This window comes from Electrona antarctica (assembly GCF_951216825.1).
Source record: "Electrona antarctica genome assembly, chromosome: 21".
Taxonomy (NCBI): Eukaryota; Metazoa; Chordata; class Actinopteri; order Myctophiformes; family Myctophidae; genus Electrona; species Electrona antarctica.
In genome coordinates this window covers 13,691,385-13,979,742 of record NC_136802.1, presented here as the reverse complement: position 1 = coordinate 13,979,742, position 288,358 = coordinate 13,691,385, and the positions used below count along the sequence as shown (strand labels likewise).

Sequence of the window (288,358 nt, the reverse complement as noted above, 5' to 3'; positions counted from 1 at the left end):
GAATAGCGGTATGCCCTCTGCCCTCTTGTATTTTTTCCTCCCCATCTACCTCTCTCTTTTCTTTTTCTCTCTCTGTCTCTCTGTCTGTCTGCCCCCCCTTCTCTCTCTCTCTCTCTCTCTCTCTCTCACCCACAGATTCTATCCTTGGGGACGCCTGTAGACTGTAAAAAAAAAAAAATAGGCCCCCACGCCCTCTGTCTCGTAGCAACCAACGCGCAGAGAGCTTATCCCATCCTCTTCTTTCACACTCATCCCTGATTATGGTCTGTTCTATGCTTCAGGAGGAGTTCAGTGAACCTCTCACTGGCATCGCTTTACGCAAGAAATCATTTGATCAATCAATGACGTGAACTCTACTGAAAAGACCACCTGCATGACGTCTTCAGCACAGACACCTTATGAGGACTTCACTGTACTGTGTGTGTGCGTGTGCGTGTGCGTGTGCGTGTGCGCGTGTGTGTGTGTGTGTGTGTGTGTGCGTGTGTGTCAGAAGAGGATTAGTCTCTGTGATCATTCCTTTGGGAGGCTCTTCCAAATTTCCTTTATCAGACACTACGGAGCTCCACATTACCGCCTACTGGTCAGTGGACTTACTGCCACTTGGACCTGTATTTGCTATAAAACTTCTCTGCTAGTGAATTGTGACCTCACTTCATCCTGTATCCTGTATTATCTCTCTCTCCTGTTGGATGAAATTGGTATTCCGACCTGAAAATTTATTTTCTGTTTACCAAGAGTTGGAGAGAGACAGGAAGACCCCTGTTACATGCAACTCACTCTATATAGCAATGCAATGATTACTTTGGGAATATAGAGATATTTAGCGCCTATTTGTATATTTGACAAAACAAAATAATATCATTTAATGGTCACTTAATGGTCATTGTAGATGGTCATTTTGTAGTTCCACATCATTTCTTAAGTCCTGCACTAGCAAACTAGAAGAGTGAAGTACTAATTTTCGCCATCAAGTGTTCCACAGTACGTTACCATTACCACCAACTTAATAGGCTACTTCTTATGCATTTCTTCACAGGTACATACTTAATAATAACTATTAATCTACTTTCCCATTAGGTTTGCATGTACTTACTAGGCGTCCACAGTTCATTTGTTTCCATCAGTGTTTCTTGTAGGCTACCTACTGTGGATGGCGTATCTGGCAAATAAATAGTGCATTTTATATAGTGCTTTTCAAAAAGAATTACATTCACCCATTCACTCACAAACTGGCAGAGGAAATCATGCAAGGCAAAGGCACCAATCTGCTGGGAGCAGTTAGGGGCCGGGGTTTAGTGTCTTGCTCAAGGACTTTGACACCATCCAGACCAGGAGGACTCGGGGATTGAGCCGGGAACCTTCAGATTCCAAGACTACAATCCATATCTCATTGATACTTTCCTTTAATTGATTATATGTACTTGGTTAGGGGCACTTTATATGTAATATTGCAGATCTACAGTATAAGCTTCTAGATCAGTCATTTTCGGCTAAGAGATTTTGTGTAAAGGGAAAATAGGAGGGGAATCAGGGGATCAAGTAGTAGACCCCTGGGGGACCCTGGTGGTCAACACAGTAAATGAAGCGTTTAAGTAAAAACTTTTCAAGAGCATTATGGAAGACATCATTCTAATAATTTATCAGTGTTTTCATTCATCATTTAATCACTTACCATGAATAATTTATGATAATTTATCAGCGCCAAAATTAAATACCAAAGACAACAAGCATAGTGTTCCAGATTTGGTGGGGACGTAACAACTACAAAGAAAGGTAAGAAAGCCTTTTAATATGGAGGAATTCTTTAAGATGACCCCATGTTATTCTCCATGGAGAAATTACTTCCGTGAACCAGGCAGAACCAGGGGATGAGTGAGTGACGTCAGGACTTCGGCGCTCTATAAGAAGTAGGCCTAGTGAAAATAATATTTTCACTAGTTTGGGTCCCAACTCCCGGGCAATGAACGTCACTCTTTGGTCTCGACGTGAACGCGGCCATCTTTCCATTAAGTTAATGGCAGGGTGGCAACTAACCACAATTTACCATTGACAGCCAATAGAGCGTCGCAGTCCCGCCCCCTACCATGGACCAGGAAATGAATCCCAATGCATTTTTCCCATAGACATTTAGAAAAGTATTTATTTAAAGACGGTTACGCCGCGGACAAAGCCAACTCGAGTCGTGACAACTCATGACAACACAAACAATATTTTGGACCAAACAAATAATTACAAAGAAGAAAAACAACAAAAAAAGTGTTGTAACCTGCCGTTTTTTTCTTCTTTCTAAAAAATGTTGTTTGTTGTCATGATTTGTCACGACTCGAGTTGGCTTTGTCCGCGGCGTAAACGTCTTTAAATAAATACTTTCTGAAATGTCTATGAGGAAAATGAACGGAGAATCATTTCCTGGTCCATGGTAGGGGGCGGGACTGCGACACTCTATACATCCAAACAGAAAACTCCTATCTGATTGTATTAAACAAGTCAAACTCACCAACATTGCAGATGTACGAAAAGCTTGATTTATCCTCTTTCTATCTGCAATGTTGTTGTTTCATAAAAATCCACCATAGACATGAGCTACTTTCTGTCAAGAAATTCCTTGCAGTAGTCAGGGGATAGTCTATTAATACAATCTGGGAATACATTTCTTACCAAGAATTGTCTTCACCGATGTGTTTGTAAGGGTGTCTACTAACATATCCCATGTGTGGTGTGTGTGTGGTGTGGTGTGGTGTGTTTTGTTTTTTGTTTGTTTTTCCTTGTCTTTTGTGTAAGTCATGTGTATTTTGTATGCTTAATTGAAAAATCATTAAAAAACCTAGGGGAATTTTTGACAGCTGCTGAAAGTTGGGGCACCATCAACAACCAATATAAGGCAAAATGTTCTAAATTTCATTATGCTTTAAGTAGCATGTGACATGTCAAACTAGGGGATTTTCATGATTCTGAATTCATTCCAAACCCCCTAGTTTGGCCATAGCCACACATTTGTGATGACGGCTATGGCCGTTTTTAGCCCAAGGAGTGTTTATCGTGCAAAACTAATGCTTGGAATGGATTCAGAATTATGAAAAAACCCTAGTTTGACATGTCACATGCTAAAGCATAATGACATTTAGAACATTTTGCCTTATATTGGTTGTTGTTGTTGATATGGTTGATGGTACCCCAACTTTCAGCAGCTGTCAAAAATTCCCCTAGTGGTTGAATATATAGAAACCAATGTGGGATATGTTAGTAGACACCTTTACAAACACATTGGTGAAGAAATGTCTTCCAAGATTTGATATTATTCTGATAATATTCTCTGACTACAGGCGATTCTTTTTCAGTGTCATTTCAGAAAAGCAACGTCATTATGTGCAAATTCAAAACAGGTGCAGGGCCGTTGAGTGATAGCACTTCCAAACTCCAGCTCCAAATAATCACCTGCAAGGAATATCTTGACAGAAATTTAAGTAGCTCAAAACATGGATTTTTATGAAACAAACACTTGCAGATAGAGGATAATTCAAGATTTTCGTACAGCTGCAATGTTGGTGAGTTTGACATCATTTAATACAATCTGTTTGGATGTAGTCCTATGAAAATTAATTTAATCCTTTGCAGTTTGTTGAACTCACCCTTTCGTTGACATTAAGGAAGTATTTAGACAGGTGGTGACACAGCTATAACCGTGACACAGCTATAACCGGGCATAAAAAAGGTCGAAAATCTACTTTTGTCTAGCATTTTTATCCAACTATAGCGTTGGATCAAGACTATTAGATGTATTTTATCAGACTCGATAAAAATGCATATGAAGATAGGTATCCAACTATGTCAAAGAGCACAGCCACAGATTATTTACCAGGCAACTTTAAGCAATGTAATGAATTCACAAATCTATGCAGAAGTCGTAAGTGAGGCCAGGTCGGCCTCTTGTGGCGAGTGACCAAAGGTGCATGTTGATTATTCATATTCCTTCACTGGTATTAAAACACAGGGGCGTGTACTGTATACATACACAGTATTCTACAAATGAATGAATAGCATATTGTCTGACAATTTCATAACTTCATCGTGTGTGTGTGTGTGTGTGTGTGTGTGTGTGTGGTGTGTGTGTGTGTGTGTGTGTGTGTGTGTGTGTGTGTGTGTGTGTGTGTGTCAAGTTCACTGCTTTGGGTGCTGTAACCCACGGCAGGCACATGATCACAACACAAGACTGTCTGAGGCTGTCATGGTCATCATGTGATTGGAGCCAGCTGATTATAACTATAAAAAACTATTAATAAATAGTAGGCATAAATAGTAGGCTACCTCATCTAAGTAGGCTAGATGTCAGCAAGAGGATGTTGCAAGGGTAAGGTTCCTATAATCTACAACTTCATGAAAATAAATCCAATCATGCACAATAATTGTACTTTGGAATGTTCCCAGACTGCCCAGAGTACTGTTAAGAACACACTTTCCTCAGGAGACAGCAAGGTACTAGTTACAAATGAGTTACAAATGATGAATTCCTGTTCTGTTCTTTGACTATATAGAAGTGTCTATTTGTACGTCTCTAAATGTTTTGATGAATTGAACATGGTGGACCCTCTTGTAAACAAGTGTAATGCTTAATTGGGTAGTCCACTCACAGTTAACAGTCTTTGTATTGAGTTTGTGCTTGAAATGTACTGTAATTCTGCAAACTGTTAATACATATTTCAATCAATCAATCAAAAAATAGTTTAATAAAAGAGAACTCACTTCTCTGTGTGACACCCATGAGTTCCTACTTCTGCCAATTATTGCATTGGGTTATGGCGCCCTCTTTTGGTTGAAATTGTGCCTGGGCTCGTTTAAATTTCTGGTTTGAATGGTGTTTGCATGTGCAGTATGTAGCCTATGTTGTGTTTCATGGCGCTACAGCATGTAACCGATAAGCATTTGTTTTGTATAATGTACCCGTGTTATAACCTGCAAAACATATATTTCATTTAAATAGGTTTCACAAAAAGAAATGCAGTTATTCTGTATTTTGTGGACCCTGTCGATAAATGTATATCACATGATAAATTATATTGTATTATGATATAATATATCACAAATACATTTTGGCCAGTAAGAAATGTTTTCTCCCATGTGAGAGTGTAAAAATGTATTTTTGGCCATGAAGTGTACACTAAAAGCTCAAAATGTGTCTACAAACAAATGAATACATAATAATTGGCACACAAAATACTTTTTTTTATTGTGAAATACCACCACATATATCAAAACCTTTAGTACAAAATGACTTCCAATATTTGTGACACCCTGGACCGGATTGTTGCACAACAGGGGGAAAATTAGGTTTCTAGAGCAGGTTTAAAGTTGCTGCCAAGCGACCTCCTCTGGGGTCCAGTTTCCCAGACAGGCATTAACCTTAGCCCCAGACTAAAACACAATGTATCCATCATTCATCTCTGTTGTTAGATTGATTTAATTTAGATCCGACCTTGGTCCATGGTGTGGAAACAGTTTAGCCAGCATAGTAATGAACTGAAAGGCCCAGCGAACGCGCTGTGTCATGCACTTGAAATCAGTGGTCCTAATTCAGTACTTCTCCCAAACATTTTTCAAAGTTTGTCTATAAGGGGTTGAGGTATGTCAGAAATACACTTGATCTAGTCTAATTATTAGAAAAACCTAAAGACCTAAATGTGAAATATCCCTGGACTTTATTGCTTCTTGAAAATCCTCTTGGCATCCACTCCCTCGTAGTTGTATGTCTGCGAGGAAAAGAGGAATGTTTGTGAACAAAAACTACAAGACTGTTGTTAATTGCACTCAGAAGAAATCTCCCAAATATAGATCAATAGCAAAATAAAAAAAACTCCACCAAAACAGGGTGAACATGTGAAAAATAAAAATTTGAATAGAACAAATCCGAACCTGTACAAGCTCTCCTCCAACCAGAGATCGAGTGGTGGTCAAAACTTTACTGTTGTCTTTTCTGGTGAATTTTCCGTTCAGCATGTCCCCATCCATCTCCCACAAACCCTGGCAGAGATATAATGGATACATAATTATGTAGACACATAACATGACAGTAGGGGAAACTAAGATGCTTGAATTGAGTTTATTCCAGTGTGTATGGTGTGTTGAGCTGCACTAGGTTGTTGTGTGCACTGTGCATACATATTCGAGTACACAGTGACATAAGAGTGTAAAGGCCTATTCATAGTCTTGATTTTCGGTGGTGAGGTGACCACCGCTCTGGTGGTGAGCTGACCACCGGAGCTGAAATAACGTTGAGCGGTGGTGAGTAAAAACAGAGAGAAGGGCTGGAGCGGTGGCGGTGGTTTGCTCTTCACCGCGGCTCGTGACGTCATGTTGTAGTTCGGTGGTCACCTCACCACCGAAAATCCAGACTATGTATGAGCCTTAAGTGTCTGTGAAAGTGTACAAATAGATCCTTGTGGATCTTTCAAAGGGTCATTGTCACTCTGGATTTAGCTGTTTAGGCACTTTCATACTGCTCAGTTTTGGACAAATAGGCTTCTAGCATCAAGATGGAAGTGAATCTAAACTTCTCAATATAGTTTTTTTCAGCAGTTATAGTAGGCTTATCTACTTTTTTCCGAGTTTGATGGCAGAAACTGTTGTGCTTTTTTGTCTCAATTCCACCTACAGTACCTCTAGTGGCAATGGCCTTGAGCAAAGCACTGACTTGCATGCGTAAACACCAACGATACTCACTGAGACTTCGGTGCCATCTGCCAAGGCATAGTCAAACTGGACACCCAGGGTGAAATCGATGTCTTTGGTGCGAAAGGTGCTTGACTCCTTGAGGTGGAACTTGTCCCCTGTCTGTTCAATGATGATTTTCAGGTTGTCATGTTCCGCAAGCTTCCTCTTCATTACATTAACACCTGGTTGAACAACAGGCAAGCATGGAAACATTTCAGGGAATGTCTGACAATATACTTGGCTGCAACAAACTATGCACTGCTATTTTGAAGACATGCTTTGAAAGTACGGTAGGCCTATAGTAGGTCTGCTGTCTGCATGTTTACACAACGCCTCCCGAGCTTGCCTTAAGGCTTGTGGCCACAAGTTATACAGTACAGAAACCAGTTGTAAATGTCATATACTCTAGTGTTGCCTGGCCTGTAGGCTATATTGGCCTAGTAATCAAATGTCTAGTATTATTTTGTCCCCACTATGCTATCAAGGTTCAAGGTTCTTTATTATTTGTCTCCCGAGGAAGAAATTTGTCTTAGACAAAGGGCCCCGTATAGGCGTAGCCCTTATGCCCATGTCGCCGCAGAGCAGCGCCAATATGCCTTCCAAGTACTAAACCAGATTATCAACATGCCTTCCTGTTTTACTATTAGACATTAATCATGTTTCAAACTAGTCCACACTTGCAGTTAGCTCTGGTCCATACTGTACATAGCCCTAATGCCGTTGCTGCCGTTGCATTAGATTAGAGCTATGGGACTTTCAATGAATTTCCCTCGCATGAAAGACTTTTAGTTACTCCACTGCACCATCTACCGATATTGCCAAGAGAAAATCCCATTGGCAAGATTTTTCATTTTGGTGAAAAGAAAATCGCTTTCTGGACAAAAAGTTAATTTTATACGTGTGGTGTGGGGCTCAGAGTGCATCCACCGGGGAAAGTAGTCTTTCTAATGACCAAAACCGTCTTTGTATTGGTGAAAACGTTCTTTTTATTTTAGCAGAAGTCGAGAGGCTGGTCTGCATTTCATGCGAGGGCAATTAATTGAAAGTCCCATAGCTCTAATGCATTATGATGACAGACACACACACACACACACACACACACACACACACACACACACACACACACACACACACACACACACACACACACACACACACACACACGTTGAACCAACAAGATGGCCTCATAAATAAGAGATGCCACCATTAAAATTCCAAACAGTAGGTAAAACTATTGAACCAGGGAATAGAGTTACATAATACTGATATAGAGTTGCATAATGTGCACTGTGGGGCATGTGAAAGACACGCAGACATACTCTGTACACGTACACACATGCTATGAGTCACTTAACTCACCCATCTCCTCCATGAACTTGTCATAGTTCTCGCTGCGCTCAACTTTCCAGGTTCCGTTAAACGCCATGGCTGCAGGGTCGAAGCGTTGTAGCAGGTGCTGAGATGCTGACAGACCGTGGGATTCCAAATGCCCAATGACCTTCCTTTATATATAAACTCCTCCCCTCTCCTCCTCTTCTTCAACCCCCACACCTCCCCTTCCCTCCTCCAATTGACACACACATACCCACAATTCCCATCCCCACCCTGTCCGTCCCAGCTAGGGTTGGCATGGGAGATGCTCTCCTTTTTATTGTCCTGATTATCTGTCTGCCGTTTAAAGCTTGTGTGTAATGTAGGCCGATTGTCGCACGGCCTCAAGGATCCACTGATAAATAAGGCAAAGGGCAGCTCCCCTCAGTCGACCTCGTATACGGGCATAACACTGAGCCACTGTTCCGTAAGGGAGGAGGGGGGGTGGGGGGGAGCAAGTGGGTCTACTGCATTGTTTGTTGCCCATGGCATTCGCTCACCCAGGCCCCTCTCTCTCTCTCTCTCCCTCTCGTTCTGTTACACTCTCACTCATTCAATGTCCCACCCCAGCCCCTCTCCATTCTCATTCCAACCCCTCTCTCCCCACACCGTGCCTTGCATGACAATGAGTTATAATGGGACTTCCCCATTGACAGTGGTGACGAGTTCTTCTTGGCTAGTTTATACAGCAAAAACATACATATGTGACATTGAATTGTATGTGTCCTTCTACCAGGTCTGAGGCTGACCTGGTAGAATTTGGTGCTACACATTATCACTTTCACTACATGTCCATGACAATGGTGTACTATAGCCTAACTGCATTCTCTGGAGGACATTTTAGTCATTGGAATTATTGGCATGGTGTGTGGGACACAGAATACTGAATACATTGTTCACACCTCATGAAGCCAAGGCTGTTACTTAAATGCCTCTAAATCTATATAAAATTAAATAACATCACCAGCTACAGATGTCCTCGAGTGGAGTGAGAGAGAGAGAGACCGACCATGTCTATAATGTAGGGGGTCTAATGGGCTTGCCTTTAGGTATAGCCTGTTTGTAAATAGATTGCAAGGATGGATGCTGTTCTAGCCTTATAATCTACCATACAGTCTGCATCAGTGGGAGCATGGAGACTTGCCATATCTGATAATGCTATCTAATGTGGACAGGTGTGGTAGTAATAACCGATTTGGAACTGATTTGGAAATCTGGTTGCATCACCCACTGGCTGATAAAAGTATTTAACATAAAATAGTGATCAGCACTGTGTGAACTCTAAGAAAGTTGATGCAGGTCAGGAAGTGCAGTCGTTGTATTGTGCTACACATGTAGAACACATGGGTGTTCCAGGTTCATGAGTTGTAAATAAAAACACCAAGGTATTTAGAGTATATGATGAGGAGACCCACCTGTGAGATCGTTTCATGGCCCGTGGTCACCAACTCCCCTATAGGACTCAAACACCATCTCTGTCTTCTTAACATTCAAGACGAGGTGGTTGTCATCCAGTGTGTTGTTTTAGTTTTAGTCACATTTTAGTCACCTGGAATGTGTTAGTCTAGTTTTAGTCTAGACTAAATATCATAAGATTTTAGTCGACTAAATCTACAGTTGATTTAGTTGATGCCGTCGTAATGACGGCATCAAGGCATCACGTTTTTTTTTACTTGCTGAAAATAGCGCTGCGACGCGTTGTGAGCTTGTAGATCATCTATTTTCAGCATGCAACTACCGGTAATTGTAAAATGACTTATACTGATCTCTTGTCCACTAGTCCCTTCCTAACATTTGTAATGATGTAATGATGCTGGAGTGAGTTGTTAAGTGAAGGGGGGGGGGGGGGGGGGGGGGTTCATGTAAGTTCGCAGGATTGACGTTCCTGTTTATAGAATATTTTTTTGACTAGATTTACATCAGACACCCAATGTCAGGGTTCAGTTGAACTGATTAGGATTCAGTGAAGGATGTTGCAATCTCAAATATGACCTAGATTTAAGAAGTAGAGGAAGTAATGGAATTTTATATTTCACCACTAAAGGTAGATTCCTGCTTGTCCTAGCTCCCTGCGTCTTGCATAACCCAAAGCTATAGTGCTCGCACTCATTTTGTTGTTTTTCATTTTCTCAGTTCCCCCTGTGTACTATATGGCCCCCTGTGTCTGCCGACCCCCACTGTTGTCCTGGGCAGGGGTTTTCACACATTCTGTGCCCAAGGCACACCAATGGGCAAAAAAAGCTTACAATGGCTTGCGCTGCAACACATTGTAAGCTTGTAGAGCTGCTGCTACACAGTGGCAGAGGTTCGGGCTGCAATGAGGCCCTCACACCAATGCAGTGTTGTTTTTGGCAGAACATTTTGATCTTAGTTTTAGTTGTAGTCTCTTGAATAGTTTTCATTTAGTTTTAGTCACATTTTAGTCACCTGGAATGTTTTAGTGTTAGTCAACTAAATGTCATAAAATGTGTTTTGGCGAGCCTTGATGCTGTCGCAATGACTGATTTTGCACTTGCTGAAAATAGCCGATCTACAAAGATTGGCTATTTTCAGCATGCAACCAAGTGTAAAATTGTCCACTAGTCCCTTCCTAACATTTTAGTCTAGTTTTTATTTGTCGACGAAATTGTCAATATATTTAGTCTTAGTTTTAGTCATCGTAGCTTAGTTTTCATTCAGTTTCCGTTTAGTTTTCATCAGTGGAAAAAGGTAGTCGACGAACATTTTTCGTCTTAGTTTTAGTCGACGAAATCAACACTGCACCAATGTCTCACCCCAGGCCGATCCGACGGAGCCAGAGACTTGTCTACCAGTGTCCCTTGACTCCCGTGTCCATATAGGAGCATAATATTGTTTGGATCGGCGGTTATGGACAACTAGATATGCTTATATGCCGGGCAATCTGGAGCTGTCGCATCTGTGGCTCTGGACAACCGGATCTCCATAAATGCATATGGGCGTATAGGGTCTGTTTATGATTTAAGTTATAGTGATGTGACCGTGGTCCTGCCTATGGATGGGCGTATCGTATTTGTTTATGGTTATGTCTGAGTCATTGTTGGAAAGGCCAAACCATAATTAGGCTGCCTTGCCAACAGGCATGCGCAGAGGGTTTTTGATTGGCCTAATTGTTAAGACTGCATTACAGACACCTGTGCTGTTAGTGTTAATTATAATTTAGTATGGTCAGCTTGCTCTGCAGAGAGAGTTCAGTTTTCAGTTTATCATTGACAGAACAACACCTCCTTTTGACTGTGTGTCAATGACGATGTAAGGAGTGTATTTTTGTCCATGTTATCACAGTACATGTTTCAGTTTTATGGTCAGTCATCATAGTGACATGGCCGTGATCTGTTCGTCTCCCCCAGCCGGCCGTCCACCCGCCCGGCCTCCCAAGCCAATTTTAATATATTTGCAGTGGGGGAGGGGTTACTAAAAAAATGTAACAAATTGAAATGTTTTGCCCCTAATGACATGCTTAAAATAGGGATGTAGGTTTGTGCCACTGCACACCATTTTGGAACAGCTATACATGCCTCGATCCTTCGATTCACATGGTACCTCATCAGCCACTTTCCTTTCTCCAGACTTTTGGAGGACATATAATGAACATGGAGGTTCATTCTATCTCCCTCAGACCACTAGAAACCAACCAGTTAGGAATCACTGGTGCAGCAACACAATGCCAGCCTACCCACGAACACTGCCAAATGTGTTTGTTAGAGCACTTGTTTCCACAACAATAGGTCTGGGTTGCAGAGCCATTTTTATGGGTCACGGGTAAATACCCCTTAATTATTTAACCCTTGTTTCCTACAAAGCATTATTATTTCAAAAGAATTAAAAAAAAACTCCATAAAAATATATTTCTTACGCTTTGATACCCAGCGAAACTGGGTATTACATTTCTCTGCCGCTTCTCGAGCTAAAAGGTTTGGGAACCACTGTGTTAGAAACTTAGAGCCACAGCAATGAGCAGTGTTGTTTTTGGCAGCAAAATTTTGATTTTAGTTTTAGTCATAGTCTCTTGAATAGTTTTCATTTAGTTTTAGTCACATTTTTGTCCCCTGGAATGTTTTAGTGTGTTTTAGTCGACTAAATGTCATGAGATCTTAGTCGACTGAATCTACGGTTGATTTAGTTGAAAATGTATTTTGGCCATCCTTGATGCCGTCGTAATGACTGATTTTACACATGCTGAAAATATATACATGCTATTTTCAGCATGCAACCAAGTGTAAAATGACTGATCTCTTGTCCACTAGTCCCTTCCTAACATTTTAGTCTAGTTTGTATTTATTAGTTAGTAGTTAGTAGTTAGTTTTAGTCATCATAGCTTAGTTTTCATTTAGTTTCCATTTAGTTTTCGTCTTAGTTTTAGTCGACGAAATCAACACTGGTTAGAGCACCCAGCTCCACAGCCATGAGGCAAACCCGGGCCTCAGCGGTGGTGGGCCAGGCGAGTGTTTATAAACCCGGGCCTCAGCGGTGGTGGGCCAGGCGAGTGTTTATAAACCCGGGCCTCAGCGGTGGTGGGCCAGGCGAGTGTTTATAAACCCGGGCCTCAGCGGTGGTGGGCCAGGCGAGTGTTTATAAACCCGGGCCTCAGCGGTGGTGGGCCAGGCGAGTGTTTATCTCCATGCAACCCAGACGCCCGTTGCTCATTGTTTACTTCCATCCATTCATCCATCTTCATCCACTTATCCTGTAGCAGCTCCAGCAGGAGGAGAATCACAGACTTTCGTTTCCCTGCTGGCCACATTAACCAGCTCTAACTGGGGCATCCCAAGGCGTTCCTCCTAGGCCAGCGTGGAGATATAATCCCCCCACCTGGTCCTTGCTCTGCCCTGTGGTGGTGGCCTGCCCCCCCCAGAGCGACAGGCTGGTAAAGAGGATTAATTGCACCCTGGCTATCCAGCTCGCCATCCTCATGGACTGATGCCCACAGGCATAGTGGAGGCTGGGACCTCCACTATAGCCCTGTGGGCATTGCAGGATTCTACACGTTGCGCGCCAGTTGATCTCCTATTCGGAAGAGATCTACGGACCCCAGTGTACATCGTGTTCGGGCCAGTGCCTGAGCCTGAATTAAGCTTAATTGCAGCTATAAAAGAGAGGCCCGCGTGTATAGGTGTTTGACCTCTCCACCAAAGCTTTGTGCCAAATGGACACGACCATGTAATGTGCCACCAGCTGCATTTATTCAGGGGGCCGTAAGACAGTAAGTTGGGGATGGCAACTCACCAGCCCCTCGCAGGCACAGAAGAGGACCGGGTGGAGGCAAAGAGTGTCCCTTCGTCGGGAACACCAGAGCCTCATTGCATGGGAGAAGAAGCAGGTGTCCACCTCGTCATCTCCAGGACTTCGTGCTGGGGTATAAGGGGCACTGAGTCAGTGAAAACCCTCAGGTGGGTGCTACAGTATGTAGCATCCCAGGGTTGTTAGCCACTTTGAACCCTCGTAAAGTAACTATGTACATTTACTTAAGTACTGTACTTAAGTACAATTTTGAGGTATTTGTACTTTACTTGAGTATTTCCAATTTCCAATACTTTTACTACACTTTCTACTCTACTACATCTCGGATCCAAATATTGTACTTTTAGTACATTTATTTGAAAATTTGATTTACTAGTTACTTTGTAGATTTGGATTATTATTAGAAAACATAGCCTACACAGCCTTATTTCAGCCATTTGAAAATAACTCTTCATGTAACCACCGCGCTCTGACTTAAGGTGTGTTACCCGTTCATATCATATAAATAACGGTAATGGGTCACACACACCAAGACTGCATTTCAATAATTTATTCTTGCATGTTGAACAGGAGACAAACCTTTCGGCTATGCAGCCTTCATCAAAGTCAAAGTCATACGATTTGTCACACACGTTACCGCAGTGAAATTTGTTCTCCGCATTTGACCCATCTCTTGGAGCGGTGAGCCGCAGCCAAGGAGCGGTGAGCTGCAGCGTGCGCCGCGCTCGGGAATCATTTGATTTGTAGATTTGACCCCCAATCCAACCCTTTGATGCTGAGTTCCAAGCAGGGAGGCATTGGGTCCCATTTTTACAGTCTTTGGTATGACCCGGCCGGGGATCGAACCCCGACCTCCCAGTTTCAGGGCGGACACTCTAACCACAAGGCCACTGTCTGGTATCAGACACTGATGAAGGCTGGATAGCTTTATTAGTTACCACCACCATGACCACCACCACCACCACATAAACCTTCTATAATGTGTTTGACCTGCAGGGTCCCTGCAGGGCTCTACACTTTAGTTCAGGTGTACACAAGATTTTGGTGTAGACTGAAAAAAGGAGGGAACAGATCCTTGGAATAAATGTTTGCAGTGTGGTTATCTGTCTGAAAAAAAATAATGCCTTGTCCCAGCATTTCTGTGTTCGTTATTGATCTACAGTATTATTGTGTTATTTGCCTTGGGGAAAGCATTGGGGGGGATTTATGTGTATTGTGATAAATTATTGGTGTATGTAATGTAACCATTTACCTCCTCTTCCTGTTATTGGAGTTGAGTTGGTCGGAGACACAATTGCATGCTGTTGTAAATAAGATATTCTTATTGAGAGTTGTCAGTGCCTGATTCAATCCACTGTTCTTTACATCATGTTCAAATATATAGCTAGATGCATCGACTGAAAGGCCCTGGTACATAAGCACCTTTCGAGAACCAATCTTTGTACAAAACGACTTGATCATACAGTAGATAAGGCTAATCTTATCAGATAAGTGGGGAAAGTCCCACCATACTTCATGTAGCACGTTAATAGCATGTTAAAGCATGTTAAAATGAAATGTTAACATCATTAAACACATATCATCTTGGTGTATTGGCAGCCAAGCCACAATTGCATAACACACAGTATGAGCAATAAAATGCAATTAAGGTTGTAATTGGTCATTAAAAGTAACGACTGTGATGTCATTTAAGGGAGAGGAGACTCACTCAGACCCATGTCTCCTCTCCGTTAATCCCTTGGTTTTACTGCAGTCCATAAAGGCAGCATTTTGTACTTTGAATCTTTCTTGATGCAGATTTATTATATTGGTACTTTGACGAACGACCATGTCGTCTGACAAAAACAACACGGTTTCAATTGAAAAAGCATAGACACTTTTCTCAGTTGAAAGTATATTTATCTTACTAATAGTAATTCGATGAAGTATGAATTAGCCTTTCTCCAGTGGTGGAAAGTAACTTAAATACATTTACTCAAGTACTGTCCCCAATTTGATGCCAATACTTTTGTACTCTTACTCAAGTACATTTTGAATTATGGACTTTTACTTGTAACAGAGTATTTCTGTATTGCAGTATTGATACTTTTACTTAAGTAAAAATTGCGTACTTTTTCCACCACTGCCTTTCCCTCAGCTGACACCAGTCGACAGACATCACATCCTACAGTATGTTTAGAGATTGAGAGTTTTAGAATGATTGCATCAACAACCTGGACATTTCATCAAAAGGAGATATGATAACAATAGCCCTTGATGTAAGTCTTTTTCTCTGATCAACTCCCACAATCCCCTCATCCTGTACCCACCCCACACGCACACATGCACACTCGCATGCACGCACGCAGGCAAGCGTGCATGCATTCCTCTCTCACCATGTTTGTAACATGGGTACCAACACTGGAAACACCGCCCATAGAGACGGCTGTCAGCTGTGAACAGTAATAACTCTCTCAGGATGATGGCACACTCTAGGAGATGACAATACACTGAAATGATTTTGTATAATCTAGCTAATGACTCCCGAACACCATCACCATCTCTCGAGTCAGTGTAGCTGTTTGTAATACATAATAATTAGTACAATAGTTGTTTCTCTACATTATTTCCTCCCAATGGTCTCAATTATTAACAGGAAGGCTTGAGTCACACCTGGTTTCCCTCTCTCTCTCTAATACACAGTAGGCCTTAGAATTACATGGTACAACAAGCCATTTAGACCCCACAAGACTATGCGATATAAATGACAGTAGATTAAATTGAGCCTACTGTAAATGCTACATTAATTGACAATTTGGTGTTGTTTAGGAGGAAACCCTTTCGGTACACACAGTGTACGATACCTCAACAACAACAAAATATAAATCATTGTTGAGCTTGTGGAATTCTGTACAGGACGGTAGAGCAAGCAGGATGGCCAATAAGGTTCCCAATTAAGGGCTATACAAAATGTGAGCTGTGTTTTGGAATATATGTCATGCGGGTTATTAACCGCATGGGATTCTCCAACAACAATGCATAGCCTACATTCAACATACAATGGGATGTGTTACGGCGAGGAGACAAACAAAAACTAAACTTGATTCACACGGCGTGGCCTGGTACCAATAAACATGAATACCAGGCTACAGTGCTGTAGTAGTGTACTTTACTGGTTAACGCCCCCCCCCCCCCCAGAATTAACGACAGAAATGTCAAAACGACTCAACTCTCATCTTCAAAAGAAACTTATCTTCAACTTGAGGCTCACAACATTACACTCACTGGGCATGCCTGAAAGGCCCTTTCTTCTCCCCTAATCTCCCCCATAACCGTAACCACACCAAATCCACATCCAAACCTAACCAGACAGTGCCTTAATGTATACTGCCTAACAGGTGCATTTATCATTTTCCCTTAATCCTTTCAGAGATGAAAGGAGTTGACCACCATCGTTGACCGTTGACCACCATCACAACAGAATAAGTAGGCTACAACACTGATGCTATAGTCTTTAATAACTTAACTTTTCTGCCAGGATACAGCAGCACATATGGATTTCTATTACCATCATACCCATGCACTAATTGACACATTTCATTTCACATTTATGTGGGCTGGTGTATGTAGCTAATATGGGTACGCTAAAGCCCCAAATCACCGTCTTACTCTCATTCCCATTAGGGTAGGGCGCCACCTAGTGGCCTGATGACACATCTACTCTGCACATGATTCCAGCAGCATTGCACAAGGCTCACTCTTCCACCCATGGGCCAGTACCAGGGCCCCCTGGTGGACATGCATTATTATATTAAATACACAGTATATTAAATATAGTTTAACACTCATGGGCCCCTCAGCCAACCAACAGCACAAGTCTCCTCCTATAAATCCAAATAAGTGTGTGTGTGTGTGTGTGTGTGTGTGTGTGTGTGTGTGTGTGTGTGTGTGTGTGTGTGTGTGTGTGTGTGTGTGTGTGTGTGTGTGTGTGTGTGTGTGTGTGTGTGTGTGTGTGTGTGTGTGTGTGTGTGTGTGTGTGTGTGTGTGCGCGTGCTGTGTGTGCGCGTGCCATAAAAGATAAATGGCCCAGAGGCCTCCTTGTGTCTTAATCTGTCAATGTTTACACATTTAAGTGTCTAGCAGTTTAGAGACAAGGAGCCCTATTAAGCAAGACGAAAAACCCATGCGGTAATACAGATTTCGCCCTCGCTCTGCGCCTTTTCGTATTATGGAAGCCGTGGTGAGCGCTCACTCATATGGAATACCACGTTCCTGCATAATTTAGCATTGGGGGAGTGTCCATATGTTAATTATTTTCGCTTTGCGCTAATTTGCTATTAAGCCCCTTGACCTAAAAACACTCAGCGCATACCGATTCCGCCTGGGTCTGACCACGTCTTAAAAGCAAAAAGCACTGTTTGATTTGACACTTGAGCGGCTCTGGAGTGCTGCTGGAGTGTTGCCATGTCTGTTTATTATAAGCGGCTTCTTTTTCTGCAAAGTTGCTTGTAAATATTGGTAGTTGTGGTTGCTTTTCTTGTTTCTAAAGTGCTTATTTGGGCTTTTCTCCTAATGTTGTTTAAACCAGTGATCCTCACACAGCGACATTCCCATGTCAAGGACCCCCAGATGAATGCATTTGCCCAACTAAGCCAGTGACCCCCATGACAGATTTGTGTTTTTAAATGTTTCAATAACATTTTTCAAAAATATTCTTATTGTCACTTTTTTCAAAGATTACTTTTGAAAATAGCAGATCTACCAGCTCACAATGCATCACATTCATTCATTAAAACAATGAACTCTGACTGCAGGGGGATATATATTTATAATGATCATTATAACAATGTGCAAGAAAATATGTAAAAAGAAGGAAGAACTTTATATTTGTGGAAAATCAAAATATGCTGGAAATTTTAATGTGGTGTCATTAAAAGGAATCTTGATATGGCAGACTCACTATCTAGAAAATAAAAACATGGCACTTCATTTAAAATAGGTTGTAGACCCCTGTTATATGCGATTCTTTTGGGAGTATGTTTATAGACCTATTTACTTGTTTCTATGAGACATGGCAACAGCTCGTCTCCTGTTGCAACAGAGGGACGGCTTTCTGTTCAAACGTTTAGATTGTAAAGGGTCATATATCGCTCATTTCTCAACCTTTTTAAAACATTAAAACATCTCCATAATCACTGGGAAGTTAGCTTTCATACGCTGTACCACACCCGACTCAATTCTTCTTCAATAAAATGCTACGAGCGAAGACCATAACATTGGGGCCGCAGCAATACGCATGGCGCACGTATGGCATTTCAACTCATTCCTTCGTCGTGATTCGAATGAAATAAAATAAAATAAACGTTATTTTACTGGTGTTTTTCAATAGAAACAAATAAAGAGCGTGTGTGCAACAGTCAGTGCATATACGTGCATGCACTATAGGCTATATTTCCTCCTTGTCGGGATGGTGAGCTGAGCCCGTTTGTCTTTCATATTATTCTTATAATATTTGATATTATAAACACTCATGGTTCTCTCATTTCTCAACCGTTTTTTAAAATGTAAAAATCCCCATATTCCTTAGGAATCTTGCTTTCATTCGCTGTATGGTACATGGTTCTATTTTTATCGCAATTAAACAATATCAAACGAACTTGTATGTTCGGGGGTTAGACGATTCTGGGAACATTACGCATGGATTGCCAATTTGCCAGCCAATGCTGCGTATCTACTCGCAGTTCCATTCCGATCTGAAAGGTATAGGTAGGTGCCATTTCAAAGGCTTAGTTATTCATTTATGAACACAAATGAACTAGAATAAAGATTTTTACAGCTGTTTTTCATGCTTAGAACAGAAACAAATGAAGTGATGATGTGCGTATATCTCCCTCCCTTAGCATATGGCTGCGCCGCTGTAATGACTTTCCAATGAACACTGCAAGTTACTTAACAAAATAGAGACATAGGCCTACAAGCTATGCACATCATGGCTGTGACAGCTTGTGGATCTGTTCTTTTGAGGCATAAAGGTGACAGCATGCAGTGCAATAGGAATAATTAACCCAAATGTGACAAAGTCGTCATGTCTATGGTGCCAGTCTGCAGAAATGTAATACCACTTGCCGAAAAGGGCGCATCATCAGCTGGTGTCGTAAAGAGAATAGTACGGACATGTTCATTGGGTAAGCCTCAAAACTCCCTTAAACACTCCCATGACTAATTCAAGGCCGTTTTGCTCACACCACGGGGTGTCGAAAGCGCTTCTTACCTGGCCCATAATTGTAATATGACATTGCACCCGCCCCCACGTCTTAAAAACTGTAAAATTATATGTAATTAGATTCCACTTGCTTAATAGGGCCCCATAAGTTTAATATTGAAATGAAAACATGAAATAATATGCTTTTAATTTGAAGAAAGTAATGTTATATAGTGTTTAGCTTTATTATAGTCAGTCAAGTCAAGCTGTTTCTTCGGCCTACATAGTTTAATATACAGTACAGTAACCTATCTGCATATCGATGTACAACCCTTACATTTGTACGTCAGCAAACAAAACAATCTCACTCTAAATATATCTGCAGTGCGTCTGGAGCATAAGTGAAAGTCAATATTGTTGAGGCACAGCAATGAGATAATATTTGAATTTCAAATGAGCCTCAGATAGCACAGAATGCTAGCATTCACTCACCCTGACGTGTGCGAACACGGGGAGCGAAGAGGCGTACGGATGACGAATAGCGGGTGAATTAACGCTGAATGAGAAACACTGTTTCTCAGAGGGGGAAATGGGATAATTGATCCAAATTAGGAAAGTGTGACCCAAAGCAGCTGCAGGTGCAGAATGTGAGCAGTGTTAAATGCACCGTCTCAGCTCAAGTAGCAATTCACTAACCTGCGACTGTATAAATGCAGTGATTTATGAGTCAAGTGAAGGAGTTTGTTCAGGTCCATTTTTGGTACAGTGGGTCTTATTGGCCTCTGGGAGACCACCAGAATGGTGAAATGATTGTGACTTGTCTGGGAATGTGAAATCTTTTTTTGAATGACTGCAAAAGAACTGTCATGTTCTTTTGCATTTTCACTGTCACACAAAAATCAAGCCAGAGAGAAATATAGCAAAATCTCTGTCGTGGGTTCTGAGGCTGGGGTGGCCATGCACCACCACCACCAGCAGCCTCTTTAGCAGTGTACCCTTCCATATTTATTTTCCTGTGTCAACGGTGCGTTCCAACTCTGAGAGAGGGATTACACGCATGGCTTGGTCTACATCCTACAGGCCCTGCAAGGACTGGTGCTGCCACCCACCCACAGGCCCTTGGGGCTCAGGGACTACCAGCATGGCCCGGGTGTGCGGCTCCAAATGATCCGGGACCAGGCGCCATGCAGTACCACCCTAAGTGCCGACCCCCAAAACGCCCCATATGTAACTCATGGGGAACCCATCGACGCCTCTCTCGGGCCTGGATAACAAACACACACACACATGCACACACACACACGCACACGCGCACGCACGCATGCACACACCTCTTTTCAAATGTTCCTCTACTCATCTGGGCTGTGACAACACCTTATAATACACTGTTCATCACTGTACGCTTAATAAATAGCCTACAATTTCATTTTAGTCTAATTCATCTAACACACACACACACACACACTCCTGGAATTCATTTTATCAAATGTTCACTTAAATGTTTTAATGCTGGTAAATGAGGCTCAGATTGGGCTAATACCTTGGGAAATTTGGAGTCATACAGTATGTCAAAAAACTAGCTAGAATATCCAACCGAAAATCCTGGCTGGGGCTCTTGTCACGTTATGCCTATAAATCTTTATGGGCTACTGGCATTTCTTCTAGCCTCAAGAAAGAAACTTTGAATTCATTTTCAAGTGCTCAATCAAAAGATGACAGACCGACGGTCCATATGGGAACCACGCTGTTCATGTGGAAGATCCATGATCTTTTTCCTCCGCATTTTAATCCTAGCCCCAGTGTATTTCTCCAAACGCATTAAAGGTTGTTTACTGGAACAGATGTCCAAGTATTAATTACTTAGTCCGTCCAGCATATGGGCTAACAATCAAAGTCTTGTGAGATGATTATGTGACCGAAGTGCACACCTCCAACCTCAGACCTTCAAGTGCTTAATTAACATTAATGGCAGGTAGTTATCAAAATACTTCACAATGGCATGTACTGCGGGTGTAAGGTGACTGTCTTTTGGCATCCTGTAAGTAATATTCTGTGACAAATGTCTTCATTCTCTCAAGTCGGTCTAATACCCCTGTGGTCCTTCCTACTTAATCTTGATGTTTCCTCTCCCATCCTCGGCTCTATTCGCAGAGGGTTTTGTTCTGAGGGGACGATCTCTAAGCTCTTAATTGCAGACAGTGTGAGTGTGTGTGTGTGCATGCTTTTCCCAATCCCAACACCCTTTGTTCCCCGTGTGGAGGGAGAGACAAAGGTTCTTTTCTGCTGCCTGCGTTGACTCTCAGAGGTAGTGCGGAGATTGAGGAAAAGATTAAGTTAACATTTCTCATGACCTCCGAGGCCTGGGGTTACAGGGGGAGCCAGATCAGTGCTGACAATAGGTAACCTGGCAGAGGTGAATATATGTTTTTGAGTGTTTGTACCGTATGTGTTGGTAATCCAGCATATACCAGCAGGGAGGGGGAGGGGGGGGTGCGTGCGTGCGTGCGTGCGTGCGTGCGTGCGTGTGATAAGGCTTTCCAATGTAAAAGTAGTTTAATTGAGAGAAAATCACCTCCAAGTACAAGGATAATTTACTACTGTTCAGAATTTTAAATTTCATAGTTAATGTTCCAACCTTCCTTTCACAAGTCTGCACAAAAGACTATTCAGAATATTTTCTTCAGTTTAAAGACTCTATTAGCAAGCTGTAGTCTAAAGTGCAGACAGTCTCTCAAAACAATAATCAAGTGCTAATGTAATTCTGCACGGATCCCACTCCAAAAACCTATCCCACTGAGATTGAATGACTCATAAAGCAACAGAACAGGCTGCTACATTTAACTGTTGTTGTTCATTTGTCTCCCATAGCAGAAGCTCCATTTTGGCTAATTAGTCTTGACAGTAACTTGTCCCAATGGTGTTGATTAGACCTAATTAATGACTGCAGGCAAGATGGAGCTTTTGTGCCCAGAAGGAGCCATATTCCATATATCCCAGGGTAGTTGAAACCATCCCTTTTGTCACACAAGCTCAATTTTCTCCTCTTTTGTTTTTAGTCTTGTTTTATTGTCGTCATGTGGATGTTTTGTGTAATGCCAACTCTTTTCGCGAGTTTTTGTTAACATTATACCACGGATGTTGTTGAGATAACATTATTGTTGCATAATTATGAGCTCCGTAATATGTCATCCAGACCAAGGTCTATTGTTTTTATGTGGGGTGGTGTGTCCTGTTCCTGAACCTGAAGGCAGGTTAAGGACATTAACCACATGACTCCTATAGCATCACTGTTCTGGGCATGTCATAATGGACAACCATTCAGAAAAAATAGCATATCTAAGCTCATAACGTGTCACAACGCGTTTATGAGGGGGCAAAATACAGACCCCTTAGGGACACTGGTCAAGGAAGTAGGTTTAAGTGGTTGACCTCCAACTCGTGGTATAGGAGGCAACACACAGGTGTGAGTAGAGCTAAATGATATAGTACAGACAAGTTTAACCAGTGGCCAATCTTCAAAAATATGACACTGATTTACAACGGCACTATGGCACATTAGGAGTCCACAGACGAAATTAAAGCCTGGGTATCGAGGCTAGGAGTCCACCAATACTAGTGGTGCTCAATTGTTTTATTTGCAAGGACCACATCACTCTGAGAGTGTGCAGAATACGAGTCCATTTGGTTCCATTTGTACACTCAGAGTTACAGTCCTGTTATGGTCATTAATCTCTTTGTGTTTATAGTAATATTATTGTCCGCTCATATTATATCGGTGACAAAAATGAAATTTTGACCCAAAAAAATATTTTTTTACAAGAATGTCGACCACAAGCCAATTCCTGTTGACCCCTGGCACTGCTGCACATACAGTACATATCAGTTTACTAACCTTCAACATACAGATTATGGTATATTTGACCATGCAGCTGATCCTAATTAATAGATGACCAATAGTTTCAGGTATTTTGGTGTTAATGACAGACTTCCTCTCCACTCCACATAAATGAACATTTCTGTTCTTTGTATAATGAAAGAAATATTTAGATTTCATTTTTGTTCATTGATCTTAATCCATTTTAAAGGCCGTTTAAAAAAAAATGCCTCTACATGTAGGTACAGAATTTAGTATCACCTGGATAGTTCATTCTATTATAATGTAAACTGCATGCTGACAAAATTATTTTATGCCAATGTCCAATAATAATTGAACACAGCTAAATCAAATTATAATTCCAACAAGGGTAGCCTCCCTTTAACCTTGTCCATTGCACAACCCTTAATTGCATCCTACAAGAGAAATATTTTCACTACTAATCAACGGTTACCTACACAGTACCAGATCACGTCTAGCTCAGTCCTGCACACTGGAGAGTTCAATGTGATTACATCTGAGGTGAATTTCTCAGAGGCAAACACCATGCTAAGCTATGCATGTTGCAGGCCAGCAGATCGCATGGAGAATCTGATTAACAGTGTGAAAAAACTTCCCTTATCTGAGATGACTTGAAACCTCCATACAAAGAAAGAGAAGGGAGAGATGTATGATTAAGAGGGGGCAACGTATTTATCACGTAGTATTTGTCTGCCAACAAGTCCAAGCATAATGCATTTAAATCTACAGATTATCTCATGTCACATACAGTTTTGAAGGTTGGGTACAGCATGTCGATAAAAGACACAAACTGGGATTTTACCTGACTGAACATTTTTGATTAACAAAATAAACACACACAATGTGCAAATTCTTAGATCTCTATTCAACCTTAAATGTTTTTTTAAAGAGATTATATTATAGTCTATAGTCTATACCAACTATACTGCAGACATCATTTCAACCGTACTTTCTCCTGGACCCCTGAGCAATGGGGTGGTCCCTGTTTTAGAAACATCACTTTATACCTATGCTGGTACTGCCATAACCCGGAGCAGGCTATATTGTAGTTTCACTACTCCCTCCCTATTATTGCATATCGTATATCTCCTATAACACGTCATACGGTGTGTTATGAATGCGAGGTGGGTTGAGGCTTGGGGCACCGTGGAGCTATATGGGGGCTCCCGGCGAACATGGCAGGGGCCTTGGTGATGTCTCAGAATCCCTGATGTTTATCAGGGGGGATACGCTGGAGTCTGATCATGGATACATCTGCTCCCATCACCACCTGCTCGCTGAAATCCAAATAATTACCCGGGCGCTGATGTGGGTGGTGGGTGCTTATCTGTATCTAATCACAATGAGACATAATGGAATCACTGCTGGTGGTGGCATTGCTCATTTTTTCCAGGTAGGCCCAACCAAGTATGGGAGATTCATTAAGATGATGAGGAAATTGAATAAAGCAAAGGCGAGTGAAACCGACAAAATGTTGATTCGGTTACAGTATTTATAGTGCCATGCATGGCATCAGATCACAATTATCATACTACTGGGGAGAGTAGAAATCTTAGATTTTTTATGTGTTCATTTCACTGTTTCCTTTCTCCTAAACTCCTTTCTGTCAGAGAAATCCAGCCATTTCCAACAATGGGAGGATATCCATCATTCAACGCAACAGTACGAGCCTGCCACAACAAGTCCACTAGTCATTGGTGTCAAAGACTAAATAAACAAGTGATTGATGTGGACAAATTGGCTTCCTTTGTCTGAGAAAGTTGAGATACATCATCGCACACAGGAGACCTGTTTGACAGAGCAGGCGTAGTGGTGAAATGGGCTGTGATTGTGAATGTTTCAGTCTCAGGGAAGTAGCAACTGGCAAACACTTATTTCAGAGACGCTATGTAGTGGATAGTAGAAGAGCTCATGAAAGGAATGTTTTAGGTTGTAAATGTGTTTATTGGACACACTAGTAGTCGCACAAATGAACCAATATAGTGACTTGATCTGAATCCAGCCCATAACCTTTGGAGGTTGTGTGGTTCTTACTTTGACAGATTGACAGAAGGTTGGGCTGGCGCTTGCAGATGTTGTGTGCCTGGGTATCTTTATGCCTGTTTAAATCCTGCTCCTCCCACGGCTCTTAATGCTCAGCATGACAGGCATACAACCAGGCAGGACTCCCCAGGTTCTCAGCTATTTCAGCCCTTTCTAAAACACAGGGGAAACATTTTGGGGATTATGCGTTTGTTTTTCAGAGTCAGTCACCTAGAAAATGGAGCACCTCAATGGATGCTCAAACCAGTATATTGGTTCTTGGGTATAGAGGGAGCCCAGGCCAAAGAGTACACTCAGGTGGAAGGAATATAGACATGCTGGGAGCTGAGCAAGGGAATTAAAACTCAACCACGGAGAAAATATGTGGGGGAACCTTTCTCACATTTCCATGTCCACTCACAATGGCTGTCACATTTGGGGATGAGGGATCGCTGCCTGTGTGTGTAGGAGTGAACTAGCAAATGAAGGGAGGGATTAGCCTGTTATTCTTCTCGTGGCATGGCCACATGTTTTCACCACAATTTAAGAAATACAATTTACTGGACATTTCCCCGCATGCAGAATTCAGACAAACTGCTAAATGTGACTAATAAGGCTTCTAAAATGAAGAAAAGCAATGGAGATACATTCAGGATGGACATTAAAGAAATGTACTATCATTCTTTTTTCTTTTTTTTTTGCCATAGGCCTATGTTAATTTTTAAACATAAATTTCCCTGCCTCCTCAAATGTGACAACTCAATTTGAGAGTTTGTGTTTTGGAACACAAACACTTTTTTGATCATTTATACGCTCAGAAAATTATACAAAACAAAAACAAAATGCTTTTGCAAAAATGCTGTTGCATTTGGGTTATTTATAAGCAATGTAGGGGAGGACTCAGGACTAACATATTTGGACAACACTATATGTATTTTTAGTTGAGGAAAGCTTTTTTATATATTTCACACACGTTATAATGACATTATGCTCAGATCTAGTCTAATCCAGGATTGAATTGTTTTACTGTTCTTATCACATCCTTCTGCTTAATCCCCCATACGCCACTTAAATTGGGGAATGTTCTGCATTCTGTCTCCTGCTGTACACCTCGCTGCAGTCCGTTCAATAAACATGCATGTGCATATCAAAATCTGATTGTGCGGTGCAATTTACCAATGGAATTTCACAATGAGATCATGAACTTGGCATATTGGAATTCTGCAGTTGGGTGTCCCTCCTTTTCCGTTTGCAATGATGTTCCTTATGGGAGGTAGGGTTGTTTGGAAATAAAAACATGAAGTTGTTGAAAAAACGTTTTTGGAAGTGTTCTAAATATTTAGCTATTTTTTTTTATTTACTCACAACTTGAGTTATACTGTAGACTCAGAGTGAATCAGAGTGAATAAAGTTTATAAACTTGAATCCTTCACTGGAATGAGAAACCTTAATTGCAATGAATGATTGAATGCAATCATACAGGTAATTGACAAAGCTCAATCAGTGATTTCAATACATTAGTTGATTAACCGTATCTCTTTAGAAATATATTTAATAAAATTCATGTTTACAAATGCTTTTCTGTTTTTTTTATTTTTTATTTTGAAATAGGAATTAAGATAAGTGAAAATCCAATAGTAGAGGATGACTTCAAGAGCTGCAAATATTTGCCTTCAGATTAAGGGGGAAAAAACAAGGTATCATTGGGTGGACCGCACAGCTAAACTGTAACACTTACCAACGTACGCATTACCTGAACCCTCACCTGCACTTTACACAGTAGGGGCCTTCCAACAAATTGGTGTTGCTTCACGTAAAATAACACTTTGATGTTTTTTCCTCACGTTGTGTTCTGCTTTTGTTGCAAGTGAACAGCCCATCTTTTAGTGTGCTGGCAGGGAAGCACAGCTTTGGAAGCCTTTGAAATCACCAATTCATCTCATTTACTTGTTTCGGGGAAGTGTCTCGCTGTTTGGGAGTGCATGTGTGTGTGTTGTCCTGTTGTAAGGGGCAATCTCAGCTTGATTCCCTCATTGACGGGTTAAAGCACCCTGCCTGCCAATAACAACAGGGACTATATAGGTTGTCCTTAATAAGACATTGGGCATTGATTCAACAAAAGCGACTAGACTCTCATGCTGGCAACACAAGCGAAACACAGCTGGGGTAAAAACAATTCTCCCTTCAGGAGACAGACATTCCTTTAGGGATTTTTGTACCCCCTGCCTACCTGAGAGGATCAAACTGATGTTTCAAGAGAAAAAGAGACAAATTTGCTAAGTTTCAGAATGAACACTAAATCCTGTCAAACAGCAGGAAAATGTACATTAGGTCAAAGGGGTATTTACTACAATTGTGCCCAATAACATTAGACATGGCAACTGTGAGCTTATTATGAGTCAGCATTATACGAGTCATTTTTATTTAATTGATTCATTGGTTTCATGTACTGTATAAGCTGTGATTCTGTTGTCTGTCTTATCAAGGTTATTTAAAAGATAGTAAAGGTTGATTCTGTACACATTTGTAATTCGAAGCATCTGTTGCCAGAACCTTACAGTACCCAAAATGAAGAAATAACTATTTATTCAATCTTGGTCTGGGAGCTCTGATTATTATGGCATACAGAAACAATAGAATACTAACATTATTACCAGTAAGACGCCCTGACGTCGCGTGCACTCATCCGCCTGGGTGGCGGCAGACTGCTGGGCGAGTGCTGGCGCTTTGGCATGGGGGGGTCAGATCAACATATGGAATGAATTATATACTGGCCATATATGGAGTGTGTCTTGAGTGTACAGGGTTTGATGAGGTCAGATCAAATGTCAGAACAGGTCAGCTCCATATATGGAGATCTAAGGGTGAAAGCCCAAATAACTTTGGGGCAGGCCCGTCTAGAGTTTGACAGGTATCAGTCAAAAGGGAGACATCGAAGAAGGACTGGTGGGGAGGTATCAACATATGTCATAACAGGTCAGCTCCATATATGGAGATCTAAGGGTTTGAGGTTTGAGGTCAGATGTAGAGTTGCTGGCCGGCTCCATATATGCAGATCTAGGTGATGATCCAGTCTCCATATATGGCTATCCAGGGTTTGATGAGGTCAGTGTCGTGATCTTCATATATGGAGACAGCCATATATGGAACGTGTCACGAGGTGTGCTGGACTGACGGCCATATATGGTAGTGTGACGTGTCACAAGGCGTGATGTCACAAGGCGTGATGTCACGATTCACGAGGCGTGATGGAATGAGAACCATATATAATTATGGAGGCATGACCTGACTGACGGACGGGTTTTGCAAGTTTTCATAGTAATCTGCGGCCTACTGTATATGGTCGCTATTGTTATTGTTAGTGTTATTATTATTATTATTATTATTATTATATCAAATATAAAAAATCATAATTCTTTTTCATTCTGGATGAATCTCAGCCTCCCCTCAGGTGTTCACAGATAGTTACTTAAAACGCAATGAATTGCACGTCATTTGCACCAAAGCTGGTGATTAAAACAAACACATGTTAAAAAAAGAAAGGGCATCTGTGAGGTTAATCACTCGTGAAAGAGTTTATTATTATAGAACAAGGCAGGGTCTGTCAAGAATCGCACAATAGAAACACAACGGAGGCTCTTCAAGGCTCAACGAGCCACTCCAATTGTACATGGGGGACATCAGAGGACTTAAAGCTCCCCTTTGTTTCCTTTCCTTGTATACCTTGTTCCTGGGTCCGTCCCCCTCGTTCTCACCAGCAGGTTTTCTTGTCCCCTCATTAAGCGCTGATCCCAAAATTAGAAACCCCCTCCGATATCCCACCTGACCCTGGGGTGACCCAGGAACAGGTGACACTTGGCCAATGATGTTTTGTTGATGCCCAAAGCTATGTACTGTAACTTTTGATTTTTGCCAAGATCTGTTAATGGTACAGAGTACAGTATGTTAATGCAATATAACTTATACAATTGGGGTGGGTGTATTTGGTCTCCCTGCTCTTCTGTTGAGACATTTAGCCAGCAAGGGCGAAATCCAATAGACCCGACCGCCGCGTCTGTCGGTAGTCCGACGGTCTGTCCGTGTCGGTAAGTCCGACGATCGGTCGTTAGTAGGACCTTCAGCGAGGTTGACACGACTGGTTGCCAGTGGAAGGTCACAATTGTATTTTTCCCCAGAGCAAGCATACAGGCGCTATTAGCTCTGTGGTTAAACTTTCAGCACTTGCGCAGGGAACCAGTGTTTGAATCTGCCTGGGGTACAACAGACAAAGGGTAGCTTTCATCCACTATGTACAACAAATCTGGATTTACTAAAGCCATAGAAAATGGCTTGTAATCTAACTCGGAAGAACATTCTCTTAAAAAAGCAAGGGAGTGCTTTTTTGCAAAGAGAAGGTTTTTCCTAATCGTTTTCTTACTGCTCTTATATCCGACCTGTCACCACTTAGAATGTTGTTGGTTTACTCTTACTCTGACCTTGCAGAATACTTTATTGATTCTGAAGGAATTTATTGTTCCGTCAAATGTTTGCAGAACAGCAAACAACAGTGACGCCAGTCCAGCCTCTTAGTATCGTGAACCTTTTAAACCAACTGAGATGGTTCAGAAAGGGAGTCAAGATCAAGCTTAAATAAGCATGTAACCTGTTTGTCATTAACACAAAGGCTACTTGAGCTACTTGCCGGAGGCTAGCTTGTAAGGAAACACTCTCGGCTTTAATCCTGCCTTCAAGACACTGCTGAACTGTGACAACCTCAACACACGCTTCTTTTCCATCATTTCCTCTCCCATTAACCAATATAGTGCTCTGGTTGATTTTCAGCCTTGAACATAACCAGGCAGGTTCTTGGTATAAAGGTATAAATGTGCAACAGATGCCTTTAAAAAAAAACACATTTTAATCCACTTCTTTTTCCCGGTGTGAGGGCCCTCTAGTATTCTATATTTGCTATATTGCTACAAAACCTGTGGCTATTATGGACATAAAACAAGAAGTTGAATGTTAGATTTAGGTCTGTTAATGATGTGCTGCGCATGTTCAAATCCTGTATACATGACATTACTATGTAATGTTTTTTTTTACATTTTGGGCCAATAGCCAATTTAACATTGAGGTTAGTTCCCACAATGTTTAGGTGCCCAGTCTTCCTGAGTCTTCACTTCCTGACTCTCTCGTCCTGTGTCCTGCTGTCTCTCTACACTATATCTGACTATAAGAAAAGCCTGAAAAAATAATTTAAATAATCCCAAAAGTAAAAAATAGATGGATTGATTTCACAGATGTCATGTTCCAAAGGGCTCAACGATCTCTATTATTATCTAGATTTGTGGATTTTGTAAACAGTATAACTTCAAACAATGTGAAGTAGTCTCTTTCTCTCTAAAGCATCATGAAGTGGTCCCCAGCTGTCAAAGAAAGTCCACCGATAAGAAATGTTTGCAATTCAGTCTTCTTGATCAGATAAATTCACTAAAGCCTGGGAACTTAAGGTTGCAGTTTTTGAAATCTAACACCCGCATAGATGTTGGGACTTCAGTTGCACAATTATACAACATCAAAACTGATAAAAGATCGACCTTGTTTATCTTGGGGTGTTCATAGAAAAAGAACGTTCAGATCTTCAAAAAGTTCCCCCAAAAGATTCATGGCTCCCTTATTTTTCCTTGCTTTGTTCACACCTGTGGTCAATGCTTTATTTTGTGTTATTCCATTATCTGAGTTGGATCTGCATGCAACCAGCATTTTGCAGTCCATAGTTCTGAATAGACTGCAGTGTGGACTGTTATCTGTACCTCTTGTCTCTGTAAACCTGACTGAGTATGGTTCCCTATCTGCTTTGAACCATGTCCAGGTGTCAGCCTCTGTAGATGATGTTGGATGTTTGGTTCCAACAGAACCAATATCTAGGGAAACAAATCTGACTTCAATTGCACAACTTCAACTGAAGTCCTGCCATAAAGCGCCAAGAGTGCACACATTTTGTCCATCACAGCTTTAAATTTAAATCTGTTTGTTAAAGAGCTGGAAAAATGGGGAGACCCCCATGTACAAACATCAATGAATACTATCAGAATATAGTGCTCCAACCTTTTAACATTTTCTTTTGGTTTTGACCTATTTTAGTTATCTAAACATTTATAGAGTTTGGCATGCTGGTTTATATAATGTTTCCCTGTTCACAGAATTACCAAATGATTGTTTCGTCAAAGCCAGCCAAGTGGAACTCCTCAGACTCATGGGCACCTCCACTGACTTAACTATCAAAACATCTGATGAAGCAAGGATAAATATGACTACAGTGCACACTGCACAGAGGGAACACCTACCTAAAGGTGAAAATAACTGTGTCCTTTTACTTCCAACTGTAACAGATTTGTCACGGCTCAGTGGCTGCCGCTGTGAGAAATTGACAGTTATGGTACGCAATGTGCAGACCTGCTTGATGACTTTCCTGGAATGATACGGGTAAAAACGAATGAAACATGGGGAGATGAGATGCTGCAGGCGACCAGGTCTTTTAAGGCTAACAAACTTTGTCTATGAAGAATTCAGATCGTTTCTAAATTTGGAAGTCACTAATTTCATCGGTCTAATTTCTCACACACACACACACACACACACACACACACACACACACACACACACACACACACACACACACACACACACACACACACACACACACACACACACACACACACACACACACACACACACACACACACACACACACACACACACACACACACACACACACACACACTCTCTCTCTCTCTCTCTCTCTCTCTTAGACAGTGTTTAGTTTCCTCTAATCTCTGTAGCAGCTCATGTCTGATTTGTTTGCAGATAGAGCTCACTATCAGAGACAATGTTTAACAATTTCTAACCTGTTATTGTCTGTAACTGTAGGTTTGCTGTATTTTCCCATAACACACACAGAGATGTGCAACACTGATGTCTCTTGCTCTTCTCCAAGCACATCTGATAGCACCTTTACCTTTCCTCTCCGTCACCTCCCCCCCATTCCAAGTTTTCATGGCTGTCTGTTCTTTGAAGCACTTTAAACCTGGCGTCCCATCATTTGCGGTAATAATAAAACATTTAAACCATAGGGCAGGGGTGGGCAACTTTGACGATGGAGAGGGCCACTATATTTCAACACTCACTCCCTAGGGCCATATATTACTGTCGTAGCAAAAATAGCCGATCTACAAGCTCAAAACGCTGCGACGCGTTTTGAGCTTGTAGATCGGCTATTTTTGCTATATTCCAAATTAAATCTTGAATTAATCTTTGATATTTTTGAATTGGAATCCTGAAAATTAACATTTTTATGTAATTTCAAATGACTTTAATTATACTTGTGTTGAGCATTGAGCTATACTAATTTAGACTGAAGTAATTAAAAGCGGGCCATGTTTGCATGTTGTGGAATTATAACAGTTGAAACCAATGTTATATCAGTATTCTGACATTAACCTGAGGGCCGCATTAAGTGAAGGTGGGGGCCGCATGTGGCCCCCGGGCCGCCAGTTGCCCACCCCTGCCATAGGGCAACCTGATAGTCAGGTTGTTAGCATGCATGTCACATGACCCTTGGTAGAGGAGGCTGAACAAACAGCACATCTATATACAGTACCTATAGGCTGGGTGATGGATCAAAATAAAGACACAAATCAAGAAATGAAAAAAAGTCCGCACACCATTTTATGCTCCCAAATATATCTTTACTGAAGTGGTAACGTTCCGGGTCGCAGCCCTTCCTCAGACCTTCCAAATGGCACATCACACCTCAGTGAATTCCCATACTCTCGGGAGCCTATCTCCATCTTCTGTGAGGCATGCTTGAAGTACAAGTACTTTCCCCTGCAGCCATGATGTACAAGTACCTGAACATTGCTAGTATGCCGCAGGGAGCTTACCCCTACTCCAAACCTTGATGCTGAGTGGCAAGCAGGGAGGCATCAGATCCCATTATTATAGTCTTTGGTATGACCCGAGGGAATGAACCTCAACTTCACAATCTCAGGGTGTACAAGACTGAAGGTAAGTCTTCACCATCAATCAGTCTTCTTCACTTCTACCACTGAAATGTGGTAGCTGGAAAGGTACTAACACAATAGGCTAACATGTTCCAGTTTCCCCCGTGCTTTAAAATGTATAAACCTGTGTCTGAATAGCATATTATATTCTGTGCACAGAGGACCATCCTCTTATATTATCTCCAGTCACTTCCAGGAATGCTTCAAGGCATTTGAAGACCATCCTAGCTTGAGGAAATCTCTTAAGCAAATAGAAACTGAACGGCCCATTGAAATGATGCTAAATCCTTTCACAAAGGTAGCAGTAAACAATCCTTTGGAGGTCTTCTCATGCCTTTCCATCTATGGGAAAGGTGAAGCGAGAGAGTCTTATGGTTCATTCGGGCCAAGTGGGAACTGGGACATTTCCTGCTAACCTGCTTATTAGCGGTTGACCTAAAAACGTTTTTGTCCCAAGGAGTTGCGACTGGTGTGGTTTGGGCTTTAGGGGTTTGCACAGGGAGACTTCAACATGTCTTCTGGGCAGCCGTCAACATTTACAGTATACATATTTTGTGGGCTTCTGATGACCAGACGATCACTCTACTAAACTACGGACGTCCATAAAACACCATGGTGCTTCTTCTGTTCGTGACATCACAGCATTACATCTCTGAGTTCTGTGGAATCCCTGAGTTTCCAACCAGGAATTGCACATTGCAGAGATGTTCATGTGGATTTCAAGTCTGAAACATCCCATGTTACGTGAAATAAATAAATCAGTAATCAATTTGAATAAAATTGCTTTGTCGCTGAACATTTGAACTCCAAAAGAAAACACACTATAGCAGTCAATCACGTTTGAAGAAGCAGCATATATAAGACATCTCCATGTATACCTGGCTGTCACCTGTGACATGTGCACACAAACCTTTGTGGATACTGAACGCAGGGAGAGATTTTAAAGTGCTTGTTCATATATACAAAGTGCTAAAAGAGGATACTTACCACACATTCCGCCTGTCAATGGGACGTCCATTTCCTAGTTAATGCCTCCTTTAGTGCTCCGTCAAGTGACACATTTTATGATTAAAACATACTTAGAAACCTGACCCTTGAAATCCCTCACAGGGGTTTTTGCTCATCTGCCACTAAGTTATGCATCGTTAAGCTGTAAACCTTTCCTTGTTGTAAGTGTATCGTTAAACAAAGAGACTTCTTTGACAAGGGGACAAATAGAGAGTCTGGCCACAGGAGTGCAGAATGAGAGATGCTTGGGCTCCTGCCGAACCTGTTTCAACAGTGAAGTTTGCATTCACTGGCACCTAAACAGAACATTTCAAAGATACTAGTGTTCTCTATCCCTGCACAGACACAGGGACAAAATTAGAAAGTAAATTAGCACACACGCATGTACACGTGCACACACACACACGGTCACACGTGCAAACGAACACACACAGCACGCACGCACGCACGCACGCACATGCACACACTCGCACTCACACTCGCACACACACACATGCTCACTCAAACACAGTCCTCAACAGCAGCAAACTTTACTGGCTTTGGCCATTGTTCACTTGCACCGAGGCATTGCCAAGCTAAGTAAGGGGCCCTGATGGATACCTACCATGCTCAGACCACCAGTAAAGGTGTGAGAGGAGGAGAAAAAGACAGAGATAGTGAATGGAGAAATACTGAATAGGGGAGAGAGGAAGATGACAAGAGATAACAGGCCAGGGAAGTAGAGAGAGGCATAGAATTGGAACAAAATCTATTGTCCCACACATTCAAATGCACAGGTGTGTGGATGAGTGGCAATATGGATGCGTGAAATACCATGTCCATGCTTCTCTTCCTCTCGTAGTACAATCAATTCCGATTCCAAACATGGTACCACCTGAACCCAAATGTACCGTTCATTATCAAACCCGTATCCAGTAAATGTGCCTCTTAAACTCTACTTTGTTTACTGGGCTGGGGTCACCCCTAGGGTCTATACTTGGCCCCCTCCTTTTATCCTTCTACAATCTCTTCACCTAAAAAATACCCCATCTGAAAGCTTACATACTGTATATGTTTTCAATGCGTTCACCTGTTTTTGTCTATTGCCCAGAAGGATGCTAGGATTCATGTGCGTTCATCATTAAGTTATTCTATAATAATAATAACAATAATAATAATAATAATAATGTTGTGCTAACTTTTCGGGGACATTTCAGACATTATGTCTCACTACCAAACTCACTTCCAAGCCAATTAACAGCCTTAAACTGTCCGGAGAGTGCCAATAGATTTCGAAAGATTTCTGTGAACAGGCGATTTAAAACATTGTAAATTCTAAAATAGAGACATCCACTCAAATAACACCCATCAACTTTTAGTCTGCAACAGTCACACGTGCATGGAACAGTGGCATGTGCACAGACCTAATAGCACTTTCAACCTGGTGTCCCTAACTAGACTAAACTGGTGCGATCATTTTAAACCATTTTCCAAATGTGACATACATTTTCAGAAGCGACAATCACAGATCTACAAGCTCACAATGCACTGCAATGTGACACGTTGTGAGCTTGTAGATCTATTATTTCCACTGTGTGACTCCATATGATGAAGTATAAATAAGTAGTACAATAGTACAATGACTGGGAAACTCTCACATGTATAGCATGTGTCAAAGTGTTAACACTTTTAATCACACATCCAGTTACTGCAAGGACCCGGTGAGCATCTTGGTGTCCATTATATCTGTCAGTAGGCTGAAGTGTATGCTATGTGTGTGGCACTTGAATGACAAGGGTGTGCAGTGTGCACATGAAGCAACCGACAGGTAAGCAAACAGCCAAAGGCCAGGACCCTTGACGTGTTGAAAGAGAAGGTAATTTGTGGTAACTCGAGTGTTGCTCCAGAACAATATGGAAGTCTTTGAAAAGCATGTATTGCTGGGAGCACTGAAATATTACCGTGTCATTGTCATATCGTGACAATTTCGCCACGTTTTCTGGAAGAAGAAGAAGAAGTAGTGATGATCTTGTAATTGAAGTTTATCTGGATAACAGTCTCACCTAAATTCCCAAATGAAAATGACAACTCCAATCTCACGATTTTGTGAGACTATGTCAATGATGTCACCTCCTCGACCTCGCTGGCATCTACAACTTCCACTCCAAAAGTCGGGGACATATAATCAGGTTTTGTGAGATCTGGGAGTAGATTAGTGGTCACCTCGTTTCAGATAAGGAGCTCTACTGATAGCTTTGGTCCTGAGAGACACACTGCCATGCCATATCTCAGATATCTGGCATAGGCAATTATGTCCCTTTTCTGGCCATATCTACTCCATCTACTGAACCAATCTCCTCAGTCTCCTCAATATTTTGGATCGATGGGGACAAAGGTACAGCATTAGTTGAAACAGTCATGTACAGTACAGGCTTATGTAGAACATAAGACTATTAAAGCCTTCTTTAATTTTTCCACGTCTTGCACCTATGCTGTTGCAATGGACTAAAACAATATTTACATAATTGATGAAGATCTACTACTGACTGAAAACCTTTTCTTTAATGAAGATGGTTGCAGGACGTTTTCATCATTAGCAATTCTTCTATAATTCATGTTTGTGTTGTATGCTATGTGAGAAATTGTATGTTGAATATCCTGTACAATAGTATCAAAACAGAGATTTCCTCGCATTTCTTTGTGTTTTTCCATAATCTCATGAATGAATTGAGAATTGTGATTTTTTCCAACACCCAGTACAGTGACAGATGCATATATTGCCTAATTGGGTAAACCCATATAATTAAGCACGGGTCTTTTAATGAATCTTTTAACAACATCTCCCTCTAACCAATGTTCTATCCAGAGCAGAATTCCACTTCGCAATGGATGAAAGTGAGAAATGTGATAAATCTGGGCACATCTGCATCCATGCAACACTACTACATATCTCCTTCATTTCTCAGGGAATGCTGCCAACGTTAAAGGTTGCATCTCACATTATCTTCATATCAGAGCCGTACTTTGGTTCTCTACGATGCATCTATATACACCGCCTCCTACAGAGGCCCAATCCTCCTGTACATCTTTCTGCAAATAGCGGATCTGCTCTTTCTCAAGGGTTACAAAGCCCCTCTGTACCGGTGATTATCTCCATGTTTTTGTTATGACAAATGGCTAGTACCCATCTGCCTATAGATTGTGTGTGAGTGAGAGAGTGTCTTTTACGTGTGTGTACTGTGCATGTTTATGTTAGTACTGTAAATCCATGCATGCATATGCATGTGTGTAAAAGCACACAAGTGAATTTATTCTATGCATACTAATGTGTATTTGTATGTGCGTCCGTGCGTGTGTGCGCGTGTGTGCGTGCGTGCGTGTGTGCGTGCATGTATACCTACTGTAGAGATGCCCACAGTATCTGGTAGGTATGTTGCTGATAAGATTGGTGGCTGATGGAGTGGGAAGTCATGCAAGGAAGAGATGCAGATGGAGGGAGTGTGATAGAGGGATGGAGGGAGCAAAGGTATGAGTTTGCCAAATTGACCTATAATACTGAGGAAGACAATAATTATCTACACTGGAACCCCCTGGAAGCTTCATATTCTGGGGGGGATCATTAACCAAAGGTAGCCGATTTACAAGCTCAAAATGCATTGCAACGCTTTGTGATAGATCAGCTGTTTTTGGCAAGAAGATGTGGTGTAGATGGGGAAAGAAGTAGGCCTCTACTGTAGGAGGTTTAAGTGGTTAAGAATCAAGTACTGTATCAAGAGGAATCAAGTGGTACAAGCAGTAAAATACAAAAAGTAAAATGTTCCACAAGACTGTGCTGACACAACAATATACAATTTAATAAGATGAAATAATAATACCTGGTGTAATGAAGTAAAACATATAAATAAATACATATATGTAAGATTTAAAAAAAGTTAAAGGTATAGGTATAGGTAGAATGGCAGGTATGATAAACCTCTTATTGCAGGTAAGGTATATCTTTCGGTTCAGTTTCACTTTTATAGAAGTAGTAGTTTTGAGCACTAGCATTGATGCATTTCAACAATACATAAATACAGTTTCAACATTGAGGTATTCAAATATCAATCGGTTTATCCTAATAGTTTTTTTTAAGATATAAAACACAACCCCTTTGAATCATCAAGTGTTAACAGAGAAGCACCAGTCTAAGCAAATGTAATACGTATTAGTTAAACTCTTCAAAGGTTTTCAACATGCGTTTCTAGTTTGTAGCAACATATAATCATTACTGATGTCTGCTAATATTCAAAAACAAAATAAAAAAACATGTGTCTTTTAAAACGTCATCATGTGGTAGTGTGGTATCACCCATTAATTAATAATGGGTGTGGTATCACCCATTATTGTGAATCACACCACCATGAGCATATATAAGAAATGTTCTCTTCCTCACTCAGCAGTCTTTCCATGGAGATAGATAACGTATCTCAGGGGATCAGTCACAGGGGGGTTACTGTAGCCTACTGCCGTCATACATTATTCATACATCGTCTGGTAGAATCAGCACCATAAGAGTAGTGCATGGTTGATTATGAAAGACTATCATCATTATTAACCACCACTTAAACCCTATTTGTCCAGCGTCCCCCATGGAGGGCTCTATACTTTCACTGTTTTCTCCCCCTGTTACACCAACTCTGCCGAAAACAGTTAGCTACACATGCTCAATGTGTTTGTTCGTAGATGTGATATTGTCATGTTTGCCAAAGAATAGGAATGCTACAGGTACAGGATAAGTGGGCACCTTGGACATGTGAGCCAGTTGCACCACCTCACACTAAGTTCAAACTTAGCCTATAGGCCTAGTTATAACTTAAATGACTTAAGTCAAGACTTATGCATTACTAAAAGCCATTTGAGCTATAACTAGGCTAAGTTTGAAAGTAGTGAGAGGTGGTGCAACTGGCTCCCTGGGCACCTCAATATGAAATTGGCAAATTTTCTTTGCCCACTGCCTACTGTGTTTTTGCGTGCTGGGCAGGTTGTGTTATTGTTGTTCTGTGTTGTTGTTTCTCTGTGAATGTTGTGTGTCCGCTGTCCGTGTATATAGTTTTAAGGTAGTAGGAAAGCCTACAACCTTAAAACTATATAATCGTGTCCTGGGCCGTGGCTCAGTGGTCCAGGCACCCTGGCTGGTAATCAAGTCTGGCAGTGTGCCGCGGGTTACCCCCCAATCTCTCTCCCCCATTTCCTGTCAGCCTACATGTCTATCCCTCTATAAAACATATAAAATAAAGGCGAAAGCTACAAAAAAACATTTGCCCAACTGAACTGCGCACTTGTTAACTTCTCAATTGTAATAATATTTTTTCTAATATTTTCTTTTTTAACATTTTGGACAAATTAGCCAATTTTACATCGAGGTGCCCAAGGTGTCTAATCATGCTGTTACCATGCTAGGGTTCAAGTTTAATTTGATTTGATTTACAATCCATGGGTCTGATTTTCCATTATCTACACTACACTTACACTTGCACTATAGAGTTACCAAACAGACATGAGCAGCATGCTTGTATGATCCTGCACACATGCAAAGAAAACATTTTCATTGACATAACTATTAATTGATATTAATTGACATTAATAATTGCTGCAGCTTGTCTGTATGTTAAAATTCCAATATGGCTCTGTGCACGTGTGTAAGGGCTAACATTGTTTTAGCAATGTGTTTCATTATTAATTTTCTTATTTCCATCGGACAGCTGTGTAAAAACGGTTGTGTCATGCACTTGTGTATAACTAGAACCCGTTTGATAATGTGACAAGATATGGTTACTTATCTGTTGATGCCAGTTGGTGTCTGTTAACAGATGGGTTCTTTGTCAGGGTAATTTGTTCAACAGAATAACCAGGTAGATAATTACCTGTTTCTTTGTCGCCCTTAAGGGCCATTATTGTGTCTTTAAGTAAGGCTATTCATTGCTCAACAGGGCAACCATGGGGATGCTTATTGTATGCAGATTACCTGAGGCAACAAGCCTATGACTTTACCTTTCAGAAATAGTTGTAGTTCAGTTTCTTGGGCTCAAATGTTGCCTAATTACACAGTTGGAGTATAGGGATGGTGATGGAAACATATGTCAGCCTATCTATGCAACTGCATTAAGTGACCAAAACAAATCTGTTGCAATGTTATCAAATACAATGATATGACTGACTGACAGACACAACTATTGTAAATAATAATACAATAATAATAATCGCGAGATTCAGTCAGCCATAGGCCAGAAACAGCACAATGCTATATAACAAGCATGTTGGCCAAGTAAATTATTGTATAGCATACAGGCTACTGCATGGTATACAGCCTGTGGGCTACAGTTAACTACTATTCTCCCATGGCACAAAATCAACATGATAAGCCTTCAGGGAATTAAGAGGTTGGAGCGGAAAGGGGTGTGACTGTAGTGTAGTATTTCACGTCAAGCCACCTGGAGAGCACACTCTTAAGTGCACGAGTTCACGGCTCCCTGCGTCAGTTGAGCATTAGAGCCTATAAAGAAAGCTGACTAAAACTATAGGCTACTAGCCTACACTTGAATATTTGCACTGGACAGACCGGAGATCTCGTATTCCTCCCCAAGAGCGATGATGGACAGCCGTATCAGACCGCTCGGCTTGGTAGGACACCCCTCATCTATCACCGTGGGGGGCTTGCAGGTGCCACACTCTCTCCTCCGACCTCCACCACTCTTTCTGCGGGCTGTCTCATCGTGTAACCCCGGTCTAGAGAGGGGCTACCCCCGCACCCCGAAGTGCGCCAGGTGCAGGAACCACGGCGTGGTCTCCGCGCTGAAAGGCCACAAACGATTTTGTCGCTGGCGAGACTGCGTGTGCGCAAAGTGCACACTGATCGCGGAGAGGCAACGGGTGATGGCCGCGCAGGTTGCGCTGCGCAGGCAACAGGCGCAGGAGGAGAGCGAGGCCAGAGACCTCCAGTTCATGTACACCGCAGGTCCCTCCGCGTCCGGAGGGGAGACCGCGCTGTCTGTGGCATCTCCGAGCGGCATGGCGGCAGTTACGAGCAATGGCACAAGACGTTTTGATGATTTTGCAGCAGAAAACAGAATAAAGGACGGTGAGTTTGTGAGATGGCGAATATCACACATATTATTTGCATTGGTGTAGCATAAACGAAACTAATTTGTATTGGCGTATATATAGCTAATTGGCCTATATTATTTAATTTTGGCCTATAGGCCTACTGTATACAAACAAATGTAGTCTGACTGTACCACAGAAAGGGCCTACCAGTGGTTCCCAAACTTTTTAGCTCGAGACCCAAAAGAGAAATTAGACTTTTGCCCTGAACCCAAACTATAGGAAAAATAGCAAATCTATAAAGCTTTCACAATTTCACTAAACTTAAACATTTGTTTTGGAATTTCTTTTTTTTGTAACATTTTTATTCAGGAAATTCATTGTTTTCAATTCATGAAAAGAAATGCATTTTTTAACAATGATTTGTATTTATTTATGTATTGTTTTGAATTAATAGTAAAACCAAAATGTACGAAACAAAAAGTAAAGGGACATTTACTTGTGTCCCAATGGGAAACAGTGGGCTATAGCTATACAAGATACACATGGAGCTTATGACAAATGAACTCAGATAACATGTTAACAAAGACTTATTTTCTTTCTCATTTATTATTTCAGATGATAAATTGAGCAGATACAACTTTTATAACGGATTCATGGGTCGAACTCTTTTTGCACCTGCACACGCTTCAACAACACTGTCCTCTCCAAATGGCAAGAACGAGACGTCTCCAAGCCAAGAGAAAATCCACGCGACCTTCGACAATGACAGTGGCAGTCAATCCCCAAACTTTGATCAGCGGTCTGACCAAACGGAGAGCCCCAGCAGGTCAGTGTCCTCTTCTGATCTGGAGTCGGGGAGCGAGTCGGAGAGACCCAAGGAGTTTCCAAACCTGGAGGCCTCTGCTCCGAAAGACCGGGACACCACCGATGTTATGGCCAAGATATTCCCCCACCAGAAACGAGACGTCCTGGAGTCGGTGGTCAACACGTGCAAAGGTGATATCGTGAAAGCCATCGAACTTGTCCTTAGCTCCAAAGAAAACAAAATGGACTCGGAGAGTCTGCAGGCACTCTCCTTGTCTGCGCACTCGAACGCGCTTAGGCCAACTTTGGGCTTGCCTGGCGCACTCGGCACTGCAGGGAACAAGTCGGCCTTCTCCCCTCTCCATGCGCCACCGCTGCCAGCCGGAGGGGACAGCCTTTACGGACTCAACCCCCGCTTTGGCATCAATTCTCTGCGTCTGGCCTATTCTTCAGCAGGCAGCATAACCGGGTTCATGTCACCGTATATGACATCCGGACTGATGCCAGCGTTTCCAATGCGCCCGCCGTTGGATTACTCGTTCCCGGGCATGATGCGAGACCTTTCTTACCTCCAGCAGAAGGATACGGGTCTATACACTCGTCTTAACCTGCATGAAAAATAACTATTTTATTATCAAGTAGCCATATTAAATTAGACATAGGCCTTAAGAGTGCCTCCAACATGTTTTAAGTGTATTACGAGGTAACAGATTTTAGCCATTGAGATCTTTTTATACGTGTTCCAGTAGAGCAGAGATGCAGAGATGCAATAGTTTTTGAAAATGTACATTTGTAAAAAAAAAAAAAAAAAAAAAAAAGAAAAAAAAAATGTTTATTGTTAATAAAGCTATCAAAAAGTGTTCTTGTTCAATCTTCATTTCACATCATTCTATTTGTCGAAAAGGAAAGAAGCATGAAAAGAAGCAACATAACAAAACAGAAGAACTTCTTGTCTAGTCTGTTTAGCTTCTGTACAAAGTGTGAAATTCAGAAGCATTCCTGAGTCCTGACCATCAAAAGAAAACCAAATTCAAATAGCCTTCAATGCATTATGCATGTGACTGGAAAATGAAATGAAATCCGGTAGGCCTAATTATAAGTAAGACACAAAAGAGGATGAAGCATATATATATAACTGAAACAAGTGTGATTGGGTTTTTGAATCTGAGCTGATTGATAATCCATCCTTTAGGTTAGATATCATCTATTTGCAAAGTTGATGTATTGACTTCCACAACTGCTTCAGTCTTTCATCAGCAAGTGAAACGTTTTGCTCATTTGTGCAAAATACATACTCTCCATGGTTACATGGTTTGTATTCACATAACTGCAGACCATCAATTAACTGTCTGTGATGCTTTTCCTAACCGTTTCATGTTGTCTAAGACCAAATAGAGCATAAGTTAATAGACTGTCTAGCATGGAATCATATTGATTGATTGATTGATTGGAAACTATATTAACAGTTTGCAGAGAAAGAAAGCGCAGGAAAGTACAGTTCAATACAAGGACTGCTGAGGATTTAAAGCCCAAGAAAGCCTATGGTTTGTTTCCATTGGGGTCCTTCATATTCAATTCTTCAGAAAAAAACTCAGAGTAGAATCAGTTTAGACTAAAGGTTTAAAACAGTGGGTGAAATGGTGAGGATCATTTTCTGCAGGTCGGTCATAATCTGTTTTATTCCCCTTGTGTCCTTCATATCAGTAAAGAATACCAGATATACAAACAAACAAGTAACAATGCGCACATTTGTTAATTTTTTATACCTTGCTTATACCACCATGCTGAGCCAGTGTAATCTAGTTAATTAATTGTGTGTTAATAGGAGAACTGCACACTGCATAAAATGGTTGTTTTTCTTTGAATAACCGTTTAGGTTTTTGTTCTTTTTCCCCCCCGATTGGTTTTCGCTTGCTTTTTAATTGGTAACTATTTTTGGGGTGAAATGCCATTATTTGGGGAGAATTGGGCATGGGGGAAATGGGCACATTCCTTGTTTTTAGAACCCACCTCTAATGATTCACATTCATCCATTTCTAACTATGAGGTGAACTATGAACTATGAGGTGCATTGTTAGCATGACAGTGTACACAACAGTGACATTTACAGCAGATGCGTGTTTGCCCTAATAGAGCATAGCAGTGGGCATGGTTTTCCATCCATTCATTTTTCCCCATAGAGATTTACAAAAATATTTATATCAATTATTCTAAGCCTAGAATCCAGCCATCCAGGATGCTGGTGAATCATGACCATAAAAACTTTGATCCTGTGAAGAAAGAAAAATGAAAACCGCGAAACAAATGGGTATCTATTAAAAGTAGTATATCATATAATGAATTATTCAAACATTTTCTTCTTCACAGAATCAAAGATTTTATGGTCGTGATTCAGCAGCAATGTCCAGCATCTTGGATGGATTGATTCTTGGCTTAAAAATATTCATATCAATGTTTTTATAAATCTCTGTGGGAAAATTGAATGGCTGATTTTTCCAAAACCACGCACACTGCTATGCTCTATGCCTGGTCTCCAAAACAAGATGCTATGTCAAGAATAGGCAGGCAGGCAGGCAGGCAGGCTGGCAGGCAGGCAGGCAGGCAGGCAGGCAGGCAGGCAGGCTGCAGGCAGGCAGGCAGGCAGGCAGGCAGGCAGGCAGGCAGGCAGGCAGGCAGGCTGGCAGGCTGGCTGGCAGGCTGGCAGGCAGGCAGGCAGGCATGCAGGCGGGGCGTTACCATGTCTATGCTCGGACGTAGAATAGATATATGCTGGTCGCGTATGGCTTATACCCAATGATGACATATCTATAAAGTAAGCTCCATTTGCAAAGTAGGCTATAAAATCGCATGATCAAAACCAATTTTTCATGCAAACTGCTACTCAACATACAGTAACTATACAGTAGGCTATTATGTCAACTAAACCCACACCTTGGTTTGCTTGTTACATTCCAGATATGGCTTGGATGTGTGATTTATTGTGTCTTTATTTAATTTGAACTACTGTGGTTCCATCCTGTGTTATAGAATTGAGGACCTATGCTACACAACATGAAATGTAAGCCTACCATATCACGCATCATTATGAAGATCCTGTGTGTGTTCTACAGCCCAATGTTCAATTATGAAGTTTAGACCCTGCTTTAAATAAAACCGTTTTTAAATAGAACTGTGGGAACGTGGCACAAGTGTTATACATCAACATATGGCATATAGAACATTGTTGAGTTTTTAACCATAGATAACTTTAACTTAATTTGAAGTTATTTATGTGGCAGTGGCACCACAAAGCATTTTTTAATGATGAAATTGTAAATGATTGCAATCCAATTTAAATGAGATTTGCGTTTAGTTACTGTATATTTAGTTGTATTATGGTTAAACATTGAGAGCTGCCTGCTGTGTTGTAACTTGTGGGGAAGCTGTGGAAAGCCTGATCCGGTCTAAAGCCTGCCTACTGTCTGTGTCCTTTTTCCGCACGCACGCACGCACGCACGCACGCACGCACGCACGCACGCACCACTTCTGCATCATAAGCAGTTCATATTTAGATTCATGTTCAAACTTCATGTACAGTAAACTGTTTGTATTGCATTTGAAAGAAACAAAAAAATCCAACTTTTATATTGCATACTTCTTTATTGCTCATCTCTGTTGCTGTGATTTCATTATCAAAGCACATTGTGAAAAAGGTATTTTGCTGTAAAACACCTAGTGGCTGCATTCATTCAGCACCATGGACAGCGAGTAGTCAATTCAATTTTCCATTTTCAATTCAATTCAAAGGAGCTTTATTGGCATGAGAAAACATATGTTTACACTGCCAAAGCAAGTGTCAATATATAATAAAAACAGTTGAAAATGGGTAAAGTATATATACAGTTGGAGGGGATACAGCATGTCACACAATGTGACATATAGCTCTGCTATGTCACAGTGTGTCGTTGCATGTTATACAGGGTAAAGCTTTTCTTTCCTGCAGTCACTTTGGGACAAATAGCAACATTTGTCAAGACTATTTAAATAGCATACACACAAACTCAGTTTTAACATCTCAGTAAAGGGGGCAAACCTTTATAACTCCTTGCCTATACGGGTCTAAAACTAGAGACAGATGGTAATGTGTTCTATACAGAGGACTCAAATCAACTGTGTCCACATGTATAGTGTCGGACCGGTAACCTGAGTGATTATGTTTACCTTTGCTGTGTAGGTCAATGTAACGGGTATTGTAATTTTGCTGTAAATATTATTAGTATATATTCAATTTCTGCACTTTTTAGAAAGGTCTCCTGTGGACAGGTGGTGAAAATTAGCCTTGTGCTAACACATTGTAAGCAATATCATACGAATTGTATACTTGTGCAGTTCACAAATCTTGCTGCTGTGTTTGCACATTGTTGTATTTCTCCCAATAGTTATATGGGAGGTTTTTGTCATTGGTCATAGTTTCAAACTCACTTTGGGTGTGTGTAATATGTGGGAAGTATATGTGTCTCTCATGTCTTGGTTGGCAGGTGGTTAGAAAGTGAAGCTCTGTCTCCACCACATTTTGTGTGCAGTGGGTGCATAATCTGTCTTCCCTTGGGAGCGGGGACTGTCTGTGTCTGTCTGTCTGTCTGTCTGTCTGTCTGTCTGTCTGTCTGTCTGTCTGTCTGTCTGTCTGTCTGTCTGTCTGTCTCTCTCTCTCTCTCTCTCTCTCTTTTGGGGGGTGGGGGAGGGGGGGGCTTTGTACCCCAAAATTAAACCAAAACCCAATTTTTTCGCTGCAGCCCGGGGACACTAACTACTGTAAATCCGGCACTGCGTATACTCGAGTAGAGACCTCTAGACCTACTGCACATGTAAACAGAGCTGCTAAGACATTTTAAATCTGAGGCTTTTTTGTATACTATTTCAATAGTTTTGAGAAAAAAAATGCTATTTGTCCCAAAATGACTGCAAGGGATTGCTGCTATTATATTTGTTTAAAAAAGCTTTATACCCTGTATAATGTGTAGGCTATGTAACAACGCAATGTGACAGTTTGTTTACTCAATAATGCTGTACCCCCTCCAACTGTATATACTTAACTCTCCCCATTTTCAACAGTTTTTATTATATTTTGACAGTTGCTTTGGCAGGTGCTTTTCACAGCACCTCAAAGGCCCTTAAAACCAGGCTCCAGACTTCCCAAAACAAACTGGTCAGGCTCCTACTTGATCTAGCCCCCCGAACCCACCTCACCCCTGCCCACTTCGACAGGCTGGAATGGCTTAGGGTCGACGACAGAGTACAGCATCTTGCAATGGGTCTGGTCCACAAGATTCGATACACCACCAAGATACCCATGTACCTGTCTAGATACTTCCTTAATGTTAACGAAGTCCACACCCACAACACCAGAGGGAGTGCAACGAACCATGTACAACCCAGATTCGGCACAAACAAGGGACTAAATTCTTTTCGCTCCTATGCCACCAAAATGTGGAACGCCCTACCAACTGTCATTAAGACATGCGAATCCCTTGACTCCTTCAAAACCGCTCTCAAAGGGCACCTACGGATGGCTGCAATTCGAAACTGGCCCCCGTAAAATCTGAATCCCCCCCCCCCCGCCCCCCCCCTTTTTTCCCCTCACTGTATATATTTCTTTTCCCTTTTTACCTCCTTTTTGATGAATTCTTTTTTGATGAATTCCTGTTCTGTCTATAGAAGTGTCTATTTGTACGTCTCTAAATGTTTTGATGATTTGAACATGGTGGACCCTGTTGGAAACAAGTGTAATGCTTAATTGGGTCGTCCACTCACAGTTAACAGCCTTTGTATTGAGTTTGTGCTTGAAATGTACTGTAATTCTGCAAACTGTTAATAAATTCTTCAATCAATCAATCAATGTAAACGTATGCTTTCTCATGCCAATAAAGCTCATTTGATTTGAATTGATAGGTAGCAGACGTCACCGTACGGCGACAAATAGAAAGCCTCCGATTGCGTCACGTGACCGCATGTTTCAGGAAGTCTTTGTCGTTCACGTGAATGTGAAAACAAACACAACAAGCTCTACTGTAACAGGAGGAGTAAATTAATGTTCACAAAGCCTGCATTATAACATGCGTGGTCATATTGTAATTGCTGTTTCCCTGTGGTTCGTTTGCGCAGACTCGCGGAAAATTAAAGGAATATCTCTGTCTTGTAAGTGCAGTGTGCTTAGGCTAATGTAGTCAATGACAACATAAACATGCTACAGTGCACAGCTCAGGGTGTTGTACAGCTCACACAGACGAGCTTGTGCAGGTGTTTTTAATTAACTATAAATTACATATTACATGACACATGCTACACTAGCCGCAATTTGCAAATGTAATGCTACACGTGCCTGTTGCACAGTTGCATCAACATTTCCATTCAATAAACACCCCAGTTTAGTTGCTAAAGGTAAATATATATTTATGCTGGCGCTGCCGTTGCCAACTTATTAGTTAATATACTACTATAACCTAGTACCTTAGTTTATGTGAGGTTGTTATCTACCCGCATATTACCTCTAGTTTAAGGTTGCATTGTACAATACTGTAGATCATCAAATACCAATCTAATAATCTTTTTCCATACAGACAAGCGGTTCTACAAAGAGAGGCAGAGCTTCGTGTGCATTGATGGATCTAAAATGATCCCGTTTGAGCTGGTGAATGACGACTACTGTGACTGCGAAGACGGTTCTGATGAACCAGGTAAAGTTTGTTGTGTTGCTGACTGGTGGTTGTTGGGATCCAATGATTTCATTCAGCTGGGAAAGTTTTCATAGCAGCTTATTTTATTCTATCACACGCTGATCATCATGTGGGAAGAGACAGCTCTGATATAGCCTCGATACCCAGGCTTTCATTTCGTCTGCAGCTCTGATATGTATTTGTGGAATAAAATGAATTTATTCTGTCTTGAGAACACCCATATAACTAGTAGTTATAACTAAACCCACAGTGGGTGTTCTTCTCACATTAGTCCATTTCAGTGTAGTTATTATTAATCCAGTTTATTTTTTTTCCCTCCACGCCTACAATATATGACAAACTCTGTGATGACTGTGGAACAGACTAATAGATCTATTTGGGGGATTGTTAGCTCGTCTGGTCCATAGCCGGCTTAAAGCTATATATGGACCAGAGCTATAGGGGATTGTCTGAGTTAGGCTGAGTTTCTTTTGAGTTCAGTTCATCTTTTAGCAGTGATGGAAGCAGAATGTCCCATTTTACAGGTTACAAATGTACACAAATCTTTTGAAAATAACAGATCTACAAGCAGCTAGCCCTGAAACATGACTGCCATGATAATCATCATGACAGTCATGACGCAACTGCAGCCTGTTTTACGCGATCGCTACATTTACAGTCCAAACGTGTATATAAACATTCCGTTTTCAAATATAAAGTACTCACAATTTGTCCCACGGGTGTTAGAAATGTGCTGGTACAGCAATTAGCATTGCTGCATCCTGCGTTGTTTAATAAAAAGCATTTTTATCCGAGCTCCCCGGCTACTTTTCTCAAACGGGGTTCGTTTGGGAAATACAAAGTTGCACACCGGGAGCGCACTCGCCTATTAGTCTGTATTGGCAGTGCTGTCAGCGTGCCTATATTGAACACACCCAGTGTTTCAGACTGCCACACTCCTCCCGACCGACAGGGGCGCGTAGTTGAAAGCCAATGGCAAAAAAACAGCTCGGATAAAAATGCTTTTTATTAAACAACGCGGGATGCAGCAATGCTAATCGCTGTACCAACAAATCTCTAACACCCGTGGGACAAATTGTGAGTACTTTATATTTGAAAACGGAATGTTTATATACTCGTTTGGACTGTAAATGTAGCGATCGCGTAAAACAGGCTGCAGTTGCGTCATGACTGTCATGATGATTATCATGGCAGTCATGTTTCAGGGCTAACAAGCAGCAAGCTCACAATGCGTTGTGAGATCATGCAACACACTGTGAGCTTGTAGATCAGCTATTTTCAAATAGCCAAAGTTTAAATAGGGCTGAAGAGGGTAATGTAGGCCTATGTTTTGTAATAATAATCCAAATCTACAATGTAACTAGTAGTAATTAAAGTGTTCTAATAATTGTAGTGGAGTAAAAACTACAATTTCTCACTCAGTGGTGGTGGAGTAAAAGTATAACAAATTGTAAATACTCAGTAAAGTAAAAGTACCTAAAAAAATACCCCCATTTACCCCAAAAGTAAATGTACTTAGTTACTTTCCACCATTGCTTTTGAGTTCAGTTCAGTGACCTTTCAGTGTACTTGTGGTGTTTCAGTGTACTTGGTAGCCTCGGAAACCCAGATGTTTTTATTTCCAGGGAGAAAAATAAAAGTACTTGGTGTAGTCCAAGAACCACTGGTGGTGTACATCATAGGGGTTTTCAAATTCAAATTCAGGTGTCAATATCAAAACAGGTACAGGTAGCAATGGGGAGGTGCAGCTAAAATTAATAACAATCAACAATCTGATCAAGCTATCTGCACTTTTACAGTTTGGGATAATATCAATCATCCGTTTTTATGTCTGGAGACTCCTGTCCAGGACAGGCTTCAGACGTGCCTCCTCTGGAGACTTGGCTCAGATCTGAACAGATTTGGTGTTAGGAACCCGTTGCGACCGTGTGCTCTTGCTGACATCGACCCCAGGCAGGGTTTGAACCCATGACCATCCGCTCTAACCACTACACTAGGGCGGCCCAAACTAATATCCTACTATAAAATGTGCGAAATCTGTGTGTGCGGGCGTACGTTCATGTGTGTGCAGGGTTTGACACTATTAAGACCTCAGAGGCACTTGCCTGTCGGCCAAGTACAGGTCATGTTGCCAAAAGGTCGTGCCCACTTGCCCAAAATGCAATTTTCCATTCTAAAATGATAGGTAACATTTGCGCTTGTAAAAATAATAATAGTGGTAAATCCAATCGATAACTGCCGTGTGGCGACTGTCAGTTTGTCAACTGTCAACTGCTAGTTGTAAAAAGGGAGCATTGTTCTACGTGATTAGCCTATAATATTTAATGAAGACGGAATGCACTTGCTCGACGGGCAACCTTAAAGCAAACTCCACTTGTCCGAATGTTTGATCTACTTGCCACTGGCAGTCGGGCAACCGTTTGTGTCAACCCTTAGGCCTCACTCAGACCTTTACTGCATTGCTGTATGCTTGTTGGATGAATGTTGTGTAGTGTCATGGCCGCCCCAATGCATTTCCAATGGGAGTCACATGGTTTGACACAACATTTGTGTTGTATGAGGGGGAGGGGCGCAGTCGAAACACAGCCGAAAGCCATACAACAGCGTGTAGTCCAAAATGTGGACTACAAACCATGTGACTTCCATTGGAAATGCATTGGGGCGGCCATGACACTACACAACATTCATCCAACAAGCATACAGCAATGCAGTAAAGGTCTGAGTGAGGCCCTAGTGTGCGCGTAGTCACGTATCTCGAGAACCGCCTGACCCTCCGACTTCAAACTGGGCATTCACGTCCCATATTCAATTAATGGATACATGTACAGACAATAGTGGATATGACAATAGTGGATATATATACAGTACACAGTGTCAGGCATCTTAAACTGTTTGTATATATAGATAATATATAATAATATATTATGTACCATTCAACAGCTACATTGTATCATTAGCTATGTATATATCATCTATCAGCAATACAACATTTACAGCAGGCAACAGTCCTGGTGCTTTTGTCTATCCCAGTAGTCCATGTGCAAAAGTGCCAGAGTAACGCAGGAGTCATTAATCCTGAGTCATTAATTCAGCCATTAATCCAAGAATAGAACAGAATGTGTGGGAGCTTGGTTGATGACTATACTGGCACAGAGGACTGACCAAGTCGCACTGTCTGTCTTGTACCAGGGGCGATGAGTCTGTGGCTGAAGGTGCTCTCATCCCCGCTAGCTCATCATAGAGGGAGTGGGAGGTGTTAATCAGGAAGCCTTCCCCTGGTTCCTCCCCATCCTCTCTTTGGCAACCACCTCCAGATTGTCCACTTTAACTCCTTAACTACAGAGCTAGCCTTCCTCGCCATCGGTTTCAGCTTATTAGTGGTCCTGGAGTTGATGTTACCCCTCAACAGACCACGGCAAAGAAAGAGGACACTGGCTACTGCAGTGCAGACATTTTAGAACACGCTGAAGGACCTGACCCTCCTCAGGAAGAACAGCTTGCTCTGTCCCTTCCTTTAGAGGGCCTTTGAGTTCTTTGTCTCGTCCAGTTTGTTGTTCATGTGTACTGTATGAATAACAGGCTTCAAAGGGTGTCAAATGAGAGCAGATTGGTACTTAACATTATTTATTTGGCAGTCATAAGGAACCTACCATTTAGCTTTACAAATTATTAAATTCTTTTTTCCCTTATTATTAAAATGTCCTCTTCACATTATCAATGAACTGAACCTGGAAAATAGTTTGGTATTTTTTTAACTAAGAGGACAGAGAGAATGCAGTTCATGAGGTCGTCTGTTTGTCCTCTTAAAAAGGGATGAGCATAGTTAAAAAAGGAAGAGACAACAAGCTATGTGAAAACTGTGAGCCCACAGGAGCGCACTGCATCCACCCTCCTTGTTGAAAACCATTGAGTTTAGATGACTTATAAAGCTTGCAGACCGGCTATTACACATTTTATTTTTCCATTTCTAACAATCTACGCCTGTAACAACAAAATACAGACGCCAGTGGTAAATCCTTCATGTGTACTAAACCTTTTACGTTTGTTATGGGAGTTTAAATCATAGAGTATATAAAAGGATAGAGACTGAACTGGCGCGAAGCTCCGCCCCCCCAGCTATTCATGTCAGTGGAAGTTGCTCAGTGGCGTTTTGAAGCACCCGGAAGACTGCCGGAAGTACCGTCTCAGAACGTCTACTTCCGCATTTGACCACCAAATTTTGGCGGAAGTGCAACCGAGCGCTCAATGTTAAAGCCCAGCTGCACGGGGTTTCCCGGTCATGAATCCACGGGTCCGCCTGTAGTCCCTCCTCCTACCACTAGGGCCCAGAGCTTCAACGTTGAATAGCCTCACTGGCCCCTTGGTTTAAATGTGTCTTTGGGCGTCGACCGTGATGTGATACTAACCTCTGCCATTTGACCTTTTGTAGGCACTGCAGCATGTCCTAATGGCCGTTTCTACTGCACTAACCTGGGCTTCCGTCCGCATTACATCCCGTCATCGCGAGTCAACGATGGGGTCTGTGGTAAGGCTAAACCAAGCCAAGAATAGGGTGCTGAAGATACAGAATACACCAGTGGTTCCCAAAGTGGGGTCCGGGGACCCCCAGGGGTACCTGAGGGTCCCCAGCTAAATTATATTTTTAGCTATTATGATATTTTGGTTTGGAACCAAATGGACCATTATGGGTCCATTTGGTTCCATTTGTACACTCTCAGAGTTAAAATAATATTGATTTTACAATATAAATTGGGGTCCCAGAGATAGAAATGCCATTCAATGGGGGGTCCGTAGACTAATGCATGTCAAACTGGGGGTCCTTGAAATTAAACACGTTGAGAATCACTGCTAGAGCCGGTAAAGATCTTCTCTTATGGGGGTCCCTGGCATATCCTTTCAAATGGGGGTCCGCGGGCTAATTCATGTCAATTTGGGGGTCCTTGACATGAAAAAGTTTGGGAACCACTGATATACACAGTAGAGTTATAGGAACATCATGTCTTTTATCAACATAAACTCCATTATATGGGTCGTCTAATAATGCAGTGGTTCTCAACCTTTTCAGGTCGTGACCTCCCAAAATAATCATATTTGAACTGGGGACCCCCCACCCTGACAAGTACTTGGAATTGTAGGAGTTGAGGCATTACATTTATTTTGACTCGGTTCCATAGCTAAATATAGTGAAAATAGCAGATCTACAAGCTCCGGCGCTGTGAGCTTGTAGATCGGCATTATTATATATTTTTTGCCTATTTCATATATTATTTGACAATTTGGCCAATATTCTACCCCTTTTTTATAGTATAGTTTGTTGATTACTTTTGATGCAGTAATGGTTTTAGGTATTAAAAAGGTGTGAAAAGTCCTTAAATTGTCACTTGACCATGCTCACAATGCGTCGCATATCAGGACGGATTGTGATCTTGTAGATACTGCACAATAAGTATTTTAACTTTTGGTACTATATTTTGATGCCGATACTTTTGTACTTTTACTCAAGTCCATTTTGAATACGGGACTTCCACTTTGCAGTATTGATTATTTTACTTGAGTAAAAATGTGAGTACTTTTTCTCACCACTGATGTAAGGTTCCCCAGTCAACAACATAAACAGCGTGCTGCGTGCTGAGTAATCCTTTTAGAAGTGATCAGAGCTGTCATGCAGGGAACTGCTGCGTGAAACAGGGCTGCACCCGTCGCATGACATAGAGGAATAATAATAGGCTGAATGATCAAAAACAATTCCACAGAAGCGCTGCCTCCAACTGCACCGTGTAAACCATGAAGTATGAAGAACGCTTAGGAAGTTTGGCCTGCTTACATTGTGTGTGTGTGTGAGAGAGAGAGAGAGGAAACTTGTTTTGTTTGCTTCTTCTTCATCTCTGTTTGTTTCTGCAACAACAAGGGTGTGACGGCAACCTGCAACCTGTCAATCCCCCCCCCCCCCACACACACACACACATCCACCCACCCACGCACACACCTCTGTCAGTCTGTTTCCTTTGAACAACCTTCTGTTTGCAATCTCAACTCCTTCCTCCACTGAATCTTACGACTGAGTGCTCGTCAAGAAATACCAGATTTTCTAGTGCTAAACGCACCGCATGACGTTTTGTTCCACTGCGTTATTACCAGGGAGCGACACCATTGTACGAGAAACTATTCAATTAGGGCCGAGGCTCCCACCTCGTCCTCCACCTCAGTGCTATTCTAGATACGAGAGGCTCCCACTTTGGTCAAAATCCAACCCATTCTGTCATCGACACCCCCTGCCGGTCAGCAGCATTCCCGGAAGCTTTTAATGACAGAGCGACAGCGGGTGGCATCACATGAGAGGAAAGAATGAAGGCGTGGGGGTGTAGAGATGGAGAGGGTCCCCTTCTTTCAGTGTCTTATCCACCCCCCCCCCCCCCCCGCCTTTATCTGTTCTCTATTATCTTTCTCCCACTCACCTTCACATGCCCACTTAGGACAGACAAACACTGCAGCGCCTTTTCCCTCTTGTCGACGGCTTGCACAGGCGCAGGGTTCTGATGTTGTAGCCTTACTGGTTACCAATGGGGTTCTGGGTAATTGAGGAGCTTCCCACTGTGACCACTCTCTCGGCTTAAACATCAGAACATGGGAGACATCTGAGCACTTACAAAGCTCTGTGTAGCTGATCGTATAGCATGCTGATTGATCTCCACTCAATTGGAGAGCAGGCGTACAGGGTGAAATCTATTCCAAATGAAAATAGCCAGGCAAGTTGGGAAAACTGTACTTTTCTTTTTTTTAATTTTATGATTTGTACTTTATTAATTTTCTTTTGTATATGAAACATTGACAGACATAGACAAAACACAACCAAAGAAATGCATAACAAAACAAACTCATAACAAAACAAAACAAAACAATATAACAGAAATGCACAGAAATATCCCGCAGTCCACCCCAGCCCCAAATTCCAGACATATTCCTTCAGTGTATTTTTCTAAAGTTGCAGCCCGTTCAGAGCTCACTCAGAGCCAGAAACTAATCAGAGTCCTGATACGTGCATATGGTAAAAGCCCCATTTTAAGTCATAGTCGTCCATCCTATTGAGCAGCCTGTATGACAGTCGCTCGTAAGCGGCCGGAAAACTGTACTTTTCAAGTTGTAGAGAAAGTTTGCAGAAGTTAGAATAGCCCTACTGTATGTTGGTGAGAAACAGCAGTGAGGACACTGATGGATGCCCTCAATGTTTGATTAGAAAATAAAATCCCTCGTGTGAAGTGAGGGGCGCTCTTATCGTCATACATCATCATACATAATAAGCCAATCAAGTCATCACATTCTGTGATACAAACACCTGCTACAAACACTTAACACATGCTCAAACACACCTACACACAAAGCTGCATAGGAGGGCCCCTCACAAAGCTGCATAGGAGGGCCCCTCACAGAGCTGCATAGGAGGGCCCCTCACAAAGCTGCATAGGAGGGCCCCTCACAAAGCTGCATAGGAGGGCCCCTCACAAAGCTGCATAGGAGGGCCCCTCACAAAGCTGCATAGGAGGGCCCCTCACAAAGGATGGGGGACAAATGGCGAAAATAGGCCCTGCGAGCATGTAGATCTGCTATGTTGTTCTTTCTGTTTTGTTTAAGAAAGACTTTTGACATATTTTGAAAATCTGCCCAAAATAGGGACGCAATTTTATATTAACCAACATATATAGCAAACATATCAGACCAAAAAAAAGTGCATGTACTGCATTTTATTCAGTCTGACCAGAAATGGGGAGGGATAAAGCATATCTATATAAAATGAACGACCAAGACGGAGGCTTGGATCGCCCCCACCCCCGCCAGCAAATCCATCACTTTTCCTGATTTTGGACCATGCTAATGTTGACTTACAAGATTAATTGCATTTTGCATATTAATTTTATTATGATTGTATATGTCTAAAAACCAGTTAAACCAACTCACTAAATGAAAAAAAATCTAATCTTAGGATTCTAAAATAAATAAATAAATATATATATATATATATATATATATATATATATATGCACGCACGCATGCACGCACGCACGCACGCACACACACACAAATTGCATTAAAAATAGCTCTTTCTCACAGGTGCGGCAGAGAGATATTGTCAGTAATAATCACGTACAAGATAATTTCATGTATTAGATATTAACTTTAATCGCCCAATTATGTCGGCATGACTCAGAATTAGAATGATGTCTGGCGGTGATTCTGTGGCTCCTGTGTCTCGCGTCTCAGCACGCCTAATGGATTAATTCCTCCTCTTCCTCCTGACAGATTGCTGCGATGCGTCAGATGAATACAACAGTCATATCCGTTGCCAGAACTCCTGCAGGTCAGTTGGATCAACAACGAGAGGATGCATGCGTGGACAACGAGAGACATAAAGCAGAACCTCAATTTAGTATTCGCTCAGGCTAAACAATTCATACTTTTCCATTATTCTGGACTATATATATAACACTGCATATCCATTACACATAAGTTGTGCATCTTATGTACCCATTATTATCACCATCAGAAATGCTACCGCTGTGTCTTTCCATTGGGGGCCGCATGTGGCAGTGATGGATTCACTGCTGCCACCAGGGGGCATGATGTCACTGTAATAGAGACCTAGTTCTGCTCATAGGTTCCTGTTTCTCCCCCTGGCGCACAGAGCCTCTTTCCTAATGTAAATACATTAGGGATGTGTCTTAAAGAGCTTAGTCTGGATAAGGGGACTGACTCATCACCCCATTACCCTTTGCCTTTCTCATCCTGTAGTATTTACAGGCCCAAGCTCTTTGTCTGTAAATTGCACGTGTGCGCCAGTGGCTCATTAGAACTCTTGCTATGGTAGTTTTCATGAGCAGAGGCGCTTTTTTCCTTGGACGACAGTGACGGGCCTCGCTCCAAATATACACACTGTCATGCAAATGGTAAATCTGTTGACAAATCCTGTGAGAGGTTGTGTTTTTTTGTGTTCAGCCGCATGCTTTTCTCTCATTGAAACCGCTCCCTGGTCATATACTCCTATAATATTTGCTCCAGTAAACCCTCCCGGTCATCTTCGCATAGCAAACATTGCACTGATTATACACTTAGTAGTCTGATGCTGAAATGTAGACCAGTACTAGCATCTCTGTCCCCGGAGTAAACCCAGACTCTTAATACACTAACCCACTTACATTGTTGACGGTTGACTTTTGTTATGTTCAAGGCCCATATCTATGCCTAAAAAAAAGAAAACAGAAATAAAAACCCACAACCCACATACAGAGTCTGTCTCATTATGATTTCACAATGTCTACACTCTCATAGTGCCAGACTAGGAACACAATTTAGTTCAACCACACGGTGTCCACCCACATCTTATTTACTCCCCCCCCCCCCCCCCTCCGCCCCTCCCCTTTTAGATTCCCAGTCTATTGAGGGGCCTTCAGAAATTGGATTGTGCCATCTGACAGACAGAAACACGAGTGGGCATTGGGTCGTTCTGTGTGTGTTTTATTTTTTTCCCCCCTCACTAATGATTGGAGCGCATGTCTCTGCTGTCTTCCAGGAATCTGGGGCAGAGGGAGCGGGCAGACGTACAGGGCCAGATGAAGACCTTGGACGACGGCCTTCGTCTGAAACAGCAACTCATTGAGGAGGGAGTCCTACTCTGGAGGGAGAAGCAGGTATGTACACGTCCAAAATGTGCAGTGTCTTTTTGCTGAGTTGACCTCAGTTATGCAATTGAGCAATGTAGAACCTTAGTCTTATCCTGTATGTCATTAATGTAAAGGGGTATTTCACTTTAAAACACTTCTGGGGTCATTTTAACGTCTACTCTGGCTTCATAGACAGTTTTTAAGTTGCTTGGTTCAATAGATTCGATTTTCATTTGATCAGATATGGCCCCTTCCTATATAAACCCATTGAACTTCAAGCTACATTTTAACCATCAACACGCACACAACACACATCCTTGGTTCTTTTGACTCTGTTGAAGAAGAAGAAGAAGTAGGTCGGGAGTGGCTTAATGTTCGGTATCAGCCGGTAACGCGCGGGAGTCTATCCCTGTTACAATGCGCTATAGACCCCTGGGAGATGGAGTCTATCCCCGTTACAATGCGCTATAGACCCCTGGGAGATGGAGTCTATCCCCGTTACAATGCGCTATAGACCCCTGGGAGATGGATTGCTGAGGTGGAGCGCCACACCTACCATCAGCTCCCAGTACTTCCCGCACGACTTGCTGCACCAAGCCGTGCTACTCATTCGCTGAGTTGGATCGAACCCATGAACTTTTGGTCCAAAGGCGAGAGCTCTACGACTGAAGTACCCGGACACTGCTAGTGTCCCTCTAATAATTAGAGGGACACTAACAGTAAAAAACACAAAAAACACATCTCCCTCACGAATTAGAGTCTAATTCGTGAGGGAGGTGTGTTTTTTTTAAATTACTTTTTCAATTATGATTTTTTTTAATGCAGCTTTTTGAAAATAGAAAAAAAGTAATTGAAAAATCATGGCCCTCTCATGCATCACATGGACATTATTCAGCCACCACCAGAACCAGGGACACGTAGTTTGAATGAGTCACGTAGTTTGAATTGAACATAGTTAAAAATAGAATTTCAGGGGGTTTATATAGGATACAATGAAATGTCTAAATACTGAATCAAACTCTCTGGTGGACAGATTTTGAGTGACATACATAACGACAATGAGACAGACCGACTACAGAAACGGGTTAACCCATTCTGGGCGGGAACCCCTTTTGTTGTTTTAACCATTTTTTTAAACTCATCTATTGAAAAATAGCAGATATACAAGCTCTATCCGCGCTCTGTCCCTGGAACAACATATTTTCAGATGGGGGTCCGCGGCCAAATATATATAAAATCTGGGGGTCCTTGACATTTAGAAGGATATTTGTAGAATTGATGGTAGTTCTAAATGGGTTAAAGCGGAAGTATGGGAGCATTAGAGGTGATGATAGGCACTCTGGCATCTGGCTTGGAGAGCGTCAACAAAATTGCCTGCCATTGGGGGGATGGAAGCTGGGCAGGAAGGGCGATCCAGTTTGTAGCTGCACTATCTCATTCTATGGCTGGCCTGTCAGCGGGGTGGGTGCGTGTTGAACGAGTCAAGTAGGACGGTGGTACTACGTCCTTCCGGTGATGGCTCCTCATTGGCAGGTGAGCAAGTACAACAGCCCTAGTGTGGTATGTTAGTTTTAGTATAAACATTAACAGTATGTTGCTGAGGTTACAAGGGTAAATGCACTAGAACAGATTTGTTGTGCCGGTGTTATTATATCTTCTTTGCGCTCTAGATTGTCTAAATACCACAGCGTTTGCAGTGAACTGACTGAGCATGTGGAGGTGTGTTGATATTAAAAATGAGGCGTAGGCTGGGTGCAAAGCTATCTTCCCCCACAGACTGTGCGCTCCAACTTAAGACCAACTTGGTTGGAGCTTGTCTTATCTGTTGTGCTGGCGCAAATTGACAGCAGTGCAAGAAGACTGCAGGGGACTTTTCTTATTTTGGGAGTGCAGTGCAATCTACACACCTAATCCAAACAAACGATGCAACACAATGGTTGTAATCAAAATCCATTCGATCTGTATACAACACTCCCGTTCAACAATTGAAGTGGCATTTCAAGTACTTAATCCTTCATTAATCCTATGAAATAAAAGAAAAGGTTTCTGCTGTTTTTTTTATGCCTGTTAGACGAGCGGTTATGGAAAGATACGAAATGCCGAAAATATTATTTACAATCACTTTTTGCACGTTGCACTCGGTGCAACAGCCATAGCGTAGTCGTACTGTAAATAGCAACATTGCACTGGCCACACCCCACTGCATGAATTAAGACCTAGCGCCATGGTGCAAAGTTGCGTTATCCTTATCAAAATTGGGCCAAATACTTATACTGGAAAGTTTCGGATGCTGACTGTCTTAAAATCCAAAGCAGAGGCGTAAAATAAAACGTGACCTCAGTTGATCTTTAGAATAACAATACACAATCAACTATTGCTGGATCTGTGCTGTTATTGTACTACCAGCCAAAACCCTCTAAGAAATGTCTCCCTTTATCATAATGACATACAGTACCCTTTCATCTTCACGCTGTTTGGTGTCTTTTCAGCTGTTTAACCCATTTAGACCTGAGGACGATTCTACAAATGCCTTCTAAATCCTGACAGTTTACTGAAAGACCCATGTTTCTACGTCAGTGGTTCTCAAACATTTGAATGTCAAGGACCTCCAAAAATACATGTAATTGGCCGCCGACCCCCATCTGAAAATATGTTGTTCCAGGGACCCCCCAGAAGCAAAGATTTGAGTTAAAAACGTACGCTCTGAAAGAATATATTCAAACATTTGGGCCACGTTTTCACGATTTTTCAAAAATAGCAGACCTACAAGCTCGTAGCGCGACACTCTGTGCCACGCTATGAGCTTGTAGATCTGCTATTTTTCAATAGCTAAAGTACAACATGATAATGCTTAAAACACCAAAAGGGGTTCCCGCCCAGAATGGGTATATTAATATCAGTATTTATTTATCTAAAGTAATTATGCTAAAGGCTTAGGGGTAAGTTACTTTTGCCTATGTTGGTGCACTGGAAATTGCAGATGTTGAGTAGCAGCTTGTGCCCTATGGTTTTGTTTGGTCCACACAGGCAAATGGCAGACTGCCTGCTGTTAAAGGCATCTGCTGTGATGTTGCTATCATTGCATTAACCTGCTGTGCAGTCGGTTTTTGGCATGTCAACACGAGATGTTCCCTTCTTTACGGCTGTAAGAGCAGTTCATTTTCATTGTTTTCCCATTCCCTGCTGATCTCACTCATCTCTCGTGTTGCCCGCATCATCAGTGATCCTTTTACAATGTTGCTACAGTACAGTTTAGCTCAGTTCACCAAGTGTATATTGATTGCTTGTGAAAGGACACATAGTTCAAATTGTCAATCTGCTATTTTTGGTATTTTTAAATTATTTGTAAAAAAACAAGGTTGATTTTTCACCACAAATAAAGGCATTAACCTGTATGAATGAGGCTTCAACTAGGCCTACCTACATATGAATATTTATGTCCGTATTGTTTATTCACCACCCCATGGGTGTGTAATGACCTTTATCGTTATTAAATTAGACCATCCTGTCATCACACACACTTCAACTTCACAGAACTGTTTCTCTTTGCCATTATGCAGGCTGCATTAGTTTGAGGAGAGTTTGTCGATTTCGTTGACTAAAACTATGACGAAAAATGTTCGTCGACTACCTTTTTTCACTGACGAAAACTAAATGGAAACAAAATGAAAATAGCATGCTGAAAATAACAGATCTACAAGCTGCGACACGTTGTGAGCTTGTAGATCGGCTTTTTTCAGCAAGTGTAAAATCAGTCATTGCGTCAAGGCCCGCCAAAATACATTTTAGTCGACTAAATCAACTGTCGACTAAAATCTCATGACATTTAGTCCACTAAAACACTAACACATTCCAGGTGACTAAAATGTGACTAAAACTAAATGAAGTTTTATTCCAAAGACTATGACTGAACTAAAATAGGAATTTGCTGCCAAAAACAACACTGGTTTGGGAGAAGACTAGTATTAGTACCCACCGAGTGAAACTGGTGCCGTGCTGCTACTTTCTGTGTTGCAAAGGTAAAAGACGGTGAATGGTCACCATAACATCTTCACGGACTATTGTGGAGCTATTTTGACACCCTGCTTGGACTTCTTGTTAGCATCGTGAGGCTAGAAACGGGAGCTCGCCATCTAAATTGACAGCTGAGTCTGGAGCTAAAATTCTCTGCAGGTCCATGTACTACATAACCTGACTCCGCCAGATGGGGCAGCAGAGAGTACACTGGGTTCCCCCCCCTCCTGCTCCCATCTGGGAACTCTCAGGCAGACTTGATGCTCCGGCCACCAAACGGCCTGGCCAATCAGCGGCAGCTAGAGGCGGGATCAAGACATACACAGTGCTGCCTTGATCCCGCCTCTAGCTGCCGCTGATTGGCCAGGCCGTTTGGTGGCCGGAGCATCAAGTCTGCCTGTCAGTGTTTCCACACCTAAGCGGAAAACGTCCGACAGCCGCGGACAGAAGAAGCTGTACGCAGCTTCTTTTCCGAGTTTTTAGACAGCTGGTGGATGGAAATTAAGCTCCGTTTCCGGGAATCTGTCCGTCACGGCAGTCATCTGCGGAAGTGGAGCTTCTTTTCCATCCACCAGCTGTCTAAAAACCCGGAAAAGAAGCTGCGGACAGCCGAGAACGTCCGCGGCTCTTTAGTAAGTCTGGCAGCACCTTGAGAGTTCCCAGATGGGAGCAGGAGGGGGGGAACCCAGTGTACTCTCTGCTGCCCCATCTGGCGGAGTCAGGTTATGTACTACAGGTACTAAGAGGCAGTTTATACACTATAGGTCTGAAAACATGTATAGACCTAATGATTAAAGGGCAGTCCACCCCAAACGCTCTAGACAAATCCACATAGGGGTGCCCTGGGCGCGGCCATAGCTGAGGTGTACCATTATGTTGAAAGAATGGATGGAAGGATGGAAGGATTTTTATCATTTTGAAAAAGTCATTTTTCTCGTGTAGTCTTCCTGTGCAATAATCTTCTTCAATGCACAGAATGTCACCCCGGAGTGTCTCATTTTCAGCTTCAAATGTGTACAAATAGAACCAATTGCTCATGGTTAAATGAACACTGGTAATTTTACTGTGCACAAATAAACAAGCGCCGCCCATGGTTATTAAGCCAGTTCTGGATCAGTTCTGCTGCAGTGCTTCAAGATAAGAAACTACTAATGAACTATTTTCGCCGTTCATTTCCCCTGCTCTCCATTATCCAATAGAATCCACTAAGTAGTACCATTCCAAATTGGACAATGGCACTCTAGTCTGCACCGCTGCTTGTTAAAATGATAATATATGCAAGCTTATGTGTAGAGTTTTACAAGTTGTTATTGTTTATTGGCGTCATCATGGACATTAATTTGTGTCAAGAATCAGTGCTGCTAATGCTAAGTACTATTTCTGTGCAGGAAAGGAAATGTGAGTTGATGCTGCAGTAACATGAAAGAGATGGAAGTATATATTGTCTATAATCTACATATCATAAAACCAGAGGTTAAAATAGGTTGCATTTTGCATCCCAAAAGTTTATAGTTAAGGGATGCAATAAAACAACGACCTCTGTCGTATACTGTGCTGTTTTTTATTCTAGTTTATTTTGCTAGCTTTAGTTATAATAATAATTTCTTCTTCTGTTTTCTACATGAATATAACCACATTATAACCATATAAAATGTAATGGGAGTTAAATGCTGCAATTTGTAAAAATGGCAAAATATGACTGCTAACATCGTTGAAGTGGGACTCATAAAATGTCCCTGGGACTCATCTAAAAGACCATCCCTGCATCCCGGGACTCATTACATTGAAAACCTATTTACATCACTGTAAAACATTTATGCCATTAAACCTTTGTGTAATATGATGCATTAATCATAAGGAAACTAGTATTTCAAAGCATTTAAAAAAATTTGTATTGAATTTCAACACAATACATTGTATACTGTACTGGATGATACAATGTACTGTACCAGAAAATGCACCTTATCCCCCCGGCCCCTACATTAATATTGTAATTTGTATCACATGTGTCGCATGGTAACAGTTGAAAACTGCTCCGACAACAGAGAACATTTTTGGCGTCTTTGTCGCAGACATTTGCAATCACAAACAAAATGATGACATGCACATGCCAATATTGTATATACGCAACACACACTTGATCACCAGTTGATCTTTCAGTGCCTCCTTTTCATCAGATATTTCTGTTCCATGTTCCCTTGTGTGAACACTGATTGGCAGATCGAGGCTGAGGTGTCACCCAAAATGCTCCCCTCCCCCGGGCGCTGCTGCATGTGGTGATCCTCTGTTCTCAATGTGTCTGATTATGTCCTAGTCTGTTCGCGTTCAAGTCTCTGTTCATTGTCGTGTTCACTGTTGATAGAGTGTATGTTATTGTTTATTTATTTATAGAATGTATATTATTAACGTATTCTTTTATCTTGTTTGGTTCTTGACTCTACTCTTTTAGTCTCTTACCTGTACCTCTCCTGTGTTTCAATCTTAATGTGGAACTCGCTTCTACCAGAATTTCCACTCGGATCAATAAAGGTCAAGATCAATAAAATCATATCATAAATCATATCTTATATGGCAGGGACACATCGTCGTGGGAAACAATGACAATGACTCAGAAAGTGAACTTATTGTGAATATTCAATTCATATGTTTTTATTTATAAGCATTGCAGGTACATTTACATGGTATCCTAATCAACATGCTTTCACCTTTCTCTTTTTAAAACAAACAAACAGAAAACGAGTTTCAAAGATACAATAACCACAACAACAGACAAATCACACTCAAAACAAAACCAAAACCATAGATGGGGTAACCTCGCGTCACTAGGCTTTCCACATCGGAGGAAAACCAGGTTTTCAAACATAAACATCAAATCGGACAACACTCTCATCACTGACAACCTTGATGTGGCCAACTACTTGAATATCTTCTTTACAAACATAGCAACAACTCTGGTTAACAAACTGCCCTCCCACTCTGGGCTCTTTGGTGTAGAGCACATTACAACCTTCTACAGAAACCTAGGTGTTTGTAAAGACGATTTTAAACTAGTTATGGTAACAACTGATGAGGTAATTAAGAAACTGAGTGCCCTCCAACCCCACAAGGCCACAGGCCATGACAACATTCCCTCCAAATTTCTCAGAGACTCAGCCATCTCTATAGCTCCAATCATCACCCACATAGTAAACCTCTCCATCAAACAGGGACAGGTCCCCCAAGATTTCAAACTGGCCAAAGTAACCCCCTTGCACAAGAAAGGGAGTAAATTAGACCCCGGCAACTACCGCCCTATTTCTATTCTTAGTTCCATCTCGAAAGTGATGGAAAAAATAGTCTATGAACAGGTTGAAAAGTATCTTGCCACTAATAAATTATTGTACGAGTTCCAATCTGGCTTCAGAACATCCCACTCCACTGACACATGCCTTCTCTATTTGAGCGACCACATCAAACAAGAGGTGGACGCTGGCAAATACTGCGGCATGGTCATGCTGGACCTCCAAAAGGCTTTTGACACCGTGAACCACTCCATACTGGTTAACAAGCTAAAAGCAATTGGTTTCGATAGCACATCAGTGAGCTGGATGCAATCCTACCTGGAGGGGAGAGAACAGATGGTGGAAGTGAACGGAACACTGTCCCCCCCCCTCCCAGTGAGCTGTGGCGTTCCACAAGGAAGCATACTAGGGCCTCTACTGTTCCTAATATATGTTAACGACATGACTTCAGCTTGTGACTGCAACTTGTTCCTGTTCGCAGATGACTCAGCACTGCTGGTCTCGGACAGGGACAAACTGCAGGTTGAAAATGCCCTCAGCTCTGAACTCGGTAGAATCTGCACCTGGCTCGCTGATAACAAACTATCTTTACACCTGGGAAAAACTGAATCCATTCTCTTTGGCTCTAATAGTAATCTCAGCAAGGCAAATGGCTTCTTGGTTAAAGTGGGCGACAATGTTATCACACGTAAAGATGAAATTACCTACCTAGGTTCCATCCTGGAGGCTAATCTTTCCGGTGATAAAATGGCCACCAACGTAATCAAAAAGGTCAACCATAGAACAAGATTCCTTTACAGGATCTCCTCACTGGTCAACAAAAACACCTTGAAGACCTTAACAGGAGCCCTTGTACAGGGTTTCTTTGACTATGCATGCACCTCCTGGTACCACAGCACCTCAAAGGCCCTTAAAACCAGGCTCCAGACTTCCCAAAACAAACTGGTCAGGCTCCTACTTGACCTAGCCCCCCGAACCCACCTCACCCCTGCCCACTTCGACAGGCTGGAATGGCTTAGGGTCGACGACAGAGTACAGCATCTTGCAATGGGTCTGGTCCACAAGATTCGATACACCACCAAGATACCCATGTACCTGTCTAGATACTTCCTTAATGTTAACGAAGTCCACACCCACAACACCAGAGGGAGTGCAACGAACCATGTACAACCCAGATTCGGCACAAACAAGGGACTAAATTCTTTTCGCTCCTATGCCACCAAAATGTGGAACGCCCTACCAACTGTCATTAAGACATGCGAATCCCTTGACTCTTTCAAAACCGCTCTCAAAGGGCACCTACGGACGGCTGCAATTCGAAACTGGCCCCTGTAAAATCGGAATCCCTCAAACACGAACGCAAGGACAACACAAGAGACGGTCGCGGCCACACAGCCAACTCAAGGTATGGCCACTGAGCCAACTTGGGGACCCAACGCAGCTCCTCCAAGGAAAAAAAAAACAAATTAACGGAGCTGAACGTGAATCCCCCCCACCGCCCACCCCTTTTTTTCCCCACTCACTGTATATGTTTCTTTTCCCTTTTTACCTCCTTTATGATGAATTCCTGTTCTGTCTATAGAAGTGTCTATTTGTACGTCTCTAAATGTTTTGATGATTTGAACATGGTGGACCCTATTGGAAACAAGTGTAATGCTTAATTGGGTCGTCCACTCACAGTTAACAGCCTTTGTATTGAGTTTGTGCTTGAAATGTACTGTAATTCTGCAAACTGTTAATACATTCTTCAATCAATCAATCAATCAATGTGTTTCTAAATCGCCTTGTGATCCAGTCTAGACCGGATGGTAAATAAATAAATAAATCGTATTCCCGTTTGTGGTTTCGCCGTCGCTTTGTTATGGTCCCCCACGTTTGTTTTTTGTCTGTCCAGTCGAGTTGGAATAAAATATGGATATACCAAACAAACTATTCCAAGACGTACTTGAAGAAGCATGTCGGATTCATACACCGTATCAAAGCTTTTATTGGGTAGGCCCTAAAATTACAGTACGTTGCAATTGCCTTACCGCATACTTTAAATGCTTAGTATGAGGTATAAAGTACAGCAGCCTTGTGTGCATACAACAGAAAGATTGGGTATTGGTTAAGACTGACGTTATGTATCTTTCAGGACCTTTCACTGCTTCGTCTCAACCATTACTCTATGGCTCTGGTCTCAGCCACCGCGGTGTATTTTTTGACATTCCGTTTCTCTCCAAAGTTGAATGTTGCCACTACTGTTGGAGCTGCCATAAACTACACCAGGTTCATCCCGATGTTCTGGGCATCTTTGTAAAGTTAGTGTTAGTAAAAAGCAGGTAAAAGAGTAACGTTTGAGCAGACTAACATCAGTCACTTTCCCATTCAATGTAGTAGAAGAGCCGTCTCCGCCTACAGGAAATACGTTGCCTGCGACCATGAGACCCGTTTCTGTCTATAGATGGGGTGGCATATGGTTTTGAGGCACATACCATATATATAGCCTGGCTAATAAGCCAGACTCAAATCACACTGTCGTGTGGTATTTGAGTCTGGAGATGCGGTGTATGGATCTTGTTTCCCGGGGGGTGGGTTCAAACATTTTCTCTTTGACGCAATTGGTTAGAGGTACTGTCAGTCAAGGGTCTCAAGCATTGAATGTCACTGTACCAAAGCCCGCCCATATTGCATACCGTGTCCCGATTGGCCACACCAGTTCTCTGGTGTAGGAAATGGGCGTACAATTGAGCCTCTCCAGACCGTAATCCGCCGGCAGGCAATTTTTTTTTTGCCAACGGCTGATTCGGTCTGGCTTATTAGCCAGGCTACCATATATAGGCTCTGACACAGCCTGACAGCGAGTCGAGGGTTCAATTCTCCAGCCGGCTGCGTGTCACTCACTCACTCAATCACTACAAATAATTACAGGGACTCAAAAACACAATTGCAAATACGATAGAAAATAAAAATAACACAGACAGACATGGTCAAATGAAAACCAAACACAACAACTCCCACCCCATCTTAATCTTAACTTCCTAACTAATCCCTACTGTAGCTTTACATTCATTTATTTATAATTGCAACAAAACCAGCTCCCATCATAAATCAAATTATGTGTCTGTCACATCACAAACAGTTCGCAAAAGATATAATGAATCCCCACTCTGATGCATAACCCCCGGGCAACTAAACATAAATCCATGGCCTCTCTTTATTCATCAGCGGTAACAGAGGGCCTGCCATCACTCATTTCCCTTACCAAAATCAATGTCTACTCAAATTACAAAATAAAAAAACATTCTAGTTGGGAGGGATTAAAACAATAATATAACTACACTGACAGCACATTCACAAATATTTCCCCAAACAGATGAGCCTTCTTGTGATTTTTCTTATTTTGTGTATTAGTCAAATATAGTTTCCAAGAGCAGAAAAAAACAAGTTGCTTGCAATGCATAATCTAATTTCTTGAATTTCACCCTCAGGGATAAATAAAGTAGAATCTATCCTTCTGTCTGTGAGTCACCAACTTTAGTGTTGCAGTGTGTTTCCTCTGTTATTAGTCTGGGGGCCAATACAGAAAAGTGCTTCAGAAATGACTTTTGCTAACATGTTTGTGTAGAAGCTGACAACCTATTTTTTTTGGTTAGAAGGGACCCATAGAAGAAGTTTTAGGGTGGTTGTTATGTTGAATTTCTTTTCTGGTGACTTTTAGAAGCCCTTTTTGAATGCTCATTTCATGCTATAGTCAAAATCTGATTATTATTCTTTACTTTAAATGCATTTTTTTGTGCATTTAAAGCAGTACTATACCATTACATTTACAAATTTGCTAAACATTAGAGTAGCAAAATCCGATTTGACCAGTTTTAAGTATACAATGATAAAATGACCTAAAAATCTTTTTCAGAGATGACAACCAGACTAGAACACATGGCAAGGGGTTTAAGATTAATACTGGATAGGTTGTTTGCTTCTACCCAGTGGTGTTACCAAATGTCAGCTTTGGCCCCCAGACTATATTAGTGATTACACTGACATTCTACATTTTATCAGGATGTTAAATGAAGGCTTTTTCTTCTTAGAGAGAGAGAGAGAGACTAAATAAACAAACTCAAAACATGTTTTCAGTGTTTGCGCCGCGAATGTGCGTGGGTTGCAGAGTTCAACAAAACGAAAACTGGCATTAGAAAAGGTTTCTGCACACAACACGTACGGATGCCCAAAATAGTCTTGCTCAAATGAAGAACCCCCTGGGAAAACTGTGTGTGTGTGTGTGTGTGTGTGTGTGTGTGTGTGTGTGTGTGTGTGTGTGTGTGTGTGTGTGTGTGTGTGTGTGTGTGTGTGTGTGTGTGTGCGTGTGCGTGTGCGTGTGTGTTCAGAAACACACTGCATTTTAATAAATGACTACCGATGTTGCATCACTTGATAACAAAATCTCTAAAACACGTCTTTGTCTAGTATGTAATTAGCTCCTAGCGGAAGAATACACTGATAGGGATGCACTTCTTTTGTTTGAACGCTTGTATCCAATGTGCTGATTAACTAGAAACACTAACGCTGTGTGTACAGTATTAATTGTTACGAGACAAAGGGTTGAATATCAACACGGCTTAGGAACTTTTTAAGTGTGCTCTCACGCACTCAAAATGGTCCCCATAAATCACTGCAGCGACTGAATGTGGCTAAGCAAGCGGAGTGCCCCCGAAAGGTAGCCATCCCTATCGGAACCGACCAGAATCCATCACTGCATTATGAGAAAGTCTTAGGGGAGATTGGGAGGTAATATTGATACGCACGCACACATGTCGCACGTACACACACACACACACACACACACACACACACACACACACACACACACACACACACACACACACACACACACACACACACACACACACACACACACAGCTGTTTTCTTATTAATTGGTCCATTATAGAGAGTGATGATAGGTTATGCTTGGCTGTCTCATGCTGTCATTTGTGGATGTGACAACAACACCTGCTGACACAAGTCATTGAAATAGTCCATTGTGGACGAAGGAAGAAGGAGAAATGTATAGAAAAAGAGGGAGAGATTGAGGGAGAGAGAGAGGGGAGACTACCTGAAATCTGAAGTCTGTGGTTCTCAAAGTGGGGTCCACAGAGAAATGAGTATCGGTCTAATTTCATTATTATTTCACCAGCTGCAGTGATGTAAATAGGTTTTCAATGTAATGAGTCCCGGGATGCAGGGATGGTCTTTTAGATGAGTCCCAAGGACGTTTGATGAGTCCCATTTCAGCGACGTTACGAGTCATATTTTGTCATTTTTACAAATGAAGAAATGATTATAACTAAAGCTAGTGTGTGTATTTTTACTGTACATGCTGAGTACAGTAGTGCATCGCGTGGATGCAGTGGTCCTTGTTTTATTGCGTCCCTTAACTATAAACTGCGTTTTGGGATGCAAAATGCACCCTATTGGCATCTCTGTAGCTGGGAGATAATGTATAATATTGACTATTCAAGGTTTCACTCTCTGCACCACCATTCAATGCGGGTGCATGTATCTCCCCACCTACAGTATTCCGTATACATAGTTGCAGCATTCTGTACTAAATCTCATCTAACAACAAAAGTATTCTCCTATGGGGTCCCTGGTAGAACATATGTTCAAATGGGGGTCTGTGGCCTGATGTGTATACATTTTGGGGAAACAAAAACATGTTGAGAACCACTGCAGAGAGGTGGAGAAACAAGAACTCACTGTACATTCAGTGTGCAGTCAAAACAAAATGCCGCCCTCAGAGCACATTCAAATTTAAAACACCAAATCCCTGGAATAAAGTACCATGCCTCTGTGGATGTACTGTAAACTCCTGTGCTGGTGTGTCTGTAGGCTCACTGCCGATCTAAACTAGTGTTTCCCAAACCCAACTTTCAAACCGTCCATCCGTTCAATAGTTAGCGTCCATTTCAGAAGAGCTACGGGTGTTTTCCCCCGGAGAAACAAACGGGAAGCCAACGGCAGAGGAAAACTAGCGATCATGCGATCTCCTGGATCTTTGTGTCACAAAGACCCCTTTTTCACCGGGGTTGAACCAGTTCTGAGTGTTTCCACAAAAAGTTAATTGGTTCGGAACTGGAACCAAAAAATGGCTGCCGGTTCCATGAAAGCACCACGGTTCCAATAATCTAAAACGAACCAGTTCTAGATCAAAGTTATTTTGGTAGAAAAGGGGCCAGAGAGACAAACGGTAGAAAATGGGCCAGAGAGACAAACGGTGACTCATAAGTCAGCGAAGAGCACCATCTAGTGTCAAAACACATGATTGGCAGAGAATGAGTTAAGTAAAAAAATTTTTTGGAAATGAAAAAAATAGGGGGTTGTAATAATGTACACATCTGTCCGTGAGTACAGCCGCCATGACCCACAAATGGGGCCCGAACCAGTGTTTGGGAAACGGTGATCTAAGCTCCTGTGCTTTTGTGTGTTTCTGTAGTCTCAACTCAGAGACCTGGAACAGGTAGCAGAGGACCTCCAGGTCCAACTGGAAGAACATAGGAGGAGGAAACAAGAGACTGACCGTATCATGGAGTCAGCAGTGGAGGCTAATGGTAAGTGACTCACATACGCTCTCTGACAAAATGAACCATGATGTGGCTAGAATGTCAATTCAGTGCCATTTACTCAACAGCCCGGATCCTGCAATTACAGATATAGTAAGCTAACCATTTGTAGTTGCTATAGGCCAGGCGCAACGGCTTCCATTTCATTTTGGCCTAGACCCATTTGATGGCGGGGTAGTGAATTGACCCCCAGCCCCCGCAGGATAAGTGTTCAAGATGACAAATGGCATGGCTGTGGAATAGAAAGAATCGCAAGGGTTAACGTTGCCAAAGTCATAAATGTAGTATAGGTGTATGGTGGCGAACAGCAGCGCATTGCAGTCCCACAGCCCTCCTTTTCACATTCTCCACTCCTTGAGTGACCAGTTGCTTATGAGTCATAAGAAAATTCACTCATTGTGCTGAACATGAGCGGGCCAGTATTTAACTGGCACTCAGACTTAAGAATGCACAGAACTTGGTGGGTCCTGAGTGGTGGATTCTCATACGTTAAATATCATTCTTATATTTACAATATGATTACTCATCCCCAAACACTAAGTAATTGTTTGGTTTGTGTGTGTGTGTGTGCGTGTGCATGTGTGCGTGCGTGTGCGTGTGTGTGTTGCGCGTGCACGTGCACGGACCACATTTATTTGTAATGTGATTTGCCAAATATTGCTATTCTTAATCTTAATTCACAGTCACACAGTTTCCCGTTCACTGTGGCTTTCTTGGAAACCTATTCTCCTGGGAAACCATCACACAAACCTGGTATTTTGCGTATTTCAAACAGTTATAACATTTGTTTGGCAGTAGAGAAAAAAGCAAACAATACCAAATGAATGTTCGTTCGTCAGTCAGTGTCCTCTCAGCTGTCTCATGTCCTTCTGCAGCGCCCTTAAGCATTCCCAATTGAATCTGTGTGGTGGAACCCCCCGACTCCCCCGTAAAAGTTTCTGAAAGAAAGGTCACTTGACTTTGGCAGATCCACCGAGCGTCCATCCATCACGCTTCTCCACAGTGCCAGCTGACCTTTGCAGCAGGGTGCTTTTTAATGATACGTTAATGACACGTGTGCGTCACTCATCCGCCATGTTCCGGGCATGCCTTCCCACTCTCCCCTTTTTTCCCTTTACAACTCATCTTCGGGGCGTAGCAGCCATCAATTTTCATCTGCCTAAGACAACGTTGGCGTGTCTCTCCTATGTTAGCTATCCATCAAAGATTCTGTCTTGCTTTCTGCATTGCTAGCAGTGGCTAATTGTGCGTGCTGCTTGTGTGTGTGTGTGTATATGTATGAGGAGGAATGTTGAATATTCATTTTGGCATGTATTTTGCATGCTGGACAGTGAGTGGAAGCTTGTTTGTTTATACTAGGAATGCCAAGGCAGGTTTAGCTGACTTTGGGGCTTAGTGCCAGGCTTTTCCCACTGCCTGCAAGCGGGACGTTACATGTTGATTAATACCCGAATCAAAGTGAATAAGCATCGTTAATCTGCCAACACTAGTATAAATCAAAAACACTGTATTGATCCCCTGTGAGCCTTTAGTGTTATTGTTTGGTGTGGCAAGCTGATATGGCTGCCACATGCATTTTGAATTAATTCTCACAATTAAGATGCACAGAGTGATAGAGGGGGTTTGAGCAAGGGAACCGCCAGGAAGTATACATTCTCAACATATAGCTTTAACTTGACTGAATAGCTAATGTGCTCTGGTTAATCCATGAGGTTTAAGTGTAAAAGAGGAGAAAGCTATGGAGTTCTGAATATGTGGCATGTGGTTTCTTTGCTAGGTACAGTACGGCTACCGACGAACAATATGATAATTAGAACATGATGTCTGAAAAGTGCCATCTAGGCCACTAACCACTAATATCTCCCTCTATAGAGCCTTTCTGAGAGACATACAAGATTGCATTAATGTAAAGTCAAATGTAAGGTAAAATGCATTAGTCCTAGCCTGATTGTCAGACTCTGAGAGCCTCCAACCAGTGCGCTCAGTCGAGTGGGCGGGGTCTATGGGCTGGAAACCAGGCTACATAAGTCCAGTATTTTACAGTTATTACAGTTACACCTTTCTATGCCAATGCATATACATTATTTTCCGCCATAGCGTGAAAGCCTTGAGGAAAGGTAGATTTCTACCTTAACTACGCTACATAATAATCAAATTGAATCCATGGCAATGCTCCGCAAAGACCATGAAGATCATTACAACTATGTGGGCATTTTCCTTTAACCCATTTTGACCTGAGATCAGATTCTAAAAATGTCTTCTACATCCTGACAGTTTTCTGAAAAAGCTATGTTTCTATGTCAGTCGTTCTTCGATTTTCAAAAATAGCAGACCTACAAGCTCGTAGCGCGCCACTCGGTGGCGCGCTATGAGCTTGTAGATCTGCTATTTTTCAATAGCTAAAGCATAACATAATGCTAACACCAAAAGGGGTTCACGCCCAGAATGGGTTAAGTGGATGGCAACGTATTAATTAACCTTTTAATTTTACCTTCATGACCTGTAAGTTTAACACCAAATTTGAACACAATAGGATTGCATACTGCTCTCAGATCAGTGGGTGTATCCACCCCACTCACTCTGCTCTCAGATCAGTGGGTGTATCCACCCCACTCACTCATAGGATTGCATACTGCTCTCAGATCAGTGGGTGTATCCACCCCACTCACTCATGTAGGGGACGTCACCATGGCTGCTTTTGCATGCATGCACACAGAGCTGAATGAGACCCGTTTGCGGAACCGCTAATGCAAATACCGGCTCCAGTTCTTCAATCTCGGAACCGGGTCTGAAACAGAACCGGTTCCCGGGTCCCGACCCTACTCAGAACACAGCGGAGAACACGGGCGTCACCAAATTTGGAGCAACGCCCCTCTGCTCTCTTATTGGTTGACTCCCACTCCTATGCCACATTTCCTGGGTACTTCACCCAGGCTTTTTTTTCTTTTCTTTTGAAACCAAAACGCCTGGGTTTCCAAGGCTAATCTTCACTTAACCACTTATACCCACACATGCACAACAGGAACAGCACATCCACAGCGATGGTTTCGGCTTACAATACTTGCTGATGAGAGATTTTGGTAACACTTAGTTTCTATGAAGCCCATGTCTATAATTCTATTATATACATACTTATAGTAATGTATTACAATCTACTTATACCACTGTAATTATACGTATTTTGTATTTATTTATATAATTATAGGCACAAAATCACAATACATATTCATAACGCTATAAAACAGATCATAAAGCATTTTAAATGATCATAGTGTTTATAATGCATTATTGATAGGCTTCATAGAGAGTGTTAACGATATTGCATTAGTGCCTGCATGGAACTAGAAAACACTGCCTAGTGAACCATTGACCACCCTATTAGTATTTAACTTGGACATTAGTTCCTGAATACAGGCCTGTCAATGACATAGTGCAGGGGTTCTCAACCCGTGGGTCGCGACCCCTCGGGGGGTCGCCAAATTATTTTAGGGGGAACCCAATTTATTTAAAAAAAAAAGAAAAAAAAAAAGATTTTGTTTTTTAATTTGTTTTCACGATTTTTCAAAAATAGCAGACCTACAAGCTCGTAGCGCGCCACTCGGTGGCGCGCTATGAGCTTGTAGATCTGCTATTTTTAAATAGCTAAATTATAACATAATGCTTAAAACACCAAAAGGGGTTCCCGCCCAAAATGGGTTAAGGTTATTGTAGCAGTCAATTTATATTGGGGGTACGGGAGGGGGCGGGGCGGGGGTCCCGAGACATTGCCAAAGCATTTCCGGGGGTCCCCGGCCAAAAAGGTTGAGAACCCCTGTCATAGTGGACATTTCACAGTATGCTTGTTCTCCTGCACACACTATGTAATATACCAGAACAGCTTTCTTCAAAAGAAATGTGCAACAAACAAGGAGCTATCGCAATAACTTTGAAATAGGCATGTCTTAAAAAAAAGAGACAAACTACCCTTTGTCTTTCCTTTTTACAACAAGTCAATAGCGTATGGCATTATAGGAGAGGAAAGCCAGCGGATCTAGCAGCTGTGCCTTCTAAGGACATATACAGAGTCTTCCCCTTTGATTACTGCTGCTGTTGATCAAGCTCGTCCCCAGGGCTTTCTACACAGTTATTGGGGATTTCTTTAAGAGCCATGTTATTGTTGCCCTCTGAGGAAATCGCAGAACAACAGTTCATCATGCAGAAGTGCCTTTGGGAGTTGACTGTAAAAAGAAAAAAAGACTTCAGTAATTAGAGATAGACATGAAATGTATGGTAAAATAAAATAAATGGTAAATGGTGCATTTATATAGCGCCTTTATCCAAGGCGCTTTACATAGATTGTGCATTACATTCACCCATTCACACACACATTCATACACTGATGGCAGCGGAAACCATGCAAGGTACCAACCAGCACATCAGGAGCAATTAGGGGTTCAGTGTCTTGCTCAAGGACACTTCGACACTAACTCTGGGGGAGCCCGGGTTCGAACTGGCGACCTTGCGGTTACCATCCGGAAACTCTACCCCTGAGCCACCGCCGCCGTATGGTTCGCACGTTCTCATTTGGAGGAATAAGACTGAATGTTTGTTCACCTAGGTTAGTGGTTTTCAACCAGTGGTCCAGGGACCACCAGTGGTCCTTGAGGGGGTTCCAGGTAGTCCCCAGCTAAATGATGGAGATTTTGTTAACCAAATGGACCCTTATTAGAACTCTTGGTTTCATTTTACACTCTCGAGAGTTCATTATTGTTAAACATCTCCATTTATAAGAAGTCTTCACAATTAGAGAATATAGAAGAATGGTTATTTTGATCAACAACAAAATAGTCTTGGGTCTGAGAGGCTAAATCTCATCAAATGGTGCTCCGTGGCTCAAATGTCGAATAAATGATGGACCTTGAGGTTTAAAATGTTTGAAAAACCCCTTCTTTTCTTCTCTTTTTTACAAGCATGCCTCGTTCTCAATCTCAATCCACTTCATTTTAATCGCTCATGGCCACAGTGTCCGTAAAGAAGCAGGTTTCTGAAAATCTTTCCCTGGGCTGGTGGCTCACATGATATGATGATACTTCAGCACAAAGCAGCCCATAACATGCGGCAGATGCTCATAGTGTGAGATGGTATCTGGCAGATTAATGTGCAGTGGCGCTAACTTCTGCAGGCCCATTACCATTCCCTAGATTGGTATCTCCAACAGCTCCTCCAGCGCTAATTTAGCTCTTAACCCATTCAGGCCTGACGTCGAAATTTAAAAAAAAAAGTTTTCTAAATCATGACAATTTTCGGAAAGATTTGAGGCACATTTTAACGATTTTTCAAAAATAGCAGATCTACAAGTTCATAGCGCGCCACTCGGTGGCGCGCTATGAGCTTGTAGATCTGCTATTTTTCAATAGCTAAATTATAACAATGTTTAAAACACCAAAAGGGGTTCCCGCCCCAAAAATGGGTTAATGGTTAATGTGGTTAAACGCTAACGTGACATGGATGCGTTCCAGGTCTCAATGGATTAATGCAAAAATGTCACGTTGTTTTTACAGACTGAGGCGACTGCATTACTGAGCTGTATCTGCCTTTCCTCCTAGCCATTTCATTTGACAGACTGCGTATTCATGAGTCCTTAGGTTTGGCTGGGAGATATGCAGTAAATCCTCTTTGAATAATAAAGGCTGTCCCCTGTTCATGGGAGAAAGGCACTGATCCTGTGGTTTTGTTTTCAAGTAGACCTCCTTAATATACCAACCGTGATAAGCTATGGGTTCACATGGAGGTTGTTTCCCCCGTTTCTAATGATGTTTGTTTGATTTGATCCCTTCATATAGACATATTTGACTTTCATTATACCTCCCTCCCTCAGATAATTGAACGTTAATGGTGCGTCTTAATATGCAAAGCAATGTGGGACCGGGGTTCAGGCTTAGTTCGCAGGGTTTCCTCAAGTTCGCCAGTAATCCAGCGGTTGACCTGATTCCACTGGTGAGCTGCCTGCTACCCAAAGGTTCATTAGAGCACGCAGGAGCCCCGTGCTATGACTTAATAATAGTATTGAGAGGCCAAGATGCCTCTATAATCTAATTTACAGTTGGGTGCCACATGCGGAAGCACAACTTCCTTTTTTTTCATGGAGGACGTACAGTAAGAGAGTTAGTTCAAATGTTTTGTCATGGATTTTCTTTTCACCTACTTATGCCATTCATGGAGGGTTAACCTTACACATAGATAGGACAATACTACAGTGTCAGAAATGTTAGACCATCTCACGAAGGTAGTATAGTGTACATCTCCGTGATTGACGCTTGATTACGTTATGCTACTGTAAAAGCATCCAGACATGTTTATTTTTATTTTTATGGAGGGACAGACAGTAGGCTGACAGGAAATGGGGAGAGAGATGGGGGAGTGACATGCAGTGAAGGCCGTCGGGATCGGGAATCGAACCCGCGGCACACTGCCAGACTGGATCACCAGCCAAGGTGCCTGGACCGCTGAGCCACGGCCCAGGCCAACATCCAGACATGTTGATTGAACATAATACAGTATGTTTCAGATTCTGTATTCAAATGGACCAGATCTCCAACATTGTACCTAGTGCAATACTCGAAGACAGAATTAGCTCCCTCTATCAGCCTTTCCTTCTTAGAACATTGCTCATAGCCACAGTAATTTGAAGGGCAAGGGGAATTGTTCAATGCCAGTAGTTGTGGCTGTCTTTTGTTAGCAACAAAAATAAACTTCTGTACAGCATGGTCTGCAGCCAAGGCACAGTTCTCCATTACCCTGCTGATGCGGCCTATTTTCTCTGCTCTTTTTCTCACTGTATTATTGCCAGGGCAACGCAGGGTGGATGAGTGATGGTGTCCATTAGTAACCATAGCCAGCTACAGACATTATATGTGCCATCGGCCAGGAGACCCGGCGTCTTCAACGCTACTCTCTGCCATGCCCTCCTGCTTGTGTCAGGTTCTTACCTTGAAAATCAGTCCTAATCTGCAAGAGACACGGTCATGCATGCATGTATAAGCTCATTCTTTGGGGTTCATTGCGCACACTGTAGTGTAGAACCTTCAGACATTAATGTATTTTGTACTCGTCGTGGAAAGACCACAATGATAATTATTTATAACTATATATAATTGTTATTTATTAATTTCACAGAATGGTGTTCTAAGTAATTTATTCCTGCCCTATTGTCTCTGTGGTCACGTGCTGTGACCCACTACCATATAAGGGAGGTGTGTCACTAATAATGTCACCTGATGAAGGCCAAGGATGGCCGAAACGTCGTGAACCTGTAAAATGCCAGTGTTTCTACAATAAACGAAACACTGTGGAGAAGAGCTGTGTGCGGACTTCTAAAGCAATAAGCCACGAGAGGTCTCAGGTTACCGTGTATTTTACAATGGCTGGGGGCGTAGCCATTGTAAAATACCCGGTAAACTGGGGCCTCGAGTGGCTTATTGCTTTTCTAAAACGGTTACAAACATATAGCAATATTAACCTAATAGAACTATTACATTCACAAAAGTAGCTACGCTTTGTGCCACCAGAGCGAGCCACATCACTTCCTTGTTTTGCTGCAAGTAGGCTATGTGACGGGAGAATAGCGCTTGATGTCTTTACGGGGCCGCCTGGAGCCACACATTCACATTCATATGAGCCGGGCGGCGCTTAGACGCCCGCACGGCATGGGTTTGCAAGGCAATCAAGCACTCCCCTTCCCCAGTACAGCTACAGAGATGCGGAATCAGCTGCGAATGATATAAAGTGATTGAAGGTGTGGGTTATCGGTGAAATTTACACCGGTCACGTGACGGTAACCAGCCAATCAGAATCAAGTATTGGGACTACCCGTTTTAGAATCATCTTTTTATACTGCTCCTCTTACCATGCCATGGGGGGAAAAAAATAGTGAAAGGTAACAGATCCATGGATCGGTAAGGAGAAATATTGTAAACAAGACGTTGGCGTAGTGATACTTATACGGTCCAGGACTCCAGGTGTGTATTTATTGAGTATTTTACAATGCCAATCACAATCAAGCAACAGAACTATCCATTTTATGACATTTAACCTCAATAGGATTAAACTGGTACAATGTTACAATAAACTTTAAATAATTCAAGGTTCATTTTGATTTGGTTGAATTCATAAACGGCTTTTAATTTTTTGCTGCACGGTCTAAGCTCAGCACAGCAACAAAGACAAGTAGAAATATTCACAATTAGCTTTTCCATAATTACCCAAATCATATACAGAAAGGTAATTGCAGTGGATGTGCAATTAGCATTATGTAAAGTGATTTTCCCCAGTCTTAGGGGCTAATCATTTTGCCCCTTTAGAATCTCTTCTCTGCTGATGATGTACTGGAGAGTGGAGACGCTTACTGTAGCAATGAACACAAGAGAACTTCCTCCACTCAGCTAAATGTTGAATCGGAAAATTAGTTGGTGTGTGGGGTGGGGGGGGGGGGGGGTGTCACATGCACGTCGGAAAAGAGGTTTTGAGGGAGGTTTTGCGGCTCCTTTTCAACCCGCATATGAATGGAGGAGAAGGAAATCACTGTCGTGCCAGCCGGTACAGCACAAAGCTGCCTGATTGCATTCTGGACTCTTGACATGCTTTTTTTTCCCTGCAGGGGGAACCAAATGTTCTCGCACAGCATGACTGACTCATCGCCTGATTGCCCAAGCACCGGGTGAACCCCCCCCCCCCCCACCCCCCCTCCTCACATCCTTCTGCTCAACTCCACTCTACCTTTCTTCCCTCTTCTCTCTGTGTCTCTCATGGATTAAGGATTGATAGAAAGACTGATTGTGGTCACAGGGAAAATTCAACCACAAATTTGTGATGGCCGTATAGATGTTGCCGCGACTCATGACTTATGTGTGTTACGTTTGTGATGTGGGAACTGTTGGATGGGTACCGCTTTAAACAGTCTGCTGACCCAAATTATCATTTTCTTTTCTTTACAAAGGTGTCAGACGGCCGAACACAACAGTAACCAGCATTTTCCATGAGTTGGACAGCAATAGAGATGGCAGGTAAATAAAACTGTTCACTAGACAGTTCCCCTGTCGTGACTGAAACAGTAATTTTGGGGCACTTTTCCAGCTTTTACTTGGAAGTGAAAATGTCAAATAGTCTTTTGTACACAGGGCAATCCGTGAAACCCCTCTGAAACCCATTGTGAAAATGCAAGGTAGTTTTAAAGGATAGCTGTTTGAAGATACAATGTATATATGCTGTATTATGTAGCTAGCTAGGATACTTCCACTCACTAACTACAAAGCACACCTGGTACAGGTTATGAAAAGATAAAGTGTACTTGCATAAACAGAGGCAGCTTAAAAGATGAAAAGCTGTCTTAATCCATTAAAACTGGGAAAGCATCTGTGTGACTTTTAGATTTTTTCGTTAGCAGATGTACGAGCTCACAGCGTGTCACTTAGTGCCTCACTGTGAGCTTGTACATCTGCTATTTTTGAACATTTTTGAAAAATGTGAGAAGTACTGATTTAGGCATTCGTAGAATCTGTCCCATGTCCTAACGGGTTTAGGGTTTGACTATGAGATGGTGCCCCACACAGATATATATATTTTTTTGCTACACGATGTACACATTTCAAAAAGATAAATGTTCAACTTGTCCAGATGTGATGTCTACACTAAATTCTGCTGCAGTAAAGTGTCATCTGTCTTAGCTGAACATGCTCCATTCCCTCAGCCCCTGAAACTACTCCGCCTTGGATCTTTATTCTTCCTCCAACATCAAAAAGCAATTCATTGCCTTGTTTGCGTTGCATAATCTCCTGCCTCAGAGTACCGCCAGGGGCCGGCTGTCATTGCTCGCAACACCTCTCCTCCTCCCTGCCCCCAGAGTCGACTAACTTGCTGCCGTGAGCAGTGTTTAACCTCTGCCAGCTTCATGGAGAATGGCACCCATTTTGCTTTCCAGCAAGATATTTAAATTTCCTTGTGGCTTGCAGAAAAACAGAGCCCTTGATATCCAATGAGCCTCCCGCTCCCTCCTCCCCTGTGTAGCCCCCACACTCCCTCCTCCCTCACTTCCCCATGCCGCCTCTGAAAGGAATCAATACTGCTCGAGCTAACAGGGCATATTCTGCCGGATAGAATGCGGAGTCCGGGTGTAGTAAACCAAAATTGCTATAAAACATATGGCCGCATCCAGGAGGAAGTGCTTGTGTAGCGCTTTTCCGGGGCGCTGTGTGCCCGCTAATGCATTCCCGAGCCTGGATGTGTACCATTATTCAGCCTTGCGGCCGCCGGTCCCTTCCCTCCCCGCCTCCATCCATCCCCTCCACATCCCAAGCGGTATCTATCCAGGGCCTGAGCTTAAACAAACACATTACTAAGCTAAAATATCTGCAAGTGCCGCTTGTTTTTATACCGCCGTTTGTTTCAGTCAATCCGTCATTGGGATTCGGGCAGGCTGGCTAGCTCGAGGCAGGACACGTATTGATGTTCATTTGAATAAGGCAGGAGAAGCAAGGTTCTGTGTATGCATGCTACATCACCGTTTTCTCCTGTAAGCAAGGCAGCTGGCATACCCAAATGTCAAGCTCAGTTTAGTCAGCTTTATGATAAATGCAAAGTCCTAAGTCACGTGTATACCTGATTCTTGCACATTCTCAAGTGCCGCACTGAGTCAGAATTGGATTAACGTGATTAACAGGCATGTCGTGGGTGCTTAAATGTGTGATACAAGGCTCCTGTCGCTGTCCGTAATGACAAAACAGCGCCCTATGCTTAATCCATTGGATAGGAAGTGTTAATTATCTTTAATGCAGATTCACTGATAATTGTTCTCTAGTTTATAACATAATCCCATTTTGTTGTCCGTTTACCAGTCCTCATTAGTAATTGCTCAAAAATTTGTAATTTTCACAAAAAACTTTTGAGTCCCCTCTGAAATAGATAAATATATTTAAAACCTCTGAAGCATGCCACACTGATGATTCTTATGATAATTTTACCTTTATTTTTATGCAAATATTCTTTCAGCGCAAAGCCCACATGGTTTAAGGGATTTTGAGGGGTAGAATAATGTATTTCTTTTCTTCTTTTGTGGAAGTGGAAGGGTTGATCATACACCTTGGTTGATACACCAAGGTTTGGCAGTTAAAAGTTAATTTGAGAAAGTCATTTTGGACCTCCAAGATTTAAGATTTAAGACACATCCCAACACAAACACAGCCTACACTTTGTTCAGTAGTGTATTTAGCTCCTGACTTCCCTGCATCGCTGTGTCCTAAATCCTCCAAAGCAACCACACACGAGCATCTCCCCTGTGCCAACTGGCAGGCAGTTGGTAGCCCAGTGTAGGATTAACTGGTACCAGTATGCTGGGCCTATAAATAGAGTCTACCAACTGTTTCAGGAAATGAACCATGATGGAGCCCCCAAAGGCCCACTAACAGGTTGTGGTTTTTATCCTCTCTCTCTCTGCCAGGTTTTGTGTCGGTGTGTGTACGTGTCTCTCATGTTTATTGCGGTCTGTTTCAGAGCAAGCTAGTTACACAATGCACAGCACGTTGTGTTTGTGTGGCATGGTGGATATATTGTGCATACATGGATGTCTTGTCTGTCGATTTATCCATGTAAAATGTACCATGTACCATCATGTACCATCCATGTACTTGGAAGTATCTCTGGAGGGGGCCCTCACGTCACGGCTAAAATACTGAATATGGATGTCTTGTCTGTCGATTTATCCATGTAAAAAGTTTCTGTACTGTGTTTGCACATGCTTGTTGTTTATACCTGTGGGACTTCCTGTAGTTTTGTCTGTTTGTTCCCCCCACCTCTGATTAAAATCAGCAGTGTGTACCCCTTCACCCACACACCTGTGATTAGCAGTTATCTTCAGAGGAGATTGCCTGAGAACACTGGCTGTGTCCAAAATCACTCCCTAGTACCATAGTTTCCGGACTATAAGCCGCTACTTTTTTTCCCATGCTTTGAACCCTGCAGCCTATACAACGGTGCGGCTAATCTATGGATTTTTACAGCTAACGGCCACTAGGGGGACCTTCTAAATCTATCTCTATGGCCACCTGCGGCTTATAGTCCAGTGCGGCTTGTATATGTACACATTTATTTTTTTCCCTAAATTTAGCTGGTGCGGCTTATATTCAGGTGCGGCTTATAGTCCGGAAATTATGGTACTTGCTATAATATGCTGCAATATTATATTTTATTTTTAATATTATATTTAAGTGTCCATGACAAATAAAAAATATGACTATTATTATCATTATTATTGAAGGTGGTAACAGTCCATTTGCTCAGTACAATATTTCGGGGGCATATTTAGAATGTGTGCAGGGTTGAGTATGTTGAATCTAGTTTGCATTAATGAGGATTTAGTTGACACAATGAAATAAAATGGCGATAGTATTCAGTGTGGGGCAGACGGCCTGTCACAGCCAGATTTGGGAGACCAGTAGCTTTGTTGTTGCAAGGAAAGCTGTAAAATGAGACTTTCGTGGTTGTTTTCGTCTCAGATTTAGTCCGACGGAGCGACACAGTATAACTCTATGGGGACACAAAAGCGACACAAAATAGGACCCGGAAGTATCTCTGGAGGGGGCGCTCACGTCACGGCTAAAATACTGAATAGTCCTCTACATAGAACTCCGTGTATAGGGAGTAGGGAGGGAGCAGTGGATTAGTGAGTGATTTCGGACATAGCTATAGATAGCCTACATGGTACATATAGCCACACACAGGGGTCAAGTATAGCAGTTATCTGGGTATCAGAAGGTTCCAGTTCGATCCTGTTCCTTCTGATATCATGACGACGTCACTGAACAAGTGCTCTTGGGCCTAGAAATTGAATTGCAGGCCGCCGTCTCTGTGGTACATGTCCCGTGGACCTGCACCGGTCTGCATACCGGTGGTTGAGAACCCCTGCTCTAAGGAGGTTGGTGGTGCCTTGCATGGCTGCCTCTGCTGTCGCTGGTTGAATGGAAAGTTATTTGGAAAGAGGCGCTATGTAAATGCAGACCATTGGTTTCACCCGCTCATTGATTTTTGTCACAGCTCACCTTGGACGTTTGCTTTCCCATCTGTCTGATAGGCTCTAGGACCGAAACATTATCGGAACCAGGCAGCGTTGGGCTAAATTAACTTTTAAAGACGACAAGCAGAAAACACTAGCCATTGTAGTCAATACAATAGTGCTTAGAGCTGTATTGTGTGTGTGTGTGTGTGTGTGTGTGCGCGTGCCTGTGTGCGCGTGCTTGCGTGTTTTGTCAGTATGCGGCTTTTTACTGCCAGTGAGGAAGTCCTATAGTAGAATGACTAAAGGCTCATACATAGTCTAGATTTTCGGTGGTTAGGTGACCACCGAACTACAACATGACGTCACGAGCCGCGGTGAAGAGCAAACCACCGCCACTGCTCCAGCCCTTCTCACCACCGCTCAACGTTATTTCAGCTCCGGTGGTCAGCTCACCACCGGAGCGGTGGTCACCTCACCACCGAAAATCCAGACTATGAATAGGCCTTAAGGAGTACATCACACATTTACTATGTTGACATGGGCTCAAGTATGTTTTGGACCTTACAGCTACTGCATTTGTTTTTTGTAAATTATGATTTTAGTCTCTCTCTCTACGTCGTCCTCAGACAAGCCCTCCAGCGGTGTCTCCAGCTCATTTGTGCTTTCTGCACCAGCATCTTTCTTTAGTACGTCCATGTAGGTAGGTGTGGGACGTCCTCTCGATCGATGCCCGTGTGTTTGGTTCCCACAGTACAAGCTTTTTGGCCGGGAGTTCTTGGTGTCGGTGGCAGTGGCCAGCTAGTCTCATCCTCCTTAAGGCTCATACATAGTCTGGATTTTCGGTGGTTAGGTGACCACCGAACTGCAACATGACGTCACGAGCCGCGGTGAAGCGCAAACCACCGCCACCGCTCCAGCCCTTCTCTCTGTTTTTACTCACCACCGCTCAACGTTATTTCAGCTCCGGTGGTCAGCTCACCACCGGAGCGGTGGTCACCTCACCACCGAAAAACCAGACTATGAATAGGCCTTTACTGCTATCTTCTCTGATACACTTGGTAATGCCCCGTACAGACGCTTGTTGGTGATGTGCTCGTCCTGGTTGATGTTCAGTACCATACGTAACATTCTGGTGTAGCAGGACCCGTCCAGGGATTTCTGTAGGGCTTGTCTTAGTGTCCAGCATTCACAGCCATAGAGGAGAACGGACTCCACGGTCGCAGAGAAGAAACTGATCTGATTACAAAACTGTTCAAAGAAAAACCTACAGTATAAAACAATAAAAAAGTAAATAAAGAACAATGTGTTGCATATAGCTTAAGAAAGGAATTTCAAAGTCTTCCTCTCTTACTCTATTGATACTCAACTTAGGCTACGTCTTTAAAAACCACATCCTGGGAAAAAAAAATAACGTCTTTGAAATAGTGAAGATTGGCTGTGATGAACAGACCTCTTTTCTGTGAGACCGGGCTGAATCTCACTGAGTGGATGCAGTAGGCCTTTGCTTGCTAGCATGAAGGACACCTTTAATGTGTAGTGCGCGTGCTCGTGTTTGACTGTGTAATCCCTTAGAGTGGAGACACGGCATTAGCAGCAGCTGTGAAATTGACAAAGAAAAGTCCAGGCCGCGTGATATCTCTTTCATTTGAACATGAAGCTACCTACCTTCACATCAACACCAAACTGCTTGTGGAGGTGGAATCCATTCAATAAACTGCTTGTGGAGGTGGAATCCATTCAATAGCCGTTGTCGTCGGGTTGTATTACTTCCTTGGCTTGTTTTGCTCAGTTCTCCACATTCCTACTTACTCCAATTATCAATACCAGTTTTGACTTGCCACCTTTCTACCTTTCTTTCTTGTCTTCAATATCCCCTATACTTACTTCCTTCATTCCGTCCTTCGTTCGTTCGTTCCTTCCTTCCTTCCTTCCTTCCTTCCTTCCTTCCTTCCTTCCTTCCTTCCTTCCTAGGATCCTTCCTTCCTTCCTTCCTTCATTGCCATTTGCCACCCTGATGTCCTGTTCACCCTCGTCACCGGTCATGTTCTTCCCAGAGTAATGTAATAAGAGAGTGGTGACACGCTTTGATCTCGCCGCAAAGCGGGTGCCTATGGCCGATAGTTCCAAACATTGCTCCTATGGCTGGAACTATTCCATTGAGATAGAATGAGCACTTCCGCATTCCATTGTTACAATGAGAGTCAACGGGAGTGTCATTACTCTCTTTTATACTACTCTGGTTCTTCCGTCCCATGTTTCTTCCTCCAGAATATCTAGGGATGTTATTGTAGCTACTGAGTCACTTTAACACGGTTGTCCGTTGCCATCTGTGTCTCTGAATGTCGCAGCATTACGGTCGATGAAGTCCAGGCCAACGTGGTGTTTGCCTTGGATGAGGAGCGGGTTCTGTCTGAGGATGAAGCGCTGGTGAGTTATATTACCCCGTGTTCATGCATCCCACCGCACTCCACTATCCTCCATCTGGTACCTCTGTCTGAACCTATAGAACAGTGCATTTTTTAAAAATATATATAGAACTTTCCCAAATCCCCCAAAATAGCATAGTGGCTATTTTCACTGTTTTTGTGAAACACAATTGTATATGAGTATAAAATATAAAATAGGGCTTTTCATGGTTTATCTGAATAATCGAATAAACAATCGATTAGAATTATTTCTGTTGGCCTAGGCCGTGGCTCAGCGGTTCAGGCACCTTGGCTGGTAATCCAGTCTGGCAGTGTGCCGCGGGTTCGACCTTTTTAAATGATTTTTTTGTGGCTTTCGCCTTTATTTTATATTTGTATGGAGGGACAGACAGTAGGCTGACAGGAAATGGGGAGAGAGATGGAGGGAAGACATGCAGTAAAGGCCGTCGGGATCGGGAGTCGAACCCGCGGCACACTGCCAGACTGGATTACCAGCCAAGGTTCGACCTTTACTGCTTGTCACCCCCCCATCTCTCTCGCCATTTTCCTGTCAGCCTACTGTCTATCCCTCTATAAAATATATATAGGCGAAAGCCACAAAAAACATTAAAAAAAAAAAGTCTTTCTGTTGATTCGTTGATATGTAAAAACGGTAGAAAACACTCACCTCAATCATTCGATTGAACGTAAGAGTAATCAATAATATAACCACTAAGAAGATAATCGATAGTTATAGCCCTCAAAAGATTTTACTTGCAATATGCAAGCTATTCATTGGACTCAGTTGTGCAAACCCACCCCCATGTTGCAACACTCACCATAGATCTATAAGACTTCTAGAGCAATTCTTTAGTATGCCAGGCTACTCAAGTTATCTTGTCCTTCAGTTTAAGGCTGCCAAATACTGATCCAACACGTATTCCTTACAGTATGTCTTTATCTGCCTTGCTTTCTCTGAGATCTTGTGTTGCTCAGCTCTCTATTGTCGTTTTCTCTATTTGACAGGCACTCTCACAACAGGATTCTGTCCACATTCATTTGAATTCAGAACAATGTTCGCACAGTTTCCCCAACAATGATTTTCCTTGAGAATGTGGATGTCTGTGAGCGTACCTCCTACTAAGCAGCACGCACCTCCTACTAAGCAGCACGCATTCAAATGTCGGTCTGTAAACAAAATGGATGGGGCAAAAATGTTCATGTAATTCAATTTCTTTTTACCACTTAAAAGCTACATACTTTGTTGAAAGGGGTCCCCCAGGTGTCCATTGTTGGCCGCCTCCTTTTTGCCCTCTACACTAAATCCCTTTGCTGAAAGTAGCCGATCTACAAATTCAAAACGTGTTGTGCATGTCGCACTGCGGACCAATATGTCAAGTCATAGTGTCGGGGGCTTTGTCAGAGTGCCCGTTGTACCCGCCTGTCTTTATCTCGTCCTTGTCCCTTTTATGTCCATATATGGAGATTTCTCATGTCATCAGTATATACCTTGACTGTTTGCGCCTGACGCCATGACGTGTGAGAGGTCAGAGGTCAGCCCCCTCCTGTCTGTCCTCCCTTAAGCCAAATTTAATATAGGATGACATGCCCACAATAGGCGGAGTGCCTATTCTGGGCATGTCATCCTATATTAAATTTGGCTTAACCTTAAGTGTTCAAACCCAAAACCAAAATATTATGTCAAAGAGAGAATCAACTAGAAAAAGTGCCCTTCTGGGCACAGGTCTCCACCAGGAGGATAGGACTGTGTGAGATGTTTGGCAAAATGTTTAGGAGTAATATAAACATGTTTGCATTTGAAGACAATTGGATGATTTGAGGCATTTTGTTCCAAAAATGTGTTTTGCAAAAATCAACCTGTTGGTGGCGCTATAACAGGCCAATGTGAAAAGGGTGGGATATATTCCTCAGCCTAGTAAGAAAATGTGTGAAAGATTTCACGTAAATTGCATGCTGCGTTCATGATTTGAGGCTTTTGTTCAAAACGGGGCAATCTTGGCTGTGAAAGCCAATTATAGCCAATTAGGATGGAATATGAAATATCGGACAGATCCGACTTGAGCACATGCCCATAGAGATACTGTGTAACGATTTGTGAGATTTTTGGACAGAATCTGGAGGAGTAATATCAAAAAATGTGTTTTACAAAAGTCGGCCTCCTGGTGGCGCTATAAAAGGCAGATGCAGAAAATGCAGGTCAAAGGTTTGTCCTTGGCCTCTAGGGAGTGTGCATGCAACGTTTCACGCAGATCGGTGCAGTTTTAGGTAAAAATGTGAAAAGCTGCCTCATGGTGGCGCTATAACAGGCCGTTCTGGAAAATGCGGGGCAGAGGTTCATCGTTGGCATCCAGGGAGTGTGTGTGCAAAGTTTGGCATCGACCGGGTTAACGGTGCCGGAGATTAGCTGGTAACAGACGGACGGAAGGACGGACGGACGGACACACACACACACACACGGACGGAGTGCAAAACATACTCTCTCCCCATGCCTTCGGCCTGGTGGAGACAACCAGGTGCTCGATGGAGGTGCAATACAAGTTTAAAAGTAAAGTAGACTGGTGCTTCAAAGATGAGTGGGACTGGAATACTAGAGAAAAGGCTGCGATCTGAGCACTCACAAATGAGGAGAGGGTGGATAAAAATCAAGGTACTTTATTCAGAAATGTAAAAAAGCCAACATGTTTCGACTCACAAAGGAGTAGGCTGACAAGTCACAGAGTTGGTTTGTTGACATGTTTGTATGTTTTTGTTTTTGACAATAACTATGTGTTGAGTCGACATATCCCTCATATCCGGTCAGGGGTGAAATTGTACCACTGAAGTGAGGCTTTACGTGTCTATCACATTGGCTTAGTGCTATAAACTGATCTGGAAAGACTTAAACGGTGTTAGTATAAGCTGGAAAACACCAAAGCTTCTGCAGCAGTGGCCCATGAAAAGGCTTATGAAAGAGAAAATCAGTGCTCGTTTGTCAGATGGCTAACAGGAACGTGTTCCTAATGAATTCAAATGCATCTGAAGAGAGTGAAGGAATATGAATATGCATGCATATGGAAATGGTTACTTATCTGTAATCAAAACAAAGGCTCATCAAGCTGAACAAATTAAACAGGTTGCCATTGACAGCAGTTAACAGGCAATTTATATTAGCAGATGATAGCAGTCCCACGCCGGCAGCTTAAGGAGTGGTAGGACGAGACAATTGGATGCTTGTGTGCGACTGTTTTTGAATTCTCGTATTGTCTGTCCATGGACAGACGATGTAACGTTTCTTCAGTATTAGTACAAAGACATTTGCTTGGCTGCTTGACATTGCAGTGTTGTTGCTGTGAACTGTAGCCAGTACATATACCTACACTGTCAATAGATAAATATCACCTTTGCTTGGCGATAACACTGGCTCTTTGTGCCACATGCAATTTGTGTGGAGAAAAGGAAGGAACAAGGAGTTATTTCCTCTTTGGTGGACTGGTACAGTAATGTCTGAAGACCTTGATTACCATTCTCCCACCGGCACCAGGAATGGAGCCGTAGTTTTCGATTCTGTTTCTCCACGATGTGTTTTTGCACCTTTTTTATTAGTTTCCCACCCCCATCTCCCTTCATTCTCTTAAGATGCTTTGGACTCCACAGAAAATTCAGTTTCCACTTGGGCGGTCCAGATAATTCAACAACGGAGAGGATTCTCAGCAAAACAGCTTGATGATAAGAGGAGGCACACCCCTCCATAGGCGAGGGCAGGCACACACTGAAGCTCTTCTCTCTCCGTGTTATGTCCTCATGCTATAATCCTCCCGTATAATCCACACTTCTTTATAGACTTATACAGCCACATTCAAAAGGTAATCTTCCAATGTGGGCAATTAAAAGAATGGCACTGAGTTCCATTTCCTTACAGGCTAAACAAAACAGATGACCTGAACCGATCTTCACATTCTCTGCACATCAGCACATATACAGTATAGCACACATCATGCTACTGGTATACCAATTATCTGAATGTTTGCCCTCTCTTTCCCATCACTGCATGTTGTCTTCATTGGGGCATCGGATATGGAATAGACATTCTCAGGGCCACTGATGTGTGACCAAGCTTGGACACTATGCTATGGGTTTGGCAAATAGAGCAGCGCTGGGGAAGATTGCTTTCTCCTTTTGCAATAGGCATTGGTGCAGAGGTGAATTTAACCTATCCATCAGTTACCCAGCCGCCACACCTCTGATGATGACCCTCCCTCGCCCAACCACAAATAGGAAAAGGACTGAATATGAATTAGTTTTTTCTCCATTGAAGATTAGTCCATTGAGACCTGGAACACATCCATGTCACGTTAGCGGTTAACCACATTAACCATTAACCCATTTTGGGGCGGGAACCCCTTTTGGTGTTTTAAACATTGTTATAATTTAGCTATTGAAAAATAGCAGATCTACAAGCTCATAGCGCGCCACCGAGTGGCGCGCTATGAACTTGTAGGTCTGCTATTTTTGAAAAATCGTTAAAATGTGCCTCAAATCTTTCCGAAAATTGTCATGATTTAGAAAACTTTTTTTTTTAAATTTCGACGTCAGGCCTGAATGGGTTAGAGGGAGAGGGGTGAAGGGGGGGATGCTCAACTGCTCACAGGAGGTCATGTGCTGGGATGTAACTTGACTGGCTGGGGGTTCTCCCACCTTAAGTGCTGAGCAGATGGGAAATATCAGATGCAAGAAGAAGGCATGGGGGAAACACTTGGCTGTTGGCTGCCAGTGGGCATGGCAGTCGCTGTTGCTGTTTTCACTCCTTAACTCCTTGGACGCCCGTTTCCATAGGGGGCAGTAGGTGCCGAGTGCCAGCTAAATGTGCAACATGAGCAAAGAAGAGCGGCTCTTGTTGTTCTGTATGAAACGAAAGTACTCATACCCCCTGGTATACTGAGGCCCACAGAGGCCTACTTTTGTTTAGTGGGAGCACACATTAATATTTGATTAGGCTCTGCTGCCCCATCTGGCGGAGTCAGGTTAATGAGCCACGGCGCAGTTGGGAAATTAAAATAATTTTGAGTGTTCACAATTACATTGCAACCTTCAAAAATCACATTCTGACAATATAAATGTCCTTTACCAAAATCTATTGATTAATGATAATAGGGTACAGTAAATCATGCAGTATGTGTACAGCTAACGAGTGATCCAATTAGTTAGGATCACTCGTTCAGTTAGTCAGTTCATGTTCATGTGTGTCCATTTTATCTGTTTCCTAGTTAATAAAGCGTTGACATCCCTGACCCCTTGTAAAGTATCGCACTAGTTTGTCTCCTCCTGGAGACTGCCCATATATGGATAGAAGCATAACATTCTGATGATACCCTCATACACTGTGTTCTCTCGAATCTGTCATAGCAGGGGGCGGACTCATAAGACATCACCAAGATTTGGCTTTTGGTGACTAGTTTATGCATTTTGGCATGGTGTTCGGTATGGGTATAAGGTTTTCAAAAAGCTGTGCAAACGCATTGGGCGCACCCCCTAGTGGTTTGCACAGACTCAAATATTAGATACAGGATATGGTTGAAAACATAATTGATAAAATAGATTTTTCAATGGATTATGTTACTATTGGGTGTGCTAAATAACAGAATGAATACACAGTGAATGGATACACAGTGTTTTTAGTTGGGTCTACCGGGGCCTAACTATTCATTGAAAATGTTCAAATGTCTTTTAATTAACCTCTTGTTTATTCGTAGAATGAATAGTGTCATTTTGAGTATCCTTCAACATTTATCGCGATGAATGGATCGGTACAATAATCTTGAAAACAATGCCTTTCTGGTTGTTCGTTTTTCCTAACATTTTAGTATGTTATTTAGCACACCCAATAGTAACAGAATCCATTGAAAAATCTCTTAACAATTATGTTGGTTTTCAACCATACCTATATGAATCTGATATTTGAGTCTGTGCAAACAGACCACTAGGGGGCGAGCCCAACATTTTTGCACAGCTTTTTGAAAACCTTACCTATACCATACCTATTACCTAACACCACGCCAAAATTCTAAAACTAGTCACCAAAAGCCAAATCTTTACAAGTCCGCCCCCTGCTATCAAACAGCATCTGATAATAGGATGTAGTCTCACCATGGCTGGAAACGTTATTGTACCGATCCATTCATCGCGATAAATGTTGAAGGATACTCAAAATGACATTCATTCTACGAATAAACAAAGAGGTTAATTAAAAGACATTTGAACATTTTCAATGAATAGTTAGGCCCCGGTAGACCCAACTAAAAACACTGTGCATTCATTCACTGTGTATTCATTCTTTTTCCCAGGGTCTAACCTGAACAGACACAAATTCAGCTGTGAACAATTGAAATAAGGAATACTTTTATATCTTGTTTTAAAAAGTTCAAGGTGTGGGTGGCAGGGTGGTGTTTGTTTGTCTGAGTGCTAGGTTTATACTCAAATATGGACATGGACGTGCCCATATTTGGTGGACGTGGTTGATGTCAGTGTAAATTGCCGTTGTATGGCAACAGGTTCTGTTGTGTGTGACATCAGACCAGAGCTCAACCAGTAAAGGGTACAGGGAGAGAGGGAGGTTGTGTGTGTGTGTGTGTGACATCGGAGACAGACAGAGAGACAGACAGATATTAGGCAAAGGGAGTTGGAGAGTGAGAGTGGAGGGAGGGAGAGGGATAGAGCGGGAGAGAGTTAAGGCTCATACATAGTCTGGATTTTCGGTGGTGAGGTGACCCGGTACCGCTCTGGTGGTGAGCTGACCACCGGAGCTGAAATAACGTTGAGCGGTGGTGAGTAAAAACAGAGAGAGGGGCTGGAGCGGTGGCGGTGGTTTGCTCTTCACCGCGGCTTGTGAGGTCATGTTGTAGTTCGGTGGTCACCTAACCACCGAAAATCCAGACTATGTATGAGCCTTTAGCTTATTTAACCCATGCAATAAGCTGATCGACGTATCACCTCGTGACACATCATCTGCACAATAACCCCAGCTAAAATGGGCAAGTTGATAATATGACACAAAGTCGCAGTATATGTTTCAGTGTAATACTCAGTGTTATCTGTGAAATCTACATCTGGCCTCAACGCAAACGCATTCTGAAACATTATGTTCCATCTAAGCTGCCATTTTGTTTGTACTTGCAACTGGAAAACAAACTTTCAGGCTTCCTGACTGTAGCTGTTTCTGCAAACCGTTCCTCCACTTTAGTCTGGAAGTCTGACGCTCTGATGAATGAGGCTCGACTGTACTATTTAAAGTCACTGTAAAAATACAACGACCGCTGGGCGCTTGCTCGTCTCTGTGAGTACTGCTTGTCAGTTTCCCGGTTCACAAATTAGATGCTGAACTCGTGATGTTCTTATCAAACCGAGATCACCGGCATGGGTTTCCCCTCGCTGTCATTCCATTTCCAACACCTGTCTGTCACAGCAGTTGATTATATTGGCCCACTGAGCAAACCCAAGCCTGCAAAAAAAACCTCTCTCTGCCTCCGGGCCGGTGTCTAATACTGTACCGGGCCTCAAGCATCACCTTTTCCCATCTCCAGCACCTAAGCTCGCACGCGCATGCATGCATGGATGCACGCACAGACACCTCCCATGCATTACATTGCCCTCACTCCCTATCTGCTACCAACCAAGGCCAGCCACTCAGCCGGGCTCTTCACACCATCTGTTTGAGCTGGTTGACATTTGGCCCTAGCCAAGACTGTGGATATTCCCTTCATAGGGGGGTCGTGGCAGGACATTTGCATTTGGTTCGAGTGTATTTGAACCACAAAGCGAGTATAGTCCAACATCAGTATTATGCAGAAATGATTTGATAGCAGATCTACAAGCTCACAATTTGTTGCAACATGACCTGTAGATCGGCTATTTTAGAACATTTTTGAATTTCAGTTTTGAATTTATCCTATAACCATTATTTACTTATTTGCCTGTTCATTGTATATAATCTCTTAATATACTAGCCTACTCTGGAACGATGCAAGTTGTAAATGCAGGCCCCATTTGGGTATGCAAACCCATTGTGCCCATTGTCAGAGTATCCATTGTCAGAGTATCCACCTTCAATATTCACCTTCAAGCGAATAAACACCTTATCAGACATACCAGAGGAAATGCAACTCAACTACTATGCACACTTTTGTTGTTTTATATCAAATGAGTGAATATGTATCCTGCCTTGACTGAATGTGAAAGCCATTTGGATGTGCAAGAGGGGCATTTGATGATGCAAATAGTATTCAAGCTTTATAAAATATATTGATTACTCTAATCAAAGTAGCAAACTGCCCCATGACTACATGAGAGTCCAACCACATTTTATCTGGCCAGTGAGGCACATGTTTTGGAGTGATTCAAATTCCAGCAGCAACAGAAAGACGTCCCGCCAGGCTCCAGAAGGGGGCAGCAGGCCCCTAAGTTGAATGAGAGCTAATGGAAAAAAATGGAATGTCACATTCACAGGTCATTTCATCTCTTTGCTGTCATGGGGTGGGCCTGGGGGGCTGCCTTTCTCTCTTGCAGAGAGAGAGAGAGAGAGAGAGAGAGATTTCTTTCCTGTTCAGAAATAAACAATCCTTATCTGCCTCCAAGAAATCTATTTTCTTGTGACTTCCAGGTTTTAATATTTGTATGTTTTTTATGGATTTTCAAGCACTGGATGTGGGGTATATAGGAGCAGAGTTTTTATAGTCTGCATTAAATTAAATAGCATAGCAGTTCTGCAGTTGGAAGAGCTAAGCTGTACAATGGCTTCTACGCCTGCTTAACAACACATGTACATGTATAGATGTAAGTCTCAGTGGTGCTTAGTATACTGTAGCCTGATAGCATGTGCAACTGTGTCCAGTGTGCTGTACTGGCTACATGTATAGATGTAACTCTCAGTGGTGCTTAGTATACTGTAGCCTGATAGCATGTGCAACTGTGTCCAGTGTGCTGTACTGGCTAGAGATGACGCACTGTGGCTTGTTCCTTGCTTGTTTTAGTTCCACTCGTCATGGATTATACTTTAGTTGAGGAACAGCATGTTCATAGACGTGCACAGGTCGGCAGTGCCCCTCCTAGTAGACCACAGCATCATAGTGGCACTCATATGACCACATATTATACCTCATATACAGTATATCTCTGTTTCCAAGCAACATTATCATTATAGTTTTGCTGAAAGAAATCACACCCGTGTGAAGTGAGGGGCACTCTTATCATCTTACAGTGATGTAATGATGATGTAAAACAAACGGTGACAAATCATTGTCAATGGCGTTTTTAAAACTAAAAACAAACATTAAACCTGTATATAGGACACACACACACACACACACACACACACACACACACACACACACACACACACACACACACACACACACGCACGCCTCATGTTTTTTCATGGCCAGCTAGAGTGTTTTCAAGTTATATAATGCGAAATGACAGGCTGAAAGCCGAGGTGGGGTGATATGTGGTTTGTAGTGTCAGGGTAAATATATAATAATATCTGACCGGCTAAAAAAGCTGTATTTGTCATGTTGTACTGAGGTAGGAGGAGGGCAGTAGAGGAGGACAGTGAGTGGGGAGGTGGGGAGGGGTGGGGGGGGTGGGTGGGGGCTAAGATCTGGGTGGGAAGTAGGGGAAAGGGAGCTGTGAATATATCGTAGACGTGGCGATTCTGTCCTCTTCAATATTGCTCTGTCCTCTTTGCTGCTGCTAATCTCCTCCGCATGCATCCTTTATGTTATGTGAGCGCAAGATTGGATGCGCTGGAGGTCGTGCTGGGGGGGTGCTTGTAATGGAGTCAGCAGGCGGTCAACGGCGAGAGGGAGAGAGGGATGAGGCGAGGTGAAGGTTGGCTCTTTCACCACGTCCTGATAGAGGGCTGTGAGAGTCATTTCACCCCAGTGCCTTAGTTATGGTGCGCTGAATGAAAAGCATTTGGCCTTGGACATGAAATGCTGAAATGTCCTCATGTAGAATCTCTCTTGAACTATTCGTCAAGATGTGAAGATGTTCACTCAGGCACACAAATACCAGCAACTGATCTCAGGTCTGTGCATGGACAGACAGAAACACATCCCCTTTACACCGAGCCATTTTGAGGAATTGTTCAGAAGCCAGTGCCAATCTTGAACCAGTTCTTCGCATTTCGACGGAAAAAGAACTGGCCAGTAGGACTCTGCCAGAAAGAGTGGTTCAACTCTCTCACAAAGTCTTTGCTGGTCTGGAACGAAGAACTGGGGATGGGATTATCAGACTTTTTTGGAGATGCGAAGCCCCAAGATAATCGATTAATCATTACTACTATTGATGTTATTTACATCAGGGGTTCTCAACCCGTGGGTCGCGACCCCTCGGGGGGGTCGCCAAAATATTTTAGGGGGTCCCCAAATTATTCAAAAAAAAAGAAAAAAAAAAGATTTAAATAAATAAAATAAATCACGATTTTTCAAAAATAGCAGACCTACAAGCTCGTAGCGCGCCACTCGGTGGCGCGATATGAGCTTGTAGTTCTGCTATTTTTAAATAGCTAAATTATAACAATGCTTAAAACACCAAAAGGGGTTCCCGCCCCAAAATGGTTTAAGGGGGCGGGGGGTCCCGAGACGTTGCCAAAGCATTTTCGGGGGTCTCCGGCCAAAAACGTTGAGAACCCCTGATTTACATTACATGAAAAAGCAACAGAGTCATGTTCTAGGGCTATGTCGTCTGCTGATATCCAGTGCATTTTTCAAGCAAATATCCAAATATTCAAGAGCCAATCATATCGACAAAACACAAAGCTGCACTGGTATATTGTGTGTGTGAATCCAGGAAATGCGAGCTTGTAAAAACAAAAACAAAAACAGAATGCAGAAAATCTTTTAGTTAAATCAACAGTTTGCTTTTTGAGCATGTTTGTTCAGTTGTTACAGTATGTCCATTTAGAGACAAGGCAGTGCTTTGCATTGCTTCACAGGCAAATGGAAATTGTGATCTATAAATACTAAATCTCTGAACAAAACTGCTTCACAGCTGGTCCACAATAACACAATTCAAGGAAACTGCTCTGTACAAGGACAAGGTTCTCTAGCCTGTGGAAACCCAAATCAGTTCTTAGAAGGTTTGCACTAGCACGCCAGAGGTCCACCTACAGCAGTAATTCTTCTGGGGTCAGATTTTCACACTATCCTCATCCTGTGCTGTGCAAGGTATTCCAGGCAAGTGCCTTCTGAATCTTCAGACCCTGTTCCGTCCAGGCAGCCCATGGAGCGAGATTTTAAGTCCTTGACTAAGTCCTTGATCACCGTCCCGCTGGCAATAGCAATGGTTCTGTCCTCCTGTGATGAATGCCATTACTTTTGTTTTCTTGGCATTGAGCTTGACGCTGATCTTCCTGCACTCCATCTCTACTGCCAGTTATAGTGACACCAGCCCCTGCACCAGCACTAGGGTTGTGTTGGTGGAAATTAGGTACAGTGTACAAAAATGCTAACGCACACCAAAGTCCTTGTAGCGGTGCCGGCACACGGGAGAAAACTGTAGAGTAAATCTTGAAAAAACAAGAAGGTGGCCGCACACGCCAATAGCCAGAGTGCCAATATTTTATTAGGACAGCAGGTAAGACAAAAATGAATCCAACGTTTCGGCGGTACACACACACACACACACACACACACACACACACACACACACACACACACACACACACACACACACACACACACACACACACACACACACACACACACACACACACACATATACATACACAGAAGAGAGCCAACTTGAGCTTGACACAACCTTTCTGTTGCACCATTGTCCCTCTTGTCCTCATACATACTGTATCCATTTCAGCTTAGCCGTGTAACTATCCCTGCAGCGATAGCCCTCCTGACGGCCCCTCTGTTGCTTTGAGACGGCTGTGTTGGCTTCATGACTTTATAAATATACAGATCATAATGCTGGGACTTCGGAAACATAGCAATGTAATCACTATTGTTGTGGCACCCCTGTGGAAGACGATGGGCAACAGTGCTGCTTGCATTTGATAGAATATTCATGGTATTTCACATTGAGCGGTATACAGAATACGGTCCATTCTTGTTGTGGTCAGAGTTCAACTGAATGGAACAGATGGGTGGAATTATGAACTATTACAGTACGATAACCTACTGTATGGTGTGAATACAATTATGTAACATAGAACATATTCCAGAGGCATGAAACAATATTATCGTTCCATTAAAATGTGAACAATACTTGTAAGTTTGCGTAATACAGTAGCCAAAGGAAGAAGTTATGGCACACAGCCCCAACAACTTTTCTTTTGAGAGAAAACATAATGCCAAAAGCGCTGACCGAGAAATACAGTCAAATCTTCAGCAGCGTATTCATATAATGTTTTATTGTTCGACATGCTATTGATGGCACATGCAAGACATCTCAGCCTTGGGAACAGGGTACAGCGTTGGGGTAATCCATCATGCTTTTGTTCCTCTGATTGCATTATCCTGAATGTCACTGCAATGTCATGGATGTTTAACCCATTTTGGGCGGGAACCCCTTTTGGTGTTTTAACCATTAAGTTATACTTTAGCTATTGAAAAATAGCAGATCTACAAGCTCATAGCGCGCCACCGAGTGGCGTGCTACGAGCTTGTAGGTCTGCTATTTTTGAAAAATCGTGAAAATGTGGCGCAAATCTTTGAATATATATTCTTTCAGAGTGAACGTTTCAAACTCAAATCTTTGCTTCTGGGGGGGGGGGGGCCTGGAACAACATGTTTTGAGATTGGGGTCGGGGGCCAATTACATATTATTTTGGGGGTCCTTGACATGAAAATGTTTGAGCACCACTGACATAGAAACATGATGATTTAGAAGATGATTTAGAAGAAATTTTTTAAAATTTCGATGTCAGGCCTAAATGGGTTAACCATTGTCATACCACTGCACATTCACGTATTTTCAATTGTTAATCACATTTGTATTATGTAAAACCTCAAAACACCCAGTCTTAATGGTTGCACCCTGAACTCAAATGTTGAATGGTGCTTTCCTCCAGCACCCTCCTATGTCAAGATAGATATGGGCTGTTTTCGTAGTGATACACAACATCATCTTCATGCTGTGCATCATGCACTTTGCTTGCCTTGGGTTTGTATACAGTTGGGTGCCACCGATATTGTCCCTTATCATTTGACCCATTTAGGCCTGACCTCAAAATTTAAAAAAATCCTTCTAAATCCTCCAGTTTTCTGAAATAAATATTTTCACGATTTTTCAAAAATAGCAGACCTACAAGCTCGTAGCGCGCCACTCGGTGGCGCGCTATGAGCTTGTAGATCTGCTATTTTTCAATAGCTAAATTATAACAATGTTTAAAACACCAAAAGGGGTTCCTGCCCAAAATGGGTTAACTGTCCTTTTGCGCAGATCACGCAAACCTCAGCAAAAAGAAAAGGACAATATCGATGGCCTCCAACTGTACATGTTTCTTCCTTCCTTTCATTTTATTGTTCACTATGTTGCACAGCACGTAATCAACAAAACCTCTGTCTGAATTAGTCAAACGAAGAGCTGATGTGTTCTTGCTTCTCAACAATTTATTATCTCAAGTCAAATCACATCCTCCAGTCCAGTGTGGGTGTGGCGTGGTCGGGTGGGAAGGAGGGAGGAACGAGCATGGCCGACTGTCACACACGCGGCTCTCACAGAGGAAGAACTCAGTGTCCTTTGTTGGGAGAACGCAGGAGATGCATTTTGTCTTTTTGTGATGTCTCCATGGCGACCCCACTGTACTGCAGATAATGACAACCTCTCTGGGTCCACGGGGGAACCAGAGGAGTGCACATCCTCCAGGGTTTGGGGTATTGTGGCGCTCGCACAAGAGTTACAAAACCTGACGTTTGCGCTAAGAATGTCTCTCTCCCTCCCACATGATCTCTGGGCTTTTCAGTCCAGCAAAGATTGGGCTCGCAAGCAAAAGGATGACACACAGAATGACAAAACTCCTGCATCTGTCTGTCTGTCCGTCTGTCTGTCAGGCTTGCTCTTTATCAGAATAACATTTGCTGGATCAGGCTCATCCAGGCTCTGTAGAAGGCAAGGATAAGAGCGGATGGATTTTCCTATCTCACTATTCAGACTAGCTGGAGATACAGACGCAGATGGATTTTTCTATCTCACTATTCAGACTAGCTGGAGATCTAGAGGAAGTGGGATGGATTCGGTATCGTTAGCAATGTGAATGTGGCAATGTGATTAGTCACAGTGAAATGTAGTAACTGTAACCCTGCAGCATTGTATTCCTAGCTGGCGTTGCTTTGTCTGTGACCTTTTTATTTTGCGTTATTAGCCTCATGCTACCATACATATTTTAGCTGATCTATTGGTGAGCAAGGCTGCCACTTCAGGACTGACCTTTTCAGCTTCCTTGTCTTCTGAGTGAGTGAACAACAAAACTGCAACAAAAATGCCTTGCACTATTTCAGACCAATGAGGCAATGCCAACATGGAGAAGGAGGAGATGGGAGGTATAGATGTAAGTTCATTGAGAGAGAGAAATCATCTGTTTTGCACAAGCTTAATAGTCGCCTCAGATGCTTGCCATCGTTTCAGAACGACAATACCCCCCACTGTATGTGCCGGGAAGTGTTGCCTACTTAATACATCTACGCAAGGAAGGAAAGAAGTTGTTACATAACGGACATTTAGAACCATCTTCTTTTTATAGCTTTCTGGGACCTTGATCTATTTCCTCTTTCATACAGTACGACTTGACTCCTTTCTGCTCTCTGAGTTTACTCGTGGGCAGAGCATAAAAGCCGGGTATGCCTGGGTTAGAGTCGTCGGCTAATCCGGTGACAGAAATGGAACAAAGGTGAGAGGGGTCTCAGGTGGGGCCCCCGTTTCAAGCACCACTCAGTGATACACACTTGCGGGTCCATTGCTATTCTCTTGGAGTTACATTAACACTGGGGTAAGGACCAGAGAGAAGCGAGGGGGTCGTCATGGGGGGTAAGGACCAGAGAGAAGCCAGGGGGTCGTCATGGGGCATTGGGGGGTAAGGACCAGAGAGAAGCGAGGGGGTCGTCATAAGGACCAGGGAGAAGCGAGGGGGTCGTCATAAGGACCAGAGAGAAGCGAGGGGGTCGTCATGGGAGATTGCGTCCTGCCTGACAGCCAGCCGGCTGTCTGTGTACTTCCTGACAGCGAGCAAAGTAAAGAGACAGGACACCTGAACCCTTTCAACCTTCGCTGTAGCAAAACAGGACCCAGGCTCCTGTTAAGGGACAGTGTTGGCGTGAGAGAGTTTTGCCTTTGCATTTGGTTCAACGAAAGACATTTGGGATCATTAAGAGGTCAACGGACTTGTTCTGATGCAATCCAAAAGTTTTGCCTCTCGAGGAACTTCAGCTGACTGGGAAGGGCCTGAAAGGCCCTACTGCAATGGGCCATTTTTCTCTCAGTAGTGAATTGGACTCATATGACCTTGTGATAACACACCTTTTTTTTCTTTTTTTCCTCTTTTTGTTTTTTATTGTCATTGCCGGGGTAGACAATACATTTTATACATATGCATCATATATCATCATTCAGTTCTTCAATACAAAATTGTCTCCCCAAGGAGACAGCAGCAACATAGAAAGTAACACATTTGAAAAATAATAATCATAAATAATACTAACAACAATAACAATGAAGAAATGTAAACATGAAAGACAACATCTTGATCGAGTAATTCAACAGACATGAAAGAAAATAAATAAATAAATAAAATAGAGGGGGAAGGGGGGGGGGGGGGGGGGTGTCCATCAATCTTTGTAATGTTAAATCTCGATGCGCGCGAAGGGCGTCCATTTCTTAACAAATTGCTCATTTTGTAGCCTCACCAAATAAGTAATTTCTTCCATGTCTCTAATTTCTTTTACTTTATTTAGCCATTGTTCGTGGGTTGGAGGGTGTTTTCCTAGCCAATTTATTGTGATAGTCTTTTTGGCCGCTAACACACCTTTTTTTTTAAGTCCTTTCAGACGGAAGAGCTCATTTACTGGCACCGCTGAAATTCTATCTGTAAAATTGCAACACTGAGGCTGTTAGGTGTTCTGCATTGATGTCTCTGCATCAAAAAGGCCTTTTCACACGGGAAGCGAATGGCGTGCCTAGTCATTTATTTGCAACGTCGAGGTGGGTATTCAGTAGCCTGGGTTCCAGCCCGATGTCCCTGTGACATTTCAGACCCACGGAACGCAGCAAATCAGGCTGGAACCCAGGCTAGGTATTCAGGTAGGGGGTGCGGGCAATCCTATAGCCGTAGCAACAAGTGTACTTGATCCCATAAATATGTCACGTTATTATAATAATAATAATAATAATAAAAAAATACACATTTAAGAGGAAGTTATAGAGTCCAAAACAATTACATCTGGTAAGAAAGCATTGCCAATTTGTTTGCTATTCACCAAGGCTAAAGGTTTGCTTTGGCAGATGGGCTTGGTGTAATCATAGTGTAATAAATAACTGCCTAGACTCAAAACATAAGAGTCTCTCTGATTTACAATCAAACTATTGGGTAATTACAGAAAAGATCAAACAAAGCTGCTTCTAAAGAAAAACATTGTAGTGGGAGTGTGAACAAGTTTACCGGAAGTTCACTTCAGCTCCACAATTGGAGTGCTTTTTGAGGTGGGGAAAAGAGTGAGGAGGACCTGTGATAAGTCCTTTCAAGTGGTCATATACCATCAAGCAGTGTACCAGGACATTTCAACAGTGTTGTCTTGGCATGCACGGTCAGCAACAGGGTCCTGCTGTTCATTCTTCAAAGCCCCTTTTTGAATTTGTACGTACAAGCAGAAAGGTCACGAGGTTATGACCTGCCATTGGAGTCATGCGGTCGATTCTGGCATCATGTAAAAGCTCACACGGCGCCCTTTGTGTCATAAGAACAGCGGCAGAATCCCATACCGCCATCTCTGCTGCTCTTACGTTGTCCTGCCTCTCTGCTCTCGCATGTTTCATGTTGAGGGTCACAGATCTTTGCTGTTTCTTGTGTGATCTCAGTCTCCTTGTGCTTTTCTTAAAGGTCCTCTCTGGATTTCTACCTCCCTCTGGCCTCAGGGCTTGTGTTCCCCAATTTACAATGGATTTAAGCGAGGATCGGTACTCTATTCACTCAGTCACTCTCTTACACGAGTGCAAGCACATGTGCACGCACGCACGCACTCTGCTCCCTCTACAGGGTGACATTTATTAATTAAATATGGTATACTACTGCCGCGGGACGCACTTCCCTTTCCACTAGTATCCCCAGACACTAATAATTACATTGACATTTAGCTTCATGATAAGCCGACCCTATAGCCTTTATGAAATGTTCCCTGGACCTGGATACTGAGCAAAATATAGACTGATTCAATGCTGTACATTGATCCTCTTGTCAGCCATCTCACTCTGGTGTTAAAGAAAAGGGGGGACAGTTTGTCTGTTCACCCAGTCAATTCATTCATAGTTGCCTAATAATGGAGGTCCTGACCTTTTCCTTCTTTGCAGCATGGCTTGAGCTTCGCTGTGAACATGTCTGCTGTATTTATTTATGTGTTTAAGTGGTCTGTGTGCATGAAATCAGAACAAAGGTAATGGCAAGATATAAATAGGTACTGTAACCATCCACAACATTAAGTCTGATCGCATCCTCTGATTTGCTCGTGCAAATCTTAGTAGCCAAATGTAGCCAATGTCAATGGAATGTGAAAAATCTCACAGAATTTGAAATCGGTCAGTCGAACGGTTCTCTATATCAGGGGTTCTCAACGTTTTTGGCCGGGGACCCCCGGAAATGCTTTGGCAATGTCTCTGGACCCCCGCCCCGCCCCCTCCCGACCCCCAATATAAATTGATTGCTACAATAACCTTAAACCATTTTGGGCGGGAACCCCTTTTGGTGTTTTAAGCATTGTTATAATTTAGCTATTGAAAAATAGCAGATCTACAAGCTCATAGCGCGCCACCGAGTGGCGCGCTACGAGCTTGTAGGTCTGCTATTTTTGAAAAATCGTGAAAAAAAATTTAAAAATTTTTTTTTGGGGACCCCCTAAAATAATTTGGCGACCCCCCGAGGGGTCGCGCCCCACGGGTTGAGAACCCCTGCTCTATATATGTGGATTACAGACCTACATAGTACATACAGTAAGTACATATACAGTACGTACGTACAGAGATTCCCTGCATTTATTGTAAGATGTTGTGATTTGATTTGTGAATGAAATAACTTGGAACGTCACAGTGAATGGTCTCTGGAATCATTTTATATCACTTTGATCTGCATACCTGAAGTAGAACACCGATCTTGAACAAAAGCTTGGTTATGTGTGTTTCCCTATAAGATCAAGCCTCAGTGCATCTATCTTAAGCTTAAGTTAATTTGGAGTTCTGTATTTTGATTAATTTTTTCTCATTAGTTTGCCTCAGTTTTACCCCATTATTGTACATTTCAAGATTAGAATGTGGTTTGTCAAGTATGAATTGATAGCAGGCTCACAATTATTATACACTTTCTACAATTCTCTACCATCCTTTTGCAGCAATTTCCCTTTATAAGCTTGCATCACTTACTTGTGTTTTTCCTTGACAAAACAGAAAGTACTGAGACCTTATCGAGTTTTAATGAGGAATTGTAATTTGCATTAATCTTGGCACATGTCACATGGCTAATGTTATTTTCAGGATAGCTACACAATAACCTTGCTTTCTCACAGCTTGGGATTTAGTTTGTCACTGCCTCGAGTAGAATAATAATTCCACAATCCACAGCAAGGCAATCACCCGCCCAGCTTTGGTTTGCCCGAATAATCTACGATCACAAAATTAAACTGGGGACACAGATTGGATCCTAGGCTAGTGTCAGAGTGGCACTTGCTGATATTTGCCAGGGAAGGTAAGGGTAGAAATCTTCTGGGCTTCAAATTGGGCCTTTGTATGTGCAACTGTGTATCAGTTAAGATGATCAACATTGCACCCTGGGAAATACCCAGATACGTTCTATTATTATGGCCAAAGTTTCCCCCCTCTTCTGTCGCGGGTGCTGAGAGATCACTGGTTGCTACTTCACTAGCCTCTATACTAGCCTTTACTACTTCTGGACAGCATGCTGCTCAGCTGTACGTGGTACGAGACATTGAACAAAACAGGGATTACTCTTCTGAAAATACAAATTGGCCTGGGTCGTTGGGGACACTCAGATGAGGACGGCTCAGATGAAGACGATCTCTACCAAAGATTAAGTGCAGCTGGCAGATCTATTGCATATTCCACTATATGAGTATGGCAGTATGTGCCATACTGTACTGCGTGTGTTTTAATACTGTGTGGGAGTTTTAATAATTCTTCTTGTGTGGGTTTATGGTAATACATACCTCCTCATTTCATCTGCGCTGTTGCTACATATGTTTAAGGTGATGTGTTTCATAACTATAGCTAGAAACCTAATATTGTGCCGTCCAGGTGGATATGTGCAGTATGTGTAGACGTGGCGCTGCTTTATGTCTCGGTTCTATCAAATAACATAGCCTAGTATGTGCTGTAACTGTGTTATTTCACCTCTCCTCTAGTTCCTTAATCCATTGAGACCTGGAATGCATCCATGTCACGTTAGCGTTAGCGTTTTAAACATTATGTTATAATTTAGCTATTGAAAAATAGCAGATCTACAAGCTCATAGCGCGCCACCGAGTGGCGCGCTATGAACTTGTAGATCTGCTATTTTTGAAAAAAAGTTAAAATGTGCCTCAAATCTTTCCGAAAATTGTCATGATTTAGAAATCTTTTTTTTTTAAATTTCGACGTCAGGCCTGAATGGGTTAATAGTTTTTGCGTGCTGCTATATCAGCCACGCCATTAGTCTGACAAAATCTCATGTAAAGCTTACACATTCAAAATAGTGTTTGAATCACCACCAGGAGTATTAACATCCCAGAGGAATTGCAGTTTAGAGGCATGAGGCGTACTCTGTTCATACTGCATGCTACATCAAAGTCAACAAGCTGGCTCTATAATTCGACCATGTAAATTCCCTTCGTCAATGTTTTATTAAAACCATATTACATGGCAGTAGTGATGAGGGCGGGTGTAGATTGTGGGGGGTGGGCTTATTGCAGTAATTTCGTCATTTTATGCCTCCGCTCTGAACTGGAGCATTTTAGCCTGCAATGTTCACCTTATTCCCCTTTTAGATGAGACTGCACATTATTTCCAACCAAAGCAGAGCGGCCAATTTAGAGATACAGAGATTAAGGTCATTCTCTATTATAAGATGGCTGATTACATTTATTTTCATGTGCCCCTCTCAGGCTGATCTCCCTCTGCTGTGGCTCAATACTGCTAGTTGAAAACAGTGTTGTTTTTGTCAGACATTTTAGTTTTAGTCTTAGTCTTTTGGATGAAAAAAATGCTTATTAGTTTTAGTCACATTTTACGTTTTAGACCAACAAATAAAATAATGTATTTAAACTAATTTAATTAGGTTAATACAGGTATTGGATTTAAGATATGACTGCTAACAGTGTCATCATAAAAATATATCCCATTTTGAAGATTCACATTAGGGGATAACAGATTAGGCTAAAACCTGTGTTACAACACATAGCCTACTGTAATTCACATACAGTACTGCATGTTCAGAATAGCCTATCAGACAATCCTGTGTATCTGTGTGCCGTAAAAACAAACAAGTCATACAGTCTTACGCCGGCCGTCGCTCACCGGAAACAACCAACCCCATACGTCACTGACGTACCCTTTGGGAACAGCAACCATTCTCCACGTTACTTTTTCACTTCTTGCTTCCCCAGTCCAGCTTGAATGCTTTACTCATATCAATAAACAATTCAATGAATTTACGTTATCTTATACAAGGCAACTTTAGCCTGAAGCTTGCGCCAGATGTTATGGAAACCGTTGAGGTAGTCGGACAATACCGGGAGTCCGGTACTGCTGTTAGCTTACCGTTGAAAAAATAGCAGTGTGCCGTGGTAAGCCTCATAGTAGGCATGTAACGATTCACTCAACTCGCGATACGATTCGTATCACGATATGAGGTTCACGATACGATTTTTCACGATATTAAAAACAATATATATTTTAAAGAAAAATTACAGTTTTTTTAATTTTATATAATTTATCTTCCCCCCTGAGATTTTTTATTTAACTACATTGCAAAAAAGTAGCATTACTTTTGACAGTGCAGAAACATAATTGCCTTCCTTGATGAGTATCAACGACCATCATCACCTGGGCACAGTCACAGACACACACTGCTCCCCTCTACAGTGCTCAACTACTGAAAGTGACTATCATTTCTCTCCAAAAGCACTTGAATATGATGGAATATGACTAAAGCTCACCTTTCACATCAAATCGATTTTTTTAATTTCAATTAATCGATTCATATCGTCGGGATTAATATCGATATATATCGATATATGACATATCGTTACATGCCTACCTCATAGTGTTAAAGGCTTTTGGGTGTCTCTTATCTCCCTCTCCCGTTACGTACATTGTTTCCCATTCAGATGGATTCATTGTAAAGTAGTATGTCCATATATCGTTTCCTCTTTTCCGACCACCGACATTAGTTGATGTTGATGCTGCTGCCGTTAATCGAGGGCAGAGACGTCTTTCCTCAATCAGATGATTAGCTTTTATTTCCCAACAGAAACTTAATTACATCCCCAGTAGTATTGTCAACTTTCTTCACAACAAAAACACGCATGTACCCATGCTGGCATCCCAGCCAATCACAGAGATGGATGTTGCTTTTGCATTGAACCCTCCCTATGATTGGCCACTACTCTCCCATTGAAATAATATCGCTATATTTACCTTAGCTTTTCATGCATTTTGAACATCCGACAGACCACACAATAACATTTTCGTCTCGTCTCGTCAACGAAAACACACTCATATTTTAGTCAACAAAGAGAGCTGTTTAGCTTGTCAATGTCACGTCTGGAAAAAAGGGGCGCTAACGAAATCATTTAGTCATCGTCAGCGTCACGAAAACAACACTGGTTGAAAACAGACATCAGTAGCTTACTTACCAGCCTAGGTAAGCTACTGGGGACTCTAGCTGTCGCCTCACAGCTAGAAGGTTCTGGGTTCGATTCCTGCTGGGGAAGCTGGGGGCGTGTTCCCTCCTCCGCTTCATCAGTGCCCATACCCGAGGCGGGGTTGGCGAAAGGGCCTTTCTGTGTGGAGTTTGCATGTTCTCCCCGTGTCTCCTAGGGTACACAAAAACATGCAGTAATCCTGGTCTCTAAAACTACCTCCCCCTGGCCAGCCGGGGCGCCTGATGTAGGGGAAAGGAACTGGTCGGAATAACGTGTTCCTTCCACGGGATATGTCCGGCCGGAGAAATTCCCCCCTGTCAGGTGAAAAGAAGCAGCTTGGATTCCTCATGCATAGAAGGAAGTATGAGGTCAGTCCGCTACCCCCCCAGGTTGTCAGAGGAAATGTAGTTCCCAGGATTATATTAGATAATTGACACTGGGTGGGAAAAAAAGGGTTGCAAAATCGTGGGAAAAAAATTAAGAAAAAAAAAAAAAGTGGTCTACTACAGGTGTTTATTATGTGTTGGGCAGCTGCTCATGAAAGCTCCCTGCACTTGCATGCTGCGCTGTCTGCCAGTCCCAACTACTTATAGGCCATCCCAGTATGACATGAGTACCCAGGCGGTTCAGCAGGGTCCATTGCTGGTGTGAAATTGAAAATAATGGAAGGTGTGTCCTTGAGCAATAAAAGCTGGGGAGCCCTGCGGTAGTTGTTAATCTTGATCTGTGTGTGTGTGTGTGTGTGTGTGTGTGTGTGTGTGTGGGTGTGGGTGGGTGTGGGTGTGTTGAAATACAGTACATTCTTTGACAGACATGAATACATAAAGATAATGAGAACTGGAGTGATATGATCCCCTTTATTCCCATTAATGCAGCAGCATTCTGAATTTGATAATATTCTTGTAATATTAGTCAGATACACTGAAGATAAATGCATGAACAAGTTTTTGAGTCCATAACTACACCAAGATTCCTTGCTTGGATTGTGGTTTATAACATTACATTATTTTTGGCTTCAAAGCAATTTCAACAGTTTTGTCTTTGTTTAATTGACAACATTCTAGCACATTCAATCGTTTATTTGCTCAATGCACGTATTCAGTGCTTATATTGGACCACAGTCCCCTGTGATAATGGTTATGTAGATGTGTGTGTTCTGTTGTCTGCATAATTTTAGTAACATTTTCTTTCCTCCATAATCTGAGCGAATGGGAGCATGTAGAATTGTAGATGTTGAACAGATTCAGAAGGAGCCCCAAAATTGAGCCTTGGGGAACTCTGTGTGTCATTTTTTGTCTGCTCAGATGTGTAATTACCTATAGACACAAAGTAGTCTGGTCTTGAGCAGGTGCATTTCGCCTGGTTGCCTCATTGGCTGTGGGTGCTGAGCTACAGTCAGTACCAAGTATAAAAGAATAAATCACAGAAGAAAGTGGAAATAGTGGCACTCCAGACACAAAGTTGTCCCTGTCCTTTAAATAGGATACAAACCAGTTTACCACTGTGCCAGAAAGTCTCACCCAGTTTTCCAATCCGCCTAGCAGTATGTTGTGGTCGACCATGCCGAATGCACCACTGAGATTCAGTAACACTAAAGGAAACTGCCTTTGTTAGGTGGATGGATGCCATTGAAGACCTTTGCAAAGATAGTCTGCCGCTGCTGAATTAATTTTAAGTGGACACATTTCAAACAAATACATACTGTTTCTGTGGCCTTTGAAAATACTGTATCAAAGGACAAAACAAGTGACTCAGACTGATTTACAGTATCCATATCCATGTGTGTTGAAGCTTGAACTTACAGTAGCTTAATTTTGCACAGTGTCTAAAAGGTCAGTGCCTGGCTGCCTGCTACAATGCATCACTCCCAGAATTGCTTCCAGGCGACTCTAGCTTCACATAACTAACCCATTTAGACCTGTCACCTGAGAACGATTCTACAAATGTCTTCTAAATCCTGACAGTTTTCTGAAAAACCCATGTTTCTATGTCAGTGGTTCTCAACCATTTTCATGTCAAGGACCCCCAACAATATATGTAATTGGCCGCCGACCCCCGATCTGAAAATATGTTGTTCCAGGGAGCAAGCGAGTTAAAAACGTTCGCTCTGAAAGAATATATATTCAAAGATTTGCGCCACATTTTCAAGATTTTTCAAAAATAGCAGATCTACAAGCTCGTAGCGCGGCACTCGGTGTCGCGCTACGAGCTTGTAGATCTGCTATTTTTCAACAGCTAAAGTATAACATAATGCTTAAAACACCACAAGGGGTTCCCGCCCAGAATGGGCTAAACAAGGTGAGCCGCACCACCTTATACCCCTCCATCACTGTCCTGCTTCACCCCGGTGCAGTGGCATCATATTCAGCATTACAAGCACAAGGGTGTGATTGGACACTATAGTACACTGGTTTCCACATCACATTTGTGGGTCACATGTGGCACATTGTTATGGGTCCCTTTTATTTTTTATAATAATAATATTATTAAAAAAAAACTACTTCAAAAAGCATTCCCCCCAAAAAAGAAAAAAACATTTCATGAATTATAAACAAATGAAATGATTTTTTTCAGTAATTTCATGAAGAAATCAAAGAAAAATCATAAATTAGAATTGTTTAAGAAGTAGTGAAAATAGCTGATCTACAAGCTCACAACGTGGCTCAAAGCGACACGTTGTGAGCTTGTAGATCGGCTATTTTCACTAGTTTGGGGCAAACATATTTTCTCTTTGGGGTCACAGGCTAAAATGTTTGGGAACCACTGCACTAGTAGACAATGCCTTGTTGGCTCCCATTCCAGGTGCAAACGGCAGGTAGAAGATTCACTAGTCTGTCAATTACATCCTCTCTCTTTCCCTTGCATATATCCTACGTGTTATTCAAATCTCAGCTGAATTAAAACATGCAGTATATCTGTATAACGAAAGCCTTCTGTATGATGAATGGTATTTGACTTCTATACACAGTGAAGTTATGCGTTTGGCCATAAAAGCTGATTTAATGAGAGAGTGACTGGAATAGATAAGCAGGTATAGCATGGGGGCTATTAGGTGAGGGAGCTGAATGGGAGATGGATGGTGTGTGCTTTACTATCGGTTACTACTGTACTGTATGTACCGTAAGGTGGTTTTTATGAACACTGTAACCTTGCAGGCACTGTGCAAGCCGTGTGAGGATGAACACTGTAACCTTGCAGGCACTGTGCAAGCCGTGTGAGGATGCCAACGTGTGCAGTGCACAAGTTGGCATTCGAGGAGGTGTGTCAAGGACTCAAGGAGTGTGTCTTTTTTTAAGTGGTGCAACCACTTCCTTAAGTGACTATGTGTGTGGCTGGCTGGCTGGGTGGGTGGGTGGGTGGCTGCATGGCTGGCTGGCTGGGTGGGTGCGTCTGAGCACGAAAACAGCATGGTTGGACGCGGCTCGGACGCGGCTCCCCGGAATCGGGCCGGCTCCCTGGGTGCGTTCCTGTGGGTCAGGTGGTTCCTCAACCCTGTAGCAGAAGCCATAACAACAATAGCATAATAATAAATAAAAGCAACAATAGTACGAAACATTGCCAAGTGTGTACAAGACATTAGTCACAGCACACTTTGAGGTGTTTGAAGGTGCTGTGTACATGGTTCCTACTTAAATAAATATTATCCATATGTATATGTGCAGACTGCAGTGTGTGTGTGTGTGTGTGTGTGTGTGTGGTTGTGTGTGTGTGTTTACATATTTACATGCATATATACTGTACAGTATGTGTGTGTGTGTGTGTGTGTGTGTGTGTGTGTGTGTGTGTGTGTGTGTGTGTGTGTGTGTGCGTGTGCGTGTAGACATTTCCACAGTGTGCATAATGTTTGTATGCAACGTGCCATGTGCCAGTGTGCGTGGTATGTGTTTAAAGGTTGAGGTAGGTGTCTGAGGGGGCTACAGTATGTCTGATCGTGCTGAATGTCATAAGTATGTATGTATTTATTTTATGAGAGTGTACAATGCACACTTTGTTTACGCGTCGAAGTACAGATGGCTATACTGTGTGTGTGTGTGTGTGTGTGTGTGTGTGTGTGTGTGTGTGTGTGTGTGTGTGTGTGTGTGTGTGTGTGTGTGTGTGTGTGTGTGTGTGTGTGTGTGTGTGTGTGTGTGTGTGTGTGTGTGTGTGTGTGTGTGCATAAAAAAAGAAAACCCTGATACGGTGTGAGAGTGTGATTGCCACACCTAGCTCCAGTTTAGTAACCTGACTCCGCCAGATGGGGCAGCAGAGAGTACACTGGGTTCCCCCCTCCTGCTCCCATCTGGGAACTCTCAGGCAGACTTGATGCTCCGGCCACCAAACGGCCTGGCCAATCAGCGGCAGCTAGAGGCGGGATCAAGGCATACACAGTGCTGCCTAACTAAAATGTTAATGTTACAGGGAATGAATAGGGACAGAGCCCTGACGCCAATCTATACTTCATATATCATGCTCATTATGCTGAATACATATATATTCTATATCTAGGTCGTCCTCAGACGAGCCCTCCATCGTTGCTTCCAGTCATCCCGGTTCTCCATACATCTGGCCAGCTCGTTGGTGCTTTGCGCTCCTGCGTCGTTCTTGAGTACATCCACGTATGTTAGTATGGGACGTCCTCGTGACCGTTGCCCGTGTGTTGGTTCCCACAGCACTAGCTTGCTGGCTGGCAGCTCTTGGTGTCTTTGGCAGAGTCCTGCTAGTCTCATTCTCCTGGCTGCTATTTTCTGGCTCACCCTTGGCATTCCATCATACAGATTTGTGTTGGTAACATGTGTGCTCTTACTGATGTTGAGTGCTGCACGCAGCATTCTGGTGTAGCACCCATCGAGAGACTTCTGCAGGGTATTCTAAATTAATTCTAAGAGTTGTCTGACTGAAATATATTTGTGTCCTCGGTTTTCAAACACCAGCCACCTGGTCCTCCAAATGGATTAAAGGGATGCATGATATCATCGGTTGTATTATATAGAAATTTCACGAAATACCTTTCGTTTATGGGTAGGTTTCCTTCAAAACCTAGCTGCAGAACATTATTTTATGTACTCCCAGGACAGAAAATTCTAGAATTTTCGCTGTCCTGGGCTCTAAGGGTGACGTAGGAAGCCACGCCTATCCCGTATAGATACCTGCGTGGCTACGTCAGCCCTCATTCAACTTTTCTTCTGCTAAGCTGCGAGAACGAACTTTAACATTCCAGTGTGTGCAGGGTAATATATCTCGCAAACTCGGCCGAGAGATTAATTCTTTAGGACCGTGAGATCTCTGGCACACTCTCGAAGCAAACAGAAGGATACTTCTCGAGAAAAAAAGCCGAACTTCGACACAAGTGAGTTCTAGGCAACTTGTTGCTACGCTAGCTTGTCGAAAAAACAGCTCGCGCCTCTTTTTCTCTCTCGCTAAAGCTAGCGTTTGTTAGCTTAAAGCTATCGATAGTTAGCTTAGCGCTACTAGGCAGATACGCCTGTGGTCTACTATTACACGCCACGAGGAAGATAAACCTGTGGCTGTTAAGCACTCGGACTCCTCTCTCTACAAGCAACCATGTCGCTGACGAGGGAGACCCAGCCCGGGGAAAGACGCCATCGAGGACAGCCGGTGCCCGCCGACTGTCAAGAAGGCCCCAAACAAAAGACGTGCTCCACCTGGGGATGCGGGAACACGATGTCGGGCAAAGACGGGCATGACGAGTGCATGTATTGTCTCGGCCTCACCCACACCCGTGAGTCCATGGAGGAAATCGGTCCCGTTTGCCTCCATTGTGAGAAAATGGACGACGACGTCCTAAACAACAGGCTCGGACGTGTCCAAAGGTATTATGACAACTTTGCCGCCCACGGACTCCGAGAGAGGAGCCCCACTCCTCCCCCGCGACGAGCTCGCATACAAGTCCCTCCAAAGGGGCTTTGGCCCCGCGTCACCACCGGAGAGGGACAACGAGCTACCCCGAGACAGAGGCTCGACTACTCGGGCAACAGAGCCCCAACCGGAGCCTCTTCTTCAAGAGCAGCACCTGCCGGCGCTAGCCGAGACAGGTACGCTACTTCAGCCTCTGCAACCAGGGCTCACGAGGCCACTGATTACGAGGCTCATGGCGCGAGGCCAAGGGATACCTTCGCACCGCGCCGCTCTTCCCCAGCTCCACGTGCTCGACAACACGTCGTGCAGGCCACCATTGAGTGCCCGCCCAGACATACAGCTAGACGCAGACAGCCTGCCGTTGCACCCAGCTATATGGTGGACCGCCTGGACCTTTCCCCAGACCGCGCAATGTCTCCCGGTGGGGAGCATTGGACTACCAGGGAGGAAGGGGAGCTTCGTGATGACGAGCTCCCTTCCTTCCAGGAGCAACTCCAGGACTACCACGTCCTGGACGAGGCCTACGCGGACGAGCGAGATGGCCATGATGACCTCTCCCCCGGGGACTACGTCAGCACCACTCGTCGCCCCTTCGACGACCTGGATGCCATGGACATACAGGAGCACCAGCAAGCCAGGGCTCCTGTCCCCCCGCCTCCTGTACCCCCCATGGATGACTCCAATATTTACGAGATATACAGGAAGGCTAGTGCACGTTGTAACCACACATGGCCTAAGTCAACTGTCAAGGTACTACCATGGGAAGGCAGGACTGATGAGTCCGCCCCCCCCCCTGCACCTAGAAGACAGAAGCTCCCTATGGCACAGGGCTTCGAGGAGGCCATGATGCACGCCTGGGACGAACCCCTCCTGAAGGTGGATTTTCCCAAGGCCAGCGCCAAGGGGCCCAACGACATACCAGATAAACAAACCCTCGCCATAGACTTCATGCCAGCTATGGACAAGGCTATAGCGGCCTACCTGGCCAACCCTGCAGCTCCTAGAGTGGATCACCACGTAAAGGAACCGCAGCTCCTGTCCAGCAGCGTGAGGGAAGCCTCAAAACTGAACAAGTGGCAGTATGCACACATGTCCTTCGTGGCGAAGGCCCTCAATGCAGGAGCACTTCTCCAGGGTTCCATGAAGAGCCTCCTCATTGAGATGGGACAGAAGTCCATTAAAGTCCAGCTAGCGGAACTGCCAGAAGACCTGGCCGAGTTATGCCGCCTGAATCACGAGATGGCCACCCTCCAGAGGGACTCCACTCTCCACAACGCCAAGGCAATGGCATGTTCCATCCTCCAGGAGAGATGGCGTTGGGTCGATCAGACCAGCGCCATCTCCCTGGAGACAAAGAAAGAGTTTGTGGCTGGAAATATCCACCCAGACAGTATGTTTAAGGACGCTCTGGCCAAGATGTCAGAGACCATCCAACAGCTCGAGTCCTCCACCAAGACGATGAAGGCGCTCGAACCGCTGGCCAACCAGGCCGCCCCGGTAGGCCGCCCCAAGGCTAAGAAGGCACCCTGGAAGGCCAAGACCGATGACAAACCCAGGTCCCAGGACCGGAGCGGAGATAGACAGCGACAGCCTGCAGGCCGAGGCAGAGCAGACCGCCGCACCTCTCCGCCGCCCTACAAGGCCAGGAGCGCTCCCAGAGGCCGAGGCCAGGGGAAGCGCAAATGACCTGCCCGGGCCGGGTCATCTTCCCCACCACACTCAGAGTTCAAGGCCAGAGGTGGGGATCACAGATCTCACCTCAGAGCCTGCGCTGAAGCGCTTAAGGGGGCCTGTACACAGTGCTGTGAGCACCGTTGTACAGACCCCGAAAATTGTTATGTGCAATTCACATGTGTATGTTTGTCCACGTTGTTCAATAAAGAAAACAAAAAAACAAAAAACACAAAAAACAATAAAACCAACTCTGAAGGGCATAGGCCCAGTGGGAAAGATAACCCACACTGTGACAGCTTTAGCTGTCACAGGCCAAAAACTCCACGCCAATTTTTTCCAAACTCAATACCGAAAAAATTCACTAGAGGGAGACATTTCACACAAAGTAAGTCTTCCCCTAGGCAGGCCATGCACCACGCTGACAAGCGCAGGGAACCCTTTGTCACGTCATCTGTCACAATGGCGGATATCCGGGGCTTCCCCGTGGATAATCCGTACAATTCAGACAGGATACAGGCTACAGTTCGCCTCGAAACCGCCCACTTCCAGGAAAATTATTTTCTCAGAAGCGAGCGGGCAAAAGGCCGCCATTCTGCAAGAGGAAATCAATTCATTAATGCAGAAAGGCGCCATCACAGAGGTGGCCCTCGACCAATCAATGAACGGTTTTTACTCCCGCTATTTCTTGGTAAAGAAAAAGGGGGGCGGACTCCGTCCCATTCTAGACCTGAGGGCATTGAATCGTCACTTAAAAAAGCTGCGATTCAAAATGCTTACTCCACCAGTCCTCCTACGCCTAATTCGCGAAGGGGACTGGTTTACGTCAATAGACCTGCAAGACGCATATTTCCACATTCCGATTTACCCGCCGCACAGAAAATTTCTGCGCTTCGGGTTCAGAGGAAAAGTGTACGAGTACACAGTCCTTCCCTTCGGAATGTCACTGAGTCCCAGAGTCTTCATAAAGTGCACCGCGGCAGCTATCGCTCCGCTCCGACAGCAAGGGATCCGTCTCGCTACATACGTAGACGACTGGATCCTACTTGCAGACTCTCCACGAGAAGCACTGTCGCACACACATCGTGTGCTCAGCCACCTCGACTCGCTTGGGTTTATAATAAACCACGAGAAGAGCATGCTTATGCCAACACAGTCAATAGACTTTATAGGCATAACACTGAACTCAATCTCTTACACGGCCCGCCTGAGCCAAGAGAGAATAGACGCAACACTGCAGTGCGTGGCGTCATTCAAAAGGGGACGCTCGATTCCTTTTCATGCATGCCTCCGGATGGCGGGGTTAATGGCCTCTGCGGTCTATTTAATCCGCCTAGCAAGGCTACATATGAGACCTTTCCAACGATGGGTAGGCTCTCTACATGTACCAATGCACCGTCGGCACCAGAAGGTAACAGTAACATCACAATGCATACTAGCCCTTCAATGGTGGTCAGACAGGAAAACCCTCTCAGAGGGCGTCCCCATGGGAAAGCCTCTGATCAGGAAAGTCATCACTACAGACGCCAGCATGACAGGCTGGGGAGCCACGATGGAAGGACTCACAGCCAGAGGTTTATGGTTGGGGCCACTACGTGCCCTTCACATAAATTACTTAGAGCTCATGGCAGTCTTCCTCGCCCTGAAACACTTCGAGCAGCGCATCCTGGGTTGCCATGTCCTAGTCAGGACAGACAACACCACGGCCATGTGCTACATCAACAGACAAGGTGGACTCAGGTCCCCTCGTCTTCATCAACTGGCTCAGAAACTGATCCTGTGGTGCAACACACGCGTCCTCTCAATAGTAGCGTGTCACGTCCCAGGTCTTCTGAACACAGGGGCAGACCTGCTGTCCAGAGGACCTCTCCGCTACTCAGACTGGTCACTACACCCTCATGCAGTGGCCCAGGTCTGGAGCAGGTTTGGGAAATCCAAGGTGGATCTCTTTGCCACAGAGGAGAACACGAAGTGTCCCCTCTTCTTCGCAATCAGGGGACCATCAACGTTGGGGCTAGACGCTCTGTCACACCAATGGCCCAAAACCCTTCTCTACGCCTTTCCCCCGCTATCCCTCATCAGCCCCACTCTGGACAGAGTGAGGACTCAGGGTCTGAAGGTGCTCCTAATAGCCCCGTCGTGGGGGGTCTGGAGGTCGGAAATAACCCCTCTCCTCTACGACCAGCCGTGGAGAATTCCCCTTCGAGCGGATCTCCTCTCTCAAGCGAGGGGGGAGATCTTCCACCCTCACCCCCAGGACCTAGACCTATGGGTCTGGCCCGTCAAAGGGTGATGTTGACTGCCGTGGGTCTACCTCCGAACGTAATCGAAACGATTCAGAAAGGCAGAGCCCAGTCAACAAGGGACCGTTACGACACAGCCTGGCGCGTCTTCGAGCATTGGTGCTCACGAAGACCAGACCAAACAGTCCCCTACCAGGCCTCAGTGATCGACGTCCTGTCATTCCTGCAGGAGCTCTTAGACAGCGGTCTAGGCCTCTCCTCAGTCAAGGTCCATTTGGCGGCAATCTCTGCCTGCCACCCAGGCTTTGATAACCAGACGGTGTGGAAGCACCCGCTGGTAAAACAATTCATGAAGGGTGTACGCAGGGAACATAGGACATGCAGATCCCTCGTTCCCTCGTGGGATTTGTCCCTGGTTCTAAAGGCTCTGGCTACAGCACCCTTTGAACCACTACAAACCGTGAGCCTCAAGCTCCTAACCCTGAAGGTGGCTCTCCTGATCGCACTCACGACAGCAAAAAGGGTCAGCGACCTACATGCGCTCTCGATCTCTCCAGACTGCATGAGGTTCGATGAGGGGTCGACCAAGGTCACCCTAAAGGCAAACCCCGCCTTCATTCCCAAAAATGCTCTCTCAGTGTGTGTGCCAGTGAACCTACAGGCTTTCCATCCCCCGCCGTTCTCCTCTGACGAAGACAGCAGGCTTAATTGCCTCTGCCCAGTCAGAGCTTTACGCATATACGCGGATAGACTGGCTCCCTTCAGACAAGGAAGCCAACTCTTTGTGTCCTGGGGTGCCAGGACCAAAGGAAAGCCCGTCACGAAGGTCACTATCTCTAACTGGATAGTGGAAGCCATCCGTCTGGCCTACACTAGCCAAGGCGTGGATTCCCCTCAAGCCCTGAGGGCCCACTCCACAAGAGGTGTGGCAGCTTCCTGGGCACTCTACAAGGGTGTCTCCATTCAGGAAGTCTGCACAGCAGCAAGCTGGTCTACACCCTCGACTTTCGCCACATACTATAACCTAGATGTGGCAGCGCCTTCGCTAGCGCACGCGGTCTTGGGGGCCGCTGCTCAGTAAAGCATCAGGGCAGCATAGCGCTGCCTCCTGCTCTCCACAAGGACTAGGTTCTGGACCCAAAAGGGTCCGAGCCCCTCCCAAAAGGTTTACCTGGGACCCACTGGAAGTTCAGGTCACGGGAGTTCATAAAGTCCCATAAACGAAAGGTATTTCGTGAAATTTCTATATAATACAACGTTAAAGGTTACTTTAGTAACCACGGTTGTATATATAAATTGAACGAAATACCTTTCGTGGAACGCCCTTCTGTTCTCTAAAGCAGAAGAAAAGTTCCGAATGAGGGCTGACGTAGCCACGCAGGTATCTATACGGGATAGGCGTGGCTTCCTACGTCACCCTTAGAGCCCAGGACAGCGAAAATTCTAGAATTTTCTGTCCTGGGAGTACATAAAATAATGTTCTGCAGCTAGGTTTTGAAGGAAACCTACCCATAAACGAAAGGTATTTCGTTCAATTTATATATACAACCGTGGTTACTAAAGTAACCTTTAACGTTGATAATTGCTTAAAAATTATCTCGAAATCTTGCACCAATAATGAAACATTGATTACGTGTTGAATGTGTTGGTAATATTGCAAGGCATTGACTCTGCTTAATCCTTTTTGAACTAATTAATGCTCATCTCCTTTAGCAGTGAAAGCAAAGCAGACACTGATATAGAGGTGGACAAGAACACACACACACACACACACACACACACACACACACACACACACACACACACACACACACACACACACACACACACACACACACACACACACACACACACACACACACACACACACACAATTCAAGTCTAGTGTATGATTCTGGTTGGTATTGTCTACCCCCCCCACCAGGCTTTGCTGGCAGGAGAACACCAGATGGACATCTCCAGGTTCCAGCACACGCTCTGGAACGTTCTCAGGACCGGAGACAGTGTCAAGGTGAGCCACATAATCCTTCATTTCCTCCTCTCTTTTCCACAAGGCCTACCCAGGCCACTTCTCTTCAGTGGTGGAAAAAAGTACTCAAATGTTTTACTTAAGAAAAAAGTATTAATACTGCAATATAGAAATACAAGTAAAAAGTATTGGCATCAAAATGTACTTTAACCAAAAGTACCAAAAGTAAAAGTACTCATTATGGAGAATGTATAACTTCAAGTTTTCAAATGTATAAAAATATATATACAAGCTCACAATGCGTCGCATCACAACGCATTGTGAGTTTGTAGACGGGCTCCTGTACTTACTTACTTTGCACCACTGGTTCTCTTGCCAACTACAGTACTTTCCGCTTACACAAGTACACCTCACCAACTTTCCAGCTTTCCTTTTATTCTTACAGCATTTATATATCCTTTGAATTAATATTATATTCTTAACCCATTAAAACCAGGAAAGAATCTGTGTCATTTTAGATTTTATACATTGAGAAGTAGAGCAAAAGAATCCCGCACACTGTCTTCACTTGAGTTTAGATTTTATTGAGCAACGTTTCGGTCATGCCTGATGAAGGTCTGACGAACGAAACGTTGCTCAATAAAATCTAAACTCAAGTGAAGACAGTGTGCAGGATTCTTTTTCTCTACTTCTCAGTTCCAGTTATCCGACGCACCTGTCCATTGTAGGTGTGCAGAAGGACTTTTTCTTATAGATTTTATACATAGCAGATAAAATAGCAGATATAGTACATGCTTTCCCATGTGTCTGTGATGCTACCATAATCCACATCCCTCACCTGTGAAAGAGAAGCAAAGAGGTCCATCTGGTCATTGGTGCATCTTAAATAAGCAGATATGACAGATATTGCAGTTATCTCACGGGCCTGTCCACCTATTCATCACCTCACTCCACCTCCCGCTACAAGAGCCAGCATTACTGCATCCCTGAACTGCATGGCAGCATATTGGGTTTTCTCTCGGGTGGAGCGTGATAAATCTCGTTGTCATACGATGGGGGCACAAAAAAGGACCATACGTGGCATAGCTCACTCACTGGTCTCCTGAAGCGAAGACGCCATGTGTACCAGATACTATCCTTTCATTTCCTCTCATCCAGATAAAAAGATGAGAGTGTACGCATGAGAGAGAGAGAGAGGGTACCAAATGTGCCTTTCTGTGGGCTGTGGTGATTGAGTCCCCTCACTAAGCCACTGGAAGAATCGGCAACAAATAACCAGCTACTGTACCTCAGATCTTCTTCTTGTCGTGTCCACAAGACAGTCAGTTACAACACTTGGCTAGATGTGGTTCAGTCACAGCTGAACACATTGCTGTCTCTTCTCATTAAACTCTGCCAAGTCTGATGCTGTGCAGGGATGTTCCAGCAGGGGGCATGTGAGGAGGTGCTGCATGGTCTGCGGCTCAGTGCCACAGTCACACACAATGTCCTCGTCATTTGAAAATCCCCATTTTGCGAGAGTGGCTTTTGCTCGCCCAACACCAGATCTTAATCTATTTAAGCATTTCCACACTGCGTAGGTTGAGTCTGCTCCAGGGAGTAGTGCCTCGCTAGCCTTTAACTCCATCTTTAACTCCACTCCATCTATGCCGAGATCGTCTGCATAGATGTAGCGCCGAGTGTCTACACTTTTTGGTTGGTCATTGGTGTAGATCTTAAAGAGAAGTGGTGCAAGCACACTTCCCTGTGGAAGGCCATTCTTGAGTCTTTGCCACCTGCTTTTCTTTCCTCCTAGTTCAACAAAAAAGTGCCTGTTTTCAAGCATGCTTTCAATCAGCTCTGTCAGACAGATGTCTCTTGTGGTCTTCAGGATCTTGCTGAGGAGGCGTCTGTGGTTGACTGTATCATAGGCAGCTGAGAGGTCGACAAACACCACACCAGTTACCATCCCTTCCTCATAACCGTCTTCGATGTACTGGGTAAGGGTTGAGTACTTGGCTAGTTGTCGACTTGCCAGGGATGAGGTGTTTGTCAATAAAGGAGCTAATTCTGTTGAGGATTAGACGTTCAAAGAGCTTGTAGGTGTGGCTCAAAAGTGAGATTGGTCTGAAGTTCTTGGGAGCGGATGGATCTTTCCCCGGTTTCAGCAGTGCTATAATGTGGGCTTTTTTCCAGATGTTAGGGAGCTGGGGCTCCATTTTTGTCTCATCTTTCTAAAGCCACTATTTGGGGATTTAGGAGTGGGGAAAGGGTGTTCCCCCACTAAAGTTGGTATTTTGGTTACCTGTCTAAATCCCTTAAACACCTCCGTTACCCGTTATATTATGCATAGGTGTGGTTTGGGCGTTACAATCATTAAATCATATTTAACCAATCACCAGTCCACGTGCCATTGCCTTTAATAGATCCCTTATCCTTATCCCCCCCCCCCCCCCTCGTTTCGTTCTTTTTTTTTCTCCACCCCGCACAGAGCCAAGAACACTCGTCTTTTCATTGAGTCACAACTCGCTCAAATCTTGCTCATTTTTAAAAAGTGTAAACTACGAAATTCGGGCTTTCATTTGGTATATAGATCGAGCGTGTAGGCCGTCTCTACGAAACGGTATCAAGCGGAAAGGAAAGGTCGGTCAATTGGATTAAACACCATTTGCTGCGCTATGGGACGATGAAACTGAACGAACAAATGCATGCATGGAATCGCGCATAGTCTTTGACTATACAATTATAAACACAATGGACACAAGGAAGGCACTCACTTCTGCTGATTATAGGAAAATTACAAAGAGAATAAGGAGAGATGACGCATGCCTTACTCCAAGGACATCTCCATGCAGGCGCGCAGCCCGCGCTCTACCAAACTTTTACGGGTATAAGTTACGGGTGGTTTTAAACTCCACTGTCGCTTTCCCAAATGTGTGTGACCAAAATAGCAATTTAGGGGAAAGCGTGCCAACACGCCCATGACCACACCTCTAGGCGCAAATACCGGTGTCGGCAATAGCGGGTGACGCAGGACCATTAAGGGACAGAGAAAGCTCCTATATTCGTAATTTTCGGGCAGCGGCTGAATTGCGGGCCGCGCTGCGGGTAAAGGCTGCGACAAAATTGGAGCCCCTTGTGTGTTGATAAGCACTCATTGTAGAGCTGTAGAAGCCACATCTTTGCCTTGAGACCGAAGTGCTTGATCTGTTCTGTTGCGATGTTATCCAGTCCAATTGCCTTTCCTGGTTTGAGGATAGAGATTCCCCCTTCCAGCTCTTCCGTGGTGAGCTGTCTTGTAAAAGCAGGGTCCTCGGTGTATTGCTTGCGGTTCAGCTTGGTCTTTTTCCCTCTCTTTCTACTCTTTCCATTTTCGAGCAATTGGTTGGCAACTTGGTTGGCAGTGACTTTTGGGTGCTGCCTGAGGAGCTGCTTTAGGATCACCCCGTAGCTTGTGAATAAGTGTCTAGATAAGAGACTGTAAAAAAAAAAATCAATAAATCAATAAATCAATAAAATAAAAATAAATAAAATAAAATAAAATAAAATAAAATAAAATAAAATAAAATAAAATAAAATAAAATAAAATAAAATAAAATATCATGCTCTATCATGGAATGTGTATGACTGAGCTCTTGTACCCACCTTTTCATGAAAACTCCATTCAAATACAGCGTTTTTGTCTTGCTTTCTTCACTTGGCTGCCCATGAACAATTGAGTTTAACCATGCATGACATTGTATGGTAAAGTAGAGAGGCATCTGCAGACATTCCTGTGGAAAAAGTAAACAATGACGATAAAGAATTCACCCAGGCTTCTTAAAGGCAGGGTCCCTTCAACGTCTTCGTATGCCACTGAAAAATGCAACCCTTAGGTTTATCCTTGACTAGCTTTGGTGGCCTCTTTGACATGCAAATGTTTCCACACCTCTGTGTCTGCAAACTGAGTTGCTTTGTGTGTGTGTGAATACCTGATGCGTCATCGCTGTCGCATCCTGATAATACAGTATTTATACTGTTTTTTAATCTAATATTTATAACACTGACTGTGGCCTCACTTCCTCTATGTTCTGCTTACCACCACCCTCCTCCTCTTTTTTTCTTAGATGCATGAATCAAAACATCCTGAATGGGGAATGGAATGTATTATATTAATACTGTAGGCAAGAGATCTGACCTTTTCACACACATACAAAGAGACTGTGTGGACCCCCAGCTCTAATTGTGCTGTTTGAAGCCCGGTGCGGTAGCCGTGGCAGCTAATGACACGTTTTCACTCCGCACCGTGTTACAGCCCCTTGCGTAACTGTCAGCGCAGCGACAAGGGCTGCAGCCGATGCAACAATGGCCATGACAGCAGGCCCCTGTTTTCAAACCAAATACTGGCCATGACTCAACATGTCTCTCCATCCATCCCAATTAGAAGCTAATTATCATCCATCCAGCATCCGTCTCTCTCCAAAGTGTTGGTGATGGGAGAGTACAGATCTACTGGCATTTCACAGGACTCGAACACATGACATGACATCGAGGCTAGCTAGAAGCTATTGCATCCCACACACTCGGACACAACCACTGACCACCTTGACCCCAGCCCCAACTGATATTTTACAATTCTTTGAATTATACTGTATGCAGTATAAACACACATTAAAAACACTCCCAACGCCCAGGACGAAGTTCTTTGTCCTTTCTATTAGTAACGCCCGACGCCCAGGACGAAGTATTGTCCAAAAGACGAAGTTTATTGATATGAGAACGGATCGCATGGCTCCATAGCCCAGGAGCGCCTGTTGGGCAATCCTCGGTGTTGCGCAAGAGTGAGACGTCAATGAAAAACTCCCTCCCCTGTTTAGCTGATGAAAACGGAAATCTTAAAACGTTCATAACTCGCAATCTAAATCATCCCGTCTAATTATGAAAAAAGATCCTGTGTTAGACGGCGCTCCGCGGTCCAGTTGCTAGTCGCGATAGATTTATTCTTACCTCCCGTTGTTGTCGATCGACTCTAGAGTGGTGTGGCTATTGTTAGCTGCTACACACACATTCACAACAACATCCGGTCCGTCCGGAAAAGGGGTCCGTGTTTATAAATGGGCGCTATAATGTAATGGATTAAATAACCCCGGGCAATTCAAGTGTTAAACTGATCTCAGCTGATCTCAAGTCTTTATCTGAATGTCTCACTGCCTCAATATACAAATTACTTTGAATGTATTATCCATTAATACTAATGGATATCAGCAGTTAGTATAATAGCAAGAAAATTAATTACAACGGTCCATTGTCATATTTAATATTGAATTGTCAATGAAATGCTTTGCTGTCATTGCAGTGTCAACGTCAGCCTCAAGTATTATGACAACCAAAAAAGCATGTGTCTGCAGACGGTTCATACTGTGCTCTATTTCGTCTGGGACTTGCAGGCTTCTACAAGGAAAATATGTGCCCGCATCTCTAGCTAACTGCCTCCATATTTGGAAAAGAAGAGCTTATGTGAGGGTAATTGGCTCTGCCTTTAACCCTGTGTCATTCTCTAATTGTCATCTTTATTGCCACTAAACATAGAGATAGTGCTCATAAATGGGCCCAAATACGTGAAGAGATACCTTGGAGGATGCTCATGTTGACAGCTTGACCAAATGAGTATCTCCTTCTCCTGATAAAGCAGTCTTGAAGAGGTATTGTGACAGTGTGGATGATGTTAATAGACGGACGACGTGGACAACGAGAAAGGACAATGAACTAGAAAAGTGTGCCGGTCTCCGCCAGGTCGGGGGGGCCTATAAACGGACTCCGCCAGATGGAACAGATGCTTGCTTCACAATCACATTTTGTTTCACAACGTACTTCCATCTGGGATCTCTGTAGCCCAGGGGTGCCCAAAAGGTAGATCGCGATCTACCAGTAGATCACAAAGGCTGTGCAGGTACAGTAGATCACATGCCATGCCCCTAAAGAGTATTTCATTTAAATATATTGAAGAAAAAAAACTATAAAAAATAAACATTTCTCCCCCTCTATTTCCCATTCCAAGTGCATTTGTCTTATACTGTACAGAATGTAACACGAACTCTACTATTCCGAAGCCCCCTCAGGTACATATTTAAACTATTTTCAGCAATGGTACACTTATTTTTTCAGTGGGTAGATCTTGTTGAGCTGGTCATTTTGAAAGTAGATCTCACGTCATAAATGTGTGGGCACCCCTGCATCGCTGAAGAAAGCCGTCCCTTTTTTCAAGCTACTTGGCAGGTGATTGGATGGGACCGTCTGTCAGTCATATTGACGTGTACATGACGCATGGTAGCTGCGCTAGCAGGAAAGTATAAACAACCCCCACGAATGACAAAAGTGTTAACGAACGCCTGATAGCATTAGGTTCCAACACTTTTTGAGTGGTGCAAACCACTCCAACAACTGGCTTTGTTAGTACCCGTGTGTGTGTGTTTGTGTACCTGTCCCTCAAAAGAATGAGCATGGTTACTATGGTCACTGACATTACGTCAGACCACAGCTGATCAGGCTATATAAGACCTTGCACCACTCAGTTCACACGGGTGTGATTTTTTAGAAACCCCTCACTATCGTGTCGGATGTGTAGGTCATGTCTTCGCTTGCTGTCAAGAATAGAAGATGATTTTCCAATTTTAAGGCGTGTGTGTGTGTGTGTGTGTGTGTGTGTGTGTGTGTGTGTGTGTGTGTGTGTGTGTGTGTGTGTGTGTGTGTGTGTGTGTGTGTGTGTGTGTGTGTGTGTGTGTGTGTGTGTCACAAACTTTGTATGGACGGTGCCATTAGGCCACAGAAGTATACCTCCACTACTATTTTTCACATTTTATTCTTTTTAAATTATTAACTTTAATTTCATAATGGAAGTCATGTGATTGCTGACATTTTGTAGCCTTCAGTCCACTCAGAGAGTGGGCGGGGTCTTTGGGCTGGATCCAGGCTAGACATTTTGCCCATTACGTCATACATCATAGATATACTTGGATGTGGTCAATTGGTCAGAAGTACTGCCACTATTGTATTTGTTTACTGGCATCCTTCTCTCTTTATGCCGTGGCTCTGCAAGAGGTCATCCACTGACGTCATGGATGACCCTCATCCCAGGATGGTCATTTTGGAGCTAAGAGAAAGATTCACATTGGAGATTTGGAGCCATGGCCATAACTTCCTAGTTTTAAGTGGTCTGGTAGTCTTTCCAATAAGCCTATCTCACAGAATTTCCCCGCCCCCCTTAATACGCCCCCTTTCGGGGTTAGTGGTGATAGCGTGACGTCACTCCATAGACGCTACATGTTAACAGAGGTAATTTAAGAAGTCTACAACTTTTGTTTTCTCAAGGTAAGGTTTGTTCTATCTGTTCGAGCTGATTTACCATCTTGTTTGCTTCATAATAATATTGGTCACATTTTTACATTAGAAAATTTACTTAGATTCTCCAGAGAAAAAAACGTGTAAATGCTAATGTTAAAAACACCACTATTTACCGGAAGTGGGCGTGGAAAGCGGGCTGTGAGATAGGCCTATGTAGGCCAAGTCACGCGGGCATTTGAGCATTATATATATCTGTTACATATTATGGAAGGTTTTTCCTGTATGTCACTAAAAATAGTGGCTTGCCGTGTGTAAAACGGCATCGTGTGCAGTGACCACATCTGTATAGTTCCCCTGAGGGACATGCTGTAAAAATGGGACTGGGTCAGTGGTGGAAGGTCGCTTCTCACCAGAAGGTGTCTCAGCTTGGATGGTCTCTTGCAGACAATACAGGGTGATGCAGCTATAACCACTTAAACCCTTTTTACGTAGTTGACCCGGGTCCCCCAGGGCTCTATACTAGGTGTGCTAGTGTTTCCCTATTTACTACACAAATGTGACCGGGTCTGGCAAATAGGCCCTCATCTCGACCAGAGTCATTTTTCAGTTTTTTACAGATTATTAAAGTACAGAATGTAAGCTTTCATATGATGTATCATTCAATAAAATTGGAAAATATTTGAAGGAGATATGACCATTTTAAAATGATTGTGCCGTTTTACCCAAAGCTGAGAAAATCCCCTTTGAATGTTCACAACATTTCAACACCTACTTTGATTTATAAATGTATACATTTAATCTGTTGGAATGAAAACTTTCTTCAACATTCAAGCTGTGTTAATATGAAGAAAAAAAACGAAAATCACAAAAAAAAGAATCAAGTTTATTTTAGATTTTCTGCCTTTTCATTATAGGCGAGATGAGGACCATTTTGCTAGACCTGGTCACAAATGCAGATCTATGATCTCACAAAAGCGTTTGCAACTCAGAACAGGTACGCTAGGATTGATGTGGTTAAATCCAAGAGTGCTGGCTTGGGTCAGAATCTACAGTGTGCCAGTTCTTTCCAATGATGGATTCAAATTCCCTGCTAAGGGGTGAACACTGGATCGTACAATTAACTCTAGACTCAGCTACTCTGGCTCTGGTACGGTTCAGACAATCAATCTATGACACGTTTTCAAAGCAGCTATGTGCATGTGCAAATGATTCCCTTTACAGTTTATACTGTATTTATTCAACTTTGAACATTTGTTCACTTAAACCCTACTGTATATACTCACCGGAGTCCGCTAGGGCTCTATACTATACTGTAGGTCTGCTCCCCCCCCCCCCCCCCCCCCTTCTCCAAATCTCAGCATAACAGGTATTTTCTCTGAATGTTTGCTACAAATTCAGGACGCTATATAATTCAACTGAATTACTGTAGGTATGAATCACCCTCATGCATGACCCCCACCCCACCCCTCCCCCCACCCCACCCACACACACAAACACCAACATTTCACAAATCATGTTTTTAGGGGGGCTCATGCATTATTAAGAGGAGCCAGCTTCCGCTGTAGCTCGCACCCGCTGAGGCAGATGAAGGGTGTGTACGGGGTATTTTTTTTTGTTCTTTTTTGGGGGGGAAGCGGAGGTCCCCTCTGCCCTTCTTGTTTTTTTAAGCAAAGAGAACTTTTGTGAATATTTCATGGGGTACATTGCCTCAGTTTCACTCTGCTGAGCAGGCCAGAGTGGCACGCGATGACTGCTGACAGCTCGATACGCCAGTGTCCACTAGGAGACTGCCTTCCTTTATGGTCTGTCGTTCTGACACTCCTAGCCTCTTTTTCCCCCCCATTCTCTTTCCTGGGGGACTGCTGTCACAGACAGCAGTTCTTTCAACTTAACGTCTGGCTGACTGATCATTTAGCCATCTCTCTTTGGGGTCTTTCACTCCATCCTCGTCTGGTACTCAACAACAGTTGCCTGTCCATCTAGTTCACATGCCATGCAGCCAACACATTTTTTTTTTTTACAGATTGCGACATGCACAGGGTTAAGGAGGGCGTACTTTGGCTTGTTGAAAAAACAAGCTGCAGTTTGATTGTGATTTTGAGAAGATATTTATGCAAATGCGTCTTTATAAAGGGCTCTTTTTTGCATTGTACAGTACAGGGACAATCACTTTTCACTCTGGTTCATGTTCCAATCAACTCCCCAGCTTATGTTTTTGTATTACACTGACAATAGCAGATCTACTAGCTCACAGCACGTTGCAGCTCACAACACCTAGTATGCAACTAAATAATATAACTCAGACTTTTAATACAGTACAACCAACTCAGCTCTTATTGGAAGGCACCCTTAATTTCCTCCCAAATTGCGTGTGCACGTTCAAGGATTCAGCAATGCTGGTGCACCCCCCCCCCCACCTCTCCTTCCCATTCACTTCAATTCAAACGGCATGCTTTGCTTGACATACTGTACACTACAGCAGGGGTTCTCAACGTTTTTGGCCGGGGACCCCCGGAAATGCTTTGGCAATGTCTCGGGACCCCCGCCCCGCCCCCTCCCGACCCCCAATATAAATTGACTGTTACAATAACCTTAAACCATTTTGGGCGGGAACCCCTTTTGGTGTTTTAAGCATTGTTATAATTTAGCTATTGAAAAATAGCAGATCTACAAGCTTGTAGGTCTGCTATTTTTGAAAAATCGTGAAAATAAAATGAAAAAAAATCTTTTTTTTCCCCCTTTTTTTTTGGAAAATAATTTGGGGACCCCCTAAAATAATTTGGCGACCCCGAGGGGTCGCGACCCACAGGTTGAGAACCCCTGCACTACAGTACTGCCCACCTTTAGCGTTGTCCTGCAACGAACGGATGTAACGTCACTGATTTGATGTGGAAGGGAGGGCCTGCGTCGTCCGCATGCTTATCTTTCTTCCTGTTTGTTCCAGCTCTCTCTCCGTGCGGTAGTACCAGTCAGCGTCACATGTAGCGGGGGGAAGCCAAGTTGGCATGAGCGCACCTGAGATGGATGAGAGAGAGAGAGAGATACGCTTGCAGCGTTTGCCCCTTCAATACATAAAGACATATTTTTATATATCCGGTGAGCACCTGGTTATTCCACACACAAACACACACGTTATTGATTTTCCATTAAAGTGATCACATTAAGATCTTAGATATAAATATCTCACACATTTCCACCACTGTAGTTTCCAAAGCCAAGTTCTCTCTCTCTCCAAAAGAACACCCTGTTCTTCCCTCTCTGAAATAGCACTATTATCAATTCAATTATACGCACAATTGCATATAATTGTGTATAATTGTGGTATTCAATTATATCACAATGATTCATCTCCATGTCCCTATATTCACCTGATGGATTACCATTTATAGTCGTGACCTTTTCTCAACCAATATGACTCATAGATTAAAAATGTGGCAAATTGCATGCAGCGCTTTAACACTCTTGTAATGAAATAAAACATCACAGTTTCTCCTCGCGGGAAAACGAGGCGATGATTCCTTCTGTCTAGGTGAGGTTATTTCCTTTTTATTTCCTCTTTTTTTTATTCTTTAGGAGTGTGATTGAAAATATTGCTAGATAAAGATGTTCTGAATCGCAACGCTGACTCATTCGACCTCCTTCGCTGTGAGGCCCGAGAGACGGAATGATAAAATGGCAGCAGCCTTGTATGGGTATCGGAGGGGGGAAAAAAAACAACACTCAGGGCGACTTTGTCCTCTGTTTGAACAGTGTCGCTGAGGGAGGGTGGAGGAGGAGGAGGAGGAGGAGGAGGAAATAAGGGGGAGAGAGAGAGAGAAGTTTCTCACAGCTGCCTAGCCTGAGGCCCAAGATCTGTGGCGCTTCCCCTGTCACGGCATCACCAGTCATTCTCTCTTGCCTGTCATTATTCTACCTCTCACGAAGCATGCATTGTACACCATATCACACATACATGCACACATGCACGTGCGCGCATGCACACACGCACGCACACACACACACACACACACACGCACACCCACACCAAACCCACCCACCACTTCCTTGATCCACTTCCTACTGCTGCTGCTGCTGCTGGCATCATCTCCTCAAACATGGCACAATCTAAGTGGGTTGGCCAGTGGCACAGAAAAACACATGCACTTTTGTGCAGTAGTTTGTTGACATTCCTATCCTCACGGTAAAGTATCAGCAATGCAAGGCTAGGTATTATAGCATAGCCTCATGAATGCTTACATCCCTATTCTGGGACGAACATTTGGCGAAAATAGCACAACTTCATAGTTTCGGGATTTGTAGTTTCATCCAGTTATTATTCTGGCCCGGAGCACAGTCTGAAGAAAAAGAAAAGAAAGGGTCACAAGTAGGGCTGTGAATCTTTGGGTGTTTAACGATTCGATTCCGATTCCTGGGGTCACGATTTTTCCGATTCAACTCAATTCTCAATCCAAAAACGATTCAATACATAGGATTTCATCACAATCTACTCCAGTCTTGAACTGAAGTGACTACAGTAACTTGAAAATGACTGAAGATACGATGTTTACTGTGATCAGGGTAAGCTTACATTTCATATCACAAACACCATGTAGTGAAAACTCCTGTAACTGTAACCAGAAAAATAAATCTAAAAATAATAATAATAATAATAATAAAAAATAAAATAAAACGATTTTTGGAAATTATGAATCGATTTTGAATCGTTCATAACGGGAATCGCGATTCTAATTCGAATCGCTTTTTTTTGACACCCCTAGTCACAAGACTAGACTAGGACAACAGGAACACAGTCCCAACAGGATGGATTAAGCCCCATTCAGATATAAAGCTGGAAAAGTAAAGCATGCTAAAATAATTTTGAAGCAGCTTTTTCTCAGAAAGTGGGCGTGTCCAAGGCACCTGTCACTCAACTCGCAGCTGAAGTGCTCTTGAGACGAGACAGAATATAGTCAGTCTGAACAGGCGCACATTTTAAAGTCTAACATCTGAAATAGCGGCTGCAGATGAGAAATAAGTCTATATTTAGTTATTACATAACCTATTTATGGATAAAACATATTATAATGTTTGTAAACATGCTGCTAAATAACCAAACGAGCTGTCTGTAGCCCGATGGTCTTCCCCCCTCGTCTACACATTGCTCATCATGCTGTTCTCATCTCGGGGGAGAGGAGAGACTGAGAGCCTCTGCTCCTCTCCGCTCTCCTCTCCACCACGGCACCACCGCAGTGACCTGATCTCACTGCCAGAAATGACCAAACGCCAGTGGCGTATCTACAATAAGGCGAGGACAGGCGTCCGCCTGTCCAAATCCATTTTCTGCCTGGCCAAAATCCATACACTGAGGACAAAAACAAGACCTGAGAACTATTAGTGGACAGCGGACTGGCCGTTGCGGTAGAGCTCGACCCTCAATCACCCATTCAAATGCAAATGCATGCCTTTCAGCCTTTGTATCCTACTGTCTGGCAGGTATATCTCTTTGAAAAACTTTAGTGCTACTGATTGTGCGCGGGGGGGAACGACAATTAACACATCTTGCCTGCCCAAAATTTAATTCTTGCCTGCCCAAAATGTAATTCCTGGAAACGCCACTGCCAAATGCAAACTTAATGTATGCTGATGTGAAACTTGGATAACATACTTTCATTACTTAATTCATAAATAATCAAAATCACCGCGGCAGTACGGGTGGCGGCCCGGCTCTTTTTCTCCCCTGCTTATAGTCACCATGACTTCCTTCTTCACCAAAACCTTTCCACAAGCCAGGGGGTTGTGTTCACTGATCAGTGGTCACAAGTGACGGAACACAACCGGTTTTCACCGCTTCGATGACTTGTTGCTCATATAAACTTTTATTTCTTTCCATAAATATGCTATGCCCTTGCCAAATCATCATTAATAATACATATACACCGTTATTTAAATAATAATATGATATGATAATAATGAGCATGCTCCAAGGTTGAGTCAGAGGGAGAAATAAAGCAAGCAAGCTATTGTCGAAAGTGAGCTTTTGAAGCTTCAAAGCTGGTATGCATAGAGATAACATGGAAGCTAGAAGTAAGAAGCTGCTTCTATAGCTTCCTCGGTGTGTATGGGGCATTAAATACTAAACACACACAACCCACAAAATAACACAAAACTAAAACTACAGTGAAAAGGCGAGTCACAGGTGATCTACAAGCTCACAATAGGCCTATCTCACAGCCCGCTTTCCACGCCCACTTCCGGTAAATAGTGGTGTCTTTAACATGAGCATTTACACGTTTTTTTCTCTGGAGAATCTAAGTACATTTTCTAATGTGACAGACCAATATTATTATGAAGCAAACAAGATGGTAAATCAGGTCGAACAGATAGAACAAACCATACCTTGAGAAAACAAAAGTTGTAGACTTCTTAAATTACCTCTGTTAACATGTAGCGTCTATGGAGTGACGTCACGCTATCACCACTAACCCCGAAAGGGGGCGTATTTAGGGGGGCGGGGAAATTCTGTGAGATAGGCTTATCACAATGCGTTGTGACCTCGTACGTAGTTCAGCTAATTTTTTGTTTAGAGAGAAAGCGGAGCGGACCAAGCTTAGACCCCTGGGGGACTCCGGTCGAAGTATATGGTGTGTAGCTGGGGCACTACCTGAAGATGTGTGGTCAAATATTACTATTAGTCATGCTTGACATAGCTAAAAAGATGTTATATTACTGACAATTAAACATTTCTAATTTATATTTGCATTGAACATAACTTTCTTATCCTGCACACTGTAGCCTACACTTTCCTTTGTACTATTGTACATGGGGTGGCTGTGGCTCAGGAGGTAGAGGTCCAATGATCCATAGGTTGGCGGTTCGAATCCCGGCTCCGCCTGTCCTCATGTCAAAGTGTCCTTGGGCAAGACACTGAAGGCCACATTGGCCCCAATGAGTCACCTCTCAATGTGTGAATGAATAAAACAGTGTTTGGGCAATTAAAAAGGTGCTATAAAAATGCAATCCATTGTAAGTACTTTATACCTTTGACCGCATGCTTGCTTACAGTCTAAAAACACTCGTCTCACAACTTGTCACAAGGGTTCCATTGCTTGACTGAAACTTAAATTGCAGCCGTAGTTTACATTGTGGGTTCCGACACAGTAGGACAGCTTCTCTTCAAATCACATCTTCCAACATGAAGTTATGTCAGTACTTCCGTCTCTGTCCAGAGGGATTTGCGGCTTCGAGTTCAGCGCAATTCCTCAGAGTGGCATGGGCTGTGCGGCGGTTACAGATCCATCACAACCTTTTACCCCGGCTCCACATCACTGACCTGCCACAAAAGTGCCCCCGGAGCAACCGACTACTGAATTAGATGTCCCATTTTCAACGGAAACAGCTAGCTAGCGCGCCGACAGTGGATGCAGTGTGGCTGTAGCAGACGTCCATGCAGCGCACAGACGTAGCCCCTCTCTACGCCACCGAGTGTTAAAACAAAATTACCCTTACAGTCCATTTGGTTACATTTGAGCGCTCTCAGAGTTACGGAGGATTTTACTGTATACGTTCTAGCAGGGCCTGCAGATGCCAACGTACAGTGACAGAAAACAAAACACATGGCAAGCAATGAATAATTAAAATATGTGCAAAAAAATATGCATTTAGAAAGACACACACACACACACACACACACACACACACACACACACACACACACACACACACACACACACACACACACACACACACACACAGACACGCGTGCATCAAGTCTACAGGATACTGCTGGGGGAATTGAGTCAAGTGCATGCACGCACAGAAGGAGGCCATGTCTCTCCTCCTTGGCTGTCACGAATGTAGGTCTGCCAAACTGAACAACAGAATAGGAAAAATAATAGGGATCCATGCATGAAAAGTGTTACGTAAGGTTTAGGTTCCTCATAAGTCGGTCCACAGGCGCCAATTTAAATTGCATCAGTTCTTCTGATGTAAATGTGTATAGCCTTCAACTCCCTGAGAGCTTTTAGCCATTTATTTTGATTAGGGCTGTATTTATAAGATAAGTCCCATAAGTAAGTCGCCCGGGAAGTTGTGTTGGCGAGGATTGTGTTGGGGGTAAGTCAAACAGACTGTGTTCGGGGAAGTAAAAGAAAAATACTTCACAAAATTAAGTCTGTTTCATGGTTATAAACTCAGACGATATCTGCTTGTCAATTAATTAAGCACATTCAGGGTATACGTGCTCTCTCTTTTCATTGGTCGTGTTCGTCTCTCCGCGGACAAATACCCCCAGGTCCCTGCAGTGCTCAGTGGATGCCTAATCCGTAAAACGCATCGGCAGCTGCTGGATAGAAGAGAGACCCAATCAAATGCAGGTTTTCTCGGGGCCCGGCTCTGCTTTCATGTGCCGCCTAATTTTTAACCCATTTAGGCCTGACGTAGAAATTAAAAAAAAATGTCTTCTAAATCCTGACAGTTTTCTGAAACACCTATGTTTCTGTATCAGTGGTGCTCAATATTTCATGCCTGAAGAAGGTCCGGAGGGACCGAAACGTTGCATTAAAAAAAGAAATACTCTTGTACTGAGCAAATATACAGCATTCTATTCCTTTCATTTATGTTAAGGACCCCAAAAATTATATGTAATTGGCCCATCTGAAAATATGTTATTCCAGGAACCCCTCAGAAGCAAAGATTTGAGTTAAAAACGTTCGCTCTGTAAGAATATATACAAAGATTTGTGCCGCATTTTCACGATTAAAAAAATAAATAGCAGACCTACAAGCTCATAGCGCGGCACTCGGTGCCGCGCTATGAGCTTGTAGATCTGCTATTTTTCAATCGCTAAAGTATAACATAATGCTTTAAAACACAAAGGGGTTCCCGTTCTGAATTGGTTAAGGAGCACTACAACAGGCTGCTCGAAGGCTTTCACCGTGTTGGCACACCACTCTTGGACACAGAGAATTATGTGAGAATGAAAAGGCAGGTAGACTGAACAGGGAGTGCAGCCTCAATTGTCATGCCCTCATAGCCCTACACTCTCAAAAAAAACCATTGGTGCTTCAGCGGTTCTTCAGTTGTCCTTTGTTTCGGTTGTGGTGCTACTGTATAGCACCTCACCTCAGTAGTTCTTTGGGATGGTTGTGGTGCCTCAGCAGTTCTTGAATGTTTTTTTTGGGGGGAGGTGGTTGAGGTGCTATTTACTTTTGGACTGTACTGTACATACCACCATGCAATACAAGAATTGTGAGAAAAATCTTGGGATCCACATGGGAATGGTGTGGCTCCAATGTGGCAGTGTTGTTTTTGGCAGCACATTTTGATTTTAGTTTTAATCATAGTCTCTTGAATAGTTTTTTATTTAGTTTTAGTCACCTGGAATGTCTTTGTGTTAGTCTAGTTTTAGTCGACTACGATTTTAGTCGACTAAATCTACGGTTGATTTAGTCGAACAAAATGTTTTGGCGGGCCTTGATGGCCTTCATGGCGTCGTAATGACTGATTTTACACTCGCTGAAAATAGCTGATCTACAAGTCCACAATGGGCCGCAGCACGAAGCGTTGTGACTTTGTAGATCTGCTATTTTCAGCATGCAACTAATTGTAAAATGACTTATACTGGATCTCTTCCACGGGAGGCATACTATGATCCGACGGAGCATTGGTTCGAAGGAGCATTGGTCCGAGGTGCGCTGGGGGTCGGGAGAGGGTTGGGGTTAGGTTTAGGTGTGCTGCCCCGGGGGAGGTTAGGGTTAGGGTGAGGGTTTGAGGTAGGTTGTCGTTCGGACCAATGCTCCGTCGGACCAAACACATGAACCCCTCTTCCACTAGCGCCTTCCTAACATTTTAGTCTAGTTTTTATTTGTTGACGAAATTGTCAATGTATTTAGTCTTAGTTTTAGTCATCATAGCTTAGTTTTAATTTCGCTTTTAGTTTCCATTTTGTTTTCGTCAGTGGAAGAAGGTAGTCTACGAACATTTTTCGTCTTAGTTTTAGTCAACGAAATCAACACTGCAATGTGGACTTCACATGGCCAGTCTGTGATGTCAGTCATCTATCACCTAAATGATATTGACTTATATAATGTAAGATTAAATAACATAATAAAAGTGTAGCAAGTTTTAGTGGGTGTAAGCAGCATAGATACAACATTTGGCACTGATTTGTCCAGTTGTGTGCGAGATCAGATCCAGACACATGGCAGCGGTGGCCGAACGGATTGCGGAGCGGTCTTGATACCGGAAGGTCGCCAGTTCGAATCAGCGGTCCGACACGTTAAAATTACCACCGCTGAAGTGCCCTTGAACAAGGCATTGAACCACTACGATGAAATGTTCTATGAGCAGGGCCTGGCTGGAAACAAGTTCTTGAGCTTAGCCCAGATACCCTGGGTAAATATAGTAATCATTTCATTTAATTTCATTTAATTTCATTTAATTTCATGCACAGACACAGTCAGAGACACATCCAGACCCTTTCATAGACAGTCAGAGAGAGACACACCCAGACCCTTTCATACACAGTCAGAGACACACCCAGACCCTTTCAAAGACGTATAGCCGCTTGCAGAGATATGCCGTAACATGTTCTGTTGTCTAAGGAAGAAGTACATGTGCTGTTGGTCTTCCTTAAAAATAGCATCACATTGGTCCCAGGATAGTTTCTGATCTATAATAAGACCACGGTATTTATACTCCGTCATGCATCTCCTCTCCTATGATCCTAGATGGAGTGGGTGGTGGAGCATTGTGTCTAAAATCAGCTCTTTGGTCTTTGTTGATACTGTGGATGTGGGTGCGTTGTGCACTGAAAGCGCTGGTGTGCTTCCTGGCATTGCCATTCGAACATTGTGTGTGCTGCACCCTAGGTGCACTGAGTGCACTGCATTGACCAACCGTACTTAGAAGCAGAGTCGTCCAGTGCGTTGACTCCTTAGAGTATATATGAAACTATTTGTGCTGAGTTTATATATATTATATACGGTACACACATGTATATAAATGGCGTCGCACCAGCTGACAAAGTAATTTTACTGGCCCATGTTTGACTGCATCCCACTCTGACCACAGCGCTGTCATCTGCAAACCTAATTATACGATGTCAGGCTATCTGCTATGACAACAGTCTGTATAAAATACAGTATATAACAAAGGTGACATCACACTGCTCTGTGGTTCATTTTTCTTTTAGGTTTTATGACCTCAATTACACCCAAAAAACCTGAACTTTGAACATTAACCCATTTTGACCTGGGAGCGATTCTACAAATGCCTTCTAAGTCCTAACAGTTTTCTGAAAAAGCTATGTTTCTATGTCAGTCGTTCTTCGATTTTTCAAAAATAGCAGACCTACAAGCTCGTAGATTTGCTATTTTTCAATAGCTAAAGCATAACATAATGCTAACACCAAAAGGGGTTCCCGCCCAAAATGGGTTAAGTGGATTTTCTGTGGTGTGGAGTTTTCTCTGGGGGTTGGAAGCCTTTTGAGCTGCAATGAAAACAGGCAAAACAGTGAAAACAGTGACATCTGCTGGCCAAGCCCATTGACATATTTGGGATTTGCAGGTTGTGACATCACAAACAGCACGGAAATCAGAGCACGTTTTTGAGCCAGAAAACCCCAGACCACAGAAGATCTACTGAATGTTAAATGTTCAGGTTTTTTGGGTGCAATTGCAGGTTTCAGAAAACCTAAAAGAATTAAGAAAAATTACAAAAACGTATTTTTGAATGTCACAATCCCTTTAATGCATCGATCTCCGACATGATGTTGCCTACTCTTTGAGATCTGCCTATAAGGACATACAAATCCATGGGATCAGCTTTGAGTACAATCCAACCTGTTATTTCAGTCTATCAGACAGAATTAGGGGGTGGATTGTATTAAAAGCAATCCGCAAAGGGAACTTGTCCATGTGTTTCAATCAGCTGTCGCTCTTGCTGAGCGATAAGCAAATTGTAGTGGGTCCTGGACCTTCTTATGTACATGAGTTGATAATGCAGGTTTTGACAATCCCCTCAAGTGATTTAACGGTCGATTAGGTAGGGCTTGTACTATTGTTAGGAGAGGATGGATTAGGGACTATGGGCAGTGGGACTACGGTTGATGCTTTCCACAATCGGGACCACCTGGGTATCTATCCTGTGAGTGTTAAGAAAGACAATTCCACTCAGTTGGGTTGAGTAGTGATTTAGTGAAGTAAACTAAGCTACTTGCCATCAACCGACTATTTACAGACTATTTACAGATTTTCCATATATGGCATATGCCGTATGTTCTCAAATATGTCGAAGTATTGGAATGTTTAACCCATTTTTACCTGAGATCAGATTCTAAAAATGTCTTCTACATCCTGACAGTTTTCTGAAAAAGCTATGTTTCTATGTCAGTGGTTCTTCAATTTTTCAAAAATAGCAGACCTACAAGCTCGTAGCGCGCCACTCGGTGGCGCGCTATGAGCTTGTAGATCTGCTATTTTTCAATAGCTAAAGCATAACATAATGCTAACACCAAAAGGGGTTCCCGCCCAAAATGTTTTCTTCTTTAAATGTCGTTCCAAATCCCAGCAGTGACCATCTCTTGCCACAGAGGGATGTTGTCTCCATCCCCTCTCTCTCGTAGTCATTCATTCAGTTTGCCAGGTAGAAGACAGGCACACCCTTTAATCTGAATAGAGGTCCAATTTTCTCGCTCCCTTTACCACATAAATCCCTTTTCTGGTCATGTCATAATATGCCGCTGTGAACTTATGCAAACATTCAATGTAAATAGCAAATCTAAATGTGCATAACGCATCACTGTGCGAGCTTGTAGATCGGCTATTTTTGGCAAAGAGATTTGGTGTAGACTAGAGGAAAAAAAGACAGGGCTAAGTACAGACCCCTGGGGGACCATGGCCTATATAGTAAATACTTTTTTTAGTGGTTTTTTAAGTTTTTTTTTGCCATTGTCTTTATGCCAGCTCATCCAGCCCTAGCATTACACTGATTCTGCATATTGTCCTTCTACTGGCATTTGGCCTTGTACATCTCCTTGTTTACCATCCTCTGTATCTCTTTCCTAGCCCGCAGACTTCCGGAAGCAAACCACATAATGTTTTCCTCATTTAGTACCTCCTTTACCCCTCGTAGTCAACCGCAGCTCGTTATTTGGGTACTCTTCTGATCTTTGTTGGAATAACTGCACCCACACATAAGTCTACTGTACTGTATAGTATATAACCTGATACAACTTCTGTCATCTCGTTTATACGGGCAGAAGAATCCACAAAGACATGACTTTGCTTTGCTTTGCTTACTCCCCATGATGTGCACTGAAGTACCCTTTCAGAGTGTCAACAATATCCCACTCCTGGATCCTCTTTCTCATAGGCTTCTCCCTCTTCAGAACATAGAGATGATGTAGTCTACAGATGGTCTGAGAAGGACTGTACTGTATACTGTGGTCTGAGTCACCCAGTGGGGCCTTGTGAATGGATGAAGCCATAATCTAAGTTAATGGGTTTGTACTAGGGATGCCGCCGATTAATCGATTTTCCGATGAATCATCGGAGTCTCCGAAATCGATATATATAATATATAATATTTCATAATCTTCATAAAACAAATGTTTTAGCCAAAGTATAGGCTAATAAGTAAGGCTGCATAATATATCGAACATGTACCTTCATCAGAGTGGAGAATATAAGTATAAATCAAGTTGAGCAAAGCCACTCTTCTCTGCCCCTCTCTCTAACAGACACAGTTAACGATCACTTGTTAAGTGCCTGCCAGACAGACAATCAGATGAAATGAAGGCAGTTGTAGAGTAGAGTGTAGACTAGTGAACTGAACGTTTTCTGTTTATATCAAGTACTTCATACCAGCCCCTTATGAAACTACTTCTCCCCAAATCCAAATGGATTTCATTTTCCATCCTGAATGGCAGTAACTAGCATACAATGAGAACTGAGAAGTTTTATCTGATATTGATAAAAAAAAAAAATCGATTATTAATCGGCACAGCTGTCGATTATTCGATTTGGCTGATGGTCACTTTCTGGCATCCCTAGTTTGTACTGAGAATAGTAACAGTAGACCATGTCTTTTTGATATGGTATATCATCGTTAAACCATCATCATCTGGGAAGACTTCATCAAATTCTTGGGTAATATGTTTGGCTGCCAGTATCAGTATTTGTTTTTGGATTGATACATATAGGCCTAAACAATAGTGTGAAATATTTGTGGGAACAGTGCACATGGGGAACATACTTTAGGAGGGGTGTAGGGACATTGATAATGATTAAATATCAGGGGTACAGTACAGTACAGATCTTCTTCCTCACCACTATTGTTATTTGCACCACCTGTCATTTATCATGACGCACACCTCCTTTGCCTGTAGATTCAGGCAAGGAGGGGGTCCATGTGTGTGAGTCAGAGTCTGGCAGTCTTGTTAAGCCAGGTTTCAGAATAGGCGAGAACACAAACTTCCCTGTATATTTAATAAAGTGTATATTTACAATACATGGCTCTTTAGCAAAAGAAAAGACAATAAGCAAAGTTGAATGTCAAACCTGAACTAAGCAAACCTAACTAATAAAGCAAACCTTTCCAAAGGGAGACTTAACAGAACGGTTTTCAAACAGTATCATGAAGTTTCACAGTTAGTAAGTAAGTCACATAGTAGCGGCGGGTCGGAGGAAGACCATAGTGATGTTCCTCGACCAGCTGTCAGACACAGACTGACAGAATATGTAGGACTCTGTGCATCCATGGCCACTGGGTGTCACATGACCGGCAGCCAATAAGGAAGACAGGGGTTGATCAGACCCCTGGCCAAAGCCGGCCCCCCGCTGATGTCACTGACAAGGCAATTATACACAGTCAATCCGACCTGGAGTGGAACAAGAACACATACACAATAGAAGGTGCTCTCTATTCTAGTACATGGTTCATAGCAAGTCTACTTAGATGTGTGTGTATATATATACAGTATATATTAAGAGATATCAAAGATAGGTCTATATATATACTATAACAATACCAACCTCATATAAATATATAATATTAACCAATAAATATATTTATATTACATCATATCACTCATAATAACTAATACTCAAAACTAATCACTAACACACGCACGACCACAGTCGTCGTGACACCCCCTAAGCTTTTGTCGCACCCCCTCCCTTCTTTCTTCTTTTCCTCTTGTGTCCGTCATGAAAAGATTTCCTTGTAATCTCCGCAGGCACATTTGCGTCATGCTGATTCCAATCACTTGCGTAGGTGCTACAGTATATTGCTGGAGGAAGTCTCTGCTATAGCATATGTGTGAATACAATTTGCCAATTTGCCTGGTTCACTTGCAACGTTGATTGCAAACCAGTGTTGTTTTTGGCAGCAAATTTCTATTCTAGCTTTAGTCATTAGTCTCTTGAATAGTTTTCATTTAGTTTTAGTCACATTTTAGTCCCCGGAATGTTTTAGAGTTACTCTAGTCGACTGAATTTACAGTTGATTTAGTCGATTACATTTTATTTTGGCGGGCCTTGATGCTGTCGTAATGACTGTATTTTTCACTTGCTGAAAATCGCCGATCTACAAGCCCGCAAAGCGACGCGTTGTGTGCTTGTAGATCGGCTATTTCCAGCATGCAACCAAGTGTAAAATGACTTCTGGATCTCTTGTCCATTAGTCCCTAACATTTTTGTCTAGTTTGTATTTGTTGACGAAATTGTCAGTATATTTAGTCTTAGTTTTAGTTATCATAGCTTAGTTTTCATTTAGTTTCCATTTAGTTTTCGTCAGTGGAAAAAGGTAGTCGACGAACATTTTTCGCCTTAGTTTTAGTCAACAAAATCAACACTGTTGCGAACAGAATGCACATCTTCTGCAGAGTAGCTTCCACAACCCTGGATGCCAGGAAATAGTTAATAGTTGCTGTAAACCCTTCAATGTCAAAATTGCATTTGTTATTTTGTCCTGTGAATTTGTCAGAATAAATGGAATTAAATCAAAGTTAGACTTTGGTTACATCATCATTTCAAAAGCTTCTACACATACAGTGTGCATTTCATGAATGTTTTATTTGTTACTTAAGTGCTTTTGGTTATTTTAGCAAGTTCTCTTCACACGACACCAGGCTGTAGGCCTGGATATCAAATGGAGGGAATAAGCACATCCATGAGCAGTACACCCAGCTTGGGGATAAACTTGCTCATCTTCAGATTCTTCTCCTTCATCTTGAATGTACTGTCAACGATCATACAAACAACATTTGTCATTCCTATCTTAGGGGTGTATTTGTTTTTGTTTATTTATTTATTATGAAACTGTTGTCTAAATCAGTGATGCTTTGCTTGTGGATTATATGTTTTCAGTGTGTCTTTCACACTTTCACTTCTTGTTACTCCCCCCCCCCCCACACACACACCCCACACCCCCCAAACTTAAAACATATTGTTTTTAAAGAATTGTATAGGACAAGGATAGGCAAAAAATAAGCATTATGCTTCCAGTTCGGTCATGAATTTGTGTCTGATTTTGATGGACATTTACATTTCTGTTTCATGTTCTTGTTGTAAGTCCACACAAGTGTATTTTATTATTATTATTATTTTGATTTGTAAACAAGGACCAAAATAAACCATTCATTCATTCATTCATTCAAAAAAAGAAGAAAGAGAGAGAGAAAGAAAGAAAGAAAGAGAAAGAAAGAAACTTGTGACATGCGATGTCACCGTTTATCTTGAACTCATATCTATAATCTTTTTTTCTTTCTCTCTTCGGAGATGGTGAGTCACATTTCCATTTGTTAATGCCTTTCGCTCAAATAATCAAGATTTGAGTCTGGCTCCCAGTGGAAGAGAACACAACGGCATGCAATGTGCACTAAATCATCAAACAAGACCTATATTCCCCTTTCTCCCCACACGTGTGGAAATCATGTCCTCTATCTATAGCATTATGTATGCCCCAGAAAGAATTCATACTTTCCACTAATATACACATTACACTATACACTGTATAGTGTAATGTGTACAGTACAGTACAGTATACAGTATACTGCATACACACTATGCTGCTAAAACAAATTAAGGGAACACTTCAATCATACTGTACATTAGATTTTGATGAAATAATTATTCAAGTTGAAAATGTTTACTGATTACACACTAACACATTAAAATACGTGGATGTACAGTACTCAAGAAAGACACAGGAGCGCAAAGCACCAAATAGCAGGCCAAATGTATTAGAGAATCAGGATAACTGGTGACGATGGAGTGCTCGTCTGAGGATGCCTTAAAACCTACATTTATGTTATTCAATATATTACTTTAGTGCAAAATATAGGCTTTTCTAAACCAAGCCCTGTTTAAAAAATGGTGCCATGTGCCATGTTATTGTATTTTGTGAATTAACTATAGTCTACAGTTTAACCCATTGATTCTCAGACATTTTAATTTCAAGGACCCTCAAATTAAATGGATAGAAATAAGCTTAGGCCATTTCATTATGATTTTCATCTCTGGACTGGGACCCCAGTCTCCATCCATCCATCTTCAACCGCTTATCCGTAGTCGGGTCGCGGGGGCAACAGCTCCACCAGAGTGTTCCAGACTTCTCTCTCCAGAGCAACATTAGTGACTTCCTCCTGGGGGACCCCAGTCTACATGGCCAAAAGCCAGTATTAATTTAACTCAAAGTGTAGGCTAGGCCTACAAATGCTCACATCACATCATATACTAAATGCATTAGAAAACAAAAAACATTAAAAAAAAAATGTATATCTGCTTTCTGTCATTCTGTCCATTTCCACAACAATATACAGGAAAACATGGCATATTTTGGACATAGTTCGAATGGTGATGAATCATGATTAATTCATTTTGAAGCTGTGATTAATCTGATTAAATGTTTTAATCATTTGACAGCCCTAATACAGTACCGTAATTTCCGGACTATAAGCCGCACCTGAATATAAGCCGCACCAGCTAAATTTAGGGGAAAAAAACTAATGTGTACATATACAAGCCGCACTGGACTATAAGCCGCAGGTGTTTTAGTGTTTTAAGGTCCCCTAGTGGCCGTTAGCTGTAAAATTCCATAGATTAGCTGCACCGTTGTATAGGCCGCAGGGTTCAAAGCATGGGAAAAAAGTAGCGGCTTATAGTCCGGAAATTACGGTATATATATATATCTAGCAGGCCTTGGTCCGTAAAGAGTCTCCTACAGTACAACGCCGATCATCAAATTATTGGCTCAGGAGCAGGAATGTGACAAAAACAAAACTCCATGAACTCAAGGCTTCAGGGGGTGTGTGATCGATAGGAAATAGGTATTTTTCGGGGTGAACCAGTCCTTTAAACCAGAACACTGGTGTACAGCAGCATCCACCAGGGTTGTCTTTCATCTGTAAACTGTCTAACACTGAAACAAATGGGCTCCCCATACCCCCTGACAGCATGAAAGCCACATGTACTGTATGTTGTAACATCAGGTGTGCATTTTCTTTACTGTCCACTGAGACTTGCACATGAGGACTATTCCCTGCAGCCCCCCTGCCCATCTCTCGCACGCACGCACGCACGCACGCACGCACGCACGCACGCACGTGCACACACGCGCACGCACGCACACACAGAGGTATGCATTAATGTAGGAGATAGCCAAGGTCTTTCAGCGTATGGATCTTTGACCTTGTTTTCTCTCCCTCTCTCTTTCCATTACATGTCCGTAGATCAAAGGCATACACGGGGAATCACACAGACTCATAGATGAAGACCACATCAATGCAGCCAAGAGCGGTAAGATATTATACCTCGTCCCCGCCGCACGCTGAGCCCCTAGGCACCCCCTCACTGTTCCTCCTCCTACTCATCATGCTTCACCTGTGTGGCTACTATAATGCCTGACGTGCAATTTTTGAATTCCAGGATCACACTTGATTCAAAATGCATCTCTGCTGTTGTGAGCCAGGCTGTCCAGCGTTGTGTGGCTGTGGCTCAAATGTATTACGATTCAAGTGTGATTATTTATTTCACAAAATAGGTTGGAACAGACAAAATGAAAGCCTGGGTATCGAGGCTAGTTGGAACATTGTCTGCCATTGACATCCCTGGACATCATACCAAATCCAACACTTGCCTGCATGGCGTGTTTTCAGTGATTACGCTAGAGGGCGCTCTTTGCCAACTTTATGAATGAGGCTAGTTTGCTAGGATACGGAACTGGAAATGAACCGTAAGTGAAAACTCTGTCTCCGTCTGCCTCCGTATTATCAGATTTAGGTGGCGCTATTATGCCAGCAAAGATATTATTGGACATGTATTATTTTTTTGATGTTCTTTTTTAGACTATACAAAAATATTGTACATACTGTAGACTGCTTGGTAGGCTATTGGACTGCAAGTCTTCTTGTGCAGAGGCTCAATCAGACTGTCTGGTAATGGTACTAGGCCAATTCATGGACAAGAATGACATTAAGTTGCAGACATGCTTGAATTGGATAGGACTTGGTATTCACTGCCAGTTCTGCCATCATTTGCCCACTGGAGCACCCAATGTAATACTTCTGTGAGTGTCCCCATTATGCAAGTAAATAAAATAACATTCAATATATATTGTGGGTTAATAGGCCTACATTATATGTATACATATACGCGCACATGAGCGTGCGCGTATATGCGCGAGTGTATGCATGTTTGTGTGGCGTAGCGCTCCACTAGTCAAAAGGAATCCCCTTATCCCCACTGCTTAAGTGTGGGGATAACGCGGACACTGGGCGCAATGTCACAGCGCTTGTTACCATTGGTCCTTGACTGAAATGATCTTTATTTGGACGACCCGATCAAAGTTGTACTTGGATACAGTTAACTGCTACATATGATGACAGAAACCATCACAGACATTAATTCATTGCGTCTGCGCTCACCACCGGTACAATACCAATTCTTGCCATCCTGAGCAGCACCCAAGCACTGTGCGCAGAGATATCCACAGCGCTTTTGACTTGCCCACAGTTAGTTTACCTGGGCTTGGTGCTTGTCTCTTTGACTGAAAATAAACCCAAAATTATGATGAAAATAGCTGATCGACAAGCTCACAACGCACCATAGCGCTGGGGTTTGTTTAAGTGGTTAATCTCATGTCTGGGAAGTTAAACAATGATTAATAATAACAACATCAAAACAGATGCGATTCTGAATGGCTTGTAAAACAGGAAGGACATTTTGTGATGCTGAACTGGAAACAGAAAATCATAGTCATCCTGTGTAACTTTTTCAATGAAGAAAATAATCTTTCACTGGTATATTTTGAACAATAACCATTCCAATGTTGGCAGAGAAGAGAATAATATTCTCTTCTCTTATAGCGCCCAGATTACATTAGACTTATTGACACTGGGTGAAAAAATGTGTTTGGTCCCCAACACTCGGCGACAAAACCACACATGAATGGAAATCTATATGTATGGATTTTAAAGTTAATCCATAGTGTTTCTGACAAAGTAATCTCCCAAGAACAGATTCTGTGCTGCGCTACCCAATCCGTCAGCAAGGCCATTCAGAATGTGTATGCACTGTTGATAGTGGGAATGAAAACACAGGCACACCACAGGAAGTGGAGGGCTGAGGGCGGGCCAAATGGGCCAACATCCTGTTATACACATTCTACTGGGGCCTGCCCATAGAGTATAAAGAAGGATAGAGACCCCCCCCGCTATTCATGTCAGTGGAAGTTGCTCAGTGGCGTTTTCAAGCACCCGGAAGAACCGTCTCAGAACGTCTACTTCCGCATTTGACCACCACATTTTGGTGGTCAAATGCGGAAGTGCAACAGAGCGCTCAATGTTAAAGCCCAGCTGCATAGGGTTTCCTCGTGATGAATCCACGGGTCCACCTGTAGTCCCTCCTCTTACCACTAGGGCCCAGTGCTTCAACGTTGAAGAGCCTCACTGGCCCCTTGGGCCTGCCCCCATCTGCAAATTAAAAGGAAACAAACAGCAGAGGGTGCTGTTTTTTCTTTTTTTTGCCGATGGGTTCCCAGATTGCTCACAAAGAGGTTGTTGATTTCTAAATGATCCTTGGCGCGAGCAGGACCCTGAAGAAGCAATTCCGTTTTGTTTTGAACTGAATTCTGGGAATCAGTGTTGTTTTTGGCAGCAGTTTTAGTCACATTTTAGTCACTTGGAATGTCTTAGCGTTAGTCTAGTTTTAGTCGACTAAAACTACAGTTGATTTAGTCGAACAAAATGTATTTTGGCGGGCCTTGATGCCGTCGTAATGACTGATTTTTTCACTTGCTGAAAATAGCCGATCTACAAGCTCACAACGTGTCGCGCTGCGACGTATAGTTTTTATTTGTTGACTAAATTGTCAGCATATTTAGTCTTAGTTTTAGTCACCATAGCTTAGTTTTCATGTAGTTTCCATTTAGTTTTCGTCAGTGGAAAAAGGTAGTCAACGAACATTTTTCGTCTTAGTCGACGAAATCAACTGACAATGGCAGTTACCAGTGATGGCAGTTACCAGTGGTGGCAGTTACCAGTGATGGCAGTTACCAGTGGTGGCAGTTACCAGTGATGGCAGTTACCAGTGGTGGCAGTTACCAGTGATGGCAGTTACCAGTGATGGCAGTTACCAGTGATGGCAGTTACCAGTGGTGGCAGTTACCAGTGATGGCAGTTACCAGTGGTGGCAGTTACCAGTGATGGCAGTTACCAGTGGTGGCAGTTACCAGTGGTGGCAGTTACCAGTGATGGCAGTTACCAGTGGTGGCAGTTACCAGTGGTGGCAGTTACCAGTGGTGGCAGTTACCAGTGGTGGCAGTTACCAGTGGTGGCAGTTACCAGTGATGGCAGTTACCAGTGGTGGCAGTTACCAGTGGTGACGTCAAAATATGTGTACCATAATGAATGTTACACAAACATAGTGTGACTTTAATGGGACACTTCACCCCTTTTGCAGCCAGATCTTATTTTAACTCATCCATCGCCACTAGGGGGCGCCAAAAGGCCCTGACCGCCACCATATATCTTTTATTTTATTTTATATATTTTTATTTTTTTCAAAAAAGTTTTTTTTACCATGTTATAAAACACGAAAAACACGTCCTTGGCGCTCCAGGACACAAAAAGAAGTTAAATAAGTCCTTGGCGATGGATGAGTTCATTATGTTTGGGAGACAAGAAACACTTTCCTGGGGTTTTTATGTGGGTAATGTGTGCTTTTAGATATTTTAAAGTGTCCATGATGTCATGGACACTGGGCTCACTTACTTCCTGGACTACATTGTCTCAGTAAGATAGCCCTTTGGAGCAGTGCATCAAAGCATTATGGGAATTGTAGTCCAGGAAGGAAGTGAGTGTCCATGACATCATGGACACTTTGAAATACTAAAATATCTAAAAAACACATATTACCCACATAAAAACCCCAGGAAAGTGTTTCTTGTCTCCCGGCCAAACATCATTAAAATAAGATCTGGTTGCAAAAAGGATGAAGTGTCCTTTTAAGACTTTAGAACATATTTTAATGTGACTCGTTACTAAAGATGTTTAGTAACGAACTAGTCGGAGGAGGTCAATATTGTTATGAATCAGTTCCTCACCAGACATTGTTGCATCGGGTACACACTATAATTTGCCTTATACTGTACTTTAGCATTTATAAAGCACAATATTTGTGCCAATGTTCATTTTAAGAACACACTAACACAGTCATGACATACAGTACATGCAAACTTTTTCATAATCATATACTCCGTTTGTATCTACGATACAACCACAAAGCGAATTATCCCGACCCTGATGCCTCATGTGGTATAAAAGGTTGCAAAAGAATGAAGCAGCTCCAACTCTGGCTGCAACACAACAAACTAGACGAATGCAAGATCGCAGTTGTTATAGTGCAGTCGCAGTTGTTCTAGTGGGCCTGGGGAGCTGCCTGCCTCGGTCATAGTAATTCAAAACTAAATCTAAGAGAGAACACACTAACTCTAGACGTGTTGTGTGCCTCTAAGAGAGAACACACTAACTCTAGACGTGTTGTGTGCCTCTAAGAGAGAACACACTAACTCTAGACGTGTTGTGTGCCTGGCACTGTTTTGTTTTCAAGGTGATCCCGGTTAGTTTACTCCCCACCCCACCAACATATCGCTGCTGTCGGCCACAAACCTTGCAGACAGCAGGTCCCCATATTTCAAAATGTTATGTTTTTCGTAAGTTAACCAATTTTGACCTGAAATCAGATTCTAAAAATGTCTTCTACATCCTGACAGTTTTCTGAAAAAGCTATGTTTCTATGTCAGTCGTTCTTCGATTTTTCAAAAATAGCAGACCTACAAGCTCGTAGCGCGCCACTTGGTGGCGCGCTATGAGCTTGTAGATCTGCTATTTTTCAATAGCTAAAGCATAACATAATGCAAAAGGGGTTCCCGCCCAAAATGGGTTAATGCCCTACCTTATCATACAGTGTGAGTGTCGCACCGAACTAGTGAACATATAGCCCATCTACAAGCTCACAATGCGTCATGATGCAACGCATTGTGAGCTCTTATAGATCGGCTATTTTCACTAGTTTTATAGGCTTTTAAAATAATAATATAAAAGGAAGGGTTTTTGACATACAAGGTTTCCACCCGACAGCAACGGTATGCTCCTTGCTCAGCCGCCGTTAGAAGCCAGGCCCCCGGTATTTATGGCCAACATAAAAATGTGTATATTCCCCGTCAGCCCGTTTCCTGGATTTACGACACATCTGACAAACACACTGAATTAAAAAAAAAAACAGCGTGCAATTTGTATAGGAGTTTAGAGCCTGTCTGTTGTGCCTGCTCCCCGGCGGATTCTGCTATTTGTACACGTGTGCATGTGCGCACGGGTTTGGCTTTGTGAATGATGTGTGTGTGCTGTGCTCGCACGCACATGTGTCTCCCCATCTACGCCTGCCTCTCGTTGCACGCCACGGCTATGTCTGTCTATCTATGTGTGTGTTCGTGTATGTCAGTATGTCTAACTGCGTGCGTGTATCTCGGAGTGTGTGTGTGTGTGTGTGTGTGTGTGTACGTGTGAGCAGAAGTGTGCATGCTGAGCCCGCCTGCTCTGCAACACCAGCAACAGATAACAGATGGTCCCCCTGCATTAGAAGTGTTTTATTTCCCCGCGGAAGCCAGATATGTCAAAAATAAGCATGTGCAACATTAGTCATTTGGAATATTCATGCCCCTGCCGTCCGCGCCGGCTGCCTTTTTGCAGCCAAAATATACCACCAGCCCAATTCTCCTAAGGAAGTGAGGGGAATGAAGGGAAAAAAGAGCCTTCCTCAGCTGAACTTATGGAGGTAGAGGCTCTACGCTTACAGCACATGTGACTGTAATGGAAAGATCCTTTTTTTGTCCTTTATCGGACACTTAAGCATGGCAAGGCTCATTATTGAAAAGGAGGGATGCACCTCACAAATTAATCTGGAATGTTTATGTTTCTGAAACGCACACACTCATCCATACTGACCTCATCCACTGGACAAGTGGACATAACAAGCCACTATACACACACACAGCTACTCAAAACTGGTGGTCTCATATCAGCTCTCATCTCTAGTACCTCCTCTTCTTCTCCTCTCACATCCCCCCCACCCCCCCACCCCTCATCTCTTAACCCATTCTAGGCGGGAACCCCTTTTGGTGTTTTAACTAAGCATTATGTTATACTTTAGCTATTGAAAAATAGCAGATCTACAAGCTCATAGCCCGCCACCGAGTGGCGCGCTATGAACTTGTAGGTCTGCTATTTTTTTTAAATCGTAAAAATGCGGCACAAATCTTTGAATATATATTCTTTCAGAGCGAACGTTTTTTTTTTATTTCGACGTCAGGCCAAAATGGGTTAAACCATCAGCTCCTTGCAGTCCCCCCCGCACCCCCCCCCCACCATTGTCCCTCCTGTTGCGCGCGGCTGTCATCCTTGTCCTTGGCGGCGGACATGAGCATGCATCATTATCAGCCCTGAATTAACCATCCGACAGAGACTGCGAGTCCAGGCCCCTGCCGGGGGGCCAACACTGATGGGTTGTTGCTGCTTTTTTTCGTCCTCCATCCCTGAAAACGTATGCATTCTGAGCGGCACTTTCACGCTTTGCTACAGTCCCCCGATAATCAGGGTTAATGCGAAGCAGCATGTGTGAATGTTGTGGAAAGAAAATAAAAGGCCAAAGAAAAAAAAGATGAAAACATTGTGGTTGGAAAAAATAACATGCCGGCATCAGCGCGCACTGCTTATCACACAAATGCAATATAATTTATACGGGAATATGCAAATCCAAGAATCACTCTCACCTTGTTTACCGAAGGGACCTGCTGATTCAGGGTGTGAAAGAAGGGGGAAAGAGAGGCTGTGAGGAACCGTGCAGAGCAAACAAGCCTACATGCACATGCCAAACCCACTGTGGTGCTTTCCTTTATGTGACAGAAAAGGACGGCGTCTATGGTAGAGCAATGCCTTGACCATTTCAACACTACAGCAACAGCCTTATTCATTCTCGCAAGACTGCATTGTTGTCATAAATGGCGTGGACTCAGTAAGTATAGGTTGCCTACGTGTATTAGTCTGGGGGCCAATACAGAACAGTGCTTCAGAAATGACTTTTGCGTAGATGTTTGTGTAGAAGCTGACAACCTATTTTTTTGGTTAGAAGGGACCCATAGAAGAAGTTTTAGGGTGGTTGTTATGTTGAATTTCTTTTCTGGTGACCTTTAGAAGCCCTTTTTGAATGCTCATTTCATGCTATAGTCAAAATCCAATTATTATTCTTTACTTTGAAATGCATTTTTTTTGTATTTTATATTAAGGACATAAAAATAACAATGTGGACAGTTATTTTGAATGTTATTGCAATAGATTTGCAAATATTATGGTAAAAGTTACATTTCAGGCATCTTTAGAGGCGTTTTTGTCGATATGTTTTGAGTATACAAATTGCACAATGCAAAACATACATCTCACTAAAATGGATAACATACAGCAGGTCTAACACAAGACTGAAGATAATAACATTCACATCCATCTACAGTAGATAAACAATAAAACAATACACTGAATATAACATGGCAACACTCAATAATAATGTGTCTAACTGTACCTGGGTAATATTGTAACAGTAATGGGAATATTATATGTAATCAGTAAATAAGAACCACTCTGCAGTCTGGTAAGGTCAAATTTGAAAACAAATAATATGTATATAATAACAGTAAAATGTATGTAAGAGATGCCTTAGAGATGGTTGTTGGAAGTCACTGTGTGAACCCATCAGTATAATCCCTGTGAGGTTTCCCCAATTCTCTTACTAAAGCCATTCCATCAATGATAGTGCATGTTTTCACATTAGAAGAACTGAGCTCTGTCTCCTTTGAACCGTCTTGTAGTATGCTTTCTAACTCAGCTTTGTTGGTTGGTCTGAGCATCGCATTGGTTTTGGCAAGTAACAGGGGGACTGCACACAGTTCCTTTTGTAGAAGCTCATCCATGTTGACCTCTCTGCCACTCTCCATTGAGACAATGATGCAGCGGAAAATATCCCTGTCTGGCTTCACACACTTGGGTTTTTCAAACTTGGCACTGTAGAGGCTTGAGTAAGTGGAAGTCGTGGAAGTCAGTGTTCTTTGTGACCAGGCTTTTTTCTTGCCGGACTCGTTTCCAAGCATTTCCAAGGTCCTTCAGTATATCTTCTGAAGCAACATCACAAGTTGTCAGAGTCACTAGATTGTCCTGTTGGAAGACATGGTATCTTTGGAACTGTTCAACAAGTTGAATGACATCAGAATGATCTTTATATTCTTGATGGAAGACAGTCTTTGTGGGTGTCTTCATCATCCTCATCATCATGTGTCAGTCCAAACAATGATCTGGTATCGTCTGCCAAGGTTTCATGTTCATTGTATGTGATGGACCAACGGTGATGACTATCAGCCCTCCAGCAACCTTTCCAGTTTTGTTTATATGCTCAAGGCGAAGGTCAAAAGGAACTTCATTGAAGCTGTGTTTAGTCTCCTTAGCTACAAGAGCACCATCTAGGAAGCCCTGGTAGACCTCTGGTACTGTCTGTGCCAGGAGTTCCATGTCTGGTATTCAGCACCCCATCTTATGGCTCTTGATCATAAGCAGCAAACCTTATGACATAACCTCTGACATGCAAAGCTTCCAATCACCACAGCTCAGTGCCTGTGTGAATACCAGGAGAATAGAATCAGCTACCCTCCATCCCACCCAAAGAAAATAATATTCATCACTTTAGCCAGCATCAACTAATATTAGCTTTCTACTTGCATTACATTACAACATTAGCAGTACCATTACCATTTGCACATTTGCTAAACAGCAGCTAAATCTGATTTTACCAGTTTTAAGTATACAATGATAAAATTACATAAAAATCATTTTCAGAGATGCCAACCAGGCTAGAACACATGGCAAGGGGTTAAAGATCAATACTGGATATGTTGTTTGCTTCTACCCAGAGGTTTTAGCAAATGTCTTAATATCAGCTTCGGCCCCCAGACTATATAAGGAAAAGCCTACCTTGTTTACAAATGGTTCTGTCAAATTGCATGGTAAAAGCATTGTGAGCATAATCCCATGAGGACTGGATCTATACTGAATGTAGTTCTCACTGTAACCTAAAGGCCATCTAAACGAGCGTCTTTGCTTGCCAGACATCAGATTATGTCTCTCATGCTTATATTAACATATAAGCAGCTTGATTTAACCCTACCTACCCTACCCAGGATTTTAACCTGGGTCTCTTGTGCAAGTGCTGACATCTCTACTGGGAGATTTTATGCTTTCAGCTTCATGCAATACCTCTTATAAACCAGTAGTGGTCCTACAGTACGTGACCACTGGATCATCATTCATATTTCTCAGTTGAAGAGCAGGTACAGTAGACCAACTACAGTAGTTATTTTAGTTATATTGAATTAACATACTGTTCTGTGACCCAGAACAATAACCGGCCACAACAGCTAGGGCAATTGAGCTCCACTCTGTTGGCGCAGCGGGTTGTGAGTCAGCTTGTCCACTGGGGCGTCGGGATTTGATCCCAGCTCAGTGCACGAATCTCTACACCGGTGTCAAAAGTGTGTAAGGTGGTAGTCCTCATATGAAGGACGTGAAGGATGGGAGGATGGGAGGGATAAGACGTGGATAAGACGTGAAATGCAGAGATGCGCTCTGGTCCCTCCCCGGCTCTGAACAATACCCGGCTGCAACAACTCTGCCAATCAAGCTCTGCTCCATTAGCACAGCGGGTTGTGACTTGCGAGTCAGGTTGCCGAGTGGGAAAGCAGGGTTCGATCCCATCTCGGTGCACGAATAGCTATAGTACTCTACCGCACGGTAGGGCATTCACTTCTAGTAATTTTTCTAGTTGACTAGTTGCCTAGTTTACTAGTCGACTAGGTTGTTTAACTACCTATTTTTTATTTTTTTTTATAAATATTTGTACATTTAAAAACTGTGTACATTAGTGTCTTTAACTATAATCTACCTGATCTTGAGGCCTACAAAATCAGGGAAAAAAAATATATTTATTTCTTATCAACTAGTCAACTAGTACCAACACGGTCGACTAGTGGATTTACTAGTCGACTAGTAAACTAGTCGACTAGTAAACTAGTCGACTAGTTGCTTAATGCCCTACCGCACGGATTGGTTAAAATAACGTTTTATTCACAAGAAATGAATGGATTGCAGCTTTTAATAAGTAGCTCAGGTATTACAATAGCCAGTGAGCATCTGAGAAAATCAAACACATAGCACTCTTTGTCATCAGTTCCTCTTCTCACTTTACTTTTCTCTCTCGTTCCCCCGTTGTTGTTCCCCCGTTGTTGATGCACCGTCTAGCGGCTTGCAACATGTGGAGAGATGTAGGGGCGTCCTCACATGCCAGTCAGCTGCCACTACAGCTGCTGTAGCGATACCGTCTCAGCTACTTAATTAGTTAATTGGCGATAGCTGTAGCCAAGCCCCGCTGCCATTCTCATGTTTGGACATCGTCCACGCCTTTGTGTTCTTTGCTTTTGCCAGAATGTTTATCGTCTCTATCGGACATAACCCTTGTCCAAAACTGTTACTTTTCAGGAAATGTGGAAAAATAACCTTTATATCCAGTGTAGTTATGATTTAGTCCCAATCTCTTTTTAATGCTTTTCACTGGTTAAATATGTATTAAGCCCACAGACAGACTTAAACACACAGGATATTGGCATGCCCATATATGGGCATATCGGTTCGATCGGCGGTTCTGGACAACCGCATAATCCCGAACTACTTTGACGGCGGGCGCCGGGCGCCGACTTTGAAGTCGGGGAGATGACTCACATCCTTTTATCTTGTGAGATAAAGGAATGGCTGTCATTTGTAGTGCACATTGTCATCAAGGAACAGAGGAACACAGTGTAGCAGATTTAAGCGAGTAGGTGTCTCAAATGTCAGCACACAAAGTTTTTTTTGTTATTTTGTTTTTGTTAGATTGTGCTCGGTAACAAGAGACACATGCTTTCCAAAGGGGGATCACAAAGGGGTAGTGAGTACAATAATACAGAATATTATGCGGCAAGAAGTGTGAATACACCATTGTGCAACTCTCAGCTCTTACGGCTGCACATGCGTGGGTCCTTGAGGTATACTGTTATTTAGCCCATTTTGGGCGGGAACCCCTTTTGGTGTTAGCATTATGTTATGCTTTAGCTATTGAAAAATAGCAGATCTACATGCTCATAGCGCGCCACCGAGTGGCGCGCTATGAGCTTGTAGGTCTGCTATTTTTTCAAAATCGAAGAACGGCTGACATAGAAACAGCTTTTTCAGAAAACTGTCAGGATGTAGAAGACATTTTTAGAATCTGATCTCAGGTTAAAATGGGTTAGACCGAGGTGAAGCCGAGCCACCGGCGAGATGAGAAGCTGATGAATGTGTCCTATATTTACTAACTAAGAATTGCACTGCATGTGTCGCGTGTATCAAGTTCCGTTTTTTTTTGCTTTATCTTCTCCCAGGTTCGTAAAGCAGGTGTGAGATGCACCCGATTTCTCGATTCCCTGCTGAGATCCCAATTAGTGCTGTAGTATTGTTTTCTCAGCAAAAGTGTGTGTGTGTGTGTGTGTGTGTGTGTGTGTGTGTGTGTGTGTGTGTGTGTGTGTGTGTGTGTGTGTGTGTGTGTGTGTGTGTGTGTGTGTGTGTGTGTGTGTGTGTGTGTGTGTGTGTGTGTGTGTGTGTGTGTGTGTGTTATTTTCTTGCTGGTGGGTCCCTACAGATAGCGAGGGTCCACGGAAGACAACAATTATCCCGTCTACAATAATCTCTAAGGCCACACAAAGGAGAGCCAAGCTCAGAAAATTGATCCTTCCAGGCTGTATACTGCGTGGATGAGCATTGTGGGGAGGGGGGGGGGGGGGGGGTGTGTGTGTGTGACTGAGTGACTGAGTGAGTGAATGTACAACTGTACATGTTTAGGTACAGTAGGAAATGGGGTGTCAGTGTTGAATTGGAAAAACTTTAGTTGTGTCTTTGGTAAAGAATACAATCAGCTTTGTGGTTGTAATTGGCATTACGTTGTATATATAAAGCATTTGCTAGAGACACATCACATGACATAGTAAGTACTGCTGCTGGTTATTCTAGACATTTTTTTTTTCATTTTTTTAATTATGAGGCTGTCTGTGGCTTGGGTTGAACGCGTTAGTGATTTTCTGGAAGTGCATGTTAAGGTTAGAAGTAGGGCTATGCAATGTGTGTGTGGTCATATTAAAAGGTCAGCATTAGCATTACATGGCACCTGGCAAATATTAATTTACTCAGCCGTGGCGTGTTGTTAAGGTCAGCCAGTTGTGATGGTCACGGCAGTCAATGCATTTAATGGCAAGTAAAAAGAAATTGCATATTTACACCTCGTCCAGCTGCAGAGCATACACCCTTTGAAGTATTCCTATACATTCTTAGAGTTTTCCCGATGGTATTGAAACCAAGTCTTTTATTGCAAAGATACGTATAGTGGTTGGAGTGAGATTTCTGGTCTTCTGCAATATATTTTTCCGGTCTTCATAGATACTGCTTTGGTTATGTACAGTACAGTACTGTATGTCGGTACCATAGATTTGTACTTTTTCTGTTTATGGAGTTAACATTACTGTAATAGACCAGGTGTGGTTATAATATGCAAATATGTCTTCCCTGTGTATTTTTGGTTTATTCCTGAAAGCTGATCAGCCTTTGAGTCAAAAGGCCCAATCAAAATACACCGCTTTAGTGACACACTCAAATCCGACTTATATATCTTATATGTCTTGCTCAAATAATGTGGAGGTGGGGACATTCATACTGGCTCCAGACTGGCCATAGCCTGGAAGGACGGTTGATCTAAGGTTGTACGCACACACAAAATAATAATAAAAAGAAACACCTGTCACTGACTGATTTGAGAAATATTTGGGGATTGAGTTCCTTCGGTTTAGTGGTTTGCAAGATTATCTTTGGACAGACATACCGTGCTGGGGGGCACATACATGTTGTACATAGTTAGTTTCTGCGAGAGTACTAAGGTCTTCAGACACATACTATACTAAATCTATACTGCTTGCCCCGTACTGTAGGTGCCACGCAGTACAAATCTAAACGTTCAAATACTCAACCCATTTTGACCTGAGATCAGATTCTAAAAATGTCTTCTACATCCTGACAGTTTTCTGAAAAAGCTATGTTTCTATAGCAGACCTACAAGCCCGTAGCGCGCCACTCGGTGGCGCGCTATGAGCTTGTAGATCTGCTATTTTTCAATAGCTAAAGCATAACATAATGCTAACACCAAAAGGGGTTCCCGCCCAGAATGGGTTAAACTCTATGCGCTTTTGACCAGGGTCAGGGTCTACCTCTTTGACCAGGGTCCCCCAGGGCTCTATACTTGGTCCGCTCCTTTTTTCGCTCTACCAAATCTCTTCACCGAAAATAACTGATCTACAAGCTCACAATGTGACACATTGCGAGCTTGTCCTGTAGATGGGCTATTTTCGCCAAATGTTCACCCCCAGAATAAGGACGGTAGGGCTCATGTGGTTAAACGTAATCAATTGCAAAATGATGCAAGATTAACATTGATATTAGAGAAAACAAGCTTACACAGTAAAATCCTCAGTGTTAGAGAGTGCAACAATCGACCCAAATGGACAATTATGGGTAAGGGACCAAAAAACAGACCCATGTTTACACTCGGAGCAGAGGCTTAAATGAACACTGAGGATTTGACTGTGTAGCTAGCCTGTAGCATAGCCTATTACACACTATCATGATCATATAGTATACCCCACGGTATGCTCATTAACTTCATACCTAATCATTTACAGTATTTTGCACCCTCTTAACTCAAGACATGAACGTTTTCTGCTGAGCAAACGCATACATACCAGAGTACAAAACAGAAATGCTCAACACCTTTGTTGTTGGCTTGTGCACATATTATGCACAGTCAAAGCATCTAAATCTAGCAGACAGTCCTCTTATGCACTTCTTGTTGTGACTGTTCCTCCTCAAGAGGTTTTGCTCAACGACCTTCATGTTTACTCCACGCTGCTCTGCAGACACGCAAGGTATTTACCTCTGTTCTTATGCAGCCCCTTCTGCATGAGAGATGTGTCATTTATTATGACAAAAACTTAATTGTCCATCTGCAATCTTGTTTTCCCCCCCCCCTTTTTTTCCCAACACACCACTCTGTTTTCCCCTGCCGAGTATGAAACATAATGAATATGAATCGATAAATTGAATGCCTCACTTAAACTGCTGTTTTAAAATTAACCCATTTTGGGCGGGAACCCCTTTTGGTGTTAGCATTATGTTATGCTTTAGCTATTGAAAAATAGCAGATCTACAAGCTCATAGCGCGCCACCGAGTGGCGCGCTACGAGCTTGTAGGTCTGCTATTTTTGAAAAATCGAAGAACGACTGACATAGAAACATAGCTTTTTCAGAAAACTCAGGATGTAGAAGACATTTTTAGAATCTGATCTCAGGTCAGAATGGGTTAAGGCATTTTTCTCACTGCTGTTAAAAAAAAGCAAAGGCGTAATTCCTTACGGAGTGGAACATTTGTACACATTTTATGATTTCACTCAGCTGTGCCATGAATCAACCTGGTTTATATCCACCGCTGCGGTCTCTTTTTTTCCCCTCCACATTAAATGACAAATGAAAATTGCTCATTTTTCCTCTGAAAGTGTGTCATATCAACAGTACAATGCTAATCTAGTGGGGTCATACACCTTCCACCATGCTATTACAGTTTGCCACACCATCGTTGCACAAGAGGTCAGTAGCATAGCAGGGGCTCTTACTAGGCTGAATTGCTTGGAGGCAGAAGTTAATTTCCAACTCAACAGAGACAAATGACTTTGCTTTGACCTCCCTCCCTTCTCGGCACAACAAAGACTTTGTGCTTCCCCCCCCTCCCCCCTTTGCTTTTTTCCCCCTAGGAGACGAACGTAGTAAATATCTATAATTTAGCAGTGGCTATGTTCATTATTTGCAGAATGAATAGATTTGATTTGGTAACAATGATTAGTCGGCGTTGGCACTGCGTATTTCTGCTGAGCTCTGTAGGTCTTGTATAATGGAACTAAAATTTGTGCCCATGGAAAGCACTGTTCTGCTTCTCTTTCCTTTCAGGACGGCCAGATTGGATCTAGATGAAGGCATTCATTTCTCTGTTTTTCCACCTCACAATCTCATTCCATTCATGAGGACTTTACTTTTTTTTCTTTTCTTTTCTTTTTTACTTCTTTGTTTGGACACTTGAAAAGTAATTTACATTTTAAATGTGCCCCATCGTGGACTTCCATAGTGCCTTGCCTCCTGTCATTTATCAGTCTAAAATGGATGTCGTTTTCACTTAGCCCATCGTGGACGGTACGCTGTCTGAAGTACATTATAGTCAGATGGTATATTACGATTTTTTTTATTGCCTGTTCATTTTCCAGCTGTAGGACCGTGCTTTGTCCTCCAACCGACACTCGCCAGCACCCTAAACCGGCGGTGCAGAAAGTACAGCGACATTGAAGGGCAGAGAAACGCATGTTCTCAATGACGCTTGCATACGCACACATTTCTTATTCAGCTTCATTATTCCTCCACCCGTGGCTCACCCTGACAGAATGACTTAAAGCTCTCAGTATGCGAAGGGTAACATATTAATAAGCTTGTTACATTGTTTCATTGATTATTCAATTGAGGCATGTCCCCAAGTCCTTTGTATCGCCTGCAGGTTTATGTGACATTTAACATCAATTGATATTCATAAGAAATCCTCATAGGAACTGCCACAAACTCGGTATACTACCAGTTTCAAACATATGTACAGGTATACATTATACCTTATCCAAAGTAGAGACTGCTGCAACGTATATAACTTACAGCGTTGCAACATTGCACTGTTGGTTTGCCTGTTGCTTGATAAAGAGGAATATATACTTCGATATCTATGTATGAAATCTGCTGCTGCAGCTTGCTACAGTGAAAGGTATTCAGGGTCTCTGCATGAAGAGATTCTTGTTGTTATAATTGGGTACTGTATAGTGCATGCACTGATACAATACCAGCATAGACATGTTTGTACCAGCAGTTTCGTAATGCGTTACTGCTATACATACCAGCAAATGAAGGCTTGCATAATAAGACAGAAGATTCCATCATTGAACATAATCACCTGTAATTATCTTTTAGAGGTTTGGTACAATGAAACAAAGGAGATCTTGCGGTTACAGAACACCTAAGTGTCCAGTTCTATTTCCGCACAGTAATTTTACAGACAAATTGAGATCACTGATAGCCCCACGGCGTGCTATTTCAGATGGAATCAACCATGCCAGCAGACAAAAAACAATCCTGCTACAATTTTTTCCATTTTGGCCACTATAGAGATCATACTGTGTCTGTGAGTGAAATGACTTTCCTTTGTGGGATGACCACTTTCAGAATCAACGCTCGCATAGTGTTTCGAGGAAGCTGTCAACCAATAGACGGTAGCCATGGTATCCAACTCCTTGGCAAAGATGATTGGACAAATTGCTGTATTTAACCCATTTTGGGCGGGGACCCCTTTTGGTGTTTTTCTTTTTTTTTTTTTATATAATTTTTATCCCACGATTTTGTAACCCATTTTTCACCCCTGTGTCAATTATCTAATGTGATCCTGGGCTCTACACACCCTCTGCCAACCTGGGGAGAGCAACGGACTTGAACTCATGCTTCCTTCATGCCTGAGTATCCAAGTGGCTCCTTTTCACCTGACAGGGGGGAGTTTCCCTGGTTGGACGTAGCGCGTGGAAGGAACACGTTATTCCAACCAGTTCCTTTCGGTGTTTTAAACATTATGTTATAATTTAGCTATTGAAAAATAGCAGATCTACAAGCTCACGAGCTTGTAGGTCTGCTATTTTTGAAAAATCGTGAAAATATTAATTCAGAAAACTGGAGGATTTAGAAGATTTTTTTTTAATTTCGACGTCAGGCCTAAATGGATTAACACAGGGGCTGTATACTGTATGCTATCCGTGACCATTGTGATCTCAATTATCGCCCTGTATTCTCCGCCATTGCCCGTCGTCCAGCTTTAGCACTTATTACTGGCATATCGTTGAGGTGACAGGAGATGCTCACACGCTCAGTCCACCTCCGGCTCACACTCGACAGATAATGAGCTTGAACAAAGTACACGCACACATCCTCTGACAGAGATGACAATAGATCACACTCAAGGATGACCTATAGGTGAGTGGCACCGGGGTCGTTTCTTTTTTGTTTTATTGATCTGCGGCTGTAAAATGGTTCAGAGGGTCAGGGGATTGAGATTATTCAATTACTGATTGACCCCATTCCCACCAGCCTTTTGTAGTTTAAGACACAATGGCAAGTGCTACAGCCAACTGTAGCACAGTATTGCTTTTTTGACATGCGCTAGTCCCTCCAATGTCTGGCTTTCGGAAATTACGTATGTGGCAGTTTATAGAGCACCGAAGTCTGACGTCACTTTCAGTAGAGGGCGCCAGTACACAGGTTCATGTATTTTTTTTAGTTGCATTGAGATCCCCATAGGGCGATTTTAGGTCGCTTCATATAAGAACTGTGTTTGAAAAATAAACTGACCACCCCGGCCTTTCTGTCAGTGGAGTGGCTGTGTGTCGTTAATGATGTCCATTCATATTTGATACAGCCAGTTTCTGGAGAAAATGGAATTAATGTGGCCGCAAAAGCCTTGAAACTACATATGAAGGCAATGTCGCTGCTAATATACTGTCACTGTCAACACTTTGCATTCCTGAGATTCCTTGTTGACGTAAGCTCAGCTGGTGGTGACTCGACTCGTACTAACCACGAAACATTAAATATCAATAAAATGGACTTTTAATGTTTCTTTAAGCAGTGACGTCATGTGGCAGCCACAGTGGGCACCCCTCACTTTACACAAGTGTGAATTTTTTTTAACATAGTATTTAATAGATCTCTTTAGCTCAATAGTTAACCAAATGAATGAACCCTAGCTTCCCTATTCTGGTCATGTAAAGATAGGCGAACCTTCTGTGAAAACAGTACATCAGTAGAAGCTCACAACATGTTGCATTGTAGATCTGTTATTTGGTCAGGTGTGACCAGAGACCCCTGGGGGTCAGCAGTCAGAAAGGTATAGTTACAGCTGAAGGGCTCATGATGCAATTATTGATTCCATTATGTAACAAATTTGTGCAGTAAATTGGAAGTTGTGGGTGGATTAAATGCACAGCTTAATAGTATTGTTTGAGATTTTGCATCTCATTTGAGATTTTGTTCATAGGGTGTTACAGTATTTGCATACATCAAAACAATTATGAATTACCAATTTTACTCTCACGTCATCTTACATATTGTTGCTGACAGGCAGAAATGTTTATCTCGATATTTCAACTTTATATTTTGGGGGAATTAATGCCCTACTGCAGCAGCTCTGAAATGTATTTGGCCGCAGACCCCATTTTAAATGTTTTGTGCCAGAGACCCCCAGAAAAGAAGAATTGTGTTTAAAAAATGCAAAGATTATTCAAAATCTTATCCAAACATTTATAAGATTAAAAAAAGACAAATATAGCAGATGTACAAGCTCACAGCTCGGCACAAAGTGACACAACGTGAGCTTGTACATCTGCTATTTTCAAATAGTCAACGTATAAATGGATAAAGTGGTTAAAATGTATTGTATTAACACATTTTGCTCGGGACCCAACTTTGAGAACCACCTCCCTACTGCGTCACACAAGAGTGTTGCACAAAAGTAGAGAAATAGCCAATATAAATTCACAGCGCGTTTCATCGCAATGCGTCGTGAACTTGTACTGTAGGTCTTGTATTTTTTGCAGAATTTCTGGAGTCGTGATTGTTTTTCTTTCATATTCCATTCCAGTCGCCTAGGACTGACGTCTTCATACGATGGCACCACAAGACAGTTTTGAACAAAATGCCTCAAATCATGAACGCACAGTGCAATTTCAGGAAAATACTGCCAGCTTCATGGTTAAGTAACTTGAATGTCTAAAAGGTTTAAAACCTCAAAAGCAACCCGACCTGGCGGACACCTGCTCAGACTGAGAGGAGCTCATTTTTATAGTTTGCATTGCAGGAGGGAACCAGGAGGGATTTTAGCAGGAATTGATTATTCACATTTGGAGCCTAATGAAATATAAACCCCCTGCTAGACAACACTCCACCAAGCAGTCTGAGTTCCTTGTTTTTGGGCTTATACTGTCTGTGTATTCTCTACCCACAGTGCTATTTAAGTTTGACCATCGTTACTCCATGGCTTCAGCGTTGCATCAGAATTCATCCTGGCACTGGCTGATCGAAAGGCAGCTCAACAAATAACAACAAATATCCCCTGTTGCATTGAATAAATGTGATATTGGCAGATATGTTTCTCATTAGATCTGGTTGTCTGATTTATCTGGAACAAAAACCCATGCTAATTGAAAGATGGGCCTGACATTCAAATACACAGAAACGCACACGGAGATAGCTAGTTGCCAGCCTAATAATTATTATGGTAACACACGAGTTGGACAGCTTTTTGTTTCCCACATTCGAATGGCACAGTAGACTTGGAACTAACATCAATGCTTTTTTTTCACAAGCTTGCCTTCACATATTAGGCCAAGGGAGAAATCTATTGTTTTCCCACATGGAGATACACATACAGTATCTACATATGTGACTAAATTTGACTGAGGGACTGCCATTGGATTTTTTTGAATTTTCGTTTTTTCATGTCATGTGAAAGCAGGGAATCATAGCTTCAAATTGACATATTGGTTGTTCAGTTTGACCCACCAGTTTTGGAGATATGGCTTATAGAGTAATGTCTTGCAGAAAAAAGCGAATTGAGAAAACAGGCTTGAAAGGTTCACTTCTGTGGTCTCTAACATTACACCTAGCTACATGTTTAAGCATTTATTTCATATTTACATGTCAATTTCAGCTCTGACACTTATTTCAGACATGCTCTAGTATGTGAAGAGTCTGCCTGTGCTATTAACTCATTTTTTAAGAAAAAAAAAAAGAAAAAACTTTTCTCCTCTGGTGAAAAGCTGTAATTTGCGCGATGGCAGTCTCTCAGTCAAATCTGGTCACATATGTGTATATTCATCTTTTTCACCATTTTGTGCTGAACACATAATATAGCAAAGATTGTTTGCCGGTATTGTCGGATGTTGCTCAGGCAACATTTTGCAAGAGTTGCGGTCTCGCGGCCTCAGGAGACATGCTTGGACATCCATCCACACACGGAAAGACTTTCACCAGAGAAGCGAAGAGAGCTGCAGAAAATGCTCAGCCATGGGATTTACCTGTCAACTGCACTTAACCCATTTAGGCCTGACGTCGAAATAAAAAAAACGTTCGCTCTGAAAGAATATATATTCAAAGATTTGTGCTGCATTTTTACGATTTTTCAAAAATAGCAGATCTACAAGCTCATAGCGCGCCACTCGGTGGCGCGCTATGAGCTTGTAGATCTGCTATTTTTCAATAGCTAAAGTATAACATCATGCTTAGTTAAAACACCAAAAGGGGTTCCCGCCCAGAATGGGTTAAGCATGTGGCATAACATAGGCTAGATGCTATGACCGTGAAATAAAGACTGACGTGTCTTCGCTCTGATCTTTGGTTACTGGCTGTTTCATGTATGGCAGTGGCCCCAGAGCTGAGCAGCAGGAAACCACAATGGCTTGTAGTTTCACTCACAAGTCTATTTGCAAGTCAGCCTTTCACAAACACTTAAGACACTGCGGCCAATGTTTCATGACGAGGGCCTACTGCTTTTTGGGCTGAGTATTTTTGATGAATGGCTGTACAGCATGCACCATTCAGGCAAGAAATTGACCCATTTTGACCTGAGATCAGATTCTAAAAATGTCTTCTACATCCTGACAGTTTTCTGAAAAAGCTATGTTTCTATGTCAGTCGTTCTTCGATTTCTCAAAAATAGCAGACCTACAAGCTCGTAGCGCGCCACTCGGTGGCGCGCTACGAGCTTGTAGATCTGCTATTTTTCAATAGCTAAAGCATAACATAATGCTAACACCAAAAGGGGTTCCTGCCCAAAATGGGTTAAGGAACACAGGTATATGTAAATGTAAAAATATACCGTAGCTAATTATGCAGGATTTGGCTTTGTAACTTCCCAGAATCTGAAAGTTTTAACAATATCTGTCTTTCTGTAGTAACACTTGACTAATACTTTGTATTAATACATGGTACATAATTACTCCCATCCTAATGCACATGATATTGGAAACTTTGGCAAACAGGACACGCCTTATAAACCTGACAACTGACTGACACTGTATTCTCAGCTCAAACAGCTGTGAAATACTGTACCAAGCATACAATTATGGAAGCAAACGTACTGCTACCAGCCCAACACTGGTAGCTGTAAACATGCTGGATCTGTCCGTAGTTATGAGGTTACAGAGGGAAAGGTAGTCACCGTGGTCACCGACTGGCAACTTGCAAATTAGCTACAATACAGTCAATCTAGCTGTACCTTTTTAAAATGTTGTTTAAATATTCTCAAAGTTCTACCATATACTGTACATATAGTATTCTATATATCACCTGATATATGGTGTATATCAGATGATATCTTCACCAAAGCACCAAAAACATTGATTTGACTTAAAACATAAATATTGCCATAAATATTGAAATATGCAGTTTTCACTTCAAACTTCAGACTACTAGTCTAAAGTACAATGCTGAGGTTTGGCAAATTTAATATGCTTAAGAACTCAGACTTAGCTCAATTCCCAAAGCATCCGCCAACCACCCAACTGTGCAGCACTTTTGGAAAATAGACACACAGGTAAATGATTTCTCCACTGACAATGCAACAGAAGAAAAGCTTGCTCTACCATTCCAGCCATCTGGAAGTCTGGCTGAGACTTGAGACTGATGTGTAACTTTTAATTGGAGAGACAGTGGTAGAAGGCAAGAGAGTAGCGAGGAGCGATCCCCAGCGGACAGCCAGCGAGCACCGACCACCAGATGGACAAGCTGCGTGCGCTGGAATGCACACCATTACACTCCCCGGGCCCAGGGAGGACCAGAAATTCCTATTCGACAAAGAACAGTAGTGATGTGAATTCACTCCTTGGTCCACCGGAGATATCTCAAATGCTGTAATTTTCGACCATTTTTTGCTCTCAAGGATTAAAAAAACGGAAAGAAATAAAGGAAAAAAAGAAAACGAAGAAGAAAGTCTGTAGTCAACATATGGAAGCTTCATCAGGCAGTGTGTGATGCAGAAGCTCTTTCTGGACAGTCAGTGGCAACATTTAAATTTGCGTTATTTGGATTGATTGTTGACAGAATATATGTTTTTGTTTTTTTTTGCTGGAAATTCATGTAGCAGAAACTGTTGGTGTTAAACGGTAATGTTATGCCATTGTATTACTGATGAATACATGCGGCTATATGCAGCACATTAGTCATTCTAACATATGGAAGAAAGTTATTATTTCCAAAAGGGACCATTGTTCCTCATAGTCTCCACGTGAAACCAAAACTACAATGGTGTAACTGTTGCATAACAGGTGCCCGGGCCGAGAAAGCCCCGCTCACCCATGGTGACAAGCTGGGTAGCCGGAACTTCCAGGAGAGCCTTGTTTGCCGATCGAAGGCTGCGCGTTGGCCTATGAGGCTCCAGCATATCTTTAATGTACAATTTACAATTTACAATTTACAATTTAGGCATTTAGCAGACGCTCTTAATCCAGAGCGACTTACATTAGGCAAGAACAAAAGTATGGGAATACATCACATATATAAAATGCATTTATCAAGAAACATGCGTAAGCTAAGAACGTAACTAGAACATATCTATATAATGACACTATACATATTAACTATACATATATACTATACTATGCTATACATATGTGCTATGACTACATACAATGCAATTATTGTGCTGTCTACATGACATGCTATAAGTCTGTTTCAAATGCTATCTAAGTCTAAAAAGTGCTATTTAAGGGGGTAGGATAAGTGCTATGTAGCTGGGGGCCAAGCCATGCAGGGCTTTAAAAGTGGTAATTACAATTTTAAAATCAATCCAGGTAGCCAGTGAAGGGAATCATGGAATCATGGAATGCTCCCTGCTTTTCCAAAAAGCAGGGAGCATTCCATGTTAATTCCAGAATTAACATGGCAATCTGTCTTATGCCTACTCTGTGTCAGCCAGCTCACATTAACCAGTCTGTTCCCAAAGTCAGAGAGGAAACAAACAACCAGTAGAGTAGACACAACCTAGGGCATAAGAAGTGTGCTTTGTTTTCACGACTCTACCGAAACCAGACAATTTACTGTTGCAGCCTGGAGAGTACAAGTCACAATAAATTGCATCTGGCTAGCCTTGCTTCCATTTTAAGAAGATATGGAAGTATTAGCAAAGACATGCCTATAGTGTACACATAATTTGGTACTCACTGAAGCAGGAGATATTCACTGTTTTGGCCATCAAAACCATAGGAAACAAAATAAAACTGTCAACTTGTCCAGTGTTTTATGCTGTACCCTGAGCTTGATTGAATGGATTCAACACAAAAAACAACATAATGTGAAATAAGTTGCACAGTGCACAGTAAAATCCAGAGTATGAATTGAACTTTGCATTATCTCTGCAGAAATGTTCCCGTGACAGTCCTTCATTACACTCAGAGTTAACCCATTCTGACCTGAGATCAGATTCTAAAAATGTCTTCTACATCCTGACAGTTTTCTGAAAAAGCTATGTTTCTAGGTCAGTCGTCAGTCATTTTTCAAAAATAGCAGACCTACAAGCTCGTAGCGCGCCACTCGGTGGCACGCTATGAGCTTGTAGATCTGCTATTTTTAAATAGCTAAAACATAACATAATGCTAACACCAAAAGGGGTTCCCGCCCAAAATGGTTTAAATTAACATTCAATATGTTATTATGCATGCTGTAAAAAAACTTTTGCAAAGATTCTTAATGTAACAACTTGACATGAATTGACAGGAGGCCTTTTAGTCACAACATGACCCAACCTTTTCAAGTATGCCTCCAACCTACAGTATACACTGACACCAAGCTAGACAGGAACACCCAAAAACGTCACATCCGGTTTTAGCCTGGGGTAAGAATTTTCTATGGCTGCCAATGCAACTTGGTCCAATCCTTAATCACATACGGACAAACATCTATGCCGATGCTATCTAACTTGCGGAGGTAGCGTGCCTTGTCCACGGGCAACAGATCTTTCAACGTATGGCATTGCAAATACCTTTGATAATCGCTACTCTGCTCAATATTGTTTTGAAAATGCCGCAAATTGCATTGCAGTGAACGAGAGCAAATCACAACTTCCCCCGGGGGTGGGCGGAGTCACAGCTTTAGTGTCAGTGTATAAGCCCCATTTCTCCCATTGACCTATTTGCACTTCTAATTGTTCTAATCTCTACAATCCTGAGATATACTGTTTGCAGTTCATCAAATTTTTTTGATTGACCTAAAGGTAGTATAGGCAACATTTAAGGCTAAATTAAAAAAATATGTATATTTATATATTTTGCTTTTTTTCCCCCCTATATAATTGTGCTGGGGTGTTTTCCTGCAGAATACACATACCTCTGGCTGTATTTTGGTTGTGTTCCAATGTTTATGTTGACATTCATCCCTTGGCAGGGATCCCTTTGAACTTCACAGGGGTTAATGATCACTGAGCTGATTGATTGAGCCATACAAGTGTCTATGCTCGTTAGTGTTCTCTATAATCATTTGAATGTATCAAAGACAGCAATCACGATACCTGTCAGAGAGAGGGGGGGGGGGGGCTGTGTGTTTGTCTGTGTGCGTGTGCGTGTGTGTGTGTGCGCTCGTGTGTGTGTGTACACACACAGATAGTTGTTCTCGATTGTGACCATGGCCTTGTTTGTGACATTGACCTTATCAGTCCAACGTTAATTGTGTCTTCAGGTCAGCGTATACTGATCATTTCCACAAAGTTTCATGAAAAATCCACACGTCCATTCTCAAGTCACAGACTCACCCTTCCACGCATTGCTGCAGGCAGGCTAACAAACAGAATGTTATATCTTTGTGTCTGCTGGCTTTAGTTTAGTTCATGCCATAAGGTACAGTTGAAATATTAAATGCAACATTTCCACTGGTACAGTAGTTTCAGGCAGAGCTCACATCAGCATCAGTTAACCAAATTCTCTCCAACATATAATTTATTTGTAACACTGCCACAAATTATCCTCTGCATACTCTCCAGCCACTAGTGTGGTCTCTCAAGAGCTCCAGTGGGGGCGTACTCTGCAGAAAGCCTGGGGCCATGATAGCGCAACGAGGGTATTATAGATTGTGGGTGGGGGTTGGGTTAATACTTGAACAGTTTGAGGAGTGAGGGACAAAGTTGCAGTCTATTGGGAGGTGAAGTCAGTGCTACAACTGTTATAAACCTCCCTATTAAATTATGTGCAATTGTACAATATAAGCAAACTGTGCAGTGCACTGTTCTGGTATTGCAATAATGCCATGAGATGCCATTCATATCAACTTAATATCCCATCATACAAGTTGACACAACATTCTCTGCCTAGTGCCTACCTCTGACAGCTGAGCTGAAGTCCACTTTTTTTCTTATCGAAGGTAGTTGTTGCCATGGCATTTAAAAAAAAGCTGCAATTGTTAGATTTGTGCCAGTAACCATCCACACCGTGATATATTATACATAATTCTTGGCTTCGTTTTTGCAGTTATGATGAATATGTGACCTTGTTTGTACCATGATCTTTTGGAAACAATTGTGGTAAACCACATATACTGTATTTGTTTATGATGTGATGCCTAGGGCAGGGCAATAAATACCCAGAGGACTGTCTTCTGATATCGATAAAACGTCAAAGTAAGTCAACGTCAAAGTAAAGTTTGGGAAGGGAATGCATGTGTAATGATCGTCACATTGGACTGCATGGTTGTAGTAAGTCAAAATGATGTATCATTGTTCATAGTGAAAAATAACAATTTGATTACAGACTGTGAAAAATAACAATTCATAATATCAATGTTGTTCCAGTTCTAATGGAGCTTACATAATTTAAGGAGACAGAGACATATTTTGTGTCATTTGGTTATTGATAATTGTTACCAAGTGGGATCGTAGATCGGCTGTTTGTCAGTAATAAAACCATAAAAATGACATAATGGACATGAGGCAGACTTGCAGGTGAAAGATGAATTTAATTAGTTCCAGGCCTGGACAACATAAGTGAAAAAAAGAACTCAAATAACATAACTCAACATAACTTAACTGAGAGGTACTGGAGTCAACCTCTCCCCATGGCAGCCCACTCTCTACTGAGCCATTTCCCCTTTATATAGACTCCTGACTCCACCCCTGGCTAAGCAGTCAGCAAATCACAACGCATTTAGTAACACACAAGACGCTCCCCCTAAAGCAATCAATCACAGCTCTTCAGGCAATCAAGGCAGCGTCCCAATTACAGCATCTGCATAGATAAACACAAGTATATTAGATTCACATGTCACAGCAGAATGTGCACCTTCTGTGGGACTGAGAAGCAACTTGTTACAAATACAATACAGAAACAATACAATGAATGTGTATTGTTGAACAACATTACTCTGACAGAGGCTGCTCTGTCACATTTCTTACCCCCTCTCCTTCTGGGTTGTGCATACCTGGTAAACGTGACAGATAGTCAGCTATGATGTTCCGACCCCCTGGACAGTACTCAATTGTAAAGCGGTATGGCTGAAGAGCCAGACACCAGCGCAATATTCTGGAGTTTTGACTCTGCATTGAGTGCATCCACTTCAGGGCTCGATGGTCTGTTTGAAGAGTGAACTCCCGTCCGAGCAGATAATACCTAAGAGAATCCACTGCCCACTTTATGGCGAGTCCCTCCTTCTCAATAGTAGAGTACTTCCTTTCTCTGTCAAACAGCTTTCTGCTCAGGAACAGAATGGGCCTCTCTTCTCCAGGCTCTCCTTGGGCTAGAACAGCACCTAAGCCAACATCAGAGGCATCCACTTGTACAAGAAACGTGTCATTGAAATCAGGACTCTTCAGAACAGGATCTTGACATAATAGTTCCTTTAACTTTCTAAAGGCCTCTTCACATTCGTCAGTCCACGGAAGGTGGGACGAAACAGTCTTCTTAGTGAGATTAGTTATCGGCGTAGCTATTGTGGCAAAATGAGGCACAAATCTTCTGTACCAGCCAATTAGACCAAGGAATGACCGTACTTGCCTCTTGGTTTGCGGTCTGGGTATCCCTCGAATGGTCTCCAACTTCTCCACCAGCGGCTTGATCTGGCCATGCCCAATGCGGTACCCCAGGTATGTTACCTCCTCCTGTGCCCATGAGCATTTATTTTGGTTGAGGGTTAACCCCGCCTTCTGAAGCCTCTGGAGGACCTGCTCAAGGTGCTGGAGATGCTCCTGCCATGACTCACTGAAAATGACACAATCGTCAAGATATGATGCTGAATATTGTCCACAATCAGCTAGAACATTGTCCATGAGCCTCTGAAATGTAGCAGGTGCCCCGTGAAGACCAAACGGCATCACTGTGTACTGATACAAACCAGTAGGTGCACGTAAGGCAGTATAAGGTCTACAAGCAGTAGTGAGTGGAATTTGCCAGTAACCCTTACAAAGGTCTAATGTGGTCATGTATTTGGCTTTGCCTAACCGTTCGAGCAGTTCATCGGATAAGAGTCAAAACAGCTAACACTGTTCAACCTACGAAAATCTGTGCAGAATCGAACACTTCCATCTTTCTTAGGCACCAAAAGAACAGGACTTGACCACTCGCTCTTTGAAGGCTCTATTACACCCATCTCCAACATGGTCGCTACTTCATTCCTCAATGACTCCACCATTCTCTCAGGAACCCGGTAGGGCCTCTGCCGGATTGGTGTAGGGACCTTCAGAATGATGTCGTGGCTGATAACCTCTGTGAGACCTGGTGTCTCCTGGAAGAGGGGAATGAATGACTTCTGTACCTGGGCCAGTTGTTGTTTTTGCTCCTCACTCAGATGTTCAGGAGGCTCGATGGCACCCCCTTGTGGTCGAACTGGTTCCATGTCACTCTCATCATCTCCATCCTCTGCTACCTGCACCATCATCACTGGTTTTGCAGCTGGGGCCACCGCCCTCTCCTTGAATTCTCTCAGCAGGTTGACATGCAGAATCTGCTTCTGGCGTCTCCTTTCAGGGCACAGGATTTCATAAGTTACTGGTCCAACTTTTCTAGACACAACATAAGGGCCCTGCCATTTAGCAAGTAACTTAGATGTACCGGATGGGAGCAGTAACAATACCTTCTGCCCAGGTGTCAGTTCTCTCTCTCTGGCATGTTTGTCATACCACACCTTTTGCTTGGTTTGGGCCTCTCTCAGGTGTTCTTGGGCCAAGTCTCTCATCTTGTCCAGCTTGTCTCGCATCTGGAGGATGTAGGAGGCAACGCTGCACTGGGCTGGCTCTCCAGCCACCCAACCCTCCTTGAGTACATCCAGGGGCCCCCTAACCTGCCTGCCATAAACCAACTCAAAAGGTGAAAAACCAGTTGAGGCTTGAGGAACCTCTCTGTATGCAAAAAGCAGGAATGGAATCCATTTATCCCAATCCCTCCCCGTCTCATCCACAAACTTTTTCAGCATGCTTTTGAGTGTACCATTAAAGCGTTCAACCAACCCATCAGTTTCAGGATGATAAGGTGTAGTTCTAATGCCCTTGATGCCAAGCTGCTTGTACAATGTTTTCATCAGCTTTGACATGAAGTTGGCACCCTGATCACTTAAAATTTCCACCGGAACACCCACTCTGGAAATCAGATCAATTAGACACCGGACTATGTGTTTGACTTGGATAGAGCGTAATGGATAAACTTCTGGGTATCTTGTTGCATAATCACAGATTACGAGAGCGAATCGATGACCAGAACTGCTTTTCACCAGTGGACCAATTATGTCCATACCAATACGCTCAAATGGTGTGCCAATTATTGGTAAAGGCTGCAACGGTCCCCGATCTGATTTCCGGATTGGAGCTACTTTTTGACACTCTGCACATGTCCTACAGTACTCCTGAACATCCTGGTAAAGTCTAGGCCAATAGAACCTGCGACTGATTCTGTCATAGCTTTTCTGTTGGCCTAGATGTCCCGCCCATGGAACGTGGTGTCCCAAATTTAGAATTAACTGATGGAACAATTTAGGAACAACCAACCTAGGTACATCACTGTTTGCATTGTACAACAGGTCATTTTTGAGAATGTATTTATCACCAATGAGATTAGCTGCTTTAACAGGTTCACCATCTACTTCACATACCTTATCAAACAAAGGTTGAAGCAAAGGATCTGCTCTCTGTAGCTCTTTAAAGTTGTCAGGGACTTGCCACTGTGGGTCCAGCAGAGTGGTGTCAGGATCTGGAGCAACCGGGACTGGATCCTGCACCCTGGCCTTCCCCACATGCTTGGCTTGGCGGCGCAGCGCTTTATCCTTCCTAACCTTTGTACCACCTTCAAACATACTTTGATGTATATCAGGAAGGGGTTGCAAACCCTTGGCCTGAGACCTAGTAACCACAGCACACGACTTTGACACAGCCTGAACAAGGTTAGTTAGAATTGGTAGATCCTCCCCCAAAATGACATCATAAGCCAGATGATCAACCACCCCCACCATCATCATGTATGCTTGGCCCTCCACCCCAATATTCACAACAGCAGTAGGATACATTTGTTCTTCCCCATGAACACACCCCAAACCTACTAGGTTATCAAAGTTTAAAGACTCATTATTTACAAACTTTGCCTTCACCAGTGTCTGGGAGCTACCGGTATCCAACAGTGCATTAGCAACCTGCCCATTAACAAGAACTGAGGTTGCATATATAGATTTGGGCCTAGCAATTTGCATAGTGGGTTGAATTTCTGGTCTAGGAACATAGCACAAATTTACCTCTTTAGGTTTCTTCAGCGGACACAACGCTGCTTTGTGCCCTGGTTGATGACAATAGAAACAGACAAATGCCCCATTTTTAGACCTTGCCCCGCCCCCTGTATCATGCTTGGGTAGAACCGCATCACCTTTAACACCCTCTGATTTAACTTGACCCACAGTCACCTTGTAGGGCCGGGAAGGCTCACGATGTGGCTCACGAGGTGGCTCCGGATGTACAGCCATATACCGCTCGGCCAGCTTTGCCGCCTCCTCTCCCGTCTGTGGTTGATGCTCTTTTACCCATGTTCGGACATCTTGGCGGAGAACACGCAGGTACTGTTCTAGGATCAATGCCTCGGCAATCTGCTCCTTCGTCTTGGTCTCTGGTCGCATCCACCTCCTATAGAGTCCCTTCAACCTGTTGTAGGTCTCCCTGGTCGACTCTCCTGCTGGTATACTAGTAGATCTGAAACGTTGGCGGTAGGTCTCTTCGGTCACATTGTACTTGGCAAGGACAGCAGCTTTGATGTCGGAATAGAGGTGAGAACGCTGCTCGTCCATGCTGGCATAGGCCTCCAACGCTTTACCGGTGAGAAGGGTGACGACACGAGCAGCCCACTCGTCATGATTCCACCCCCATGTCCGGGCGATGCGCTCGAAGCGGATGAAGAAGCTTTCCACGTCTTCTCCTTCACTGAATTCTGGAATCCGGGCCCCGTCGTACCGGCGGATGGGCTGCTGCTCCGGTTGAGCATGTGTCGGCGTTGTCCATCGGCTGGGCTGCTGGTGTTGTTGAGCTGCAGTGGGCAGATCATAGGGACTCTGGTGACCAGCTGGGTCATCAGTCCCCCGTTCCTGTTTGGGTTTGTGATAAACAACAAATTTCAGATCTTCAAGCCCATAAAACAACTTTTTCTCATTTCTTTGTTGCCTATACATGAATTCTCTCATTTCATTCATAAATTGTTGCCCAAAAGGAAGGCCCTCTTGTGAAGTAGGAGTACTTAACTTAGTTGGAAGGTTTTTCCAACTAGGTGGCCCCTTTGGCTTTACTGAAGGATCTGGGTGTAGCACCAGCTGCTGGTCCGCCGCTAATTGGGATCCATCTGATGCCGTGGCCCCTCCCCCACTCGCCTCAACCACCAGCTCCTCCTCTAGCTCCTCCTCAAACTCCTCCTCAGGCTCCTCAGGCTCTTCTGCCATCAGCCCTGGGTTTTTCCGGGTAGCTCTTAATTGTTTGCTACCGCGCCCTCGTCCAGCCATTTTAGGTTTTCTACTGACAATTCCTCCTGGGAGGCTTTACAATCCCACCACTGCCACCAATTGTTACCAAGTGGGATCGTAGATCGGCTGTTTGTCAGTAATAAAACCATAAAAATGACATAATGGACATGAGGCAGACTTGCAGGTGAAAGATGAATTTAATTAGTTCCAGGCCTGGACAACATAAGTGAAAAAAAGAACTCAAATAACATAACTCAACATAACTTAACTGAGAGGTACTGGAGTCAACCTCTCCCCATGGCAGCCCACTCTCTACTGAGCCATTTCCCCTTTATATAGACTCCTGACTCCACCCCTGGCTAAGCAGTCAGCAAATCACAACGCATTTAGTAACACACAAGACGCTCCCCCTAAAGCAATCAATCACAGCTCTTCAGGCAATCAAGGCAGCGTCCCAATTACAGCATCTGCATAGATAAACACAAGTATATTAGATTCACATGTCACAGCAGAATGTGCACCTTCTGTGGGACTGAGAAGCAACTTGTTACAAATACAATACAGAAACAATACAATGAATGTGTATTGTTGAACAACATTACTCTGACAGAGGCTGCTCTGTCACAATAATAAGAAAAATAATTTAGAACTAAGATTTTGTTTTTATATTTTTTTTGTTTTGTTTTTGTTTTTATCCATATTTTTGAAAATTCCTCTAATCTGGTGTGCAGATATAATTACATTTTCTTTCTTTTGGGCTAAAATGCAACCCAGGACCAAAACTGGTGTCCACCCCCTGGCACTGAATTATTAGCCTTTGACCATTTCCCAGCTGGAGCCGACAGGGACTTCCTATTGGTTCACCAACCTATATTCCCGCCTCCCCACCCCCACCCCCCTCTGCTCCCGACTCCAACTTTTTGATTCATCAAAAAGTAATCGATAGAATAATCGCTAAGAAACTAAATTAATAGTTGAAGCCCTGTGTGTTAGCCTATATATAGCTTCTAACACCTTATAACTGGTCCAAAAAAAAATATATATATATACCCTACTCCTGGTGGCCCTCCCTCCTTCCGTGTGTGTGTGTGTGTGTGTGTGTGTGTGTGTGTGTGTGTGTGTGTGTGTGTGTGTGTGTGTGTGTGTGTGTGTGTGTGTGTGTGTGTGTGTGTGTGTGTGTGTGTGTGTGTGTGTGTGTGTGTGTGTGTGTGTGTGTGTGTGTGTGTGTGTGTGTGCGTGCGCGTGCGTGCGTGCGTAATGTGCAATCGTGTATATTTCTTCATTTCACACCTTTCTCACACTGCATATTCATATTTTACCAATATTCCCTTACTGCCGCCCCCCCCCCCCCCCCTAACCACCAAACCCCTTGACGTGGGAATTCAATTTGTACTGTATGTTTCATTTCTTTACAGATTTAGATTTATTTCATGTTGGCTGCTTTTAATTAACTCTCTGGCTTTACGACGGGAGGGACAGGAGAGAGAGAGAGAGAGAGAGAGAGACAGAGAGAGAGAGAGAGAGAGAGAGAGAGAGAGATACACAGAGAGAGAGAGAGAGAGAGAGGCAGACTGAGACAAAGAGAAAGAAAGATATAAAAACTCCTCACATCCGCCAATGAGTTACATCGGCAATCATTTACCACTTAGACAGTGGTGCAGGAGCCCCCCGTCCGTTGCCTTGGCAACCGGCGCCTTGGTGATTGATTCCTCGCCAGTGTGGCATCGCTGTGGGGAATAGAGCGCGTGTGCTTAGCGTGCTCACTACATCTTTCTAATTAAGCCATTGAGACCTGCGGCTGATTCTACGAATGCCTTCTAAAATCATAATAGTTTTTTGGAAATGTCAGGAACCCCTAGAATTATATGTATTTGCTCGCTGACCTCCATCTCAAAATATTTCGTTCCAGGGACCTCATAGAAGCAAAAAATGTTCGCTGGTAATGAATATACACACATTGTATACATTTCATGATGTTTCAAAAATTGCAGATCTACAAGCTAATCGTGCGGCACACAGTGCCATGCTATGAGCTTGTAGATCTGCTATTTTTCAACAGCTACAGTTTAAAATATTGGTTAATGTGTTTTAAAAGATAAGGCGACACAGATGAGTTCCAGGTCTTAACGGGTTAAAATGGGATTACAGAGTCATCGCCGTTGTATGTTCAAACAAATGCAAAGGCTGTGAGGGAAATCAATTTTGGTAAATGTCAGGGCTGTTAAATACAACAGTGGATAAGCAAATGAAAGTGAGCCTAAATGTACTGATATGCACACACACCGCCATCTATACACGTATGCATGAAGAGGTGGTCTCCATGTGATTTGCAGTATGCGGTTTGCGGGGCGACCGTGGGCAACAAGCTGTCCTCCGCACGTTATCCAAGAAAGCAAGCGTGATTGACGGCATGTGAATCATGTTTTATTCAGCGCAACTCACCTCACATGACAACAACTAGTCTGTTCTCAGCCATCTGCTAATGATAATATATTCTTCAAATTGAAGCTTAACCCATTTTGGGCGGGAACCCCTTTTGGTGTTAGCATTATGTTATGCTTTAGCTATTGAAAAATAGCAGATCTACAAGCTCATAGCGCGCCACCGAGTGGTGCGCTACGAGCTTGTAGGTCTGCTATTTTTGAAAAATCGAAGAACGACTGACAGAAACATAGCTTTTTCAGAAAAGACATTTTTAGAATCTGATCTCAGGTCAAAATGGGTTAATGTACATCTTAAATGAACAACGGTTTCTTAATGTAATTGGATTAGGCAGAAGTCAGTCACATCCATGCCGTTTATGCTGTTGTCTTGCAGAGCAGTGTTTATTGAGGGGCTAAATATTCTCCCATGCCTAAGAGGTGGGACTGGATTACTGCACATTTTACATTGACTGGCTGCACTTGTACCATGGAGATATTGTTGTGCAATGCACACCAATATTGTATTCATACAGTAGCACAGGAATGGTTTCTCACACACTAGCTATGACTGGGAAATTAAAATCTGTGTGCAGTGGATTGGTTGCAAATGAAATTATAAAGCGGCACGTATACAACATTGTAGCCGTTGACAAATGGAGCCGCAAAGGCAATAGGTCTATTTCAATTGTTATTATGTGTAATAATTCTAGCTTGCAGTTGATTGTAAGGCAGCTTTATTTTCCTTTTGCCAACAATCCGTTTACCACATAAAAGCATTTGCTGCAGATTTATGTCCATGGCACAAGTAACATATCGGTGTAGGCTAATGAATCCACTACTTCGTTTTACCATTTGACTGCCGCTCCGCCACATAATGGCACATTTGAGAGTCACATTCGTATAAATCTGTGATTCATGTTATTAAGTGGACTCTCGGTGTCGACAATGACCCCCAGAGTGGACCTCGAACCCTCATGAGAGAAAGAGTAGTAGGATGAAGAGCAATAATAGTGAGGGTGGAGCAGGAGACCACGGACAGAGAGAGAGAGAGAGGGCCTGGGGGGGAAGGTAAGTAGAAAGGGGTCCAGAGAAAGGTTTCAAATGTCTTATCTCTGAAATGCATTTAGCTAACAAGGTGTAACACAACGCCTCGGGCGCGTTCCCCAGGCCGGGCTCTTTGAGCACTCACTTTGGGATGTGGCAGCGGAGCCCAGGATGTAATATACCCGGGGAAATTCATAACGTGACCCCGCTATTTTATGTACATGTGATCCAGCGTCCGAAAACCTGGAGACAGCCAAAGAGAAAACATGTTTGGTGGTAACCAACTGAAAACCTATTACTGGCTGATATGTCATGTGACTGAAACATATATTAACCCATTTTGGGCGGGAACCCCTTTTGGTGTTTCAAGCATTCTGTTATACTTTAGCTATTGAAAAATAGCAGATCTACAAGCTCATAGCGCGCCACTCGGTCTGGCCATATATGGAGCATGTCTTGAGTGTACATGGTTTGATGAGGGCCCAGGTAGGGCCGGGTCTTAAGTTTCTGGCCTGTTGAGAACTCGCCTGCTGCCGGGCACGGCTGCACTAATAACTTTGGGGCAGGCCCGTCTAGAGTTTGAATGGACAGTCAAAAGGGAGACATCGAAGAGGAAGGACGGGTGGGGAGGATCAACATATAGAATGTCAGGAACTTGTAGGTCTGCTATTTTTGAAAAATCGTAAAAATGCGGCACAAATCTTTGAATAGGTATATATTCTTTCAGAGCGAACGTTTTTTTTATTTCGACGTCAGGCCTAAATGGGTTATACCCCCCCCCCCCCCCCACACGGGGGGGCCTCTGGAATGGAACACACTTCAATTTCACCCGCATCAAAATGCGAAACGAGCCCACCCACTGACGAAGGGTCCCAGCATCACACGCGCCCCCCTACTATATCATCCGCGAATTGGGGCTTTTCTTTTTACAGGCCTCTCAGAGGCGTGTGTTGTAACAGACTACTCTCTGAAATGAAATGAGTGCTGCTGTGGTGGCCTTATGAAGCCGAGTGCCCAGATCAAACATAAATCACATTTCTTTTCTCCCTCTCTTCTTATTTTGCTCTCTCAATCTTTTCCCTCACTGTAATTGGTCGCCGGGCTTTTGTGTGCTCAGCAAGTAGAGAAGGATGTGTATTATTTTTTCCCTGAGAAAACAATCCTGCGTGAAACGGTTGTTGTCCTGTCTTACTCTTTGTCCCTTACAAGTGTAAATTGAAAAACTCTTCATGTCACTGGTGTGTTTGAGAGTTTGATTAGCCTGGTCTAAAGTGAGCCAACGAGAACGGATAATACTTTAACTGGGGCTATGTTGGGATTTGTCCCCTATAAGTGAACTGGTCAGCAGAAAATACGATCACGGTGAAAAATGTATTGATTAAATTCAATTAACTCATTTTGGGCGGGAACCCCTTTTGGTGTTAGCATTATGTTATGTTCTAGCTATTGAAAAATAGCAGATCTACAAGCTCATAGCGCGCCACCGAGTGGCGCGCTACGAGCTTGTAGGTCTGCTATTTTTGAAAAATCGAAGAAAAAATCCTTAGACATAGAAACATAGCTTTTTCAGAAAACTGTCAGGATGTAGAAGACATTTTTAGAATCTGATCTCAGGCCTAAATGGGTTAAATTAATTTGATTAAAAACATTGTCCCAATCCTTGATTCTGATTGGCTGATTTCCATTTAGTAGACATGATAAAAATCACTGTAGTGTACTCCTTATATCAGCTTATATCAACCACAGGCGTGTTATTTGTTTCTACAGTGATCCAGCAGCATCCAAGGTAAGGGGAGCACTTGTTTTCCTTACAAGCCCAGACCATGTGGGACTTATCTTGTAATTGTTGGAGCTACCCCACTACACCAGATGGGGCTGATGGCTCTTTTGTCCACACTCTGTATATAATGACTAATTTCCTGTTATCTCATTCATACTTGAAAAAGACCAATACCGGTCGAAACGTTGTATGTCCTGCCTGCTGTGATTGTGAATAATTACTTGCAGCATTACAAAAGTGAGTTGCGAGCCTTTGCTTTTCTTCATATCTGTTAGTATAACAGTTTGGCCCAGCATCAAGATCGGAGGATGTGCGCTGTTCTATTTTATTCTGACTTCTAAGCACCACCCATGTAGGACGGCGAGTGACTGAGGGACTTTGGGTAGGGCTTGTAAGGAAAACAAGCACTCCCCATAGCTCGCAAACCATCTGTGCTGGATTATCGTCTGCAAGACTAAATAGCTATAGGCACTAGGGGTCTCAGTTTACCTCAATTTCATAATGGCTGAGAGGGTCGGAGGTAGAGGGTAGTACGGGTCCATAAAACTGAACCGAGGATATTTAGACCGAACCGAACGGACCCGAGAAACATTCTTATATACCGCGCCGGGCCCGAAACGGAGCCGAGAAGGATTAGATCTGGACCGAAACGGAGCCGAGAAGGATTGGATCTGGTCCGAAACGGAGCCGAGAAGGATTGGATCTGGTCCGAAACGGAGCCGAGAAGGATTGGATCTGGTCCGAAACGGAGCCGAGAAGGATTGGATCTGATCCGAAACGGAGATGATTAAAATTGTATCCGATCATAAATAGATTTGGACCCATAGTGTGTCCGATGCTATATTATGCTTATTTTCACCATGACATGAGACTGCTCGTCTATAGGAGTGTCACCCCCGCTGTGTGTGTGTGTGTGTGTGTGTGTGTGTGTGTGTGTGTGTGTGTGTGTGTGTGTGTGTGTGTGTGTGTGTGTGTGTGTGTGTGTGTGTGTGTGTGTGTGTGTGTGTGTGTGTGTGTGTGTGTGTGTGTGTTGTGTGTGGGGGGGGGGTTATGTACGGACAATAATAATAAAGATAACAGTCGTATAATTAATACGACTGTTATTAAATGAAACAGATTTTAATTTACACCATGTCAGCGTTACACAGTAACACCTGCCTTCATCAGCTAGCCTACACATTTAAACAGAATTAATTAGTCAAATTAGCAGGTTGTTGCAAGACACAGCTGCCTTCAAGTCACTGCCAAATAAAGGACAGCAACCAGCTAATCCACTGGCTGACATTTTGGATATTCATTTTGCTTGTTAATTCATCTATTTTACTTACACACTAACACATTTAGCGATCCCGAATGTAGCTGAGTTAGCTAGATGTAGCCAAAACACTCCTGAGGCGATCGACAACAACGGGAGGTATGATTAATTCTAACGCGACTAGCGACGGGACTGCGATGGGCCGTCAAAAACAAAATCTTTGCTTAGAATTGGACGGAATGATTTAGATCAAGAGTTATTCACGTTTTAAGATTCGCTAAAATATGGGGGAACATTTCCGATGACGTCCCAACCGGAAATTACATCGAATGTTGCGCAACAGATGCTCCCAGCCTGTGGAGCGATGCGATCGGTTTTGATATCAATAAATCTCTGTCCTGAGTAAAATACAAAAATAGTAAATAAATAATTAGCGTCAATGCTAGCGAGCTAAAATTAGTCCACCCTACCTTCACCAGATCACCGGATAATCAGGAAAGACCTCCGAACATCGCACGTTTTGTCAAAACCATGGAGAGCTCTGTAGATTTAGAGTTATTCAGCTTTTTAGTCCGCCTGTATACAAGAAGTGAATGGCAGTGCGCATGCGCAAAACCGGACTAGGATCGCTGAAGAAGGAAAGGCCAAGCAAAAAAAAGTAAATAAATCAGCGATCCGGGGGGTCAGATCAACATAATGAATGTCAGAACAGGTCAGCTCCATATATGGAGATCTAAGGGTGGCAGCGGGGGCAGTGTCTTGAGTGTACAGGGTTTGATGACGTCTGGCCATATATGGAGCGTGTCTTGAGTGTACAGGGTTTGATGAGGGCCCAGGTAGGGCCGGGTCTTAAGTTTCGGGCATGTTGAGAACTCGCCGGCTTCGCCGGCTGCCGGGCACGGCTGCACTAATAACTTTGGGGCAGGCCCATCTAGAGTTTGAATGGACAGTCAAAAGGGAGACATCGAAGAGGAAGGACGGGTGGGGCAGGATCAACATATGGAATGTCAGAATAGGTCAGCTCCTTATATGGAGATGGAGACGTGATGTCACGAAGCATGATCATATATGGAGGCGTGATGTCACGAGGCGTGACCATATATGAAGGCGTGACGTGACACACAGAAAGGCAGGTTTTCATAAATTCATAGTAAATTGCGTCACAATAAGGACTGCAGCTCAGCCCACATATTGTCTATAGCGTGTGACGTCACCAAGAGGGGGGTGGTGTCTGAAAATCTAGGGACGACCCTCTCGTGGGCATTACATTCTAGCCCACATCACTCAGAATAGAGTGACGGTGGTATGTTTTTGTAAATATTGAGCTTGTTTTTGGCGACAACATAGTGAACCAACACCAGGATGGATAGAAAGAACGTCGGGCCCAAATACAGGACAAGGAAAACACGGTGTGAACAAACACGGCTGTGCTTAGATACTTTGTTGAACGTTATGTCTCTGCGCCCATGTGCCGTACAGCCGAGATCCAAGCCATTCTACGTCTTTTTGTAAACTCGTCAATCTGGGTTCCTTGATGCTGTCTCCATGCTGGAAAGCTGAACATCTAATTCCGTTTTCTGGCTCATTTCATCGACGTGACCTGCTGTGGCACTTATTTACTGAGCAAGTCTGCACCATTGTGAGGTCAGTTTAAAAAAAGAACGTATACAAGCACACCTGATAGTCGCTCAATGTAAACAAACCAGACAAGCCAACAAGTGTGGCGGCCGCTACCACATGACACATATGTTGATGCCCCCTCCAGGAGATTTTGGTACACCCTATTGTCTAAGCTCAATGTGTCATTGCATCAGGCACAAACAAATCACTCTCAAATCTAGTTTGGTGAATTGGCCTTTAATTTAGTTGTTTTATTTCATCCAAAATTAAAGAAATTATGGATGAAACCTTACACAATCTTAATTGTCCTGTATGGTGTTCGAAACAAATAAAACATTTAAAAAGAAAGAAAGAAAGAATCTTAATTGTCCTCATGTAGTTTATAGCTTGAATTAAGTAATCAAGAAGCCAGAATTCAAGTGGCTTACGGTTTGTTAGCATGGCATGTAAAAAATCACACATGCTGTGCAGTACGTGTGTGAAGATGACAGCGTCCCCATATTCTCCTCTCGGGTGGAGAAGAAGACCATCTGGGACTGTGTTTGCGTTAGGCAACGTGCAATGCTCCACCCCCCCCCCCCCCCCCCCCCCCTCTCTCTCCCTCTCCCTTCACACAGTCGCATGGCATCATGTAGGGGCTAATATGGTTTCTAATTCTGGACCTTGTTGATCGGAAATGGCAGGTCACACTGTTTGCCGTGTGACTCTGAGAAGCCTCACTGGAAGCAATGGTGCTAATAAATAATTGCCTCCTTAATAGGAGGTGACGTGTCACATATATGATGCTGTATTAAGAGGCAACAAGTGTTCTTTTGGGGGACCTTCCTTGACATCTCGTCTCATTGCTATAATGACAGCTTTGACGCTGCTATACATATGACACCATCTTGTGGATGAAATGAAGAATCAAGTATGGAATCAGTGTTGTCAAATATGTTGTATATCACAGTTGACTTTTTAGGATGTCCATGGCGAAGGTGCATGGTTACAAAACACATTATTTTATTCTCAGCACCTGAATGTTTCTCTGCCAATACAACCCTGTGTGCAAAGCTGTCTCTCTTGTTCTCCCTTACACACTTTCTCCTTCGTACAGTACACGCTAGTGATGCACGGTCTGGCTCGTTGCCTGCAGGTCCCGCGGGTTGACCCAGTCCCCCCTCTCCCTCTCCCCGCTCTCTCTCTCTCTCGCCAAGGAATTGAATTGACTGCTGGGTGAAAAGCCGATCGGTAGGCTACTTTTTGTTTTTGCGGGTCGCGGGGCGGGCGGGTCGTTAATTAATATATTGTTTCGCGGGGCGGGTTGGTGCGGGTTGCCTCCCATGGCGGGGCAGGAGGGGCGGGTTATGAAAAAAAGCCAGCCCACACATCACTAGTACACATGCACGCGCGCACGCACTCACGCACGCACATAATCACATTGGCTCATCCTAGCCATTTGTGCTAGACCGTCCCTCCTCCCACTCATCCTACTGATTGGAGTTGTCAGAAGTCAGGGTGTCAGAGGAGACGATATCAAATGATAAAGGAGAGCAACAGGTGATAGAGCTAGAGAGAAACAGACAAACACATTTAGATATACTGTAGGTCATTTTCTGATTCTGCATTGTCAGAGATAAAACATCTCGGTAACACTTTACTTGAAGGTCAGGTCTATATAATGCATTATAATCACATTCTAAAGTGTCTTAAATACATTTTATAGCTGATGGTAAATTGCCGCATGTGTGAATCGCCGCATATGGAAAGCGATTAAAAAGCAGTGAGGATACAGTTTCTTACTTTATAAATATAGACATGATGTCCCTGAGCACAGTGGAGAATGACGGATTAAATTACTGGAACTGATTATAACGTGCTGGACTCTAGGTACAAACTCTGAAGCAGAAAACCCCTGCACTGCATTATCTTTAAGAATGCAGGTGCATGTTGGACATTCACTTTCTATTAGTCTGTAAAACATCTTCTGCAATGTCCCCGATGCTCTCTCTCCGACCAGTCCACCTCTAGCCTTTATGCTCCTCAAGGACCCCTCGGCAGTTGTTTAACTGACGTAACCTCTGGTTTCTGGGGGGGGGGGGGGTGGGCTTTTTACCAGGCTATATGCAATGCCCAACCCAGTGTAAGACAGCTGGCTTTACAACTGATTCAGTTTGTCTTATTAAGAAATCAACTCTTTGTATTCATTGTATGCCCGTGTCGTTTCTGTTTGAAATGTGTTTCGTGCATGAATGATTCTACATAGCACCACACTGTCTCTAGCTCTTCCAGTGTTATGTCCATATGGTTATGTCCGCATCATATTTAGCGAGCCTACTGGTGGTAAGTGCCATTAGAACTGCACCATTGGTGCTGGGACCGATGTTGCTCGTCACTGCGCAGTGCTTGTGGTCAACCACTAGCCGGCAGCGACACACACAGCGTAGCCTCCTGATCCTGGTATTTTAACTTGATTATTTTATCTGTTTGATGTTATAAATTATTTGTAGGCCTAAAATTGATGAGGGGAAGGGGAGAATGTAATCAAGCATGTAATGCCCATTACTTACTAATCCAGATTACACATTTTAAAATGTACTGTAAATCGTTTCTACTCTGATTAAGTAACGACGTTACATGTAATCCGTTACTTCCCAACCCTGCGCCCAGCCCTACCGCCAACATGTGAACATCTGTGTATCGGCTTGTGCTTTCCCACTCGCAGCATGTACAACCGTGCCAGTGAAGAGCGTTCAATTTATATTCATTATTCATCAGTCAGCTGCCTTGATTTCACTGATTGAATATAAACCAAATCTCCAAGCCCCCTCCTCATGTCCCTGGGGAAAGCTCAGTGCCTTCCCTTAGCTACCATACGTTAATAGCTGTGTGCTACAGCTATGAGTTGATAGGGACGTGTGTGTGTGTGTGTGTGTGTGTGTGTGTGTGTGTGTGTGTGTGTGTGTGTGTGTGTGTGTGTGTGTGTGTGTGTGTGTGTGTGTGTGTGTGTGTGTGTGTGTGTGTGTGTGTGTGTGTGTGTGCGCGCGCATGTCGTGCATGCTGTGCATGCATGCACGTTTGTTTGTGTGAGCATATCTTGTTTTAGGTTAAATGGAGCTGGGTTCATGGCAAGAGGGCTTTTGGGATATGAGCAGAGAGCGCACATCCATTTGATTGGGTGAATTCCAGAAGGACTTCCTCCTAAGGAGTAGGGTGAAGGCTGGCATAATGGTTGAAAGCCCTGGGCCCTATTCACAAGATATAGATGCTTTTGCCTCCCTCGTCCTCATGTCTGCGACTGCGAGTGGGTAGTACAGAATTGAATACTGTATATGTATCAGTGTTGATTTCGTCAACTAAAACTAAGACGAATTTTTTTCGTCGACTACCTTTTTTCACTGACTAAAACTAAATGGAAACTAAATGAAAACTAACTAAACTAACTAATGATGACTAAAACTGAGACCAACAATGTCGTCAACAAATAAAAACTAGAGTGTTCGGAAGGTACTAGTGGACAAGAGATCCAGTATAAGTTATTTTACACTTGGTTGCATGCTGAAAATAGCCGATCTACCAGCTCACAACGCGCCGCGCTGCGATGCGTTGTGAGCTTGTAGATCGGCTATTTTCACAATGGCATCAAGGCCCGCCAAAATACATTTTAGTCGACTAAATCAAACTGCCAAAAACAACACTGGTATGTATTCACAGATTTCTGTGGAGGACTTTGGGACATGTTCATGTTCTAGTCTTGTGCAGTTTTGCCTTGCGCAGTAGCCTGCACCCGCAATATGATTGCAGTGCCATTATTTTGCAGTACAGTGGCCAATTGTATCTATCTATACTAAGCATTTGATACAGTTACACATATCATATATCATAACGCATAGCGAAGCAAGCAGCCAATATGCAGAAGATGGTGTAACTTTCAACAATCAATGCAGTACTTACTGTATTGAGACAATTTCCACGATTTTCGTTTATAAACAGCTGGTTCCACATTTCCTGGGCATGTAGTTAACACCTAGAACGCCCGGGGGTATTTGTAACCATTAAATCAGGACGCCCAGCGATTTGTTTCTTCAGGGCCCATTTCAAGGTGCACAAGGCGCCATCTTGGATGTAGCTGAAGTAGCTACTGTAGATGTAGCCAAAACACCCCCGAGGCGATCAAAGTACTGTATGATTACTTCTAACGCGACAAGCGACGGGACCACGATGGGCCATCAAAAACATGATCTTTGGTTAGTATAGGACGGATTGATTTAGAATCTAAATCAATCCGTCCTATACTAACCAAAGATAACTCTTGATCTAAATTTTAGATCAAGAGTTATTCACGTTTTAAGATTTTCGATCTCATCCACTAAAATGGAGGGGGACCACTTTGGATGACGTCCCAACCGGAAATGACATGACATGACAATGACAATGTTGCCCAACAGGCCCTCCCAGCCTGTGGAGCGGTGCGCTCCGTTATGGTATCATTAATGTTCAGTCCTGTGATGAATCTCGTCCTGAGCGTAACTATTTGATAGGACGGAGACCTCCGTTTACGCTGCTCAGGGTGTTAAGCTACTTACAAGACAATAGAGCGTCGCAGTCCCGCCCCCTACCATGGACCAGGAAATGAATCCCAATGCATTTTCCCCATAGACATTTCATAAAGTATTTATTTAAAGACGGTTACGCCACGGACAAAGCCAACTCGAGTCGTGACAACTCATGACAACACAAACAATATTTTGGACCAAACAAATAATTAGAAAGTAGAAAAAAACGGCAGGTTACAACACTTTTTTTGTTGTTTTTCTTCTTTGTAATTATTTGTTTGGTCCAAAATATTGTTTGTGTTGTCATGAGTTGTCACGACTCGAGTTGGCTTTGTCCGCGGCGTAACCGTCTTTAAATAAATACTTTAAGAAATGTCTATGAGGAAAATGCATTGGGTTTCATTTCCTGGTCCATGGTAAGGGGCGGGACTGCGACGCTCTATTGACCTTGATACCTCCACTCTCCCTCCACCCTTTCTAGATTTGGCTCCAATCAGTGTTAGTGAGAACCACATAACATGGAATATCACACTAACAGTTATGCATGGCCGAGCTAAGAATTGAAAGAGAGAGGGTTGTGTGCGTGTGTGTGTGTGTGTGCGTGTGTGTGCGTGTGCGCGTGCGCGTTCGTTTGTGTGTCGAGACATTGGCCTGGCTATCTTTATCTCTAACCATAAGCAGACACACATACGCACAGGCTCACAGGCAGTTTGTGCTCAAATTGTTTTGGGCACCTGTCATCCCATATTATAATTAGCAAGTGGACGTCTAAATAATTGCCATCAGGCTGCGGATGCTGTATCAGTGTTGGTGGGCGCGGCTGCTGTCTGTGTCCCTATAGCCTCCAGTTGGGATATTATTTAACCCATTTTGGGCGGGAACCCCTTTTGGTGTTTTAAACATTATGTTATAATTTAGCTATTGGAAAATAGCAGATCTACAAGCTCATAGCGCGCCACCGAGTGGCGCGCTACGAGCTTGTAGGTCTGCTATTTTTGAAAAATCGGAAGAACGACTTACATAGAAACATAGCTTTTTCAGAAAACTGTCAGGATATAGAATCTGATCTCAGGTCAAAATGGGTTAAAGTGCCCTTTGAAGTGGTGCCCTCTGAAGGGTTCTAAATCAGTTGTGTGTGTTTTGTAGTGCTTGAGTCTCAGTACAGATACCCCTGATCAAATATCTCTCAACTACTACAAGTATTAACTCATTAATTGCCATGTTTTGACTAATTAATTCTTCCGTCGCTGCCAGTGTTTCTCAGTCAAGTCAATTCTGAAGGCCCTGACGTGACCCATGACGTGAACCGGATGTAAACTGATGCTGTGTAAAGTAAAGTGACGGGCGATCGTATTTTCTTTCACCCGGAATATTTTGTATTACCGCGATCATCGGTTCTGTAAAAACACGATCTGGGAAAAGAATCCGAGATGAATTCATTTCTAAATCTGATAACGGTGAGCGTTGCGATGCGCTACCTGTCCACCACTGGTGTTTGTTCAGTGTCAGCACCTGGGCTGCAAGACACTTTGGGATGGGCCTGGCCCATTTGTTATGTCCACACCTTTGCACGCACGCACGCACGCACGCACGCACGCACGCACGCACGCACGCACGCACGCACGCACGCACGCACGCACGCACGCACGCACGCACGCACACACACACACACACACACACACAAAGACACACCATGTGATTTTAATTGTGACATTGCCAGGAGAGAAAGTGGTAAGATGTCCAGCCCAGTGGGGACGGAGGATAGATGTAAAAGTAAACGAAGCAGATGGGCCTGTCTTGAGATGTAGGCTAAATAAACTCCTCTGAGACATGAAGATTGAATAGCAACGGTAAGCCATTATATGTTTCAGCTGTGATTTAACCACTTGAAATTAGAAGATCTACAAGTGCACAACACGTCACAACTAGCCGTGTTTGCACTGTAAGCTTGTAGATTGGCTATTTTCTATGAAGGGATTTGGTGTATGAGGGGAAAAAGGAGAGAAGTATACTCTGGTTTTTACCGGAACACATAGCATCATCTCATATTCTGTGGAAATTAGCAGGTGCAGTGGCATGACTGGCATCGCCATCTGCTCATCATGTATTTGTGCGTGTGTATGTTTTTGTGTGAGTGTGCAGCTTGTTTCAATAAAGAGCTATGCTTGTGGGCTGGTGTTAACTATTCCAGAGTCTATCATCAGTGCTCATGTGACAAGTTGACTCACACTTCTCCTTGCCCCCCACCCCCACCCCGATTAGACAGATGCAGTGCAGAGGCCTGTGTAGAACAGGCACACACACACACACACACACACACACACACACACACACACACACACACACAGCCTTGAGATGGGTAACAATGCTGGTCACCGTTAATAAAGCAAACCCCGCAAGTCACATGGTGTGTATTGAGGTCACAGGCAGCATCCTAAATTTATGGAGTGATGCCATGCCATGGATTAGCCAAGTATTTGGCATTGGGTTTACAGCAGCAACAGCTGCTGGCTCTCTCAACCATCCACTTTCCAGAAAATCATCTGAAGGGCTTCTTCGACTCACCCCAACCCCCTATCCTTATCCTCCTGCCCCGTCCTCGCCTGCATTTCCCCCACCCACACTCTTGTTCTGCAGGCTACCTCTGTCATGCTAGTACACATCCTGTGATGCTATCTGCACACGTGTGTGTGTGTGTGTGTGTGTGTGTGTGTGTGTGTGTGTGTGTGTGTGTGTGTGTGTGTGTGTGTCTGTGTCTGTGTCTGTGTGTGTGTGTGTGTGTGTGAGTTTGAGTTTGTTCCCCTGCAGTTTTCCATTTTGTCCGACACATCCTGACAAACACCCATTTGGACAGAGAGACACAAATAGAGTTCTGGTACAGGTTACGGGCCCTGAACCTTTGATGTTGGCTATGCTGATGATGCAGTCTGGTGCTCACTGGAGTCACACAGTTTCTAGCTTCTTACCACGTGCCTTCCCAGTTAGTGCTGTTCATAGTGCCCATTCAAAAGAGGCCCAATGGTGCTGTCCATGGTGCTGACTTAGAAGAGGCTGAGTGGTGCTGTCCATGGTGCTAATTTAGAAGAGACTGAGTGGTGCTGACTTAGAAGAGGCTGAGTGGTGCTGTCCATGGTGCTAATTTAGAAGAGGTTGAGTGGTGCTGACCATGGTGCTGACTTAGAAGAGGCTGCGTGGTGCTGTCCATGGTGCTGACTTAGAAAAGGCCGAGTGGTGCTGACTTAGAAGAGGCTGAGTGGTGCTGTCCATGGTGCTGACTTAGAAGAGGCTGCGTGGTGCTGTCCATGGTGCTGGCTTAGAAGAGGCTGAGTGGTGCTGGCCATGGTGCTGATTTAGAAGAGGCTGAGTGGTGCTATCCATGGCGACTGCCTAGGATGACTTTGAACTTTGAATAGAACGTTGTAGTTATTGGCTCATTAAAAAAAATCATCGCTACCTCGTGGTTACAATATTAAAAGGATCCCTGGCTAATAAGACAATATGCCTTAAAACATTAAAATAAAAAAATAAAAACACCTTTCATAAATAACGAATATTTCACTCAGTACTGCTCCTGTCGCAAGTTGATGATGTCATATATATGGTCTAGCCCTATGGAATGTATGGAATGCATAATTATGCTAATAAAAAACAACATACTACTTCCTATAAGGATAATATGAGTATCAAAGCAAACATTTAAATCCTTTTTTTTTTAGCATGTGCATTCCATATATTCCATAGGGCTGGACCACACATGGACATATGACATCATCAACTTGCGACAGGAGCAGTTCCTATTGAGTGAAAGATTCTCTATTTATGAAAGAATTAAAATATTTAAGGTGTTTTTATTTTTTAATTTTAGTTATAGGGGTCAAGTATATAGGGCCATGTGGTCTAGGCGCATGCCACATATAGGCTTTGGCCGGACCGTGCGTTGCGTGTTGCACGTCTCCCCCCTTCCTGTCTATCTTCACTTGTAACTCAATAAAGGCAAAAAATCGAATAACAAAAAACTAAATAATAATATAAATAAAATATATATAGTAGTCCACACTGCTGACTTTATTCCACGCTGTAGTTTTAGCTGCTCAATAGCGGCTTCTAACCTGAAGAGCCAATATTTGCTATAAGGCTTTTAAGCTACTAGTAGGCGTTTACAGCTTAGTGTCTGTAGAGTCATTGTCCCCAGCCAACATGCCATGTAATCCCAACAGAAAAAGTCAAGAAGTAATATTTATTATTATTATTGGATTGTGTATGCCTAAGGTGCTATTGCTGTGGTGGGGCAGAGGTGTCACTGAGGTTCCCTGAAGAAGACCTTTATATTCGATATACAGCTCATAGCCAATGACAATAAATAGCGAATTGCTTTTAAAATCTTTGACAATTGAGTGTGTATGACGACTGGTACCTTTCAATAAACATGGGACGGCGTCACTGCCGTGGATCAGAGCATAATTCTACATAGTGTAACCCCTGCACTAGGTACTATCTAGTGCAGGGGTTCTCAACCTTTTTGGCCGGGGACCCCCGGAAATGCTTTGGCAATGTCTCTGGACCCCCGCCCCGCCCCCTCCCGACCCCCAATATAAATTGACTGCTACAATAACCTTAATAATAGAGACAATACACCATAAATAAATACTGAAACCAGATATAATCATTAGGGAAGGTGTATGCATGTACTATGTGTACTATGTAAACTCTTCATTTCCATTTTCCAGCCATTCAGTTGCAAAAAAATATATATATTTGGGGACCCCCCAAAATAATTTGGCGACCACCAAAAACAACCACCACACTAGATAATCACACTATTCTAGTGTGATTATCTAGTGTGGTGGGTTTTTGTGGTGGTGGTTCCTTCTTTTTTTTTTAGATGTCACTCCTTGGAGTAGGCTTGTATAAACAAATTAGCTTTGTACATCCTGTGTAGAATTGTTCACTTTGGTCCAATTTAAGTTGCAGCTAAAGACATGAATATCTTTTTTTTTGTATTAAAATACTGAAAAGATTAAGATATGAACAGTTGTGTGGCCACATCTGATTACAACCGTGGACTCTTTCCTAAACATAATCCCACCGTGTCATTTCAGGTCGATGTGGTCTCTCTTAACCTGTGGATACGCCTACACTGTTATACTGTTGAACAGGCAAACCTCTGTAAACATCATCAGGCCAGCCACTCCTACACTGCTTGCTTCCCAAATGGAAACGCTTAAACACGTCGGTGCACATCAGGGCAGTGGAGGAGCAATTGAAACGGCAGTGTCTTCTTGGCACTCAAAATGAATTGACAGGTTAGGCGAGGGAGCTCAAGTGGGTAAGAGGAGGATGAAAGAAAGCGAGTGAGGATGGGGGAGAGGGGGGGGTGGAGGGGGGGCGCATCGGCACTCTGGCGAGTTAGAAACCCTGGTGGAGTTGGTGTTTAATTAACAGTTCTGTTCAGCACCTTCCAAATTAGCTGCAAAATGTTAAGCAGGAGAGGGGCTTGCCATTAACGTAGCACTCAGCATGACCCCTGACCCCCCTGGCTAAGGGTGGCGTGTCCTTGAAACATAATTGCGCTCACCTGGAGTGCTAGTTCGACGAGAACGAGTGCCGGAGGATCAGGGTGAGAGGGAGAAGGGGCGAGGAAGGCTGCTTTCGTTGCATTGGTGGAATAAAAGTCTGCTATATACTACCACAACTATCTTCCCTTTCGCTAACCTCTTCGGTTAAGCTGCTGCGAGGGTGCAAAGATCTGCCTCTTGCTCTCCCTCAACCTTGCTCCTGTGTGCCGATAGCCATGGGAGGAATGTATTGGATTCTGCCTAGAAGAGGGATAAAGCAATTAGCCCATTTTCACATCTCAAGTGTTGGAATTCTGATTTGAGTGGCTGCCAGCTTTCTGTCTCTTATGTTGACCGAAATAGATTAGTGTGTGCGTGCGTGCGTGCGTGCGTGCGTGCGTGCGTGGGTGCGTCTGTCTCTCTCTCTCTCTCTCTCTCTCCCCCCCCTGAAGCTATGAATGTTTGGCACCACACCAAGCTGATTCCAGATGAAGATGTTTTATGAGACAGTGCAGATGACTACTCTCCAGCGTGCAGCCCTAGTTCTGTTGAGAGCTCTTGCTATCACTATGCACAAACATGTCCATCACTCATTCATTCCCCCAAGTGAACCCATTTTTACAATGCTATATATCAATCTGAGCCAATAGGGGTGGTTATTATTATTGTTGCTATTATTGTTGTTTTTTTTAATCACTTGAATACAACTATCCGTCTATACATTTACGGATGCGCTAATGTGTTTATTTCGGTCCTGGGCATAACTTTGCATCCGACCAATTGACCTCAAAGTTGGCACGTGTGTGACCGTGCCGAGTTTGGTCGGATCAACGGTTTCTGAAAAACTACGTACCACGTATATCTGTATCCTTCTGTCGGGTCTGTGGACGATAATAAATAAATCGAATAAAATCAAACATTTCAACATGTTGATTATGGAAAGATCTCTTAATTAGAAGATATTGACGGAAATGATCCACAATCCCTGTCCTTACACGGTCAAAACAAAAACTCACAAAATAAAAGAGGGAGCGCCCTTCCAGGGCAAACTGGATATTTTAGTACTGTAACAGTACTAAAGTATCATATAATCTGAGCATTAAAACAATAAATCCACAGTGAGAAATCAAACATTAAGAGAATCAAACAGTAAAATTACAAATGATGTAGTCATTTCAATAAAAGTATGTGTTTTATGAAGTGATTTAAAAGAAGAAATCATTTAAATCAAAGCATTTGTTGTGTGGCAAGCTGGCAACAGAGACAGCATCCACCCAAAACCCATCAACTTGTCACAACTCAAATCAATTTGTCAACAAAGAACGATATAAGTCATTACTCTACTTTGTACCTCAACTGCAGACCTTCCTATACCTGCTTTCATAATTCACCCTTGGAGTGTTTTGACCTATCATTCGCGAACGTATCCAGAACACTGTGTGGACATGTCGATTCATACATGCAGAGACGCCTACGCTCTCTGATGTGACAGTATGTCGAGGGATGATAGAGCTACCCCGGAAGGGGACCGTGTCATGAGGAGCAGAGAAGATGCAGAACTAGGTCGGCTCTTGGGCGTTTGTTACATCATACACATTCATAAACAGCACCCTGTTGTTGGCGAATGAACTCGCCAACCCTGACCAGTTGTTTGGTCTTGTCTATTGGGCACTATTCAGAGGGGTTTTCACCACCTTAGCACTTTTGGGGCTTTAACCCATTCTGACCTGAGATCAGATTCTAAAAATGTCTTCTACATCCTGACAGTTTTCTGAAAAAGCCATGTTTCTATGTCAGTGGTTCGATTTTTCAAAAATAGCAGACCTACAAGCTCATAGCGCGCCACTCGGTGGCGCGCTATGAGCTTGTAGATCTGCTATTTTTCAATAGCTAAAGCATAACATAATGCTAACACCAAAAGGGGTTCCCGCCCAAAATGGGTTAAATTCATCCTACCATCCTACCTAGGCTGCCTAGATTGTCTTATTACCTTTGGAGCATACGCAAAAGTATTTGCAGCTTTTATCCACGAAAGTCCGGCGGAAAATAGTCCCATGGTTTGTTGTTGAAGAGAAAAACATGCCGGCATTACAATGCGAAACAAGAACAGCCTCCACAGCATGATGTAGTCCAAACAAACACACCGTTCACTTGCATTGAGCTCATTTTCCCAGAAGCCCTAGCAGCCCACAGCATGGCTTGATTTCCGGTTTCGTCATCATAACGCGACGGCCTCGTCACCAGGTCCGCGACACATCCGCTCTTTCTTTTTAATTATAAAAAAACGGCGAATTGAACACATGAAACAAATTTGCGGGTTTAGCGTATTAAGCGTTGGATTAAATAATTCAAAGCCCTTAACCCATTTTGGGCGGGAACCCCTTTTGGTGTTAGCATTATGTTATGCTTTAGCTATTGAAAAATAGCAGATCTACAAGCTCATAGCGCGCCACCGAGTGGCGCGCTACGAGCTTGTAGGTCTGCTATTTTTGAAAAATCGAAGAACCACTGACATAGAAACATATTTTTTTCAGAAAACTGTCAGGATTTAGAAAACATTTTTAGAATCTGATCTCAGGTCAAAATGGGTTAAACAGGTTTTCTTTAATGGAACAGTTTGATGTATATGAAGAACTAAATCCAAGAAGTCGTGCTTGATCTTTTGTTCCCCAGCGTTGCAGACAACAAAATACTACGGCACTCTTTAAGTGGGGAAAAAGGCAAGAGCAAGACGGGGAGATGTTGCAATGCTGCCTGGTCTGAACCATTATGATATATCATATAGTAAGAGAAATCTATGAAAATCTGGGAACTAAATCGTTACCAAGAAATTTCTTCACCAATGTGTTTCTAAAGGTGTCTGATAACATGTACTAAAAGTTTGAAATTCAACTCCTGTGGGAAATTGAGTTATTAGCATAATATGTGACCATACCCTTAACATCCTATATAAGGCAAAAAAGTCCAAATTTCATCATTCTTTAAGTAGCATGTGACATATGAAACTAGGGGGTTTTCATGATTCTGAATCCATTCCAAGCATTAGTTTTGCACAAAAAACACTCCTTGGGAGGAAAACGGCCTCACAAACGTGATGAGGTCAGCACATTTGGTCAAGTGGATATGGCCTAATTTAGCCCAAGGAGTGTTTTTTGTGCAAAACTAATGCTTGGAATGGATTCAGAATCATGAAAAGTTCCCAGATTGGTCAAATACCTGATAAAATGCCCTTACTAATAATATGATGACAGGAGAAGATCATTTCCACCTTTGCATGGTAAAAAACTATAACCAATTCAAAATGTTATACCACTACCGAACTGATCAGAAAATCATTATACAAGAAGTATATAAAAGGCTAATACATCAGAATGACTACATCAGAATACATTCTGGCGCGTAAACAACGGTTCTAGTCATTGGTGCAACAGTGCTTCAGCAAATTCGATTCAAAATCTATTCAATGCCATTTCCTGCCGTGAATGGACCCATTCTTATGGCCCGGTCATGGCCTGCTTGTCCTTCTTCTGGAAAGTTGAGCGATGGTTTGGGAGAGTGAATAGAGAGAAATTAATAGTCCAAAATATGATAGTATATCTGCCAGCTACCGTTGCACACTCAACCTTAATACTATCAGACACTCTTAACCCATTCTGGGCGGGAACCCCTTTTGGTGTTTTAAACATTATGTTTTGCTATTGAAAAATAGCAGATCTACAAGCTCATAGCGCGACACCGAGTGGCGTGCTACGAGCTTGTAGGTCTGCTATTTTTTGAAAAATCGTGAAAATATTTATTTCAGTAAAACTGGAGGATTTAGAAGATTTTTGTTTAAATTTTGAGGTCAGGCCTGAATGGGTTAACACAGCGATTATGCATTCAACTCCCATCAGAGGGTTCTGGATTTTTAATGCAGTTGAATGCATAAAGTACGGGGAATTGTGAGCGTGGGAAAACTGTGCTGCTGTATTTCGATGGAATGAACTTTATGTTTAACCTACAGAGTAAATTCGGGGGTAGTTTTGACAGGTGGCGTCTGAGCGCCAATGTACAAACCCCCTCATGTTGTATCTACTATGCATGCACACTGCACCGCCACTCAGTGATAATACCACGTTTGTCGTATTAATTTAGCTGATGGCCATCGTTTTCTCGCCAACAAAATGAAATAAATATGTGAGGAAATGTGAGTAATGTGTACCTTTGGGCGGCCCACTTTGATGTGAACAGGTGCTTATGCCATTTAGACCTGAGTTAAAAACATTCACTTTGAAAGAATGCCACAGACGAATAACAGTCTAAGTCCACACTATTGATCCATAATGTATAAATGATAGATAAGGGTTCAGGACAACGAGGCCTTTTCGTGGAGGGGTCAGTCTGAAATTTGGACTTAGACTGTTTTTCGTCTGTGGTACTCATTTATTATTATATTCAAAGATTTGCACCACATTCTTACGATTTTTCAAAAATAGCAGACCTACAAGCTCGTAGCGCGCCACTCGGTGGCGCGCTATGAGCTTGTAGATCTGCTATTTTTCAATAGCTAAATTATAACATAATGTTTAAAACACCAAAAGGGGTTCCCGCCCAAAATGGGTTATTATTGCGAGCGCTGGTCCTGTTGACAGTCAATGAAGGAGACCCTCTTGTTCAGTGAAACAAGCTGTCATAAACATTTCATTATGGAAAACCCTCAACCAACTCCCCCCCTTTGCCCCTCCCCCACCCCACCCTTTCTGGCTGAACGAGGTGTTCAGCCGACGTGAGAGAGAGGAAGCGGTAGGCGGGCGAATGGGATGAGAGACAACGTAAGAGATGAAATGGAAATCAAAGAAGGAAACGCAGTGGGGTAGAAAGGAAAGGACACACGTATACGGTCTATAAACATGAATAAGGAAATAAGACGGTAAACTGGAATAGGGAAGAGGGAGAGTCTTAGAAGTGGATAGACACGTACCGGCAGTGACAGAGATTGAACGTGCTGCCAGCCTGCATATTAAAGAGCAAGCTTTTCTACAAGAAACAATGCCCTATTGCTTGTGTGTGGCCGATGCTACTGTAGATGTGCTCTAGTTAAAGGTTCCTGTTGCTTGCTGTACAGTATATGTGGGGTTTAACCCATTTTGGGCGGGAACCCCTTTTGGTGTTTGCATTATGTTATGCTTTAGCTATTGAAAAATAGCAGATCTAGTGGCGCGCTACGAGCTTGTAGGTCTGCTATTTTTGAAAAATCGAAGAACGACTGACATAGAAACATAGCTTTTTCAGAAAACTGTCAGGATGACAGGAAGACATTTTTAGAATCTGATTTCGGGTCAAAATGGGTTAAGGGTAGGTATGCCACATTTCCTTTGTTTTCCTTCGAGCGTGACCGCGGCACACACCACCGCAGGACTCCCTGGCTGCTATTTTTTTCCTGCGAGCTGCAGAGAAATTGCCTTGGCTATTGATCCGTTCCCATGTAAACAGAACATCCCTGGTCTTTGGCTCAAGGTATGTGTATGCACAGGGGGATTTCAGACAGGAGATGGCATATACAGTACACCTACAGTACAGTACAGTACAGTGCAATCCATGTGAGCCAACATTATGAAAACGTGCTATAACACACACACGTACGCACGCACGCACGCACGCACGCACGCACGCACGCACGCACGCACGCACGCACGCACGCACGCACGCACGCACGGCACGCCTAACCCAACCACCCTCCATTATTATTAGCTTAGGATCACTCCTCCAATCATAAGCGGCTGGACTTCTTTAGCCCTCAGGTTATTTTGGAGATGCAGTGGCTGGTTCAGAACTGCAGAGAGCGTACGTCCAGAAGGCTCTGGGGCCCTAGCTGTGTGCTCCCTAGCTCTGGGTAGTGCTGCACGCCTGGCTGCCCTCCACGAGTCCCCCGCTCTCCTCACTGTCACCGACAGCACTCTCGCCGTTACGCGACCGCGCTGCTGCAAGGGGTCAAAATGTCACGCACAGGGGGATTTCTGCTTCTTCTTTTCAACATCGCTCAGCCTCCTCGCTCTGTGTGTGTGTGTGTGTGTGTGTGTGTGTGTGTGTGTGTGTGTGTGTGTGTGTGTGTGTGTGTGTGTGTGTGTGTGTGTGTGTGTGTGTGTGTGTGTGTGTGTGTGTGTGTGTGTGTGTGTGTGTGTGTGTGTGTGTGTGTGTGTGTGTGTGTGTGTGTGCGTGCGTGCGTGCGTGCATGCGAGTGAAAGAGAGAGAGTATGTGAGAGACGGTTGAAGAGAGAGTACGCTTGTGTGTATGCGTGTGATTCTGATGGAGCTTGAGGGGGTTGTTGGGTTCTGGTGGGGGTTATGGAAAGATATGCCCTTCTCTGTGTCATAAAAATAGGCATTACAGTGCAGGAAAATCACAGCTCGCCTCTTGGACATACAGTACCACATCTGTGCTTGGTTCGGCAAGAAATCGTCGCTAGGGGACTAGTTTGTGTGTGTGTGTGTGTGTGCGGGCGGTGTCTTTATGGACGACCAGCTGAGACCACATGCGAGGAACATGCTAATTGGTATTCAGGCCGGTGCCCTGACAGCCTCCGACACAGTCCTTGCACATAGACACAGGCGGCGCACGCGCACTCCAGACTAGTCTCCGTTGCCACGCAGCCAAGCTGGCGAGGGTTCACTCCATGGCGGTGTCAAACGTGTGGTCTTCCAGAAGCACCAGTAAATCCCCAGGACCACCGGCGCAAGACAATTAACCCATTTTGGGCGGGAACCCCTTTTGGTGTTAGCATAATGTTATGCTTTAGCTTTTGAAAAATATCAGATCTACAAGCTCATAGCGCGCCACGAGCTTGTAGGTCTGCTATTTTTGAAAAATCGAAGAGCGACTGACATAGAAACATAGCTTTTTCAGAAAACTGTCAGGATGTAGAAGACATTTTTAGAATCTGATCTCAGGTCAAAATGGGTTAAACTGAAGGTTTCTCTAACTCTCTTCACGTCCACATTATCCCTCCTTGCACACGGCCTCTTTTGTCTCACCTCGCTCCTTCATTTCTGACTATTTCTGCCGGTTCGTCACTGCTGTAAAGGTTTTTTGTCCCTCCTGTTCGTACTTAAACCATTCAGGCCTGACGTCGAAATTTAAAAAGAAAAGTTGTCTAAATCATGACAATTTTCTGAAAGATTTGAGGCACATTTTAACGATTTTTCAAAAATAGCAGACCTACAAGTTCATAGCGCGCCACTCGGTGGCGCGCTATGAGCTTGTAGATCTGCTATTTTTCAATAGCTAAATTATAACAATGTTTAAAACACCAAAACGGGTTCCCGCCCCAAAATGGGTTAATGGTTAATGTGGTTAAACGCTAACGTGACATGGATGCGTTCCAGGTCTCAATGGATTAATCCCCTGTGTGTAAAGAGACTGCAGCCACAGTGGTTCAAGTGTAGTGCATTCAATAATGCACTACACTTCGTGTTCCAGGTTTGGAAGTGAAGTCACACTCACGGAAAGGGCATAAATTAAGCAGGGTTTATTGTAGTTAACCAAAACGAACTGTCACGAATGCCAACCCGGAACGTAAGTGGCACCAACATGAAGAGAGAACTACACCAGGAGTAACAGAATGCTCTTTACTTTGAAAGTTTAACAAAAGGTTTTGCCTCACATGGCACAAAAACATAACTTACAAGAACAGCAAACAATCTTCCAGGAAGCACAGGGGAAAACGCAACTGGTAAGATGCAACACAGAGTCAAACAAACCAGTCACTTAACACATTTTGGGCGGGAACCCCTTTTGGTGTTAGCATTATGTTATGCTTTAGCTATTGAAAAATAGCAGATCTACAAGCTCATAGCACGCCACTGAGTGGCGCGCTACGAGCTTGTAGGTCTGCTATTTTTGAAAAATCGAAGAACGACTGACATAGACACATAGCTTTTTCAGAAAACTGTCAGGATGTAGAAGACATGTTTAGAATCTGATCTCAGATTTGGGTAAAGTAGCAATGTCAATCATTAGTCCAACTGCCCACAGCCGCACTCCCAGGTGGAACAGTCTCTCAAAGCAGTATGGGGAGGGGAGACACACTAGGAAACGGTACGGTACGGTATGGTACAGTACAGTACAGTACAGTACAGTACAGTACAGTACAGTACAGTACAGTACAGTACAGTACAGTACAGTACAGGTGGTACCCAAAAATGGCTGCTGTTCCGTGAAAGCAACTAAGTTCCAAGAATCTAGAACAGACCCAGTTCTAGAACCAAAGTTATTTTGGTGGAAAAGGGGCCTGCGTAAAGAATGCAATTCAGTTCTGAGATCTTTAAACCATAGGAAGCTCAGTAATAACATCTGATTGTCTTTTTAAGGTTCCTGCAAATCAGACACTCCTATCAGTGACGTGCGTGAGCTTTCATTCTAAGTTCCTGAAACATCCCCGGTTCTGCCGCCCAAAAATAATTGAAAGTACAGCAGTTGATGATCTACACTCCTCACCTGTCACGTCTCTACATGCTAGTAACGACATGGGAACACGGCAATGTGACAAGGAGAAACAAACAGATTACCCTGTTGTAGTCACATCTCTCTCCAAGTCCCTCTCATTCAATTTCCTCTCTTCTCAGAAAAGCACAACTATCACTGCGAAATGACTAATTGAGCCCGCGGGCCTTTCAGCTGCCACCACACCTGGAAATGGTGTGTGTACTTGCGCGTGTGCATGCGTGTGTGCGTGCATGTGTTTGTGTTGATTTGCAGCACTGTTCTTTTCCCAGGTATGGGAGAATGCAGTGCTGCTCTATACCAGGATTACCACAGTTTGTTGTAACAACATGAAGGCATAGCCTACAGACGCAACAACGGCATTGATGCTTTGTCTGACCTTTTTCTTTCTATAGCTGCAGAGAGAGAGGCTGCAGCACTGAAGAAGGTAGAGGAAGCATACGAAACTGCAAATGCTGAAATTAGGTAAGAAAAGAACAACAAGGGGGTGGGGTGGGGGGTGAGCAGTTATAAGTTATTTGCAACGGTCTTGTCTGTGGCTATTCCTGCTTTTGTAGTTTAGCGTCCCCCGTGGACCAGACATTTGCAGCTCACCTGTGCATGGCAGCGAGAAGGCAGGGTAGCGTGGCAGGGTATAAACCACGCCTTAACCCATTTTGGGCGGGAACCCCTTTTGGTGTTAGCATTATGTTATGCTTTAGCTATTGAAAAATAGCAGATCTACAAGCTCATAGCGCGCCACCGAGTGGCGCGCTACGAGCTTGTAGGTCTGCTATTTTTGAAAAATCGAAGAACGACTGACATAGAAACATAGCTTTTTCAGAAAACTGTCAGGATGTAGAAGACATTTTTAGAATCTGATCTCAGGTCAAAATGGGTTAAAATAGACCCTGCACTTCTGCACCAGAGTAGGGAAGTAAGCAGCACCGTAATGAGTATTCACTGTGTGACACCCCTGCAGGGGCATTTTTATGCAGGACAACAAATGCTACTGGTCGCCTACTGCGTACTGGTGGGTAGGATTATCCTATTCAAAACTTACTTTCAGCACAGCACACTATCAGCCAGGCAGGGCATGAATAATACAGAACTTTTTCCGTGACAAGTTCTCAACACAGGTGTGTAACAAAGTGGCTGACAAATATACAGCGTTATTATTTTGTTCAAGCGGGAATAAAGTGACATTCTGTCACACTGCGAGGGTAGTGTGCTTAACCCATTTTGGGTGGGAACCCCTTTTGGTGTTAGCATTATGTTATGCTTTAGCTATTGAAAAATAGCAGATCTACAAGCTCGAGTGGCGCGCTACGAGCTTGTAGGTCTGCTATTTTTGAAAAATGACTTGACGACTGACATAGAAACATAGCTTTTTCAGAAAACTGTCAGGATGTAGAAGACATTTTTAGAATCTGATCTCAGGTCAAAATGGGTTAATATCCATCCACCAAATTGTCCATTATCAAAGTGCCATATGATTCTGTAGACTTAAATGATTCCCGGGTTAGTTTGACTTTCCCTTTTATTTCTTATTCTTTTTTTCTTCTTATTCTTTTTTTTTTTTTTTACATTTTCTACTGAGGACAGATAAAAAAAAAAGAAGCATAGGGTGAGGTTTCCTATTTTACAAGCCTTTGCTCTCCCTCACACGTTTGCACAGAGCTCAGTGCCAGCCAGCAATAGGCTGGTAAGTACTACTGCAGCCTTGAGGCCTGCAAACTGTCCATTACAGGAGGGGAGAGATATGAGACAACCGCAGAGATAGCAGTTACTGAAAGGTCAAGCCCCCCCCCACGCCCCCACCCCTATAAGCCTGCATGAGCACAAGCAGAAAAAAAAGAGCTGCCTCCAGTTGCTCTATATTTTCATTTGCCACCTTGCCTCCATTGCTCCTGGTCAAATTACTCATGTGCCTCCCTATCTATCATCTATGCATGATGGAGCCCAAGAATATATGGCCATTTTCTCTTTCTTTCCCCTCTCTCTCTCTCTCTCTCTCTCTCTCTCTCTCTCTCTCTCTCTCTCTCTCTCTCTCTCTCTCTCTCTCTCTCTCTCTCTCTCTGACCCTACGTGGGGTACAGGTACTGGTTATATGTGTATTCCATAGACCAATGTGTCATTAACCCATTTTGGGCGGGAACCCCTTTTGGTGTTAGCATTATGTTATGCTTTAGCTATTGAAAAATAGCAGATCTACAAGCTCATAGCGCTCATAGCGAGGTCTATTTTTTAAACATAGCTTTTTCAGAAAACTGTCAGGATGTAGAAGATATTTTTAGAATCTGATCTCAGGTCAAAATGGGTTAATGTCTCCCTATTTTCTTACCCTGTGTTTCATTTCTTTGGCCTGTCTGTGTGAGAGGCCACTTTCCAAGGATGTTGATCCAAACGCTTGCGTGCGCGCCAGTGTTGTTTTTGGCAGCAAATTTAGATTTTAGTTTTAGTCGTAGTCTCTTGAATAGTTTTCATTTAGTTTTAGTCACATTTTAGTCACCTGGAATGTTTTATTGTTAGTCTAGTTTTAGTCAACTAAATGTCATAAGATTTTAGTCGACTAAATCTACAGTTGATTTAGTCAACTAAAATGTGTTTTGGCGAGCTTTGATGCCGTCGTAATGACTGATTTTGCACTTGCTGAAAATTGCCGATCTACAAGCTCTCAACGCGTCACACTGCGACGCGTTGTGTGCTTGTAGATCGGCTATTTTCAGCATGCAACCAAGTGTAAAATGACTTATACTTGATCTCTTGTCCACTAGTCCCTTCCTAACATTTTAGTCTAGTTTTTATTTGTCGACAAAATTGTCAAAATATTTAGTCTTAGTTTTAGTCGTCATAGCTTAGTTCATTCATTCAGTTTCCGTTTAGTTTTCATCAGTGGAAAAGGGTAGTCGACGAACATCTTTCGTCTTAGTTTTAGTCGACGAAATCAACACTGGTGCAATTTACAATTTACATTTACATTTACATTTACATTTACATTTACAATTACAATTACAATTTAGGCATTTAGCCTTGACATTAGGCAAGAACAAAAAAGCATGGGGATACATCACATATAAAATGCATTTATCATGAAACATGCGTAAGCTAAGAACGTAACTAGAACATATCTATATAATGACACTAAACATATAAACTATACATACGTATATACTATACTATGCTATACATATGTACTATGAAGTGCTATGACTATATACAATGCAATTATTGTGCTGTCTACATGACTTGCTATAAGTCTGTTGCAAATGCTATCTAAAAAGTGCTATCTGGTGCGTGCGCAACATGACCCTTTCACATACAGTACCCTCCGCTCTACACTGCCTAATCAGTATGAAAAGGAACCTGCCCTCCTCCCCAACCAGTTGTTAACCCCATTAGCAATTCTGCATTATAAATATGGAGATGAACGGCCAGCGCTAGCTCACTGAGAGATAGGGCTCAGTTCCCTTATATGTGATTAGTGAGGAAAGCTGCTCTGGCCGGCACTGATAATTGGTAGCACTGCATAGCAATGGGCCCAAGAGGAGCCCCTCATCAACAAGCAGCCCCGATGAGCCAGTCACTCAAAGACACAAGTTCCCCCTCCGTCAGCATAGCCAAGCATCATCTGAAGATTATTAAAGTATTATACGACGACGTCCATAACGGCAAACAAAAAAGACAGTCCATTGGTCAGTCTTCGATTATAATAGCGTTATATTGTGTGTTATTTATCACACATAGCATTTCGTTCTTCGTGAGGGGAGTGGTAAAATGACAGAATGCGATTACTGGACCCCAGAAAGGTGTCCCAGTCCCAGACCACCAGCTCCAGACCACCAGCTCTGTCTACAGTATCTCTCTGTGATGTTCACTCCGCTCTACCACCAGTCCTCCTTCTCGTCTCGAGAGCTAAAGTCTTTATATACAGTTGTATGTTTAGTTGTAGATGTTTACAGAATTATTCATGTCCTTACTAATACATCAGGTTATCTCTATCCCTTTGGCCTTTAAGCTTATTGGCTAATACACATCTCAGAGTAAAAAGCGGCCATGTCTTTCCTTTCCTATTTTGAAGGAATCCTGGGAATGATTGTGTTAGTATAGTTCAGACTCGGAGCATGGACATGACACAGCATCTCTCACACAGAGTATTGAACACAGTTTGTATATGTATGAATTATTTCATACAGTATCAATATCAGCCCTAGGGCGAATATCAGAGCAGTCAGCACAAGCTAAGTGGCACCTTGTGCTGAGTTGTCACCATGTCCGAGCTTGCCGTGGAAGCAATTCAGCAGGTCAGAACATGGCCACCATGTGCATTTATCAAAATGCTGTTTTGTCGTCTTTGTGACAAAATAAGACTAAGGGTAGGCTATGAGATAAGCAATGTTTTGCCCTGCCATTCATTGTGTAGCCCTTGTTAACCAACCACAAATGTGATTTTCTATCTCTCACATGCTCTGTCTGTCTGTCTGTCTGTCTGTCTGTCTGTCTGTCTGTCTGTCTGTCTGTCTGTCTGTCTGTCTGTCTGTCTGTCTGTCTGTCTGTGTCTCTGTCTGTCTGTCTGTCTGTCTGTCTGTCTGTCTGTCTGTCTGTCTCTGTCTCTGTCTCTGTCTGTCTGTCTGTCTGTCTGTCTGTCTGTCTGTCTGTCTGTCTGTCTGTCTGTCTGTCTGTCTGTCTGTCTCATAAACCTTTCTCCAACTGAGGATCCCTAACCCCTTCAATATTCTGAATGTTTTGGTATATCTGAAATGTGCGTACTTTCTCTCACTGTGACATTGAATAGATAATAGATAATAGAATGAAATAGAGGCAGTTGTAGCTACTGTAGGTGTTATAGAGCATTGGTAGGGGCTATCTTCTCACTCTAGCACTCTGTCCACTAGCGGGACAGTGTTGACAGCTCATTGATCATTTCTCTCTGTCGGTACTTTATACTTTAATATAGTTAAATTATAGGCTGTTTTGAGTGATGAAAGGGTTTTACATGGTGACAAATGGTCTCCGCTCTACAACCTCCGTCTAAAAGTTGTACAATTACCAATTTCTCACTTTGCTGGACTTGTTTGTTCTTTGACATCTTTTACTATTTCATTTTTGTCATTATTATATATTTTTGTATTGTCTACGCCAGGCCGGAGGCCCCCTATCCGTGTATGTGCGTGTGCGTGTGCCCGTGCGCGTGACTGACTGACTGACTGACTGACTTTGAAACTTTGCACGTGATCAAGATGCGTCTGATTTTCCAGATCCTATTCCCATTGGCTAAGACTGCCTTCCAAAATGTGCGGGCCTTGGGTAGGCAACCTGGCCTGGCGGAGACCTGTGCTCTGAGGAGCACACTTTTCTGGTTATATTAATACTATTTTACTTTTTAAGTTTATTTTTTAATATAAAATGTATATAGTCTTTTCATTCAAAGTAAAATCCGGTGTAAGCATAACACTCAATGTCCTTAAGTGAGTTATGAAAGTATATTAAGCCAAAGTAATTAAAGTGCAGACATTGTTGCTGCTGCCAGGGCATTAGTGAGCTACAGTACATAGGGGGAAACCCTTTTTAGGTTAAATACTGCACACTTTTACTTTTTGGAAATCATTTGTAAAATGTTATAAGCAGTAGTAAGTCATTCAAATGAACCCACGGTGTGCTTACATTTCAGTATATTTGTTTTCTGTCTGTCCTAGTGACCTAAAGAGGAGGCTGACCATAGACTATGGACCAGACTGGGAATTTCTGTTTCTTGGCAGCCAGTGTTACCACCTGAAAGTGTACGAGTAAGTACAGTCACACTTCATCTACATGGTTCATGTGCTTCATTTTCATGCCTTCATTTTCAATGTGGTCTCATGCGAGGCCGTGCACAGTGAAAGAGGAAAGGGGAGATCCGCACACCGTTTTAATACGTTTTGGGCGGGAACCCCTTTTGGTGTTTTAAGCATTATGTTATGCTTTAGCTGTTGAAAAATAGCAGATCTACAGCTATAAACTTGTAGGTCTGCTATTTTTGAAAAATTGTGAAAATGTGGCGCAAATCTTTGAATATATTCTTTCACGGTGAATATTTTTAACTCAAATATTAGCTTCTGGGGGGGGGGGGGTCCCTGAAACAACATATTTTCAGATGGGGGTCCGTGGCCAAATACAGATAATTCTGGGGGTCCTTGACATAGAAACATATAGGGGTTTTCAGAAAACGGTCAGGATTTAGAAGGCATTTGTTAAATCTTTTCTCAGGTTGAAATGGGTTAAAAGCTCCCAAAACACAACAGAGTGGAAAACAATACACCGTTTGGGCCTCAGGGGCCTTCGTCAGGTATACCTGTGCACAGTGCCATGATAAATACGAGTGCATGTGGCAATCTGTGAATTGTTGAAACGTTATCGACGACGGAACCGACTATGTATTAGCACGTGAACTAAACATATGGACACCGTGACTACTTTAATAAAAACACTAAGCAATTGTGATAAACAGTGTTAAATCAGTGAGATGACCAGAGGTTTTCTCAAGGACTTGCAATCCATCTACATTTTTGTGCTACGGTACAGAAATTAATCCAATCTGTGGCCGACACGAACTGCCTCAGTAAAGATCCAGCCATTTAAAATTGATAATTTGCGAGCTTCTAGTCACCCTGCAAGCCAAGCAGCTAAATCAACTAAATTTAATCAACAGAATGAGCTTCTTTCACTCTCTCTGACTGCTTCCCTATAGAATCTGTTCTCCTCAGAATTGCCTGCCAGCTGGAGCGCTCTATGCCTGTGGGTGGTTGCAATTTTGAAAGATTGAAAGAAATTCATCTGAGATCTGCACTGCAAAAAAAAAGAAGAAAAAAAAAATCTGGCATCCGTGGAATCTATGGTCCGATGCCCTTACCCACAGGTGCTCATTGTGTACTTATTTTTGCCATTTTGAAGGCAAAGTCTGAAAGTAAAAAGTGCAATTCTCAAATGTAGGTCAGGGATCTATAGTAGTTAGTAATATTTTACCAGGTGCAATTGTGTGCGGGTGTGCTTGCGCGTGTGTGTGTGTGTGCGCGTGTGTGTGTGTGTGTGTGTGCGCGCGTGTGTGTGTGTGTGTGTGTGTGTGTGTGTGTGTGTGGGTGTGCGTGCGCGCGTGCGTGTGTGTGTGTGTGTGTGTGCGCGCGCGTGTGTGTGTGTGTGTGCGTGTGCATGTGTGCGTGTGTGTGTGTACTGTGTGTGTACTGTGTGTGTGCGTGCGTGTGTGTGTGCATTTCCAGTAACACAGACTTATTGTCGGAATAGCAGACATATTGTTGGAATCTAAGCACGCACCATGCATTTGTAGATCCCAACAATTCAGAAGCAGCACAGCGTCTGTGTGCAGTTGACCTGCAGCTCCCCTCCTCACCACCCTTATCCTACTAGCTGAGAACCCTGGCTCTGTTTTCCTCTGTTGTCCAAGACCCATTAGCTTGATACACTGCACTGTTTTACATCCTTCAAGTCACAGAGGAGCTCAATATCCACCCGCAAGAATCTCAGCACAGGCTCCTTTGACCTACCAGCACCCTCTCAGCAATGTACCAGTTCCTCATCCCTCCTCCTCGCTTCATCCTTTCCCATTCGCCTTGAACCATGATCCTGAAGAGACGTGACATTGACAGACAGATAAACCGGCAGCATGATGCAGCCCCTCTATTGCATTCTCTCCCATGCCCTCCAGTAGTGAGATAGCAGAGCTACCAGTTCATAGAATGGACCAGAATCTCACACCACGCTCCCCTCCGCAGCGTCTTGATCATCAGTAGAAATCATCTTACATCCACACTCCCTCGTGTTTAGCCCATTTTGGGCTGGTGTTTTTAACTAAGCATTATGTTATACTTTAGCTATTGAAAAATAGCAGATCTACAAGCTCATAGCACGCCACCGAGTGAACTTGTAGGTCTGCTATTTTTGAAAAATCGTGAAAATGCGGCACAAATCTTTGAATATATATTCTTTCAGAGCGAACATTTTTCTTATTGCGACGTCAGGCCTAAATGGGTTAGATCTCTCACTTTTGATTAAACTGTGCCCTCTCTTTTCCTCTCTCGCTCTCTCTCTCGCTCTCGCTCTCTCTCTCTCACTCTCGCTCTCTCCTGAACAGTAGCCAATATTGGAGAAAAGTGCCTGGAGCTGAAAAAGTGAGCTCTGGGAGTTCAAACACTGCCTATCTTTAATATAACTAATAGCCGCACATTATTTAAATTAATGGAATTCATTCTGTCTTTGTGTGTGGCGTGGCAGGAGCCGAGGAGTCAAATGCCATTGGAATTAGATAATTTAGATGCAAGGATCCAAGTGGAACAGCTCAGTATATACTGTATATATAGTACTGTAGTCTCTGATGGGAAAAGGAAATGCAAGGGGAGCTGAATGTTGTTTTTTACAGAGACGCAGAGACTCTCAGCCTGATCCCGTCTTTAACCACTTGAAACCCAGCATCCATACTCTTGGGGGGACATTATCCAGAAATAGCAGATATAGTTTCAGTTCAGTTTCAGTTTATTTTATTTATAGTACAAAATCACCCCATGGGGTCTCTGCACTTTACAGCATTAATACATCAAAAAACAAAAAACAAATCAAAGACACAAATAGCACAGCAATAAAAAACATAGTAAAACATGGTAAAATGTGCATAGCTGTATGAATCATACAGATTAAAACTATAGGCGGAACCGTAGTGCATAGAAAAAAGGTGTGTTTTTAGCCTTGACTTAAATATGTCCAGGGAGTGTGCATTTCTGACATCCTGAGGGAGAGCGTTCCAGAGACAGGGGGCACGGCACGGTGTGTGAAAGCTCTGCCCCCAACCGTTATTTTATTGTGTGTTGTGACTGTGAGTTTTCCAGCATCCTGAGAGCGTAGTGGTCTTGGAGGGATGTATATATTTATTAAACTGGACATATACTGGATATACAAGCTCACAACGTCTGCGCTTATACAGTAGAACAGCTATTTTTTGGCTTAGAGATTTTGGCAGAGATGGAAAAAAGAGGTCCAAGTACAGTTGCAATTCAGGTCTGTTTCACTAAGACTATAGAGGGTTTAAGTGGTTTAATGTCTAAGCTAAGCTTTTTGCCAAAATGTTCATTTCCATGAGGCAGCATTTCATATTTAGATTTTGTGAAGATGTCCCGCTTCCTAATGTATTTATTTTTTGTCTGCATTGTCTCATGTAATTTGTTTTTTGAATGTGTTGGCGAGAGAAAAAAAAGGTAATTATTTAAATTCAGAACCTTTACAACCTTTAGTTGTTTGGCCCGTTCAAGTAGAAAGACTGACGCTAAGATTAGCATCTAAATGCAGTGCATAGGTGCACTCCACATTAACCTCTTGCCACTCACAAGGCCGTAAACAACTTGAATGAAAACCAGAGAGATAGCTAGTTCTGGAGGACGCATTTAATGGCATTTACTATTATATCAGGCACTTTTCTATCTTTTACAGTGTAAAATCCTGAGTGTTAATTTAACTTTGAGTGTAATAAAGACCCCGCCAAGGGAACCTTAATCATTAGACATCCACCCCAGATCACCTCACTAAAACTGCCTTTGGGCTGGTGGTGGTGGGTCCCTGGTCACGAGTCACAAATTTTAACTGCAGGATTCTGCCAGTGATGCTGAAATAAGCCTGGTGATTCAGTCAAGAGTATAGCCTCACACAGCCCGGAGGTCGACGCCCTGTAGTATACCATAAGTTCTCCGAGGCAGAGTCCCTGCAGTACCTGCAGCACAGCCTAATATTCCTCCTGTGGATCTGTTGACACTCCTCAAAGCAACTTAAAACATTTAGGCCTGACGTCGATATTTAAAAAATGTCTTTTTAAAATGTCATTTTTTCTGAAAAACATCATGTTTCTATATCAGTGGTTCTCAATATTTCATGTCAAGGACCCCAAAGATTATATGTAATATGCCGCCGACCCCCATCTGAAAATATGTTGTTCCAGGGACCACCCCAGAAGCAAAGATTTGAGTTAAAAACGTTGGCTCTGAAAGAATATATATTCAAAGATTTGCACTACATTTTCACGTTAAAAAAAATAGCAGACCTACAAGCTTGTGGCGTGGCACTCAGTGCCGCGCTATGAGCTTGTAGATCTGCTATTTTTCAATAGCATTTTTTCAAAGTATAACATAATGCTTAAAACACCAATAGGGGTTCCCGCCCAGAATGGGTTAAAACATTGAAGGGCCGTGATTTATGCTAGACTGTCAGGTCAGATTGACTCAGCCTCCACTCTCGTGTCATTAGAAAGTACAGCGCTCCATTGAGTCATGCCCGCTGCTGAGGTTCAGCTTTTTGACAAGGGAAGATAGAGAAGGAGAATGCAACGGCACAACAGTGGCTCTTCCAACTGTCTGCAGAACGAACCAGAAAGGAGAAGCTATCGGAGATCACAGACTATAGAGGAAGGGCGGATTTAAGGATTTTTAGACCCTTGGACTGTTGTGGGGCCTCCCCTCACCCACACTCCATGAAGTACTTTAAATTAAATCATAATTGTTGTGTTTCCCCTGTGAGCTTGTGTGTTGTGCAGTTTAGGCCTGTGACAGTGCTGTTATGTTCTGACTAAGCAATTTGTACATGCGACTCTGGTTTGTATGTCACACATAGTTACTGAGGTAAACAAATTAAACAATGGCTGAATATTAGCTTTGCTTTGCTGGCTAAACCGCCAGTGCCTCACTGGCAGCATTGAATGGCTCTCAATTTCACCAGGTTCAGTGCAGCACAGTACAGTACAGTACAGTACAGTACAGTACGGTACGGTACGGTACGGTACGGTACAGTACAGTACAGCACAGCACAGGCCGGCTCGCTACAATCTGGTCAAACGATGACAGTATACAGTATAGAGTACCGATATATCGGTCTGTCTGATATAGCAGCCATTATTTGACTCTTGCGACAACATTGGTATCGAAATTATGCAGGCAATGTTTTCAACAACTCTCAAAATGGCATCCCTGTTATGGGCGTGTCTATGTTTTCATAGAAATTGTATAGAAAATGTAGCACTTTTATATCGGTCAAAACTCGTACCCCAAAATCTGTCATCAGTCTGCCTGAAATCGAGTCGATGGACAGAATGTCATTTATTCGAACAGACATACTTCGAACTGTCCAAATACTAGAAATATATCTAAAGAAACTGCCCACGGGGACCCCTGGTGGCTCGGGGGCCCGTTTCATTTGAAACGGTCGAAAGTCGAAACACAGCTAAATCCATCTCTGCCTAGAGGGAGCCATTTCTGATAGATTGGATGGAAGCCCGGGTGAGGTTCCGTGTCTGGAATGTTGGATGTGCCTCGCCGACTGCCTCGGGAGTAACAAAGGGAAATGGAGAAGGCTGCACGCAGGCATGTTTTGCAACAGCTGTGCTGTGAATCTTTCTGTCACAAATACGCTTCGACAAGACCACTGGGATCTATGAACAGGAAGGCAGTGCCTGCACGCAATTAACCACATGAACACTTTGCATCCTTATTCTGGGGGTAATATTTTGCACAAAAGAAATACCAGATCTACAAGCTCATATTGTGAGCTTGTCAATCTGCTATTGTTGCTGAAGAGATTGTGTACAGGGAAAAAAGGAGTATGAGCCCTAGGACAGTGGTTCCCAAACCTTTTCATGTCAAGGACCCCCGAATTGACACTAATTATCCCGCGGACCCCCATTTGAAGAGATATTCCAGGGACCCCCATAAGAGAAGATTTTTACGGCTCTAGCAGTGATTCTCAACCCGTTTAATTTCAAGGATCCCCAGTTTGACATGCATCATTCTTTGAATTTGTATGGACTTTTGATATAAAAACACACAGAAATGAGAATTTGCCCATTTTTTGGCATCCATTGTCAGGTATGCCCATATGATGACCACGGATATGGTCTAAAAGTGTGAAAAACATATTTTTTATTTCACTACAACTTTAACCCTTTCAGCGCTATCATTTATTGAAAAAATAGGATCTAATTCACACCAGCATTTTTTTAATTTGAGCTCTTATTTTGCAGTAGTCCTATGTTAGGAATTTACACTGAGCTGGGCCGGCCTTGTTTACATTGTGAATCCAGACCGGAGCTCTGTGCTGTCAAAGAAACGCTGTTTTGACCAAAATGCCATCTGGGACAAGGAATAGGAGATACAGGCGATTGAAATAAATGGATAGAATGGATTATTATGGCGACGACGATCTAAGATGGGCGATCCAGTGCTGTGCTAACAACACAGCTAGCTAACCGGCTAACGTGAGTAGCATTTTGGCTCGAGCAATCGAACGCACTATAAAAGCGCAATTGCCGAAGGGCTTCGGCAATAGCATTAAGTGTTAGTATCAAAATTAGGCTTCAATTGACAAAGGTTTTCGGCAATGGCGCTGAAAGTATTAAAGGTGTAGGGAAACGGAAATGGTGGGCCTTTTACTTTGAAGTTTCACCCTGAAACGATGGCTCTGAAGTTTCTGAACCAATCAGAGCGTCGCCTCCCTCAAGGCTATAGGGTCTCAAAGTCTGTGACTTCCTGCACCTGAATTTCGTTTGTAAACATTGAGAAAGAGAGACAGGGACCAGCGGATTATTTCTAACCTATACACAACCTATATACATATTATAGCGTGATGATTAAGTTTAGAAGATTAAAAACGGAGTAGTTTAATCAAAACCAGCTGTGGAATAGGACAACGAAGCATGGGAATAAAACTGGTGAGCTTCATTTTTATTGGCTTTTATTGATGTGTATCTCTACACGTCATTACGCAGCACGTTTTCGTTTTCAGGAAGTAATCTTTTTTTTTATGGACTTTTGATATAAAAACACACAGAATGAGAATTTGCCCATTTTTTGGCATCCATTGTTAGGTATGCCCATATGATGACCACGGATATGGTCTAAAAGTGTGAAAAACATATTTTTCATTTCACTACAACTTTTAAGTGGTAAGAGGATGCACATTTGTCAGATAAAACCATTTCACTAACCGCCTGTTTTCAGCACATGCCACGTTGGCTTCACTGTAGGTGGACACGAAGAACAAAGAAATGAGTATTCTTATATGGTGCATTTATATAGCGCCTTTATCCAAGGCGCTTTACATAGATTGTGCATTACATTCACCCATTCATACACCAATGGCAGCGGAAACCATGCAAGGCACCAACCAGCACATCGGGAGCAATTAGGGGTTCAGTGTCTTGCTCAAGGACACTTAGACAGTAACTCTGGGGGAGCCCGGGTTCGAACTGGCAACCTTGCGGTTACCATCCAGGCACTCTACCCCTGAGCCACCGCCACCGCGTTCACAGTCTTACAATGATGGTCCCAACTCCAGTCGGAGGACATTATGGTTTTAAAAGATGACTATGAGCCAAAATCAGCTAAACAAAAGTGATTAGCCTACTGCGAGCGACTTGCCCGAAGACCTTGTTTGTATTGGTTTGGTGGAGAGAACAAAGAGGCAGCGCGGGCACAGTTAATCATAATTGGAATGTTGTTAAATGACAAACGATTGTGCTCGCACCAGCTACTTATGCATGTCCACGCCTCGAAGTGTGGGCCTCTTTGTCACAGTCTGTGACTTTCAAATTATGATGGATGTGGCAGGGACACTGTCATCAAATTAATGCATGAAATTCAGCATTACTCTTAATGAGCTGCTCATGCAATTAATTAACTTCAAAAGGTCACGTTTGGTCAATTGTCACTAACAGAAGAGGCAGAGAGAGAGAGATCAAGTTCACCTGATTTTTGGACACAAGCTTTTGCTAGTGATGTGAGGAAAAATACAGTATTGTTGAAAAGGACTTTATAATGAATTATAGGGGTGGTTTAATGCAAGCCTGTGCTCAAGCTTTAGTCTGCATACCGGGTAATACTAACAATAAATTGCTTTAAACTCCACTATTGGAGGTAGAGACTAGTTGAAGAGAGGGTCTGGCAGAATTTGATCCTTACCCGGAATGGGTACATAATATGGTTCCTACAGTAATTATCTTAATCATTGCGAGATGAACAAGTGCATGAGAAGGAAAACTGTGAATTGGAGCACTCTAATCTGGGAAAGTGTTTCCTATCAAACCCCATTTTCGTTTGTCGGTTTATAGCACCGTTTCAGCACTTTCAATGTGAGAAATCTAATTATCACCTCATGTCGGAGATTTCCTTGCACGTTTTTTATTGTTTTTAGGCATTTTGAAGATGAAAAGTGAATATTCATTTCATCCAACTTCACAACTAATCTCTTGTTGTTACTGACTTCCAATGGCTTTGAAAAAACATTCTGCCATGTGACATTCTTTGCCAGTAAGTATATTTTATCAGATAAAACCCCATTCACATCAAATAATTTCATATAATTAAAGAAAATAATTTTCGGGGGTTTCCTCGTGCTAAATTCAGGGGATGTCATCGACACTGGGCTCACTTTCTTCCTGGACTACATTTCCCATAATGCTGTGGTGCACTGCTCCTCCTTGTGGATAGGGGGAGGGCTGTCTTACTGAGACAACATGTAGTCCAGGAAGTAAGTGAGCCCAGTGTCGATGACATCAGAGACACTGGGCTCACTGCTAAAATCTAAAATATCTAAAACCACAAATTACACACATAAAGACCCCCAGGAAAGTGTTCTAAATCTCGTCATTAACATATTGCAAAAAGGGTGAAGTTTCCCTTTATGTGAAACAGTAGGGGCATAGCAGTATAAGTAGAGTGGAAGGTTGTGTGTGATCATGTCCAGAATGCATCTATTGTGGAACAATACAGCCACATGCTTTCATTAGGGAGTCAGAGTTTGTAGTGTCCATTAATTTTTTGTGCTAAAAAAATATGTTCATCAGGTAATGATGCGTAGCCTGCAGAGTTAGTTCAGGCAGACATACTCGAGGGGGTTCATGCCATGCTCAAAGGCGCATACTATACTCAAGGGGTTAACATGCTGCATTACTATGTGGGTGTATAAGCGTGTGCAAGTCCCACACGTCATTCGCTGATGTGGCAGTCGGCTGACCAATTGGGCGGGCTACTTCGGCTCACCAGTCTGCATGCTCTTCCTGCCTTCCTCTGCATATGGTTCCTGGTTGTTATGTGATGTTTGCTCACACCCCAGCACCACCGGTGGGCTCTGTTATTTATGCTCCCCATGGGGGTTTTATTGTATATCTATCTCCCTGCTCTTAATGTTTTACGATGATGTTTAATCGCGCCGAGCAGGGAGAAAATGCAGCAGAGCCGAACGCCAAGTCTAATATCATATGCACACTTGTATTCTCATTCTATAATAAATATTGGTTAAATCTATTCGTGAGTTGTCTGACTGAACTAAGATTATACTAGGAGGAAGATTTTTTTCAAAAAGGTGAACAGGAAGTGTTTTTTATGTGGCCGCACCCCTACACCTACACTCCCTCTTCCAACCTGGGGAGAGCAACGGACTGACCTCATGCTTCCTTCAATGCATGAGCGTCCAAGCCGCTTCTTTTCACCTGGCATGGGGAGTTTCCCCGGTAGGACGTATTCCAGTTCCTTTCCCCTCCATCAGGCGCCCCGGCTGGCCAGGGGGAGGTAGTTTAGAGACAAGGATTACTGCATGTTATTTGTGAGGGTACCTACCCTAGGGCAGTGAATAGTGATACTTTGACTGGGTGCGATTTTGACTGGCCCGTCAATCCAATGTGCTTAATGTCCTGATTGTCACGTATCCAACACACTTTAAACTGAGCAGATTGGACCTCCCGTTCCAGAGATAATGGCCAAAACGTCTTGAAAACGTCTTTAGTTTAATGTGGGCTAGTGGTGGGTTTTTTTCTCTCTAGAAAGGCTGCTGTATCGATACAGCAGCACCATGAAATATCTGGGTTGACAAACACGCCTCTGTTTAACATTATCAAAGCCCCCTTTGCAATGCACTACCTTCTCAGACCCCTTGTTAGGATGTTTACTCCAGTGGAGTAATATCTAGTAACTGCCTTCCATTTACATTACTTGTCGTACGTTCCACTCCAAAAAAAGCGCTTGAGAGACCAGTGCAATTCATCCAGACCAAAAGCAAAACCTCCGCTGTTATTTTTGCATCGCATTGTAAACAGCTGTGCCTCATTATAACCACAAAAGTTTCAAACTTGCGGTCACAGTCGCGATACTTAGGTACTTTTATATGGATTTAACTGTAACAGAAAGTTCTATCCAGACTATCCACAGTCCCATCTCCCAGTCACAGAGCTGGGACTGACACAGAACAGATGAGTCGACGAGCAGCACGTTCATGTCCACAAGCTAGAAGCCAGAAGTGTTGCCAGCAGCTCTCGGCAGAAACAAGCAACCAGGTCTTTACAAAATAAGCCAAAAAGAAGCAACACTGGTCCTTTCTGGCCAGTGTTGCCAAATCTGTTTATAAACGGTTTTGGGATTATTTTTGTAGATTGAAAAAATATTGGGGGTCCTTTGCTCTTGGCATGAAAATGTTTGAGAACCACTGCTCTAAAACAATATTAGACAAAGTTTGAGCCACAAACACATGTTCTCGCTCTCTCTCTTCTCCGCCTGTTGCATAAATTAAATAGGCCTATTCATGATTCTACTTATACAGAAGTAGCCTATGTTAGTTTGTTTTATGGAAACAGCCGTTTGTGTTGAATGTGCTAATTGCACAGAATTATTCAAAAGAGAGAAAATGGTGCAAGCCATAAAATAATGCACATTGCACTTGTTTTTTCATACGTCATGTGGAAATAAGGCAAATAAAAAGTAACATTAATGTTGTCATTTTATCAACTGGCCCCTTGCCCCTTGCCATTTTCATAATGTGGCCCACATGTTCAGCTATTTGAGTTTCCCTGCCCTAGGGGACAAGGGGAGACTCCACACAGAAAGGCCCTTTCGCCAAACCGAGTTACCCGACCCAGGGTATGGGCACCGATGACACGGAGGAGAGAACACGCCCACAGCATCCCCCCAGCGGTTTTATTGGTGTCCCTTAGCACCCACCATGTGTCAGACGTCAACCTCCAACTATTCTGAAGAAAGAACTAAACATTTTAGAATTGTAAGCGTTGCACTTTGCATTAGGAGAGTGCATTGAGAGTGCAGCTTCAAATGATCCGCCTCAAGCTATTTGCTCTGAAACATAATTTGAGTCTTCACTTTGTAATTAAAACAGGGATAGGCTACGCTACACTTTAATGTACGAGCAAATGTATGTGATCAAGGCAAAGTAGAGTGTAAGGTTGTTTTGTTGTATTATTATTATTATTATTATTACATGCTGTGTAACCATTTTAACCCTCTAGTCTGGGTGGAACATTTGCCCAAAATAAAAAATCTACAAGCTTACAACACGTCACAAAAGAGATTTGGGGTAGAAGGAAACAAGTGCAGGCCTTGGGGCAGCGGTGGCCTAAGGGTTAGAGGAGCGCCCTTGTTGCCGAAAGGTTGCCGGTTCGATTCCTCGGACGGGCAGGAAAAATCTGGGTGGGGAAGTGATTGTCATCACTCACCCAACACCGCTGAAGTGCACCTGAGCAAGGCACTGTCTGAACCCCCAACTGCTCCCCCTGGAGCTGCTTAGTGGCCAACAGTATAAGACTGTGGTTGTACTGGTCAGCTCACAGGTTTTAATGTGTGTGTGTGTGTGTCTGTCTGTGTGTTTCTATGTGCAGGGCGTTGCTGAAAATGAGCACCTGTGCTCAGCTACTTCCCTGGGTAAATAAAGAATAAAAAAAAAACTCAGGTCAAGTATAGAGGGGTTAAATGGTTAATATGAGTACTTCATTGTTGTTCCTTAGCACTCATCAGGTCATGCACAAACCTTCACCTAGCTGTTCTGAGGAGACAGTGAATACAAATTGTAACATTTTGAGAGTGCAGCTTCAAATGATCTGCCCAAAGCTATTTGCTATCACTTTTAGTAATGGCATTAAAAACCAAATTGGCTTCAAGTTTGGCTTGTTTTGTTTACCACTTTTCACATATGAATCGAGGCATGATTTGTGCAAGATTGGCTCTCAGACTCGTTTCACAGAGGTACCTGTATGCAATATGCATAAACTATAAAATATATATATCTTATGCATCGACCTCCAGTCCTGCATAAAGAGTTTCAAGGCCAAAATATGATAAGCTGTCAGAAAAGTGAGTTTCCATCAGATTGAAATTGAAAACACCGTACAGCATTTTATTGAGACTTGCATTTGTGGTCCACCATGTGGAAAATGAAGGTAAACTGAAAAATGGCCTACTTTGAGCACAGCTCTTTTTAAACATGCTCTATAGAGTCTATAGCAAGATAAACAAGACGTGTCGGGGTCTTTCGGCTGCTGGCAAGCTCTCACAGCAGAAACTCCATTACACAGTGAAAGGGATTACAATGACCCAATCTCACAATAATCATGATGCCCTATTTGAAATGATATGAAATCCTGGAAATGGAATTTGTTACAGTATTAAAATCAGACTCCAAATTAGCCCTGGAATCCTAATGAACTGGGCGTTTGAACATTGCACAAGTGCAAAAAGTAAGACCCCACTTTCTGAACTGCACTTATATGGTGGGTACAACTTTAGTCCGTTATAGGAAGACTCCAACTCGCTGCAGACCATTCTCAACGCACAGACATAAATCATATTGCCTCTCTCTCCTATACCATTGTCTCCAAGGTGCTGCTGTTACATTAGATGCCTTTGCACATTCCTTCACTAACTTACAACACTGTACTGAAACAAAGCAATTGTTCCCTTACCCATAAAGAGCACAACTCTCCTCTCCTCCTGCCTAATGACACTAGCTTAGCTGTAGTAATGGCAATGTGCAGTAGTGCAAAGAAAATGGAATTGAAATGTATTGTCTGGTTAAATCAAATCAGTATAAGCGCTCTGTGTTCTCATACCAGAGGTGAGAGAAAACTGCTAGTGAATCTAGCCGAGTATCACATTTAAAGGAGAATTCCATGCTAGAAGGCTTTCTTACCTTTATTTGTAGTTGTTACGTCCCCACCAAAGAGGTCCAGGTGTTATTTTGTGCAAAACCTCCTTATTGGCCATTTCCCCTACCATAAGCCCTAAATGAATTGAATTGAATTGAATGGGGCTATGGGGTGTTGTGCTAATTCGCTTATTTCCATCGCTCCATTATTATTTTTTTGTATGTATCCTCTCTTCATAATGTAAATAATATCCCAAGCGGCACACTTTACTACTTATTTCGATGGAAATAAGCGAATTAGCACAACACCCCATAGCCCCATTCAATTCAATGCAATTCATTGAGGGCTTATGGTAGGGGAAATAGCCAATAAGGAGTTTTTGCACAAAAAAACACCTGGACCTCTTTGGTGGGGACGCAACAACTACAAAGAAAGGTAAGAAAGCCTTCTAGCATGGAATTCTCCTTTAAGTGGTCACAAACTTGCATTTTGACTTGAGTTAGAAGCCTGTACGTACTGTAGAAATGAGGCTACACCCATAGTGTGTTTTGATATATTCACTGGTGCAGGCCCGTACGCACATGCCGGTTTCTTTATGCGCATGCGCATGCGCATGTGCATGTAAATGTCCTAGATTGCTGCATGGCCTAAAACCAGAGTTGGGGGCGACTGTGGCTCAGGAGGTAGAGCAGGTTGTCCAATGATCCATGGGTCGGCGGTTCAAATCCCGGCTCCTCCTGTCTACATGTCGAAGTGTCCTTGGGCAAGACACTGAACCCCAAATTGCTCCCGATGTGCTGGTTGGTACCTTGCATGTCTTCCGCTGCAATCGGTGTATGAATGTGTGTGTGAATGGGTGAATGTAATGCACAATCTATGTAAAGCGCCTTGGATAAAGGCGCTATATAAATGCACCATTTTTACCATTTTTTAGTTGTTTTGGTGTATATTTGTTGTTGTTGTTGTTGTATAATTGTGTTGATGTTGTAATGGTATTGTGTTGATGTGTATTTGTGTTGTGTTGGTGTTCTGTTGTGTTTGTGTTACTTAGTTGGTGTTCTTTTGGTGTTGTGTTAGTGCTTTATTGTGTTGTGTAGTTGTGTTTGTGGATGGTGTGTCGTAGTCGTGTTGAGTGCATTAAAGCGTGCCCGTCAGTCACATTATTTTGCGTCATTCGTGGACATCACCCACAAGCAGAGACAGATAAAGAAGTCAGGTTCACAACATGCCTCAGGCCCCTTCTATATAAGTAATAAAGTGAAGGCTATACTGCTACGGTAATTTAGATGAATTCCCTTTCTCTCTCCCTCTGTCTCTCCTGACCAGAATGCATGATCTGGTGGAGATAAATAAAACAAGTCCAGGCATGCGTTAATTTCAGCCTGTATCATTGCAACTCATTATTTTAACGTTGCTCTGATAGGTCTGTAAACTAAAGACTGTGCAGCTGGTCCAGAAACCTGCTATGCGTGTACTCCTGGGAACTAGAAGAAGAGATCATCATCTCTCCAGGGATCCAGAATAGAATTTAAAATCCTCCTCCTAACATACAAAGCCCTTAATGGTCAGGCACCATATCTACAGTATCTTAGAGAGCTCATGTGCCTCATAACCCTGCTAGAACACCACACGCTCCATATGCAGCACGCAGGTTCTCTTGTGGTTTCTGAAAGCTCCAAGAGTCGAATGATTGGAAGGCAGAGCCTTTAGTTATCAGGCTCCTGTCCTTATTGTCTGGAAGGCAGCTCCCTTCCTCCCCCCCCCCCCCCCCCCCCCCCCTCTCTCTCTCATTTGAAGTCGGTGGGGCGAACGGTTCTCGAGTTACGTGAATTACAGATGTACACATGATGTACATACGTACGTACAGAGACTTGGTGCATTTATAGGTAGATATATAATTAAAATATAATTATACACATACATACAGTACATATACTCGAGAGGTTAATATGCTGCATTACTATGTGGGTGTATTCAGTGTTTGCAAGACCCACATGTCATTCGCCAGTGTTGGGAAAGTTCACATTTTTTTAACTAGTTCAGTTTACAGTTCAAAATTTAAAAAATGAACTAGTTCAGTTCATAATTCAACATTTTGAACTAAAGTTCATGGTTCCAAAAAATGGAAACTATTTTAGTTATTTTTCGTTCTTTTTTTTCCCTTTTTTTTTAAAAGTATTGCCACAGCCCATAGCCATATACTGTAGAACAGCAGACTTTATTCCTATTGGGAATAAAGTCCAAACCTTAAAAAAAAAACTTTGGGATTAATACAGTGACAACTTTTACAATATCTCTATTACCATTATACCAAATTGATTCCGAGTTATGAGGTTTCCTCCGGACAGCAGAGATATGTAACACATACACAGCGCCCCCCACCTCAGGATTGATTGATTGATTGAATACTTTATTGGCAGAAATGTAATCAGTACAGGGTACAGTCAAACAGACATGTAATCTGTACAGGGTACAGTCAAACAGAAATGTAATCAGTACAGGGTACAGTCAAACAGAATTGTAATCTGTACAGGGTACAGTCAAACATAAATGTAATCGGTACAGGGTACAGTCAAACTGAAATGTAATCAGTACAGGGTACAGTCAAACAGAAATGTAATCAGTACAGGGTACAGTCAAACAGAATTGTAATCTGTACAGGGTACAGTCAAACATAAATGTAATCGGTACAGGGTACAGTCAAACATAAATGTAACTAGAAAAAGTGCCCTTATGGGCACAGGTCTCCACCAGGAGTGTGTGTGTGTGTGTGTGTGTGTGTGTGTGTGTGTGTGTGTGTGTGTGTGTGTGTGTGTGTGTGTGTGTGTGTGTGTGTGTGTGTGTGTGTGTGTGTGTGTGTGTGTGTGTGTGTGTGTGTGTGTGTGTGTGTGTGTGTGTGTGTGTGTGTGTGTGAGAGAGACACGGCTTTGCCTGTTGTAGCGCCACCATGAGGCTGATTTGAAAACTGGCATTTCTTCCTCAGCCCAGTGGGAATATGCATGCACAGTTTCACCGCAATCGGACGCTGCGTTAAGTAGTTGTGGCGATTTGTACAAAACGGGTACAAAGCGGGCTACTCCTGAAAAGTTTAGAAGCCAATCGTAGGCAATGAAGGTGGATTATGAGAAATCAAACAAACCCGTCTTGATCACATGACTATGGAGAGCATGTGTACTGATTTGTGTGAAATTTGGATAACATCTGAAGGAGTAATATAAGAAAATGTGTTTTACATATGTTGGCCTCCTGGTGGCGCTATCAAGAGCAGATGTGAAAAATTCCAGGCAAAGGTTTTTCCTTGGCCTCTAGGGAGTTGGCATACAAAGTTATCCACAAATCCGTGCAGTTGGAGGTAAAAACACTTTTCGGCCAGTTATAGCGCCACCATGAGGCTGAGTTGAAAATGTTCACATGGCATTTCTTCCTCGGCCTAGTGGGATTGTGCGTGCGCAATTTCACGGAAATCACACGATGTGTTCATGATTTGCAGCATTTTGTTTGAAACTGAGCACTCCTGCGAACTTTGGAAGACAATCTTAGCCAATCAGGATGGAGTCTGAGAAATCTGAAAGACCCGTTTCGTTGAATGGCTCTAGAGAGACTGTGTACCAATTTGCTTGATGTTTGGACAAAATCTGTAGGTGTACTGTCCAAAAACTTGTTTTGCACAAAGCGGCCTCCTGGTGGCGCTATAACAGGCCGTTCTGGAAATTCATTGTTGGCATCCAGGGAGTGTGTGTGCGAAATTTGGCATCGACCGGGTTAACGATGCCGGAGATTAGCTGTTCACAGACGGACGGACGGACGGACACACGGACACACGGACGGACGGACGGAGTGCAAAACATACTCTCTCCCCATGCCTTCGGCCTGGTGGAGACAATCAGTACAGGGTACAGTCAAACAGAAATGTAATCAGTACAGGGTACAGTCAAACAGAATTGTAATCTGTACAGGGTACAGTCAAACATAAATGTAATCGGTACAGGGTACAGTCAAACAGAAATGTAATCGGTACAGGGTACAGTCAAACAGAATTGTAATCTGTACAGGGTACAGTCAAACATAAATGTAATCGGTACAGGGTACAGTCAAACAGAAATGTAATCAGTACAGGGTACAGTCAAACAGAAATGTAATCAGTACAGGGTACAGTCAAACAGAAATGTAATCAGTACAGGGTACAGTCAAATAGAAATGTAATCAGTACAGGGTACAGTCAAACAGAAATGTAATCAGTACAGGGTACAGTCAAACAGAAAGGTAATCAGTACAGGGTACAGTCAAACAGAAATGTAATCAGTACAGGGTACAGTCAAACAGAAAGGTAATCAGTACAGGGTACAGTCAAACAGAAATGTAATCAGTAGTACAGGGTACAGTCAAACAGAAATGTAATCAGTAGTACAGGGTACAGTCAAACAGACGTCCAATGGTATCACCGAATAAAGTCCTTGTGGTCTTGTTTCCATTCAGGTCCTGGGTATTCAATTTATAATCATTGACATTGTGGTAGTACTGCGGCTAAAACTGCGTCAAAGTCCAGAAATAAACGAGTACCACAGACGAAAAACTTTCGTGAACAAATTTCATTCTGACCCCTCCACGAAAAGGCCTCGTTGTCCTGAACCCTTATCTATCATTTATACATTATGGATCAATAGTGTGGACTTAGACTGTTTTTCTATGTGGCATCTAATGACAAGGACAGCTGGTTATATCAGAGTGGCTCAAACCATTAGAAAACAGGGAGGGACATAAACAATATCATAATAAATATTAAAAACAAATCTAAAATGCATGTTATAGCTTCTTTATTAGCACTCTATTTTACAGTGAAACTAATATCACTTCCAAATGTAATATGTCAAGTGACTAGTAGCAACAATCGTGTTAATTGTTTCTGATAGCATAAAACAAGTACAAGTTGTTGTGTTGTTTACTTTTATTTTCATGATCTTTTGTCAACAGCACTTATTATAGGATATCATCCTTAATCTTCCTTAATCTAGACCATAGACTCTGCCCACTCCACTCAGTAGACTTCTTCTCTCTGGTATGCAGTGTGTTTTGAAAAGGCAGTTTATCCCGTCCGAAAAAGCACTTATCCAAGGAGGGGTATAGGTCTAATCAACACCCTGCACGGATGGTAGTCAAGCTGTTGTCAAACTGCACAAACAAGCGCTGACAGCAGCGGTGACTGGTGAGGAGTAATATCATACAGTAGTTGCGAACGCAGTGAGCATTTACTATGAGACCCAGCAGATCCTGTCTGTGTGTCTGTGTGTCTGTGTGTCTGTGTGTGTGTGTGTCACGCTGTAACACCACCCGCCCACCACCAGAGGGCGCAGCTGTATCACACACAAAAACACACACACACATGCACGCACACACACACACGCACGCACGCACACACACACACACACACCCGCACACACACGCACACAAAACTTAACTTAAAAAAAACGTAAGTAAAAAAAAAACTTAACTTAAAAAAAAAACTTAAAGGAAAACGCACACACACAAAACTTAACTTAAAAAAAACTTAACTTAAAAAAAAAAAAAAAGGAAAAACGCACGCGCACACACACAACTTAACTTAAAAAAAACTTAAGTAAAAAAAAAAATTAACTTAAAAAAAAAACTTAAAAAGGAAAACGCACACACACAAAACTTAACTTAAAAAAAACTTAACTTAAAAACAAACTTAAAAAAGATAACTTAAAAAAAACCTTAAAAAATTACGTAATTTATTCTAATTGTTGTTTTTGCAATTTACGAGCTGCGTTCGCTTCCCGCGTTCGCGCGTCTTACTTGTATATTATAGAAATATCGTACAGTTCACTAAAATGGTTTGTATTCAGTACTTGTCCGGAGCTCCGCCTGTGCCTCACTGTCTGGAACACAGACTGGATCAGTCAGAACAACACCACGTTCAGCCCAATGTCCCCCAGGCTATGGGATCTAAACTCCAGGCCCTCTAGGTGTGTGTTGCTCGAAGTGTACCTCATATTTCAGTAATGTAAACGTGCATTAGTCAAAACTAAAACGTTTTCTGAGAGGACTGGTACCCAGTTGATATATACTAATTGAGCAGTTGAGATGAATAACCATACGGTATAAGGCCATGATTTTTTTCTGACCCCTCCCCAAAAAGGCCTATCTGTCCTGACTCCTGACCCCTTATCCATGATTTATACTTATATGGTTATTCGTCTCAACTGTTTGGTAAAATCAAGTGGAGGCTGTCAGACTGAAGCTGTCTGTTATCAGGATATAACAGATCTGAGCATTCATGTATTTCTAACAATATCATTTCTAAGAGCTTTTATTTGCTGTACTATAAATTCTTCATGTTTGGCAAATAAACCTCTGAACAGCTGCTCGTGCCGCAACTATAAATGGTCTAATTGCTATTAGTTGTTTTTATTGCTATAAACAGTTATGGTAATCCCTGGATTCCACGGCTAAACAATTCATTAATTGTCACGGTTTATTAAAAAAACAACACACGTCACTTTTGACCTGTGACATAATTGCAGAAAGTGTACACAGGGTTACCTGTAAACCAATTAGCTAGTGTTGAAGTTGCTGCAGAGTTTGCAGTGTCACCTTAGTGAACTCCGCCTGCACAGTGAGCACACAGCCACAGACACATAACAGTCCATAGGGAGAGAGGCTTAATTGCTCTCGCTTTCTCTCTTTTCTGAATCTCAGTGGGCAGAGAAAAAAAAGAACAGTTTTTCTATTGTCCCTCTGCAGCTATAGTGAGGCCTTGTCAGTTGATTATATCACATCTGTAATTAAGGATATACTGTTAATTTGGACACAAAGCCTGGCTTTCACTCTTCCTGCTCTTTAGTGTGGTTAATAAGTAACACAGTGAATCTGCGGATGAAAGAGATGCCTTTCTGTGCACAAGGGGAGAGATTAAATGCATGTTTGTACATGCTTTTGCAACAGGCACGCTCCGTAAATAACAAGAAACAAGACATTTGCATGTAGATTTTCGGTTGGTTTTGTTTCGCTCCAGAAACCAGCAGATTTACGATGGGAATTGAGCCGCCAGTCCAATGCAGTGGAGTGTGAAATACAGCCTGAGGGCCTAAAAAGCTTGTGTCTTAAGATATTTCTTCTGTGGCTGTGTGTACCATGCACCAGGCCCACAGTAGTACATCTGCCAGTATCAACTTATTATGGCTGGTGTCAGGGCGGTGTTGTCATAACACGGAGACAGATCAAACCAGAAGGCTGGTCGGTGGACGGAGTCACCACTGTCACGTTCGATTGATGACACCCCCTCGTTAGTTACCGTATTGTCAGAGGTGTATATCCAGTCCACATGCTTCTCAGAATCCTGTAGATACTTTCTTCTCCTCCTTCCTTCTCTGTTCAATTTTCGTTTCCACCAGGCCGAAGGCATGGCGAGAGTATGTTTTGCACTGTGTCTGTCCGTCCGTCTATGTACATACGTACAGCTCATCTCCGCCACCGTTGGCCCGGCCGATGCCGAACTGTGCACACACACTCCCTGGATGCCAACGACGAATCTCCAGTTATAGAACAGCCTGTTATAGCGCTACCATGAGGCAGATTTTTTCTAAATGCATGTCTTTGTTACTCGTACACATTTTATCCATACATCACGCAAATCGGTATACACTATCTTCATGTTATGTGATCAACACGGACCTGTCCGCTTCCCCATAATCCATCCACATTGGCTAAGCCTTCAAAGGTTTGCAGGATTGGTCCGTTTTGAACAAAATGCCTCAAATCATGAACATACAGTGCAATTTCAGGAACATTTTGCCAGCTTCATGGTGGCACTATAACTGGCCCATTCATGTTTTTACCTATTACTGCACCGATCTGTGTAAAACTTTGTCTGCACACTCCCTAGATGCCAAGGAAAAGCCTTTCACCTGCATTTTTCACAGCTGCTTATAGCGCCACCAGGAGGCCGACTTATGTAAAACCCATTTTTTGATATTACTCCTTCAGATTTGATCCAAATCTCACGCAAATCGGTACACATGATCTCTATAGTCATGTGATCAAGACGGGTCTGTTTGATTTCTCATATTCCATCCTGATTGGCTAAGATTTTAGGAGTGGCCCGTTTTGTACAAAATGCTGCAAATCATGAACACAGCGCCCAGTCGTGGTGAAACTGTGCACACATATTCCCACTAGGCTGAGGAAGAAATGCCACTTAACATTTTTCCAAAAAAGCTCTTATCGTGGTGGAGACCTGTGCCCCTTTCTTTTCTTTTCTTTTCTTTTCTTTTCTTTTCTTTTCTTTTCTTTTCTTTCCTTTCCTTTCCTTTCCTTTCCTTTCCTTTCCTTTCCTCCTTTCCTTTCCTTTCCTTTCCTCCCCTTTCCTTTCCTTTCCTTTCCTTTCTCTTTCTTTCTTTCTTTCTTTCTTTCTTTCTTTCTTTCTTTCTTTCTTTCTCTCTTTCTTTCTGTGCGTCTGGTTATCACCTGTCAATGTTGCCAGCCTTATAGCCAGACTGAGTCACACTTTGTCTGATTCCCTCCCACTTTCTGGTCGGCTCTTTATTTCTGTTCCATCCCTCGTTCTTTCACGCTCCCCTGCCAGTATTCCCTCGTCTGTCTCCCATACTCCATCTTGCTCTCCCTCACATTTCATTTCCAGCTCCATCATCCCCCTGTCTTTCTCGGTGGTGATCTGCTCCTTCGTGTTCATTTCGTGTTCATTTGCTAATGGTATAGTGTGAGGGGAGTGTGTATGTAGCCGTTTGACCTTTGCAGTGTCTTGTTTTTGCAGAATGTTGAAGTGTCAGTCTTGGAGACTGACAGCTAACTGACTTGCACTACCACTGGTGTTTGTTTAGGCAAACACGTGCCCAAGGGGCCTTTTCCCCTCAAAGTCAGCATGTGCCCATTTGTATATATATTTTTAATTAGCTGGTGTTAGTTGTATCTTTTTCTTTTTCTTTATTTTAGATGTTGACAGTGGTGCGGCTTAAAAAATATATATTGAAAATTACTGTATATAAATTATAAAAATGGAAATGTAGTAGCATCCACGAAAACATATACACCTGATCGAATTTGAAGTGGTATGATATCACATTCAGTTCATTCAGTTCAGCAGTGGTACCATATGTCTGAAAATATATGCAGTGTAACGTGTAATATGCCCCTGCCCCCCAACATGTCTGTGTGTGTGTGTGTGCGTGTGCGTGCGCGCGTGCGTGCGTGCGTGCGTGCGTGCGTGCGTGCGGGTATGAGTAAGGGTGTGCAGTGCTTATGCGTCAGCAGAAGTGGGCAGGGACAGATAGCTTCGCCTTGAGGGGGAGGAAGTGAGCGAGATGCGGGGTGCGATGAGGAGAGAGAGTAGAGGGGAACTCCCCGGTGGGAGTCATTTGATTGCTCTTTCACTGCGTTACCCCCCCTTTTCCCTTCCCTGCTTCCTTCTCTCGCTATGAGGCACCATCTGCTCGTGTGATCAGATGAGGATGTTTGTTGCTACTCAGACACCTGCTTTACAAACTTAATGAATCCTGTGGCTTGTATAAAGAATGATAAAGGCAGTTTAGGAGAGGGAAACGGTTCAATGGGAGGCTGAAGTCGCACTTTGCATTCTTTCATTTGGGACTATATATCTTGCTCAGCATTCTGGCCACTTCAAAAGCACGGATAATGTGGCGTATTTGTAGAATTTTCTTGTGACACGCTTCAAGCGCACATCGGTGGAAACTTTCCACCGATGGGCCCTTTGATGCCTAGGGTATTTCAGTCGTCATAAAATGCTCACGTAAGGTTTCTATTGGTCCTCCCCATGGCGTGGTCACGGTGGGCGTCCTGCTAAACGGCCCTGGGATTACGTTACTGACTGTGGGTGTCCTTGAGGAGGTCACGGACGGTGAGGAAACCCACTCCTCAACACTGTTCATCGTTGAACAGACTTGAGAACAGACTACAGCTACTGTATACAGTATAGAGAGAGACATTCCATAGGGGACCTTGCTGCATAGTGTCAGATTTCTTGGGGGGGGGGGGGGGGGGGGGGGTAATATTCCCAACTGAGTCACGGTGAGACATTTAATTCCACTGTGAGCTGTACTGCTTACTCTGCAGTCAAAAAAAAATGCTGATTTATTTTTCTTTCTCCCCTGGACCTTATCTCTGTGTGTGTGTGTGTGTGTGTGTGTGTGTGTGTGTGTGTGTGTGTGTGTGTGTGTGTGTGTGTGTGTGTGTGTGTGTGTGTGTGTGTGTGTGTGTGTGTGTGTGTGTGTGTGTGTGTGTGTGTGTGTGTGTGTGTGTGTGTGTGTGTGTGTGTGTGTGTGTGTGTGTGTGTGTGTGTGTGTGTGTGTGTGCGTGCGTGCGTGCGTGGGGGAGCATACAGTAGACATGAAAGGATAAGTACCTAAATGAAACTCTGTGAGATGAGAAACATTTAATGTGCCCCACAAATAAGGGCATGAGCAGAGAGGATGGCAGCCAATCACTTACCTCTCTTGCTCCAACCCTGCGCTCCCTCTGATGTTCAGGGTTTTTTTTCCTCCTTCTTTTCTTTCATCTTTCGTTTCTTTTGCACAGCTTTTGATCCCTGACTGCTACTTGCCACATCTACTTTTATGGCAACCGATTTTCTTCATCATCCATGCTTTCAGCACTCTCTTTTTCTCAATCCTTCTTTCTTTTCATCCCCGTGGTGTGTTGTGTAATCTTCAGTGAATGGTAATAATTAGCACATTGGTTCTCCTTTATGGACCAATGAAAAGGTCCTGCTGTCTTTCTCCCATCCGTCTATAGGGTTTCATTTAAGGGTCTTGAGTCTACTTTCCAACACCAGTCCTCACTGCTAGGTTGGCGATGGCCTGTTCTAGCAGCTAACTCTTCTGATTTTCTATTTTGTCATGGTAGAGAATTTACAATTTAGGCATTTAGCAGACGCTCTTAATCCAGAGCGACTTACATTAAGCAAGAACAAAAAGCATGGGAATACATCACATATATAAAATGCATTTATCAAGAAACATGCGTAAGCTAAGAACGTAACTAGAACATATCTATATAATGACACTATACATATAAACTATACATATTATGCTGTACATATATACTATGAAGTGCTATGACTACATACAATGCAATTATTGTGCTGTCTACATGACATGCTATAAGTCTGTTTCAAATGCTATCTAAGTCTAAAAAGTGCTGTCTAAGGGGGTAGGGCAAGTGCTATGGGCCATGATGGAGTCAGAACAAGCTAGTCTGTCCACTCTGTCTGTCTCCTGTCAATGGAATGTATAGCTATCCATTACTACTTTGCACAAAAGGAGAGAAAAAGACAGGAAAAGTACACCATTCTGGAGTAATAAGGACAGTGTTGTGCATTAAACCACACATGCCAGTTGTATCAATGTTGTGTTTCTTCCCCCTCCTGTAGGTATACTTATACATTGTGCCCCTTCAATCAAGTCACACAGCAGAGTGCTTCAGGAGCAGAAGTATCATTAGGGTAAGTAGCTTTAATTATCTTCCCCTTTTGGCATTACAATTCATATCCAGAAACAGTTGGGGGAAGGGTTGAGGTAGTGTGAAGACCAACCACTAGCCAGAAACAGTTGGGGGAAGGGTTGAGGTAGTGTGAAGACCAACCACTAGGTTGGGGGAAGGGTTGAGGTAGTGTGAAGACCAACCACTAGGTTGGGGGAAGGGTTGAGGTAGTGTGAAGACCAACCACCAGGTTGGGGGAAGGGTTGAGGTAGTGTGAAGACCAACCACTAGGTTGGGGGAAGGGTTGAGGTAGTGTGAAGACCAACCACTAGGTTGGGGGAAGGGTTGAGGTAGTGTGAAGACCAACCACTAGGTTGGGGGAAGGGTTGAGGTAGTGTGAAGACCAACCACTAGGTTGGGGGAAGGGTTGAGGTAGTGTGAAGACCAACCACTAGGTTGGGGGAAGGGTTGAGGTAGTGTGAAGACCAACCACTAGGTTGGGGGAAGGGTTGAGGTAGTGTGAAGACCAACCACTAACCATATCCAGAAACAGTTGGGGGAAGGGTTGAGGTAGTGTGAAGACCAACCACTAGGTTGGGGGAAGGGTTGAGGTAGTGTGAAGACCAACCACTAGGTTGGGGGAAGGGTTGAGGTAGTGTGAAGACCAACCACTAGGTTGGCGGAAGGGTTGAGGTAGTGTGAAGACCAACCACTAGGTTGGGGGAAGGGTTGAGGTAGTGTGAAGACCAACCACTAACCATATCCAGAAACAGTTGGGGGAAGGGTTGAGGTAGTGTGAAGACCAACCACTAGGTTGGGGGAAGGGTTGAGGTAGTGTGAAGACCAACCACTAGGTTGGGGGAAGGGTTGAGGTAGTGTGAAGACCAACCACTAGTCAACTATTTATCATTCTGTATTTTAACCACATTAAACCTAGCATCCCTATTCTGGGCATGTTAGTGTTGGGATCTCTTTCTTTTTTTTAAAGATATTTTTTAGACTTCATTTGATTTTGATTATGGGGGAGAGAGATGGGGAGTCGAACCCATCACACGCTGTCCGGCTGGATTAGCAGTCCTAGGGGCCCGGACCGCTAGGCCGGCCCGGGCCTGGCATCTCTTTGTCCTCAGACGAGTCCTCCAGCGGCGTCTCCTCCAGTCATCCCGGGTTCATCTGGCTAGCTCGTTTGAGTCGTTTGTGCTTTCATCAGTGTCTTTCTGTAGCATGTTCACGTAGGTAGGTGTGGGACGTCCTACTGACCGACGCGTGTGTGTGTTGGTTCCATAGAGTAATGAAAGGATAGAGGCCGAACCGGAGCGACAGCCCCGCCCCCTGATGTTCATTTCAGTAGAAGTTGCTCAGTGGCGTTTTGAAGCACCCGGAAGAACCGTCTACTTCCACATTTGCCACCCAAATTTTGGTTGGCAAATGCGGAAGTGCAACCGAGCGCTCAATGTTAAACCCCAGCTGCACAGGGTTTCCTTGTCATAAAACCACGGGTCCGCCTGCAGTTCACACTCTAACCAGTGGGGCCGAGTGCTTCAACGTTGGTTCCATCACATTTGGAACCGTTTATCATAACGTCAGAGCTGGTATGTGGACTTCACTTTTGCTACTGTTACATACCGAAGCTTCTCTCAAACGTTTTGATTTCAAGGACCATCATGACTCAGAGTGTACAAATGGAACCAAAAGGGTTACAGACCTGCAACGGTCCACTTGAAATCCCCTCAAATAACCCAGAGGGTCCCTGAACATCATTTTGAGAACCACTACAATAATTATGTATGCAATACAATACTACATGTATGATTGAATTTGTGTTTATCAAAAATGTTAATGAAGTCCAAAATTATATAGATTTAAAAAAATATAGGAATCATTAAAGTTTAAGAATCCGACCATTAAGAGGGAATCAATCAAGATACCCGAATCGTTAAAATCCCAAAGGATGTCAACCCTATAATCATGATAGGTGAACATACCTAAAAAACATGCGGCTAAATTAAGTGGCTAAACATCTATAGTATTTGCACATATAGGGCTCCATTTTCGTCACCGCTAAACCCCTTATCCCTAAACTTCTTTGCCTTTTTTTTTTTTTTTTTACTATTTTGCAAAACATTTTGGAATAGTTAAAATGGTCAGTCTACAAGCTCACAACGTGTCAATGTAGGTTGGCTAGTTGAACTATTCAAAAATGTTTTTCAAAATAGTAAAAAAAAAGGCAAAGAAGTTTAGGGGTAAGGGGTTTAGTGGTGACGAAAATGGAGCCCATACAGTATAGAGCGTCGCAGTCCCGCCTCCTACCCTGGACCAGGAAATGAAACCCAATGCATTTTTCCCATAGACATTTCTTAAAGTATTTATTTAAAGACGGTTACGCCGCGGACAAATCCAACTCGAGTCGTGACAACTCATGACAACACAAACAATATTTTGGACCAAACAAATAATTACAAAGAAGAAAAACCACAAAAAAAGTGTTGTAACCTGCCGTTTTTTTCTTCTTTCTAATTATTTGTTCGGCCCAAAAAATTGTGTTTGTTGTCATGATTTGTCACGACTCGAGTTGGCTTTGTCCGCGGCGTAAACGTCTTTAAATAAATACTTTCTGAAATGTCTATGAGGAAAATGAACGGAGAATCATTTCCTGGGCCAGGGTAGAAGGCGGGACTGCGACGCTCTATAGAGCCACTGTAATATTTGTTTTGGATTTCAGCTTAGTAACTCTACACTACAGTACTCTACTTTAAATACAACTAATGGTAATATTAATATGATTAACTTGGTGCAAGTTCTGCCACAGTGCCAGTCCAAGAGCTATGTAATCATTGTTACATCATAAATATGAATTCACCCTAAGACCAATATTTGCGCCATTGATCTCTTTTATTGTTATTCAATCTCTGTTAGGCTTCTTCTGACCTTTAATCAATGGCTAACAGATCTCCATCGCAGTTTTCATTTGCGCTGCTGATCAATGGCAAAGACGGGGCAAGCTTAACCCATTTTGGGCGGGGACCCCTTTTGGTGTTAGCATTATGTTATGCTTTAGCTATTGAAAAATAGCAGATCTACAAGCTCGTAGCGCGCCACCGAGTGGCGCACTACGAGCTTGTAGGTCTGCTATTTTTGAAAAATCAAAGAACGACTGACATAGAAACATAGCTTTTTCAGAAAACTGTTTTTGGATTTAGAAGGCATTTGTAGAATCGTTCCCAGGTCAAAACGGGTTAATATACTGCTGGGGGTTGTATTTCCTCCACTGTGAGGGGTTTCAATTTCATGGAAAAGGATTACGGTATGGCCTTTCACCAGCCCAGGGGGATTGGCCCAGTGTCCACTGCTGGACATTGGTCTGTATCAAAATGCCTACGTGTGATGAAAGATGCCACTCAATCCCCATAGGAGGGAACCTTCCTTCCGTCGGTTGTCACCAAGCATGCTCTCTTTTCTACTGTCTTTGGTGTCAGAATGCTGGATGGTGGCAAGATTGCTTTAACCCATTTTGACCTGAGATCAGATTCTAAAAATGTCTTCTACATCCTGACAGCTTTCTGAAAAATCTATGTTTCTATGTCAGTCGTTCTCCGATTTTTCAAAAATAGCAGACCTACAAGCTCGTAGCGCGCCACTCGGTGGCGCGCTATGAGATTGTAGATCTGCTATTTTTCAATAGCTAAAGCATAACATAATGCTAACACCAAAAGGGGTTCCCGGCTTCCCGCCCAAAATGGGTTAAGGAGTCAGAATGAAACGAGACAAGGATTCTTATAACGGCATGGCTTCCCTGTGCAATTGAAAAGGCAAAATGAATTAACAGTTATGTGGCTAACTGGCTTGACCTCCCCTACATATAATAGCCTACATACATATAATAGCCTACATACATATAATAGCCTACATACATATAATAGCCTACTCCCGACAGTGGTGTAATGTAACAAAGTACATTTACTACGTACAATTTGAGGTATACTTTTAGTTTACTTGAGTATTTCCGTGTTTCTTGTACTTCTACTCCGCTACATCTACCGGCATATTATTATTGCTGTGGGCAGTTCAGACACCAGTGCCTACCCCAATGAGATTATCAGTCACTGGTAGGCGCTGGGCAGGTTTCTGAACTGTGCAGTACAGCAGGGGTTCTCAACCCGTGGATCGCGACCCCTCGGGGGGTCGCCAAATTATTTTGGGTGGTCCCCAAATTATTTTTCAAAAAAAAAAAAAAGTGTTTTTAATTTTATTTTTCCCTCCCAACTGAATGGATGGAAAATCGAAAATTAAGAGTTTACATGGTACACATAGTACATGCATACACCTTCCTAATGATTATATCTGGTTTCAGTATTTATTTATGGTGTATTGTCTCTATTATTAAGGTTATTGTAGCAGTCAATTTATATTGGGGGTCGGGAGGGGGCGGGGCGGGCGGGGCGGGGATCCCGAGACATTGCCAAAGCATTTCCGGGGGTCCCCGGCCAAAAACGTTGAGAACCCCTGCAGTACAGTACACAGCCTTCCTCTGAGACACAGAGTGAGTAGACACAAATGGTACCATGTTATAAAAAGCATTATATGATGATAGATAGGGTGAAATGGTCCTCTAAGTAAAAACACATTATTACTACTTCCACCACTGCTTGTACAGTATAGTCACCGAGATCACAATACCTATACACACAAATCAAGACAGAAACCACTCAGCCATGCACAGTTACCCACATCAAAGACAGTTGGTTTCATATATTTGCCTCAGCATACGGGGAGAAACATGCCTCCTAATCCCACAAGGGATAGTTAACAACGTAAACCTTATTTAATCCAGCCATCCATCCATCCATCCATCTATTCATTTAGAATAGATCAACTATTTCCCCCTTAAATTACAATGAATTTTGGAAATGTTTTGCTTATGCTCAAAATAGGGCATCAATTAATATATCCATTAACCACCGAGGCTGGCAGGATTGTTTTATTACCTTTGGATCATACACCATACGCCCAAGTATTTGTGCCTTTAGTCCATGAAAATCCGTCGGAAAATATTTCCATGGCTTGTTGTCGAAGAGAAAAATATGCGAGCATCGCGACCCGGAACAACAACAGGCAGCGAGGGCTGCTGGAGTGCAGTTAGAACTACCGTTCACTTGCATTGAACTCATTTTCCCAGAAGCCCTTAAAGCCCATTTTGGGCGGGAACCCCTTTTGGTGTTAGCATTATGTTATGCTTTAGCTATTGAAAAATAGCAGATCTACAAGCTCATAGCGCGCCACCGAGTGGCGCGCTACGAGCTTGTCGGTCTGCTATTTTTGAAAAATTGAAGAACGACTGACATAGAAACATAGCTTTTTCAGAAAACTGTCAGGATGTAGAAGACATTTTTAGAATCTGATCTCAGGTCAAAATGGGTTAAAGCCCAGCTAGAGCACGGGTCGATTTCCCGGTTTCGTCGTCATAACGCGACGGCCTCGTCACCAGGTCCGCGACAAATCCGGTATTTATTTTAAATTAATACAGTACGGCGAAATAAACACATGAAACAAATAGCGGGTATAGCCTATTACGTAGGGGAGAAACATGGATTAAATGGCATGTAAAATGGGTTATGCAGCTAAACTGTTAAAGTGGTTAATATAATATAAATATAGAACCTGCCGCAAGCCTGATAACGGAGACTAAATGCTTCTGGACACAGCGAGTGCGGTAGAACATACACACATATACGCTAAACACTGCAATGTCATTTTGCAGAGGGTGTGGCAGTCCACTACAATATGGAGTACTGTACTGCATCGTGTGTGTGTGTGTGTGTGTGTGTGTGTGTGTGTGTGTGTGTGTGTGTGTGTGCGTGTGCGTGTGCGTGTGTGTGTGTGTGTGTGTGTGTGCGTGTGCGTGTGTATGTTGTGGAGGGGGGGGAGGGGGAGCACAACATGAATCATAGCCTGTGCAGTGGGAATAAAGTTCATTTTTTATCCAGGCAGACCATCAGTCAACCCTCGCAGGATATGGCCAGTCCTCCCGATATCAATCTACGTAGCGGCATCCTGCTTCTCCCCAGAGTGGGTGAGGGGGGTGAAGGCGGGGGGGGGGGGGGGGGGGGGGGGGGATACCGGAGTGCTTTGATTTAACCCATTCAGGCCTGACGTCGAAATTTAAAAAAAATAGTTTTCTAAATCATGACAATTTTCTGAAAGATTTAAGGCACATTTTAACGATTTTTCAAAAATAGCAGACCTACAAGTTCATAGCGCGCCACTCGGTGGCGCGCTATGAGCTTGTAGATCTGCTATTTTTCAATAGCTAAATTATAACATAATGTTTAAAACACCCCAAAATGGGTTAATGGTTAATGTGGTTAAACGCTAACGTGACATGGATGCGTTCCAGGTCTCAATGGATTAAACGGCAGCATTTATCACACCTGCTTCAGCATCCTAAAGGACATCCAGAGCAAGGAACACAACAGAGCAATAGAAGCGGGAGAACATTCCCATGCACGTCTCGTCAATGAAGCTGTGAAGTGCATTGTTCAATGCAACTGTGACGAGTGCTGCAATGTGTTTGCAATTACCATTAGCCCCCACCCGCCCCCCTCCCCCTCCCCCACCGCATTATTATTATCTACAACATTAGTGCCGCGGTGGTTTGGCTACTGCTTGGAGTATTAACACATTCAGATCGAAATGGAAAAAAAAAAGTCTTCTGAAAGAATATATATTCAAAGATTTGTGCCTCATTTTCACGATATTTCAAAAATAGCAGACCTACAAGCTCGTAGCGCGCCACTCGGTGGCGCGCTATGAGCTTGTAGATCTGCTATTTTTCAATAGCTAAAGTATAACATAATGCTTAGTTAAAACACCGAAAGTGGTTCCCGTTCAGAATGGGTTAAATGAATTTGTTGCTGCTGAATTTCGATTACAGCTAATACACACACTGCCTAGTTTGTGATGTGTGACACGGCTTATAAAAAAGCAGCGTGCGCTCGATGCGTGCACGCTGGGTTTAACCTTGCTGCATGTTTGGTGCGTGCAGTTGTTTGGACCATTAACCATACAGATGTCCTTCAGGAACAATAAATCAACCACACAGCACTTTCTTTTGTTGCCGGTTGCCTTTTTCGCCGCGCGCGGCCACACAGATTTCCATTATGGCTTCCCGAGACATGTCAGTCGGACTGTATGCCCCCCAATTATCTGTAAATATAGATATTATACAGCCCATACGTGCCCATGAATTCCAATGTCTGCATTTTCCATTTTGCTATTCTTCCCGTCGTCTCTGGCAGCGTACCCGCTTCCTGAAATGGCCACCGTAACAATAACATCAGCTATGATAATGATAACAGAGTAGGGTAAAATGCTCGCATGGCGACAAACACCGCGCTGCTCTGACAGCGTCGTCCATCTTCATAATACACCTCCCTCGTATGCAGACGTGACTTTTCGTGTATGACGACAGGACAGCGAACACACAGGATCCAAAATGTCGTCGACCGCCCAGGGAAGGAGAATGAACTGAATGAAATGCAAAGTAAGCTGAACAGAACAGCATAAGAGTTGTTTTTCACAAGCTGTGGGTCAGGGTAGGCGGACATGAATGCGCAATGACAACCGATTTTCCCAGCGTGTTGCTGGTGTTTGATTAGTGGCATGGTGCTAGGTCGGTTTGGCTGAAGTTGGTCACTCGTGGAGGTGGCATGTTGTTTTTTTCCTGTTCTGCCGTCATGCTTTCATACACTTTCACACACACACACACACACACACACACACCACCATCCTGCCACCCTAGGCCGCGAGATCACTAACTAGAAACGCCCCTGCGGAAAAAAAAGAAACGCCCCTGAGAATGTGGCCGGTTCGATTCCCAGCTCCTCCATGGCTTTGTGCCCTTGAGCAATACACTGAACCGGTAGCTACTCCTGATCAGCAGGTGTCTCGCTTCCTGTGTGTGTGTGTGTGTGTGTGTGTGTGTGTGTGTGTGTGTGTGTGTGTGTGTGTGTGTGTGTGTGTGTGTGTGTGTGTGTGTGTGTGTGTGTGTGTGTGTGTGTGTGTGTGTGTGTGTGTGTGTGTGTGTGTGTGTGTGTGTGTGAATTTACATTGTAAAGCACTTTTAAGGCACTACACTACTGTACTGTATAGTGTATATAGACTATATACGTAAATGCACCATTTACCAACACATATACACACACACAAACAGCCAACAGACATTGATCAGCTATACATTCCTCTGCATCACATCAAGCATTTTAGATAACACAGTACAACTATACGGTATGAAACAGGAAAGCAGCACAAAAACAATTAGCAGGGGTCTTCACTGTATGAGCTGTTTATCATTTTTCATTCACATGGCTGTATGTATGGTGCACTGCAGCGCACTAACTGCCTCCTCCGTTTGACTTTCATAAACGCAATTCCCCAGGAAGCATGTTGTCGACATCGAGTAATTAACCGCGTTAGAGCAATTTTCTTCCCAGCCGCAAAATGACGAAGATGGTTGAAAACAGCACTTAACGAAATGCCTACATGAGTCTGCGTGACCATAACAGCCTTTTGCCAAGAGCAGAAGTGCAGCTGAAATATTTATGTGGCTCTTTTTAGAGTTTGCGTTAGATAAACATTGAAATAACTCTGGCTGCGCGATATGGACGCATATATGGGGGCCAGACAAATCCCTTAGAATTACACTTTGACCAAAAGTGTCAAAAAGTTTGTCCAACAAATTATGAATTATGCATAAACATGAATTCCGAACATGAAATAGACATGTAGAATGCCTATTTCCCCCAAAAGATTGTAAAGCAGTGAGAACAGGGATTACTGCTATCTACACAGCAGCTTTCTCTGTTTTCCTTTCTTTTCTTTTTTTGTGTGGGTTCCACAGACAGGGAGGAGGAGGGGGGCAGGCGGGGGGGTCATTTGCATGCGGCTGTGAAAGACGGTAGGATCACCCGCGTGGGTCAACCGACGGCTTTGTGTTTTTTTTGGACTCAAGGGAAATCAGGTGGCCGCGTGGCTGGGGGTCGCGAGGTCGGCGTGTGCCGCCCTGCAGGGTTCAAGGAGCTGGGCCTCCGACGTGCAGGGGTCAAACTCTTCTCCACAGACACCGCTGTCATCGCTGAGAGCAAATCGGGAGACGGAAACAGGGCAGCGCTGAAATTGTGCGCGGCCCCGTCGAGCAGCTTGCCTATTCACCCTTTTAACCTTGGAAGCTCATCGCGTTAGACAATTTGAGCGTCGGTGTACGTCCACTATATCATTGCACTGGAAGCAGACTGGGTACGAAACGGGAATAATAATTACTCCTGTATTCTAAACGGCGCATGAGTAAGGTGGTGAAACTATTCATGCCCACGTGACCATATAAGAAGCGTCTTTCACCTTGGTGGTTGTGACTCATTGCACACCGTGAAAACAGGAGAAATGTACTCGCTGAAGATGATAAATGTTCCACCGCATGAATATTGTGATTGAAGGTGATGAAGCATGGAGTCAGACACTTTAGTGTTGCGCTACTGAGTCAGGCGAGAGGAAAGACACAGCGAAGGCCTATTGTGAAAGAAAAAGAAGAAGAAAGAAAGAAAGGAAGAAAAAAAGAAGCTATTAGTGTTGTTAGTTTCCCTCGCAGGTTCACATCGCTCAGTATTCAAACCCACAGGTCTCCCTTGAACCGCTTTATTGAACGCTGAATTTTCAAACAGAAAACAACGGCAAAGGCAGGTAGCCTAGCAACATTGAAACCATGGCCAACGACTGCTATACTGTACTGTATGCCCGCTGTGAATGCGGCAGGCAGGAGCCAGACGGTGCAAACGGGCAGCACCGTGAGGCCCCACAGAGAGTTGGATGTGGTCTTTGTCAGGCTGGAACCTCGTAGCCTAAGATTTGTAGCCTAAGATACAGATTTAATTTCATTTCATTTTAACCCATTCTGGGCGGGAACCCCTTTTGGTGTTTTCAGCATTATGTTATACTTTAGCTATTGAAACATAGCAGATCTACAAGCTCATACGAGCTGTATTTTTGAAAAATGTGGCACAAATCTTTGAGTATATATTCTTTCAGAGCGAATGTTTTTAAGTCAAATCTTTGCTTCTGGGGGGCCCCTGCCTGGAACAACATATTTTCAGATGGGGTCGGTGGCCAATTACATATATTATTGGGGAAAAGGTTTTGAGAACGACTGACATAGAAACAGGTTTTTCAGAAAACTGTCAGGAATTGGAAGACATTTGTAGAATCGTCCTCAGGTCTAAATGGGTTAATGTCTCTTCAATGTAGTGGCGCAGCACGCTGTGAGCTCATAGATCTGCCATTTTCCCTATTTCTGAACAGTTTTGAGTGTGTCTGTGGGTTTTATAAATATTGAACCAATGAAAGGTATTAACATGAGCTTGTGACTAAATAATGACTACATTGGATCCATTGGAACAGATTTTTTCCCATTCCCTGAAACGTTTTGAACATACAAGGGCTTTCCGGGCTTCCGGCCGACAGCAACGATGTGCTGGCCACAATGACAGTCGCCATTTGTAGCACTAATATACATACATGTGGTGCCTATAGAACTGAAACCATGCACGGTCAAGTGCAAGCCTCGCATAAAGGAAGGCCATACGGTATTGCTAGTGAAGGGTCTGCGCGCTGTAAATAAAGGTTCTCCGGAGTGCATTGCAGGGAAAATCCCCAGGTGCTTGGAGAATGAAGTGCAGCAGTTGTCCTGAAATGCTAATGCCTCCAGGCTCTCGCGGTCCTTCCAGAGTCCCTAGCTTGAATGATCCGGCTGAGAAAATGAATAGGGGAGAGAGAGAGAGAGAGATAGAGAGAGAGAGAGAGGGGGCTTAGACTCTTTTAGCCTTTCGGCTAATATTCCAAGAGTCCAGTCAGGAATTAATTAAAACATTACAGAATACATTGAATTACATTACAAAGTACATTGCATTTCAAAAATACATTACAAAATACATTCATGCTAAAGAAACAACAGTCAAGTATCACAACGTAACAAACAAATAGTACCTAATAGTAGATAGAAACCATAATGTGAAATTGAACTGAAATGTATTCATTTTGATCAGTGTTCCTCATGAAAGTGACTTGTCTAGTTTAGACTAGTCTAAAAGGGAAAGGACATAAGTCGTTCTCCACCCATTTTGGGCGGGAACCCCTTTTGGTGTTAGCATTATGTTATGCTTTAGCTATTGAAAAATAGCAGATCTACAAGCTCATAACGCGCCACCGAGTGGCACGCTACAAGCTTGTAGGTCTGCTATTTTTGAAAAATCGAAGAATGACCGACATAGAAACATAGCTTTTTCAGAAAACTGTCAGGATGTAGAAGACATTTTTAGAATCTGATCTCAGGTTAAAATGGGTTAACACAGTCATTGACTGATTGCCAGGTATTAGTTAATTAATTCTTCCACCACTGCCAGTGTTTTTCAGTGTTTTTACCTCATTTTGTCGACCCATGGGACCTGAGATGTGTCCATGATGTAAACGAAGGCTGTCTGAAGGGGTGGACGATCTTGTTTAGTTTTTTTCAATTCATTTTGTAAATGCGATCATCAGTTCTTTAGTTATGGGCCGGTGAATATAATAAAATAATGAATTGCATTTTTATAGCGCTTTTCCAAGTGCTCAAAGTGCTTTACAATGGTTCATTCATTCATACATTGGGAGGTGAAGCGGCGAACAGTCGACGCCAGCGTCCTCACTTCCGACATAATATATAATATAGCTTATTTTGACCAAAAACGCAATCTGGGAAAATAATTTTTTTAAGACACTTTTTTTTCTTCTAAATCTGATAACGTTGAGGCGGACGGCAGGCGGAATTCTCACATCGGTTCATTTCCGGTTGTATCCGTCTCCTATAGCAACTTAGTATCATTCATACATTGGTGAAGAGCGCTCTCTGGTGTAATCGCTGCGTAATCACATCTGACGCAATATTGTGCCCTATTGGGCAGTCTTAACATTAATTAACACTCACTTGCTGTTTTCTATGGTGGTTGTGCGTGTGTAAACACAAGAAGAGCAGCTAATTATCTCAATAGGTGGCCATTTTATGACACAGCAATCGCAAGGGAGCTGTAAGAGATTACTGTAAATCATGGTGTCAAGTGAGCACAAAGAAATTGAACATCAACTTGAGATAGAGGTGGGGATTGGAACACCATTAGAACTTGATGAGCTGACATAAATTCTGATGATACAGGCTGGAACCTGTACTCAAATGATTGTGTTAAATTTGATTTGATTTCAGGTACAAATTTTGTTAGGTTACCCGATTAGGTAACCCTTCCTTTTACGGTTGAGTATTTACCAGGTAATTACCATAGGTACTACATGGTAATAATAAGTAAGTACTGTACCAGGTGTTTTCTTTTTGCATTTTGTTTTCTTTCTTGAGTGCTGAGTTGAGAGAGACAAAACCATTGGCTGGCAAGAGTGAAAGACACATTTTCAGTAAATGACAGTTCACTGAGGCACCAGGGCATCCCGAGATAAGCTTCTGAAACAGATTTTGACTACTGACTACTACAGTGTGCCTACAATGTTGGCACCTTGTCATTCAAAGTTGGAATATAAATTTTGACGTGCAATATACAATTTTTACACATTTGTATTATAATACATATCATATACAATTGCCATAGTGCCAATGCATAATGTAAACATTCCACCATCTACTAATTATCCTCACTTAACTGGCGGAACACTGTTAATTATTTTGAGGAGGAGGAAAAAATAAGTATTATTATTATTATTTTTTGCCCCCTTTATTCTCAGTGTTCTGCTCCATAATGGTTTAACCCACTGAGTGGCGACAGTTCCCCTGGAACAAGTGCATAATTATACATTAAAGCTTTCTACTTAGTGTGCTCATTTTCAAGCCAACAAGGTCGTCCTCTGAAGTGCCATTAGTGAAGAGAGGCACCCTCTTTACCTGGGGACATGGCAGCTTCCAGAGGACCAACACTGTAACTGACAGATACAGTTGGGTGCCACCGATAATGTCCCTTATCATTTGACCCATTTAGGCCTGACCTCAAAATTTAAAAAAATCCTTCTAAATCCTCCAGTTTTCTGAAATAAATATTTTCACGATTTTTCAAAAATAGCAGACCTACAAAGCTCGTAGCGCGCCACTCGGTGGCGCGCTATGAGCTTGTAGATCTGCTATTTTTCAATAGCTAAATTATAACATAATGTTTAAAACACCAAAAGGGCTTCCCGCCCAAAATGGGTTAACTGTCCTTTTGCGCAGATCACGCAAACCTCAGCAAAAAGAAAAGGACAATATCGATGGCCTCCAACTGTAACTATGAATGTGCCACGTCTCTGTCTGTGTGCGTGGCTGCGTGCGTGTGTGTACGGTTGTAATGCACATAACTCGAGAACCGTTTGCCCCACCGACTTCAAATTCGACACACGCGTTCCACACCCCCCCGGTGTCGAGTCGGTTGGACTTAAACACCACAAAAGGCTCTGGTCAGGCTCTGCCAGTGGGCCTAACTAGCCCAAGTGCCCTCACCTGTGCAATTTCCAGCCCCTGCCTCAGCATCAGGCTCTGCCAGTGGGCCTAATGAGCCAAAGTCCCCTCACCTGTGCAATTTCCAGGCCTCTGCCTCAGCCAATTGAGTCAGTTTGGACTCTTCAGACACAGGCAGACTGGCAGATACAGAGATCTCCATGTGGGACACAGACAGATAGTTAAAATGGATGCTATGACATGTTGACAACGGGTATTATTAGGTTCCTAAGTTGCATCGTTCTCAAGTAGGCCGGTGGCCGACGGGCACGTACAGGTCTAGTCTATCTAAAATACACCATGTCTATGTACGTCTGTCTGTCTCTCTGTCTGTACGTACATACGTACTTATGTATGTGTACGGCTGTAATGCACATAACTCGAGAACCAGGGGCGCCTAACTTCGTTTCCAGGTGGGGGAGCACAGATTTGGACTCATGCGCGCGCGTAGCGCGCGCGCAAAAATGCGCGTGCATGTGCCTCGTGCACGCGCGTTTTCGCGCATTTTCACAAGGAAAAGTGGCTTTTACTTTCCCTCTCCACACGCAAGTTATATGAACAAACTGACAAAATGCATCATAAAAAGGCATAGGCCTATTTAGGCTACACATGACATTGGCAAGGCGCCGATATCAAAACAAAACATATAAATTATAGCCCTATTATACAACAGACGAGCTGACAGCGCAGCGCGCTTGGGCTCGGCGACCCCGGTGTTGTATCGTCATCATTCATCATAGATCCCTCCCCGTCAGAATCTAATATCTAACATTAAATTGCAGCAGCATTCAGCAGTTCAGTTGGCACGGCGGCCATAGTAATTAGTATTGTTATGTTATTAGAGACATCGCTCGCGTGCACTACACGCGCGCCGCGCGTGCCGCGCTCACACTGTCACACACATAGACAAACACCCTCTCCTCCTCTCTCTCTCTCTCTCTCTCTCTCTCTCTCTCGCTGTCGCGCACCGTGCGCTTCGAGCGTGGCGGCGGCCGCGGGGGGGGGGGGGGGGGGGGGGGGGGGGGTGATAAATAGTGGTGTCGCGTTGCGACACCACTATTTCAAATGGTGCCGCAGCTGCTCCGTTTGCTCCATGGCTCAGGCGCGCCTGTCGAGAACCGTTAGACCCATTGACATCAAATTAGACACACATGTTCCACACCACCACGGAGAGTGCAGTGCCCGGTGTCGAGTCGGTCGGACCCACGGTGTCCAGAACCGCAACAAAAGAGAGACAGAGACAGAAATCTCCATATATGGGCATAAAAGGGACACAGACAGATGGGTGGAACGGGTACTCTGACACGGGTATACAACGGGTATTGCATAGCCGGGTGGGGCATGGATCTCCAACTTCCATCGTTACCGACTCAGTGCTCTAGTGCTCTTGTTTCCCGGGGGGCGGGTTCAAACATTTTCTCTTTGACGCAATTGGTCAGAGCTACTGTCAGTCAAAGGTCTCAAGCATTGAACGTCACTGTACCAAAGCCCACCCATATTGCATACCGTGTCCCGATTGGCCACACCAGTTCTCTGGTGTAGGAAATGGGCGTACAATTGAGCCTCTCCAGACCGTAATCCGCCGGCAGGCAATTATTTTTTTGCCAACGGCTGATTTGGTCTGGCTTATTAGCCAGGCTACTACAGCCGGGCACCGGTCTAGTACATTTAATTTACATATCGTTGCTGTCTGTCAGAAACCTTGTTGTAACTCCATATTTCAACTTTTTATGTTTTTTTGTTGTTTTGTTTTAATCCGTAAATTAATACGCTACTTTGTCATACTGCTACTCTCTCACAAAAGTAACAAAAAAAATGGCCAATCTACAAGCTCACAAAGTGTCGCATTGTGAAGCAAGTGTGTCCAGGTTATATCAATAATATTGAATCATTTAAAATTATTAACAAGAGATTGTGACTAAATAATAATTACCGTGGATCCATTGAAACACTAGCTGGTTCTTTTTTCCATTTCCTGAAAAGTAATGGTTTTGGACTGTACAAGGTTTCTGCCCAACTTCACCCATTTTCAACATAATTGGTCCTCACTAATGCTCATGGTGGTTAAAAAAAAGAAAGAAAATACCCGGTTTGCGTCGCGAAGGCCCTTCCCGAAACAAGCTCCTCGCCACTCGGTATGCGCGTCCACGCGTGTCTGCGCCATATTAACCCATTAGACCTAGCTTCTAAATCCTGACAGTTTTCTGAAAAACCCATGTTTCTATGTCGGTGGTTCTCAAACATTTTCATGTCAAGGACCCCCAAAATTATATGTAATTGGCTGCCAACCCCATCTCAAAATATGTTGTTCCAGGGACCACCCAGAAGCAAAGTTTTGAGTTAAAAATGTTCGCTCTGAAAGAATATATATTCCAAATTTGCGCCACATTTTCACAATGTAAAAAAATAAATAGCAGATCTACAAGCTCGTAGTGCGGCACTCTGTACGCTATGAGCTTGTAGATCTGCTATTTGTCAATAGCTAAAGCATAACATAATGCTTAAAACACCAAAAGGGGTTCCCGCCCAGAATGGGTTAAGTGTCGTCTGAAACCAAATAGCCTTGAGGGGAAGAGGCTTATAAAGCCCTCAAGGGCGAGTCTACCGAACTAAACTCGATTTGCTTGTGTAGCCCTCTTAGCTGTCCGAATGGCAAACGCGACCTACAAATGTAAGTACCCACACAATTAAATGACATTTGCGTTGTGTTTCATCAAATAGTCTACCATTATCCAACACGAACTTATGAATTGAAATATTCACAGGACTGCTACTCGCACCAGAGAGCTCATTAACCTGCGAACTAAATATGAGAACATGTTCAGCACAAAAAAATGAAACGCATCCACAGAAGCTTGGCAGCAAGTATTATTTATTTCCATGTTGAACTTGCCATGCACCAACAATAAAAATAGAGTTAGGTCTATTTCAGTCTCTAAAATAAAAACATTAAATGCATCAGTTATTAAAGCAATTAATTGTACGTTCATATTAGAGGTATAAAGAAAACCGTGTGCATGTATATCTGTCTATGTTTAATGACGCCATAGTACAACGAAGTATAAATCAAGCTTATCACTTCCCCCAACACTCATCAGCCAATCATGACGGGTGCTAATGATTCTTGTGCGACAGAGTGGTAAGGAGTGTGCATGTGGGGAGGGTAGACGGGGGGAGGGGGAGGGTTGACACTGTGTGAACCCCCGATGGCCTTTCTGCTGAGTAGCCATGGCAACATCTAGACCCCACGTTAATGAGGCACAAGTAAGCTGTTAACAGAATACTGATTTGGGTTTGACATCGGTCTTGATTCCTATCTGTGTGTGTGTGCGTGCATGCGTGCGTGCGTTTTATAACTATCTGTAGAATGGTCTGCATGTATGCGTGGTGGGGAATGCAAAAACAGAAGGTGCAGTAAATGTTACTCATCCACCCTTTATTAGATTGCGATGTATTGGTCAAAATGTGCCACGCGTAACAGCATCAGCCAACAGAGCCGTGGCACAATACCAGTATCTACCAGCACTCATTGCACTTGAAACCCATGCCATCTGCGGTGTCAGTGATTGACAACTCCGGTGGTGTTTTGTTTCTATTCTTATACCCTGCTATATTTCAGTGTGCCTTGGTATGAGTAATATTAAATCATCAACTCCAACTATTACTCGTCTCTAACCGCTCGGAAATAACAAATCGGCACACACGTAATAATGCCCAATTAGGATAGCCGTGGAAGCGACGCCCTGACTGACCACCATGTGTGTGCCCTTCACATGTTCTCGTGTGTATGAATTATTTATCACGATGCCAGGCACACTGGGTGGCTGAAGGTTGCAGGTGCAGTTGAAGGAGGCTGGGTGCCTGTAATGACGATGACTGAACTCGAACTCAAAGCACCAGCTATCGTAATTGATGACCTTAACTCGAGTGGCAGAGGTCGACAGCACTTGGCACGGCCCAGACTGCTCTTAGAGTGTGGCCCTTGTTCCCGTACTGTTGCCACACCACATCAGGATCAACGAATCCCGAGCTGCAACGCTATACGCCTGCTATGGTGGGACCAGGTCTCATGCTGCAAATGATTATCGCATTAACGGCCTAGTGAGAGGACTTACATGCTACCCCGTTGCCCTTGTTAAAGCTCTGAAAAGCATACTGTAGCTGTGAGTCATAGACTCATGGCTGATTTACACCAGTGTTGATTTTGTCGACTAATACTAAGACGGAAAAGGTTCGTCGACTACATTTTTTCACTGGCGAAAACTAATTGGAAACTAAATTAAAACTAAGCTAGGATGACTAAAACTAAGACTAAATATAATATATTAACAATTTCGTCAACAAATAAAAACTACACTAAAATGTTAGGAAGGGACTAGTGGACAAAAGATCCAGTATACGTAATTTTACACTTGGTTGCATGCTGAAAATAGCAGATTTTTACAGAAGTGTAAAATCAGCCATTACAACAGCATCAAGGCCTGCCAAAGTACATTTTAGTTGACTAAATCAACTGTAGATTTAGTCGACTAAAATCGCATGACATTTAGTCGACTAAAACTAGACTTAACACTAAAACATTCCAGGTGACTAAAATGTTGACTAAAACTAAATGAAGTTTCATTCCAAAGACTAGACTAAAATAGAAGTTTGCTATACCAAAATCAACACTGGCCATTTGTAATACACAAGGTGAGGTTTCACCATGGAGGAGCTGGGCTGGTAATAAAGACTAGCACTTACTATTAATTATCCATAGTTGACCCATCCTTGCACCACCTTTCCAATATTTACGATGCAGCCAGTGTTTCAGCCATGTCCCTACAATTCCCATGATGCGTGTCACGGACAAGCACCGGCCTGGCATTCCCACGTGGTCTATGGTCCACTTGATTCATATTTTTGGAGTTGCTATACTTTGCCGTAAACACGGTGAACTAGGACAATGTCACAGCCACCCAGGGTAGCAGCTACAAAACAGTAAATAAGGTTTATAGTTTTCACATTCACAGACGGCTCTAGGGTCTTCCATAAGAAACAAACAGAAGTTGTTATGGCTTCTAATGGAATTAGAAACTGGTGCTCTGTGGAGCGAAAATCTCTGCCAGGCTGTGTTTCTGGCTTGGCAGTATCACAGGATTTGGTTGTCAGTGATTGAGATACTCTTTGCTTCTTTGATTTTCCTGTGGGCACAAGTGAAAGTGCTTTTGGAGGTGTGCTCTACAGAGAGGCCCCTCAACATGCGATTCCAACTTGGGGTTGATTGATTAGATGTTGCGTTCATTATACTGTATATGGCCTTTTTTGGTAAGAAATGCTGAAGGCCCCTCCCACACATTTTGAAAGAAATTTTCAGACAGCCAATTACACGCAAACATCAAAACCCTGTTTGACCGTCATTGTCACATGACTCCTTAAATCTTGAATGTGGTGAAGAGAAAGCTTTGGGTTTTCTGTTGTTTAGTGGCCCCTCGATATGTGATTCAAATTTGGGGTTGATCGTCATGATGGTCATGACTTGCACGGCATTTTTTGCATTTATGCAGTTTGCAGATTGGTCGACATGTATCCATCCCCGGCTTGCGTGACCTGGTGGAGATAACTACAGCCCTACAACAAATGTATACACACATTGTGATAATGTGATAGTGTCGCTTTAAGTTGATGCTCTCCATTGGGTGTAGGACATTTCTAAGGCATATATATACTGTATAAGGCCCTATATTCCTGACCTCATTGTATGCTTCCATAAGTAGCCTAGAACTAAAGAACTGACACCTATTTGCAAAAATAGAAGCTTATGACAATTTGTCTTTGTTTCACTGAGGTGGTGAGGGACAGTGCATCTCGTCATAATTATCAGTATTCAATGAAAGGAGGTCGCACAGCTCGTAGCCATGATGCACTTCCACGATCACTTTTTTTTTAAATCATTTGACCAACGTTCCGATGGACTTCTTCAGGTCTTCTTTAGGGTGCCATAATTATCAGGACATCAAACATGCCAAGAACACCATGCAACACACACACACACGCAGGCGAACATTCTGCAAAGAAATTCACTATTTGACGACGTATACAACACAATCTGTAGCCTTTCAATTGGTATCAATGTACATGCATAATATGCATGTGCATGTACTGTACAGTGCAGTGCATGTGTGAAGTATCCATGTATTGCATGGATGCACGTTCATCCTGGCCTGCCCACAGTGCATGTGAGCCATGATAATGCCCATTAGTTTCCTTTCTAGTGAGCACACAGTAGGCGCCACAGCGATGACACTGAAGGCGGATGAACCGATCTATATTCAGTCTGCTGAAGTAAGCAAGGAGGGGAGGGACACTCAATCTGTTCCTTTTTGTCTGTGGGGTTTTTTGGTTCATTCAACAACTCCACAGTTAAAGTCCTAAGCGGTGTTGTTTTTTGGCACACACATTTAGATTTTAGTTTTAGTCATAGTCTCTTCAATAGTTTTTATTTAGTTTCAGTCACATTTTAGTCACCCGGAATGTTTTAGAGTTCTAGTGTCTAGTTTTAGTCGACTAAATATCACATCGACTAAAATGTATTTTGGCGGGCCTTGATGCCGTCGTAATGACTGATTTTACACTTGCTGAAAATAGCAGATCTAGCTGCTATTTTCAGCATGCAACCGTTCTACAAAATGACTTATACTGGATCTCTTGTCCACTAGTCCCTTCCTATATCCTATTTTAGTCTAGTTTTTATTTGTTGACGAAATTGTCAATATACTTAGTTTTAGTCATCATAGCTTAGTTTTCATTTAGTGTCCATTTAGTTTTCGTCAGTGATCAACACTGGTCCTAAGACCTAATACACCGCACGCACGCACGCACGCACGCACGCACGCACGCACGCACGCACGCACGCACGCACGCACGCACGCACGCACGCACGCACGCACGCACACACACACACACACACACACACACACACACACACACACACACACACACACACGTGTTCTCTGTCTCTTTTTTCTCTCTCTCTCTCCCTCTCTCTTTTGGCCCATATTTGTGTCTGCTCTCCGTATCTGTATTTAAGCACAGTTTAAGTTGTGTAAATGCTAATTGCCTCTGACAGGTTGATGCGTGGCTATATCAGAGAAGGCCAACTCTTCTTTCAGCATAGGGCGAGATTAGCCGTGGATTGGCGGGATTTACCCGCCCGAGGCGCCCCGGATTAGCTCCGCGTTGAAGTTTTATAACAAAGTCACATCATTTTTAAATGAAATAGAATAAGAGCTTTTATAAGCTTTGTGACATTATCAGAAGAACAGAAAAAAAAGGTAATCAGCTTTCAAACTATCTCAAAAGCGAATTATTCTTAACGGGGATTAGATTTTTAAAACCACTTAAACAATGAGGGGATTCCAAGACAACGTCATGGTGATCCATAAAAAAAAAAGAATCTTTTAGCATATTCTCCAATTCCGTAATTGCCAGAAAGGAGCTTTGGTTAACCCATTTTGGGCGGGAATCCCTTTTGGTGTTTTAAACATTATGTTATAATTTAGCTATTGAAAAATAGCAGATCTACAAGCTCATAGCGCGCCACCGAGTGGCGCGCTATGAGCTTGTAGGTCTGCTATTTTTGAAAAATCGTGAAAATATTTATTTCAGAAAACTGGAGGATTTAGAAGATTTTTTTTTAATTTCGAGGTCAGGCCTAAATGGGTTAATATTCTCCCTGGACCTGAGTGTAGTTTTACTGTATCAATGATTCTTTTGCGTTCTCAGTAAAGTCACATTTATTTCTCGCCGCAAACTTTCCTCTAATGCTCCCACTTCAAGGTGTCATTGAGTTGAAACCGCAACAGTATCTAACAGTATTCTTGTGTACGTGCGCCAGCTGTAATTAAATCACTTTGACCTGAGATCCGATTCAAAAAATGTCTTCTATATCCTGACAGTTTTCTGAAAAAGCTATGTTTCTGTCAGTCGTTCTTCGATTTTTCAAAAATAGCAGACCTACAAGTTCGTAGCGCGCCACTCGGTGGCGCGCTATGAGCTTGTTGATCTGCTATTTTTCAATAGCTAAAGCATAACATGATGCTAACACCAAAAGGGGTTCCCAGCCAAAATGGGTTAAATCACTTTTCCATCTGCTATGCTGTGTGTCAGTAGAAATCACGCCGTAGTGATTCAGCGGCCAAAACAAATGAGATTGACTCCCTAATGTCTGTGGTTAAGGGTATGTCTGGTGCTGGGATGGAGTTCTTCGAGACCCACTATCTCACCCACTGTGCATCACAAATGTATGGATAATGGGTTTAGCCTGCTAGATATTCCACCATTACAGGTTTATCTGTGATGGAAGGTGCATTTTATGGCATTAGGGAAGGCCAGACAAACAATGAATCATAGCTCAGACATCTGTAAACAAGATTCCCTGCATTTTAAAGCCCCCCCACAAAAAAGCATGTGTTCAATATCTCCCCATCATTAATCATTAAAATAAGTCTGCATTCATGAGTCCTGCCGTCATGTCCGCTCAGACGGAAATGCATTTCCACAACGGCAGGAAGGCCCCCCCCCCCCACACACACACACAACACAAATCTATTTAAAATATGCTTTAATTAAGTTGGCTTATTTCTGGTTTATTTTCTATTGGTTACCAGTCTGTTTTCTTATTTTCTGTCCTTCAAAAAACCAAACCAACAGATGTTTGTTTGGTTTGGTTTTCCACTCCTGAAGAAGCTAGACTGCATGGTAAGTGATCTGAGTGCTAATGCTTGGCAGTGCGCCTTCACAGGCTTTCCATCAGGCAGGAAAATGGGCTCTCCTGCTGGGGCTGTTTGAAAGTAGAGCAGCAGAACAACCAACATGTTGTGGCAGGAAGGAAGATGGTAATATTGACAGCTTAAAACACTTTGAACACTGCATTAAAAAAATAGCAAAAATAGACGATCTACTATAAGCACATCGCGGCGCATCGTGAGCTACATAGTCGATCTGCTATTTTCGCTACTCGTTGTTCGCTGATGTGTACTAGGGCTCAAGTGGTTAAAGCAGTGGGTCCCAAACTTTTAGCTCAAGGCCCAAAAGAGAAATGATGTTTGCCCAGGATCCATATACTATAGTGAAAATAGCAGATATACAAGCTCTTGTAGAGCTACTTTTCCCTATACTTGTGTACACGTTTCTATCGTTTATTTATGAAAATTACATTATTATTTGTTTCTTTTATTTATTAAATAATTTTGAAAAATGTTGGAATTGTTTTTAATTGATGACGTTTGTCTTTTTTTTAACTGTAGGAAATAAGGGGATATATTTACCCATGACCCATAAACGGTTTGTGACCCAAATATGGGTAGAAAGGACCACTTCGCCCATTTTCAACCTATCGTATAATTGGTACTCTCTAATGCTCATCAGTGTTGATTTCGTCGACTAATACTATAACAAAAAAATGTTCGTCGACTACTTTTTTCCACAGACGAAAACTAAATAGAAACTAAATGAAAAAAACTAAGCTATGATGACTAAAACTATGGCATTTAATGTTTGTGTTAGGGACAAGATGATGTAAAATTTCCCTTCATTTAAAATGATAAATGGTGCATTTATATAGCGCCTTTATCGCTTTAAGGCACTTTACATACATTACATTCATGCATTACATTCACACATTCACACACTGATTGCGGCGTAAGCCATGCAAGGTACCAACCAGCACATCGGGAGCAATTGGGGGTTCAGTGTCTTGCCCAAGGACACTTCGACATGTAGACAGGAAGAGCCGGGATTCGAACCGCCGACCCATGGATCATTGGACGACCTGCTCTACCTCCTGAGCCACAGTCGCCCCAAAAACAAACATTGAACTAAAAACAAACATTGAACCTGTATATAGGAGGGGCTAGCACCCCTCAAAAATAGCAGAGATCTACAAGCTCACAAAGCATTGTGAGCTCAGCTTATACACGTGTGCTACGTTTTATGACATATACCCAGAATAGGGACACTAGGGTAACAGGCTTCACGTGGTTAACTCTTAGCCTGCCGCCATTAATTAATCCCTCGATTGCGTATTGCCATGGTTTAATCACGCGTGACACTTACTTTGAAGAGCCAAATATCCGTATCGCATTTTACTATGAAACCATTCCGTGTGTGTTGACGAAGCTGGTGCTCGTTCTCTCGGTCGGTGGTGGAAAAAGTGGACCGCGAGTATCACAGCGCCTGCTACAGGCCGTTGAAAACGCTTGTCTGGGACAAAGCGTCCTCTGCAATGTCGCTTCTGTGAGATAAAGCCGTCTGAAAACAGAGCCGGCAATGTTAGTGGATGCGCGCGCATTTTCAAAATGGCCGCGCCCATTGTGTCAGAAGCATAACAAAGCTAACGGACGGTAGATTTCGATACGATCGTATTAAAACATGCATTAATGAATACATTGCTGTTAAAACGGCTTTTCCGTTTGTGGCAGGCTACAAGATTCTACGTGTTAATATTCCTATGTTCCTGGCGGGTAAACGATTAAGTGGCAGGGCGTGTTGCTACCTCCTGGGGTGCAGACCTTTGGTGGATGGAGCCAGAGTGGATGTAAGACAAGTATCTGAAGCCAGGCAGAAGAGGGATGAGAGAGAACAGGGGTGTGGGGCTATATGGAGGTGACGCGCTAGGGATTGCTGGTCAACTGGTCCAAATGGCCAGGGAACTGTCACATGCAAGCGTACGTCTTAAGCCCTGACAGCAATCCATTTGAGGGTCTCCTGGCGTTAACTGAGTGCTAAAACCCAATCAAACAGCCTGGAAGGGAAGAGATGCCGAGAGGCGAGAGCCCAGACGGCTTCCACTTGTGTGAGCAATTCACCTCTGACTGACCCGTTCAGACATCTTAAATAAGCGGAGTGTGTTGCGCATGGCTGGAAAGCCATGCTCGGGAACCTCAAGACAGCCACGCACTGTATCTGTAAAGGCTAGAGAGACACCCCCTTCCCCAAATACAAAGAACGCTGTTGGGGCACGGTGGCACAGTCGGTAGTGCTGTCGCCTCACAGCTAGAAAGTCCTGGGTTCGATTCCCGCTGGGGACGCTGTGGGCGCTGCGGGCGTGTTCTCTCCTCCGTGTCATTAGTGCCCATACTCGTTGGCGAAAGGGCCTTTCTGTGTGGAGTTTGCATGTTCTCCCCGAGTCCCCTAGGGTAGGTACCCTCACAAAAAACATGCAGTAATCCTGGTCTCTAAACTACCTCCTCCTGGCCAGCCGGGACGCCTGATGGAGGGGGAAGGAACTGGACAGAATAACGTGTTCCTTCCACACGCTATGTCCGGCCGGGGAAACTCTCCCCTGTCAGGTGAAAAGAAGCAGCTTGGACTCCTCATGCATAAAAGGAAGCATGAGGTCAGTCCGCTGCCCCCCCCCCCCCCCCCCCCCAGGTTGGCAGAGGAAGTGTGGCACCCAGGATTACATTAGATAATTGACACTGGGTGAAACAATGGGTTGCAAAACAGAAAAGAAAAAAATAACTCTGTTGCTGTCTTCCATAAGGTCTAATGAGGGTACATCTTGACAAGGAGGAAGAGAAAGTAAATAAATTGTTGCATTACATTTCTACCTTCCAGAAACTGTCTTCAACTGTCTGTGATCACACAGGGATAACAAACGAGCCTGTTGTCTTTGTCATTATTTTCAGTGTATTTTATTTAATATTTATGTTGGTTGCTGTTTGATGTCTCGGTGGAAACCCCAGCTCTGATCAAATTAATGCAGGGGTGGAATCACAAGACAGGAACATCTAGTTGTCAGGATGAAGAACAGATCCTCCTTTTTGTATTGTTGTATTGTAAAAAGGAGGACATCATGTAATGTAGATCTTGTTGCTACCCACAATGGCCATGGCTACGATGTGCATGTCAGACAGTCATGGATTCTCTCAAGACAGATTCAGAGCTCCACAGCTGCATTTGTTCCATTACAACGTGTAGAGTTGTTATTAGGAATGAAAACAAAGTAACAAATAAAGTAAATGGGCCGGCATCCGGTCTCTACACGGGGGATCAGTGCCCCCAGAGGCAAATTCAAAGAAAAGAAAATCCCCCTTTTTTGCTAATGGGTTCCAAGATTGGACTTCATGTTACCAGCCTCTGACATCAGTCACCTACAGTAAGTACACTTTTGCCAATGCCTGGTTTGGGGTCCACCAGGGTCTAAATTGTCCCTTACGAGTCTTCAACTCTTGAGAGTGTATACAAATGGAACATTGTTTTTGCCTTTGCCACGCCGATCTACAATGTCAAATTGTCCTATATTGACTGCAGAACTTAGTACCATGGCACATGACGCAGCAGCCAGGCTCCTAACCGGCACCAAGAAGAGAGACCACATCACTCCCGTCCTGGCCTCCCTCCATTGGTTGCCGGTGCAATTTAGATTTAAGACTATTTGTTTACAAAGCCCTGAACTGACTACCCCCCACCTCAGATCGACAGATCTGGAGCTACTGGAGGTCCCACCGACCAGATTGAGGTTTAGGGGAGGCCGTGCCTTCTCTGTTGCAGCCCCTAGGCTATGGAACACCATCCCCTTCTCTTAGAACCTCCCCCTCCATTGACGTTTAAATCCAGGCTCAAAACCCTATTTTACTCCCAAGCGTTTGATTGTCTGTGATAGTGTTTAGTTTGTTTTTAACCCATTATTATAATCTTTCCTATGATAACCATAGTTTGCTCATAAATGTGTTTTTTATTGTTTGTATTTTGTTGCGCACATATTGAGATGTTCTGTACAGCACTTTGGTACAATGAAATTAGTTTTTAAATGTGCTTTATAAATAAATGTGATTTGATTTGATTTGGTCTTAACGTGCGGCATGAGGCACATTGGCATTCCTATCTAAATGGTGCAGAGCCGAAGACGAACAGGATGATTTTATACTGTAGCGTCCTTTACATGAAGTGAAAGCATGCAATCTTTTATAATCTACGGGAGCATATAATGACGTCATATCAGGAGATGTAGGCGAAACCTAATCTCTCTGCTCACCGAAACATGAAACGAGAGAATTCCAAACGCAGTGTGTGGCTGTTACTGTGGTCAGAATCAATGTACCCTAATGTCTCCTCACAAGGTAATTCTCAGTTGGATTATTGCGACCATAGATCGCAGGTTACTATGAAAACCTGCCAGTCAGTCCGTCCCGTCCGTCAGTCACGCCTCATGACAGGCTCCATATATGGCTGTCAGTCCATCACACCTCGTGACACGCCCCATATATGGCCGTCTCTATATACTGTATGATCACGACACTGAGCTCTTCAAACCATGGATAGCCATACATGGAGAAGACTGGATCATCACCTAGATTTGCATTTATGGAGCCGGGCAGCAACTCTACATCTGACCTCAAACCCTTAGATCTCCATATATGGAGCTGATCTGTTGCCCAAGCACCAAAAGCACCCCTTGCACATGCTTGCATCTGTGTAAGTATGATGTAAAAATAACCAGCAGGTAGAAAATGACAAAGGATTGTCCCTCTTTCAGGGTAGGCGTTTTTTGCAGTGGTGATTACTTCATGGATTAATTATATGACTTGCACTAAAAGTAAAACATCTGACCATACATTTCATAAAGAGGACATCTTAAAGATATGAAAATACAAGAGAATATTGCTCAGAAAAGTCAACTTTTCTGCCTATTTGAGGCCTTAAAAGGATGCTGATTCACAATAGAAATATTGTAAATATACAGCATGTAGAATATGACAGGAGGATTTTCTTGGAACTCCCTCTTTCAGGTAGGCGTTTTTTTATTGCCTGTGTGGTGAGTCACTTCATGGATAAATTTCAAGACTGTTGCAGTAAAAGTAAATCTTGGGACAATCCATTTCATGAAGGGGACATCCTAAAGATATGAAAAAACAATGTCCAGTTTTGTTCTATACCCAGGGAGGGGTATAGTCAACTTTTGTGCTTTTGATTCCCCCACAGTACAGGTACTTCTGTGGCCAATGTTTGGTGCTGAGCGGTCGTGGTTTGCAAGTATGGCTCCAGACAGACAGACATACACACACAGACCCTGTCATAAACCACAAGCCGTTTCCAAAGCCACACGATAACTACCAGTAACTGTAATTAATTATAACTCTAAATGTTGTATTACAAATTCAATCAATACTGGTGGGTGGCAGAGTCTTTCATTTTCATGAACTACAGAAACAGCCAATCAAAATCCATCAGATTAATCTGGGAATGCAATCGATCTCACTCGCACTCAGAATCAGAGATAGTTTATTATTATTATTAACGTTGATGAGAAGAGACAATTATGAATAGCTGACGCTTGCTGGTAGCCTAGCTACAGCTATCTCACCTCTAATCTAATCAGATTCATTGTGTGTGTGTGTGTGTGTGTGTGTGTGTGTGTGTGTGTGTGTGTGTGTGTGTGTGTGTGTGTGTGTGTGTGTGTGTGTGTGTGTGTGTGTGTGTGTGTGTGTGTGTGTGTGTGTGTGTAGTTAATATGTATAGTGTCATTATTGAGTGGTGTAAACCACTCCTACAACTGGCTTTGTTAGTCTGTGCAGAAAAAATGAGCATGGTTGCTATGTTCACCCTGTTCACCCGGGTGTGATTTCATTACGTCAGACATGATTTCATTACGTCAGACAGGCCTTACACCACTCAGTTCACACGGGTGTGATATTATAGATATGTTCTAGTTACGTTCTTAGCTTACGCATGTTTCTTGATAAATGCATTTTATATATGTGATGTATTCCCTTACTTTTGTTCTTGCCTAATGTAAGTCTCTCTGGATTAAGAGCGTCTGCTAAATGCCTAAATTGTAAATTGTAAATTGTGTGTGCGTGCGTGCGCGCACGCACAGAGGCAGAGATCTCTCGCTCTCACAGCTGTTTGTTTGGTGCCTCTGTTTACAGAACATTATCGTTCTTCATTGTGGACACACATAATTATCATTCTAGTTATAGTCATAGTTAGCGCATGCTTGTTGTGAATGGCCCTTTACTGTCGATTACTATTACTAAAATCGGCGTACTATTAATTTATAATGTTGCGGTTCCAGTAAAGTTCCAGTGAGACAGAATTAGATCAGCAAATGGAAATACAATCAAATGGCATTAGTTGGCTCTTCCTAGATGTTGATGCTGTGTTGGCCCGCGGCCACAGGTACCCCTGGCTTGCTCTGGCTCAATGCTCTCGGTCAAATTGCTCCACTGAAATGCTTTTGGTGCAAATGTAATTAGTTGGCACAGGGTTCAGTAGTATTGTGTTCTTCTCTTCTCCCTCCCCAGTGTGCCGTCACACAGAGAATTAACTATGACAAACGGTAATTATTATTTCCGTTCCACCGTCAGTGTAGAGTGCCAATGCAAGCCACTGACAGAGGGCAGCTCCGTGCTGGCCTTGTCGCAAGAATCCATTTTGTTTTTCGCTTGGTTTCTGCATAGCAAAAGAGTTTTCCAATTAGCCTACCTGGTGTTTGGGGATGGCAGACATTTATTTGCGTTTCGTTCTTCACAACTGTTTAAGGACTTGTTAATGAATGGATGTGCAGTGCACCGTTACTTAAATTCACCTGAACTTTACTTTATCCCACCCCCTCCCTCTGATTCCAGAACATGGAGCACTTGGGCAGGAACGCCGGGAAACTTGTATTGTCAGATGAGGTATGAGAGTGGAGAGCCCTGCTGGCAAGGCCCGACCCGGAATACTATGGTAAGACCTGGGCATCTCTCACATCCATTTAATACTATGGTAAGACCTGGGCATCTCTCACATCCATTTAATACTATGGTAAGACCTGGGCATCTCTCACATCCATTTAATACTATGGTAAGACCTGGGCATCTCTCACATCCATTTAATACTATGGTAAGACCTGGGCATCTCTCACATCCATTTAATACTATGGTAAGACCTGGGCATCTCTCACATCCATTTAATACTATGGTAAGACCTGGGCATCTCTCACATCCATTTAATACTATGGTAAGACCTGGGAATCTCTCACATCCATTTAATACTATGGTAAGACCTGGGCCTCTCTCACATCCATTTAATACTATGGTAAGACCTGGGCCTCTCTCACATCCATTTAATACTATGGTAAGACCTGGGCATCTCTCACATCCATTTATAATACTATGGTAAGACCTGGGCATCTCTCACATCCATTTAATACTATGGTAAGACCTGGGCATCTCTCACATCCATTTAATACTATGGTAAGACCTGGGCATCTCTCACATCCATTTAATACTATGGTAAGACCTGGGCATCTCTCACATCCATTTAATACTATGGTAAGACCTGGGCATCTCTCACATCCATTTAATACTATGGTAAGACCTGGGCATCTCTCACATCCATTTAATACTATGGTAAGACCTGGGCATCTCTCACATCCATTTGATACTATGGTAAGACCTGGGCATCTCTCACATCCATTTAATACTATGGTAAGACCTGGGCATCTCTCACATCCATTTAATACTATGGTAAGACCTGGGCATCTCTCACATCCATTTAATACTATGGTAAGACCTGGGCATCTCTCACATCCATTTAATACTATGGTAAGACCTGGGCATCTCTCACATCCATTTAATACTATGGTAAGACCTGGGCATCTCTCACATCCATTTAATACTATGGTAAGACCTGGGCATCTCTCACATCCATTTAATACTATGGTAAGACCTGGGCATCTCTCACATCCATTTAATACTATGGTAAGACCTGGGCATCTCTCACATCCATTTAATACTATGGTAAGACCTGGGCATCTCTCACATCCATTTAATACTATGGTAAGACCTGGGCATCTCTCACATCCATTTAGTACTATGGTAAGACCTGGGCATCTCTCACATCCATTTAATACTATGGTAAGACCTGGGCATCTCTCACATCCATTTAATACTATGGTAAGACCTGGGCATCGCTCACATCCATTTAATACTATGGTAAGACCTGGGCATCTCTCACATCCATTTAATACTATGGTAAGACCTGGGCATCTCTCACATCCATTTAATACTATGGTAAGACCTGGGCATCTCTCACATCCATTTAATACTATGGTAAGACCTGGGCATCTCTCACATCCATTTAATACTATGGTAAGACCTGGGCATCTCTCACATCCATTTAATACTATGGTAAGACCTGGGCATCTCTCACATCCCTTTAATACCATGGTAAGACCTGGGCATCTCTCACTGTCTCACATCCATTTAATACTATGGTAAGACCTGGGCATCTCTCACATCCATTTAATACTATGGTAAGACCTGGGCATCTCTCACATCCATTTAATACTATGGTAAGACCTGGGCATCTCTCACATCCATTTAATACTATGGTAAGACCTGGGCATCTCTCACATCCATTACCACTCCTATAGACAGCTACTGTATGTGTGTTGCTGTGTCTGTCCCTGTGTCCCCGGCTGTGTCCGAGCATGAAAATAGCGTTATAGCGTTTGTTCACCACCAAGTGTCACTGTTGCACAGCCTAACACACAGAGACACACACAGGCCAGGGAGGAGGGCTTGTACAGTACAGTACAGTACAGTACAGTACAGTACAGTACAGTACAGTACAGTACAGTACAGTACAGTACCACTCACTTTAGACGGGTCTGATTTTTTTTGTATCTATGGACGGTAGCACTATAATAACTATACACTACTAATAATCTACTTAAAGCCACACTGTGTAACATTGCGTATCGCTGGAAACATGGCAGCCAACATCTTTGCCTTCATTATATTTGCGTCTTTTGTCTGAATGGGCGTGGCTCTGAAGGAACTAGCAGTGACCTTTGGTGAGCTTCATGCCTGTCTGCTCGTGCACTGCACAATGTGCACAATGCACGTTCATGAGGTTTTCACAGACACACGTGGCTCATATGTATACACAATAGAAGGCAACAAACTCAGATTTAATAGACCTGACTTAAATTCAATTGAAGATGTTATTTGGATGTCAATGACCAGTTTTAACCACTTGAACCCTATAATAGAGCATCTCTATTCTTAAGTGAAAATAGCAATTCTGTATTTTGAAAATAACAGCGGCTCTTGCTGAGGATAGAATCGATGCAATCACGTAAATCATATCAGAACTGGAGCGGAGACCGAAGAATGTACCCAAAGAAATACGTTTTTTTGTGCTTCTCCAGACTGGCTTCAGCTAGAGTTTGATTCACCAGCTGGCTTCACTGGTAGTGAAAAAACGGGATGGCTCCAGAGTCCCACATTGCTGTGTTAGTTGCCCTCATAAAATACAAAACCAGACAGGCTGTGTGAAGCTGGAGGTCACTGGTAAGCAGACAGAGAGACAATGACCCAGACATCCTCCATGGGCGGCGGGCGCCGACTGCTGCTGCTTGGAAGCCCTGAATGTTGGTTACTCAATTTTAAATATGCCACACGCACTATTTCAGAAGTGTGGAGAACCACACACACACTTCTTCGGAAGAGTGGAGAACCACACACACTTCTTCAGAAGAGTGGAGAACCACACACACTTCTTCAGAAGAGTGGAGAACCACACACACTTCTTCAGAAGAGTGGAGAACCACACACACTTCTTCAGAAGTGTGGAGAACCACACACACACTTTTTCAGAAGTGTGGAGAACCACACACACACTTCTTCAGAAGTGAGGGGTGACAACTTAAAGGGGATTGTCTTTGATTAGGTTTGTGTCACATACAAGTTAATGTGCGTGCGTGCATACGTGTGCGTGCGTGGGTGTGTTTCTTTATTAAGATTTAATCTTTAATTAAATCTTTAATCAGGCGTTGACCAATCTGGTTATAAGTAAAAAAATATATATATATACTGTATATATTTGTTAACATTGGGGGGAAAGTTTCGATCCTTGAATAACAGGAAATCAACCTAGTAACCCCTCAATCCAAATGTTCAGCTGCATGCTGCTCAGCCCCTTATATTAGGAACTCTACAGTTCAACTACCCAGAGATTGTGCTGACAGCTTTTCATTGCAAATTGCAAATATTTCTTGAAAGATTAGGCTTGGACTGAGTCATGATGTTCCTGCCCATAACTTGAACTACATGGATTGCGTAAGTGAAGGAGGTTACAGACAAGACATGGCAACGTTTCACATTTAATGTTTGAGTCACCAGAGGATATTAGGATATTGTTCGCTGCACTGGAAAGGCTTGTATAAATGGGTTGCAATCGCATGCAATTTTAGTTTAGTTAAAGGTAGTTATACCAGCTCAGTGGCCTTGTGGTTAGAGTGTCCGCCCTGAGACTGGGAGGTCGGGGTTCGATCCCCGGCCGGGTCATACCAAAGACTCTAAAAATGGGACCCAGTGCCTCCCTGCTTGACACTCAGCATCAAGGGTTGGATTGGGGGTAAGTCCCTGCGACATACTAGCGTCATGTCCAGGGGGTGTACTTGTACATCAAGCTGCCTCATGCTACAGAAGCAGGAGATAGGCTCCTGCCCTATGGTCCTCATGTCTCGGCAAGGCTACATAAAGGTAGTTAAAGGACAGACTGACACAGGCACAAAGATCTGCTTTAGAAGCACAATAGAGCACAATAGAAACATTGAACCAAGACAGTGCATGATGTGCATCTGATGTTTATGTAGAGCTTACACCCAAACATGAGTCAAGATGTAGAGAGGTTGCACCTGGAGTGAAAGCTTTAATCAGGAGGTTATATAGTTCCACAACCAATCCACAACAAGTTACCCTGTACTGGATTTAGCATTTAACACTTAGCGCGCCATTGCCGACGATTAAAGTCAATTGAAGCCTAATTTTGATACTGACGCTTAACGCCATTGCCGACGGCCTTCGGCAATTGAGCTTTTATAGCGTGTTCGATTGCTCGAGCTAAAATGCTACTCACGTTAGTCGGTTAGCTAGCTGTGTTGTTAGCACAGCACTGGATCGCCCATCTTAGATCGTCGTCGCCATAAGAATCCATTCTATCCATTTCTTTCAATCGCCAGTATCTCCTATTCCTTGTCCCAGATGGCATTTTTGGTCAAAACAGCGTTTCTTTGACAGCACAGAGCTGATGATCTAGAGCTCTCCGGAGCTCCGGTCAGGATTCAGAATGTAAACAAGGCCCGCCCAGCTGTGTGAAAACTCCTAACTTAGGACTACTGTTTGTGGAGCGGAAATGGCGGCTTTTCAAAATAAGAGCTCAAATTAAAAAAATGAATTAGATCCTAATTTTTCAATAAATGCTAGCGGCCTAAGTGTTAACTTGTTGATGCAGTTATCTTGCATTAATTGTCAACAACATTCCAGTATTATTTTGTAACATTAGACATTAGAGCCCACAGTATATGTATTTCCCATGAGGATAACATCACTGATGAGCCAGATTGAATACTTGGGCTATTTTGGAAGTTGAGTACCTTGAGTTGGTTAAAAAAAAACAGCCCACACTTGGACAGATCGATACAATGACAATGTGTCATCGCTATTTAGCATCACTGTTATAGCACACCTCCAAGATTGGCTTATTCTATATTATACCAATTTGGTTGAATTCAGCAACTACAATTCATTGAAATTGACTGTCACTCAAAACTAGTGTAGCCTGGTGTTTGTTGATTATATTCACATGGATTATGTTTCAAATAATGAGGCTAGAACCTTTGTCATTTTACTTTGACAATAGAAAAATGTTATGTTATACATGTCAAGTAATATGATTTATGTACCTATTTAATGACTAGGACAAAGATGCTTTAAGTAGATTTATTGCACTTACTGTATAAGGTGACATGAATGTTGACAGTATTGTTAACAATATCAAATACTATTTTCTCCTTGTCTTTGTTAATAAAAACACCAATGGATAAGTGATGAACAAATGATCACTGGCATTCATCTTTGCCCCCTTATTATCCAACCTTACAGCAGGCTGCAACAGCTCGATATGTAAACCTAACCATTCAATCAAATACATATATTGCAATAGCGCTACTTGCATGACAATTTGTGGAACAAGCATTGAAGTCCCATGATTGACACCAACGCAATGTATTTTTTATTCTGTTTTTTTTTTTTTTTACAAAAACGCTGTGAAAATGTGCGAAAAATGTGTGTCAAAGAAAGATGTTATCTCCAAAGCCGAGTGTGGGAAGCTGGGCTGCTCTCTCCCCATCCTTTCTTTCCTGTCAGCCTTCATTGAGTTTATGGTAATGCTCCTTCCAGTTCCTTCATGCTTTGTCCTCAACTTCACTCCTTGCTAACCTTACGCCCCCACACATGTTAAAATCTGTTAGAACCACTTTCATCTTATTCAGGACTTTGCTCAATTAAAAATATACAGTAGCATGGTTAATCATGTCATTTAGTGAGCCGGGCCGCCCTCTCTTCAAATGGGAATCCCATGCCGTCTAAATGTAGTCTACAAATATACCGAATTTGAAGTCTGTGGGGTGAACAGATTTCGATTTACGTGGATTACAGATGTACACACGGTACACACAGTGCATCTATTGATAGATGTACTGTGTGTGATATCCCCCACAAAGATATATATATTTGTAACTATTCTTATTCAAAACAAAATTAAATCACTAGTTGGTCGGTACCAATCTCAAGGTTTAGTCCAAGAATACGTTTCCACAATCACTCTCTCTCGCTCTCGCTCTCTCTCTCTCTCTCTCTCTCTCTCTGTGTGTGTGTTGTGTTTGGTCCAAAATATTCCTTCCGGAAAAAGGTTGTAGTAAGTAAGTAACTGATGTACAAGTACACCCCCTGGACATGATGTACAAGTACACCCCCTGGACATGACGCTATAGTATGTCGCAGGGACTTACCCTAATCCAACCCTTGATGCTGATTGCCAAGCAGGGAGGCATTGGGTCCTTTGAGTCTTTGGCCGAACCACAAGGCAAAATGAGCTGGTGCAAAAAGCAAAGATGGCTATTTTGACTCCGAAGAACAAAACAGATGGAACTGGGAACGTCGTAGACCCAGTGCAGGTACTGGAATGACTGGTGGTAGTTTGCCTATATCACCACCAGTGACGGATCAACCCCTCTCAGGGCCCTGGGGCTTCGCCAAATCAAAAGGCCCTACAGATTCAGTCAATTAATGAATTCATTAATTAACATGCATGCGCTCAACGCACCGCCGCACCAACGGCGCACGTATCCACCACTGCCTGCGCTGCCCGCTGACACACAAGACACAGCCAGGCAGTGGGCAGTGGGCACAGCCTTTCCAACTTCAGTCTCTGCCAAAACTACTATGTAATACTGTCACTTTCAGTGTGACTATCATTTTACAAATTACATTTTATTAAGGACTAGGATATTACTTTATGGTTATTAATACAGTCGTTAACAAGAAACATGCATAGCAATCATGAGATGGGGGAAAAAACTATGCTGTTTCATGTACATGTTTCACATTTATTTTCTTATACTGTATTCAACAGTCAAACAGCTGATTGATGCACCACGCATATCATACCCTCCTGAATAGCTTACAAGCGAAACAAAAAGCTGCCCCATAATAGGAGAATGTACTGTATACAGAAGCCACTCACGTGCTACAATCACACCATTGGCCAGGGTCCGGTTGAGAAAGACTTTGAAAAGCTCCACTTCAGGTGTTAATACTGTTTTTCAGATTTACTAAAGTCACCGTCTCTGTTCTGGCATGGAACTGGTTCAGTCAACTATCTGCAATTTTCCCGAAAAATAATTAGCCTATATCTACAAGCTCCTTCATTAGCAGGCAGCAGCATATTTTGTCTAAATTGTCTTTGCGGCCAAATGTAGTCTACATTTGCAAACAGTGCTGTTGACCATGTTGTTACATGGTCCACCTAACATCTGTGCACCAAGAGACAATGCCAATATGCTATATTAATATTAGAACTTTTTAAAGACAGATTAATTGACGACAATGCAACCAAGCTGTGGGCGCAACGTCACTGAAAACATAATGGCACATAATAGCAATTAAATGAATTTACTCACGAGTGCTGAAATTGTGAAATGGAGGATGTAGGAACAAACTTGTGTTGGTTTAGAGCAGGGTAAACATGAAGTTTTGCGCCAAGGTCTTGTGTTTATATTCCTTACAGTCTAGGGCTAGGCTGTATGTTGTTGTTTTGCAACATAACGCATGTTGGTTTGAGCCAGGGGGGAACAGGGGGGGGGCTCCCGATAGCCGGGCGTCGCTTACTCGCTTCCCCCCTATCAGTGATGGGAGGAAGACGCCGTCTGAGGCCCCCCCAAAGCGACTGCTTACTATAGGGGGAAAATCAACTGCTACGGAAACTGCCGGACGACCATAAACACTAGCGGGGGTTCCTGTGTTGCTGTTACATTTTTCGACAGAAGCAACAGCTGTAGCTAGTCTCGTACCGGGCCCTGCAAGCTGCGGGCCGTGGAGTTTAAGCTCCAGTAAATGTCATTGTTAATCCGGGCCTGCCTATCACAAACTACTGAAAATAGTGGACAATTTAGGGCTCAGGGACTGGGAGACGTGCTGTGTGTGGTGCAGAACGGTCAATTGTGCCTTTCTTTTTGAAAAAGTGTTTTTTCAACATATGTGTTGTCCTTTTTTTCTCTTTAGACTCTTTTACGCAATGAGTAGTGTAATAGTAATTAGTTAGTTGCTGCGAGAGTGAAGTTTAGCCAACACCAACTCGGGATTCCTGGATCGCTGCCCTCCACAAAAATCAGGTTCTTGAGCTCTTCAGTGTTGTCAGCCAAGCTGTCGCGCCGCAGCACGTCTACATGCTGTCAGGTGGTATACGCTTCTTTCCCCTCCTGGCTTTGCCCTGGGTTGGCTCCCATAGGGTCAATCTACTTGCCTCAAGTTCTGGGTGCCTGACGCAGTAATAGTAATAGTAGACTAGTAAGTAGTCAATTGCAACTGTAATGTGACATTTTGTATGGCAGTGTTTTAATAAAGGTGCTTTTAAAGATAAAAAAGAAAATAAAAAAGGTCAACCTCTGTCTCTTTCTCTCTCTTTCTAGGTGCTTTTGTTCACTACAGGTATTGTCTGTAGGGTGCAGTATGATGTGAGGGGTTGCTATGGAAACCCCCTAGAAGTAAAATAAGTTTTGTTTTTTTCCCCCCTACACTCTCTCACAGAGGGCGTCAAAAAGTCACCTATTAAAGTCACGGCAGTGGTAATCACATCGTTTTGCACGTCCGGCTCGTGTGCCCTCGGGGGGCCGCGGGAGTGATGTGCCATAACTTCGTCTAACTGTCACAACTGTCTGCGGTGTACCCGCGCCACAATCTCACCTTGGCTCAGACAGAGCAGCGATGAACGATATTTCATCTGTCTCGGCATGCTGTAATTTCATTCAAGTAGGAGACCCGAATATGTTCGCGTTCAAACAAATCGGTGTGAACTGCAATCCTGCTTCTTTTTCTTTTCTTTGCTTGCATAATTTTTTCATTTGTAGTGAGCGGCTGTTCTTCACTTCCCTCACAGCCCTATAAAAGTACTCCCGTGGACGGCTTTGTGTGAAAGATGACTGTGATACGAGACTCCATCATACAAGCCCTAGCGTCCCTATTCTGGGGCGAACATTTGGCAAAGTTAGCAGTTCTACAAGCTCGCAAGTTCGTATCGCATTGCAACGCCAATTGTGGTGTAGAGGCAAAGGGGGGGGGGGAGACTCGGTCAATGAAGTATATTAGTTTGTGGTTAAAGATAGTGGAAGTTCTGGAGAAACTGACTTATCTCCTCCGTGATAACATGGAAGGGTTCACAAAGGTATGGGAACCAGTCTTAGATACAGTGGACCCTTCTAGACTGTGCTTCAATGTACCTTATTGAACGGTAGTGAATAACAAAGACTCTGGTGACCTGTAATGTAATCATGTCAAGACTGGTGTACTCGTTTTGTCTGTTTTTTTTTGTGTTTGTTTGTTTTTTGTCTGTGCATTGTAATGTCCGTATTGTGGTTCTTGTTGTTTTCCTATGTTATGTTGAAAAAAGAAAAATGTGTGGTTCTATATACATTGAATTGTGATTGAACAGTTGTGAAATCTCAGAGCCTCAATAAAAATACATTTAAAAAAAAAAAAAGATAGTGGAAGTATTGTATAGTGTAATAAGACCCCCTCCCCCACCCCTGACATCCTCAGACAGACCACACAGAAGCCAAACTAGTGCAGCTGTTGACCTAGGCTAACGATGTCCCTTCGTCTGCACTGTACAGTATGTACACCACCTCAACTCTTCCTCCCTGTGTTTTTCTAGGTCACGCTGACATGTGGGACGGAGACGGCCTTGCGGTCAGTGAAGGAGCCCAGCAAATGCCAGTACGTCATGGACTTTCAGACTCCCGTGGCCTGCCAGCCAGTACTGGAGCAGCAGGGCGTACACAGTGAACTGTGACCCCTCCCCTGGCTGGCCCTTTAGCCTAGATTAGCTTAGCCCTATACCCCCACCGACGGTGGACAGTCTCCTCTCTCATCCATGTTGTCAGTACGCGTACATTTCACGAGCAATAATGGGGGGGTTTAGAATCCACTTTTGTGAGGTATAGGCTGTTCTGGACTGGTTTACCTTGAATACTGCTGATTGTTACACTGCCGTTGTTGCTTATGTTTTGTGAACAAGAGTTGGTCATTTTTATTATAACATGTCAACCTTTTAGCAATAGTCATATTTTTCCAGAGACTATTTATATGTTACTGTTGGGTTGAAGTGTGTTATGTATGATTCCCAGTGCTAGCTGCAATGAAAATAATGCTGTTACTGTATAGTGAATAGGTTTTCTGAACATGGTGAAATGGAACCATTTAAAAGTATTGAATGGCATTGGCCATCATTTATATGCTGTTGGTATATTGAAGAATTGTAAATAAAGGGAACATTTTTGGACTACATTAATTACAGCGCAGTCTTGCAGTCTTAATCTGCACCCGCTTCTGATGTCATCAACCGATAATCACCAATATCAGACCATGCAATGGAGTAATATGGACATTTCCTACACACAGCCTATAGGCCACTAGGAAACGCGGAAGTGACACTACTGCTGCCTAAAGCGAAACCAACGTGAAACTGCTACTATACAACAACTTTGCTTTATGTTTACTTATGTGGCCGGTTAAGACTGAGGTTCTAGGGTTAGGGTTAAGGTTAGAGTCGGACCACGGGTAGGGTAGGGTTAAGGCCTATTCATAGTCTGTATTTTCGGTGGTGAGGTGACCACCGCTCCGGTGGTGAGCTGACCACCGGAGCTGAAATAACGTTGAGTGGTGAGTAAAAACAGAGAGAAGGGCTGGAGCGGTGGCGGTGGTTTGCTCTTCACCTCGGCTCGTGACGTCATGTTGTAGTTCGGTGGTCACCTAACCACCGAAAATCCAGACTATGTATGAGCCTTTAGTAGTGGGACAACGTGACCAACGCAACGGACAATGACTGACAACAACGTCAATATGTAGGAAATGTCCATACTGGCTCCATTGCATGGTCTTGATAAGGCTATTAATTAAATTGTCTGATAACATCCGAAACTGCTATAATCTGCATGACTATGCAGTATGCTATGTCTCTTAATTTAAGTTTTAAACACAAAGTAGGAAAACATTACCCTCAAATTGCATAGAGCAGTGGTTCCCAAACAGTAGGGTTTGGGTGATTTGCTTAATTATGTGCAAACATTGTTTTCTCACTCAAAAACAACATACAGTATAAGCGTATTGGGTATTTGCACATTCCTAAGATACAATTCACCCTTTGTCAAGTCCCGCCCGTGGTTATGCCCCACTTTGCACCCATTGGTTGCCGTTTCGTGGTTGGACAAAAATCCTCTCTCTCCATCCACTACCATTGAAATAACGTGTTTTTCAGTGGCTTCGTATTGATATTCTGTGCATTCAATTCTTATTTTAAACTTGGTGTCAGTAAAAAGGAACATCACAGATGCAGCATGGTGACTCTGCATATGTTTGTTTTGAGTTTTTTCTATTTTTCTTTAGCAAATTCAACATAAACGAGGCGGAACCAGGGCGGAACAAGGCAGAAGAGCCTGCTGGTTAGTCTGTCGGGGACCAATCAGAAGGCTGACAAAGGGTGAATTGTATGACTTTTAAGACAAATTGTCAAATATTATGTAAGAAAGAGGCAAACATTGTGAAAATAGACAATCTAGAAGCTCACAAGGAGGCTTGTAATTGGGCTATTCTTACAATGTTTATCTGTGGAACCGAGTCAAACTAAATGTAATGCCTGCAATTCCAAGTGCTTGTCCGGGTGGGGGGGTCCCCAGTTCAAATAGCATTATTTTGTGGGGTTGCGGCCTGACAAGTTCGGGAACCCTTGGCATAGAGCAACCATGTTACTGTTGTACACGGCGCAATATTTCCACCAATTGTTATTACCGGTAATAAGATACTATTCCAATTCACGATTTCACTGCATTAACAGCAGTCGATATTAAGCGTCTAATTATCAATGTTTACGATATCATTAGCATGACAGATTGTGTTGTTCCAGCAGTTGGCCATTACGGGGGAACTAAATCAACTGTCAGGTGTCCAGAAGGCTGGCCGATTCATCCGCAGCCCGCTGGGGGAGTCTAGGCAGCTGTTTGCCAGCCAGCAAGGCAATGGCCTCAGGCCTCGTCACCCAGGGACTGTTACTTCTTATTTATCTGGCTTCAGCTCTCATCCGCTCTCTCCATTTGATGGCACAACTCACTACTGGTTCTCGCCTACAGCTTCCAGAATAATTGTCAGGTTTCCTTTAGGGTGTGTCTAGAGTCAGGAGGAAAGGTGCTTACTGTACGCACGCACACAAACACACAGACAGACACAAATACACAGACACACACAAACACACAGGCGCGCACGCACGCACGCACGCACTCAAACACACATTTGTCTTGATTATTTTGTCTGATTGGCTTGTGCACAAATCTTGAGGAAACAACTATGTAAATACTTTATAAGTTAAGAATCATATAATGCATATATTTTTTAATCTATGCAATACATTTGTCACCTGTCGACCTGAGAGATGTAACAAATAGAACAGATGACTCTGGCTCTTCCAGCCACTGGGAACGACAGTCAAGACCGATGCCACTTCAGATTTTGCACATGGCACGGAAGCATTACTGGCAGTCTCAGAGGCTTTTTCTTGTGCCAGGCACTGGATAAAATCTACACACTGTATTTGTCAACAACTGAAATAAGCCATATTTATCGCATGTGAAAAATAGCCGATCTGCAAGCGATGTGTTGTGAGCTTATAGATCTGCAATCTTTGCCATGCAAATAAATCAGGCTTTACTTGCAAGCTTCATGATATAAAGGGTGGGATGGAAGCTTAGATTGGAATATTATGGTATAAATGGCCAGGCAATTTGACTTTGTTTTTACTGCCTATAGCCATTGATGTGCTTGTAGGGATCAGAAATAGTCTAGATGGAACGGGGGGTCCACGCGCATAAGGTGGACCACCTGGTTTTTCTTAATCCTTGAAGGGTGTATTTTCTTACACATATCCTGACCCTAAACCGCAAGATGAAAACAATAGAAACAAGCATAACTTTTGAAGGAAACAACCGACTGACAAATGAACCAACTTAAAATGTGGATCTAAGTAATTCATTAAAGTGGTTATTATTAAGATTCAAGAACATCTTGACTCTGTTGCAGGACAAAATCTGCAAAAGAAATATCTGAAAACGTTCACATCATAATCATATCTATATCTACAGTATACCTCTTTTCACTACTTCTCTTTCAGTGCAGCTGCAGACCACTGTTGTGATCTGTAGACCACTGTAGTGCATCTGTAGACCAATCTAGTGTATCTGTACTTTCTGTAGACCACTTCAGTGCGTATGTAGACCACTGTTGTGATATTTAGACCACTTGACTGCATAGACCACTATAGTACATCTATAGAGCACTGTACTGCATCTGTAGAACACTTTAGTGCATCTGTAGAGCACTGTCACGATCTGCAGACCTTTGTAGTGCATCTGTAGTGTGCGTGGACCCCTACTAGGGCCTCTTCTACAGCCATCTCCCACACCACACCATGATACGAGCTTATACCTTGGATGTCAGTAGGAAACAGCCCTCATCTGCACTTGGCATGACTTAGTGTCATCCCAGCATGAATATGTAGTTTTTCTTTCATTTCAGTGAGGTGGTACTCGTACAGTTCCAAGTAGATGTTGAGAGATTATTAATAAATAGGGAAAATTATCAGATTTTTTCCTGCTCGTTTCTTTTGCTGTTTTGTCCTGTAATAGTCAATTTGTGGTGGAATCTTAATAATATCCATTTAAATGAATTCCTTGGGTAAAAATTGTACGGTCCCTTTGTCAAGTCCCGCCCGTGGTTCTGCCCCTCTTCGCACACATTTGGTTGCCGTTTCATGGTTGGACAAAAATCCTCGGTCTCCATCCACTACCATTGAAATAACATGTTTTTCAGTTGCTTCATATTGATATTCTGTGCACTCAATTGTTATTTTAAACTTGGTGTCAGTAAAAAGGAACATCACAGGTGCAGCATGGTGACTGGGCATATCATGTTTGTTTTTAGTTTTTTCCAAAAATGATGTTTTAGCAAATTCAATATAAACGAGGCTGAACCAGGCAGAAAGAGCCTGCTGGTTAGTCAGTCAGGGACCAATCAGAAGGCTGACAAAGGATGAATTGTCTCTGTGAGTTACTGTACTTAAAAGGTTATGTATTTTCTTCATTTAGTTCCATTTTCAAGTTTTGGTAATAGTGTAAGAAAGGGTTAAAATGGAACCCCATGGGACATTATTTCAGCTTGGTACCTGGCAGAATATTAAAATACACACTTCAAGGATTAAGACAAAACAGTTGGCAAGAAAAAAAGCCACTGCAAAAGGTTACTGAAAAGAGAAGTATAGATGTGATCTGAACGTTTTCAGCTATTTTTTGCAGTTTTTGTCCTGTAATAGAGTCAAGATAAGCTTGAACCATTTAAGATAACCATTTCTAGTAGGCCTATTCCTTGGGTCCTAATTGTATTTTGTCCCTATGGGTTGCTTATGTCAATAGTTTTCTCTTCTTTTCCATTTTCATATTTGGGTAGGATTGTGTAAGAAAGGGTTACAAATGAACCCCATATGGGACCTTTTTTGAGGTGCGCTAGCCTTTCCTATAAACAGCTATAGTGTAGATTCTGTCTTAACACAAACATTAAATGCCATTGACAATGAATGGAGAATTTACGTCATATGTGTCTGAGCAAATCGTCTGTCGGTATGTCGGTGGAAACCCTTGGCCAATAAGGGACCACCATTCTTGTTGACATAACTAAGGTATGTTTCAAGGTTGGTATAAGGTCAATAAATTGATTAGAGAGCCCCTCACTTCACACGGGTGTGATTTGTATTAGCCTGTGGTCTGGCAGGATCTTAAAAAACACCCTTCAAGGATTAAGAAAAAACAGGTGGCGTCAAAAAATCCACCCTGTGCGTGTGCCATCTAGACTAAATCCATCTAGACTAAAAGGCGAGTGAAGGTGTTGTGGGAAGAGTTCAGTCAGGAAACTGAGCATATAGACACACAGCAGGTGCACTAACACACACAAACACATGCACAGTTGCACACATGCACACGTACACGCACACACACATGCACGCAGACACGCTTAGGCACCTCCAGTCAGCATATTTTCACATGAAGGGGAAGGGATGGGAAGTCTTTCTACAGTTGAGTGTGGGCGTATTTGTGTGTTGACTCCAAATTGCTAAAAGGACCCGGAGGCTTTATATTGCATGAAATCTCCAACTCGGCTTTGTTGAAACTATAGTTAAATTCACTAGTTCTCCAGAGTAGGAGACAGCAGGGCCTCGCCTTCCCACCTGCTGCCACCGACTGACAACCATTCATATATTTTTTAAATGTGTGATTTATTTAAAATTTTCAAGGGAACCCCTTTTGGTGTTAGCATTATGTTATGCTTTAGCTATTGAAAAATAGCAGATCTACAAGCTCATAGCGCGCCACCGAGTGGCGCGCTACGAGCTTGTAGGTCTGCTATTTTTGAAAAATCGAAGAACGACTGACATAGAAACATAGCTTTTTCAGAAAAACTGTCAGGATTTAGAAGACATTTTTAGAATCTGATCTCAGGTCAGAATGGGTTAAGGCCAGTTATACAGGGGAGAATGCAACACTTGAGACGTCCATGTGATGTTGACATTCATCTCCTCGTGACACTGACACTGACAGAATGCTAAACAAACAGTGAGCACTCCCAACCACAGTTGGGTGCCACCGATATTGTCCTTTATCATTTGACCCATTTAGGCCTGACCTCAAAATTTAAAAAAATCTAAATCCTCCAGTTTTCTGAAATAAATATTTTCACGATTTTTCAAAAATAGCAGATCTACAAGCTCGTAGCGCGCCACTCGGTGGCGCGCTACGAGCTTGTAGATCTGCTATTTTTCAATAGCTAAATTATAACAATGTTTAAAACACCAAAAGGGGTTCCCGCCCAAAATGGGTTAACTGTCCTTTTGCGCAGATCACGCAAACCTCAGCAAAAAGAAAAGGACAATATCGATGGCCTCCAACTGTAGCACACACAATGCACTCTGCACTCCCTACCGCGTTATAGTTTACAAATAGCACACACAATGCATTCTGTTTCACGAATTGTAATCCAACGTGCAAAGCCAGTTGTCATTGGCAAAGCAAAATAATATTAGACAGTTGCAGACCTAATTTAATATTCCACAAGGAATATCAAATATTGTCGTTCTTCAACAGACTGACTTAAAAGACACTATCCTGTAATCTTGGGAGAAGCTGCTGCCTCAGATAATCTCCGGCTGACATTTCCGATGGCCATAGGGAGTTGCCGTTCAACATTTTACAACACAGCACACTATATACTGCACTTGTATGAAATGATTCACAATTCTTATCTTTGGTGAAAATGTCATGCTCTCTAATGTGCTTACTTTCATTCTGCAAAGTATGAAGGAGGCTGTTCTTCGGCAGTGTTGCCAGATTTTGCAAGAGAAATAAGCAACCAGGTCTATGAAACTATAGGCCACATGAGCGTTTTAAACCTATGTAGATCGCATATCGGAAAAAAGCTGATCTACAAGCTCACAGCTTGAAAAAACGGGAAATGGGAAATATTTGGAACAAAAATGGTAAAAAACTGTTTTTCTCAGGTGGGGGTGGGGACATTAGTTTGATTGAAAACTGTATTAACAGTTTGTAGAATGAGCACTGGAAAGCACAGTTCAGTATAAGGTCTGCTAAGAGGATTATAAAAAAGTAGAATAAAACAAGAAAGCACTATGGCTCTTTTCCATTGAGGTCCTCCATTTTCAATTCATCAGACTGTCTAGCATATACTAATGCTCTAATTTTACATATTTATTTTTATTAGATGCAATTGTGAAAAATAGCCAAGTAAGATAATGTATCCACTGGTCAATCATGTGGTTCACTGCAGCTCAACAGTCAGTGTGTGATCACGTGGTCAGCCCTGGTGTAAAGTAACTGCCCATATTTAGCACGACTGTCGAGCCCACTCTACTCTATGGCTCATACATGGACACAAGACTTGGATACAAGAAATTGGAGTAACGGCTGGATGGCACTTACAGCACTTACAGGATTTGTGAAAAAGATGAAAATCACGAGAAAAACGACATACTATAGTTCATGGTTTCGGACGGCATACTATAGATAGTATGCATAGGAGGCCTTTGCTATGTTTCACCAGTTTCAATTGAAACGGGCCTCCACCCTCAGGGGGGCCTCCGAGCTACAACTGACTGTCAGTACGTCATTCAACCCCCCACCACCCTTGGCCCTCTCTCTTTCTCACTCACTCGCAGTCGCTGCCTTGCTCTCTCCCATGATGTTAAAGTTACACCTATTTCCATTATTACCAGGGTAAAATGTGCAGCATTGGGAGGTAACTGGGAGACACTTTATTGTGAAGGGACGACAGGATGAGGAGAGGTGTTGTTGCTGTGTAATTGTCCAGAGTAATGGTTGCGAGCGATATTGAACAGTCGTGTGTCAATATGCCTGTATCAGAATAATTATTTCATAGACATGACTTGATGCCCGGCCACAAAACGGCCTGGCCAATCAGCAGCAGCTTCTAGCAGCTTCTAGCAGCAGCTTCTAGCTTCTAGCTGCTGCTGATTGGCCAGGCCGTTTTGTGGCCGGGCATCAAGTCTGCCTGAGAGTTCCCAGATGGGAGCAGGAGGGGGGAACCCAGTGTACTCTCTGCTGCCCCATCTGGCGGAGTCAGGTTATATATATGGGGGCCTACTGTTGAAATGTGAATGAGTGTGAATGTTACTACAGTATGTGATTGTTTTGCCGACCTGTAAATGACAACAAAACAAAAACTAAGACACTGGTGTGGTACTCCTGGTTTTCTGGGACGGGCTTCAATTCCCTCAAGCGCCCTGTTGAACAGTGGACATGTTTGCCTGAAAAGGAATCTTTGAAATGTTTCATAGTTTTAGAAATATAGTGCTTTCAAATTAGAGAAATTTATAATGGGGCTCAATGGCAGATATTGGCACGTCAAAAAATCACTTTCACCTAGAAACTCCATTAACACTTTTTATAATTCAGCTTACTGTGGAGACACATGCTGGAACTTTTTACTTTGAAATGTTTTGTAGTTTGAGTGATTTTCGTCTTTTTTCAAATCCTCAAAAATGATGAAAAACGGCTTGCTATAGTATGCCGTCCGAGGCCATGGGCTATAGCCCATGGTCTCTGAGTGATTTTCGTCTTTTTTCAAATCCTTTTCAAAAAACGGCATGCTATAGTATGCAGTCCGAGGCCATGGGCTATAGCCCATGGTATCGGAGTGATTTTCGTCTTTTTTTCAAATCCTCAAAAATGATGAAAAATGACATGCTATAGTATGCCGTCCGAGGCCATGGGCTATATATAGCCCATGGTATCGGAGTGATTTTCGTCTTTTTTTCAAATCCTCAAAAATGATGAAAAATGACATGCTATAGTATGCCGTCTGAGGCCATGGGCTGAACTTGAACCCACGACCTGTGGCTCACATAGACAGCAGCTTATCACAGAGTGCCACCATGCTCTCTGAGAATCTCCTCAGCTTTCCATCTCTTTCCAGTTCTCTTCTGGATGTTATTCTCCAAAACATGCTGCAGAGTGAAAGTAGCCCAGGTGTGTTCTGGTCCTGTTGATTGAGCTGAGAAGGACCTATAAACCTTGACGGTTTATAGGTCCTTCTCAGCTCAATCAATTACTTTTCTTCCAGTTTATTATACTCGTCGTCACGCTACTAGTCCTACATACTTACACCTAGAAACCCCATTCAAACCTACGTAGGTTCATCTTACGGTGGACATGTTTGCCTGAAAAGGAATCTTTGAAATGTTTCATAGTTTTAGCAATAAAGACAACCTTGAACCTTGAAAAACCTCCAAAACATGCTGCAGAGTGAAAGTAGGAGGAACTCAGCTGGATTTGAAGTCACAACCTCTGGCTCACATGGACGTCATCTTAACAAGGGTGCCACTGAGCTCTATAGCCCATGGTCTCGGAGTGATTTTCATCTTTTTTCAAATCCTTTTCAAATGTTTCAATGTTGACGTATTTATACTTGAGTATTTCCAGTTTCGAAAACTTTAGTTGCTTTGTAGAATTAAAATTTGATTAAAAAACATAATTATAACCACTTCAGCCCCATATACATTTCGGCCATTTGGAAAATAAAACTATAAGACACTCACGCACACACTAGTAAGATGCTCACACACACACACACACACACACACACACACACACTAAAAGAAAAGGGAATTTTATATATATATATATATATATATATATATATATATACTACTTATATATAAGTACAGATCTCTTCATATAAGAACGGTGTTTGAAAAATAAACCGATCATCCCGGCCTTTCTGTCAGGGGGTGGCTGTGCGTCATTAATGATGTCCATTCATATTTGATACAGCCAGTTTCTGGAGAAAATGGAATTACTTTGGCCGCAAAAGCCTTGAAACTACATATGAAAGCAATGTCGCTGCTAATATACGTCACGCCCAGCTGTCAACACATTGCGTTGCTGAGATTCCTCGTTGACGTAAGCTCAGCTGGCGGTGACTCGACTCGTACTAACCACGAAACATTAAATATCAATACAAATTTAAAAAAAAAACTTAATTAACATGGGCAGCTGCAACCACCGCCTACCCGGAAATGTAGTCTATGGGTTGTTTGACTCGTTTCTAACGCTTATTGTGTTACTCTTTGGGTATATTTGTACATTTCCACCTTCAGTCGACGCTTCTATGAGTGAAAAGGGATGATCGGTTTATTTTTCAAACACCGTTCTTATATGAAGAGATCTAAAATCCCCCTATGGCGATTTCAATGCAAATAAAAAGTACACGAACCTGTGGACTGGCGCCCTCTACTGACAGTGACGTCAGGACTTCGGTGCTCTATTGAGATAATATCAAATTAAAAAACATCCATATATCACTTCCTATAGAGCGTCCTGCCTCCTACCCTGGACCAAGGACAGTCTAAGAAGGACGAGACGCGAAGACCGTACGGGCGACGCCATGTTGCTTTGGAAGGAAAGAAACATGCGCAATGGGCTATATGCAGCCAACACTTCCCCGTTCAGCTTCCTTGGTCTCAACTGCGCATGTTTCTTTCCTTCCAAAGCAACATGGCGTCGCCCGTACAGTCTTCGCGTCTCGTCCTTCTTAGACTGTCCTTGCCCTGGACCAGGAAATTAAACCCAATGCATTATTCTCATAGACATTTCTTTAAAGACGGTTACACGGCGGGCAAAGCTAACTCGAGTCGTGACAACTCATGACAACACAAACAATATTTTGGACCAAACAAATAATTACAAAGAAGAAAAACAACAAAAAAAGTGTTGTAACCTGCCGTTTTTTTCTTCTTTCTAATTATTTGTTTGGTCCAAAATATTGTTTGTGTTGTCATGAGTTGTCACGACTCGAGTTGGCTTTGTCCGCGGCGTAACCGTCTTTAAATAAATACTCTAAGAAATGTCTATGAGAATAATGCATTGGGTTTCATTTCCTGGTCCAGGGTAGGAGGCGGGACTGCGACGCTCTATTGGAAGGTGGCTGTCCCAACCTCTAACCCCTAAATTTCAATTCAATTAAAAAAGTACTTAAATTAATTTTGTCCATAGCTCTAATGGGCATTAGAGCTATGGACCAGAGCTAGGCTACACCATGATATATTAGAGCTATGGACCAGAGCTAGACTACACCATGATATATTAGAGCTATGGACCAGAGCTAGACTACACCATGATATATTAGAGCTATGGACCAGAGCTAGACTACACCATGATATATTAGAGCTATGGACCAGAGCTAGACTTAGACTACACCATGATATATTAGAGCTATGGACCAGAGCTAGACTACACCATGATATATTAAAGCTATGGACCAGAGTTAGACTACACCAAGATATATTAGAGCTATGGACCAGAGATAGACTACACCATGATATATTAGAGCTATGGACCAGAGCTAGACTACTGTACGCCATGATATATTTGCATTGATATACTTTGCATTGTGAATAAAAAGGTAGCCACAGTGTGGTTGCAGTGTAATGCTGAAGGTTTAATCACAGGGCTGTCTGCTTCATGTATTAAAGGTTTAATCACAGGGCTGTCTGCTTCATGTATTATAATTAAAGGTTTAATCACAGGGCTGTCTGCTTCATGCATTATAATTAAAGGTTTAATCACAGGGCTGTCTGCTTCATGTATTATAATTAAAGGTTTAATCACAGGGCTGTCTGCTTCATGTATTATAATTAAAGGTTTAATCACTGGGCTGTCTGCTTCATGTACTATAATTAAAGGTTTAATCACAGGGCTGTCTGCTTCATGTAATATAATTAAAGGTTTAATCACAGGGCTGTCTGCTTCATGTGATATAATTAAAAGTGCATTCTGGTATTGTGAATCAATGGATTGAGAGCTATCCTTACTTTCATGAAAGCACCAACTTCAGTGTTTACTGACTGACCTATAGTAACAATAATAGCACAGCGAGTCTCAGACTGCAGTCATCGGCTATTTGAAACTAGCCAATCTACGAGCAATTGTTGATCAGCTATTTTCAACAAATCAGACCTTTAAACTCAGTCAAATACATTTAAAATCATATGAAATAAAACATTGGTAGGGTCTATAGTAAACACTGATCACTGATACATAGTCCTATGAGTCATTATTAGTCGTCTGTTGCTATGCAGCTTTCAGCCCCATGTACAGTAACAGTCAGCCCAGTACAGTATTAACAAATCCCTGATTGATCTAAAAACGAATCCACTATATTCACCAAATCACCAAGACAGACAAAGAATTAAAACGTTTCCTTTGGAATGTCAGAAAGTGATCTATGACATGCAAAATAAATGTAAAAAAAATCCGCCAATTTATACACACTACTTTACACCGTGTCTTTAGTGGCGTTTCTGTGGTGAAGAAAATATATTTTACCTGTCAGTGCTGCTGCTGCTCGGGTCTTAATTGAATGTATGTGGAGTAAACACTGGGGCATAAATATAAATCCAGGTCTTAATGTCGTCCAAAAATATAAAACGCCAAAAAACGCGAGATATATATAGTCAGCTAGTCATTGGCTTGGTTTGATTGTTCGCTGTGATAAAGGAACTAAAAGGTGATGAAGAAGAACAGCAGAGGAAAAAACACAAAAGTCAGTTGGCAGGGAAAATCAGAACAGTGCCACAGCGCGTTGAGAAATGTCATTACCTCCGTAGTGGTTCATCAGCACTAGGGCCGTTGAGCTAAAGAATCCGCCAGAATGTTCCATTTGTACACTCTCAAAAAATTAACCTTGATTTTACAATATAAATTGGGGGTCCCAGAGATAGAAATGCCATTAAATGGTGGTCCGTGGGCTAGTTCATGTCAAAGCCCTAACCGTAACCTCACAAAACAAGTAATCCGTGTTTGTTGAAAAAACATCAGAGGGGTTTGAACCCATGAAGTCATGAAGTTCGGATTCAAAGTCGGGTGTCGAGACCGCTAGACCACTGAGGACGCTACCAGGATGAGGATCAATGTCTGTATTGACTATTTACGCCGTGACGTAACCCGCTCTTCCAGAGCCACTTCTGGGTCTTACTTAAGCTTCCAATCATATATTGTCTTTGTCATGGACACAGTTACATTATTAATTCTACTCGGGTTGGAAGCATTAAGACCCATTTTAACCATCAATGGCTTCCTTTTTGAAAAATAACGTCATTATCACATAAAAAGAATCACGCGTTGCTAGTATTTACAATGAGAAGCGGACGGGAGCTGGTGCGGACTAGGACCCGGATGTAACGTAGTAGGACTACAAATGACTACAACAAACAAGCGGGAAAAACTCGTGGGCGGAGCCTCACACCGGAAAGAAGTGACGCCCCCCTCAAATAAAAATGCGGGTTTGATCAGTGCCACGTCACCCATCGTGCTCACCGTCTGCAGGTAAACAATTAATGTTACTACGCTGTTTTTGTTGTTGTTACTTACTATGTTGTTTATATATGTTATGTCTCTACACCACTGTTGACCAGTGTTCCTGTAGTGGAGTCGGTAGAATCGCCGCTTTGTAAACACCAGGCAGCGGTTCTTGTCCCGGTCAAGGCATTAGTCTTTTTCCTTTGTACCAAACAAACGAAATACATTTCACATCTGGTCAAAAGGTCAATTTTT

At 42.9% G+C, this 288,358-nt stretch overlaps 3 protein-coding genes across 5 annotated transcripts; 2 read left to right on the top strand and 1 right to left on the bottom strand.

Moving 5' to 3' along the window:
* Positions 1–5,214: 5,214 nt before the first annotated feature.
* Positions 5,215–8,218, bottom strand: LOC306914467 (fatty acid-binding protein, intestinal-like). The gene is made up of 4 exons (XM_079491502.1): positions 8,065–8,218; positions 6,715–6,887; positions 5,908–6,015; positions 5,215–5,744 (listed from the first exon to the last, which is right to left on the bottom strand). The coding sequence occupies exons 1-4, from the start codon at positions 8,129–8,131 to the stop codon at positions 5,694–5,696; spliced, it is 399 nt and encodes a 132-aa protein (XP_079347628.1). The 5' UTR covers positions 8,132–8,218; the 3' UTR covers positions 5,215–5,693.
* Positions 8,219–40,969: 32,751 nt separating this feature from the next.
* On the top strand, positions 40,970–43,157 carry LOC306914450 (doublesex- and mab-3-related transcription factor A1-like). The gene is made up of 2 exons (XM_079491473.1): positions 40,970–41,579; positions 42,161–43,157. The coding sequence occupies exons 1-2, from the start codon at positions 41,090–41,092 to the stop codon at positions 42,970–42,972; spliced, it is 1,302 nt and encodes a 433-aa protein (XP_079347599.1). The 5' UTR covers positions 40,970–41,089; the 3' UTR covers positions 42,973–43,157.
* Positions 43,158–48,334: 5,177 nt separating this feature from the next.
* On the top strand, positions 48,335–275,465 carry LOC306914465 (glucosidase 2 subunit beta-like). 3 transcript variants are annotated; one of them, XM_079491499.1, is made up of 15 exons: positions 48,335–48,523; positions 48,946–49,062; positions 53,492–53,587; positions 57,358–57,415; positions 58,625–58,742; positions 72,484–72,598; positions 81,585–81,651; positions 87,983–88,061; positions 121,852–121,938; positions 147,905–147,971; positions 206,041–206,110; positions 211,321–211,410; positions 235,990–236,061; positions 265,200–265,299; positions 274,834–275,465. In XM_079491499.1, exons 1-15 carry the CDS (start codon positions 48,442–48,444, stop codon positions 274,969–274,971), a joined length of 1,356 nt encoding a protein of 451 aa, XP_079347625.1. In that variant the 5' UTR covers positions 48,335–48,441; the 3' UTR covers positions 274,972–275,465. The 3 variants fall into 3 exon arrangements, with proteins under 3 accessions (XP_079347625.1, XP_079347626.1, XP_079347624.1); XM_079491498.1 differs by lacking the exon at positions 48,335–48,523 and adding an exon at positions 48,594–48,766; XM_079491500.1 differs by lacking the exons at positions 48,335–48,523; positions 265,200–265,299 and adding an exon at positions 48,591–48,766 and having other exon boundaries at positions 274,834–274,974.
* The last annotated feature ends 12,893 nt before the right edge of the window (positions 275,466–288,358 follow it).

Excerpts from the sequence above, each read along its gene's own strand:
- LOC306914450 (XM_079491473.1), top strand. The coding sequence starts at position 41,090 with ATGATGGACAGCCGTATCAGACCGCTCGGCTTGGTAGGACACCCCTCA. Across the intron at positions 41,580-42,160 it reads AGAAAACAGAATAAAGGACG|ATGATAAATTGAGCAGATAC; the intron begins GTGAGTTTGTGA and ends TTATTATTTCAG.
- LOC306914465 (XM_079491498.1), top strand. The coding sequence starts at position 48,658 with ATGACACATGCTACACTAGCCGCAATTTGCAAATGTAATGCTACACGT. Across the intron at positions 72,599-81,584 it reads GTCAGCAGTGGAGGCTAATG|GTGTCAGACGGCCGAACACA; the intron begins GTAAGTGACTCA and ends TTCTTTACAAAG. Across the intron at positions 121,939-147,904 it reads GGACCGGAGACAGTGTCAAG|ATCAAAGGCATACACGGGGA; the intron begins GTGAGCCACATA and ends ACATGTCCGTAG.
- LOC306914467 (XM_079491502.1), bottom strand. The coding sequence starts at position 8,131 with ATGGCGTTTAACGGAACCTGGAAAGTTGAGCGCAGCGAGAACTATGAC. Across the intron at positions 6,888-8,064 it reads CAAGTTCATGGAGGAGATGG|GTGTTAATGTAATGAAGAGG; the intron begins GTGAGTTAAGTG and ends TTGTTCAACCAG. Across the intron at positions 5,745-5,907 it reads TTGGAGGAGAGCTTGTACAG|ACATACAACTACGAGGGAGT; the intron begins GTTCGGATTTGT and ends TTTTCCTCGCAG.